Genomic DNA, 206,128 nt, shown 5'->3' with positions numbered 1-206,128 from the left:
AGTAATTCCAGTTTACTATTATTACTATTAAATTACTATATTAGTAAAAATCTCCTGTCACTCCCCATGGGTTTCCCTTCATTCGTAAAATTCTGCAGATAAGTTGATCAAAGAAGAGATATAATTATTTTTAGTTAATGAAATAAAGTTAATGAAAAGATCGCAAAAACGTGTAGATGAAAAAAAATCCAACACAAATAAATAAATAAACAAATAAATAAATAAATAAATAAGCAGTGGAGAGTGCACGTTGGCTAGGTGCTCACCCTGGGGGAAAACAATTCTCATCTTCAGGTAACTTGTTGTCAGTCTTATTATGGAGGCTTTGTCTAACTGGGATGTGATGGCCGACGGTAAAGGCAACATTTTAGCCAGTTCATAGAATTCACTGTTTTCCTTTTCCCGTCTAGTCCTTGCAGCCGTTTTGGATTTCTCCTTCATGTCGGCGCCTTTTCTTTATATCCTTAACTTGTCGGATGGTTCGCTCGTTCAAATCAGCAGTATGACCGACTCCTCCCGCTTTGCTTCGTTTTTCATTGTATACTTTTTTCAACTGCAAAAAAAAGTTTTTCTTGTTGTTGTTGTTGTTGTTGTTGTTGTTGTTTTTTTTTTTTTTTTGTATGACAAGATGAATCCAAAGGGTGGGAATATCCCTGTGATCTCCCAAATGAGTGATCTGAGTCTGCGATAATTCAACTGGTTGTAGTTAAACCTCCTCGGTGTAGCCACTGGCCTTCATCCATGACCTGCAAAACAAAGAATGAGTGTGAATAACTGTTGTTTTTCAGAGGAAGGCTTGCATTGCACATAGAGGTGACTCTGGAATAACAGAAAAAAAACCCCGTATACGTCAATCATCAGTCAAAGTCAGATTTATGTTTTTAACAGATCTAGAGCCAGGGCACGATGCCTTTGCCACAGTATCACAAACAAAAACAACAACCTCTGAAAAAAATGATATAAACAATACAGAAAAAAAGGTAATGCAATATGAACGCGACGCTATTACATTACGTGTACGTGGTTTAATTTTCTGAAAAGATGACAAGATTTTGGTAAACAGCTGCTCAACAGAGATATCTGTACTGACCGCAACTAGACCATAACATAAAAAAAAAAATCTAACGGTAAGATGCAGTAAACTAATTTTGCACGTTGCATTTTCTGTTATTATTTTGGGAGTGAAAAAACAAGCCGTTATGCTGCTGATCCCTGAAGGAGTATCGAGGAAATGACATTTGACCCAACACAATTCCTGAAACGTGTGCAACTGCGTTGGCAGAGACAACTCGGTGCTCGATTTTTTTTCCTCGTTTACTTCTTTAAAGAAAGTTTAAAACATATTAAAAGGATCATTAGTTTTCAGATTTTCTTAGATGCATGTATTTGTAGTGTTCCTACCCGAGCAGAGATACGCTGTTGGGTATTTCCCTACATCTGAATCGATCCTGAGTCTCAAAGCAGCCTGCTGGGAATTTCACCTGTCCTGAACCGGGTTCACCAGTCCTCCCAGTTAAAATTGTTCTCAGCTCCTCCTGGATTTCCACCTGGAAAGGCGAACGGGCCGTGCGCTGCATACACCTCTCCAAATTATAGGGACACGCAACGAGTGGCATTCATGCCCAGCAAACCTCCTCTCCTCAACTATCTCAATGTCCCTCTCTGGAGCAGCTCGAAACCCGCCCATTGTTTTCTTGCTTCCTCGTGATTGGGTGGAAGCGTTACAAGTCATTACGCGATTGGACACTTACAGTGGGCGACGATTTAGGTATGCGTAGCACTTGGCCGTGCCCGAAGTGAGCTTAAATGTGATCCTGTTGTGTTTTTGTCATTAGCCTGCAGATCATGGATCAAGCTGAAATAAATAAATAAACCTGCATAAATAGCAGGGGAATGTTAACAGGTGAGAGGGTAATTAAAAGCTTTAAAGACTCTCACTCGGTGATGGAAAACAACAGAAAATAAAATAATCCTCCAGGAAGAACATGCATTATTTCCACAATTATGCTGCACAAATCACGAAACACCTTTCATTAGATGGTACAGAACAGAATGTATGGGGCAATTTGGGGGACAATGAAAATCGATACGGGTGTTAGTTTACTCAGAGGAACTGCAATTATTTCTTTTAGAAAATAATGGAGATATTCTTATTTTTTTCAATCCGGCTGCATTTGTTTTCATTCAGTGGTCAAATTTTTTGACAATATGGATTTCGATTTGGGGGGGGGGGGGGGGGGGGGGTGCAGCAGATAAATAAAGCTTTTAGGTTTTAGCAATACAGGGAGCCACGGCAGAAAACAATAAACAAACATCACGGTATTGCTGTTTGACAGAATCACTTCATGTTCTGCTTGTGCTCATCACGCTGTCTAATAAATAGACCCCACATTCTTACCATCGACCGTTTTTTTGTTTTAGCATCATATGAATGCTCTTGATATATAATATATTCTTAGTTATATTTAAATCAACAGGCTAAATTATGCCCTCTCTCTTCAGGTTTTGTTTTTGACTAATTTCCCCCTAGCTGTCTGCTGGATTGTTTCCCCGCGGATGCAGATTTTTTTTAGTTCTCTGCTTTAAGAGGTATACTTGCAATATTAACACAGGCATCGGCTACAAAAAAATAAAAAATAAACAAAGTAGTCCGCATGTCCCTCGGTGTAGTCAGTCGTGTACTCTAGATTCTAAATTTTAAGTCTTTTGCATGAGTTCGAGTTTTTGCACATAAACCAGTGAACTGGATGTTAGTTATGATCTGTTAACCAGTTGTTTCGTGAGTTATTTCAGAGGCAAGATTATTATTATTTTAAAAAAAAAAAGACAAAAAGACAGATACAAAACAGTTTACACCCGGCTGAGAGAGCGGTGCGACGCGTCCAGGGCTCGTGCAGTGGTTGGGTGTCCGTCAAACACGTTTATCTGAGGATTAATTTTCATGGTGTGAATCAGATGAAGACGCCGCGGCGCATGTAGTTTTTTAATTAGTTACCGGGCGCTCACATGGAGGAAGGAGAGATGGGGGTGTGAAAGGAAGGAGCGTGTGGATGGGGGGAGGTTGGTTAGAGCAGCGAGCTCGGTGTCGGGGGCGCGGACGCATGACGGTGAGCTCATTACGCACATAATTAGCCCTCAAATTGATGCTGCATCCTGCCGTAATTGGAGACTCTCCTGCTGCCTGGGAACAGATATATCTGTCTCCTTGCTTTTGTGCGTGGGGATGGGTGAGTGGGTGCTTGGAGGGTGACAACAGAGGATGGTGTTTCTATCTACCTGGCTTCTCCCGATCTCATTATCATCCCTACAAGGCCATACCTATTCTATTTCCCTCTCATTATGGCGCATCTCTTTAAACTAAACACCATTTCACTGCATCCTGTCCATCTTATAATAATAAAAATGAGGCGTTCCTTCAAAATACCCCCATCATTGGCTTTTCATTTTTTCCCCCCATTATTTGGATATCAAAGGACAGAGATCACCATGGTGTAATCTCTTCACACTTCCATGGAAATTATGTGAATTCCACAGTTGTCTAATTTGGTGTTTAAACACATTGTTACAAACTGAAAACATTCAAAAAATATTCTACAAATCAAACACAAGGCACCTCTCTGTATGCTCCTGTGCAGTGACAACCTGTCAGGGATTGGGAATTTCTCCAAGTGTATGAGTTCTGAGCGGCTGGTAGAAGATTTACCCAGCCTGGACATCCTGTTAATGCCCCACCACAGGCCATCACAACAGGGGATCTCGCTTTGCTGTCCTTCCAACCCCTCCTCACTGCCACCCAAGTCTCACTCGCCTTTCCATTTTTATTGTGATTTTACAAATCATTCTTCTCTGTGGGAAGCCAGGCCTTGAAGTTCTCCATTGCAGGAAAAAAAAAACTGAGAGAGGGAGGGCAGGTTAGTGAAGGTTGTTTTGGAAAAAGGATTCCAGGAAAAGGTGGGAAGAAGGTGACTAGACAAGTGCTACCTGTCAGTGTTTCTCAGTGAGGGCTTTGGTGCTTCATTTCATGTAGTCAAATCTAATGACACTGAGAACAGTTTCACTTTCACGATTGGGATCAGTTTTTGAGTAGGGCATCATAAACTATTGTCAATGCAAAGCACTCTCTCACTCAGCTCTTGAGATACCTGTAGCCATGCAGGTATAGATTTACCATGCGATCCTCCACTATCTCTTCAATATAATCTACTTTATCACAACCGATCCTGACCCAAGTGACATCTATTGAGACAATTTATTAAAGTTTGCACAGATGCTTTTGGTATAGAAGCCTGTTTTTGTCAACCGACAAAAAAATGAATTCACATAGTAATTACTGACATGATATTTATTTATTATTATTTATAATATTAAAGCTTTTTATTGGATTACAAGTCAAAATTATGAAAACATAACTCATTACTTTGAGAAAAAAGTTCCAATATTTATACACAAATATTTATGACGAAGAAGGAAAGACTTTGTATTATGTGATACAGAGCTTCTTAGGTTAATAAGGTTTCATATGTATGATGTGATATAATTTATATAAAGGTAGGTCCTGGGTTCAAATCCACCATCTGGCCAGGGCCATTCTGTGTTGTCTGCATGGATTATCAACAGATACTTCTTCCCACAGTGGAAAGACATGCAGTTTGTGGGGTTAGGTTATTCCAAATTGGCTGTAGGTGTGGTTATCTGCCCCCCTACCCCCTGAAAATACACTTTGGCATGCTCCTTAAAAGTCTTCAGATTTACATCAACATATCTTCTGAGAAAAACTTACTGGTCTGGATAATAGATGGATTTCACTGGGGACTTTTTTTTCTTCCTTTTAACAGCTTTCTGAAAATTGATTTTCAAATCAAGCGAGAAAATAACCTAAATCAAACCTGGAAGACAAACAGTTAGTAACCACCGGGAGAAAATGAATTCATTAATTTCAATTTGGTCAAAACGTTGCTTAGTCTTGAGTTTTAAATGTTGTAATTTCTCTTTAAATGAATGGTAATTGTGTAGATAGACAATATTTTCAAAAATATGAAACTAAAAGTTTACACCAGTCAAAAATATCTAAAACGTTTGCCTCGAAAAATAATCTACAATAATATTTTTTAAAAATGCTCGTTTAAACATTCGAAACTCCAACAAATTATTATTCAGAACCTAGTACGGTAATCTAATAGCAGCTTTATGCTGACAACAACTGTAACTTACACATTTCTCCCAGTTTGATTGATATATAATTGACACTGTAGAGCCAGAGTTTGGATTATTTATAGAGCTAACATCTATTTGTGGGAGACATAAAAAAAAAATACAAAGAAAATTCAGGAAATTATATGAAACTGATAAGAAATAGGAAGCATGGCAACGAGACGTTAAAAAGAAAAAGGAGAGCTCAAAATAGTCAATTCTAAATGTGTTAGTAAAAGACTTCACAGAATGAGTGCAAGGCAATGAGACTTGGGCACCATGTTGAGTTACACTCTGTGCTCAGAGATTGAAACGGCTGGGCATATGTAAACAGGCTGCATGTTTGACCAAGATTTGCCAGTTGTGTTTTCTGTAAGCTATTACTGACTCTTTGTGTTCTGTTTTCCTTAAAAGACTGAAATGTTATTTAGTACTCCCCACCATCTCTAGCTGTTGGTTCTGAAGCAGCCATTTTATTTGGAGATAGATGGTGGCAAATCTTATATTTGATTCTTTTTCTCCCATTAACAGTGACTTTTTCTGATCAATTCTCCCTCTCCGTGTCTCTTTCTGCCAGGCCCTTCACTGAGCCCATCTGCTGTGTGCGAGCGTTAATTAACCATACTGCCATTTCCTCCGTGCGTGTTGCATTTGAAGGTGCTTAGAGTACACGAGTCAGCCCCACAAGTTCATCAAAATGCAAATTCAGCCCAAATTAAAGTTGTGATTAACATTACACAGTTTCCTGTGCAGACACATTGATCCTTCCATGAGCTCTCACTCTCTTTCTCTAGGTGATGAGTGTCTGGGGAAAGAAAGACTTTCCTCTTGGGCGTTCTTGTCATCATTGCCAAAGTGGAAGAAAAACAGAAACAACCCACAGATGGAGCTAATGGAGTGTGACTAGGATTTGATCTAAATGAAAACAACTTTCTTTATAGAATAAATAAACAAATTATTCCATTCTGTCTTATGGGAGCTATGCTTTCCCATCGTTTTGCCCTATCTCCATCTTATCTGTGCATATGCTAGCTTTCTTTTGGCGTTCTCTTGGCAGCAGGTTCTGGATTTATTGTTTTACTAAGTTTTGGCAAAAGTTAATTTTACTACCTTTTTTAATCGGTTCTGAACACTTCTTTAAGCTTTTTTATTAAACTATTGTGTTTTTATTAAACTGTTAAAACTGGGAAATTAGTAATTTGACTATGAGACAGTCTGTGAAGCAACTTAACTTGTTTTTATTTTTGTTCTTAGCTTGATGGCTAGGCTATGTTGAATTACAACAAAGGATCTCCACCTTTCATCAGATTAAAGAAGGACAAACATCTCCTGGACTCTCTGAGACTGGGCTGCCTAATCGCATGCTTCAGCTCCATGGAGCACATTGAGACCAAAGGCTCAGGTAAGCACCACTTCTTCTTCTCCACTCACCTCTTGTCACTCCTCATGTGTTTCTACAGTATACCACTGCGGCATGCCATTACAATTTTCTTCTCTGTCCCTTAGTCTGTGTTTTGTCCTGTCTCTCTATGCGCTCTCTCTTTGTTTTTACTTCTCTTTCTTCTTTTCCCCCTGGTCGTCATCTCCTAACCAGTTGCGGCAGATGGCTGCCCCTCCCTGAGCCTGTTTCTGCTGCAGGTTTTTTCCTGTTAAAAGGGAGTTTTTCCTTCCCACCGTCGCAAAGAGCTTGCTCATAGGGGGTCACTGGATTGTTGGAGTTATCTCCCAAATACTGTAGGGTCTTTACCTTACAGTATAAAGTGCCACGAGGCAACTGTTGTTGTGGTTTGACACTATATAAATAAACCTGAATTGAATTGGATTTCAGTAGTTTGCATTCATATGAATCTATATTTGTTTTTGTACAGGAACTGTACCTAAGGGAACGCGCCTGCTTTGCCTCACAGTGTGCACATGCTGCATGCGAGGAATGAATAAGCTGCAGCTCTGATGCTGTGACACAGCTCACCGAATTTAACTGCCTGCCTCTACACCTCCCTGACACTGACGCCACATGGAAACAAGCCCTTAGGTGGTTGAATAACTTCACTTAACAAGCACATTCTATTTTTATCCCAATCAAAATTCACATGATCTCAAATTTTGAATCTGCTTCGGTTTTGTTTCTTGATTATCTTGCACAAGGCCTGAGCCTTCACTCGTGTATCTGCTGTCTGCAACCTGTAAAATGTTAAGCGCAGAGTAAATTTGTAATGCAGAAAGACAGATTAGTAGCAGCTTTATCGGGTTAGTTGTGCTAATTCATCAGCAAGACATATGGTTCTGGTACATCAAAGGCAGTGCCATTTGTATTTTTTTCCTTAAACAAAAGCAGCTTGAATTTCTCAATCAGTAAATGAAGGCAAAACATTTATTTAGCTACACACTGTAGTCTCTCTTTCACTCTCACTCTCACACACACACGCACATACACAGACACAGGGAAAAAAAGCCTCTCGGAGTAATGAAAGCCCCTGGCGTTCATCACTCTGTCTTAAGCAGTGGTTATTGAGGCATTAAATATGTCTACACAGGGCTCAGTGAAAGGCTGCCAGATCAGTTTTCTCCTCTGAGGGGGCTCTGTTTGCATACAGACAGGTTGGGAGATTGGGAACGTGCACCGAATGGAGCCTGGGAGTCGTAACTGGGTGCCCACCACTCTGGTGTTAGTGCCATTATGGGATGTCACTGTGGGAGAACTGCAGCTCTTCAGTGGGATTACTGAGATTCTTGCTGAAATTGAGCAGAATTGGAAATATGGCCAAAGGATTCTCTTCTGAGTGATGCGTGCACGTAGCTGGCACTCGTGCAGGCACACAGCCTTACATTCATGTTCAAACAAATGCAAATGTACATTTAAGGAAACATTTTGCTACAGGTGGGATTCTGACGTTGAAGCTTGCGTGAAAGGAAAGCGTACGGTCAACTTTCTGCAATCAGCGATGACATTTCTAGTCTTTCTTGTCTTTTGATTTCTTCTCACAGCATGACAACAAATGCAAAGCAGCACTGGTGCATACCTCAGCAGTCACTGCTGTCTTTGATGCATGTTTGCATAGTATAAAATATGGTGGTTTGTTCTGTTTTTTTTAACCTTGCTTGCAAACCAAATTTTTATACCGGACAATAAATATTTGAATTGCATTTAAATGTGCTGAACCGAATCTTCAACAGAAATTACACACTGAATTCTTGAGTCTGTGTTATAGCCATAGCAAAAATTATGGATAAAAAAATAGGGATTTTGTTTTTAAGCAACCCCTCTATTAAATAAAATGAAATAAAAATAGAAAGTCTGTAAGTTTTTTTTTTCTTTTACAAGAGGTGAGTCATGTTGAGTACAACCTAGTGGGCACTTTTATTCATTTTACATCATAACACTGATTTTATTTGATTCACCTGAGCATTCTTAAGGGCTTTTTATTATCATGCTACTGCACTAGACAGAAGTCCTCTGCTGCTCTGGCCTAGACCAGTTAAACTACATGATTGGGCATAAGAACAGGGCCTTTACAGCTCAGTAGCCTCCTTTGTAATGCGCTTGGGGGTCAATGTGCTGAGGCCACACTCCCTTCTGAGGTCCCCTCTACCATGTCATAAAATAAACATGCTGGATGTGACCCTAGCAAGGGTGAACATTAACACCCCAGCCGCTGGCTCGGAGGTCAGCTTGAGGTCAGCACCCTGTGGTGGAGGGAAAGATGGAAATGATTCTTCCAGACTGACAGTGAAGCAGCATGGTGTCATATGCTTTACATTGTAAGACAGTCCCACCTTTTGCATGTGATCTTCTGACACCATAAGCTTCCACAACTAAAAGCTGCCTATCTTCAGTAAGTAAGGCTCAAAATTAGCATCTTGTTTCTTGCCACCTGATGAATTTAAGCCCGACTTCACAAAGCTCTGAGAGTGACAGTTGCACTGCTTTGTTTACATATACTCTGACACTTACTTTTGCTGTCTGCTTATAGAGTTTTTTTTCTTTTAACAGCTGTTTCCTGTTATCAAAAACAATGCTAATGTTTACCATAAGAGTGAACCGAAACACTAAAATTCTAGCAAAGTATTCAAAAGATGCACCTCATATAGCAAAGAAGATCTAGATCCGAGTAGTAGCTTCTCACCACACATGTGACTGTTTCAGTGTTAATGTTACACATTAATTATGTCTGCTTTGATTACCAAATAGTTTTTTCATAGGTGAGCTTTGAGAAAATTTGTGTTTTGGTGATTTCAATACGTCACAGATTCAGAAACCAGAAGAGGCAGAGCAGAGTGGCTCCTGCAGCCGAGTAGCTCTGGTACATTATTCAACCTTGCATTCAACCTGACCGTGGGGTGCCACAGATGTCAGACATGGCTAACCAGCTATTGTAGAGAGCAGACACGAACGCCAGACCTGCCCAGACTGGTCAGACTTGATAGGGAGCTACATATTCTATACTGACATCAAGAAAGCGAGAAAGAGAGAGGGAAAACTAATAAATAATTGCCAGCCGTTCAGACAGAGGTCAAACAGCACTTGTGAATTCTTACGCTTTGTATTCTGCAAAATTATGCTTTTTGATGTTCATTGTGCATTCCTTCGTGAAATGTAAATATAGGTTTTTTGTCCTATAAAGAAGCCACAAAGAGTTATCTTCAAAGTTGTCCCTATCCTGCAGCAAGATTGCAATCCAGGAAACAGGATAGAATGTGAGGATTTATAAGCAAACCGCAAGCTGTAGGATTTATTTGTCCTTTTAGCCTATCCAGAATGTGCTTTTAAAACCTCCCCCTGCAACAATTAGAGGGTATAGATCACATTATTGCCTTTGCAGAGGCCAGATAACACCAAAAGGCTTTGGGACATCTCATTCGCATTGGGAACGGTCTGGAAGATGCTTTACTAGATGGATTTATATGTGGCCTGCGCTGCTTTCCAGTGATTGAATGTCTGTGTGCATGTGTTGAGCTGACTCTGTGTGGATCTGTCAAGGGACTCATAAGGGAGGTTTGAATTAGGCATGAGATAGAAGGAGGATGTGTGTGTGTGCGTGTGTGTTTGTCTTTGGGTACATGTGTGACTTGGAGTACTTTATGGTGAAAGAGCGTGTAAATAGTGACCGGAGACAGATGTGGGCTCATCCCTGAAAGACGGAGGATAAAAAATTATTAGGGCAAGACCTCAGGATCATAGCAGGGCAGGACATTTCTCAAAGTAACGTACTTCCAGGATGTTATGAGCGAAAAGGAAGCAAAGCATGTAAATGGCGCGCATACTCAAATATAACAAATCGTCTTTCTCTGTTTTATGGCATTGCTGGCTGATAATATCCAGTTGCACAAAGTGAAATCAAATCCGCGAAACATCCACACCAATCTTTTTCATCTATGAAACTGAAAGCTTTACCTAAGAGGTTAGCTTTAGCACTAAACACCACAAAGACTATAAAACATGAGCTGGAGAGTTGTGAGAGACATAAAAGCAGGTCCTTTTAATGTAATATTGATTTACAAACCACAAGTTAAAACACCTCCTAGTCACGGGTCATTACTTGCAACCCCAAGCGAATCAAGCTGGGTGCTGAATTAGAGCCATTGCACATGAGGCAGTGAAAGTTTTCAGAGCCACATGCACACGTTTTAAGTGTCCTCGCGTCTAGACGGTTACACCATGAAAGCATGGACGGTGGAGTAGGACAAAACATTACACAGACATTTAAAGCAGTGAAGTAAAGCAACAATTTGTGAAGACGTGCTGCTAACCATGCAGTTTGGGTATTAAAAGAGTTGGAGTGCTATTTTGTTTTATTTCGTTTCAACATAACTATTATTATGATATTTATATATGAATATATGTATTTTTTATACAGTTGCAGCCTGCACAGAGCATTGGGAGAACTGTAAGGATCTCTTAGCCCCTAATGTGTCTATTCACTGGTGACATCCAGGTATTTTTCAAGCTTGTGTTAATTAGCACTATTAAACAACAATTATGCAAAATTATTTTTTGTGCTTTGACCTCACACCACAAAGCTGTGATAATCGGGTATACAGCAGGGAGAAATTATAATAATTAACTGGTTTCAGACAGTTAATGTGTTGCTGGAGTCAATGTCAAAGTTAAAATGTTTTTTTTTTTAAAGAGCACGACTTGTATATGCCAACTGGGAATCGTTCTTTTTACTTTGATTTTGTTCATAGACAGCCTTGCAAATGTTCTTTATTTATTAAAATATCAGATTTTTGTCTGGAATAGATGAATATCTTTGCCAACACCAGCATTTGCTGCCAAACAATTGTAGCAAACAAGCACAAAAAATTGAAACGTGATTTACAAGAATGGTGAATGCAGTTGTTTCAGAAAGAAAACCATGCAAAATGTCACCAAATGAGACTTTAAATTATATATTTGCGAAAATATTTTTTTAAAATTGTTTAATTTGAATGAAATAATACCAGTTACACTCATTATCCTTTACCTTAGGATATAATCCATTATTTATACAATGTTATTGTAAACTATACAACGTCTTACAGAAAGCTTCTTTTTCAAGATAATATCTCCTCATATGTGTTTATTTTGCAGCATTATACTATAAAGTCGCTGTTGTTTATCAAACAGTGCAACACTTTTTTTGAGCAGAATGAGGTATAAGTGCAGAAAAGCAAAAATGTAATGCCACCATAGGAGATATGGGATATTTATTAATGAATATCAGTCAACAGTTACAACCTTTTCTCTAAAAACACAGATTACACCTGTGTGTAATTTACATTCATTATACTTTTATACACCAGAGTTGATTAATCAGTGCCAGGAGGAAAAATTACTTATTGCTTAATTCAGCAAATGGACAATAATTCAAGTGAAGTAATTAGGCAACATTTAATCACCGCAATAAGCACAAAAATAATCAAAAAAGTTTTGCAACTTATTTAAAGTGGTTTGATTTTTTTATAATTGTCTAGGTAGTTATTTATATTCATGATTCTAGTCATTTTAAGTGTCTTTAAAGACCCGGAGAACTAATAAATAGAAAATAATTTCCATTCTTTTGCCTGACCTAAAATGTTACTTAAATGTTTATTGACAAAATTCCTACAATTATGTAGAAATATAAAAATATAAATGTAGCATGGAAACGTTACATACTCATTATGTTAAATCTCATGTGCAGCACGCAGATGAGATTTAACATACTTAACTTTAGAGCTTAAGTTCTTCTTTCCTTCTATCCTAAAAAGAACAAAACAAAACAAAAAAACACGGAAAAAAAGAACAACTAACCTTTCTCCATTTTTAAATATAGCAGTAACCAGGCACTCTAAACATGCAGCTTGTGCTAAAGCAAATATGGCTCCCATTTACATTTTAATTCACCGTTTGGTAAATGCTTCCACATGAGACTTTACTCTCAGAGGAAAGTAATGCTTCTCATTATTAGCTGTATTAGTGTGGAGCCTAGCGCAGGGTACACACACACACACACACACACACGCACACACACACACATGTAAACATGCTATTTTCAAATCTGTATTTATAGGCAAGTGGCAAACCATAACAATGACAACAATTCACACAGCCTTTTCCATATCTGATGCAAATCTGGGGAGTTGCTCCCCTCCATGCTTTGTTTTTATGTGGTAACATTTACATTTCATAAACTCGCTCACCTTTTGTTCGTCCCTGAGCATTGACTGATGCTCTGCACCAGTCATTTCCAAGGAGGTTGCTTGCTGAATTGCTCTCCTCGCTGAAAATTTATATTTACAAGGCTGTTAACAGGTTGCGAGCAGCTTAATTGCGGTGATTACTCATTGCATGCGTAAAGGAAGAGGAGGTGTAAAGAATTATGTCGCTTTGGGCTGTCCCATTCCTGTGATCACGCGCCCCATGATAAATCTGCGCATGTGTGTAATAATATGGTTCACTGTCAGCACTTATGTGTCTTAATATTCTTCAGTAATGATGTTTTTACTGCTTGAAATCTGTGGACAGAAAAGTTGAGTTTTTATTGAGAACAGGTGAATAAATACTTGTTTCATTGTTAAAAACAATCACTGTAAAAGTAACTCTTGTTATATAGTTTTTAAAAGTTTGACCATTTTATTATAATCCAAAATGAGCCTCAAATCTCTGAGCTCATTTATAGGGGAAAAAAGGCTGACGCTTATTGAAGTGTGTAAACAGCAAATTAAGACATATTATCATGACATATTGCAAATTAAAGAGAATAGATTTGTTAAGAAAATAGATTTGTTTCACAACAGCTTCTTTTTTTCCTATTCAGCGGAACGAAATTAGCTTTTCTTGACGGTCTGACAGCCATGCAAATGTTAAAGCGCTGGAATGTTCCACAAACCACAGCAGATGGACATGACAAAACCCCTCCCTTTCACTCTCAAAGAAGATGACATCCCCACATATGGTTGCTGTGATTGATCTGTCGTTAGAGAGCGATGGCTGGCTTAGAGGAGGGAATGGGGAAGGGATATGCACAGAGCAACAGCAAAGTGCCAGTGTAATGTTTTCCATGGCAAATCTCATACAGTCAAGAGGATGAATGTGTCAATGGTCAGGCTGTTTTAAATTGATTGCGTGTGGGAGAGAAAGAAACCGACATGGATGGTCTTCATTTCATACTTGTTTTTTTTTTTTTTTTGTTTCATCTTTGCCTGTTTGGAGTTCATTTGTGTTTCTCTCCCTTGAAATGGTGCATTGTGTCTGCATTTCTCATAACATTCTGAGTTTTTATTTAGCAAAAGATACTAAATGAGTTTTATTTATGAAGGAAAGGTACTAACCAGAATGCATTTACAAGGCAAGTGAAGAAAAAGTGCCTGAACACTTATCATTTAACACTTCAATACTGGAGATGGATATGTTTATGGTTTCTACTTCATCAAAAGCAGCTGTGTTACTTGGATATTACCTGGAATTTGATGTTTGTGTTTGTGTATTTTTTTCAGATTATAGTCAGCACCTATATTACCTTATAATCATTCATGGGGCAACTCATGCCAAGGGTGATAAACTGTATCTCTGATCAAAAAGTCAAACATTGTAACTAAAAATGCAAATGCTGTCTCATGGGGAGAGAGCAAGAAAGAAAGAGAGAGAGAGAGAGAGAGAGAGAGAGAGAGAGAGAGAGAGAAATGATGATGATGTTGGAAAGAAAAGCAATAGGATGGATATGCAGCTCCAGAGGCAGAACAGAAGCTGGGAGCTTGTCTTGTCCTGCTGTGTGTCTGGCAGATTGCTATGGAGCCTGTCATTGCGAGCAGCAGGGTGTTCAGCCACTACATGGCGTTCAGCGGGGGAACGGAATAAATCACTGGAACACACACAGTCCAGCTTACAGTTTGCCTGGAAAAGCTAACATTGGCCTCTAGTCACACCTTAATTTTGTTTGTCCTGCAAAAGAGTCAGCATTATTCAGCCAAAGTATTCAACTGAGCTTAGCCAAAGAAAGATTTCTGAGTAAAACAAATCACATAGAAAATGTGTAAAAATTGTTAATAAACTTATATAATATAAAAGAAATACATTTTGCTTGTTTGCTACTTGTATTTTCTGCAACACCATGATAGTAATCTAACCACTGCATTTCACGCCACCACATAATATATTCAATATTAAAATTAGATCCACTTTAGTAGCCAGTTCTGTCTCGTATACTTCGTAAAAATATTTAGGATGATATTAAAAAATTCCTGCTTTTTTGTCTTTGTGAAAGGACAAATGCTTAAAATCAAGCCTGTGAAACTTGTATTGTTTGCAGGAGATAAATGAATGAATTGTACCAATCGTGTATTGTATATGTCCATTTGAGGTTAATATCAACACTACTATAAGGGTAGTAACTACAGTATTGTTGAATGATCTGATTTCAAAACTCTGGCTTTGAAGCAGCTGCTTCTTTAACTTAACTTGTCACTGCCATATTCATGCTTAAAATAACCAATGTGTTTTTATGATGGTCTGCCTTCCTGTCACTTTAGTGAGAGTGGGATCAGGGCATTAGGGTAGCTGGTGTTAGACCTGGTGTTTCTTCACCTAAATCAACCAGCTGAAATGCTAAATGTCTGTCTCTGTGTCATTCAACACACCCAAAGGATACGGTTCACTCCACAAACACACAAACTAACTACTGATGATTCTTACTACCACATTTCATGCTGCTTACTGGCCCTCCTCATGCATCTCATTCTTTTTCCTTTCATAATGGGTCATAATGATCAGCATAAGAATATGAAGACTTTAGGTTGACTAGTATACATCTTAAGAAGCACACTATAGTGCAAATATGGAATTACAAAGAGTCAGTGTTTTACTTTACAGTAATGCTTGTCTTGCAAAGATCGTTTCCAAACATTTGCTTTTAACTGGGTGAAAATACTTTAAACAAGTATAGTTTTAGGGAAAGTATTTCTGCATTTGACTGCATTCATTCCTTCAATTGTTTAGAACATGCCAAATGTAAATGCTAAAAACCACATTAAAACAATACTTTGACAAGTCCTTTTAAGTGAGACCAGAGTTGTGTGGTCCCAAGTTCACACGCTTCATTTCAAAGACAGACTTATAGAAGACATCGGGATGTCAGTGTCACCTCGTTTCTTCCCAGAATGCAAAAGTAAAAGGCATGAAACCCTGCAATTGGGCCAGAAAATAATAGACTATGCTCCTGGAAAGAGTTGCTCATTGGTTTGGATTTAGGAATGGCTGTGATGAGGAAGAAGACAAGCATGTATTTACATGAGACACCCACACAGGCCTCCATAATCAATCTTGCAATCTCTCAGGGTGCAGACTCAGCCAAGAATCAGTGTGTGGGATGGAAGTCATGGTAAACAGCATGAATCTTTGCCAGCTGTCTATTTAAAGTCCTTATTTATCCACAGAACTGTGAATCTTTTCCTGCAGTGTCATACTAAACATTAAAATATGCCCATGCTGGTATTATGGGAGATATGTTTGCCATCTTTCCCACAGTCATATGGCAAGATTTCCATCTCATCTCAGCATCCACAGAGGTAAACAGAATTGGAATGGGAATACAGATTCCATCCCAAAATTTGACAACTTGCAACAACTATGAAGAATGTTAAATTTGTTTTATTTGTAGGCTTTGTCTTCTTTCTTCTTTCAGTGTTAGATTTATGAAGGTTCTATTTCTTTTTTTCATTTGACACCAACATTACTCTGCAGAGGACTAAAGCAATCACTGGGTCCAGCTGTTATGATTCAGGAGAAAGTTCCAATATGAAAATTTCCTTTAAAAAAACAAAACAAAAAAACACAACACAACCATTTACACACATAAATGCAAAAGAATAATGCATAATGTAAAATAATGCAGGTGGAGTTGTTGGAAGGAACAGGGCAATGCTTTAGGCCAAATACAGTTAGGACTATAAGCATTTGGCAATGTCACTTCAGCTTTAATTTAAGAGGTTTTTAAAATATATATATGTATTTTAACTGGATAAACAAAAAGTGTGTAATTATAAGATTTGTTTTTAACACATGGATTAAAATCACTTGCAGTCTAGAACCCATACACATCATCAAACCCCTCTTGAGATGATCTGTCAGGCTTTTTCTGGAGCCACCTCCAGTTGCTGCTTGCTTGTGCGTGTTTCTGTGTTCAGTTTTGTCTTCAGTAACTGAGACGCATGCTCTGTTGGACTGAGGTGAGTTTACTGAGTTGGCCATTGAAGAATATCTAATTTCTTTGCCATGAAAAACTCTTGGGTTGCTTTTGCTTTGGGTCCTTATCTGTTTGCACTATGAAACAACACTAGTGACTCAGTTCCACTGTTCCACTCAGTCATACCCATTCTATATCACAGCTTCCAGTAGGTTTGGCAGAAAGTTTGGTGTCTTGGTTTTATTTGTCCTGAACTCTTCGGGCTCTTTTTGATGTTTTCTGGTAAATTTTTATCTGGCCTTGCTGTTTTTGACAGTAAACTGGTTTTTATCTTGTTGTAAAGCCTCTTTATTTCAATTCATGAAGGTTTTTCTTCATTGTAGACTTTGATACTGGTATGTCTGCTTCCTTGAGAGTTTTCTACATTTGGCGAGACGTGACGAGGTTTTTCTTAACCATGCTATCATCCTAATGTGGTCCTTCTGGCCTTTTGGCTGTTGCTGAGCTGACCAATGCATTGATTCTTTTTAGGAATGTAGCAGATTGCTGATTTTGACACTCGTAGGGCTTTATCTCTCTGATAGGTTTATTTTGTTTTTCAGTCAAATTATGGCCTCCCTCACTTCAATCAACATCTTCTTGAACCTCATATTTATAGCTCCAGTGATGTTTAATATGTGGAATCAAATCCACATCTTCTATCTGCTTAATTTGTCATGAAATAAGAAAGAAACAACCATGGAATTGCTTATCTGTCACTCGCCCAATTACAATTATCAGCCTCCCAAAAACATAAAATTGTTCAACCTCAATTCCAAAAAATTTGGGAATTTTTGGGGAATTGGCTTATAAAACCATAATCTACTGATGACAACAATCCTCAAGAGGTTTTAGTAGACACTCTGGGTCACTCTGACAGATAATAAGTAATTAAGTAAATACTGCTTTACCTAAATTTCGATCAGGACTTATGTCAATTTATTTGGCAAATAACTGAAGGTTACAACCTTCTCTTACAAGTTGTCCATTTTTTTCAGGCAGCAAAATTAACATAAACATTTTTCCAGAATCAACTGAATGTAGTGTAAGAGCGATAAACCTACAACCTACACACCTACAAGAAATAAAGCTTCTTTTCTAGTCTTTCTTTATTAGATACTAGCCCTCGCCTTAAGATGTTCTACAAATTCAGTAATATTTTTAAGTAATCCAAGTGCTTTCTGAAGGCATTCCTGCACCATGAACAACATTTGAGTTCACAAATGGCTGTGGTGTCACACTGTCAGATACTAGAGTGTAATTTTCAATATTTTTCAAAACAGAGCTTTAACAGCACACTCAATTGGAAAGACCCAAAAGAAAAGAGAAACTAAAGAATGGGGGAAAATATGAGAGTCGGAGAAGCTAGTGGTCATTTAAAATGACCAGTCATGAACACTTTAGGGTGAATGGGTTCTATGGTGCAATCAAGCAGATCTCAGTGCTACTTACTAGAGATTAGCTTGCTGGTGCACTAATGGGCAACACGAGAGAATCAGGAGTGTTAATGTGTAAAAACTGAGTGCTATTTGGTTTTACAAAAGAAATAGACTATATCTAATATTCTCTCCAGCTCCATTTTCTATAATTCCTCTTTTTGTCTTCTCTTTCTTTTACTCTTTCCATCATTCCTTCCTTCTTTCCCAAACTTTAGATAGTGGCAGCTCAGTCGACCAGAGTGAGTGCATGTTTTTACATAATCTCAAAGCCTAAGCAACAGATCTCCTGGTTGATACAAGGAGCTGCAAGCCAAACAATTCTACCCAGATTTATGACTTGGCACAATTAACAGAGCTGGCAATCTAGTACTTGTTGCCCAATGCATCCAGCATCCAAATCCTTCCCTTTCCTTTCACAGTTGGCCAAATAGTATTGGCAAATATGACAGTGATTTGTTTTGGTAGTTTTACCTCCACGGAATAACAAAAACATATACGGAAATTTTTTAAAAAGTACAGATGACGTTTGAAGAATATGTAAAGGGAAATTATAGGAAATCTTAGTAATATTAAACTCATGTTAACAGAAAAGGCATTATTAAAGCACTAAAGATTATACATCTTCTAAAAATCTCAAAGATTCTCTAATTAACTGAGTAATGAACTTTCCAATGACAATGTATAAAAATACAAGTACTAAATGTTGGTCTGTGAAGGTTCTCAGTCATCCAGGTCATAGTAGTCAAAGGAGCTTGCAAAGAAAAGCGTAAACGCTTTTCTTTGCAAGCTCCTTTGACTACTAAATGTTGGCTTTAAATGAAATAATCTATCCTTGTTTATTCTGTCTTTTGCTGTTTTCTTGACCGTTTTAAACAGCGGTTTGCTTAAAAAAATACATATAACTAAATTTGGCACTTTTTATTAGAACAAAAATGTTTAAATGCTACATTTTTAAGGTATCTGACTGTGACACTGTCAGTCACAGCTGTTTACTTTAAAATCAGATTCACGTTCATTCTTTATCTTGTTTACGGTTGGTGTTGACAGTTCGGTCCTCTCTCTCGCTCAGCAGTGGCAATGGTATCACCAGACTCATTTCAGTTGAAATCAACTGATCTAATTTAGACATCTTTGTAAACCTTGACTTTTATGTTCTGAAAATAAATGGGCAGACATGCTGCAGGGTAATATGCAACTGACGACTTAAATCTACATCTTCCTCTTCAATTTGTGTGTTTACATTGCGAGTAAACAAAGGGTTCTTTTTTTTTTTCTTGCTTGAACTTAAAAAGTAATTTTGTACTTCCCCTCTGTGCTTTGGCAGTTTTATGACCTTAGGGACTATGCCTCATTTAACATCGTTTACACAAGGAAGTCATTATTGCTCACTAGCTGACACAGAAAAGGCCAGCTCATGAATATAAATAAAGCAAAATCAAACCCATTTGCAAAAGTTTTCCGACTACTTACTAAAACGTAGGAGAATGTCATTTAAACGTTTTGAAATGACTGCGAGCAATTTAATCACTCTCAAAAACATTTATGCTCCAGTTTTTAGAATAATTAACACCATCCATTTTTTAATTGCACTATAATTTTGATGCTGCTGATAGATTTTTTAAACATAAACTGGCCACTAAATTAATTTGGATTTTCATTTTGTTTTTGATTAAAATAAATAAGCCCACTTTTTTTTTTATTTTAATTTGTCAAACATTTGTGTGTATGGCTGCTTCATTTCTTTGTATTTATTTATTTTTTACTATCACAAATGGACCACTGCCAGACAAGAAAGGTGTTCGCTACAAACCCAGCTGTGTAAATTGTTAATTTTGAATCAGTAAACAAAAAACCTGAGTCGTCTGCTGAGGCAAATATGATAATTGTTTGTGGATTATGGAGATCTGGCTGGCAACTCGGCAGAGGCTGTGAGTAAACGAGAAGAGAGCTCAGCTCAAACAAATGCACTTACTCAGTCAGTCCGGCATGATCCACATGGGAATATCCAGCCTGTGGACCCAGGAGGGTTTCTGCTTGGAAGATTGGTTCAATCAGTAAAACACACATGAACATCTAGAAATAACTGGATTCTGTTTGGTCCCTTCAACATATGTTACAACTTTAAAGCACAGCAAAAACCCTTCCACTTTCCATATTAAGCTATGTTTCTATTAGACACTAGCAGCGCCTATGAAATGAAGGAGATATTCAACAATTGCTGTTGTTTTGTGCAACAGATTTTTTTGGGGGGAGAGAGAAAGCGGGTTAAAAGCTACCTTAAAATGTACCTTTAAGTCTCAGTCACACAAAGGAGTATAAATGCTACATTAGGAAAAGAATGAAAGAAAAACAAATGAATATGTATTTTCCTTTTGGCTTTACTAACAAGGAAATTACACGAGTAGTCATTTTGTACTGTGATGAAGCCATTTTTACCTTCAGAATCGCTTTAATTCTTCATTCCAACCCCATCATCTGAATGTTGGAGGATAAATCAAAACTCATGAGACCAAAAACATTTTTCCAATCTTCTGTTGTCCAATTTTGATGACTCATGTGAGTTGCAACCTTGGGTTCCTGTTGTTAGCTAACGGGGGCAGCACCTGGTGTGGTCTTCTGCTGCTGTAGCCCACGGAACCATTCCTCAGAGATTTTGATCCATATTGATATGATAGCATAAGTTGCAGCTGCAGACCGGCTGACTGTGGAGATGATGTGAATACAGTGAACTTATTGTAATGTTTAAGAAACTAGTCTGAGATGATTTGAGCTTTGGGACATAGTGTGTTACTCTACTGGAAGTAGCCATCAGATAATGGGTACGCTGAGGTTATAAATGGATGGACATAGACAACACCAGATACTCAGATATGCCGTGATGTTTAAATGTTTTATAGTTTGCACTAAGGTGCCAAATGTTTGTCAAGAAAATATCCCCCACATGGTTATACCACCACCAGCAGCCTGAACCTGTGATAGGAGGCAGGATAGATCCATGCTTTCATGTTCTTTATGTAAATTCTGAGCCTAGCATCAGAACATTATATCAGAAGTCAACGCTCATCAGATCAGGCAACCTTTTCCACCTTCAGCTGTCGAGTTTTGGTGACCCTGTGTGAGTTGATGCCTCAGTTTCCTGTTTTTAGCTGACAGCAGTGGCACCCAGTGCGCTGTAGTCCATTTGTTTCTAGGTTCAGTGTGTTCTCTATTCAGAGATGCTCTTCTGCATACCTTGGTTGCAACGACTGGTTATTTGAGTTACTGTTGCTTTCCTATCAGCTCAAAGCACTCTATCTATTGGCCTCTGACCTCTGGCATCAACAAAGCATTTTCACCCTGAGAACTGCTGCTCACTGGATGTTTCCTGCTTTTCACACTGTTCTCTGTAAACCCTAGAGATAGTCATGCTAGAATCCAGAAATCCAGTAGATCAACAATTTCTGGAATATTTAAAGCAGCCTGCCTCGCACCAATAACTATACCACATTCAGAGTAACTTAAATCAACCATTTACAGTTTCTCACTTTGAACTTTAGCAGGTTGTCTTGAACATGCCTAAATGCACTGAGTGACTGCCATGTGATCGATGAATAGATATTTGAATTACAACCAGTCTAATGGGTGTACCTAATAAAGTGGCTGGAGAATGTATTTCTGTATTTCTCTGCCTTTATGAACACACCATCCTAATCAGTTTAAGGGCTTTAAAGCTACTACTCAAGCTACTCAGTAGCTTCCATTTAAATGGCAGAGCCAGAACATAAGAATTTAGCTTGACCATTTCAGAAACTCATCTTAAGCTCCAAGGATGTCCCTGCTGTAGCAGCAAGCGATCACTTTCCTAGCTTCACTTGATGGACTAAGAAAGGAAACCTTGTTTTTAAAACATTGTTCTTGAAAATCCAAAATAATAATAAAAAAATCCTTCCAATATAATTTTTTAATATGACACAAATACACCTTTATACCCTGATAAACATTATATTCATCTACAAGCTGCCACTGTCATTGCTATAATGATGTCAAAATGTTACCAGGCAGGTAGAATTAAAGAATTATAACTTATTTAACAAGTATACAGACAATCATATCAATATCAATGTCAGGAAAAAAAAAGACAATATATCCTAAAACATGTAAATAAGTTTTATAAAGAGCAGCTCGCCTTTTTTTTTGTTCATTAGTTGCAATGGATGGATAGTTCACAATGGGAAAGAGAAAAAGGTTCTTTCTATTCCCCTGCTCTGTGTCAAAGTCCTCCTTATTGTATTTATTTATTTAAATGAACATGATAAGGGCATGTATATGTAATCACCAGCCAATCTTATAAAGGTTTGCTTACTATTTCTCAAAAAAAGGTTTATTTTTTTTAATTTTATTTAATTTTTTTAAAAGATTTTCTCCATTGATTCCATAATCCAGTTGTTAATCAGCCATCTATTTGTTGAGTATTACATCTCTCTATACAGTCCCCCATCGTAGCAAGAGATGTATTATATATTACTTTTTACTTTTCTCAAAAGTAATGCAGTACATTACTTAATTAGTCGTTAAGTAGTTTGTTACAGTACTCCTTGCAGTACTTTCTCATTAGTACATAAAATTACCTTAAAAACATATTGTCTCATACTTACCAGTTAAAAATGTAAATCACAGGCCACAGCTCCACACAACAACACAAATCCCTATTCTAATAAGGGCATACCTAAGATCTTTATTTTAGCGTTTACATATGAACACAAAGCTGACATCACAAAGCGAAGATTCAAACCAGCTCAAAAAGACTTCAGAGCGATCACCACAGTTACTCTACTTTAGAAACATGAACAGGTAGAAATTGAAGCTATAAGCCTGACTGCTCATCACTGCCTTTGTAACTGCTGGTGTTCAGTTTCTGGATTCTAGGGTAAGGTCACCATTCACTTAGCTTTAAAATCACTCTGGGTTCTTGGCTAGCTTTGCATTAGCATGCTGTTTTTGCAGATCCTTGCAAAGAGTTGAACTTGTGTTAGCAGTATAATCTGGTTGTTTCTGTCCTGGATGCAGTTCCCATTTTACTATCACATGCAATAAAAGTAAAAGTAATGTCCATATCATCACTCTTCAGTTGTATTGCTGTACCACTCCACCATTTCTCAACCATCCTCCTCAGCAAATGCATTTTGATTTCTTTCTATCCACCCAGCATCCAGAGAAGTGATGAACCTTTGTAATGCAAGTAACCATATAACTGTAACTGTAATGTAACTATTGAATTTAGTATAGTAACAGGTTACATTATTGTGATTGCAGTAACATGTTGCTTTGTAATGTATGACACCCAGTACCCAGCAATTTTCCCATCAAGTTTCAAAGTTATGGCATCACAACAATATGATTTAGTAATGATGTTTGCAGGAGAATATCAATCATGATGTTGTAAGAATAATACCAACAGGAGGACTTCAGATGTGTTCCCTGGAGTGATTTGGAACATGATGAAGGATAAAACTGAGTTGGACCTGCTACCAGTGTGTTCTTAGGGTCTATTTCTTGCTCTTTTGACTAAATTGTATTTCTTGCATCTCACTTAAGTTTATTTTTAATATTCGTCATTCCGCCTCTTTTGTGTCTGCTGTCAAGGGTAGTGTAAGAAGCAAAGCATACAAAATACCACATGCAAATTTGCCAGCTGGAAGGGAAGTTGCAGCGTCACCCAATTGTGCATTTCTATTTTAGCTACAGAATGTGAGCAAAGCAGTTTTGTGGTGAATATACTCTGCAACACACTGGAAGAATTGTACCCTAATAACGTTTTCCCAGACATGTCATCTAAGTGCTGGGGCCTTGTAACGCTCCATGGGATTTATTATGAACGGGTCATGGCCAAGAGTTTAGCAGAAATGGGAACAAACTTTCCAGTGACATCAGCCTGCAGAAAAGGGTGCTTTAAAAATGCAATGGCATAAAAAAACAAAAAAATACCACAGGGAAAATTCAACAGTCTGTGATGTGCTGCTTATACAAACTTTGTCATTTTAAGTATGACTGACATCCTCCAGCGCAGCATCTATTAACCTTTAAAGTGGCTGTTGTAAGTAGCTGCTCTTTAAAGAACTGGTTATCTGATCTTTTTCTTTGTAAGAAAGGCAATAATTCTTTTTAGTCGTGAGATCATCTAATCTCTTCTCCACTGAGACCATGTATCCCAGTAAACCTTTAGATCAAAGCATGCCAGGGACTCCTCAACATGGTATCCCTTGATCGCCTTTTCTACTACAAAAACTAAATTCCAACAAAGAGTGTGTGAACTACCCACTCTGAGAAAAGTGAAAAAAGAGACTTTAATGTCTGAAACAACGTGAGTCGCTCGACACTCTTGTCATTGATACACACCCGCTGCTGCTGTGTCCCTTCGCTGTGTGAGGCAATGGTCTTCAAGGATGGGTGGTCCGTCTGGGACTCAAGTCGGACGTATGTGTAGGGGTGTGTGAGCTCCCTTTGTGTCAGGGGAGAGGGGCCTTTGTTCTCTTAACCAGGGAGGTGGGACCAACAGATTAAGCCTTTAGAAGTGCAACCGACCACCATGAGGGCACGCCACAAGGGAGAATGTGTTTTGTGTGTGTGTGTGTGTGTGTTTGAGTCTTTGCACGTATATAAGTCTGTGTTCATGCACAGTGTGTACTGTGGAGTTTGAGTGAAAGTAGTAAAAACATGAAAAATGAAAAGAGAGTGAGAGAAAGGGAAAGAAATCAACGGAACAAGCGAAACAAAAACAGAAAAAAAAAAGTCAGAGCAGGCATTTGTACCCATTTGCATCCAAATTAGGATGAGTTAGTGAGACTCTGATGCAGGTCACCAGGTCAATAGTTCTTATCCATCTGTCCTTCTGATGGCATGCCTCCCAGGTCAGTTTGATTCCTCTGTGAGAGAGCTAATCTCACCCCAGTGCTCAGTGAGCCTCTACAGCATCCTCTGATCTGCTCCTTCAAACCCCTTGCTCCCCACACACACAACAGAATGGGCTTGAGCTGAGGGGAGAGGAGGGGAGTGTCTCTCTCTCTCTCTCTCACACACACACACACACACACACACACACACACACGCACGCACGCACGCACGCACGCACGCACGCACGCACACACACGCAAATGGTTTAAGATGCAAACACACAGAAACAGATGGATAGCTGCCTTAAGTTCATTTTTACCAAAATATTCTCCTGAAACGCTTCAGAATGAAATATGTCAATTAAGTTAAAACTCAGCACCTATTAAATTAAGCGCTGAAATTTAATAGATGTTACTATTTCCAAAACATATATTTTTTAAACCTGAGCAATTTGAAGGTAAATATTCCACATAAGGACCCTTATAATAATGTTATAAACTTCTTAGTGATGTAGGTATTTCGTGTAGTCTTTTTTTTTTTAATGTAGGCAGGTTACAACATATGCTTAGAATTATTTTTAAATACTGTTTGACCCATCTCTGTGGAGAGTAAAGCTTTTGGGAACAGGACAAGCACACCATCTGTGATGTAAACCTCCATCCGTCCTGCAGCTCATGAAAAAGCATGACCTCCTCCTTCCCCTCCTCTCAGATTCTTGTTTCTCTCTCTCGCTCATTCCTTAGTTTTCTTCCTTCGCAGTGTTCCTCCGTCTGTCATAGCTGTCTGAACAAACAAACACACAAGGGTCCATGGCGAGCCAGACGGCGTGATGAGGGATTGTTTGCTTTGGTTGCTCCCGTGCGGGCGAAAGTTTTCTTAAGAGGCACACAGAGGTCTGGAGCTGAACGGAGAGACCACAAAACAAATATTTACCCTCCTGCCTCCAGCGCCTGGGCCCTTTCCTTTCCTCCTTGGATGACAAACAAGAGGATGGACCCACTTTTGGTTCTGAAGAGAAAAAGAGATGTGGTTCAGTGATAAATAAAGATTTGACTCTTGATTTATGGGCTGTCATTGGTCGCTCAGATTAATAATTGAGAGTTAATGCTAAACTCAGCGTGTAATAATTGTACGACCGTACAAACCAAACTTGCATTTCCACTGTTACACACGTGGATCTGAAATCTGTTGCCCATCACTAGGTTCAGACTGTAGTTTATCACAGCCTAACGCTTCTCCTTCAGTGATGCCTCTTTGCCAGTTGTACATTGCTCCTACTCTCCCCTTATAATCTCCACTCTCTTTGTGCTTTCCCGGTACCATCAAACTCAAATCAACAGACATCACTGTCCCTCCAATGCACCCATTAAGTCCAGCCTCTATCTGAATTTAAAATGTCTCTCCTGTCACTCTTCTGCCAGTAAATATGTACATGTTTGACTGTGGGGTCAGTGAAGGAGACAGGAACTGAGCAGAAATACCTACTTCCTGGAGGAGACAGCACAGCAGGCACTGCTCTCCCAATCATGTGTCAGCATGCTGTCACACATCTAAGATGAACAATAAAACAGAAGGTGAGAAAGAGGGCGTCCACAGGAAGTGGCTCATTCAACCTGCTGAAGAGAGAGAGAGAGAGAGAGAGAGGCCTGTGTTGGACAGATATGCAGGTGTTAATATTCTGTAGAAAGGAAATAGTTGTAAGCTTCACTAACCTTTAGTGAGCATGGGACTGTCCTCAGGCTGGGTACAGAATTCATAATGTCTGGTCATTCAGTCCAGCTCCATTGAAAGTGCTGACTACATTCTTAGATGTAGGTAGATTTAGAGAAATCGGTCCATATGCTTTAATTTTGAAAAAAAGAAGAAAATAAATATACATATTACAGTTAGCATATTTACAGAACTTCCCTTGCAATACCTTTACAGATATACTCCTTTGTTTATGTTCAGCAGCATGGACAGTGTGGACTATTAACAAGATTATCCATAGGACTGTAGTGCCCCCTTGTGTTACATATTATTCATCATTTTTTTACTAGCTGCCGGCAGATTGAGCACATTGAAAACATGCAGGCAGACAGAAGGATTTAAGAAAAGTATTTAGACAGAAATGTAAAGAATCGCCTACTGACTGAAGAAAATCTGTGTGTAGTTGACCGACCCTACCAGGGCTACAAAGCTTAAACAACATTTATCAAAAACTGATAAAATAAGACATATTTTTTGCAGGGTGGGAAACTATATAAGCCAGGCTGAATTGGGAAAAAGGACATTTTAATGAACTCATCCCTCCACTTTGAGTCCAGAGCAAAAACCAAACAAAACAAACAAACAAAAAACCCAAATTAAATCTCAAGGAGTTGCTTTGACAATATAGGCAAGTTGTAAAAGATGTTAAAATATAAATGTCTCTGTTTGGTTTTAGGCATTTAATTTCTTTACTCCTGAAGTTGTCATAGCTTGCTTTGCTTCATTCTATGTGATTTTATGTATATCTATAAATTTTCTCCAATTCCCAATGGGGGGTGCTGCAGCCTATCCCAGCTGTCATAGATAGTGAAACAGGGTATGCCATGGATAGGTCTGCAGTATATGACAGGGCTAACACAGTGACACAGAAAGCAATGTCACAGAAAGCAACACACCTACGGATAATTTAGAATCATCGGTTAACCTGATATGCATAATTTTGGACTGTGGGAGGTAAGCTGGAGTACTTCCACCCACACAGGCCAGTGGAGACCCAGAACCCAGGGCCTTCTTCCAGCAAGGCAACAGAGCTAACCATGTCATTATTTATATGTGTGCTTATTGTGTGTAAATCATTATATGTGTGTAGTTCTGTTACCACTGGTGCTTAAAATGCTGCTCCTGGCTAGGACACTTCTGCAAAATACATTTAAAATCTCACTCAGATCTCACTATCTGTTGGTTATATAAAGGTAAATGAAATGAATCAATGGATCAATAAGTGGCTCATTAAATAGACAGGATCCAGACATATGGAGCCTACCCCAGCCGCCAAAAGGTAAAAGGTGGTGTTCACCTTGGACAGACTACCAGTCCATCGCAGGGCAGTCATCCACACTGACATTCACACCTACGGCCAATTTAGAATCAATTATTACCCCATGCATGTTTTGAGGCTGAGGCAGGAAGCCAGAGTAGCCTGAAAAAACCCATAGAACATAGGGAGAACATGCAAACTCCACACAGAAAGGAGCTGGCCTAAATAAATAAATAACATCTGTTTTATCTTTTTGTCAGTCTGTTTTTATTGTTTCTAGCTCTCCCATATTCATTTGGGACACCCACATAAATTTGGGAAGGTCACAGAATTCTAGAGTGGCTCCATAATGTAGTGGTTAACATAATCACCAAAGCGAAAGACCCTGGGTTTGATCCTGGGAGGCGTCAGAAGTCCCTTTGGTGTCATCGGGAGGGGACTCTAGTGTTCTGGAACTTTTAAAACTAAAGACAACTAGTTATTGTATTCTGCTTGGATTCTTCACAAGACACATTTCAATCATTTCTAAACACATACTTAGACCTTTTAAATTAAAAAATAAGTTCCAGTATCAATTTGTATAGTATGTGTAAAGGGATTTTTGAATTTAATCTGGATTCCTGGGCCTGTGTTTTATTGTCTCAGTGTTTACATCACTGAGCTGTGCTCATTTATCTTTCCACTAGAAGCTTGTTAGCTGCAAAGAGGCTGCTCTGTGATTAATCCTGACCACTGATCACCCTTGAGGATGGCAAACAATAGCAGAACTACTCTACTGGGATCAATAAAAAAACCTTAACGTAAAAGCAGTACTATCAGTAGGTGAAAGCCATTTCCTCCACTAGGTGTCAGTTTAGTTTTACCGTAAAACTGCAGAGGCGTAAACATGAGTCATAAAATTGTTGCTCTCTGAGATACAGAGTGAATAAAGAGTTGCACCCAGTGCAATAATGCACAGACATTAGTTGTTTGTTTATACAGCTCAAATAACATTTTCACTTTTTATGAGTTCTCACTTTCATTTGCTTCTTTCCCTCACGTCCTCCTTTCATCTTTCTCTCTTTGCTTCTCTGTGTCCTCAGTTAATCTGTGTATAATATTCCATGTTATGTCATGTAGTCTTTATTCAGTCTTTAGCATTTGAAAGATAAATGGTAACTCATTAGAATAAACAGGAAATGCTCAGCTACTGATTGCTACGTGACTTAATTTGAATTTATACTCTCCCATTCACAGTTAATTTAATTGACTGCTTTTGGCATGCAACAAAAAAGAACAAATTGTGTGTATTAACTTTGGCCTTCAGAGAAAAACTTACAAGAAACTATACATAACCAATACTGCATGACTACTATTACTGTTAACAAAAAAAGAAGGCAAGATTGAATGACAGGAATTAAGACAAGCATGACGATCCTCCCCAGCGACCTGTCTGGGATACACCCTCTTCTCATCGAACAAAAGTTGGGATAAGCTGAGCTTAAAATAACATATTCTGAATGCTTTTCTTCTGCATCGTCTACTGCATTAACATATTGAACTGCCACAATTATATTTTCATTCATATCTCAAAGAGCTTCCCTCATTTAAGCCATGTTTCCAGCTATTGACTAAAAAGCGCCCGGGTGTTCTGTCACAGACTTCCCTCGATCCCCTAGGACTCAGGACCCGTCTGACCGTTTTTAGGCAACGAGGCCGCTAAGAAAGGACTGTCAGCGGATATGGATGCTTCCAGAGCTCATTAAATAGCTGTCTGCAGCATACCAGGCTCTGGGAGACAGAGCCGGAGATAGAAAGCAACATCATAAAGGAAATTCATCCATCATGTTCTTCCATGACATTAATATCTGTCACACACCTCTGACAATGCAATACTGCACCCCTGGAGTGAGACATCTTTCTATCAGAGTTGCAACGCAAGCCAAGAGGGGCACTCAAGTGTGCACGTTAGTGTTTATATGCATGTGTCCCTGTGTAATTTTGTTTGAAGGAGAGCTGGGATGGGGTTATGAATTTGGCAATTCTTCTGTCTTGTTCCTATTATAAAACACCAATGGTGATATTGCTAAAGGCGTATGTGCTTTTCCCTACCAGTATAGCAACAGTTCTGCACAAAGGAGGAACTTTCAGCACACAGACTACCTAAGATTGTTGCACCAAAACTGAAATTTGAACCACTACTCTGGGATCTTTGCAATGATTTGTTTGCGGAGAAGTAACATTAGGGTAAAAAAAAAAAATGAACCCAGAACATCATAGATATAAATGTGAATCTTTGCTGCAGGATGTCCCAGCCCCCTGTCCTATTTTCTTCCCCACAGAGCTCAGACGCGTCCCCGAAGTTTTCTTGCAACTTCCTAGTCACTGACAGGCTCTTGATTATCAGATGAGATAGTCATTTCTGTGTGACTTTCAGATTTAGACTCCACCTTACCTGGATACAGTGTCTTGCTTAAGGACACATATGGAGTAGGAACTTAAATCAGATATGGAGCTATGGATATTCTATGTTTGTTCACCTGGTACATGCACAACATTCATTCTTTTTTAGCTTTGCTTTTGGGCTCTACTCACCTTTTTTCATATCCACCACTGTTGCATTTTTTGTATGAATAAATGCTATAATTTGGCACCAGACTACGAATAGGTCTGGAAAATATACTGTTTCATTTATTGCTATTTTGGTAAACAACAACAACTGCCACTGAAAGCTGTGCTTTGTCATGGCTGCAGAACCTCCTGTTTCTGTACCCAAGCTCATAATGTTATGTTCTTTTTCTATTACTCCCCAGACTGAAATCAACCAGTGAAGAATTCAGCTCACATTCATGTTATGGTATTATTCTTCAGATGCCTTATGTCTAGCATGAGGTCTCCATTTGCTCGCTCTCCCTCTTCGCCTTCTCTCCCTGTGAATCATAACCAGACTCAGCAGTTTTAAAGTGAATAATTAGCCAGTAAAACTCTATATCAAGGCATTGTGGATGGATTTTCAATTGCACACTGCTTTTCCCTAAAGCAGATACCTTACACATAGCTTATAATGAAGCCAGAGTTTCGCGAGCTGTCACGGTCATTGCACATATGGCTTTCTGCTGCATGGTGATGCCGCATCCCTTCTTCCCAGTTTATCAGCTTATGTTTTAGACAGTTTTTTTGCAAATCCTTCAGAGACACCTGGAGGGTTGGGAGACTGTCAGAAACAAACAAATCCCACAGGTTGTTTGTGCAAGCAGTTCACTACAAACCATAGTTATGTTTCTTTGTGACACTACCCTCCAGTAGCCCAGCCTGCCTTTACTCAGATTGATGCAGCAGCACAGTGCTGACTGGCTCTGACAGGACTCTCCTTGGACCTCTACTCCAGGTCATTTGTCAGCAGGCAGGCTTTGCACAACAGAGTACAGATTGGCAGTTGACTGTAACAGCGTTCAACATGAACAAGCATAGGCACCATAGGGGCTGTGAATGAGAAATAATACAGAGCCAAGCTGAGTAAACATGATACTCCAGTGTAATGAATCAGCTCATAGCACTTCCTTGACAACAGAAGCCTGTCGGGTTTAAACGAAAACACATGCATAAATATTCTCCCTAGTTAATATTTTATCAGCTACACCAGCCCAGCTTTTACATGAAACACCACATTGTGATGAACCAGCATCCATCCGAGCCATGACCATATGCTGTTCCACATTTGTTGTTCACCGTTTGTGAGTTCGGTGTGAGGCGCAACCTGTGTACTACAAGTCTCTTCTTCCAAGGTGATTAATCATAATTTCAGACATATCCCTAAAGTGAATAACTCCTAATTCTCAGGAGTGTTATTTGCTGTTCAGCACCTGTGAAACTTATGCAACCAAAAGCTTTCGACAAACACTCATTTTGCAGCAGGTTAGTTAAATCCCAGCTGGTTTAAAAGAATAGGGGACTAGTGGATTTTTTAAAGAAAAGAATGGAGACATGTGGTTCCAATTAGAACAGTAGCCATCTCTGCAGACTTACTGTCACTGCTTGTGCTCTAACCCTCTCTTTAATTACACAGAGACAAAAGAGGACGTCAAGTGAAAATAGCAAAATCGGCTCCATGTAAGACATTCTGTATGATTTCTGCTGTGGGGTAGCAGAGATTCAGAGTTGGCATAAATTCTTTAGACACTCAATCAATCACAAAGCACAAAATGCAGACTGAAACGATATATATGTTGAAATGGCTTTAAAACCCAAGAAGTATATTAAGCAACAGCTTGCAACTTTAACAATGAATTATTTTAATGTTATTTATTTTATTTTATGAGATTCTTGGATACCAATCTTAGTTAGGTAACACATAGGCTGACATGTTGCAAGATATTTCAGCCTATGGCATACCTACAAGGAAATTAGCCACATTGTTGAAACCACCTGCCTCATTATGTGTGGGCATGCTGCAAAAATAACTCTGTTGCAGCCTGGAAACAGGACATGCACATACTCTGTGGTGTCTGGTTACTTTTGGTCCTCAGGGTACTTGGGTGGGGCCTCTGTGCATGGGGTTTGTAGTGACACATCACCAAGATGCTCAGCTGGATTTGGATGCAAAGTGTTTGGAGGCCAAGTCATAGCTTTGAGCTCTTTTTTTGTGTTCATCAACCCATTCTTGAGCAGTCTGGTGGGGCACATTGTCCTGACAGGGAAGGATGCTGCCAGTGGGGGAACACCATTGGGATGGAGGACCACGTGGTTTGCAAATGGGTAAAACTGTGCATGTCAAAACCTCTGCAAATTTGCCTGGAGTCAGTGTTTCCAGAACACTGTTTTATAATTAGATGATTAATGTTTCTCACTTCACCTGTGAGTGTTTTTAATATTGTGGCTGATTGATTTAGTATAAACATTAATGGTACTCAAATGATAAGTCTGTAACCTGTGAAAAACACAACATAAACTAACCTAATTAAACTAAAAATTTAAGCCAGGTAGCAAAAACTGATATAGAAACTGGTGCCGCCTTTTCTGTTTAAATTAGTCATAAACATAGTGACTAATTCAACCTTAGTCACTTCTTGAGAATCGCAGGCACTCTCATATTAAGCCAGGTGCAAACTTAATACGAAATGTAGCATGAATTTATTATCTCTAAAATGTCATTACCGTGCTGCCTAGCTCCATCTTGACATGATGCTGTACCAGTGTTGTGAAGGAAAACTAGTTTCAGATTTTCCAGGCTGACAACTGATGGGGAAATCCAAGTATCCTGACACCTATGGCATATCACAATTACCCACAAGCTTCAGGGCTGTAACTAAGAGCGGGGAGGTATGTGCTTCTCCCACATGGGAAAAAGCAAGAGAGAAGGAAACAGGAGGAGACAGATACACAAACACAAAGTTGGTGTTTTCTCAGCGAAAAACAAACCCAAACAAAACAACACTGCATTCTCTGGCTTGCTGGTGGGTCGCACACCTCCACAGTTACCATAGTAACAGCCGTCCCTGTGGAAAAGGGTTTTGGCTCAATCCTGGAGGCCAGTGTTTGATTGAATGGTTGTCAGGAAGCAAGATGAATGATGACGTGTAAGAGCCCCGCTGACAGACACACTTCACACAGAGGCACACTTAAGAGCAATACAAGGTTTGTGTGTATGCACATGTGTGTGTGTGTGTGTGTGTGTGTGTGCGTGCGTGTGTTCGGGCAGTGTAAGTGTGTAAGTGTTTTTACAGCATGTATTAAATAGCGGGTCAGTGGAAGGTCTGAAAGGATTTTTGAAGGCCTGAGAAAAATATAAATGAGCCCCAAAACTTTTCACTCACTGCTCATCCTTGAAAACAACGTCTTTTCTTATCTCTTAAATTCTGTTAGAATTAATGACTTCAACCGTAAAATAACCCAGCAGAGTATGGGCAGTACGTGTAATACATATTTACTGCAGCACTAACTGACATGCAGGAGACACAGTAGCATATTTTACCAATACCGTGCAAAGGTTCCAAAAACTACATTCTACATTCTACAGATTGGAAAAGGATTGATGCAATTTGTGGTTATAGTCTGCACCATTATCCTGTTTCTTTCCTGCTTCTTCCTTGCACTCACTAATAAGCAGCACCAACAAATAACCAGCAAGATATCAGTAGCCCAACATTTCGTGTGACCTGAAAGTGTCGCAGTCACTGGGAGCTGCATTCGAAAGGAATATTACCAAAATCTGCATTTCATAAGTGCTGTGTCTTCCCTGCCTTCATGCGATGTGAAGTTCATTCCCAGTGATAATTAAACCCTTAGCACATTTTCATCTTCTTACCTCTACTTTACATAATTATCCTCAGGCCACTTTCTCTTGCAGGAGATATTAACTGCTAGATATAGAAGGCAAAGATAATCCCAAAGGATATAATGTGTATACAGGAAAACATTCTCTCTCTCCCTCTCTCTCACTTTCTGCTTGTATCTCAGAATTGCAAGATTTTAAATTAACAGATATTCCTATATCAACCAAAGATGTGTAGCATTAGGGAGGAGCTGGGAGCAGCAAAAGCTCCTGCCAATAGCAGGACTAATTTCCTTTGTTATAGTTACATTTATATGTCACTTCATGCCCCCTTTGACCATCTGTTTCATTAAAAAACAGGCATACAGCAGTTACACTTTATGCACTGTGTCAGTGTGAACATTGCATCACAGCATCGAGCCACTACAGATGACTGTACTAATGCATTTTGCACTGAAGGAGCTGAGATTCTCAGTAATATTTATATAGATACAAAGGTGTGAGGCCTTTGTGCTTTAGCTTCATTCAGATAGGATGCAATGAATAAATTTGTCAAATGTGCTCAGGGCCTATACGCTTCTAAGGAGTAAGTGGTGGTTTAAGTGGTTCTTAAATAATGAATACATATAAATACCTTATTTTCAATTTTACATTTACATGACAAGTGTTCAGCTGACTCTCTGCGATCAAGTGACGGCTTAAGAATCAAGTCTGTGTTGTTTGCAAACTGAAATTTTACACAGTTTCCTGGAACTTTTCTGCGAGAGGTCAGATGGCCCAGTGAAAGCAAAATATAAGATAACACACCCTGATAGGCAACGTGACATGAAACCAAAATTGGGGTTTCCCCCCGATTTAATCACAGCTACCTCCGTCATCTGGCTTGAGTTGTCAAAATAAAATGTTTTTATTAAGCAAATAAATGCAGACTACCGAAGTATACCCTCATCAATCATTTATCCTCGAGATGTGTTGCTCAGTGCGTCATATCATCACCACATTACTTCCCACATGGTGGTGAAAGTCAAATATGTAAATGGGCAAATGGGGCTGATGGTCAACACAAACCCTCCTTCATTAGAGGAGCATGGAGACACCATGGAGACAAGGAGTTTGGGGGGTAGAGAGATAGAGAGGGTGGTATGTGCATGTTTGATGGGGGTGGGGGGGATGATGAATGAGTGTACACCATGCTGTCATTTGTACTTTGGCATCCAGTCCAAAGCACAATTTAGTGTAAAATATTGCACCAGCCCCTTCAGATGACAAAGTGTAATGCTGATGTATGAATAGACAGAAACCATCCCCAGCTGCTATTGAACAGTGGGAGGTAGATATTCTTCTCAAAGGGCATTTAATTAGCGTACACACAGCCACTGCAGAGGGTGAATACTGAAAAAAGGCCAGTCATACTCTGGTCCTTAAGTGCAACAAACAAACATGGCTAGAAAATAAAACAGGTAAGGTAAACAAGTTTGTTGCTCTTCATAGATGTGTCACATATTAATAGATTTAAAATCTTTCTTTTGTTGTTGTTGTTTTTTAGAAATTGTTCCCATTTCCTTAAAAGTGACTCATATTATTCTTTGCTGCTTTATGTCTTCATGCACTGCCTTTCAGCTATTTCAGAGAATACTATTTACACAAAAACTATCTTTTAAATTTTGTTCATCAACTTAGAGATTATCACATAAATGTGAAGAACATCCATCTTAATAATTATCTTGTAGAAGAACTTAATGATTTGTGACATGATGAAAATATCATGTGTGTTCCTTTTTCTGCAACTTTTATTTTCATTTTTTAAGCAAGAGAGTTCTGCATTAACAATATTTCATATTAATAGCGCATAATGTGTCGCTTGCCACAAATCTAAATAAAATCTTTTCGTACGCATTTCCTTCAGCCTATGTGGATTCTTTCAGCATCAAATCTTTTAACTTGTTGAATTGCTTTTAGATCTGCAACTTTAGCCACAGCTAGTTTTGTATGAAAAAATGAAAGTTAGATTGTCCTTAATATCTCTCAAATTGTTCAACTTTGTTGGCTTGCTCAGTATAATTTCATAAAGAGCTAGGCTAGTTTGACGTAAATCTGGGGAATGCACTTGGAGTACATGGGAGAGCTTTCCAAAACAGTTTAGTTTAACCTCATTTAGAATAAAACTTAATGTTCCCACACAGTTCCTGAGAAAGATTACCAACCTTAAATACCCACAACAGTGAAACTGTATCCAAAATAACACTATTACTGCTTCTGACTTAGGGTACAGGTGCTATGCACAAATTCCTATCAGCCACTTGCACCTGAATCATCCTTTTATATTTGCAAAGATAGCATGACAGCTGCCTTTAACTGTAAGAGTGAGCCAAATTTCTGTCTGGATTATGGGATTCAGTGCAGCTGTGCAGTTTAAGATGCCACACAACCTTCTCTAAAGGACAAGAAGGTAAATAAAACGTTCTATCTATAATGGAGGATAGCAAACAGTTAATTATTAATCAATGGCACTTAGGTTATGTGAATTTGAGCCTACGTTACTTTGTTTTTTTACAATATACGATGCTTAAACCCCCTTGAATTTGTCTACATGAAACAGCAGCAAAATTTGTTTTAACATGACTATGAGAAGAATGGTGAAGCTGTCGACCTCTAACCAATATATTCTAATTTCCTTCTATTGGGATTTATGGAATGAGGAAATAAGTGAAATAACTATTGGCAAATATTCTCAAATTACATTTGAGAATTAGTTTCCTTGGGTGTGTTCTGGATGACGTAATTGCAGTAAGTGGTTTTCTTTACCCCCTACAGGTAACTAGATATGTTCCTGATTGTGGGCCGTATATAAGAGGAGAAGCTGTCAGAAAGGTTGCTCATTTAGCCAAACAGTACTTCATACAAACAAACTGACGACTGAGAACCCCTGTCCTGGGTCTCTTCTGGTTTGGCAGGGTAAAGGATTTTCTCTTTTAAATTTGTTTGGTTTTGAGCGTGATGCTTCTTGGTACTTATATTTAAAACAATACTTAAGAAACCTTGCAAAAAATACATTTAATATACGTAGTACTATAATTTAGTAGCATTTTGATGTGGCATTATGTTTTTAATACAGCTAACTTCAATCGATATACAGTGGTGTGAAAAATTGTTTGTCCCCTGTCCATTCATTTTTGCATAATTTTTGTAATCCAGCCACATTGGAGGGTTTACAAGCATGAAACACCTTTTTATGGTCATGCCACAGCATATCCATGGGATTCAGGTCAGGACCTTGACTAGGTCACTGAGTAAGTCTTCATTTGGTTTTTCTTAAGTCATTCAGAGGTGGACTTGCTGGTGTGTTTTGGAACATTGCCCTGCTGTAAAAACCAAGTGCGCTTCAGCTTGAGGTCAAAAACTGGACTGGACATTCTCCTTCGGGATGTTTTGGTAGACAGCAGAATTCTTGATTCCATTTACCACACCAAGTCTTCCAGGTCCCGAGGAAGCAAAACAGCCCCAGGCCAACACACTACCATGACCATATTTTACTGTTGGCATGATGTTCCTTGTCTGCAACGCTGTTAGTTTTTATGCCAGATGTAACAGGACTCAAACCTTCCAAAAAGTTCAACTTCTATCTCGTCTGCATAAAAGAATGTTTTACCAGATGTCTTGGGGAGATGTTTTTGGCAATTGTGAGATGAGCCTTTGAGTTATTTTTGGTCAGCAGAGGTTTTCTCCTAGAAATCTCCCATTTTTGCTCATTCCTTTTCTTATTGTTGGATCATGAAGTCTGATCTTAACTGAGACATGTGAATCCTGAGGTTCTTTAATGTTTTCTGGGTTATTTTATGAACTCTTGGATGAGTTGTTGATGTGCTCTTGGAGTAACTTTGGTAAGCCAGTCAAGCCTGGAAAGCTTCACCACTGTTCCAGATTTACTCCATTGGTGTATAATGGCTCTCACTTTGGTTCACTGGAGTCCCAAACATGTAAGTGTGAAAAATATGCAAAAGACTGGAAAATCAGGAAGGGGGCAAACACTTTTTCACATCACTGTATTAAAAACTAAAATATTGATCTCATTGTCATTTTGTTTTAAGGTTCCTCTACAATCATGATGCGACTGGTAATGTATAACTTTAAATACATTTTAAGTTCAATTAAAATTGAATTTCCTTCTGTTCTGTAATACACATGTTTTCACATTACAAGCTCAATTCCGAAAATGTTGGGATTCTGCATAAAATCTAAATAAAAACAGAATGATATGATTTGCAAATTTTGCAAACTAACATTTTATTCACAATATAAAATACGTGAAATAAGTTTAAACTTATTAGTGGCTGATTTAAAATAGTATCAAATAGTAAAAGTTCTGGCCTGCAGGGAAACAAGTTCAGCATCTATACACTTCAACTTTAATATTGTCTTGTCATCACCATCAACACCCCCATCACCATCAACGGCGCTGCTGTGGAGAGAGTGAGCAGCTTCCGGTTCCTTGGCGTACATCTGGCTGAGGATCTTACGTGGTCAGTACACACAAACAAAACAGTGAAGAAGGCGCAGCAGCGCCTCTTCTTTCTCAGGAGACTGAAAAGATTCGGCATGAGCCCCCGCATCCTCAGGACCTTCTATCACTGTGCCATTGAGAGCATCCTCACTGGATGCATCACCACCTGGTATGGCAACAGCACCGCCTACAACTGCAAAGCTCTCCAGCGAGTAGTGCGGTGCTCTGAACGGATAATTGGAGGTGAGCTTCCCTCCCTCCAAGACATCTACAGGAAGCGCTGCCTGAGGAAAGCGGGGAGGATCATCAAGGACTCCAGTCACCCCAGCCATAAACTGTTCAGACTGCTTCCATCAGGAAGGAGGTTCTGCAGCATCCGGTCCCGTACCAGCAGACTGAGAGACAGCTTTTTCCATCAGGCCATCAGACTGCTGAACACGTCATAGACACCTCAGCTTCACTACTGGAACTTCAACATTATGCACTCCACACTGTATATAAATGCCACTTGTTTTGCACATATTCAACTCTGTATATTTTATATATTTTATTATTATTATTATTATTATTATTTTATTTTATTTTTTTACTATTTAATTTGTAAAAATGTGTACACACACACACACACACACACACACACACACACACACACACGTAGGAAAATATTTAGTATACACATCCAGAAATGCATACACTATTATATATTGTACATATATTTATTAGTTTCAGGTTGGCCATTCTTGTATTTTGCTCGTTTGTGTTGTTGTGTTTGCACATCTCTGTTGCTTGTGGGGCTCGCACACAAGAATTTCACTCGCATGTGCTGTGCCAGTGTGCCTGCACATGTGATGTGACAATAAAAGTGATTTGATTTGATTTGATTTGATTTGAAATATGTAAGGCCTTGACCAAAAGAAACATAATATGGATGGGAGCACATGTTGCTCTAAAACCTGTTCACAGCTTTCAGCACTGATGGTGCTTTTCCAGATGTGGGAGATTTAAAATTATCTGACTGTAGAAGTACACGCCAGAAACGATGGTTCTGCACACTGTTATTGTTTTTTATTGAGAGTTATGCACACAAAGAAGGCAGTCCGTTTCAGTCTAGCTCTCTCCTCCTCCCCGCTCGACTCTGCCTTCACTATAGAGACACGGAAAAGAGACACCGTCATCAGACAATCGCCTGTGGCTCACCTGCCTCCCGGTGCCGCCCCCTTGAGCTCACTGCACCACTCCTCCCTTGCAGCTGAGCCAGGGACCACGCCACCACCACACTGATATATTTCATGAAATAGCAAAATGACTCAGTTTAAATGTTTTTAATGTTCTACTGAGAATAAAGTGTCAGTTTATGAAATTTGCAAATCATTGTATTCCGGTTTCAGTTACATTTTACAGAATTTCCCAACATTATCAGAATTGATTTTATACATTCAAGACAATATGTATAAGCAGAATGCAGTTTTATGTGATTCCAACATAATTATTTTTTCTATTTTTTCTTGCAGTTGGTTGTTGCCATTACTGGCATTACTTTTTGGTGGGTTGTTCTCAATAACTATTAAATTTGAACAATTCTGCAATTTATAAGCAGTGCATTTAATCAAAAAATATGCAATTAAAGCATTATTAGCAAAACAAAATGTTATGATTGTGTTTACCAGAAAACACATACAAGGTGGACAGTGCGCCCAGCTCTGAAAAACAAAAAGATAAAAATGGTAAGACCCTTCCCAGTAGGATGCTACATTTCATGACCAATGTCCTGTATCTTAGCTAATGTAGAAAAACATTGTAACATGTTAATTGTATATTCAGATTTGACAATCTTAAAATAGTAACATCCTTCATCACAAGTTGATTAATGTTACATACAATGTATGTTATTTCAGTCTCAGATGAAGAACTTTGTATCTACTTTTAAAGTTAATAGTTTCTGACAAGACTATAATATCTCAAAAGTGTTGGCAATTGCAAAAATACAACATTATTCTTCTTACTAGGAAGTGAAAATCAGGCTTCCAGTGGCTCCAGTTCTAAGAACCCAAAGGATAAAAATGGTGAGATCCTTCATTACAACTTGAATAATGTTGTAATTAGTTTTATGTGTGTACATAAAAGGTTTATATTTTCTTCTGAAGAGCTTTGTATCTTCTTGTAAAGTTGTTTTTTGGCAATTATGTCAACTGGCAGAACTGTATACAGTCACAAAAAACAATAGAAATAGTTAGATCTTTCATAACAATTTCATTAATGTCAATACATTGTGTATTATTTCAGTCAAAATCACAACATTATTCTTCTTAGTAGGAAGCGACCAGCAGGCTCCCAGTGGCTCCAGTCCTAAGGACCCAAAGGATAAAAAAGGTATTGCAATATGATTAATGTCACATAAAATGTGTATTATTTCAATCACTGCAGAAGAGCTTTGTAGCATTTTGTAAAGTTATTCAGTTTTGACAGCTGTGCCATCATAACTGTGCACAATCACAACAGACATCATTTTTTGATTATATTTACTAGAAAACTCCACGGACTCCAGTCCTAAAGACCAAAAGGATAAAAATGGTGCGATCCTTCATTACAACCTAATGAATGTCACATAAAATATGGATATTTTCAGTCGGTGCTGAAAAGCTTTGTATCTTCGTGTAAAGTTGCTCATTTTTGAAAATTACCTAAATTGGCAGAACTGTAAAAATAGAAATATTGAGATCCTTCATAAAAATTTCATTAATGTCAATACAGTGTGTATTATTTCAGTCACTGGTAGAACTGTACAACATCACAACATTATTCTTCTTACTAGGAAGCCACCAGCAGGCTCCCAGTGGATCTAGTCCTAAGGCTCCATAGGATTAAAAATGGTAGATCCTTCATTGTAATATGATTAGTGTCACATAAAATCATATTATTTCAATCACTGCAGAAGAGCTTCGTAGCATTTTGTAAAGTTATTCAGTTTTGACAGCTGTGCCATCATAACTGTGCACAATCACAACAGACATCATTTTTTGATTATATTTACTAGAAAACTCCCCTCAAACCAGTCCTAAGGATCAAAAGGATAAAAAAGGTAGATCCTTAATGAGAATTTGATTAATGCCAGTACAGTGTGTATCATTTCAATCACTGCAGAAGAGTTTAGTAAAAGTTACTCATTTTTGACAATTTTGCACAATCACTGTGCACAATCACAACAGACATCATTTTCTTACTATATTTACTAGAAAACTCCACTGACTCCAGTCCTAAGGACCAAAAGGATAAAAAAGGTCAGATCCTTCATTACAACTTGATTTATGTCACAAACGTGTATGCACATAAAATGTGCTGAAGGACTTTTCAGCTTCTTGTAAATGTATTAAATTTTGACAATTTTGTAAACTCCCAGAACTGTACACAATCACAAAAGATCTTTTTATTCATTTTAACTAGAAAAGTCAAGTGGCTCCAGTTCTAAGAAACAAAAAGATAAAAATGGTGAGATCCTTCATTGTAACTTGATTAACACCATGTAAAATGTGTACATCTTCAGTCTCTGTTGAAGAGCTTTGCATCTTCTTGTAAAATTATTCAAATTTGACAAGAATTGTACACTGTAACAAAGTACAACATTATTCCACTTAATAGGAAGCAAATTGCAGGACTCCAGTGAATCTAGTTCAAAGGAAGAAAAGGACGGTAAGAGCCTTCAACACTGTGTATCAGTATCACATACAGTGTGGTGTATTTTAATCACGGTGGAAGAACTTTGTAACGTCTTGGAACTCCATAAACTGTAAGGACTGTTATTCTTCTTCTGTTTACTAGAAAGGAAACAGCAGGACTCCAGTGAATCTAGTTCAAAGGAAGAAAAGGATGAAAATGGTAAGACCCTTCACTATGTGTCACACCCAACGTGTAGTAAGTGGCATACTTTGAAATGAGAGAAATATTTGCTTATATTGTGATGTCAAACAATGCCCCCAAAATGATGATGTATTATTCTATACATTTACATCTATATTCTACATTTTTTAATTGGTTGCTAAAGCTTGGTTGCTAAATGCACATTAAACTGTTTACTGGAATATGAGTTAAATGTGTTGATGTGACAGTGGAAATTCAGATTTTTTCTTATCTTATCTTATCTTATCTTGTCTTATCTTATCTTATCTTATCTTTTAAGGTGTATTTAATTTAATTAAATACATTTAATTAAATAACTTTGGCAGGTACACAAAGCCATTAGCACTGTACACCATCACAAATAAAATAACATTATAGCATTTATATTTACCAGAAAGCAACCTACTGACTGTCTGTCTGATTTTAAGGAACAAAAGAGGACCCTTCACTTTAATATAACCCAAAGTGAAGTGAAGTTTCTAAGTTCCTAAGGTGGAAAATTTAATGTTTCATTTGTCACACAGGAGTAGCTATTTTATCCTTTTTATCAGTTTCCTGATAAAATAGGACTTTCCTCTTTTTTTTGGTAATCACACAGTATTAACTCTCATTTTCTCACCAACTAAAGTATCGAATTCATTGTATTTGAAAAACAATCAATGCATTTTAATTGATCAGTTTGTGCAATTTTTAAAGTCTCACTTTCTGCTGTTTTTTCATTTTCTGCATTTCAGTAAAGCCCTGCTACTATCCCACCAACATTCGTAAGGAGATCACATTTTATTTTCTCATTTGCAGTTACAGTGTGAAAAAGTGTTTGCCCCCCTGATTTCCTGGTGTTTTGCATGTTTTTCACACTTACATATTTCAGATCATCAAACAATTGTTAATATTAGACAAAGATAACCAAAGTTAATATGAAATTCAGTTTTTAAATGAGGATTTCAGTGATTAAAGGAGAAAGTAAGGCTTTGGGACTCCAGTGAACCAAAGTAGCAGCCAGGAACAACGGTAAAGCTTCCCAAGAGTGACCAAAATTACTCTAAGAGCACATTGATGACAGCTTAAGAAAAACAAAATGAAGACTTTGGAGCGGCCTAATCAAAGTCCGGACCTGAATCCGAAGGAGATGCTGTGGTATGACCTTAAAAAGCTGTTTCATGCTTGAAAACCCTACAATGTGGCAAAATTGCAACAATTATGCAAAGATGATTGGTCCAAAATCCCTCTACTATTGATTCCAGTTTTTGCTGCTAAGGGTTGGCCCAACCAGTTATTAGGTTTAGGGGGCAATCACGTTTTCACACAGAGCCATGTAGGTTTGGATTTATTTCCCTTAAATCATAAACACCTTCATTTAGAAACGGCATTTTGTGTTTACTTATGTTATCTTTGTCTAATATTTAAGTTTCTTTGATGATCTGAAACCTAATACTTTTTCACACCACTGTACATCACAGCCATCTTTTTTAACATTCACAATTTGTCTTAGTCAAATGAAAACATTTACAGAAAAGCTTTCAAAGTTGCTAAATTATCTGAATTTGACCCTTTTCCAGGATGCTGGACAGAATGGTTCGATAGAGACGACCCTTCTGCATCTGGAGACTGGGAAACTCTTTGCAGGCTCCGCAAAGAGAACCCTGGAAAGATCTGCCCTAGACCAGCAGCTATCGAAGCCAAGACTCTATCTGGGCTCACTGTGGCTGCAGCAGGGGATGTGATTTACAAGTAAGAACAGTACAAGAAAAAATATGTGAAAAAGTGTGTGTGAGTGATATATTCTATGGAATTGGCAGCATTTGCATCTTCACTGTTTAAGTTGGACACAGTTTGAGGATTCACCAAAGTGTGACATGAACCATATGCCACAGCAATCCATCCAGTGTTTTGGAGATACTGCAGCCTGTACCACAGTGGTGACAAATCAACAGACAGACAGATGGGCTGACAGAGTTTGATTGCCATGCCTTTAACCATGCATTAACATGTCTAAAAAATGCAAATACACTTAAGTGGTTACAGCTATTAGGCTGCTCTTAGTCAGTGTCATGCTGGTCTCCTTCTTTTCTTTTTTCTTTTTTAGAAATGACATAACTTCAGGATTTATCTGCAGAAACAAAGACCAGATCAACAATAAGAAGTGCAACGATTATCGTGTTCGCTTCAGCTGCTATCCCCCGTTTTGTGAAAGAGGAGGTATCACTACATTCTGCATGTGGAATATTAAGCTCCTAATGCAAACTGATTTCTTGCTTTTTTTATTGCATAAAGAATAGACAGTCATTTAAAATGTTGCTTTGGTTCTGTAGTTTTCTAACAGGCATGCTTTGTCTGTATTTACTCACTGCAGTGTGTTGGACCAGCTGGTTTAATCGCGATGATCCTGGTACAACAGGAGACTGGGAGGTTTTAAGTGAACTGAAGAAACAAAAAAAAATTTGTGACAACCCTCTGTATGTGGACGCTGTTACCACTGACACAATGACCCCAGCCATCTACACAGGGGAGACCTTTTACATGTAAGCTGCCTCCTAAGAAAACAATAAAAGCTTCACGTGTAGTACAAACAACCCAATGATCAAACACAGTGTTCAGCAACAACGCCTCTTGCCTCAAGTTTCCAAATTTTAGATATGTTCTGCCTGAAGATATTTCTTAAACAACGAATGGGAATTCAGTTATATTTGTAAGGGTGATCATTTTTCCTGAGGGATTTCAAAATAATGTCAAAATTCATTCTTGTATTACTGGGTTTGACTAGAACAATATGTGTGTTATGAGAAAGAAAAAGTAATACATGACAGGAAATGATTTACATGTGATTATTTTATCTTATTTAAATTGGATGTTTGAGACATTTCACATTTACACTTATAAAAAAACAAATTACACAAGACATTTTGAAGAGTAAAATTCATTTTTATTGGACCTGCCAACAGCACTATTGCGAAACCAGGTCATCTGTTTTTATCATTAAAAAAAAGACAACTGCAACAACAAAAGTAAGTATGGTTTAACCAAAATGCCTCATTAAACAGTGGAAATGAACTGACATTTACATATTACTTTACCAGTCTTGTTGACTGTGGAGTATAGTGCTGGAGAATAGAAGGTAGATTTAACCATACATGTTTACTCTGCTTTACTCTGTGCACTTTAATTATTTTATGGTGGGCAAATTAGACCTACTAACTAGATATGTATGTCTTTGTACAATAAACACAAGTTCCTGTTTTAGATTATTATCGTCATAATAATAAAATAAGAACATTAAGCATATTTGTAGCTTACTTTGTGCTCATTTTTTTCAGGTACAATCCAACTGACGGATTTGTTTGCCGCAATAAGGACCAGACTACTGGCAAGTGCAGTGACTACAAAGTAACAACTGAGCCCCGATTGAGTCCACCACGCTTAGAATTGTGGGGAGAAAAGAAGTTCCTCTTCATATCACTTTAATTTTCCTCTGCTATTTCTTTTGTTTAATAATTCATTTTTTACTGGGCGTAATATCGGGAGGAATTTGTAATGGGCCCCCTTCGCAGACATCTTCACTTAGCGGCGTTGCAAAAGCACAGGTGTTGCTAAATTAAAGATGATCTTGTTTCACTGAAACGACCATGGTGATGTGAACGACACAAAAGCAGCTAAAAATGAAGATTTAGTGTTAAATATGTACGCAAATGTTTTCAGTGGTACAGGAGGAAGTTTTTCTGCTTTAACTTTCTTTTCTTTTCAGTGATTATGAAAGCATGACATTGTTTGACTAATGAACCAAAATACTAAAACGAATAAAACCACTAACGAACAGCAAGTCGGTTTCTTCTCTTGAGCTTACATGAAGCTATGACTTGATGTGAGTTATGCAGATGTACAGTATATGTTTTCAGCAGATGGTGGGGACTAATGTGATACGCATGCTGTGTTGTTTGACAGGAAAGTGAAAATGTGGAAAAGCGCAACTCAGTAAATCTGAATTTTATATCAAAATAATTGGCAACACTAACAAGCAAACACACAGGTAGAACTAATGTCTATTTATAGAAAAAAAGACAGTTTGTTTTTTTAGTGCAGGATTAGTGTATTTACAGCTTCCCTTTCTCGCTGACCTACATAAGGCCTTCGCCACATTTCCTTTAAAATCAAGTATTCTTGATGCAAGCCTGTACGTGCACATAACCCCCTGCAAACCCAGAATGTACACATATAGGCACACAGATACATATATACATGCACACACATACACACAGGCACTAAGGAGAGCAGGGAGATACAAGGTGATTCCATAACACCGCCAACAATTCCTCGGGAGATGAGCACTTGTGATAGGTGCTGAAAAGAAACTGCAGGGCACTGTACGGAATATAAAATAAGGAACTTTTCCACAGTCTGCTCTTGGAAACGAATCTGTTCTTTGGAGGGTTTTGCTAATGCTTGCATGTTTGCATTGCATCAACAGTTCTGTACTTGGTGCCATTTGGCTTTGAGCATGAACGCCTGTCTTCCAGAAGGCTGAAGACTGTGTTGAAATAGGCAACATATCAAAAGACGAAAAAGAAAAAAAAACAACCGAGAAGGACGGATGCAATCTGTTAAATTTTTCCTCTTAACTTCTCATGATAAAACTAAAGAGGAAAAATTCTGACACTGGTGGCAAAATAAAATGAAATTTGCATTATTGAAGTGCAACATAAGTGTCGAAGCTTTGCAGCACTATGGCGTTCCATTCTCTTCCATTAATCTACCAATATTCCATGGCTGTGAAGGCCTATTTATAGACCAGGGGATGATTAAGTGGTGAAGCTCTGTGCCACAAAGGGAACCAAGCTCATTTTCTTTTTCCTTCCTCTCTCTTCTTTGTGTATTCTCTTCCTACTTCTCCCTCTCTCTTTCTATCCCTCTGTGCCCGAGTCTTCTTTCCTATCGTCTCACTCTTTCTCTCTGCGCTCCTCTTTTCCATGAGCTTATATATTATATACCCAACTTTCATTCATATACTTTAGTTTAGCTGTCATTAAAATTATGTTAGACTCAAGGGGTAAGGATAAGTCCTTTAATTTCTTTTTTTTTTTCATTAGGCATTTGACAAAAGGATTTACAGCAGTGTTAATTGTTATGAGGCTTCACAGCAAAGACTGACAGGCTTAACAAGAGAGGATGGAGCTCAGTTCTATATGTTTCCATTGCTAAGGCAAGCTGGCTCAAGAATGAAAAGTGTTTTTAGTTAAAAGTAGAGGAAGAACATTTGTGCAGAGAGCTGCTTGCAAGGTGTCCTTGAGTGGAAGTGGAGCAATGCACAGGGTAAAGGGTTAAGCTCATTTTCATGTGTGCAGACATGATTAATGGAGGAGAGGAGAGGAGAGGAGAAGAGAGGAGAGGAGAGGAGAGGAGAGGAGAGGAAAGGAAAGGAAAGGAAAGGAAAGGAAAGGAAAGGAAAGGAAAGGAAAGGAAAGGAAAGGAAAGGAAAGGAAAGGACCTCACCCAGTTTAGGACCAGCCTCGTTTCATCGTTTCCAGAAGAGCAAGGACATAAATGAGCTCAAACCCTCCTCCGTGCTTCCACACACTCCAGCTACTGGTCCATATCCAGATTTTTCCCTGCATTTACAAAGGCTTGGATAACAGCATTTTTGTGAAGAGTGGGCTTAGTGCAGAGCTGTAAATACTGATGACCTCAATAACACCCATTTGCCTATTAAAACCACTCAAAATATTTGTAGAAGGAGGTGAAAATGGACTATTTGAATATGCTGAAATGATACTTATTATGCCAGAAGTAGATTTATTTTTAATGCAATAAAAAATGGATTCTGTGTTAGAAATTAACCATAAAAAGTGCAGTCGTTTATATCATACATACTGAATATCAAAGCTTATGTGACAGAAATAAGTCACCATATTTGTCCTCATCAGAAATGTCTTTTTTCTCACTAACTGCAAGAGTTTGGGACTGAAAATAGCAACATTTAATGCATCTGAAAGCATCTCAGCATCCTTAAATCTAGAACAGCTCTTTGCAATCACCTAACAGCCGGAGCTTGTATTTAAAGACCAATTTGTTACACTATTTAGAATTTCTGTTTATTTGTCTAATATATTTTGGTATAGCTGCAGTCTTGGCAACCCATGAAAACACTTTAGCTGTACAAGGCAGTCCATGTACGTTGAGTTATTTTTAATAAATCCTTAACCAGGCAATTTGATAATTCCCAAATCCATCTGTCAAATAGCATTTAATTTAAAGACACAAATTTATCACATTCATGGCGGTGTAAATTTGATTAGTCCTGAATTATGTATAAATGAATAGCTCTGCCTCCATCCCTAGACTCCTTGGGATGTCAGACCCCAACTTTAAATCCCTCTCACCAAAGCAATATGAGCCTGAAAAGCTATTAGAGCATGACTCCTGAGAGATGAACAAGACAAAAGCGTTATGCCTGTACCTCCACGTAAGGTGCGAACAATACCAGGCTATTTTCACTCTGACAAGCCATATTAGTCGTGCCAGCTTTTGCCTGCTGGCAACTCCGACGTGATAGCTGTCTGGGACATTTTGTTTCCAGTCACAGTAGCTGATCCCTTGATTAAAAACATTGAATGCTGAGAGCGTGTTATCCCTGTTTGGAGTTTCTGATCCTGGGTGTCTCAGGCGACTGCTGGGCTTTCTCATCCCCAGCGGCAACAGCTGATCCCAGGAACTTTAAGGACGCAGAGTGGATTGCATTACTGAGGTGGAAGTCAAAACATGCCAGAAGTGTTTGCCTGTCATAACCCTTCGCTGAAAAAAAAAAAGAAAAATTCTGGTGTGTAAGCTGATTTCTAATGAGGAAATAGATGCATTGTTACCCAACTTTCACTGCAGTATCTTTAAGACAGCAAACGGTCTTTGTAAAAGTTGTTTTTTTCCCCCGCATCACACCCTATGGCCTGAAACAGATTTATATTATGTGGTGACATAATGTTAGCTTGGTGGCATTCATGTTCATGGGTGGTTTCCGTGTCTCTTTTGTCAATGGCTTATAAAATGGCAAGAATTACACCGCTCCCCAATGAGTTACGACTAGGCACCAAGAGAGCCCATTAACAAAGGCCCAGATGCACACAAATCACCAATGTGTGTCCAATCTTTGTTTACACTATCACATTTGGCTTTGAAAGGCCCTCCACTTACACCCATTCATGGGCATCAGAGATGGAGATGTCTTTGGAGAAAGGGAAGTTTATTGGAGGCTTTCCTGTAACAGAATGCAAAGCCTTATGAGTTCCTCTCATATTCTCCAGTCTCCTTCTCTGCAGGCAAACCCTTGGCACTGGCTAGCCCAATAGGGAAAGTCACTTTTTGCAAGCATTGCCAAGATTTCTATTTGAAAGCCAAAAAGTGTAGGCAGACAGATGCATCTGTCCACATTCTGTCTGTTCCTCTCTTTCAAACTTTCCTCACTGGCTCTCACTATCTCTCTCTCTCTCACACACATGCATATGCACACACATCCACTCGCTCACACAGGGGGCTGTTTCCTCATCGTTCACACTGAGAAATGCCCTGTAAGGATGTCCTTATCCTGCAAACCAGACTCTGCTGGATGCTATATAATAACAACTCCAGCCATCCACCATCCAATCAGCCAGGCTCACTGCTGTGGGTGCGCGCGTGTGTCTGTGAATATGCATGATTTTTTTTCTCTCCCTAAGATCTGAAACCACAGCGCACAGAAAGGATTTATTTTTCCTGACAAGATATAAACAACTCATACAAAATCAATTTTAAAAAGGAAAATATTTATTCATTTACAATTGTTTGCGGTCGGATAGAGGCTACTGTGTGAGGAATTTCAGCTGAGAACCATAAATATTACCACAATGATACATTAAAAAACAGTCCATGGTGAGCACAAGGATGGATAGAGGTGGATTATGCAGCAGGAGAAGTCTGAGAATTTTCTGTGGACATTTGGACTTTCTTGCTCTGGAAAAAGTGGGGCATCTTTTCCACTAATTATGGGATGAATCCAAGCTGACTACAACTGCTACAAACCTTTCAGACCAATATTTCAAACCAAAAATGTGTTAAATAAACTGTATTTGAGTTATTAATGAAGCATTCATTTTAAGTGGCACAATGAATCATAATCTGTAATGTTTCAATGGATATTAAATCTCTATGGCAATATGAACTATAATGTTTCATTAGTATAGCCTTGATGAATCTTTTCTGCACTTATGATGTTTTTTAAAAAAAAACAAAAAAACATGTGAAGCATATGGATCCAGAGTTATATTTAACATATTATGTTTTAAGCCTCTTTAAAGGTCTAATCAGGCACATATGATTTAAAACTGGGTGTGCACTGGAAGACTACAGTCAGGTGCTCATTAATCCAAACATCTAATCAAACGTGGAACCGGCTCAGTGGATTCGGGCATGTAGACATGGTCAAGAGGATCTTCTGAAGGAAGGAGCTGAGCATTAGAATGAACTGGGATTTAATTAACTGTGAATGGGACATGCTTGATAGTGCTAGACAGGCTGGTCTAAGTATTATAAAAACTGCTCATCTACTGGGATTGTTCCACACAGCCAGGGAGTGGTGTGAAAAAGAGAATCTATTCAGCGAGTAGCAGTTTTCTGTGAGAAAATGTCCTGATGATGTCAAAGGTCAGTGGAGAATGGCCAGGCTGCTTGGAGCTAATAAGAAGGCAACAGTAACTCAAATAACCATTCATTACAACCAAGGCATTCAGAAGAGCTAAAAACATCAAACCTTGGAGCAGAAAGTAAACACTGGGTGCTGTTCCTGTCAGCTAAGAACAGGAAACTGAGACTACAATTCACACTGACTCACCAAAACTGGCCAACAGAAGATTGGAAAACCATTGCTTGGTCTGATGAGTCTTGATTTCTACAGCAACATTTAGATGGTAGGGTCAGAATTTGATGTAAACTATGTGAAAGGATGGCTCCATGCTGCCTTTTCTCAATGGTTCAAGGTACTAGTGTTGATGTAATGGAGTTGGGGATATTTTCTTGGCACACTTAGTACAAAATGAGCATTGTTTATACACCATAGCCTACCTGACTATTGCTGCTGAAGATGTCTTTCCCTTTATAACCACAGTGGGATCATCTCAAAATGACACTGGTACTCAGATCGTCTCCGCAGTCATCAGATCTCAATCCACTAGAGCACATTTGGGATGTGGTAGAATGGGAAGATTGACATCCTGGATGTGTAGTCGACACATCTGCAGTAACTTTGTGATGTTATAATATCAATATGGAGCAAAATCTCTGAGGAATGTTTCCAGCATCTTTGTATAATCTACAAAAAAACAAAAAAAACAAAGCCCCAAATAAAATAAAAAAACATCTGAAGGCAAAAAGAGGTCCAACCCAGTAGTACCATGGTGTACCTAATAAAGTGACTGTTAGATGTATACACCACAGTGAATGTATGCTGGTGAATGTGTACATTATATTTTAAGTTACTTTAAAAGAAAGTAAGAACATTTATAATGCCTCAGTCACAATTAAGTGACTCAGTAGGCCGTGACTGTGAACCAGTGTGCACGAGAGCACAGCCCCGGAGCTGCTGAGCTAAACAAAAACGTTTCTGTTAATATTTCTGATTACACCTGCGCTTTTCCTTATCTTAAGTCATCTTCTCTATAAAAGACCCATATTGTGAAAATCAAGGTTACAATCACAATGGAGGTGTAGAGGCTGAAATTACTGTGGCAATAACCTCTATTGATTACGACTGTCATTTTACATTGCAGTATAAATGCACTAATATGGTAGGACTGCATTACTACAAAAGCACTGTTTAAATCATTGCATTTGAACCACTGTAAAAATAAATCAATAAATAGAAAAAAATGCATGATTCAAAACATAGCATCATACACCAGAACTGAGAAAAACAAATGCAGAAATGGAGCTTTGATTTTAAAATGTCTGTTTATTGTTTATATTTCAGCAACAGCAGCTCTTAGATATTGTGACTTTCATTCTAATGGGTTTCTTGGGGTGGTAGTTAACAGATTCACCTTACGCTTTGTCTCGTCTCTGGTTTGAGACCAGAATGACACACAAACCAAGATTCAGAGGATTTAAGCTACTATACTCCTTGTGCCAATCCCAAGTTTGGATAAATGGGAGAGCTGTGTCAGGAAAGGCATCTGTGCCAAATCAAATATGCATATCCATCCACTGTGGCGACCCCTTGGGAAATAAGGGCGCAGCCGAAAGGACCCAGATAATGTGTTTCTTAACCTCTACCAGGACTCTTTAAGAGTGGTGCACTCAGTGCTTATTGGGTATTTGACATTTCTTCAAACTACTTTTAAGGTTGAACAGCACCAAATAATTATTATTGATCACACCATCATTAGGGTAACTTCTAACACAGACTACCATTTTGTGCCTGGTAATTCAGCATTTATGGACGGGTAACAAATTCAAGGGAAAGCCTGAGTGCTTAAAACCCACAGTGAGGTGATTCACTTATTCTGTTATGCTGGAGGGAGCACCGTGCTGACATGTTTGGGGTCCACTAGTCACTCAGTACAAAGTTGTTCTGAGTGATCACCTTCATCCTGAAAGGAAACGTTTCCATTCTGATAAGAGGGGTCTGTACTAGGATGACACAGTGCTCATTCATAGGATAAGAGGGGGAGTAACAGAAGGGTTTGATGAGTTGGAAAATGATGTGAATCATATGCTGTGGTCTTCACCCTCATCAGGTCTCAGCTCAGTGAAAAGCTTTAAGGGTGATTTCGGACAGACATGTTAGACAGCCCTCTCTCCACCACCTTCATAGAAACACCAGTGACTTAGAAAAATGGTATTCTAGTCCTCCTGTGAAGCTCTACCTAAACTGTGGTGGTGGCATGTGGTGACCTAACACATCGATTAGACACTTGATTTTTCCTTCAATTTGCCACGTGTCTACAAATATTGTTAAGCTGTTAGCTTCTTTTATCAATTTAATAACAGAACCACTATTCTCACCTAAGATAGTCAAGTATCCATACTATACCAAGACAGTTTTGGGATCCAGTGGTTACAAAATAAGACGCTAAATGGCCTGCGTATAATAACCTGACTGGGTAGTGGCACTGTCTGCTACACTGCAGCACCTACTGTGACTAAATAAGGAGACTTCCTCATGCCTACTTTATTTTCATTAACCAATAATGAAATAACTTTAATGTTGACTCACAGATAATATGTAATATAACTCATAATTGGACATTAAATGTTACTTGGTTTTAGCTTCAGTACTTGCACAATAAAATTGTGTCTTAAATAGGCTCAAATATATCATCAAGCCTTTGGGTTATAACCCAAGTGCTGTGTGCTTTTGTTTACAAATGTTATCTAGCTTCATACAAATAGCTTTGGCAGTTGTCTATGTTGTTACGTGATACCTTTGACAACTGATTTTGCATTTCATATAATCCTTACATGATTATCAGCTTATTAAATTAAATAGTTTATTATATATTATGCATGGCATATGCTACTTATGAAATCGCCTACCTTTGCAATCAATTACCTGCAAATAGAAGAAGCTTGCCTCCCAGGTTTTTGCCAGACAGTTTGAACAATAACATTTTTAAATGATCATGCTCTAAAGTTAAACTAGTCATGCAGCAGTTTTGTCTCTTATTCTAACGAAACTGCGACTGAAACTGAACACCTTAGGGTGCGCATCACCTTCATGAAGTGCACCCAACAGGGCAGGCGGGCTAATGTCAGGATCACTGCTCTGTGTGCAGTTCAGTTTAATGGAATCAAAATTTAATTAACGCTGCCTATTTAAAATATTTTGAGCAAAAATTGAGCATACAATATATAATTCATGAAGGCACTACTCACACAGTCTAACTGCATGAAAATTCATGCAGTCGAACTTCATTAGGGTGCATTAATTTTAGTTTCTATAAAGGTATTGAATAGAGTGGCGGATGAGTACAAATTTGATTTTCAAATTATTCTGAGCTGCTGTATCATTAGTTATTCTACAGGGTACAGAGCATTTAGTTATTTGTGACGATCTATCATGGCACATTACCACAATGGGCACAAATTGACCATAGTTCTCAACTATAGTTGCACTGAGTAAATTACCATGCCATTATTGAAAGTAATATGGCAGATAGAAGTTACAGATGGCTGTCACATTATAAAGTCAGAGCGCAGTACCAGAAGTAAGTCTGCCTGAGTCTAGTTGCCGTGGGGGGGATTTGTGGGCATCCATCAGCACTAACTGGAAGTGACAGTGTGCAGAGAGGTCCTAATTACTGTCTCACTTGACTAATTGTCGCCTCTGAAGAATGTATTCCCCACTGAGATCCCACCTCATTGACAATACTGCTCAAGACATATAGACCAGGGCTGCCTTCCCCGCGCTCAAAGGAAGTGTCCACAAATGGGAAATGTAAACACAGTACACTGCGAACTCAGTGCTACTGTCGCTGACAAAAAAAGAACAGGTTCAAATCATCTTTGTGAGTTCCAATGAAGAAAGAGTATGTGTTCCTTGTAGGGGCCCTTGTGTGGCTCACCAAAGTGTTAGTTACAGTCATCACGGAACAATGTGCTGATGAATTGAGACCATTGTTGCCTTTCTGGAGCCAAACATGTTAAAATAACTTGGGGTATTCAAAATAATGCTGTAGAGATGAGTCTTTAGTGCTGGGCTACTAAACTGAATGAATGTCTTCTCTTTCAAGGTCTTACCATTCAAAGTGCATCAGCTTCTCGTTTCCATGGTTTCCCCTCTCTGCGCCAATGCTATCTTTCCACCACTATGCCTGCGCGGGAGAGAGCGAGAGGGGGAGAGAGAAAGCGAGGGAGAGAGAGAGAAAGAAAGAGAGAGAGAATGACAGAGGGCTTTCAGCAGTGGTTATCTCTCCTTTGCATAAAGTCCCCTTTGCATTACTCAGTGCATGAATGGCGTTTGAATAAACACACCAGCCAGCTCATATGGAACCCTCCACGGGTTACAAGCGAGTGGGTGTGTATAAACTCATCTAATTTGTGGTCTTCTTCAAAAATGACAAGGTTTGATCATAGATGGAAGAAAGTACATTTCCCAAATGGCACAAGGGTATTTTCCTATTAGTCACAACAAGCTAAAGGAGCAAGAGTCATTTAACATCATAATGTGGCAATTATTTGATATTCCCTTCTCCTTTCCCCTTTTATAACTGGTTCACACACAGTTATCTCCACCTGAGCGGCTTTCAGGGAAGTGAAAAAGGGTGTTAACCTGAGACATCTAATTGAAAACGAAGATCAAGATCAACACAGAAAGCATTAATCTAGTGCAGTGGAAATTGTATGTTTGCCCATGCATTCCCTGTGTTCGGGCTTAAAATATTATTTCGATTCTTGATTAGAAAATTAAGTCGCAATCATTTCTTGCTGCATTAATTTGCATGCATTGAGTGAGGAGGTACCTGAGGACTTAACGCATTTGCAACGCCTTAGTATTAGGCCAGAGGGCGCTTTAATTTTAAAAGGAAAACAGCGTGCCTGTCAGTTGATGTCTTCTCTCGGAGCTCAATAAGCATTCCTTTCATGCTGTGTGAAGCTCTGCTGACTTATATGGAAACCCTGAATTTCTCCATAATTATGCTAATGGTCCAGATGGTAGCATCACGAGTGCCATTCTCTTTGATATTCTCACACTGCAGAGGGCTGGTGTGCAGACCCACGCAAACCAACACACGCTCAAAGTCAGTGTTCACACCACCTACTTGAGCCCATGTAAATTAATTCGCGGATCCTTTAGCTGAAAAAAGCCCACTCGTCACTATTAAATGCATGTGCTTGTATTTGTTTTGGGGATTTGGCAATTCTTGTAAAGTACAATAGAGTCGCACTTCAACAAAAGGCGGGTGTAGGTGTCAGTATCCTTTATTTATCTACACATTTGCTCATGATTTACTACGACTTTTACAGTCTAATAAAAAGAACAATAAACGGCGATGTGAGTGCACTTCAAGAACATTTCAGTGACATTTGTGAAGGTTGAAAAAAAAAAAGCATGCCAAGGTCATACACTGTAAGGCCATGAATAAATATTCCAGCGAATTTTATTTTAGAGTCCCCCCCCCCTTTAACCACACACTCGCGCACAAACATACACATACGCGCGCACAGGCCAGCCATTCACTCACTCGAGCCACACAATAACTGTGTTCATCCAGGCTTGGACTCTGGTGGCGCCCATCAAAGAGCTCCTTTCACATCTCCGTGGGGATTAAATGGGACCTCCACCCTTTCTGGGCGGCTGTGCGCCGTTCTACCTATACCTCCAGCTGATGCACTGGCCCATGAAGAACTGCCCATTTAGGGCGGATGCTGATAAGGTGCATGTAGTGTTAAATCAATAGCACAGGCCTATACGCAAGAGCGGCAGATATCCATCTTCTCGGTGCAATGCATAGCATAGGATAGAGGCTGTTTTTGAACCCGTTAATCAGATAGAAACGCGATATGCTCAGCAGATATTGGATGTCTTTCCCCGTGAAATTTAACCAGCGGTGGAGTCTTTGTGTGTATGACGCACACACCTTCACTTCGGAGGATGGCTCGCACTTGAGAACAGTCTGTTGCTGGAAGGCTTTCAAGTCTAAAGTGGAGTTATTTGCATAGGTTAAATATTCGTGCCTTTCAGCAGCTTCTGTCGATATTACGGATTTGCTGTTCTGCCAATTTTAATTCCTTTCATTCCACTCCTCCCACATTTCTGGAATGATGGTGAAAATTGTCGGAAGGTTGATGCTTGAAATCCCGTAAAAGAGCTTCTGAAAGGGAAGTCACGAATGACAAAACACAAAGTGGGCCCACATATCCCACTGGGGTGCAAAGGAGGAGGGGGGGGGGGGGATCAGTGCAAAGCTATCCTGCTGACATCACATCGCTTGTGCACGGTGCATGGCCATTTAGAGCGGTGTATAAGCTTTACAGTGTTTTCTTTATCTGCCGAATTCAGCAAAAATACCTGAAGTGCTAAATCACTGCTGGTTGTTTGAACCCTGAGTGAGATTGCTGCTTATTTCTTTGACTAGACTGTCTCTGGCCGTGGTGCTGAAGAGAGATCAAGCGGAAACGTACTAATCGAGTGTTAAATAGAGTTAACATTTGCCCTTTATCACATGCCACTTCGGTTACAAGATAATTTAATTTGATCAGTGGCATAACTTTGTTTGATAATTATATAGTCCAGAGCCTCCTGTCTCAGATTTACTTTGCCTTCATGGGTGCATTCAAACCTGGTAGTGATTTGAACTGGTTGCAAAAGTTAGCTACCATTACCGTGTGCACTTTAACGATTGCACATTTATAGACACACCTATAAATGCCTGCGAACTTGGTGGGCAAGTTATGAGAGGAAACTGGGAAACAGCTTCCTAGAAACGTGGTACGAAGAGAGAATTAAAGTTTTACACTGCTAGCTTTCAATTATTTTTCTCCCTTATTCCGCCATTCCATCCCTCTATTTCCCTCCTCCCTGCTCGGCATGTCTCTCCGTCTTTCTATCTGTAGTCTATCTCCATCTCCCCTTTCTCCCCTTCTCTCTCAGTCGCGCTCACTCTCTCTCGCTCTCTGTTGCGCGTTCACAATACTAACCTTGGCTCGACGTCAGAGCCTGTGCAGCAGTGCAGTATAATGGGAGCGCAAGGAACCCAGAGCGCCTCATAGGGGGGTGCATATCGCTGCTGTATCCTCTGCTTGGCGCTGTCTAGCTCCTTTCCAACCCACTCCAGTTCCTCACCTATAGCCCATGCTTGGGCTCCCTCCTCCCCACTGGATCCGTACCCTTCGACATGGATGTCCCGCCGTCCCGCGACCCCGAGGATTGCTGTTTCTTGGCGCAGTGAAGAAGGAAGAGGAGAACGGGAAGGGGAAGGAATCATGCCGGGACTGCTAATGGATTTAGGGAAAGCGCAAGTGACCATGCCGTGATCTTGCGCATCCAGGGCCGCCGTTACCCTGCCTTGCCCAACAACCGTAGAAGAATTACGAGGGAATCGAACCCGCGCACCGAGGGGAATAACCACTGTGCATTTTTTTAAAACAACATGAAGATTACCTCCCATCATCTGATGATAACCAGTCTTGCTTTCAGGTCCAACCTCAGGCTGATCCCGCTTCTGCTGCTGTTTCTTGGTTACTCTCGCGGGATGCCACACGTTTTAAGATTTGGTAAGTAATCTGTTTATAACAATGTATCATCGACGTTACGATGTCTAATCACAACAACTACTCATAAGATTGGCCACAGCGGCACGACACATTGGCGGGATGCAGGCTGTGGAGATATTTTTGTCCCACTTTTGTCACGTTTTCCGTTAAGAGTTTGCAAATAATATCGTCTGCACTTTTAAAATAGCGTTTAGCCCGGCGAATATTTCATAGTGTGCCTTTATAATGTCACTGTATTTCGTAACAGTGTCTTCGTGGGGTTTTACTTAGTGCTTCATACGATCAGCGACGAATGACGCTTTCCAGTGAACTTGAAATCACCGTTACAGTAACTCTGGACGCTTAAAGGCAGGAGTAGTCTATGCAACAGTTCACGGCTATGAAGCTCACCACCAGAGCCGCCGCTTAAATCTCCTCACCCTGCATCCTGAATCATCCCGTAGGTCTTTTAAACTGCTGACTCTCCAGCACATCCTCTGCAGTGAATGTTTACATGTAACCATTAGCTTGCTTTCCGAGAGTGGATCAATTATTGATCTGTGAAAAGTGTCGATCAATGCGCCGGGCAACGGGCTACTTTATATCCGAAATCAGAGCGAAGAGCTTCCCATCAGGGAATTCCCATGATTTTGCTTAATTCACACGGTTGTTGCCGTTTAAACAGATACTTGCTTGTTTCCAGTGCTCACTGGATGTGCCCTTACCCAACACTGTGTCTCAGATTAGCTGTGTAATTCGGTAGTCTAAAAGTTGAGGCACTCCTTTAAAAAATATCCTGGTGAGTTAATTAGACACTTTAAAAGGATTAAAGAAGTAATTCTTCAACACTTGCCACTACGGCGAATTTTCCCCGGTACATAACTTCAAAACAGTGCCATTAACGCCCGTGTTCCTGTCTGAAAGTCACTAAATCGCAGCCTCCCGTGGCTTCCTCTGATGCTTAATTAGATCCGTCTCAGGGTGGCTCTTTCTGCCGCTCTCTGTTGCATTTACAGAGAACATCTTGGAGTGACAGGGGAGCCGCCACGACAGCGGATGTCATCAAGTGTTGACAACACATCCTTACAATCCCCAGTTCTCCTGAGGGTCCTGTTTAAGAGTCAGGCCGCGTCCGCAAGAGCCGCCGCTATGGCAACGGGATGTGCTTGTCTTCCTGCTTCTTCCTCAGCAAGACGCGCGATTTCCCGTCTCGCGTGTTCCCTGACAGACGCCGGGCGTCTATTCAGTAATCCTCGGAGGACGGTAAAGTCCTTGCACTGGCTAATAGCAAAGTTTTCAAGGCGGCAAATGATATCGAACATTCCCAAGAGACAAAATCCAGATATCATTCTGACCATGGTTACCGCTTTATGCATATTTATTGTTCGTGTGTGCGTGTTTTATCAGTGCAAAGGTTAGACGTGTACCTCCCCATACCAAAGATGTCGCCTGTGCTAACAAGCTGGATCTGTAAGGCATCTGGTATCAGCAAGACAGACAGAACCATGTAAGATAAGAGGTGTTTCGTGTCACTGAGATCTTTTGCCCTGGGTGAACCCATGCTTGATATTTTCTCCTTCTTCTGGTGGAAGTGACAGTCAGAGCGCCTGGCACGCGTCTACGAGCCGGGGCTCTGTCCGTGGTCCTGAACAAGCGCTTGTTTAGTCGCACGGACTTGGCAGCACGGCCGCCTGTTGCTGAACAACTCTTCCTTTTCACAACACACTGATACACCTTCTATAAACGACTTAGTCTTTGTTTTTTGTTTTTTTGTTTGTTTTTTTATGCACTATAATATCTGTCATTCAAGCGCCACACACGCTCTATTGTAAAATGGCTCCATTTTCTGCACTGTAATTCATTCTCCTTAGAAAAATAAGTTCATGTGTCTGTATTTGCTTCTGAAAGAGCCGAGTTTCCTAAAGAGAAATGTAGTTAAAATAGAGATTTATGTATCAGCTTATATAAAAAATAACACAACATGTCAGTCATGCATGCACACGGGAGAATTACAAATCCCTTTAAAGACATTAGAGTCCATCCAGTACATTTCTTGTCCTGGAGGATGTGCTTACTCAGCAGATAATCCCAGCTGCTCCTGCAGAAGGCTGGCTAAATGAGGAGGTCAGCTCCCCTGGGTCCGTCTGTTCCTTTCCTGCCCCAAGATCCCTTTTGCCCAGACAGGCGGCTCACATTGTAAAAACCACTGTTCTCCTGTCAGGCTGAGACCTCTACACAAAGACACACTGTAACACTACGGCATAGTCAACCTTTTGCATTCATAGCTCCAGTCTCACCATGTAGAGCGACAAGTGTCGGAGGAGAAAGGAAAAAAAAAAACAGTGTTCAGGCCACCAGCTGCAGGCAAATATGCTGAGCCCATTCCCATACTGAGTTGAGTTATTATGTTCAGTGTTCCTCATTTATAAATCTTACAGGTAATTTATTTAGTTAGATGCAGAAAATAGAGCCAGCCCATACAAGTTGTAATAAAAAACCTCTTGAGAAAAGATTCTCTCTTCATTACTACTTCACATTTGCCTTCTGGGAGCACTGAATTACACTTTTTTTTAGCTACTGATGTTGCTAAGGGTCTTTGGGATAGAGAACAAAATGTTTCTGTCGTTTAATTTTCTTTTCCCACCCTTACAATGAAGGCTGCACACATAAATATGCAAAATGCCCGTTTTGAATATAATCTGAAACACAACTGCTTAAAATCCATAAAATTCCAATTGTGTAGAAACATCTGAACTAGCTTCCTGAAATAATTAAATAGCTTAGTGTCAGACGCTTCTAAAGCTCAGTTTTTCTCACTCACAGATGGCCTGTTAAAATTCAGTGAAGTGGAAATTCAATGTTTTCTTTCAAATCTGTCCCATAACCTGAAGGATCTCATTTTATTTTTTTATTTTTTCCATGCAAATAACATTTTGTGCATGATCCTATTTAGCTGCCCCCAAATGTTCTGTCACACAAGCAGTGAGTCATCACATCTGCTATTCCAACCCAGATGACTTTGACTTACAGACCCGCATGTTACTCTAAAAATAAAGAAATTCAGTTGGAGAAATATCAACAGTGAAACTGAGACCGCCTTTTAATTCTGATGTCCGTAGTCGGTCTGTGACTGTGAGGTTGAGTGATAACCTTATCACTGCCATTTGGAAGCAGCGCTGGCAGATGCAGTGTGTCCCTGGGCTGTCAACTCCTGCTGAAAGCATTGTTGACTCAGAGATACTCATTTCATTTGTTTATTTCCTGCTTATACTTATATTTCCCCAGTACAGACGTGTGGGAATATTTATGACTAAAACACAACATTCTTTTTCATTTTGGAAAGGAAATCAAGCTTTTTTTTCTCAGTCCACTGGCAAAAGACACAATCCCCTCAGGTAGAAGAGAAGTTTATCTAACTCCTTCCACAATGCTGTGCCAGAATATAGGCTCTCTTTTGGGTGTCTAATATTTAAACCGCTTTATCCCCTCGTGGTGGTAAAATTAGAAGGTTGTTGAAAACGAGCAAGGATAGAGGGAACACATTCAATGGGAGTTTGTGGTTAATTGACTTTATTTGCTTTTGCTTTCTGCCAGCCTGAATTATCAGCATGCTGGAGTTTAGTTTAGGATTGCAGGAATTATGGCTAACACCCTGTGCCCTGGCCCACTGCCAGCATGTTCACAGCAAACATATTTAAAATGGGCACAAAGCTGCTTAAAATATTCACGTGTCACTTGACCCAATCAAAGCTTATAGAAATATGAAACTATCTCTGCTCGCAAATGATTTCCATGGTATAAAAATACCCACCGTGGGTTTCAAGAACAAAGAGGAGATCTGTCTTACATTAGCATGCAGCACCACACATGGGCTTGAAGCAGAGAACTATCTAGATGGATTTCTAAAACATGTTTACAGTCCAGAGTCTTTGAAGGTCTTGCTGTCATGCCTCAGTTACAAAAGGCTCAATGGTGATTAATTCAGGGTACATATTTCTTGCCATTTTGAAATGGCAAATATCTTTGAGGTATGAAATTAGGTTTTTTTTTCTTAGCATTAAGTCTTTTTCTTTTCTTTTCTTTTTTTCTTTTCTTTTTTTTTTTTTTTGAGGTTTACCAGCAACTTTTGAAAAGATTATTTACATTGAAGGAGGCTTTAGCTGATTGACCTTGTTTGCAATGTAATCCTTTCTTGCATAACAGACTCTTTTAACACAGTCTGCTTTTATTTATTTATTTTTTTGTTGAAAATCAAACAGAATAAATCTGAGACCTGTGCTCCTTTACTTCCCAGCGCAAGGCTTGCCTTATGTATCGGCTTTCATTATTCACAGTCTGTCACTCTTTGTCGTTGTCACTCAGGGATTTTGCCGGGTATCAAAAGGGTTAGAGGTTATATGTGCAATTGCTCTGTGAAACTGTCCCTTGAGAAGAGCCTACAGCACGTCTTGCTGCGTTGCTGCTGTGGCTCGGAGCCGACTGAAGGTCGGAGCTGAAAGCACTCACAGGGAATAATTTTTTTCTTTTCCTTTTTTCTTTTGCATCTTTTAATACATGTGGGACTGTCCTTCTCGCTATCTCACCAAGGGAGCTGGAAGTAAATTTGAAGTCACTGAGAGGTGTAAGAAAAACAAGAGTGTTTGTTAGAGAGGAAAAGAGAGAGAAAGAGAGAGTCTGTGTAAAGTGTGAGTGAGATGAAAAAACAGTGAGTGTTGAGGCGTATACAGAGTAAAGATAGATTAGTTTGCCTCAGAGCGGTCCACTCTCAGCCCACTCTCAGTTGTGGTCTTTTATTACGGTTTTTTGATGGCTTCTATGAAGAGAGACGGAAAGGACAGTAGAGTATGTGGAAATGTAGTGGGAGGCCAGGAGTCATGCACTGCATCTCTGAATAAATGTCAGCAGTATCATATTAGCAAGTTGAAAATTTGCCTGGGACTGCAGATATGCATGAAATAGCTTTTATAGGAGTGAAAAACTGAAAATAGGTTGGTAACACAAATGTCCTTGTAGTTCCTTAGAAGAACTAAAACCCAAAATGTGTTTTCATTAGCCAGTCGTGTGGACATGTTGGGTTTGTCTCCACTTCAAATAGACTATAAAATAGTGTGAATCAATAAAAATCAGCATGCTGGGTTGCTTCGTTGAATATTGATAAAGGAAGGAAAACTGGCAGCATAGCAAATAAGGAGTGCCAAATCCCGGATGTCCCCTTTTCGTGTATCACAGGTTACCATCTGTGAGAATACAAACATGAATATTACAAAATAAAAAGCAAATGTGTGCTCAAAGCAGAATATGAGGGATTGTGCTAATATTGCATTGTGCTGTGAATTAATGACTTAAACAGCCACAAGCAGCAGCAGCTTGAGCAGGACCACATGGTTTTGAAGTGTTCCACACTTCTGAACTGGCTGTACTTCCAGTGTTGTCACAGGAGACCACTCAGGAGCAGGAACAACATGTCATGTTTTGTGTTTTACTGTAACAGGAGGTAAAAGGTGCAAGATCTTTAACTTTATACTAGCTCAAGTGCACTAATTGCCTTTTAAGTGATTGCTTAATAGAAAGAAAATAAAACCTGGCTTGTCACCTGTTTATTACGGTAAGATGGCAACGGGGCTAATTGTTAGTAAATGTTTACAGTGTATTTGTTGTATGATTAATGCATTAAGACAGTCTCTGATTGCTTTTGTTGGTCGTGGGTTGTTTTTTTTGTTTTGTTTTTTTGCTGAAGGGCTTGTTTACCAATATGTACTCATAGTTTTAGTGTTTTAAAGATGTGCCTTAAGTTGAGGCAGTCAGATGTGAATTTCAAACACACAGATCAGGTAAACATTTCTGAAGGCATATATGCCATAAACGATAGCATTGATGTCCAAACTACATGGGATTCTGAAGTCAATTGATTGCAGAAAGCCCTCCGGCTGTGTTGGCTATGATGCAAGGCACCGAACAGGTCAGGATGTGGTGATTCACCTTCATTTCCAGCCAGCTGAATAAAGAAATAAAAGAAGGAGCAGAGCTATGGGTTGAAGGAGAGAAAGCAAAATTCGGGCTCCCATTGACAGCATAGAATGTCAGATGTATGAACATTTCTCTGTGTGAACCAAGGACACAGGGGGAAATGGGCTCTGTGGGAGGACATATTGAGGCAGGCTTACTTAAAATCATGTTCTTTGAACCAGCATGACGCTCCATTGTCAAGGCTGCACAAGGGCTATGCAAAATGCCTCCCCCTGCAATGTTGAATTTATTTTTTCTCTGCTTTCACTCAGAGGGTTTGTAAGTGTTTGGGTAGCTTTCTGATGTTGTTTTGATGACAGTTTTGAATGAAAAGATGAGATTAGACATATGTGAGGGGGGGGGGGGGGGGAACCGCAACAGTATAGGAAAGCCTAAGAATTATTAAATAAAGCAAAATAAACCACAGAGTTTGCAAAAGCATTTTTGAAGCTTTAATAAGATAAGATAAGGCTTTAATGCTACCTGGCTTGGCTGCAGTAGGTTTTGATTGTGTTCTGCTGTTTGTCATCCACGCTCAGAGACAATCCAATTGAAATGACCTACTAAATCTGGCCCTTCTCCAAACATAACAGTGGACTGGAATAGGCTTGGTTTGATATTCCCATCTTGCACAATTTATTTTAAGAGCCTGAAGAGACATAATGAAGCCAATTGCTTCCATTTCTCTTACACAGCTTCCCATGAGATATACCCACAGCTTTTTAAAAATGACAAAGAACCCTGAATTTGCTACCCAACAGAGTTCGATTGAATGTGGGAAATGGTGAAATTACCTTAAAAAATAAGAAGCAGCAGATCAGGAGAAAGATTAAAGCAGGAGCCTTCATTTTTCACCCATTTCACCTCTTTAGCCTTTTTGCTTTTATCCTGAAAAGATGTTTTCTTATTTAGTTTGAAAAACTACACAACTGCACATATTGGAGGAGCTTTGCTTTTTAATCTGCTTTTTTTTTTATCACTTGCCCTCTGGCTATTTTCCTGCTAAAGTCAGTGTGCGAGTCTCTTTCATTTCTTTCTCTCTTTGCTACTGCGCAGCTGCCTGTGTTTGCAGAACAAGCAAGACAAATTGACACACCTTTGCAGCAAAGTGTACCTGTAGCTCTGATTATCAGCTAGCTTGTGTACAACAGTGGCTGATGGGAGGCTGATGAACCCAAACTAGGAGCTGACATTTTCCTGCCCTGTGGCTGAGGGAGAGAGGAGGGGTGCAGGTGTCCGTTCGGGTCTAATGCACCATCCATTCAGTCGTTTAATTGAGTGTCTTTTATCTGCCTCCGGTGACCTCTTTTATTCTCAATTTCTCCCTCTTCGTTTCCTTCCCTCATCTATTTTTTCTGTGCCCCACCCAGCTCTCTCTTCTTCTGTCTCTCTCTTTTCTTCCCAAGTCAAAATTCCTCTTTTTGCTTGTTTGACAGCACACCCATCTACCTGCATCTAGCTCTGACTTTAGACATAATGGCCTGCTGTTTTCTAAACCAATCTGATGGGCTGTGAGGAGACAGTATCATGCTGAGGTGCACTTTCAGCATCGAATTAATATCCAGAAAATAGACTTTTCTGTCCATTTTCCTCTTATTTTCTCCATTTCTTTGCCTTTGTCCTTCACTGCCCTTCCTCTCCATGTCGTCTTTGTTTCCCCTTTGGCTTTCAGCTTGTCTGCTTGTCATTCCTCTACTTTGTTCTGTCTCACTGCGATCAAACCTTACTTCTCCCTGTCTCCTGATCTCAGCGTCCTTGCACACAATGATGAAAATCCCCGTACTTTGGCATACAAAGTCGAAATCTCAATTTCAAAGCAAGGAATACCTTTTCAGTCGAATATTTTCATTTTCGTACACCCAGTCTGGAAAAGGAACATTGTATTTGGGCTTTTATCACCATTTAAATTGTGCCCAACATATAGAGCATATGCTATCATTATTACCTCTACACTCTCCATTTCATTTTCACAGCAGAAATAGCTCTGGTTAACTAATATAGATTTACTGCAGAGGAAAAACACTCTTGTTTTAACGCATTGCAACCCACTAGCTGTTAGTGCTGTTAATGCAATCTTATCCACTTATCCACTGCACATATGTTTTTCTTTCTTTTTTTCCCTCAATATCTTTTTGGCTTGTTAAAGTTTCCAGGCATCCATGTCATTATCTCCCTGAAAACAATAATGCCTTTCTTTGCAAAGATCTCTAAATTTATGAAGATTAAAAATTATTATAATTAGATTCAGTAAATCCAGCGAACGGGCTCATTTTTCTACCCTTCTCCATCGCCCTGTGAAAGCCCAACTGTTAGAATTAAAGAGCTGCCTCCTGAATTAATTCTTGACCTTTGCCTCTAACGGGAGATAACATCTGCCCTTCTACAAGAAAGAAAGTCTAATTTACTAGCCATTTTGTTCAAAATTACATTGGTAAGGGTGTAATACAGGGCCATTTTGATGAACAAGAGAACAGTGCGAATTAGAATGAGTGCAGCAAAAGGAGCAAGGAGGACAATAGACTCTCATATAATTTGCCGAGACTTAATTGCAGCCTTATAAATTGAACTTCTTTTTGGCTCTGCACCAGGGCTGGATACATATGATAAATGTTATATGTGTTGTAAGTTAAGGCTATCCTGTTAAAATATTCTCCCTATATCGGAGTGTTTTTAGCGCCTGAAATGAAATGTTAAGAAATGGTGCGATAGTGAGATGAGTGTCTTAACACCCTGCTTTTTGGCAAGTATGCTGGAGACAGTTAGAAATCCCTATGCTTAACTTTTAAGACTGTGAGATTACTGTTAGTCAAGTTCTTATCTATATTTATTTTGTTGAGTGATACAGCTTGAGGGCTGAAGTATCCAGGGATGCTCAACACACCAAATCCATCCTGCATTACGCTTCCCAGTTGCGATGCCGTAAATGGCGATATTATCACAGTGGGGAAAATTAATATAAACCAAGGATGCACATGCATGGTCACAATGTTCTCCAGGCTGGACTCCTTTAGCCTGCAGTGGATAATTAGCATCTCTCACACGTGCTTAGGCTTGATTAAAACTCAGTTTACAGTGAGCAGTGCTGTGAGGTCGCCATCTGTCACCTGCCGAGGCCACCATGAGATGTACTCTAGTCTGAGGGAGTGAGAAAGACCCTGTGTGTGTGTTTGTGTGGGTTTGTTTCATAGAGTAGAGAAAAAGATGAGGCATACGAAGAGAAATGGCAAAGACAGGTGAGGCATGAAGCAGCAGGAAACATTCTATTAAATAAGTTGCGCTGCTCAGTCCCTATGGCCTGTATATTAGACACAAATCACATATTTTCTGTGTGGGCAGAAAAAGTGTCTGACTGCACTTTTGAGATTTGTATTATTTACGTGAACTGCATAACCTTGTGACTGCAGTTTTAGGAATGCTCATGTTTATACATGGAATTCAGATGGGAAGTCTGAGAGCTCTAAGGCTCATAAAACCTACAGTGTGTGAAAGCCACTGTATTTTTCCCCAAATGCATGTGCATTAGTCAAATAAGACTTTTTGTTTTACCCCCCTCTAAAATACAGAATAAAAATACAATGCTGCAGCTGTAATATAAAGTACATCACAACTGCAAAGTGTATATTTGTTCTGATGATGATGAACCAAAGACATTTACATACCTCACCACAAAATGTGGAAACAATGCACATAGACTTTTTTTTCCCCACAAATAAATAAATAAATCTTATTTCAATAGTATCGTGAATATTTCATGGTATACCCTGGAACAGTTGGGCAGGTGGGAAGAATGCATTAAAAAATCATGCTGCAGCAATGAGGGGGCCAAGCACCTCACCGAGACATAGTTTTCACAACCTTGGTAAGGGTTGCCGAGTCTGTACACCAAGTTTGGTGTTAACACACTTGCTGAGATATGATCTTCTTTCTTGGGATGTACTGCTCCGATTTTTTCCATTTCTGATACGATACAGAAACCTTGGCTTCAGGTAGCTGCTGATACCACGTACTGCTCCGGAACCAGTGTTAAATTAGTAAGCTTTTCTCCTCACTGTGAGGCCGGGAATCTTTTATATGTAAGGCAGCATCCGAGCTCAACATGAAGATTGCTTTGCAAACTTTATAAAATATAATAAAATAAAATACGACAAATAAGTACGTCAAAGAATGTAAATTTACTGAATTGGTATTCATTAGTGAAATGCTAAATTACACAAGCCAATGAAAAGTTACAAAAGAAAATTACCAGTGTAATTAAAGCTTCTCATTGGTGCATCCCTACATATCTTTACAGATTTTGATTGGCTGTAATGCTTTGGTAATGTAATGTTTAAATCCAGATACTCCATTTAAAAAAAAAAAGGATTTGAAAAAAAATCCTCTACTTGATCCAAGGAGACCAGTGACCATATTTTGTCAATTTAGCATAGGTAACCAAAGTTATGTGCATAAGTGCACCTCCAACTTTGGCTTGTTCATGGCCCTCAAAGCACAGACGTTAAGATAGTAGACAGTTCCCAGTCAGGATGGTGAGTTTCACAATGTTTTGCCATGACAGAACTGACTCCAATGGCAGAAAAAGAGGAAGATGTGATCATGTACATAAGAAAACGTAGAAGCCCAATTTAATCCAAAGCACTGTTGCCTGTCACCCAATAAACTCCCACTCTCTGTATCTGTCACAGAGGCGAGAAAAAAAAAAGCCTTTCAATGTTCCCCACAGAGAAACAACATAAAGACAACTGAAAGCTATTTGCCTGCGAAGAGTGAAAATGACTCCTCTTCCCGAGGCACCACTGAATGATGCCTCAGCAAGAGCTCAAAGGTGTTACCACCTGTGTACATCTCATATTACAACAACCATAATGTCTTTTGTTGTGTACCTCTGATGATTTGTGTGTAGCAGAAGTGTCAGCAGATATTTTCTAAAATACCTCTCATCTAACCACCCCCATGGAAAATAGGGAATTGTCATTAGATTGTTTTAAACCATTTTTAATACGTTCTAATATACATACAGTTCTGATAATATATAAAATATTAATGTAGCCCAAAATGTAATTATCTCCACTTCTTCTGTAATGTTAATAAATCATTTTGGGGTAAAAAATGATTTCTCTGCATGCCTGTTTGGGAAGAGATTCTCACTGGGGGTGTGCAGTGTGCAATGTGGGAAACAGATTTGTGATACTAACTGAAATTTTAAAGCAATTTAAAAAAAAATAAAGTAACCCTTATTAGTATTAAACTCCTTTGTGACCTTTTTATGGGTTTATAAGGAGCTTTTTAACAAGCTTTGTAGCATGTATCTATGTGAGCGTGTTTGGTCATACAGCAAAACAACCACAGAACGTGTTTCTTTAGGGAGGTTGTGCAATCTCAAGTGCAGGCACATATTTTCTGTGAATAGTCAGAATGTGTGTGTGCACCCTTATATGCCTATGTGTGCAGGCGAGTGTGAGCACTTAGTGCTTATACATCTTATTTTCACAGTAGTTGGTATTTCTTTTCAGTTGCTTTCACAATTCGAGAGCAGTGAAGAGGCTGGAAACCGCTAGCAGACAGAAGTCATTTAGGAATTCAGCAATTCAAGGCCTGTGGAAGTGTACTCACAGTTTGGCACAATTAGTACCAAAAGGGGTCCCTGCTTGACAAATTAGCACACAAAATGTCAGCCGGTAGTTTAGCACATCCACAATAAGCCCTTGCAAATTAGCACATACTTTGAGGAGGGAGCTGGCACATTATTATGAATAGAGAGAGCCTAGCAAATTAGCACATCTGTTGCCAGCGCCTGGAATTAATACATGTTATATGATCACTGGTTTCCCACTTGGAGCCGGGTCAGGGATGAGGGCCATGGCACACATTCTAATTGAAGACAGTATGTGCTCATTATAAGAGATTGATGAAATTGATCTTTTTGCAATGGATAAGCTCATTATTACTCTGAGTTCAGCTCAAGTTAGGCATCTTTAAATGCTGCAGGCGGGAGCTATAAATTCTCTCATCAGCCACATTTTCCTTGTACTCAGTGGATTCTTGCATGACAGCTTTGTTTAGTTTCAATCTTCGAAGTGCGTGATTGTGTCTGTTTGCACTTGTATGTTCAAGTGTGTGACTCACTCTGAGTCTTAGCATCCAGCAGTGGCAGGTGACAGTCCAGCCCAGTGTCAAGAGGCTTTAAGGTGACAGGAGTGATTCTATTCTGGAGAAAACAGCAACAAGCCAGACAAGCTAGATAAAAACTGTTGTTCACACACAATAGCTCCTATGGGTTTCATCTTCAGCTTCGAACGGGTTAGCTGATTATAGATTTGTTTTTTATTGATTGGTAGTACTTGTTTTTTTCCCTTATTTTTCATGCTGTATATCATATTCTGTTTTAACTATGCTTGGTACTTTTGCAGCAAATGTGCATTCCTGATTTTGTGCCACCAGTGACGAACGTCGCAGTTATTTTGATTCACCTAAACGTATTGACTTATCAATCTCTGGCAACCCCTCATCATCCAGTCCTTGATTCGGAGTTATATTTAGGAGCTGCTCATTAACAGCCCGTTAATTATCAGGTCGCTGCTGATTCCTTCCTCATTTGTTCCTCAGCTACATTTCACATGTTGCCTGCATCACACTCTAAAGTGCTACTCTTGGGCTCACTAGACACAACCAAAAATGTATTGAGCATCTTTCTAAACACAATATTGTTTTATTTGCTAGTTTTACAGTTTCCTCTGTCTTGCTCTTTCAGTATTAATGCTCATCAAGATAATAAGACCATAAAGGATGTAGTTGCCAAACAATGCATTGGCATGTATAGTCTTGGCTACAAAATGTTTAAACACAGCATGCATGTCTTATCGTGCACACAGACTAAAATAGTGAAGAATGTCACACCTCCAAAAGCAATGAATATTTACAAGAAGTATTTGACAAATAAGCCAACATCCTGCAGTGATCCAAATAGTTATAATTTTTGTACAGACTGCAGAAGATTTTTTGTATGATTGGCTGTCATAACACGAGAGCGCTTCCAGCAGAGTTTGAGCATCCTGTGTGCTGGTCAGATTTTCAGGGATCTTCAGGTCGAGATAGAATTGGCTCTTGTGTGGCATAGGAAGGTCAGTCATCAGCTCTAAGAAGGGGAGCTTCAGATTAACGACCAGGGGCGGCGAATCTCTGCAGGCCTTCATGCATCATGTCCCATTCACCGCCAAACATGTCAGGGTGCGCTCCCACTGGGAATTTCAGGGATATTTATGGAGCGTTTCCATCACTTTTGCCTCCTGCCTGTTGCACTGATCCTCTCTGGCTGAAAGATGGAGGAAGGAAGAAACGGGCCAGCGGGTTAGGGTGTGGTAGATGTTGGGGTGTGGTGGGTGGAGGTCTTGCAGCCAGACTGAAGGCTTTCATGCGCATACCTGGGCCATTTGCCTTAGCAACGCGGTTGCTCGCATGTTGCCATGGCAGCCACCCGACTGCCCACTGCCATCCTGCAGCTGCACTGCTGGTCATTAGTCACAGAGACAGGTCGTACACACTATCACAATGCCCTTCCTCCACCAATCAGCTCCTCACATGCCAAAAGTGCCGGTGCCTCTCAGCCATAGCATAGCTGCATGAGTCGCCATGGCAACATATCTAACTCCCATCTCTCATTGTACAAGAGCATCCTTCAGTAGAGAGAGCTAATTGTGCTAAATGTATTTTCATTCACAGTTTGCAATGCTTCGCAAGTGCTCACAATTCAACAAAGTAATAAAAAAAAAAGTCTTAGCTTTAATCTTTGTTCCAAACAGCATGTGATCAGCAGATAGACTTTACTGAATGTGATTTTCAAGGTTGTCTGTTACTAGTGTTTTTCAAGTATGCCCTTCAGAGATGTACTTTTTCTGTGTACAGAAGTTAATTTAGAACAAACTTAACTTCTGAGAGATATTAAGCCAGTGAGCAAGTTATTGCATGAATTGTAATCCAAAATACACTTCATTAACAGTGATAAAACATTAAAAGGGAGGAAAGTATACAGACACCCTCCCGCATTACGCTTTGGTCTTGACTTTCCGCTCAGTCTTTCTCTCTTTCTTTCAGTGACACACAGGCACACACATATCCAGGCACACTGAAACACTCCGATCAGCGGGCCCTGTTTTCTCGTCAGAGTGATTATCCAGCTCATAACTCACTCAGAGCTTTCATTTGCACCATAATTCAAACCAATCCCAGTGATGGAAGCTCTATAATTCTTACATGCACACACACACGCACACACACAGGCTGATTATCTCAGCTGCAACTCACACACCTGCAGTCACACGGACCACAAAAACAAGAGAAAGGAGAAGATAAATGCAAATATAATAGGTAGAGTGTTATTAGACTTTAAACAAGGTAAATATACATTAACTCGTATGGGTTTTAATGTCACTTATGTCTCTTGAAAGATGCATAACATCTACTTTGGGAAGGAGCACGAGATGGATTAGTCTCTATAATCAATAGTGCAAATGAAAACCAAGGATTCATGTAGCACATTAGATTCAAAGGAGCACTAACGCAAACGATAACCACTGCTATTCTATTTATTAGCATTTTGAAATTTAACTGTAAATATTTTATGTTATCCTCTGCAGACTTTTATTTAATGTTTCTTCTCTGAGTTCTTAAGGTACATGATTTCTATCAAACCAGCATGCCCAAGACATACAGCTTGCCAGGGAAATCAGATGTGCATAACCTAAAGTCCTTATGCTAATTTTCAACAGCCCAGTGGAGCTCAGCCTGCTCCCTCAGGGCTATACTGTAATAATTATCTATTAGGTCAGACTGACATGATTTCTATCATCTTTAATGGTGATTTTTGGGTATTCGCTCCTTTGAAGATTAATGTGTCATTTCAGTAAAATGAAAAGCCATGAATAGCAACATGTTCGCATCACATCGCTGTATAGGAGGAGGATTTACACATGAAAAAATCATTAACTCAGCTCACTGAGTGACACAGTGACGCTCAGAATGTGTGCTTCATTGCCTTCTTAACTTTGTACATATCTCTTATCACAAACTGCAATGCTGGACTGGGCTATATATAAATGAAAATTCCATAAAATAAAGTAAGAACCCCCAATATATGGCTGTACTGTGGTGACAGTGACAAAGCTCCCTTCCTCGGGTTAATGACATCTTCTTTGCCCTCCTGCTCTCATTTTCTATCACTGCCTGCCATGGCCAGATGCTATTTATAGCCGCTATCTGTTACTGTAAAGCCCTCTTTCTTTCTGTACTCTTTCAAAAAATGTGCCACTCTTTCAGTTTTACTTCCCCCTTTGGTCCGTATAATTGAATCAATAAACAGGCTTTAAAGTTTTTCATTTTGGATTCAGTCAAACTGACTCTCTGTCCTCCAAGAGGATGGGATCCATAGAAGGACTCGTGAACTCTGCTCTCGTCTTCTGGAGTGTTTCTCAGAGCTCCTTTCACAACACCCTTTCATCTTTCCCCCCTCATGCATTCTCTTTTAAGTTTGATTTTTGTATAGCCTTCATGGGATTTAGACCACTTTCAAAGGTGTATCAGCTGTTGAAATGTGTTGTCTTCCTATGTTTTTATTTTCATAGCTGAAAGTGGCTGATTAACTCCAAAGCTGTTTCACATTCAAATATTGTTGGTGTGATTTAATATATTAAGAAGAAGAATAACTGTATATGTATAGCACTTAAAAAAACAACACACAGTGATAAAGTGCTTTGCAGTTGGGATAAAAACACATTAAAAGCAAGTGTCCATATTTATACATGCAAACACAGAGTAATATGCTACATAATGCTGCATATCAGACCCCCTTTCACGCGGTTTTACCTCATCCTGTTGATGGATGTGTGAAAATTCTCTCTGACCCCAGTTACACCTGAAATTGCATATGTGCTGAGTGGCTGGCTTGTGGATTAGATGATGTGAACACTGATATATTTTCATAAATGTTCCTAAAACCCATTAAAAACAAAACAAAACAGAACATGCAAATTTGGTGCAATTTTTTATACCCAATTCCAGGAAAACATTTTAAAACTTCCTATGATTCAAAGTTCAAAATGATCCTTTTTTATTCTCCTCTTTGGTGCATTCCCTTAGTTTATCCACTTTGTGAATCAAGCTCCTCTTCCTTTAAGCCAGCGTTCCTCGAAATGGCTTGCAAACAGAAGGTTGGGTCAAAGCCAGAGCAACTACTGTAGGGATAGCTGCTCTAATTGACATCCTAAAGATCCAAGACTTGTGTGAGATGGGTGTTTATAGCAGTCTAAGAATGACTTGCATCACCTGTGGGACCATCTACAATTTCAAAAGGATCCCAAAGACAGAAAATAGGAGAAAGCATACCAAGTCCAGTGTAAATACATGCAGATAAATTATGCTTGACATAATCAGAAAACAAGACACATTTGTAGTGGCTCACTTTAAACATTGATATTCTTTGTCTCGGATCCTGAAGTGCATAAATAGACCAGCTGGAGCATTAATTGTCCCTGTTGTGCTCAGAATAACTGACAGTTCTGAAGGATGCTATTTTAAACTGACAACACCTTTCTTTGCAGCAGTAATTATAGTGTCTGGTTATGTAAAAGTTTTTATTTCATCAGTTACAGACACCAAAAAGGTAACAAGATTTGCCAGACAGCAACAGAACCAACCGAGTAAACAGTGAGATATACAGTTAGGTTCATATGTTTTTAATTAGTATTGTTAAAAATGCCCCAATGGCATCTTAATTTCTGATTTGATTGACCTTCTCGTTATCTGTCTTTCTGACTTGCCTCTATTTATACCCACTTTAAATATGTTTCTGATTTCCCCCGTGGCTCTTATTCTCTCGTCTACCTTTTCACTTTAATTTCCCTCTGCTCTTGCCCGGCTTTCTTTGCTCGCATCTCATTTGAGAATCATTTAAATCAATGGGACAACTGGTAGAGTGAACCTTTCTGTCAAGGCTGAGCGAGGGAGTTAAAGAAGGGCAACCACCCCTGAACTCACCTCCCAATGCAACTAATTGCCTATAATTACGCCGACGACTGCCACAGAATGCAAATCAGCAGGGATCCAAATGCCTACTCCGCATTGTAAATCTGTTTCATGTCAGCATGAAACTGAGCTGTGAAAAGCATTGAACACAGCAGCATCAATAATATGAGTACAAATACTTAAAAAATGATGCACTGCTTGAGCTGTAATTGCCTGCATCATATCCATCATTTACTTGAAGGTTTCTTGTGTTAAGGAATCTATGGCAATTATAGGAGGCTGGACTCGCCATTCAAACGTCTTGTTCTCTCCTGCTTTTTATCCCTCAGGAGGAATATTTGAATCCATTGAGAGCGGCCCCTCGGGAGCAGAGGAACTAGCCTTTAAATTTGCCTTGAACACAATCAACAGGAACCGCACATTGCTCCCCAACACCACGCTGACCTATGACATCCAGAGAATAAACATCTTTGACAGCTTTGAGGCTTCCCGGAAAGGTGAGTCAAGAGGAATGGAAAGGACGTTTAGCTGAATCTCACTGTGAGTGCTTTTTGTTCTTACATGAATTAGTATTTTACAGGTAGCCATTCCGACAAACGCTGCACACTCTACTTTCCTATTTGAGTGTCAAATCGATTCATGTTTTATCAGTTAAAAGGATAAAAGTAATGTCCATGTATAGCTTGTATTTTTATGCTGTAAAGCCCATGTGTAATGCATTAACCTTTTGTAAAGGAAACCTAAAACCTGCCCTGTTGGTCGCTGATGATGGACAAGCATTTGTGTTCATGGTGTCTGAAATCTCAATTTACTGCTCACAGTAAAGAAGATTATTGCATCATTATTATTATTATGAACGTGTAAACCGGGCAGTGATTCGAGATAAAACCACAGAGTACATCGTAGAATATTTTCTGTTATTCGCCCCATCTAACCACTAATGCAGTTTACATCCACAAACGACTTGACATTTATTTGTTAAAATGGGCTACTAATTGACAGAGTTTAAAGAGAGTTGAGCTAACGAAGGGGAGAAAAATGACCAAAGATACCTTGTGAAGTCCTCACAGTTGCGAGGCTTATTAATTTGCTATTTTTTTCCCCGAGTGTTCCCATCTTTTTTTTCCCCCCTCTCTTTGTTTGCCCACATCAATCACAACCACAGTGGAACAGTGTGAAAGATGTTCTCCTTCCTACTCAAACAGAGGTCCAGCTTGTATAAACAACGCTCCGAACCGCTAGCGGCTATAAAAGAAAATTCCACAGTCGGAATTAAGATTATCCGCTGGGCTGAGGAAATTATTAAGCACCGGTTCTGTTTATGTTTTGGTTGCTTCAGGTGACATGTGGACAAAAAAAAGAAAAAAATTGAGCAGAGAATATGAGATATAGTGAAACTTAAAAGCATAACCGAAACATGAAACTAACTGTCTTTTTGTTTTCTTTTGTTTTATTTTTCCTTGCTACCCCGTCAGCATGTGACCAGCTTTCCTTAGGTGTGGCGGCCATTTTTGGCCCCTCACACAGCTCGTCAGCTAACGCGGTCCAGTCCATCTGCAATGCTTTGGGAGTGCCCCACATCCAGACCAAGTGGAAGCATCAGGTGTCAGACAACAGGGACTCGTACTATGTCAGCCTATACCCTGACTTCTCCTCCCTTAGCAGAGCCATTCTCGACCTGGTGCACTTCTTCAAGTGGAGAACAGTCACCGTGGTCTATGACGACAGCACAGGTACAGGTACAGTCGGTGTCTGTCTTCATTTTCCACTGGTGCGTGTTTTGTGTGATGATGGATGTGACAATTCTTAAAACCAACCAAAAAACAATGTCCAGTAAGAAGTACCAGGTGATCTACAAAAAGCAGCAGTGCTGCTCAGAGTTCAGAGAGTGCTTTGTAACCTGTCAAGTTAATTCAGAAATCAATAGCTTACTGTTCTGCCTTAGTCCTCCAGGTGCTGCCCATGTCAGTCTTCCAGGAGAGTGAGCAGCAGCACAGAAAAAAAACGAGAACCACATTACCCAGAATGACCCTGTGTCTCTTCAGATTAATGCAATGCAGAATTGTAGTATGTGGGCGCTGACAACAGCCATTAATAACACACAGAGACACTTGATCTCTGAGGGTGGCAATCAAATGAGTCTCTGAGCCATTTTGTCTATCCTGTGACTTTGCGGAGTGCCTCGTAACGTGCTTTTTAAAAGGCGAGTCGTATTTTAGCTGGAGTACAGTGAGAGTTTTACAAGGTAAAGTATAATCACTCTAGAGAAGATAACAATATTCAAATGCGTATTCACAAGTTATGAGCTTTTTGGCATGACGTGGTTGACAAGTAAATGTAAGTAAATTACAGAGCAGAGAGGAGGATTAAATTTTCAGGTTGCCTAATGAATTCAATTTCTTCTCTCCACCAGTCTATATAGTCTTGTAGTTGACATCCTATGCAGCGCCTCTAAATAGATACGAGAGCCCTTTTGTTCCTTTTGAAAGCATCACCTTTACAGCCATTTGACTTCTTCAAGTGTCTCTTCTTCCACATCTGTGATATATTGTAAATAGCCAATCCTGCAGCGTTCTAGCACTCATACATTAACCTCAGCTGATATCCCATTGGCTCGTCCCGCTTGCCACATTATTTTGACTCATCTCCTTGACCTCCCCTCTCTTCCTACCTTGGAGCTCAGTATGTTAACACCCTCACTCTCCTGCAAACTGTCCCGGGGAGATGCCAAACGGGGTGATCTCTCACCTCTCTCTGCATCAGATAGGAGCTGCTTGGGCCTCCTCTGTGGTACATATAGGCTGTAACGCACCTGACGCCCTGAAAAGTGTGACAGCTGCACAGCCATGTTGTTTACCCCCTCCGTTTCCACCCGGTCTCAGGCTGTAATCACACAGCTTCATGCTCCAGAGCCCCGCGCTGCTGATTGGAGCCTATCTGACGGCTGACAGGAAAAACTATCAGAGGGGATAAAATATTCACACACAGCCGTTAGAAGATCCAGGGGGAAAGTCTGAAGGAATTAGCCAGAGCCCACAAACATCTACAATGACAGTGTTTCCCAAACGTTGAGCTCCCTTGACAGATTTTTTTTCCTAGCTTAACACCTCCCAAAGTGTCAGTTCGAACAAAAACAGGGAGACGCAGACATGCCCTAGAGTGGGGATCTATTGGGATTACCTGAGGAAAGCTGTATAGGTTCAGTATTCCTCCCTACAATGGTACTTTTCAAGGCGAGACCTGCATGTTCCTATTTCACACCAATCTTTCTATAGGCCTCAGGGAGACCCAGCCCCACTCACAGTAAGACCATTAAACTGCTCACACAGCACTTCATTTCAAAATAAAAAATAGGCTGAGCTATCTTAAAGTGGTTGAAAAAAAAAATCCTATCTCTCTCCAGTTCCCTCTCAAACTATCCTTGCTGCTCCATCCATTTTTATACCCATGACAAGTAATCATCTCTCCCATCAATCCAGCCTCTTTCATCCCTGGACTCTGAAGTTCTTTACTGAGGGAGAAACTCATTGTAATCTCATCACAGTATCTCCCGGAGAGCTTTCTACCTGAGCGTGTGGTCGAGAAATGAAAGGTGAAGATTGTAGCTCAATGTGTGACGAAGGCGCCGGGCTCCCTGGGGGCAAGTACAAGCTGGGCAAACAGAGCCTCTCTCATCAGAACACGTCTGAAGTGTATGTGAGAGAGGCAGAAGAGGCAGGATTGACCACGGCTTTCCATCTGGATAAAAATTGAACCTATTCCGCGCTATTCTATGGTATCATGGAAGACAAGAGCAAATCACCATTTGGGAAGCTTCTTTCAGGATGGGACTTTCTGTAGGAGGTTGCAAAATGAGGCGCTCTCTGTATTGTGGTTTTTGTTATGAAAGAGTGCAATGTGCTGGCTTGGTGTAACATTCTCTTGATAAGTCTGTAGCTGTCTGTTTGCTTGCCAAGCATGAGTAGGAGGATCAATAGACTGCGGATTAGGAAGACATGCATATGAGCATATTTTTTCTGCTGAGAATACATGACTCCAATTGGTCTTCGTGGCCTCCTTAGAATCAGAGTTACTTCAAAATGGTGGCACATCAAACACACCATATTGCTGCATCTTTAAAATGGTCCTTTCACACTATATATGTATCCTCTTTGTCTGCAGGTCTCATTCGACTGCAGGAGCTGATCAAGGCACCTTCACGATACAACATTCGTTTGAAGATCCGACAGCTGCCCACAGAGACCAAGGACGCCAAGCCACTTCTGAAGGAGATGAAGAAGGCAAAGGAGTTCCATGTCATATTTGATTGTGGACATGAGATGGCTGCCTGGATCCTGAAACAGGTATCAACTCACCTTAATGAGCCCTGATACTCTCTTAGACTCACGGATGTCTGCAGCATTTGTGAACAGCATAAGTAATTTTATCACACTGTTTCCTGAATTTAGTTAAAAGTAAGTTAGCTACTGTATAAAATTTACATAATTTCCCCTTAAAGAAATTTTCACATGTTACTGAGTACCCAGACTCATATATATACACATATATATGTGCTAAAATAATCAACATAAGTCCATTCGTGATCCCTATCTTATTCTTTCTCTCTTTAAGAACTGCTGCAGATCTGTACATCTTTAATCCTTGTGTGTTAGATATCTACTCGTGGCCCGTCATAATGGATGCTTTCCATTGTACATATTTTTTTTCTTTTAAATTATAAAGTCTAATTCTGCTCACAGGCATGTTCAATTCATTTAGCAGAGGCGCATTATTAATGAGAACCGTGGGGGTTGTTGTTGAGCTCAAGTCTTCTCACAAGCATATTGCACAGTTGGAGTTCTCTCTATAGCTGTGTGTCAAAACTAATGATTCTTTATTGTGGCGCATATTTTGTTTGTTATTTATCGTTGCATGCACAATGCAGTGCCGAGCCCGCATGGACTTAGGATATAATGTACAACGTATTGGGAGAAACGTGAGCAATGTGGACGCATAGACTGATTTTTTCAAGCAAAATTACTGTCAGTGTCATGATACCGTCTCGGCTCTGAGTGTAATAATAACCGAATAAGTCTGTTCATCAGTCATCAGGACAATTAAAAATGCCTTGGCAGGCCCCCGCTTTCACATTTTTTCCAGTCTCAGGTGCCTTTCTGACAGGTGTCAGGGTGGCAATATGTATTAAATAACAGGTCAATTAGTAATTCTAATACCACAATTCATTAAGCTATTTGTAATTGACTTTTAGTTACTGCTTGCTTTTTATTTCTCCCTGTAGGCCCTGGCAATGGGTATGATGACGGAGTACTATCATTATATATTTACAACCCTGGTGAGTACCCTGGGACTTTTTTGTTGTTGACAAGATGTGATGATAGACTGTGTTTTGTTACTTTTTTTCTTTTTGCACAGCCCCGTCCACTTGATAACATGCTGTTTGGAGATATTTCGTCTTCTGAGCCTATTGTAGTGCAAACATTAATCTGTTTTTTTTTTCCTTGTTGCAATGAAAAATTACCTGTCACTTTTTCATTTCTGAGAATACAATTTAATACCGCTAACCGAGAACTAGTCAAAGAAAAACATCCCATTATTTTCATTTTATGTGAGGCGTTTTGAACCCGAAGTGCAAGTTGACTTTGCGATCACAGAAACCGATGCCCTTGAAAGGCTGAGTCATTGTTATGCAGTCTATTATAAATATACCCTTTGCATTCCACTGCGTCTGCTGAGAAAGTTTAACTTGAATTTATTTTCTAAATTCTGAACAACCTTCTCACCTCACCTGGCTGACCACTACCCAGAGTTTAGGAAACAAAAGCAGTTGGAGGTATTTTATTCTCACTCCAGCAGCGATTGAAGTTTGCTAAATTTCTTTGATCTAGCCACTACAAAGATTGCTTCTCACACTCCAGATGAAAAGCAGCACATCTTCACTGAGCCCAGAGAACAGAAGACTGAGAGCTTAGATAATAGCCCTGAGCAGATGAGACTGTCACCCATTTGGTCCATTATAGCTCTAACAAACAAATAGCCCGCTGTGTTGTTTGGAACACAGTTGGAAAGGGTGAAGAAAAGGTTAGAGAAAACTGACCTGAAAAGACATTTACCATTGCAGAGGACATGTAACTATCCCTAGTGCATCCACATACAGTAAGAACCTGACTAGATGAAAGGGGAGTGAGTGACAGCAGGTATGTCATTGGGAAAGGGAAGAGAATAGTGATTATAGGCCTCTTTCGGTGGCATGCTGTTTCTTGCCGGGATGGAAGCATGCCTACTTTAACATCAGTCAGTGTTTGGCAGAATTGGAAGCCAGTGTGCTGGCCCGAGATGCTGCACACTGGTACCAAGCCATTCATGCTGCTCTCGGAATAGGACAGCAAACATTGACCACGGCAGCCCCATTCTGCGTCCATCACCCGCTGTTTCTCTGTCAACTGTGTTGTTGCATCCCAGAGACATCTGCCTGGTGAGATGCCAGACATGCTGCATGCGGGACAATTGGGTCGTCCTTTTCCGTCCACATGATAGATGGCAGTCCACCAAAAGCATGCCGGTAACCTTGAAAGGCTTGCCTTTATCAAGGCTACTGTCTCAGCGTAAGATGAAATAGCTCCTGAAATCCCTTCAACTGCACCCTTTTGCGCTCCCTCATTTGGCAGTGGCTGCCGCTCAAACGTCGACTTGTAATTATGAAAATGAGCGATGTATAGCAGTGGAGGAGGGAAGATGAGGAAATCATGATTTTTTTTTTCAGTTACATTTTGATCTTTGTGCCTCTAGGACCTTTTCGCCCTTGACATGGAACCATATCGCTACAGTGGAGTCAACATGACCGGTTTCCGCATACTCAACACAGAAAACTCTCAGGTGTCGTCGATCATCGAGAAGTGGTCAATGGAGAGATTACAAGCCCCACCCAAGCCAGACTCGGGCCTGCTGGATGGATTCATGACGGTAGGCCCAAACCTTTTTATCTAAGATGTGTACATCTTACTGTCCACATAAAAATAAAAACTGCCCAAATAATTTGGATGCCATACATAAAGTTTTTTGTTTTTGTTTTTTGTTGGTTTTTTTTGATTGATGAAACAAAATGAGTGTTTTGAAATAGAGCGTAGCTGTGGAGGAAAAGAACTGTAACTGAGTACCAGTTGTCAATCACAAACTCAATTGTGAGGGGCTCCTGGGGTGGGTACCGCGTGGAGCTTTTGAGTTGGTGCTCCTGGGTCTAAATGCTCCGTAATGAGCTGGTGTGAATGGTAATAGCCGTTTATCTGCCCTCCTGCCTCTCACAACTCTCCTCTGGGAGCGTGGCCAAAATATGACAATCTGTCAGTGTTCATGCAGAGAGAGGGAGCAAATTGGATGGAAATTATGGCCCTGGTTTTTTAGGATGGCATCCAAAAAAGCATGGGATAAGGTGATTTGAAAGTGAAAACGGGAATGGAGCTCGTCATGGACATTCAAGGTCCCTTTCTGGGTCTGTTGTTGTAAACAGTCAATTTACTCCACCTCCCTCACAACACCTTCCTTTGAGACAAACACCTTTTTTTTTCTTCTTTTAGCCTGCCTCTCTTTGTTCTTGGCAGACTTAAGATATGGTTTCTAAAATCTGTGCAATGAAAGAAGAATCTTTTCATTAGAGACTTTAAAGACAAGCCTTTGAATTAGCCACAGTGCATGGTGTCTATTCATATCAATCACAGCCTTAATTCAAGCTTACACATGATCAAATATGAACACACACAGTTTGTGATGAATTTAAATGTGTGGGGTTTTTTTATGTATCTACATATATTACAGCCTAAGTTGTGTCAGAAACATTCAGCATGCACGGCTTTAAAACAGAAATGTAATATTCTATTTCCCTCAAGCATCGGCATGATGCACTTGATTTTTTTTTTTTTGTTTTTTTACATCAATGGAAATTAATTGATTTCAGTGGAGATGGCTGAAGTGATTAATTAGCATTGCATGAATCATTTTGTCAGATTCTATCCTATGTATTGACGTATCTTATTGGATTAGAATCACTGGGCTGAATAATAAATAATGCATCCAATAGCATGCTTGACGGAGTGCATGCTAGTCTTGGGTATTTTCGTTTCACCTTAAGACAGGTCTTTGTAATGAGCGAATGCAGAGAGTGCAGCCTGAATGTACAAACACTGCCATTTTGATGTTATATTAAATACATAATGGAGAAACGGTTTTGCTGCTCATATAAAATGATTCTGTACTTAGACGGAATATGAACGCGTTTTAAATAACAATCTGCTTTTCCGTAACGCAAATACAATTCTTTTTTTCTTTTTTTTAAGTCATTCCATAGATTTTCCTGATACTTCAGCTATACCGCCTCGGGTTAAAGGTGACACCTATAAGGGTGTCATTAAATAAAGCGGTAGAGTGCTGCAGCGGCCAGCGTGTGACCTTCCACCCCCGACCTTGCCTCTAGCCTTTTATTTCTCCTCTCTGGTGCCGTGTTCCTTTTCTGTGCAGTACAGAAGCCTTGCTGGGCTCTGGGCTTGTTTGTGCTCGGTGACCAGGCAACAGTTGTGTAGAGATGGTTACCAGGACAACGCCATCTGTGTCACCTTGTGATTGACTGAGATGAGAGGAGGTAGGGAAGGGGAGGGGTGAGGTGAAATGGGTTGCGGCAAAAGGGGGTGGTGGTGGTGGTGGGGGGGGGGGGGGGGTTGATGAGGAGGAGGGGCGAGAGAAGATTGGACAGGAAAGATGGGGGAGAGGGTGTTACAAATATTGAGAGGTGCATCTGATGTTTGCTTACGCCACTAGCCCGGTGTTGCAGGGTAGTGAATAATCACACAGACACTTGGTGCTTTGGGTGAGGCCAAGTGTCTGAGGAAAGGACGCATAATGAGAAGCCCTTCCTCAGACTAGGCAAGCTCGAAGCCGCAGACACACTGAGCCCCTGCCTCCTAACCCTGTTTGGCAGAGGTATCTCTGACATGGAAGGACACATAATCAAAGTAGCAGGGCTAATTAGTCCAGTTATTTTTGCGTGCGTGTGTGCGTGCGCTGTTGATCTTGCTTGTTTGTGTTGACTCTTTGACAATATCCCCCAAGTAAAGAGAAGCTCAAGTTGTTTTAACCCTGCGTCGTGAGGTGAATTTACAGCAACTAAAGACCCGCAGCCCGTGTACTGAGAAATGCACCCAGCAGATTTATTAGATATCTCGTGTCTAATCTGATTATTATTTTGTCCCATCTGTTTCTAATTATTGCCTTCAGCTAATGAGATATTTGCTTTTAATGCTTTGTTTTAATTTGAATTATTTTAAATCCCCGATCGCTGAGCTAAGTATATACCAGGATTTAACTAAGGAGAAGGAAAAGAGGGGAAAAAAAGATCTTCCCAGTTGTACGCCTCGCTGAGGTTTTAGGCCTGGATATTTTCTGCATCTCCACCATTTCATTTATGTCTGCATTTCATTGAGCTATAATTACCACCACAGAGAGCTGGATGTTCTCCAGTGTCATCAAAACAATTGAAAATTCTGGTGTAATAGCTCATAATTATCACTCTCTTATTAGTAGAGAGCAGTTGTTTGGATAATATGTTGGCTATGACATGGGTGTTGCTGCTCCTTTCGATCACATGGGACAAAAATAAGACACATGGGTGAAATTAATTGAAAACAACAAACACTACACAGAAATGCTCCTCAACAAAGGCCACTGTAACCATTATAATAATAATAATAATAAGGATAAAGGTGTTAGAGTTAGATTTGTAATTAATATGCACAGAGTTGTTGGATAGCTACCTTTTAGGTAGGTAGTACACAAGAAAGTGCTAAATCTTTGGAAATCCTGAAGCTGTTCATATTTAACAGTGTATATGGTGATCATTTTTAGCTATTCAGTGTAATTGCATTGCATTACTGCTTTGATGTGTAATTGTTAGTGGCAGCCTGGTGTTCCCCCGTGGGATAAAAATTACACGCCTAACAGAAAACGTTACATGCATATACCGGGTCCCATTTGCCAGATTTGCAACTTGCAAGCTGTGATTTGCAATATGAGATGATCTCCTGCATCCTAATTTTAACACATTTCATTAGGCTAAACAAACGGCTCGCACGTCGTGCCTGAGCATGTGAGAGCCCTTTAGCACTCGCACATGTACTAGTGAGTAAAATTGACTTGTGAAACGCGGCGCTGCCAAGTGCACACACCAGTTGTTTTTGTAACACGTGCCTCTGGATGCTATTCTGAAAAGCAAATCTGGAGCACGCATGCGTTTAAACAATGCGAAATGCAACATTTAATCGTTTTCTTCATTAGACTTCTCTCTTAATGCCGCATGACACGATGAATCCTCTGTGCCCCAGTTCCAGTCGAGACGTGTTTGCTTTCTCCGGTGGTTAACGCGTTTAAACGAAATAATTGCATGCGTATTATTGGAATGATCTCGTCATTACCACCAGTAACTACCAGATCAACAACGACTCAAATTCTATCAGCGGATTTAAATGCAGTGTTTGTGTGTGTCACAGATTGTGCCTTTTAAAATAATTTGTGATAAGTATACTTCATTTCTGTTTGGGTTCAAATTAGGGATAATGGGAGCAGAAAATGAATTAGGAAGAGAAAGAGGAGGAAGCAGTTTTGCCCAGAAATGGTGCACAGGGGGTAAAGAGCAGCAGGGAGAGAGATGAGAACAGATACCTAGCTGCATTAACGAGCACTGCTGGGAGTAAAGTGGGAGACACCCACACAGCGAGAGCAGAATGAAGGAGCTTGCTAGGTGGCTGCTACATGCCATTAACAATGGGTTTACCATGGATGTTTACATTTAAATGTGTGTTTGTGGCGCACAGCATGTATGTTCGAAACACCTACAGGAGGATTCGGTTGCCTGTTCCAAGAGGGGAGGACTTGGCTCAGATTTGGCATCACTACTGGGTTTGATACAGAGCATGACTGCCTGGAAACTGACAATAGGAAGACAATATTGACACACGAATCCCTCTCCCAGTGAGCTTCATTCATACAATATTCCAGCCAAATGAAGGTCCTTGGTGTGGGTGTTGAGCCAAATGTGGTGCTCCCCAGTGAGAATACTATTGAATGCATACTGTAATTTTGCTTGATATGAGTCACACACAAAAAAAACTTGCTTGAAATTAAACTGAGCAGTTGAGGGAATCCTTTTATTTGTTCAAACTGACTTCTACCCCACAGCTGAAAGTTCAGCAGTAGCATAAATATTCACATATTTGTTTCATCATTTATTATTTAGTGGGATTTTTTTTAGAATTCTGTTTTGTACAGAATTCAGCTGATACATATTATTTTGAAATGTAAAATATCTCCTTCTTACCATCTCTGATAACAGCATTTATAGATTTTCTCAAACCTCCTCCAGTATCAGTCATTTTCTAATCAGTCGTCATTACAACCTGGTCTGCTTTATATCGACAAACCGCTTTTCTTTGCGCGGAATCACAAGGCGCTTAGTTATTGTATTTGATATAGTACAGACAGAGCTAGCAGAACAAACGCCACATAGGTTCGCAGGTTGGTTGCGTCCATTAGAGCAACGTGATCCCCCTTCCTCTGATCCCGGTTGGCAGAGGAGAGAGCCTTTTAAAGACAGCGACTGTGGAGAGCAGACACTCGATGCCCTGTGCCGGGCACCACCAGCTGGGCTTGGCACAGTATCAACATTATTAGCACCAGTGCTCCCTTGGTCCATAGAAGCCTTTTGTGAGTGAGAACAGCCAGGGGGAATTAAAAGGCAGATTTATTATCCTGCTTTCCTTTGGTTTTACTTTCTCAAACACATTTTACTTCACTGTCTTGTTTGCTTGTTGTGTTTACCTTTGTGTTAATAAAGCAAATCAAATTAAGCACAGTACGGACACGTTTTTACCTTTATATACATGCGTAAAGATTAAACGCAGACCACACTACACATGCAAGGCAGAGATTCCTCTGCAGTAATGTAAGCACACCCCCGCTGGTGTTATGTATAGGACAATAAGGGAATTTGCAATCAGAGACTGCAACCATCATCAGATCCCTATCATCCAAATAGCCCCTGGAGGCCAGTGCAAGCAAAAGAAGCTGTGTATTATGGTTGCACTTAAGCTCAGGAATATTGGGTGGCCTTGGGATCACTTGGCAAGCTATCATCTTTCAAGAAGCCATCCCACCCACCTACACTCACAATCACAATCACATGGATACTCAATATACATATATACATAATTCTTTTGCAAAAATGTATAAATTGCCATTTCTTACTAATAACTATATTAAGGTAAAAATAAATATCCTAAAAAATAAGAGAGGAATCCAGTAATCTTCTATAAGCAAGAGCTTTCAGACACATAAACACACAAACATACACAGATGTATACAAATGAGATATTAAAGAAAAAAACTAAAGAAAAAACATCGACCACAGGTCACTGTAGCGTCAGCAATGATTCTGACACATAGCTGTTTATTTGGTTGACTACTAACAAAGAATATGATTCAGATCATTTTCATTCTAATCATAACATTCAAAGACCTCCTCAGGATAAAGCTGATCACTCAGATTTCGTATTGATTTGCAGTGACGCGAGAAAAATAACCCACAGCATTCTGGCAACCCCGAGTGCAGGGTAAGAACCTGAAAAAGGCTCAGGTTTTTTCTTTCATTAAATATGAACATATTTTGGATGTTGTGCTGTTTACTTCTACTTTACTTTATTTCCAAATACCAGTTACTAATTTAGTTTCTAATTTCCAATGTGCATAATTGGACAACTTTTAATGTTTGTCCAGACGATTAAAATTCTTGTGTAAATATAATGCGTGTGAAAACTTTTGATAAAAGTATGTCTCTCGTATGCACCCATGAAAACCAAGGAGTATTTCATGTCATTCTGCAAACCAGTTATTGCAGTTCATACACAAAAAAACTGCATCGCATAAACAACAGAGTTTCTTGTTGTTGTTGTTTTTTTTTAATTGATACCATCTTGCTACTCTGGTAATCTGGGGAAAGACCCCCTAACAGTAAAATGGCCACTGTTAGCATTAACCCAGATGTAATTAACACTGCCTGTGTTGTTTAGACAGTGGATCAAGTGTGGACTCCTACATCCTCCATTTTCACTCTTCTCTCCTCTCTGGGCATGCGAGTCCAACAGATGGTAGGGAATTAAGAAGGACTGTTCAGTCCTTTAACAACCCTCCTCTCCTCCTTCACCACACTGCCGTTTAGATCTAGCATTCTGTCATAGCTGATGCGCAGCTTTAAATGACCCCCTCATTTAATCATAAAACATGTTTTTTCTTCTTTCCGAGAGGTTGAATAGTAAAAGCTTTGTCACTCTGGAAATTTTGGAAGGCATTTGACATGAACTGAGGGAGATAAAAATCTTCAGAACAGGCACCTACTAGCCTCTTTAGCAAAACCTGGCTGGATGCTGATTAAATACGAGAAAAGGCCATCATATTAAACAGGCACTTAATCAGGTGAGGGTTAGGCTGCATGGTGTTAATTAAGGCGGACTCTGAAATGGACCGTGCTGCCAGAAGCATGCTGTTGCCTGAAGGGTCTGGTGGGACACCACTGCTCTGAGCAATCACAGTCTCTTTTTGTCAGACTTGATAAAGTAGTCAGGCACGGCATCATATTTGATATTTCGTGCAGTCGCAAGCTGTGATATTTTTAACCATGCTCGTATCTTGGCTCCAGAGATGGCGGGCAGTGTGTCACTTGGCTGGTATGTCGCGTTGTGGTTTTGAGTGAACATTTTTTTGGATGGGACTGTCAGACATTTTTTGCTACAGTCATTTCCAATTTAGGTTCTTGGTCTTGTTATGTGCTGAATTTTTAAAAATGGAGGGGAAAGTAAAACAAATCTTTGTAGGTAAACCCTAGCATTCTGGCAGCAACACCAGTAGTTTGTTTGGAGCAAACAGAAGATGGACTAGATAGTTGGCACGCACTGCCTGGGCATATTTGAACTGCTTCACCAATTTAGCTGTGTAAACCAACTGTTTACAAAATCTGACTGAGATATAAACCTCTTGCTCTCTCCCCTTCTGCCTTGAGATTACAATTCATCAGCATTAAAGGGTTAAACAAGAAAATAGCATGAGCGGAGGTTAGCAATAAAAGAAGTATTTGAAGCGAAAAGATCACTTAGACATTAATAAAAGCACTATGTAAGGTCAAAATGGAGGTTTTGTCAACATTAAAGCATCTGTCAATGTATGATAAGGGCACCTTAATAATTTTACATCAGTACTAAATCAATATATATAGACATCAAACAGAGTTCTGCTCGCATTCTCATGATTCCCAGTGGACCCTCTCTTTCAAACCAAAAACCTCTGCAGTGTAGTCCTTTATTCCCCTTTAAAGTGTGCTTAAATCTACAATAAAACCATGAATGTGCTTTCACATAAATCCAGCCACCATCAATGAATCAGTTACCCAGGGGTCCTTGTTGGAAGAAGCGAGTTTTACTTCCCTGTGACAAAAACCTCATTTAAAAAAAAAAAATTCCACACGGCTGCTGCTCTGTTGCTTCAGCATGTGGAAATGCAATGTGAGAAAGGGATTAAACCTCTAATGCACAAAAGAAAAAGGGGGAAAAAAATAGCAGTGACGGCACTGGCAAAGCCCTCATACATTCATACTCTGAGCAATACTCACACACGGCTCTGTGAAATACTTAAGAGAGCAACTGGGGAAGGCAGAGGGACGACAAAGGGGATGAAAGGGAGGAAGAGCCAGGCTGAAGGGGGGAGGGATCGGGGCAGAGAACAGGCAGGCAGAAAGCGAGGAAGAGACACGGAGTGGAAAAGTTACGGACGGAGAGAGCGACGGCAGTACACTGAGTCGCAGTCACCCAAGGGTTTTTTTTCCTTCCCAAAATGATGTGAATGCCTGCTCTTCCCTCTCTGCTAGGAAACCCAGAAAAGCCATAATATGCCCCATAAATCACATATGTCACATTTCTGTGTTTTTTCCACTCTAGTCTTTTTCTTTCAAGAACCGAACATTTGCACAATTCTCAGTGCAGTGACTTTCATCACCCAGGGTCTCATGTAAGACGCCACTGCAAGAAATACTGCACAGTGCAAAAGTTTTTGGCACCAACTTTTGGAAAGCTGGTTTCAAATGCTACTGGGATTTTTTCATATTCAAAAACACTAAACACTTACTCAGTGTTTTAGTGGCCACTGTTTCACAGGATCACCTTTCTCGAGTACACTTGCTGAGAATTTCTCACTGAACTTGGCATTTAGGTTGTTAATAGCAACTTACCACAGTTTCTTGTGGATTTAGGCAGCATTAGTGTCTTTTTTCCTCACTTCATGCAGTCTCACGCTGACTCAAAGATGCTGAAATCTGGGCTCTGTGGGACCCATACCATCTGCTCTGGGATTCCTTGTTATTCTTATTGCTGAAAATACTCCCATCAAGTCTGGCTGCATGTTTAGTGTTATAATATTAAATTAATATCAGGCGTCTACCTAATGGTAGCGCATGATGAATGAGAGCAGAACTGCAGCACATGCTATATTGCAATTTATTTGTCAGTGTACTAAAACTAGCAAAAACATGACAATGTAGACAGATTTTCTTAGGCATCAGAAACATCTGTAAACTGTTTTCTTCTTGGAAATGTTGGAATCGTCTGTTATTTGTCACTTGTTGGAATACATTTGCATTATTTTAACTCCAAAATCTGGCTAATGTGTCTCTGCTTTTGTGCAAAAACACAGAAAAAGAATTTGTAAAAACAAAAAAGTTTCTAATATGAAACTTTAGCTTTAACAGGGAGATCTAGTTAGCCCGTCTCCAGCATTATCTTCACACCAGCTCGTCAAAATATGACCAGTTGGTTATTTTTGTGCAAAACCACAGTTTTTATTACCTCTTCTATCTGCTAGCTGAATGCATCATAGGTGTTGGTGCCAGACGGGCTGGTCTGACTATTTTAGAAACTAATGATCTACTGGGATTTTCTCATACAACCATTTCTAGGAATGATAGAATAGTCTGAAAAAGAAAAAAATCCAGTAAGTGCCAGTTCTCTGGGCAAACATGAAAGCATGGATCCATTCTGCCTTGCCTCAGTGCTTCAGTCTGCTGCTGCTGCTGGTGGGGGGCATTTTCTTGGCAGAGTTTGGGCCCTTTAATACCAACTGAACAGTGGTTAAATGCCACAGCCTACCTGGGTGTTGTTGCTGACCACGTGCATCCCTTTACGACCACAGTGTACCCATCTTCAGATGACCACTACCAGAAGGATAAAACGGCATGTCACAATGCTCGGATCATCTCAAACTGTGGCAGTGAGTTGACTGTACTCAAATGGCCTCCACAGTCACCAGATTTAAATCCAATAGGGCAGCTTTAGGTTGTGGTGGACCCACAATTCAATTCATGGATGTGCAGCTGACAAATCTGCAACAACTCTGTGATGCTGTCATATCAATATGGACAAGATTTCTTAGTAGCACCTTGCTGAATTTATGCCATGAAGAATTAATCTCCTCTGAAGGCACAAGAGGGATCAATCCAGTACAAAGTGTACCTTAAAAAAGCGCTTTGTATGTTTAAGCCACTAAGCATGAACATGTTGAAAGATTGTGGCTACGGGGTTTAACTGTGTGGTTCTGAGTAAACATGCCTAGAGGAGTCTCCTTTTGTGTCTTGTTTTCGAAAAGGAAAAGTGCTTGCTCCAGTGTTTCAATCAACAAACGGTGGAAAGTGGTATTGATCTTCTGAGTCTCATCAAGTAATTAAACATCGAGCAATTAAGTATATTTTTCTAAATTGTTATTCTAAGTAATGGAGCTGGAAGTGACAGAGATGCTCAGCCATTGTCAGTGAGCTCATATTTGTCTGAGCAGGCAGCTCGCTTTTGTTTTCCACACTGGTTGGAATTCAACGAACAATTATGTACAGACATTTCCCATCAGTGTCCATACTTTACACGAGAATTTAAATCTCGGCAGATTAAAAATAAATGCAATATCTCTGTGAGCGGGCCTGTGAGTGAGATCGCACGCCCTGAGTGAAGTTTAAATTATAAACCATTCCGGGGATTTTTTTAATAACAAAAGAAAAATCAAGAGACGATGTGGAGACGTAATTGTTAAAAAGTTTAGAAATGCCGCCATTTATCTGACAGCAGAATCTGAGACTCTAATGCTTCCACAGACGGTGCAGTCAAGCAGCACAAATACATATAAAAAAATGAAAGAAATGAATAATTACCTCCTTCTTCTATCAAATCATCAAACCCCATGGGTCCGCGTGTGATCCGAGGGCAGAGTGACTTCAGCTCCAAGAAAACCAAGAGCTTCCCTCTCTCCTGCTGACATCGTGACTCTGATGCTGACGGCAATGCTGTGGGGATGTGTGTTTGTTGGGGTGCATATTTTTACATGTTGTGTGCGTGTGTGTTGTTGATCTGTACCTGGCATCTGCAGTGCAGTGATGCATGATAAATAACAGGTCATTCCAAATCTCATTAAGCCTAATCAGATGTATATGATATATATAAATAGTGGAGTTTCACTGTCCATAAGCAGCCGTGGTGATTGTGAGCACGTGTGTGTGTGTTTATGTGTGTTTTGTTTATAGGAATGCTGCAAAGAGGATAGCTGATAGCTGAGGTGAGAAGAGAAAGAGAGATGTCGTTTTTCATGGCGCTACATTATCAGAGGAATTATGGCATTATGCACAGGTGGAGAGCCGGTGTGAATACTGATGCAGCGAAAATGAATATATTTGTATAAACACACACACAGAGACAGACATGCACTCAGCAGCTTGCTCGGTGGAGTTTGCAGTCCACCTGATTGAAATGAGGAAACTGCATGAAACTACGGCAAACCAGGCTTGCCTGTAGGAAGCTTGCACATTGAGGTCGGTCACTGTCTGAGAGCGATCTCCTTCATGTGCGTGTATTCAGTGTCCGCACGTCTCACTAATTGGTTCTCGCATGCATCTTAATATATTTGCATGTTACTCACGTATCAAGTTTATGAGAGGGGGGGATATGCAGAGATGAATTAAGATATAAAGGACTGGAAAGGAAGATGTACTGTGCAGAGGTAAAATGCAAGTTGTAAATTGAAAGACAATTGTTTCTGGACTGGTACATTTAGTGATGGTAATGAGCAGTGTTTGATTTCAAATGGTTATGTGGGTGTTTGAGTGAAAGAGAGCGAGAGAGAGAGGAGTGGGGAGAGAAAAGAGAAGGACAAGGAAACAAAGGTTTTGGGCATCTTCTTTGAAACCCTTTCTCTGCTGTATCTGAGTGTCCCAGGGGTTTGAGATTGGTTCCACTTAAAGCACTTAAAACACCCCACAGGACCTGTGCTTGGCTCTGTAATAAATATCAAGATCGCTCTTGGATTGTTTTTAAATTGAATGCAATCTGCCAGAACTATGAGCCATCATTTCATATTTTTTCCTCCTTGATCTTTGCTTCCACTTGATGCCAGCCTCGTTTTGCTTCCATCATAAAGGGATTTTCAGGAATAGTTCTGTTTCAGAGTCAGAAAAAGATCTTTGACTTATAAATCATTTGAGCCAGAAAATATCTGATATATCACAGAGATCAAAAGTTAAGAGATGTGGGAAATATCTCCACAAATGATTTTAAGAATGCTACCCATTCATTAGGTACACCTATTCAACTGCTCATTAGTGCAAATACCTAATTAGCCAATCATCTGGCAGCAACTAAATACACTGAGGATTGTAGACATGGTCAAGATGACCTGTTAAAGTCCAAGCTAAAATAAAAAAGAGGAGGGGGCGATTAAAGTGACTTTGAACATGGCATAGTTGATGGTGCCAGATGGGCTTATCTGAGTATCTGCAGAACTACTGATCTAGTGGATTTTTTTCCCACACAACTATCTCCGGGGTTAACAGAGAATGGTCTAAAAAATAGAAGATATCCTGGAAGCAGCAGTTCTCACTGCTTGAAGGCAACAGCAACTTAAATAACCACTCATTACAACCAAGGTATGCAGAAGAGTTGAAGCACTGAAGCATTAATGGGCTACAGCAGCAGAAGATCACACTTAGGTGTCACTCTGGGCATTTAGGAGCTTTAAACTAAGGCTTCACACGGACCAAAACTAGATAACATGGGAAAAGAAATGTTGCCTGGTCTCAGCTTCTGCTGCAGCATTCGGATAGTAGCGTCAGAATTTGGTCTAAACAACATGAAAGCATCAATCCATCTTGAATCAACACTTCAGGCTGCTGGAGGTGGTGTAATAGTATGTTGAATATTTCCTTGGCTCAGGCCAATTGAGCACTGTTTAAACACCACAGCCTACATGAGTGTTGTTGCTTACTGTGTCCACCCCTTTATAACCACAGTGTATCTATATGTTGATGGCTGCCTGCAGCAGGATAATGTACCATGGCACAAAACTCTAATCATCTCAAACTGGTTTCTCGAACATGACAATGACTTCACTGTACTCAAATAGCCTCCACAGTCACCAGACCTAAATCCAACAGGGAAGAAGAACAAAAGATTCACGACACGGGTGTGCAGGGGACAAATCTGCAGCAACTGTGTGATGCTATCATGGCACTGACTGTTTCAAGCATTCTGTTGCCACAAAGAATTAAGGGAGTTCTGAAAGCAAAGGGGATCCAACTGGTACTAGAAAAAATCTACCTAATAAAGTGGTTCAAATAAAGGGGTGGATGGAGAAGTCAAAAGTGCAAACACAGCAGTATGCAGAACTGTGTTTATACTATAATACATGAAATATCCCATTGTTACTTAAACAATACCTCATGTAGACAAACCTGTCTTCTGTGACCACAAATAAATACCTGTTGCCGATAATGTTTTTTTTTTAATCTAATTTTGCCATGGATGTGTACAGACAGCTCATCATAAAGTAGTCTGGCATTTATTCTACTATCCTAGCTGCTGTTTGTCAATTGTACTCATACTACATGGATTTCACCGTAGCATGTCTTCCTTGCCACTCTATTATCACATTTACTTGTAAAGCAGACATAATAACATCACAAATAACAATCAAAAGCCCTATGTAAATTCAGAGGTCAGTCATAGTAATTATCATGTGAATGTGCGACTCCACTCGGCTGTGCGGAGCTTTATAGAGAGTTTCAGCTCAGTAAAACAGCAAAACAGAGCAACTGTACTCTTTTGGTTCAGTCTCACCCCCCTCGTCGCAGCATTGACTGACACTGCTGCTCTGTATCAGCAGGAGGTATAAAATGCAACTGTTTACTAAAGGTTTATGATATCAACTGGAAATGGGGCACAATTTCACAGCTCATTTCAGCTGCCCCGTAAGTCAGCAAAGAGTCTTTTACTGTTTATGCAGGTTTAAAACCTTTCATATTTCAAAGCTTAGAAAATATTTGCCACTGAGGAAGATACCCTGCTTGTCTCCAGTGCATATTTATGTATTTGTGCTTAAGAAACTCTCCATATTTTTTTAAAAGGAAATAAATAATTTGGACGAGAATAAAATCTTTATGGGTAGCGCTTTCTAAGACAGCTTGGTAATCAGATGGACAGAAGGTAATAATAATGAAATGTGTTATTACCACTTAGTTACAAAGTACTAATAACCAAGTACTGTAATAGCTTGTATCGACAGTGGCTATTGTGGTTATATATGTCTAGCTGGGGGTTTTCTTGCGTGTTTGTTTGTTTGTTTGTTGGCTTGTTTTTAAATATACTGACTTTCAAGTGGTCGTAACCTGATGTGCTGCGATAGGTCTAGGCTGCTGAGGGCCTTCCCATGATGCATTGAGTGTTTCTTCTTCACTCACCTTTTGTAATCACTGTGTGCTTACACACCACTCTGCATTTAATCATTAGTTACTATTAATCTCTGGCTCTCTTCCAGGCCTGTTTTCCTTCCTTCCGTCACCCCCAACCGGTCATGGCAGATGGCTGCTTCTGCCGGAGGTTTCTTCCTGTTAAATGAGCCTTTTTTTTTTCTTCCTATTGTCATCAAGTGCTTCCGCAAAGTTTAATTGTTGAAATGTTCTTTGTATAATTGTGGGATCTTTGCCTTACAATATAAAGCACCTTGAGGTAATTGCTGTTGTGATTTGGTGCTATTTAAATAAAATTTAATTAAATTGAATTTTATTGATCATTATTAAGCCTACTTTCTGGCCCTTATTGCACAGTTAAATATAGTCCAATGTTACTTAGCTATAACCATTGTTGAGTCAAGATGTCATTTGGTAATTATTTAGATATTACTTCATAATTTAGTGTTATAACATTCTGTTTCCATATAGTACCTTCTTGTGTCCTTAATTCAATATTACCACATTATTACCAAGCTCTAATAGAAAAGTCTTCCTCTTTATGCTACAAATAGCTTAGGAATAAACAAACAGCTCAAAATCTGGCATTTCTTGAAGGTAAAGGCACAAGTTCATCTGTTAAGCTTTTCTAAAAATGAATCATCACTCTCCTGTCACACATCAAGCTTGTGCTTAAGCACTCCAATTTCACTTCACATGCAAAGCTATGAAAAGTGAACTAAAAATAGACTTCCAAGTAGAGAATTTTGATATATTTTCGAAAACATTTCACAGAACATCTTTGTAGCCAAGACGATTAACTGAAAAGACAGTGCGCACCGCAGTTTGACCCAAAAGAATAAAGAGTTTGTCAATGGAGGAGTTGGAATGTGATATTGACTGATTTTGGAATGGGGGAAAAAATCAAGTAGTTTAGAGGAAAGTTAAAAGGTCAGTGGCAAAATTTAAATGAAAAGGTATTTAAAAAAGAAATAGCAGGCTCGGAGATTTAATTTGAATTTCATAAATTCTGCAATGCCACAGCCAAACTAAAATCAATCAAAGAATATTATCCATGGAATAAATGCATTCAGAATGTGTTACATACTTTTGAAATTCAGTGCAGTGGACGGGGATTGAATGTGAATAATACTTATATAACTTCTTTTTTTTTTTTTACATAAATTGCTAAAATAACTTGATTCAGTCCAACAGCAAGTCTTAGTCGGCCAGCAAACGAATGATTGGACGTGACAAACTTTCCGTTCAAAGGAAAGAAAATAGTACTGACTGTGTTTAAAACTCCTCCTCGCTATTCAAGAAATAGAGTAGTGCAGTGACAGAGTCTTTTCCTAGTGAGTATTTGTCACGAACACCACACACACACACACACACACACACACACACACACACGCACACTGCTGCCACTGGGAGAGCAGATATGGCCCTAGCTGTTCCCTTTTCCAGGAAAGCATTGGGGATGAAAGAGCGCAGAGATAGGTCTCCCATTCTCTGATCTACTGCTGCCTTTGACATCAGCAGTCATCAACTCCAAAAGAAGAGGAGAAAAGGGGGGAAAGAAAAAAATCATCAATCTTCCCTTCACTGCAACCACACATGAACTCCATCAACTCTGTCTATTTTTCATTCCGTTTCTGCTACCAGGAAACTCTCTCTCTCTTTTTTTTTTCTTTGCTGTTAGAAGTAAGATGCATTCCTTTACCTGACCTCTCATCATTTATAAGGCTTGGTATAAAGTGCACAGAGAGCACACGCTTTCTCCTGCTTCTTGCCCTCATGTATGAAGTGGATGCTTCACAGCGCCTATAGAGCAAATATAGGGAACCAGCAGCTCGGCAGCCTCCTGCTACGTGTCGAGCTGCACTGAAGGCCAGCTCATTTTCTCTGGCAGCAAGCACATTCACAAAGATTCTATAGCTGCAAATACTTTGCGGTCTCAGAGTAACTCCTCTCACTTCCTTGCAGTTTGGTCATCCACGACTTGTCAAATAAGATCACCATAGTGTATTTCAGCCTGTGTGGGACCGTGGAAAGTGGATCTGCGATGAGCTGAGCGTGGAGTGTGTCAAACTGTGTGGACTGACGGCATGAAAAGAATTCATGTGTGCCAACTGGAGCGGTGGAGATAAATCACAGCTTGTCAGTGTGTGAGAAATTTCAGCTCCAGCGTTTACGCCCTTTGATGACTTATTATGAGGGTTATATGCATAGCTGTCTTAGGTGTTTTTCAGTGCAACCCTTTGTCCTTTGTACTTAGCATGTTACACTGAGTGTGCCAGAGAGAGAGTCGTCCTGTCTGCACCGGTGCCCGTTTTGCGCTCCCTCTCTCTGGGGGAACAGGCACACCCATCAGCAACCATTAGTCTTCACACTGACGTGGCGCCCTTCCACTGAGAGACTTTCCCTGGCAGAACTTTCTGATTGCCTCAGACAGTGGTTGGATATTTTTACTAACAAGCTGAGACACTGTGCCATTTGTGTGGGGCATTTACTGCTGGCTCTACTCCTAATTCATGTTGTAGTGACTTATGACTAAAGCAAGTCATCTGAGACTTCACACAGTTTCTTATGTCCCTGCACAGGTGAATTAATGGGGAGATGAAAGGTTGTGTGGACAGAAGTATCAAGTGGTCTTATAAAATGTCTAATAGTATTACCCTCCTGTTTGCAGACCGATGCAGCCCTGATGTATGATGCCGTGCATGTGGTGGCGGTGGCAGTGCAGCAGTCACAGCAGATCACTGTGAGCTCTCTGCAGTGTAATCGCCACAAGCCGTGGCGCTTTGGAGGGCGTTTCATCAACCTTATCAAAGAGGTATAAGGTCACTGTTTTCAGTGTGCACTCCAGCTTGACCTTTGACCTGTGGGATCTACTGAACATTGTACCTTTCTTATTGTGTTATATGGATTAGCGCAGTCATGTTTGCAAGCATTTTATGTGTGCATCTCTGGAATTATTTAGTTAACACATGTGATACAGTTTCAGTGCAGCTTTCCAATCAGCCTTTATTGGTCCAGAAAGCTGTGGTCATTTATCACAGAAACCATATAAGCATCTTAAATAAGTTTATTATCTAATCATTAATTCTAAATAATCTTTATAAAAAAAATGAATCCGCAGCATTATCCACAGTAACTACATTTTTTGTTGTTTGTGCCATTGTCTTTCAACCACACTTTCTCAGTGCATATCTCCACCCGTGTTTATATCAAAGGCTCTGCATGCCTCCTTAACTCTAGTCAGGGTCAGCCATTTGCTTTGTTCTACAAAGCTCTTTCATTCTCTGGATGGTATCATTGCAGGTAATTTTCAGAATGAGCCATTGTAGTAGCTGGTGCTTCCTCCCCCTCCTGTGTCTGCTATCACTCCCCATGCCCGTCTGTTCCTCCAATGGCTTTGAAGTGAAACTTCAAGCACAATGAACCACATGCATAATGAACTCTTACCTGTCAAACCTGCTTCTGTTCTCGCTGCTTTATTGTTTCTTGTTATGTTGTTGAGATAGACAGTAAGGGGAGAGCCAGATGGAATTCATAATTGGGAAAGAAAAACTTTTATGGTTAGGGGTTGGATTGATATTGCTGAGAAAGGCAATGTCTTAAGGTTAATGGAATGACTGCGTTCAGAGCTGAGGATTTTAGTTCATCGTGCTGTGTATTTCTATCTTTAGGCACACTGGGATGGTTTGACAGGACGTGTCCTTTTTAACAAGACCAATGGACTGAGAACTGATTTTGACCTAGATGTCATCAGTCTGAAGGAGGAGGGGCTGGAAAAGGTGTGTCACTCGTTGGTGTAGCTCATGCTTGCAGTCATGGCAAAAATTAAGTAAGCCCTCTTTCGATTCTAAGGAATCGCGTTACAAAAAAATAACTTAAAAGTCTTAAAATGATACAACATCAGATGATCTACAAAACATTAAATATTACACAGTGTCATTATTTATTTTTAAAATTAAGCCAAAATGCAAAGGTGGTGTGTGAAAAACTAAGTACATTGTTACTGCTTCCACAGGGATTAAAAGGGTAAGGAGCAGCCAAGTGCTGATAATCAAATGGACTTGATTGATTGATCATCAGTAAGTGTGAGCACCTCTATAAAAGAAGAAGTTTTGGCTGTTTGCTGTTCTGGAGCTTTCGCCGTGAAGAAAAGACATTAGGAATAATCCTAACGAAGCAGTTGGTGCTGCCCATCAATCTGGGCCATTTCCAAACGATTTGGAGTCTATCATTCTTGAATGAGAGAGATTATTTGCAAGTGGAAAACATTCAAAACAGTTGCCAGTCTTCCCAGGAGTGAACGTTCCAACAAATCCACACAGAGAGATCGCGCCATGCAATGCTCAGAGAAAATAAAAAAACCCAAGAGCTACATCTCAGACTCTACACACCACAGTTATCATGTTAAATCCTAAAGTTCGTGACGTTACAATTAGAGAAAGACTAAACGGACTAAATGGCTTGGTTTAAAGGGATTTCAGGGGAAAGTCTCCTCTTTCTAAAATTAACATGGCAGCACAGCTTAGGTTTACAAAGTTGCATCTGAACAAACTGCAAGGTTTTTGGAGCGATGTCCTTCGGACGGATAAGATAAAAGTGGAGATGTCTGGCCATAATGTAGATCTCCATGTTTGTTGAAAACCAAACACAGCATATCAGCACAAACACCTCACACCAGCTGTCGAGTCCAGTAGCGGAGGGGTGATGATTTGGGCTTGTTTTGCAGCCACGGGACCTGGGCACTTTGCAGTCACTTAGTCGACCATGAGTTCCCTTGTGTATCAAATTATTCTAGAGTCAAATGTGAGGCCATCTGTCCAACAGCTAAAGCTTGGTTGAAATTGGGTCATCCAACAGGCCAATATCCCAAGCACAGCTGCAGATCTACACCAGAGTGGCTAAAAAAGAGAAGAACTGAGGTTTTGCAATAGCTCGGTCCTTTTTATATACAGGGAGTGCAGAATTATTAGGCAACTTGTATTTTTGAGGAATAATTTTATTATTGAACAACAACCATGTTCTCAATGAACCCAAAAAACTCATTAATATCAAAGCTGAATGTTTTTGGAAGTAGTTTTTAGTTTGTTTTTAGTTTTAGCTATTTTAGGGGGATATCTGTGTGTGCAGGTGACTATTACTGTGCATAATTATTAGGCAACTTAACAAAAAACAAATATATACCCATTTCAATTACTTATTTTTACCAGTGAAACCAATATAACATCTCCACATTCACAAATATACATTTCTGTCATTCAAAAACAAAACAAAAACAAATCAGCGACCAATATAGCCACCTTTCTTTGCAAGGACACTCAAAAGCCTGCCATCCATGGATTCTGTCAGTGTCTTGATCTGTTCACCATCAACATTGCGTGCAGCAGCAACCACAGCCTCCCAGACACTGTTCAGAGAGGTGGACTGTTTTCCCTCCTTGTAAATCTCACATTTGATGATGGACCACAGGTTCTCAATGGGGTTCAGATCAGGTGAACAAGGAGGCCATGTCATTAGTTTTTCTTCTTTTATACCCTTTCTTGCCAGCCACGCTGTGGAGTACTTGGACGCGTGTGATGGAGCATTGTCCTGCATGAAAATCATGTTTTTCTTGAAGGATGCAGACTTCTTCCTGTACCACTGCTTGAAGAAGGTGTCTTCCAGAAACTGGCAGTAGGACTGGGAGTTGAGCTTGACTCCATCCTCAACCCGAAAAGGCCCCACAAGCTCATCTTTGATGATACCAGCCCAAACCAGTACTCCACCTCCACCTTGCTGGCGTCTGAGTCGGACTGGAGCTCTCTGCCCTTTACCAATCCAGCCACGGGCCCATCCATCTGGCCCATCAAGACTCACTCTCATTTCATCAGTCCATAAAACCTTAGAAAAACCAGTCTTGAGATATTTCTTGGCCCAGTCTTGACGTTTCAGCTTGTGCGTCTTGTTCAGCGGTGGTCGTCTTTCAGCCTTTCTTACCTTGGCCATGTCTCAGAGTATTGCACACCTTGTGCTCTTGGGCACTCCAGTGATGTTGCAGCTCTGAAATATGGCCAAACTGGTGGCAAGTGGCATCTTGGCGGCTGCACGCTTGACTTTTCTCAGTTCATGGGCAGTTATTTTGCGCCTTGGTTTTTCCACACGCTTCTTGTGACCCTGTTGACTATTTTGAATGAAACGCTTGATTGTTCGATGATCACGCTTCAGAAGCTTTGCAATTTTGAGACTGCTGCATCCCTCTGCAAGATATCTCACTATTTTTGACTTTTCTGAGCCTGTCAAGTCCTTCTTTTGACCCATTTTGCCAAAGGAAAGGACATTGCCTAATAATTATGCACACCTGATATAGCGTGTTGATGTCATTAGACCACACCCCTTCTCATTACAGAGATGCACATCACCTAATATGCTTAATTGGTAGTAGGTTTTCGAGCCTATACAGCTTGGAGTAAGACAACATGCATGAAGAGGATGATGTGGACAAAATACTCATTTGCCTAATAATTCTGCACTCCCTGTATATATATATATATATTTTTTTTTTTTAAAAGTTAGAACTGAAAGAGGGTGTACTTTCTTTTTAGTATGACCTTAAGTATCAAATGTAAGTGGGGGTGATTTGAAGTGTTTCATTTCCCATCTGTAGACAAGAGGATATAAACTTGACTCTGAATTGTTTCAACAGATTGGAACATGGGATCCTCCCAGCGGTTTAAATATGACAGAGACTCACAAAAGCAAGACGTCCAACATCACTGATTCTCTGGCTAACAAATCCCTGCGTGTATCCACCATACTGGTAGACACGGCCGAATGAAAACACTAACAGCAGACATTCACAGTCTCAATTGCACCTGAAAAATATATAATACAAAAATCACAGACTTCTGCACTCCTACAGCAGTTTGTTTTCCCTGTACAGGAGGAGCCATATGTGATGTTTAAGAAGTCAGACAAGCCTCTATATGGGAACGATCGCTTTGAGGGCTACTGTATCGACCTGCTGAGGGAACTCTCCTCCATCCTAGGCTTCCGCTATGAGGTTCGATTAGTTGAAGATGGGAAGTACGGTGCGCTGGATGAGAGCACAGGCCAGTGGAACGGCATGGTGCGGGAGCTCATGGACCACGTGAGTCGGCACTCACCAGGGAGAAGACAACACTCAGTCATTAGAATAAAAAACTATTATAATAATTAAAGCGAAACACTTTCTGCTTTCTATTAATCATATTTTATAATGGTCCACTATTTTTTCTTCATGTATTTTAATAAAGCTACTCTACATTGCAAGCTGATTCAAAACAATAAGAATTGCATCTCTAAATGCTCAAATGGGACTTTTTTTTTTTTTTTTTTAAATCTTCTCATTATTAAGTCATTTGTGTCTTCATCTGCTGGTACAGTCGGAATATTTTATTTCTAAAAGCCAAAATTTATTTTCCACTTAGGCAGAGCAGTCTGCCATATTCCTTCTTGTCCTTCTTTGTCTGAATGAATAAATCTTTGAAATTCTTCAATGCCGAACTGAAATGGAAACAGGCTGAAATATTGCTACTGAACAAGCAAATGTCTTTAATATGAGATTACAGTGTTAACAAAAAAGGACCTCTTACTGTGTCGAGTTTCTTTGTGGCATCTGAAACTTTGAGAAACCAAATTATGTAGTCTTTCAGTTTCAAATATAAGGGTAAAAAAAAGGTTAACTCCTGGGTTTTGCTGGTGCTACAGCCTCAAGATTGATTTATACTTTTGCATCAAAGCTACAGCACAGCTTAAAATGCTTCTCCTCAGATATGCAACTACGTGTTGCGTCGACACAGACCTCGACAACCGTGCTTGGTCTGCTTAGTGGAAAGACAGGATATTGATCAGATAAAGGCTCTGTGAAACAAAATGTAATAGGCTGTAAAAGCAAGTAACCTGCCAATGTAGCTATGTGCCGTTTTCTCGTTTTCGGAGTGCTGCCAATCCTTTTATAGACTCAGTTCGTATATCTTCTTTCCTTCCTCCCTTTCAGTAACTATCAATATTTATTAGCTCTAAGTTAAACATACTTAGAGCTGTTTAAGCACACAAAGTAGCTCAGCACAGTAAAAAGAAATGTCAGAGAAGCGAAGACGCACCAGCACACAAGTATGCTTCCAATGCTGTCTGCTCTTTGTGTAGGCTAGACAGTGGGAGTATAAAAAGATAAAGTTTTACTTGGCCTGATATGACCAGTAGCCTACAGTGGCTACCCTTAGGTCATATTCACAAGTTAACTGCTATTGTTTGATGAATAAACTTCTGGGTCCAGTGATCAATGTTTGCCGGCTTCCACTGCAGCCTGCAATAATTAGGAAAAGGGATAACTGATACCAGGGAATGTGCATTTTAATGCATTTTTAAAATCCAGCAATAGACTATGTCATTATCACCAGTGAGTTTAACATTTTATCAGGCAAGTCCTTTTGTTTGCCTTCATGCAGCCAAAGCAGGCTGGCTACAGCCAAAGCTGTGATTGGTCAGCGCTAATCGAACTACAAATGAACTACAAATGGAAACCAGAAGCCTTTTAGCGCCAAAAATTGTGTCTCTCACTTGTAGATTCTTTGTCCTCATATGCAAATATATCTGTGTTTACAGAGAAGCAATTTAGCAGTTGTTGGGGTTTAATTGACTTGCTTGATTTTCATTGTTTATTACGGTTTATTTATTTATTGTGACCGTTTGTATTATTTATTACAGTTCTGCTTCCACACTGTGTATTACCATAGAAAGCTATCTGACAATTATGACATTTGGTGCTGTATAGGAAGCTTTTCTAAGCCTCAGATATATAGATGACTTCTTATGAGGAAAAATTATAGCAAAAAGCCCTGAAATCTTTCCCCCTGCTGAGATTGGTCGCTTGCTAGTTTGCAAAAGCGACTTTGGCTGCTTGAAACAGAATCTTCAAAAAATCTAGAAACTGTAAAAAAAAAAAAATATATATATATATATATATATTTTTTTTTTTTTTTTTTTTTTTACATCAAGTTACGGCTTGGAGCAATTATGCAAAAATACTACAGAGCAAGTGCTGAACTGTGCAGAAGGCTAATTTTCTATTCTGAGGCAACTTGAGGTTGAATTGTTGAAAATTAATCTAATCCTAAGATTGTTGCCCCTTATAAAAAAGGATCAGACATATAACCTGTAATTTCCAGACCAACTCAGCCTCCCACCTAATAATCTAGTCGAAGTAATGATCCTAGCTACGTTTTTTTCCCTCATGTCATGTCTCTGCCTCCTGTACATATTGAGCAGAGCAGCTGCTGACAGAAATCAGATCTTAATTGAATTGGCTGGGATTTTTTTTTTCTACTGGTGAACAAACACCCATCCCCCTATTTGACGTCGCCGCTGTTTTCTCATTGCAGAAAGCAGACCTTGCAGTTGCTCCTCTGGCCATCACTTACGTCAGAGAGAAGGTCATCGACTTCTCCAAGCCCTTCATGACGCTGGGGATAAGTATCCTGTACCGCAAGCCCAACGGCACCAATCCTGGGGTCTTCTCCTTCCTCAACCCCCTCTCGCCTGATATCTGGATGTATATTCTGCTGGCTTGCTTGGGTGTCAGTTGTGTGCTGTTTGTCATAGCCAGGTAACATGTCAACCCCCCTGTTTGCTTCCGTTGCTTGACTTCACTCTCCCCCTCCTGCTTGCCTCCTTTGACTAACATGCAGCAGTTGATGACTTCTGTGATATGAAGATGTGTGCTGAAACAAAAGGATATGAAATCTGCAGTAAACATATAAGAAAGGACCATGGCAGCATTTTTGCCAACATTCGAATGTTTTGGAAAAGTTCACATTTTACCAAAATATAATTGCAATAATGGATTTAAACATGGTCCACATCCTACTATGGTCCTGATAAGTATAGAGCAATATTTCAGGCATATTTGCACAAGCATCAGCAACTGTAAAACCAGCAAACTGATATTTATTGTAAGAAATGTGCAGTAATCTAAGGTACACTGCTGATACTGTACAAATACATTTCCTACAATATTTTAATCGACCTATCCCCCGAAGAAAAAAAAAACCCAGATGCATGACCAACGCATTATGATGTGTGTGTGGGCTTTTCTTCTTCTTCTTTGATCCTGAGAGGTTTTGGTTTAACACACATTTCATCAAATGTTACTGGCAAAATGATCACATGAGAGGAAAGCAGCAACTGTCACCTAAGTTAGTTCAGAATATGCAAATTAAACCCATAGTTATTTGCTCCCACATTTATTCATGGTAAGTAAAAAGCATGCAATCCTATTGATATTATTCTGGTTGCGATAAAAATGACCTTGAGATCTGATATTTCTAATTTTGCTTCTATGAAATTATAATGCGTATATCTGCATCATGCTATTTTTGCACACAATAGCAATACAGAGTCCTTTGCGTCACTCTATGTGACAAAAATATCCAGCAAAGTTTAAATCTTAAGCACGGTGTTCTCTACAGCTTGCTGATCTGGTTCCCTCATAATTACAGTATTGATTGCGCGGCCACCGGATGATTGGCCGATCCTCCAAATGCAGAGTATATTATTTTCTTTCTCAAATATAGCAGGAGTTGTGAGCTTATGAAGTCCAAGTTTGCACAATAAAACACTAAACAGTACATCGTTGAACTGCATCCCACACGTTAACACACTTTTTTCTTTTTCCTAAATAAGCTATCGGATTTCAGGCTCCAGAGAAATACATATCACTCAGTGCATCCTCCCAGCTCTGTTTGCGGTTGAATTGATTTCTCCCTTTATTAACAAAATAAATTGTATTATTTCAGCTCGCAAAACCCTTTTTCATGGTAGAAAATGTCCACTTGCAAACAAGAATAGATTATATAAATTGTATTAGACCGTGTTTACATGAATTGCAGGCTCTTGTAATTTTACATTCCAACTTCCAGATGTCTGTGATTTTTTTAAGACACCAAACACAACCTCTTCACTTGGCCTGAGACAAGAAAGGCAACAGATCTATAAAGCCGGGCAAAGTAATTGAATTGAACAGACAGCTAATGGAGGGCGTGCGTTTTGTGTTATTGTGGCCAGGGACAAGCGAAGGGGAAGAGGGACAGGAGTAGGGGAACGGAGAGGGAGAGAGAGGGAAAGCGTCTTTTTAGAATTCCGTGTGCAATTCGACATGTCCCCTGTGCTGGATGTGAGGAGGTGACCTTACGTCCTCGTGTTCCACATCCTCTTCCTCCTGCTGATCGGTGTGCAGAACACGGCCTGCAGGAATACGGGCCAGCTGCAGACAAAGGTCATACAGAGGAGCCATCAAACCTGGTACATACAGAATACACATGTAGACACTGGGAGAAACAAACACTGTCCAATCAAATCTGCACCAGCAACCTACATACATCTGTTGTGTTCTACGATCGGCTGCGGGCTACAGCAATTACGTGCATTGTCTGTGTACAAAAACATAACGAAATAATCAGAAAACACGTTTGACTTTGAGATGCAATCGGTGCAGCCAATGCAAATACCCAGTTGCTACCACATGAAAAACTCACCCACACAGATGTAAAGGCATATTTATGCGCCAGACGCTTGATGCACGCAGGCATAAGTGCATGCGACCACATAAAAACATGCGAGCGCGCTCACTGCATTCTGAACAGCTCTGCAAGGCCATTGTGTTGTTTCAGTTGCCTGTGATACCAAGGAGACAGAGCTCGTTGACATTCCAATAAATCAGGCATCCTGATGGTGTTGACATGAAGAATTATAGCGTGCCATCACAGCCATGTCCACACAGATGATTTTCACTGAACGGAAAATAACTGTAAAGGAAGGGCATTGTGACAAAAATGTTGCCATGTTCCCAGTGCTTGTAAAATAAGAACAGTAATTAGCGTGCTCCAAATGGCACTCATATGTACAGACGGAAAGCAAATTGTAGGAAAACCAAAGTCTTTGGCTGTTACAGTGGGATATTTTTTTGGCACAGTTTGGGTCCCCTGAGAGCATATGGTCACTTTAAATCTATACAAATCTGTTCTGACACATATACGATATATGCTATATAAACACATTTATTCCCTTTCTGTGTCTAAGAGGCACAGCTGACAAATGGCGGCACATGTTCACACAGTATAAAACCTTAAGACTCTGCCTACAGGCTTATTAGCATGCAGTATATCTGGGAAAGGCTTCTCAACACCATTACCTGTCAGGCCCCTCAACTCTGCATAAGCAATGTTCCCTCTATCAGCCACTTCAGCACAAACTCAATCAGTTCCTGATGCTTAACACTAACCCAATCACCTTGTGCTAATGCCATGCCACTTTTGCTTAGGATAATAAATGAGAAATGTCCACAAGTGACCCGAAGACACTGACAATCAGCCAAGGCGGGCAGCGTGTTCAGCAGGAGGAGGTTCATGGGGGAAGCAAAACAATCTGGAGGAAAAAAAATGAAGCGTGGGTTGCTGGGAAGAGAATGGTATAGGAGGATGTGAGGGGATGTGATGTGGGGGATTGCGAGAAAAAGGGAAAAGGAGAAGAACAGAGATTGCTGTTGGGAAACCAGAAGAAAAAAAGGAGAGCACAAGTCCCACGTTGGGGTGTTAAAATAAAATGGTATCCGCAGAGTAACGATAATTGTAGCTGCTGGGGGAAACACTTAAAGGCTCCTGACTAAGTGAATTGAAATGAGCTCCAAAGATCATTACACACAGGGACATTATCACCAGTGACAGCGTTATTCCAGTCTATTGATCCATTCTTACAATAAACTGATACCACTTGAATATGCCAATAAGTCTCGGCAAAATCTCAGCAAAAGCTGAAACGATTTGCTTTCGTCTCCGCAGAAGCGCTGATCCACAAAACAGGTTTTCTACACATTCACACTCCTTCTTCCTGCTGATAATGTTTTCAGATTCATGTCTTATCAGCCATTTAATCTGTACCACTGAAAACACTGTTCTGTCCTTTTGTGCTGACATGTGTGTCTTTCTGCTCTTTCCCTTATAGGTTTAGTCCTTATGAGTGGTACAACCCGCATCCATGCAACCCTGACTCAGATGTAGTGGAAAACAATTTTACGCTGCTCAATAGTTTCTGGTTTGGAGTTGGGGCACTCATGCAGCAAGGTAGTTGCCTCAGCCTGTGGCTACAGTTGCTTTGTGGAGCTGGAGCTCTCTACACCCCACTGTCCCTAAGGGTTGGGTTTGGTTTTTTTTAACTAAGCCAGAGGCAATAGAGAGAGACCTCTAAAAGACCACACAGAAATTAGAATAAATGTGCATATATTTTAAAATAAATGTAACAGACTTAGGCTCATGGGAGCATGGGCTAAACCCGAATATGTAAACTAGGAACATGTTTCTAAAAACAACAGTTTTACAGCCTTTAGTCCACTTGAGTTAAATTAATGAGAGTGAGAGTGATTCTTGTATAAAATGCATAAAGCGATTCTGTTTGCGAACAGACGTGTTGTTGAGCTCATTAGCTGAAAAAGACTTAAAAATAACATTCGCTTAAAAGTAAAGCTATGTTTGTTACTGTAGCAATGCCACTAATATCCGAGTGTCCTCTTCTCTTGCCTCTGGCCTATCAGCACCTAGAGATCAGTGGGGTGTGGAGTCAGGATGTGAGGTTACCTTGGGTACATGACTCTCTGGCCTAACCAGCCTGTTACCTCTCCACACAGTACTGCACCATCGATGTTGATGTGTTTAATTTGATATATGAGATTTATGCAAACACCTTGTTCTCTTTGAATGGCACTTTCCGGTAACTCTTGCATTATTTAAAGCACTCCCTTGTGACTGAGACGAGATAATTTCACTTGTTTGAGATCCAACAATCTGCTTGTTTTGAGAGCTCTCTCGAGTGATTTAATCTTGATGCGAGTGGCACATCTGCCTGCGCTGAGAACTTGATGAGTTCTCGAAACAAGCCCGTTTCTAAAGGCGTTAGTCCTCTCTGGTTTTTGCATGTTAAAAATAAACGTAATGAGAAGATTGGAATGATAATGACTTGTTGAAATGAATGCATCTTGCTGTTTAACTTTCATTCTTGCCGCCTCCTTCACCCCAGGGTCAGAGCTCATGCCTAAGGCCCTGTCGACTCGAATAGTGGGAGGCATCTGGTGGTTCTTCACCCTCATCATCATTTCCTCCTATACAGCCAATTTGGCTGCTTTTCTCACTGTGGAGAGGATGGAATCGCCCATAGATTCAGCCGATGACCTGGCCAAACAAACTAAAATCCCATATGGGGTGGTGGAGGACGGTGCCACAATGACATTCTTCAAGGTAGCTGGATCTACGACGATGTTTGTGCAGTGGCTCTGTGAATAATGTTATTTTCTCACACATCAAATTTATAATCCTTTTAAGATTTCTCTCCTGGTTGATTTTCCAACACCTGTGTTTGCTGTGCAAATAGCAAACACTCCATGTGCAGTTAATTTGTCAGAAAAATGCAGAAGAGCAACTGGTGTTGAAAGTGCAGCCATTTTTTTTTTAAAGTAGTCAAAGTAATCCACTGAATATTGCACCTGCAAACATCATGCATGGGTTGCAACTGCAGAGAACAGTGGAGTTTATTGTCTTCCTAAGAAGTAGTGCCACATTTATAACTGATTTGCTGGTAAAAATGCAGGAAAATTACTTTCCTAGCCATACAGTTTGTCGTTGCAAACATTTGTGAAAGAATGGTCCGTTCTAAGAGCTCACTGAATTCGACTGTGGTAGTGTAATAGGATGTCACCTTTAGTAGCCTTTGTGAAATTTCTTTTCTCCTAGACATTCAGCATTCAACTGTAAGTGGCATTATTGCAAAGTGGAAGCACTCTGGAACCACAGCAACTCAGCCACAAAGTGTTAGACCACATAAAGTTACAGCTCGCAGAGTGCTAAGACGCATAGTGCTTAAAAGTTGCCAACACCCTGCTGACTCAGTAATGGCAGAGCTCCATACCTCCTGTGGCAATAACATCAGTACAAAAACTGTGTGCCGGTAGCTTCTTGACATGGGTTTCCAAGGCTGAGCCATTGTAGTAGGTAACATGTAGTTGGCCCAGTCCTTGTGCCCATTTCGTACATATATCTGTTTTAAATTATAAATGCAACATTCATCAAAAAGATGTGACTGCTTCACAGCAAAAAAACATACAGTAATTCCCTGGTTGAAAGCGCCTGATGCAGCAGCATTAGGAAGTGTCTGGTAACAATAAATTAAACATAAACCAGATTATATGAATTGCCTCCAGTGAATCATTTGTGCAAAGCTAGGCAATTTCAATTTAGCATGAAGAGCCTCCACCATTAAAAAAAAAACACTCTAAAAGGTACTTATATAATGTGAGAATGACAAATACAAGCTATAAAAAACAGAGCTTGATTTATAACAAAAGAAAAGTCGTATTTATGGCTCATCTAAATCACCAGGATTTAAACTTTGAGTTCTTTTCATCATAGAAATATTAATATCATCATTTCATCATATCGTTTTTCAGACATTAAAATGGACCTATGATGCTTTTCCTGAGTTTCTGTGACAGTGTTGGATGATCATTGTAACATGGCCAAAATTGTACACAAACAGCTAAAAAGCTCAAGGTTCATGCTTTGCTACAGACAGGGTTTTTTTTTTTTATCTTGGACATGCGTAATGTCTCAGAGAAGAGATACCCTTGATGGTCATTTCAGGCACCCGGCTTCGAGCACAGCAGCCTCATCAATTTGCAGTCTTCTGTTTGTGACGGGAAGCCAATAAAAACCTTAAACAGAAGGTGGCCGTAAAAGGGGAGGACCGTAAGAACTTAGCAGCTCCTCAAAGCCTCAGAAGAAAATAAATAGGGTTTATTTTTGAACTGTGAGTCATGCAAAGCTATTATAGTCTAGGAATAAGAAAAAATGTGCAGCTGAAAATGAACATAATAGGTCCCAAACACTGTGCAAACGATGATATGATATTTTCTCCTAATACTTCTTAGATTCTCATTCAGATCCCACTCTCTGGTTACTTGCAGAAGACAAAAATCTCTACCTATGACAAGATGTGGGAGTTTATGAACAGCAGGAGGCAATCTGTGATGGTAAAGAACGTGGAGGAAGGCATCCAGCGTGTCCTTACCTCAGATTATGCCTTCCTCATGGAGTCCACTACCATTGAGTTTGTCACCCAGCGCAACTGCAACCTCACGCAGATTGGAGGCCTCATAGATTCCAGAGCCTACGGCGTGGGAACACCTATGGGTAAACGACCTCTGCATCCCTCTGTGTTATAAGCCACTCGGATTAAGTCTGCAGATACTGCAGATACTGTGTGACGCATTAAGGTGTGTTGTGGGAATGATGGAAAGCTTTGAAAAGGGAAAGGTTGATCTTTATCAGCGAGGTCACGGGTATAATGGTTAGACACAGTGAGGTGTAAAAGGTGTAGCTTAATGAAAAGTGAAATGCCTAGAAGGTTGAGTTTATGGATGAGGTTAAAATGACTCACTGCTTCGGCAAGATCTTTCTATTCATGGTGATTTTCTCACAAGATTGTTTCAGAGGCAGGAATGGTGTATCAAACTCTCTTCACAAATACTTTTAATGGTCTGTTTTCATTTTATTTTATGTTCACGTAAGGCAACACTGTGAGTGTCGGTTCAGTGCAATTCCCTTTGACTTACTTGACACCGGCATTAATTTCAGCACTAAACCACAACTAAAAAGCACTTCAGAGAGTATAAAACAAACTCTAGGAGCTTGTTTTCAGAAGCCGCTTTGACCCAGCTCCCATCAAAAATTTTGTATACTGACATTTTATACCATCATTATCCAGGAATGAGGCAGATGAGCTAAAAGTATCACAAAAACAAGTACAATCATAAGAGGTTTGGTGCATTAAAAGCATTGTTTGTCAGGGTTAATCAATGCACAGCTCACAGCTCTAGCGTTCCCAGGGACCCTGACTGAAAGCCGTTGATGGTTCCCATTCAAGTGTCACAGAGGTTAGAGTGGTCCTGACGAGGCCACAGAGAACTCTGCTACCAGCTGTAATGGTCACATCTATCATGAATGATATGAAGGCCATCAAAATACGGAGGATTAATTTTGGCCATCCGCATCTGGACCGGGCTGCCGCTGATGAGTATGGGGCGGTTATGAATCTGCAGGGATGCCGTGATTGCCGTGGCTATAACAAAGCTGAGGGGCTGCTGTGAAATATAGGCCCACTGTGGCTCCCTAAGTGCTGAAGTACTTAGACTGATGTCCTTGAAATGGACACATAGAGACTGGAGCATGGATCACTTCTTTTTTATTTTTTATTCACGCAGTAGTATACTTTATATTTTATATATCATATATATATAGATAGAGAGATAGATAGATAGATGGATAGATATATAAAATAGGAACACATCACTTTAATTCAGCAATAAATGGTTCTGCATTTATATAGAGATAAATATTCACTCTGAAGAATATTACTTCCCACTTTCTTCTTTCTGTCTAATCCTTATATTATTTGCTCAGAAGCCGATTATGGCCTGCAAAAAGATCTTGAGATCGGAATCTCGATGACTTTATTAGTTCAGAAGTAATTTTGGCAGAATATAAAAATTAGTATTTTTTTTTTATTATTATTTTTGATGGTGGCCCTCTCCTTGTGTCCTTTTTCAAAACCATGTGAGCTCTTCAGCTATCACGTTAGCCACCGGCTCATACCTTTTGGCCTCCTGAACAATGTTTAGCAGCTTATTCCCTATAGGGCTTTTACAGCAATAAAGCAGAGCAAGACATAATAACATTTTAACCTTTTAGTGCTAGATGGTTTCCCAAATCACAAATGCTTCATCCACTGCTATCGACTTAAACTGTGATCGCATTAATACTTGAGGCCAGACAGTGTAGGAGTGATGGATGATCTCTGGTGTTGAACATCTGTCAGGTAGTTGTGTATGCACAGTGTGTCAAGCACGGCGCTTTTCCCATTCGCCCAGGCCCCGCTCTCCATATCCTCCTCTCTAAGGACCCATCCTATTAGCATTTATCCAAGGCCTGTTTTGTTAAGCCATCATTAATCATTTGAAATATGAGAGGAGCCTGAATCAGGGGACCCAGATACTAGAGAGATCTCTGATTTTTCAAATGAAGCAGGCATATGTTTCCCACATACATAGTCAATTGCATCTAAGGGGCTGTGCTTTACACGCTTTGCATATCGACCGTATGAAATGCACGGAATATACCGTGTGTTGCAAGTCTGCTCTGGTTTATCATGTCAGTGTACTCATAAGCTCAGCACGGGGAGAAAAACACAAGGTTACAAAATAAGAGAAGAAAAAAAAAAACAGATGCTGCTCCAAAGTCAGTGGCATTGTGTAATTTTCAGTTTTCTAGTAATGTCTCTTTTGTTAGTCTAAACACAGAGATTTGGAGATGAAAGGATGATGGATGGCATTAGATTAATGATAGATGAGACAGAGGAAGACTCAACTAACGGGGCTGACAGGCAAAACTGTATGAGATCAACAAACAGCATGATGGTACTTGTTACCTGGAGCCTGACTCCGTTCATTTCCTTTGGAGTTCTGGCACAAAATGTTCTCTTCCTTTTTAAAACCATTTCTATTATCCTTGAATTATTTTTTTATTTTTTTTATTTTTTTAACATTTCTTTTGTTTCTTTTAAGTCACTCTTAATTTGCACACGAGGCAAATGCCTGAAATGAATATGTGCACCCAGGCTTCATTATGCATGAGTCCCATAATCGCATAAATACACTAACAAGCTCTTAAAGCAGTGAAAACATGAAACATGAAGGCTCACAGTAAGAATTAATCTTTCTTGGCCCGGTTGAAGCAAATTGTGTGTGCGCTGCTCCTGGATCAACCCAGCCGTGTGTTGTGGCGCACACGCTGTGGATGGGAGAGGAACATGACCCCACTCGGCTACCCAGCAACGATTATTCCCGCTTTGATCAGGCCAGCGCCCGCTGCGCCTTAATGCCTCGTCGCTAATTCTGGCGCCTTCCTACTTTCTGTGGATTTGAGTTTGCTCAACATGCATCAAAAAACAGCAATGCAGAAACCCAATCATCAATATACACGTATAATCCCAAACACATATGCATCCATATAATGTACCCCTCACTGGGCTCCTCTGTTCATAGGGACTATTTCTGTCATATGAAAGCGTGTGCAAACAGCAGCTAAATTGTGAGAATCGACAGCAGCTCTGCTCCCCCAAGCCAAGTTATTGTTGCCAACTCCCTGTGCATTATAATAAACACACTGCAGAGAGGAGTGAGAATTTTGGAATAGCTCTGTGAATATGGCGGATTAGTGGGATTTGAAGAAGGACTTACAAAAAAACTCTCTCTAAGCGGCTAACAATAACATGACAGGTTATATGATCACATGCAAGCCTGAATGTGTTTCTTACACCCACTAACACAACAATGACGATCCTAGGCACATGAGTATTATCTGTGTTTTCCAGTTTCACGATACGCTTTTTGTATTCGCAGGATCTCCATACAGAGACAAGATCACGATAGCTATTCTGCAGCTGCAAGAGGAAGGCAAGCTGCACATGATGAAGGAGAAGTGGTGGAGAGGCAACGGGTGTCCCGAGGAGGAGAGCAAAGAGGCCAGCGCTCTGGGAGTACAGAACATCGGTGGGATCTTCATCGTGCTGGCTGCGGGACTTGTGCTGTCAGTGTTTGTGGCTGTGGGGGAGGTCCTTTACAAGTCTAAGCAGAACGCCCAGCTGGAAAAGGTACAGGCGCTATTAGAGAAGAGATTTTAGGCTTCTGCTGTAGCGTGTTTGTGTCAAGGTATGGCTGTGTGGCAGGCAGGATGGGGATCTAAATGAAGGACTCGGGGAGTCATAAGTGATCTCAAAACACAGTCTTAATGCTGGTAATTTACAAAGAAAGAGAAGAAGATCCAAATCTCATGGAACACAGAGCCAAGGAAACGCACAAGCATGAGGGGTGACGCAAAAACGAACAGAGGGAGGCTCAGACAATATCAACATACGCCAGAAGAATAGAAATGGGGAACGGGTGGAAACAGAGCTGAGGACAACTAACACTTAAAAGGAAGTAAAACTGAAAAATAGAGCACATGAGACAAAAGATTAACGAATTAAAAACAGGAGGTAACACATGCAGAAACACAAGGGAGGCAGGAATACACAGGAACTCACAGAATTAAATACGACCCAAATAATAACCACGAACAGAAGTAGATAGGAAACTAAAACCTGAGAATCTAAATATAAAGAAAAATTTAAGAAAAATACAAAACCAAAACTCAAAAGCGGTCTACCTCTCTTGCTCTGCCATTTTAGAAATCAAACTGTAAAAACAAGACACCAAACCCAAGAGACATCAAATGAAAGTGAAATGAAAATTTGTCTTATAGCCCTAAAGTGCATTTTTACAGACCAAGCTTGTTTTTATTTTAACAATTGGCTACTTAAATTGCTTTCACTCTTCATAATGGCTATAGACCTGTGGTGTGGAGACAGAAATCCCCCAGTGCTTTAACCTGTGTGAGTTTTTAGCAGTCAATATTTGCTAAACCAAGCAGGCATTTTCCGAAACTAACTTCTGTCTACGCATGGATAATTTTCTTGCTGATTTTAAATGGGGAAAAATGTTTTACTTGTTTGTTGTTTTTTAGTCATATATTATATTGAATCATCATTTCAATAAATTAACAATTACAGCAACTCCTTCATCACAAACACCAGCATAATAGTATTATACAAATACAAATCTATTTTAATTCACCATGTATACATAGAGTGCACTGTATCCACAGCTTCTTTATCCCCCTGGTTACGTTTCTGAATATTTTTCAGGTGTTCTGTTTGTGCTCTATTTTCGTACTGAGCGCACATGATTCATCACACAGTGTGGAGTATGTATTTTAGTGCACTTTAACTCGTGCAGTGATGTTTCCCAATAATTGTGAGAGTCCTTTTGATAGCGTCTGTTAATTATTTACGTCTATAGAATTAGCACAGCGCAGCAGCGTGTTACTTTATTGCAACAGTAATTAGTTTCTTGCTTTTTTTAAGGGCTGCAAAAGTTTCACAGCACATCTTAGCTATCATTAATCAAGAGCTGCAAGACTGGGTCACAATATTCAGATAATTTGCAAATGCCAGAGTCTCTAGGCTGACAAGGTGCTAGTAATTTGCATGCTGACAGCAAGCCTCTCCTTTTTTTACTCCCTGCCAGAGTCCTCCACCCTAACATCACGAGCTTTTTCTCTCTCTCTTTTTTTTAAAACCCTCCTTCTCATTGTTTTTCAAAATTTATTTTCTGTTATCCTTCTTGCCTGTCTGCTTTTGTAATCAGTCTTCCTTCAGACTCTAGAAAATATTTCATTCATATGGCAGACAAATATATGTAAAAAAATGTTGCTAAAAAAAAACACACCCTAAGCCACCTACAGATATCCATCTCGCACACCTACACACATACACAAACAGAAAAATAATAGCTTCATACTTTAATGCTCCCCCTCCTCTTTTTATCTTCTCCCCTCCTACACTCTTTGAATTTGAATTACATTTTGCATAATCAGAAAAGGAATGTATGAGAATTTGACTTGGCAAAGTTGGTGCCCGGGCATATAGACATTTTATAGGATTTTACACCACATACATAATGCAGGGACAACAGAAGCTCACATTACACAAGTTGCATAAGACTGTGATGTTTTAAAGTGGGTAGCAGTATATTTGGATTTAATCTGCCGAAGTGGATGCTTTGTCCTTTATGCTGTCTCTTTAGGTTTTTCACTTTCATGCCAAATTACAAGTGTTTAATGTTTCTCCCAGAATCCCGTTCTTGGCAGGGTGCAAATGGCTGTGAAACGCTATTTAGACGTTTGTGTGACAGTGACGATTTAAAGGGGGAATCTAGGACATATCAAACCCTTTAAATGAAGGCTTGTTTTCTCAAAATATTCTGTCGAAAAAAGCAAATGAATAGATGCTTCATGTTCTGTAGCTGTTGCGCAGTTACACGATATCAACTGACTCAATGGTTTATTTTATCGCATGTACACATAAAATAAAACTGAACACGTTGACCTTTGTTTTCCCAGAATAGTACCACGAGATCCTTTTTTATTATTTATTTATAACCTTACAAATTATGTTACAGTACTGTGCAAAAGTCATGAGTCCCCCCTTATTTTATATAGTTTGCTTCTAAGAAGCCAGACTTTCATGTGGCTTCCAAGTAATCTTGAACAATAGCACTCTGGGCTTTCTGAAGGTCTTTCAAGTTTTTCTTTCGACAGTGGTTGCTTTTTCACTTAACACTGACTTATGAATCCTACAAGCAGAAAAGAGGCACCTAACCAGTGTTGTGTCTACATATAACAGATAACTTAGCAAAGAACCAAATTTAAATTGCATCTTTAGGCACTTTGGCATTTCTATAGTTGAATTTATGAAAAATACAAAACGTAACACAGTCTGACAGGCATAAAATAGTATTTTTGCACCAATGAGGTTATTCCCAAAGAACTGTTAGCTGAAAACTTGGCATATCAAAGGAAGGTCCAAAGGAAACAGGACAAAATCTACACCAGTACCTAAGAGATGTATGTGGCACTAAATCCTCATCAGAAATGGTCACAGTAAATGGGCAGCTGTCAAGAAGCCATTCTTAAAGAAGAAAAACAAGGAGAAAAGGTTGAGGTTTGCCAAATTACACACAATGCGACTGAAAATCAGTGGCAACGGGTCTTACAGAGTGATGAATACAAATTTGAAATTTTTGGTTCAGACATCAGTAGGTAGAGAGAGAACAATAACAGTCTACACGGTGAAAAAGAATGTCCTTCAAGAGGCTATACATGAAGACTGCATAAAGAAATTACAAAACAGCTTGCCTAAGAGAGTTCAGGCTGTGTGAAGAATAACGGTGATCATACCAAATATTGACTTTCACATTTTTCAATACATCACCGCACCTATTTCCCATTTTCGTAGCAAACTTTGAAGAAATGAGGGGCAGCTTGAGACTTTTGCGCAGTACTGTACATACATATGCTTGTCGTAAAACCAACATAAAGCCAATAAATACAAAAGAAGGAGGAGAAACTGTTCAGTTTGGCTAATTTTTTCAAGCTTAAAATAGAATAGAGAAGCTCAGCAATTCCCCTTTGAGTGTATGTGGTGACAGTGGAAAGGAAAAAAAAGAGAAAAAATGAACACTGAGAAACAACCAATAATAACAATTGCTGCTTGGTGGGTTTAGTAACCCCAGATCCAAAATCTGAATGCCAGAGACAGATGGCGAAGGATACAGAGACAGAGAGGAGAGCGGGTAAACTACCAGGGCAAAAAGACACACAGCTGATCACACGCAGTTGTCATCTATATGCATGGGGAGTTAAAGTGAAAGGAGGAGTTCAGTAGATGATGGAAGAGCAGCCTGGGGTCTGCAGCAGTATAACTAAGCGAGGGTCACCTGACCCAACCCCACCTATAAGCTTTATCAAGGAGGACCTGTTTTTTTTAATCGTGTAAAAAGGCTGTGTGACTTTGAACTCAAACTGGAAGCTGGTTTTACATCTGAAGGTCAGACCTCCTGCTGTACTTTTGGAACCACAAGTAAGAAAAAGGCAGAAAAGGAAACATATTGTACAGCATATAAAAAAGTATTTTCATGTTACACAACATATTAAGGTGAGAGGATGCGCATGGTAAAGCAGTGAAATTGAATTTATGTAGACATCGACTGATTCTGGTAGAATTAAAGTCACTAAATTTAGAATATCCCAGTGATGGTGCCACCTGGTGGTGACAAAAGGACACTGTGGCAATTACCCAAGAATACTGAAATGTAATGGACAGGTCCATTACAAAAACATGAGTGGAAAATAAAAAACAACAACAATACCTTGGAGATACTCAGAAAGGACCTCATGCCACCATTAAGAAGACACTGGTTAAAAGAGAATACGCGGCACAAAAACCATCACCAGCCCTCCCTCATTAAACAACCCTGTAGGTCATTTGTGCAAGCTGTTAAAATGACCTGCAGCTGCACTTTAAAGTTAACTAACCTCTGTCGCCCATGTAAATAAATGCATGTAAAATGTGCACTGGTGTCATCAGCGTTTTGCCACACCAGGCTTACGCTCAAGTCTCCTGGCTAAAAGCCAGCGGTTTCATTGTGCCAAAACCACTCTGCCCGCCTCCTAATGCAAATACTTTCCCCTTTCTTTTAGACAGTAAGAACAAATGATCCACTATGACTGTATATCTCAAGAATGTGTTGAACTTTTTTTTTTCCTTCTTCTTTTCTATTTCCTTCTCGCAGCGATCATTCTGCAGTGCCATGATGGACGAGCTGCGCGTGTCTCTAAAGTGCCAACGCCGTCTCAAACAAAAGCCTCAGCCACCTGTCATCGTTAAGACAGAGGAGGTTATTAACATGCACACGTTTAACGACAGGAGACTCCCAGGAAAGGAAACCATGGCATGAACACTGAATACACCTGGACTACACCCCTCAGTAAAAACCACGAGTGGGGAGACAGGGTTGAATTAATGCTGGCTTAGTTACAGACTGAGTTTAGCAGGGGGGGGGACAAAAATTTAAAAAAAATACAAAGAAACAAACAGGATTCCTTTCGAACCCACTTGCTTATGTAGACAGATGTTTCCTGTGGAAATATAGATACCTGAGCAGTGTCACCTCACTGTGACATTCACTTTTTGAAGGGAGATGTAATCGAAGGACTTACTTACGGGTTTGGTTGGTGATATATGTAAAATGACAGAAGAGCCGAGCAATTTTATGACACAACATTTGACTAGTCCACAGTAGAAGTGGACTTAAACATACGCATACACACAAAAAAAACTAATGAAAAAAAATGTATGCACACACACTGACACACACTGACACACACACACTCTCATCTGACACACTTGACAACTGTGCAGAAGGGAAAACTATTGTGACACTTACACCAGATGTAGTTTTTCTGTTGATGTCAATACCCTTTCGTCTTACCTCCATGTGTGTGTGACCCGATCGGTCCCCTCTCCTCGGTGGCTTGAGTTTCTCTCAGATAATTTGAACAAACACTAATCTTACACCAACAAAGGGAACAGTAGTCAGTGCCAAATGGTTTGTTATGAACTGATGTATAAAAGTGATATTTAGTTTTGAGAACCATCTATGCCGACTTTGTCAAATATCCATCGTTTTCTTCTATAATGCCTTTCTCGTGCCAAAGTTCTGCCATTGTAAAGAACTTTCTGCCATGCCTATTATTATGTTCAAAGCCTCTACAAGAAATGTATACTGTCAGAGTCCTTATCCATGTCGGTCCTTGCGCACAGTCTGCAGTTTTCACTCTGTATCAGTTGTTGTTTAAAATGCAGGATTTCTACAAAAATGTTTGTTTTTGTACAAGAACAAAAAGTTTTGTAGTACTTTGTATCATGGTAGCCCCTTCTGTGGACAAAATATGTAGCAGATACCAACTCAGCCCTCAAACTCTGACAACTGGTGGCTATGGGGCTTCAAACTCTGCTGTGTAGGGTTCATCATTCTCATCTTTCAGAGATTCAGTCTTTTGTCTTGCCAGTCTCACGGGGCCAGCTGTATATACTATCTGGAGACGATGTAGTGGATTTTGGCAGGTAAGAAACAATAAAACCAGAAAATGCAACCGTTCTGCTGTCAGTGAGAGTTGGGTAGTCACCATAATGAGTCACCATGAAAGACGTAGTAAAACATGCAAATGCTCTACGTCTAGAAGGTGTTCATAACTGTGGTTGTGTAGCACCAATATACAGCAAAATTGTTATTTTTATTATGAGTTGTTTAATTTTTGTTTGTTTTGTTTTTCCTTTTACCAGAATCAAGTCCTAAAAGTATTATTTCAAAACTAGGGGAAATATTTACAGCCAAAAGTAACACAGATATTGATCTTGAAGAGCCAAAGGAAAAAATACCCTGCAGTAATTTCTTTAACATAAACAAACAAGCTTGATATTGATCTCTTGGATGTGTACACTAACCGAGGCATTTTACAGTTGAAAATTCCACTTTTCTTTGCTGTCTGGTAGACATGCAGTATAATGTGGAATGACTGTTCCTAAATTACCTCACACTGACTATAGCTTTTTTTTTCCCCCTCCCTGCGAATCCTTGCAGCTTATCAGTATGGATCCATACTGGTAAATCTGCTACAAACCTGATTGAGTTGGCCTGATTGATTGATTGATTGATTGATTGATTGATTGATTGATTGCTCTATAAATAATCTGACACTGCGTGAATGACATTCTCAGTCTCAGTATGGCCATGTTTCCAATTCGTTCCAAGGGTTTGTTAATATTTCATGTTGGTATCAGTAAGTTTGATTTATTAATGCATATTCCTGCACCAGAAGGTGAAAAAAATATTGAAATGAGTCCATTTGCATTTTGAAACTGGTCGAAGTAATCTCACGGCACTGTTGGATATTTTTCAGTGCTTTCAGAAAATATTACTTTTAGGACTCGCTAACAGACAAAGATGACCTCAGTCAAAGGGGAACCTCACTGATGGGCAGCTTTTGAATGTATAAAACTGTGCATTTGCAGTAATTCTGATGTTGGCGTAATTAGAGCTTTGAGACACTCGTGTGCTACATAGTAAATCTCTCACCTCTGCTCAAATGCCAGGTGTTGCTTCACTCACGGTGCCTAAAAGGGACTTGATCAACCTTGGGGCGCAATTTTCGAGGATAACTCGTGGGCCGAGCGAATCATTTATCCACTAATTGTCTCCAGATGCGTGTTCTCTTCGCCAAGCGACACATCACATTTGGCCCCACAACACTTCTGTGTCTGTTAACTCTGTTCCGTGTTGTGAAATGACAAGCATATCTGATAGGTTACTCCACCAGTGCCCCTGTCTTCCTACACTATTCGGTTAATCATCTGATCTGATATTCCAGGGATGATTTCAAAGACAAAAAAATGAAAAAAAAAAATCAAATACGCCCACACACCTGTGTTGTACACGAGTGGCTCCCCTATATTTAATGACTTCTTTAAAACAACCGCATCTACGCTTTTATGAGAAATGACAGGGAAGACATGCTCCTTTAACTTGTCAGCTATCTACCAGTGTGGCTTGTCATTTTTTTTCCTTTTTTTTTTTTCTACACACGGCTAAATCTAGCAGTGTGAGCTCAAGTGGTTGAATAGTTTGGGAACATTGCTGTGGGAAACTGATGTGTGCTCGTGGAATCTGACATCCATGCAAGGTTTTACAAATAATGTCATTAAAAATGGTCATAATTGTAGATTTGCCTCTTAGCTTTACTCCAGACTTTGCAGTTATTTTCCACCCAAATGAGGAAGCAACAGGATATGCCAAGTGAACCAGATGCCATCTAGCCCAGTGTGTCTCTAGCCATGTCTTGTATTGTTATAAAACATCTGAATATAAAATATGAAAAGGGTTGATTTATGTAATCAAATCAAATCAAAGCAAGGACTGTAGGGAGGCTTAACCAATTATTTTTCCAGCTTGCTCACCAGCTATTACTGCATCCGCCTGTCTGTTTACAATTTTCTCTCACTACTAGTTTCTAAAATATCTCCAGCTTATGAGGAGGCTGCACAGTCTAACAAAATAGCCCAGGAATGTTCCACTGCACACACTCTGGTTTTTTATTGTTTATTGTTATTTCCTTCCCACAGGCAGCAGTGGACAGTGAGGCCGCTCTGGATTTCAGACAAGGGTTTTTTTTGGGTTTTTTTTTTTTTTTTTTGGGGGGGGGGGGGGGGGGGGGGGTAATGATGAAAACTGTTTCTGCAGCCTGAGCTCTGCCATAACAACATAAATGGCCACCCTGTCTGCCCTCCAGATTGACAGGGAAGGTCAGAGCATGCATCAATGCGTTCAGCACGAACCATTTAGTCTGTCACACTTATTCCATCATATTAAGTCCTCTTCCTCCTTTTCCTAAGTGCTCATTGGAAAGGTATCCTTGAATAACATCTTGTTCATTAGCCAATTAATGGCCAAGATTGCATTGTGAACAGAAAATTGCTTTCTGAATGTGACTTTGGTTTGTCGTGCAGATATTATGACCTAACAGAGCCTGCCAAGGAAGGTTTTTTTAAGGTAGGGAATATTCTTCACCTCATTTCCAAGTGATTTTTAATAATTCAGGATCCCAGATTAGGAATCATTAAAAATCTTTTTTTTTTTTTAACTAGCAGCACATGTATGTGTAAAGTTATTAGATATGGTGGGCGTGGGGCAACAAGATGTTCGGAATATGCCCTCTGTCAGAGAGATAATTAAATAGATTGTTTACACTGAGCATGGGTGCATTAGGCAACTGTGTGCAATGGTACAAGCCAAAAATAGCATTGCATCATGTTAAAATGAGATTTTTCTAAAGAAGTTTTCACTAGGGTAATGCAGTAGTAATGCATTCATAGTTTTATTAGCTAATTAGAGAGCGGCTCCAGGGGTGGTAGTGTTGTCAGACAGCCTAGTCGGTCCAGATTTAAATATCTCATCAACTGTTACATGGTTCGTCTGTAAATATGGACTTCTCATCATGGCTCCCAGATGATTTCTTTTCCTCGAGTGCCACCACAGGTTTAACATTTGTGGTTATGATATACACTCACCGGTCACTGCTTGCTAATGCAACTATCTAACCAGCCCATCATATGGCAGCAGTTTAATACATTTAGGAATGTGCACATACTCATGATGACCTGCTAAAGTTCAAATCAACCATTAGAATAGGGAAGAAATGAGATTTTAGTAACTCTGAATGTGACATGGTTGTTGGTGCCAGATGAGCTGAGTATTTTCGAAACTGCTGATCTACTGGGATTTTCCCACATAACCATCTCTAGGTTTTACGGAGAACAGTCTGAAAAAGAGAAAATAGCGAGTGGCACTTCTGTGGGTGTAAAATGCTTTGTTGGTCAGAGAGGAATGGCGAGACTTCATAGAAAGGCAACCACTCATTATAATCAAGGTATGCATCTCTGAATGTCGAAGACCACACTGGGGGCCAATCCTGTCAGCTAAGAACAGGAAACTTAGGCTACAATTCACCAGAATTGGACAATAGAAGACTGGAAAAATGTTGCCTCGTCTGATGAGTAAACAACCTTAAAGCATCGATCCATTCTGCCTTGTATCAATTGTTTAGGCTGCTGTTGGTCTAATGGGAGATATTTTCTAGACAGACTTTGGTCCCTTTAGTATATCCCGAACATTGTTTAAACACCACAGTCTACTTGGGCATTGTTGCTGGCCATGTCCATCCCTTTATGGCCACAGTGTGCCCATTTTCTCATGATTGCTTCCAGCAAGATAATGCACCATGTCCCAGAGCTCAAATAATCTTAAACTGGTTTGACAATCAGTTCGCTGTACTCAAATGCCATCGACAGTCACCAGATCTCAAGCCAGCAAAGCACCTTTGGGATGCGGTGGAACAGGAGATTTGCATCATTGATGTGCAGTCGACAAATCTGTTGCAACTGTGTGATGCTAACACATCAATACTGCCCAAAATATCTGAGGAAAATTTCCAGCACCTTGTAGAATCTGTATTAAAGCAGTTCTGAAAACAAAAGGGGAATCAACATGGTACTAGTTGGGTTAACTGATCAAGTGTCTGGTGAGTGCATGTTCCATGGATTTCCATAATATTTGGCACCACATTTATGCTTCACTCCAGACTTTTGTATATACTTTACTTTTCATTTCTCCACACTACTGGGTAGAGCTCTGACCTACTTTAAAGACCAAATACCTGCAAAACTAAAAGCATCCTCGTGAGTCTTGGCTGTACTTTGTGTTGAGTGCTTATGAGTGAAGATAAAATGTTGGTGAAAGTGCTAAACATGTTTACACTGAGCTCCAAGTGCCGCTGCGTCTGCCTCACAAAGCTCCAACAATAGGGTCTTTGTGCGAATGTTTAAAGTAAAAATGAATCAACGTTTAATGCTGCTCTCATGTGAAAAAATACCCCCAAAAGATCAATCATTTCACATCGTTTTATTTCCCTTTCCTCCGATGTCAAATCATCCCTCGTTCTCCATCTGTGTAAGTAATTTAATGATTTGTTACCATGTGACTCATATCAACAAAGCTAGTGGCAATTTTTGTTGCAATATTTGGTCTGCAGTGAATGATTCCATTTCAGGTCTAGAAATGAGCTTTGACTCCTTTCTGTGGAGTTCAGCATGTACAATATGAAATCCTGGGGAATGCAATAAAAGGGGAATTGCAGCAGCTAGAGTTGGGCAGGCGTTGTTGGTAGAAAAGTGATATTTGATGTGCATTAAGACCAGCCAGTGGCATGTGTCTGCCCAGAGACAGCACCTGGGCAGTGAGCTGGAAGACCCACTAGCCTCACACAAAGAATGCTCTTGCCTTAAAAAAAAAAGTGTATTTTCTTTGTGAGAAAGTGTGTGTTTGTATGTAGCCTCCACTTTTGCCACCTATGTGTGGGTTTCTGCAGTCACACACGTGCGCCCTGGGGGGATGAACCCCGTTTTGACTCCAAATGAATTTCAATTTAAAGAAGTGATCTTTTGTGTCATGTAGCAATTCGTTTGGATGCGGTTTTCTATCTGAGTGTTTTTTTCCCAGTGGCAGATGTGTTGCGGTGGGTGGCAGCTGCAGAATGGAGGAGCACAGCTTGCTAAGTGATTCACCCTGCTCCTGGCATCTCTGTTACCCCATGAGTCTTTTCCCTGACAATGTTTTCATTTCTATTTGCTTTATCTGTAACTGGGATGGTGGGCTAGATGCTTTGACAGCTCTGTCAGAAAAATGACAGTGCTGGTTGCCTGCTCGAGAAAGGGTGAGAGAAACTAATGGGACGTTTGGAGGTTACTTCCTCTTCGTGACCTCTTCTACAGGAAAAAACGGGGGGGGGGGGGGGGGGGGGAAGGTGGGGTTGGGGAATGTGGTGTGGGGGCAGAGGGGAGCTGTGGCTGAATGTACCACCAAATCACACTTTGAGATGGATGCGTTGATGGCGCTCGGTCTGATAAAATCCCTAGATTGATACTGAAAATGAGCTCTCTATCTGATGACATCTGCTGCATTTTTATGCACGCACCCGGAAATAACAGTGTCGAGTGTTGAACCAGTCACATCTCCTGACGGGGGAATCATGTTTTGTTCGCTGCTGTCAAATAGTACTTTCATTCCTCTCCAAAATCCCCCATTAGGTTCTCTCAGACAAATGTCCCCCCAACTCCCCCCTCTTTTTCTCTGCCTTTGAGTAATTCATACTGTTGATTCCACCTCTGGAGGAATACATCAGGCATAACGTCTTTTTCTTTCATCAAGGCAGCGGCTTTAAAGTAATTTTCCTCCTCTCATAGGGAGCCAAATGGAGACGAGAAGATGTCGATTCTCTCATCTCTTTGTCTGTCCCCTTTGATCTCTTTCAACATGAATTCCCAATGCACAGAAAGTAAATGGGATTTTTTTTTCTTTTCTATTTTTTGTCTTTCTCTGGAGCATGGTTGATCATACAAAATTGACCAGAAATGACTTCTAATGACCCCTGTGTTTTACTCAGTAAAAAGAATACCCAAAAAACACACTCATAGCTATCATTACTCATAGTGCATTTTAATAAAGGATGAATAATTTAGGGTGTGCTTGTAGATGTAATAGTCCAGAGCACTGATGCTGTGAACATCTTCATGGAGGAATTACCAGCTGTGTGTGGTGTGTGTGTGTGTGTGTGTGTGTGTGTGTGTGTGTGTGTGTGTGTGTGTGTGTGTGTGTGTGTGTGTGTGTGTGTGTGTGTGTGTGTGTGTGTGGGGACAAGGAGGACTTTGTGAGAAGGGACAAAGGTTTCAACAGTGCCTGCGTGCAAGTGTGTATTGTTGTCTGTTGCATTAACAGACAGCAGTTGTGATTTATCTTGTATTCCCAATGTAGTAGCCCCCTCTATCTAACTGGAAAGGTTAAAGCATACAGCCTGGAGGCAGTACTACAAAGGTCAACATCCAGTTTAAGAATGAGGAATAGAGAGAAAGACAGACAAGATATGTACTCTTCTCCTCTCTTCGACCTGCATACTGCATCTGACATCCTGAAAACATTCGCTATAGTGTCTGCAGCAAAGGCCCAGCAGTATTTATCCTTTGGTTCGCTCCATCCTTGCTCCCCTGGCTTCTTCTTCGTCTTATCATCGCCTTGCCGTGATACCTCCAGTACTGCACGCCATAAAAATAGCTGACCTTGACAAAGCCATCTCTAGAGATAGTGTTTGAAAAAGGGGAGCTGTGTAGGAAAATGATGGTGGTAACAAAGAGAAACTGTAAACAAAGACAATTCATTTAATGGACCCCCTCAAGCCTGGATGTGCTTAGTAGAGAGAAAGCGAATGAGACGGATGGTTATAAAAAAGCAAGGCGCGAGACCATTAAAGAAGAGCAGCAGAATAGAGAGAGGGCTGTGAAGAAACACCAGTCTCTTTGGTGAGTCAGATGTGTTGAGGTGATTAATCTGCTTTGGCTGTCCTTCAGGCCTGAGGGGGAACAAGGATACAGCAGCACTGGGTTGCCCCCTTGTGGAGACCTAGGTGAACTGGTAGAATAAAGAAACTCATTTTCTTTCACATAAAACTTTGTCATCACTGACCCTCACTTTCAGTGCCTTGTGCAATCTGTGATTTATGGCTCTTAAATGTTTCTCCTGTCAGATAACGGAAGAACTATAAACGAGTGACTTTATTCAAGGTCAAAAATTTTAGGAAGTAAGAAAGTGGATGGGGGGGAAAAGCTTGTAAGAGCACACAGGCAGTGCAGGAACTCACTTTTAAGAGGTGCATATAATATGTTCTTTCACTACCAATTAATTGTCCTCAACTCCTGTTAATTTTATTATCATTATTATATTTATTATTAATAATTATTTCCAGACAATCCATTGTCCATATATACAGTTCAGGATCACTCTAGGGCTGGAGCCTATCCCAACGATTATAAGGTGAGATGCACAGTATACACTGGACAGGTCACCAGGCTAACACAAGACAACCATTTAAACCCATCAGTTAGACTAACCTAGAGTGCTGTGAAAAGGCATTTGCACTCTTCCTGATTTCTTGATTGTTTGACTATTTGACATCATTATAACCAAATTAAATATATAATGCAGTTTTTACATTTCAATTTTTGTTTTTTGTTATATCACGAGTTAACTGTGATTAACACATTCTTTTGAAAAGCTTATTTCAATTTCATTAGTCACACCTAAAATCACTCCAAGAGCACATCAACGACTCAGCCAGATGGTCACAAAAGAACTCAGAACGACATCTAAAGAACTGCAGACCTCCCTTTCCTTAGCGAAGGACCATGTTCATGAGTTAACAGTAAGGAAGACTAGGCAAAAATAGCATCGAAGGGAGATCTCTAAGGAGAAAACCATGCTGACCAAAACCAACACAAAGGCTCATTTCCACAAGATTTGGGGGGAAATATTCTGAGGACTGAGGAGACAAAAGTTTAACTTTTTGGAAGGTTTGAGTTCATGTAAAAGTATCACACTATTATAAACTGCAGTTAAACATGGTGGAGGTAATGTGACGGTCTGGAGCTGCTTTGCTCAATCGGGACCCTGGACGACTTGCAGTAATTGATGGAACCATGAATTCTGTCCTCTACCAGAAAATCCTGAGAGAAAATGTTTGTATCCTGAAGCTCAAGCAGACTCAGGTTATGGAGCAGGACAACGATCCAAAACACAAAAGTCGACCTCTGAATCCTGTTGCTTTCACAAGACCTTGAACAGGCCATTCATGTTGAGAAACCCTGTAATGTGGCTGACTTAAAACAATTCCGCAAAGAAGAGTGTGCCAAAATTCCTCTACAGCGATGTAAAAGACTCATTGCTGCAAATGCTTGGTTGCAGCCCAGTGGATTCAACCCCAGGATCTTCTTGCTGTGAGATAACAGTGTTAACCTCTGGTCCACCCCAAACCTTGTTGTGAATTATTAATTTCTCCTCTTTACTGTATCATGTGCTATAACTGTAGAATATCTAGCTAGTTATTGAGCATGTCATCTTATTTTCTATTCCCCTCCTCTAAATGGATAGCCAGTCTATCTATTGTGCATTGTTGGTCACAGTCCCCAGGGTTCCCTTTGGTTTCTATTGATCTAACACTTGAAATCTTTGGTTTGCATCTCAAGTTTGGATTCCTATTTTGATTTTATGCTCACTCCAGTAATGTTAAACCTTAGTTCTTGTGGTATTATTTGGTTACTGTTCAGTTTTTATTGAAGCTTTGTTGCCTGTTTGGATTGCTTTACTATTCCTGTGTTTAAGTTTTCGATTCTTGGCTTTTATTTGAGCTTTGGTTCAGATTCAGTTTTTGGTTTCAGTTTTTACGTCCTGCCTCTGTGATTGTCTCCGTCTGTTTTGTGGCTTTGTGTACCACACCCTTTCTGTTTTTATTCCTCAGTCAGCTCTCAGCGTTTATATGGTCTCATCTTCCCATTGTCCATTGTCAAGAAATGTATTATGCTTCCATTGTGTGCTCTGTGTCAATTGTGTTAATTAGAATTTGGTTTTGTGTTTTATTTTTGGACTCAGTTCATCCTATGATATTTTTGCCAGCAGCCAATACAGGCTAAGCTTCTTGTTATTCTTGTGGCATACATTTGAGGCCCCTTTAAACACAACACATTACTGCTGTCTCTATTCTATTCTATTGTGAAAACTTAAGACATAATAGCCATGACATACTGTCATCCATCCAGCTTTTTAATCCCAAACCTAAGATTTTCAATTTACAAAACAATCCAAAAGCAGCTAACCTCTGATTTGTAGATCGTGGGCATTTATTCATTTCATCATCCTGCATTAAAAAGACCTAAATGGTTTTCAGAATTGTTGGAGACATACACATTATAACACACTCACTGTATTTCATTAATCAACTTATGGAGATACAGAAAGTTCGTTTACTTTTAAAATGCTTTGGCCACATAACCACTTTTTATTGCTCTATAACCTTACTGGAGACCAGCTTACCCTGGATTATGTTTAGCTACATAGTATTCAGCAGTGTGGCTGCTTATATCTTTTATGTTGTCACTCATTTTCTCTAGCATTCACCCATCTCATCTAAAGTTCAACTAATGTATTTGGTCTGGTTTAAAATTGGCAGGATGGACGCAAACCAATGATTGATTGATTGATTATGCCTTTAATTTTCACTTGCAACGTTACACGTACATGTTACCTGCAGCGAAACGGGACCCCTTCGGACCATACATACATTACACAAAGACCCCCTTTTGGAAGACAGGTCAGAGAGAGGTAGGATGGTAAGAGAAACAATGAAATACACAATACATGAGGGGAGAGGAGGAGAAAAAAAAACTCTACCCAGACTGAGCTCCTGACAGAAGAGCAGTTTGAGAACCGAGGAAAAAAAAACACCTCAGCACAAAAGCACATGAATCGTCACACCATACAACATAAAAACACGTGACTTGCAACGCATCGGTATCGGGTATGAGAGTGAGCCGATGTAGACAACAGCCATCCGGTCCTGCATGACTGTAGAAACAATGCAGGACTCTGACTTAAAAAGTTCAACAGGTGTATTTGCAGACAGTCAGAATCCAAACACAAAGCCGCTGTTAAGGAAGTTCGAGAAGGCAGGGAACTCCACAGATATAAAATATTCTCGAAAAAACTCAAGTTTCAGCTCACCACACACCAAACGAACAATACACTTGGGAATACTGTGCAGATGGAAACACTGGGTAAATAATTCACATGAAATCAAGCAGCCAGACTTTACTAACCAAGTTAATTCAACATTTCAAAGAAGACTGAAGCACTACCTTAAGAAGAGGTGGTAACGAGCTTATCAGGAACAAGTGCGTGGATCACTTCCGGGCGCGTGAAGCCTGAATGAGTCCCGCCCCTGAACACAGGTAAAATCCAACCACACACAGACAGCGGAGAAGAAACACAAACACTAAGGTGGAGAGAGAGAGAGAGAAGTGAGACAGCGTGGAGAGGACTGAGGGACTGTGGCAAAGGCAAGCAGTGAAAATGTCATAAAGCTTTCAAAATTAAATACATTTTTCTAGTAATTATTTTAGAACCAATGTTTAAAGTCTACAGAGATTTTCCCGAAGCACGAACTACTAGTTGGGATTGAGAAGCTACCAGTTCACTCAGTAAGCTAGCTGACGGTTGACTTGATCTTAATAATATTACATTTGCTGTTTAATACATATCCGGTTGAAAATTTTCCTTTAACATACAAAGATCAAAGTCAGGGAAGTACAATCAGAGGTATCCTGATATGCGATACTTAATTTGGATCAGGCTTTAAAAGTAGCAGATTCTGTTCTGTCCTTGTTTTTTCTTTTGAACACAGCTGTTACCTTCACGTGGGTTTACTTATCAGCCTAGCCAAATATACTATCATCAACCACTTCATTAGGTACACCATTAGGTATTAAATGTTAAATCTTCATACCATAGGTCCAACAAGGTGCTGAAAACACTCCTTATTTATTTATTTTTATCCATGTTGACATGACAGCATCACACAGTTGCTATAGATTTGTTGGCTGAACATTCATGTTGTGAATCCCCCACATCACCAGCTCTACTGGACCAACTGGTGCCTCTGGAGGCCATTTAAGTTCTTTATATCATGTTCAGGAAACTAGTCTGAGGTCATTTGAGCTTTCTGAAATGGCACGTTATCCAACTGGTAGTAGCTATCAGAAGATTTAGGTACATTTAGGTTATATATGTATGTAGGTTATGGTGTTTAAACAATATTCAGGTTGTACTAAGAGCCCCAAAAAGTATCCCCCACACCATTACACCACTGGCTGGTTTACAAGATAGGATGTATCACTACTTTTATGTTGTCTACACCTAAAGTTTGGCCTATCATCTAATTATCGCAGTGGAAATTGAGGCCCATCAGTCCAGGAAATGTTTTTCTAATCTTCTATTGTCTAATTTTAGTGAGCGTCTGTTTCCTGTTTCTAACTGACAGGACAAGCACCTGGTGTGCTCCTCTACCGCTGTAGCCCATCTGCTACAAGGTTCAACATGTTGTAATGAGTGATTTTTGAGCTACTGTGTCATAATCGGGCATCAACATGACATTTTCACCCAGAGAACTGACATTCACTGGATATTTTCTCTTTGTCAGACCATTCTCTGTAAGCCCTGGGGATGGTTGTGTGGAAAACTCTCAATAGAATCAACACTTTCTGAAATACTTAAATCTACATTCATCCCCATTCTGATGTGATGCCATTCAAAAGTTTGAACTTCAGCAGGTCATCTTGACCATGTCTACATGCCTAAAAGCACTGAGGCGCTGCCATGTGACTGGCTGATTGGATGTTTGCATTACCGAGCAGTTAAACAGGTGTACTTAATGAAATGGCTGTGTTTTCCATGTTTGTAGCTCAGTTACCCAATTAGTATATCCCTGGTGCTGAGCTCTCTGTGCGTGAAAAACAGCTGGATTTTGTAAAGATGTGGTGGAGCTGTGAGGCAAAGCCTGCTTTTTGCATAAAATAATTGAAAACATAATTACATTAGAATATTTAAATATTTTATATATTTTTAAAGTATGTGTATGACAAACACAAGTGTCCTGTATGAAATATAATGGGTTGTAATTTTATCTAGTTTGTAATGGAAGTTTTTGTCAATTGTTTTGTTAAACTTACCTTTTTGCTAAGCCACAGCTCATTCACTGTGTAAGTGTGGATTTTACATATAAGAATATTCAAACATTAAATCACCACAGTATCAAGTAAAAATTATACATATTTTAATGCCAATATAATACGTTTATTTTCAAATCAAGTGAAACATTTAAGACATATTTAAAAATCCAATCCAAGATTCACAGAAATAAAAATAAAAAAAGGCAGTACACTTACAGTATATTGGGGCTACAATAATGAGTGATATGCGCATAAAATGTTTTTTTCCCCATTCAAAAGCTATCAGTGCACGGCTCTCTAGGTGCTCCAGAGAAAAGAGCACAGAAGACTCCCCTGGCCATGATGTAAAATGAAAAAGCACAAACAGATTTGTGTAATGTTACATTAGCTATCAGTACAACTACATTAAACTGCCTTGGTTGAATTCATAGGTCCTTGAGTGGTTCAATCTGTCAGTATGACATGATACAGTTCAGTAAAAAAAAATCATTATTAATGATATCTTCCCCTACAGCACATTGTTTCTCCTGTCAAGGCAAAGCACAGAGCAGCCTTCAAAGGCAGCATGAGGTATGTGAACTTCATTCTGTCATCAGTAACCTCCATACGAGAATCACCATATGAGAACCGAGGTTTCTGCTGAGGTTTCCCTGCCTAGGATCATGGCATACATCCAATATTTCTTCAGTGATTTCTGATGCATTATTAATAATAATTCACCTTGCAGCCTAGGCTGTATGGATTTAATGGAGCAGTTTAGGCTATAAACTTCTTGGTTTTCAGATCGATCTTAGAGCCATGTGAGTAAAAGGAGGTCTCTTTTAAGTCATTTTATCATATCATCACTCTTTACTTTTTCTTCGATTATACTGAATTAGCTTGGCCTATTCTGTTCTGAATTAGCAGCAAGGTGCCATTAAATCTCCAAATTGTGTAATTTCTAACTTCACATTCCAATAAAGAAGGGAAAAAGCTAATAAACCCCTGTAAAAGTCATTTGGGTTAGTTTGAAAGTATAGTACCTTAAAGCTGAAAGCAGATGTTAAGCATTTTAAGAAATAGTCTTTTCTAGGGCAGCTCCATACACAAAATAGTGTGTGGAACCTAACTGGTTTCACTATGAATTTTGCAGAGTGGACAGAGGGGTAGGCACATTTTAGTCTGTGCATGGCCACTCCCAGTTAGCCTTTGGCTCTAACCCTGGGCTAGGAAGATTGGGGGTTTTTTGCTAGCTACAACTAGATATTGAAGGGACAAACATGATCTTGTTATTCTTTCATTGAGTAAGCTAGACAGCTCTCAGCAAATTAGGGATTCTCAAGAATGATAAACAAAACTTTGAGATTCAGTTTTCACAGTAAAGCAGTCCAATTTTTACTATAGGCTACTCGAACTGAAGTCTCCGCAGAGTTGTTTTGACTTAAGGCAAAAAAAAAAATGTAACCATAAAGATTTAAGGCAACAATTTTTCCTTTAGCTCCCAGAATCCTTATTTAACATGTCAATCTTTGTTATCACCATATTAGCCTTCTGTACAAGCCATTAAGGACACATGCTGCTCATGTGACATTTGTGTTATTTACTTCCGCCACTGTGGGGCACACTTGGGCAACTTTGAGATGGATTTACATTCAAATTATAATGGGATCTGTCAGATTTATTACGAAATTTCTTTATTTTGGTTTTCACTTTCCTCTGTGGTATAAAACTGCATCTGATAAAACCATGTTACTCAAACTAAGCACCTTCCAGGTACTAACTGTCTAGTGTTTTTGATGATTGCATGGAAGCCTTTCTTGCTTTTGTTTAAATGTTCATGTGATTTAAAATGGAAGAGGGTTTATTATACCACTTAACAAATTGTTTTTCTCGATGCAGCCTTGACAAACCTTCAAACAGCCATTTGATTATTACTACCACAGCAAGATTTGCCTCTCATAGAAAAGGGTTTGTTGGCTGTGTCAAATACTGAACAGTACACAAGAGAATAATCAGTAGTTACATTGATTGGAAGAAAACACAAAGCTAATAACAACAATAATATCACAATATTATTCCAGGGTTATGCATTTTGATAATAACTATGTAGGCCCACTGCAACATAGTGATTCCCTCAGATGAGTATGAACTATAATACTGCAGTTATTTGAAACATCAGTCTTAAACCCTCAAGGGTTAGGTATAGAAAACAAACATTTTTTCCTTGTCATTAATGAAATTTCACCATTACCAAAAAAAAAAATCTACAAATTTTTATCTTAACTGTTACCCGCCGCTCTATACCACAAAAGCAATTTGCAAAAAGGACATGATAACACACAACTTCTGATTGGGCTGTAAAAATGGCTAACCAAAGCCATGACCTCACTGCTATGAAGCCCCAAAATAAGATGTTATCTACCGGTATTTGGTTTTAGGTCAAACGTACACAAAAAGAAAACTAGGCACTCCTTTCTTTGAGTACAATCCTTTTCCTTCTTAAAACAATCATCAAGTGGTTTCCAAAATGGTTATGACGAAATACAACCAAACAAAAAAACAACAGTTGATGGGGTTTTTACAGAGACAGTGAAATATATTTTGCTATTAAACACCTCTATAGCCAGTCCAACAAACTGAGGTAAACTCTCTGGCTGTTTGCACACAGATCTGGCAGAAAAACTTCACCCTGGATGCGTGAGACAAAATGCCCAATCTGACGACATGTGTAAAGGCGTCAAGAAAAGGGCTTTGATTGTAGGATAATATATTTGGAGTCACAAGTGATGTGCCGCTAGGGCTGATTTGCCGAAAATGCTGTGTGACTCTAGTGCGACAAGTGGCATTTTAACTAAGAAAAAAAAACTGCATGGAGGAGGTAGAGGACTTGGGAGGAGGTAAGGAGTTTGTGGAGGAACAGCGTTTATGAGGTAGCCTTTTGCTGTAAACAAAAAAAAAACTTTTGCGGTAAAAGAAAAACTCATTAAAACTGGGAAGGAAGACCAGGAAGTCTGTGGCAACATTAGGGAACGTCTTGCACAACACCTCAGTATAACAGAGATCTAAAGTTGAGGTCATCAAAAAATAAAAATAAAAAGAAATAAAATAAAATTATGTATATACAAACAAAAAGAAATGCACAGCTATGTATAACTCAAGAGGTAGTTGCTAATAGTACATCAATCGGTTACATATGTTTCTTCGTCATTGCTTAACAGAGTTTGTTGAGAAAGTCAGTGGATGATTCCCAAAAGAATAAAATACACTTTTTTGGTTAATTCCCTGAGAACAGTTCATCATCCTGAGAGAAATTGTGTGTAAAAATGTAAAAATACATCATATAAAAAGATGTTTCCATAGAGTTTCGAGCATGGGCTGTGCTCCTTCTGTGGTTTGGTCATTCACTTCTTCTTTTTTTATCTCTGTCATGCTGCATTGTTGAGATTTGATCTTTAACGCACGCACACATTCAAATACACTGTACATTAAATAAAAAAAATAAAATAACAACAACAACAACAACTGCTCTAATGCGCTTTCAGCAATAAGTTCCTCTTATTTGAAAGAGCGAGGATAGCAAGCACTTCAGCAAGTCTTAACATTAAATGCCTTCAAAAACAAAATAAAGCCACACTCTTTGGTATGGAAATATACCAAAAAATGTTGCTTGTCTACTTAGAGCTTTTAAAAACACACACGCTAGTTTGATATAATCGTACAAAGTTATTTGATTTGTCAGAACATTAAGATACAACTCCAAAGCGACTCAACTTGAATTGTGTGAGGAGTCGACTTCAGATAAGCTCTTTTCACATTCAGTATGGTCAGAGAAGAGTTGTTAGGTCACAAATAAGTGCCACTAAAGCCATGCTTGGGATTCAAGTTATACCAAAAGCAGCACTCTTATTCTCTCTCTCTCTCTCTCTCTCTCTCTCTCTCTCTCTCTCCTTTTTTTTTGTTTCAGTGAGTTTGAAGCAGCAGCAGTGATGTCACCTCATCCCAAAGAGGACTGCGCATTAACCTGGCTGGTGCTGGCTAACAAATGGTAGGCACAGATGGAAGAGGAACAGGTGGTTCGATCTTACTGTAACACGGCTGGGAGAGCAAACAGCTTGACATTCATTTTTCAAGAAGGATAGTTAGTGAGGTATTAAATAAATAAGATACAAAGATAGTATAATGGTCTGGTACTACACCTGTAACAAAACGGTGAGCTTTTGTGCTGTATCAAAGGCGATTTCTGAGTATCTGATTTAGCAAATAAGGGAAAATATGGAGTTTGGCTTTTTTTTTAAAGTCAGTTTGATTTGTCATGAATGAAAATGGTTAAATAGAGAGAGAGTTTTCACACACCAACAAAGCATCTCATGCAATATACACCTATAGATCAGAGCTAATTCCTTATAAATGCATTACTTAAAGTTAATAGAATTTTAATTATATCTTGTGACTTTATATATATATATATATATATATATATATATATATAAATGACTTATACTATAATTTATAAACTGTGATGTTATTTTCAACTAATTATGCTGCAACCAAAATGGAAATCTAATGATCGGTTCATTACTTTGAATCTAAACTATGATCTAGATGGATTATATGATGTCTTACATAGACTGTGTCTATCTATGATAATAGGAAACATAAGGGTTAATAGTGTTGACTCACACCTGAGGAAGAGGTGCTTCAGTCTGACAGTTTTGCTTTCTGTTCGAGCATGCGTAACACGCACAGGACACGCGCTTTCTCTCAGTCTTGCACATGTTTGACGTCTGACAATCAGTTGGTCCGGTCTATATCATATAAGAGGTATGCATGTATGTATGTGAGTGTTTAAGAAGTATAGAGTGTGATCTAGCAGCTGGCTGTCTTTTTAAAAAAATTCCCTCTGGGATCCATAAAGTTTCCCTAAAGATCTTTAGAAGCCAAGCTAACGGTCCTGCGGGTCTGGATTATCGCTTAGAGGGTCTTGAGGTCTTGAGGTCTTCTTCTAATCCTTCTTAAGATGAGCTACTGTGTGTGCTAAAAGGATGCATCATGATTTTTCAGAATGATTAGGCCTACAGGATATTTTGTGGCTTTAAATCTGCAAGATAGTCGTGTAGAGAAAAAGCATTCATAATGGCCAACACTTAGGTCCAAGGGTACAAAGGCAAAAACAATCATCAAGACTAGACTTATACAGTGTTTTTTGTTTTTTTTCTCACTCTCGTGCTGCAGAGACTGAAACAAGCGTGATCCCCTGCAGTCACCATTCCAGCCGTGGTTGCCATAGCTGCACCAAATGACTGCAAGTCAGTCACACACATTCTTGCCCATCACGTACCCCACTGATCGTTGCCATAGCTGCGCTGGTTAGAAATTGTAAAAAAAAAACAACAACAACAAAAAAAAACAAACAATAAAAGTAAAGGAATAAAGACCTCCCATTTTTCACAGGTGTGAGGTAGATGAGGGGAGCTTCAGGTAACCTTGATTGAGAGGAGACATGAGGTGTCAGAGGCTAGCGGTGAAAGATTCACCCCTATGGACTATTTCAGGATTTCCTCCACCTCTGGGTCCAAGAGCCACGTTGTGTATGGGGCTCCTCGGGGGAAGAGGAGGAGCCCTCCAGAGGAGACGAGCCAGAGCGCTCCTCTTCCTCTGGGAGAGAGAGGTAAGGCCCGGTCCCTGGGCTAGAGGCCGAGGTAGACGCATGTTGGTCCTGAGAGCCTGTGGCGGGCGCCAGCGCCTTGTGGGGACACTGAGCCACCATGTGCGTGATGCTCTGGCAGTAGTGGCATTTCTTTGGCTGGGGGGGCAGGCCACACTCCTTGGCATGGTGATCCAGACCTCCACAGTTATAACAGCTGCAGGGGACAGAGGAGAAAAGAACAGAAAGCATGAACAGGATCTTTGTTTTTAGCTTTTCCTTTTCTTTTTCTTAAAACAGAAAACAGACTTTGTAGTTTTGAATCTGCAAGCACTTTGCGGCTAAAATACAGTTAGTTCCATAATTTGTTGGACAAAGACACAACTGTATAGGAGTTATAGCAGTTGATACAGCCTTCCATTTGCAAAGGCCCAAAGATAATTAGAGAAACTAGAATAATTTTAAATAGAAGGACTGTTTTTGACAATCCTTTGCAGATGGCAGTCCTGAAGCCTAGAACTCAATGACATCACCAAAGGCTGTGTGTCTTCCCTTCAGATGCTCTGCTAGGTTTGTTCGTGGCTCTTTCTGCATTCACTTTTGTTTTCAGTAAGTGAAAAGCATGTTCAGTTAGGTTGAGATCAGGTTAGGTTGAGACTTGGCCACTGAAGAATACGCCATTTCTTAGCATAGGGAAAGTCTTGGTTTGCAGTATTCGATGGAGCGTTAACCATTTGCACTTTGAAGCGCTCTCCAATCAGTTTACCAACATTTGGCTAATTTTAAACAAAAGAGTATAGCTGTGTACATGTCACAATTCATTCTGCTACTTCTATCAGTGGTCACATCATCAGTAAACACTAGTGGTTGGTAGCCGTACATGCTCATGCCATAATATTTCCTTCATGTCTGGCAAGGATCATGGTATGCTTCATATCATGAGCTGTTCTCTCCTTTCTCCATACGTTTCTCTTTCGATCATTATGACACGAGCTAATCTTGTTTTCAATAATCTTTTTTTAGAGCTGTGCAGGCTCGTTAAGGTGTTTTCTTGTAATGTCTAATCTGGCCTCTGTAATTACCCTCATGAAGGCATCTCTTGATTGTAGACTTTGGCAGAGTGTTAGATGTTGTGAGGTTGTTTTCTTTCACTATGAAAGTAATTCTGTCGTTGTGCACATTAGTTGTCTCCTTTGGTTTTTCTGATCTCTTGATGTTGCTGAATTACCCGGTGCATTCATTTGTTTTTAGAATATTTGGCGTCCCTCACTTGCACTGACATTTCTCTGTGCCTCACATTTAAAATCACAGTGAAAAATACAAATTCAACACATGGAACCAACTTCAGATATGTCTGCTTTATTGGTCATGAAATAATGAAGCAACAGATCTGACCGGGACATTAAAATGCTTTATTTTTAAACAATTAATACAGTGTTATATATAATAATTTAAATAACAAATGGAAGTATTTTTAAAATACTGAAATTCTTAAGCAGTTAATGCAAACTTTTTTTGAACCCTTTGAATTAAAGCTGAAAATCGGCACACTTGATTGATTTAAAAAGGCAAAACTACAACAAATATGGCCCTACTAATAACTATCATTTCTAACATGGTAATTATAATAATAATAACAATAAGAAGAAGAAGAAGAATTTTTAAAAAAAGAAGAATAAAGATTTTATTTCACTCTTGTCCATCATCGGCACTACGGAGTAGAAATGTCGGCTCCAACTAAAATTCCCCACTAGATGGGAGTGTTGTATATGATTTTGGTCTGGTGTGGCCGCTGTGGCATGCCAAACTGCATTATATTATTAGCTCTGAAAAGAATGCCAGCAATGAAATGGCAACAATAAAAGCATGAAGAGAAATTAGACCAAAATGTTAGCCCATCATGATGCCATCAGTTCTCTTTGCACTGCATTAAATAATAAATATTTTTTGTCATATTTTCTTTTTTCTTTTTTTTAAGGCTTTATGTCACGTACAAGTCACCGTTCAGGTTTTTAATAATGTCCTGGTGTAAAAAGCTTAATATCTCTTGGGCAATGATGTCTAGAACAAATGATTCTGGATTCATCAGTCTGTGTTAAATTTCTACTGCAGCAGTGCAAAACTCAACCACTTATCATTATGAAATAACTGCTTACTGCACACATTTTAAGGTGCATCTGATTTGATTGCCAATTAACAAAATAAGAATTGACAAGTAGACCCAACTGCAAATTGTGGCCACTAAATAAGAAATTGAACCATGACGGCCTTTTCTATGGAACCAGATAAATTGTCTTTACTTAACCTGTTCTTTGCATCCAATAAAATAACAACTGGCTGTTTGAATTAAATAAGAAAAATTTAATGCAATGTTTAATTGTTCTTTGTAAAGAAAAAGTATTATTTTTCTACAATAAATAAACCATAAAGAATATAATAGAGACTACAGATAAGACTGCTACCTCACTAAAAGCTGTGACATTAATTAAGAAAGACTTAAAGGTAGGTTTTAAGAGGTAATTAGTAAGTGTCCTCAAAACCTGGATTCATACAAGTACAGTGATCTGATAAATTAATTCGTGCAATTAAATAATTATATTTATATACTAATTATAGTTCAAATCCCGAGGTAGCATGAAAATCCATCAATTTATTGGAGAATTTAGGTTTTAAAGTTTAAAATATTCACTCATGTAATTCAGATTTCTTGTATGTCTCAGGTCATGCACTCATTTAGTGTAATGAAAGCACAGTTTAATCTCAGCTAATTTGATTCAAATGCGTGCAACACAAAGAGAAAACATTGAAAAACTAAATTTCATATCAAACTGGGAAAAACCTGGATGAAGACAAAACAGCTCAAAATATTTGGATGTCCTTTAAGTTTAATATTGAAGAATGTTTTTATCACATATTAAGACTAATGAGCTTTAAATGCTAATGGAAAATTTTTTTTTCAGGGAAATGGTTACAGATGAGTGCTTAATTAGTTTAAAGAAAATTCTGCAACAGCTGATGAACATTTCTCAACAATTACTGTTAAACATCGACTTCTCTGCTAATTTCTGTTTGATAAAAAATCAGCACTGTCATCACTAAAGTTTTTAGCCACTATTTCCACAACCGATGAATTGTTTACTCAATTTTTAAACTGAACAGTTTTACACAACGTGATCTGAGCAGCTCTAGAGAAAAGAAAGAAATGATCCGTTGCATAGCAGAATAACCCGCAGCGTAACCCACCAGTAGCTGCTCCCACTGACCAGCATTCACAAAGACAGAAACACACATCTACCTGCCATCACTAAATCCAAAACCACCTTGCTACCACATTAGCAGAAGACAGACACTTGACCTAACACTGGATCAATTATCCAAAATAAGCTGAATTATTCAGCTGTGTAAACCAATCAGGGAGCCTTCTCTGTCAGATACAGTTTCTTCCTTTCTAACAAATGCTTTTCTTTACCACTATTAAAAAAAAAAAAAAAAAAACACAATAGTGCTGCATTGGAGCACTGAAGCAACAGTGATGCAGCAACATAAAGGGTGCCAGCGCTACACTTTCTCATGTAAATGTAGCCTTGAAATCATGTGATACCTTCCCACAACAGATACAGTACTTAGACTCTACCTGGCAGGATTTGCCACACATCAAATGAGGGCACTTTCTTTCAGTAGGAGGACAGGAGGACTCTGCTTAGCGTTTTCAAGGCACTCCCTATGGCTCCCACTGCAGATTTCAGCAAAGCTCCCTTCAGGATTCAACTGAGGACAAAACAATTGATTTGGCTACCGCTGCATTGAGATGCATATAGGTCCAATCTACCCCCATGCTAATATAGTCTCTAATGTAAAAGCTGGCAAATTGATTTAAAATAGCGGCAATGGCAAGCGAAGTGCCCTATTCAATTCCTTATTATGGTGCACAATAACCATAGCAACAGGCATGTACCGAGGCAGATTGAATAGATTTAATCTATAATCTCAGCCCACTCAGAAGCCACTCACTGCGGGTAGCTGTACGTATAGAATATGTTTCCTATTGCTACAGCGTAGTCTTGCTTTCTCAAAGCTAACCACAGGCACCTATACGCATTCACGTATTTCACATTTTCAGGAAAACCATGCATACGTGTGATTACATTCATGCAGACGCAAAACATACACATACATTTTTTTTTGTTTCAAAAATGAATAAAAACCTACCGGTCTCCCTTTGGTTTGCGTTTCTGCAATGGGACCTTCCCTTTGGGTCTCCTCTCACTGCCTGCACAGGGTCCCCCACCAGGTCCGGTCACCCGCAGGGACTCTAGGCCCTTAGAGGACTTCTTATAGGTGAACTCCACCTGCTCACCCTCCTTTAAGCTGCGGAAGCCCTCCATCACTAGTTTGCTCTGTTGGAAGAATAAAAAAGGGCAATTATCCCTTTAAAAGAGGCAGATGCTTATTGCCAAATGCAAGACACAAGAGTGTGTAGGTAGGATAACGCCCTGTGTGTTATAAGCGAGAGTATCTGACACGTTAGGGCTCATGTTTGTTGAAATTGCTTTAAATTTAATGTCAAAGCATTTGTTTCCCTTAGGTTAAAATATTATAATTGCAAGCCTATACAAACATAAATCTTTAAAGGTTAATTTATAGGACGTTAGATTTTGTAAGAGCAAAACTGTTCCAGGAAAATGTAAATCTGATTCTTTTATAATAGTAAACCACGTCACTGAATAAGGTAGCTCGTTAAAGGCAACTGAAAGATCTCTATTATGTTAGCTTTAAAGGCTTTTTATACAGCAGTATCAGGGTGCGTTTTACCTTTGTTGGTTATATTGAATATTTTTTTAACCCCAGATGATTCATGGAAACTGACAAAGGCTATTACACTTTAATAGCCTTCAGTATGCAGCTAGACATAAAGACAGCCCCCTTCTTAGGCAGAAAATGCAATCTTTCAGTGAAAATGGATTAGTTCCTCTTTCTGTCTGCATAAGATAAAGCATTAATGTTACGCAAGCCCACACCCATTAGGTTAAATCTACACATTGAGCAGTTGCCAGATATATTATTACGTCTGCACACAAAAAGTTCCCCAATCAACTCCTTTTATTTCCACATAGCTCAAGAATCAACATTTACTTTATTAACACGGGCAAGTCCACGAGGTGGGCTTTTACACACTGCCACATGCAGCGAACACAACAAGTATTAGCAGACAATGAACATCGAGAGGCAAATACATTACTTCAAACATGGTGGATTGACTATATGTGGTTTGTACCAACTGCCGTGAAGGTTGCTCCACAGAGCGACTTATCTCACATGATATGTCCTTGGTTTACTCTCTTTATCTACTTTTCGCAGAGACACCACTTCCAAGAATGTTACACCTATACAATCTTTTTTTTTTTCTTAAAGCATCCACCATCCATCTTATCTACATGATCGGAAATATTGATTTAGTTACTACATAACCACTGGACAATGATTTATGTCTTGTTGATCGCACAGCGCGGACGGCTGATAGGCACAGAATCCGTGACCTTCATGAATCGCAGCAAGCCCTGCGGCTCTTATAGGTAAACACACACCCACATGGGCATGCAGTGTGCAGAGCAAACCTACTACCTACTATACATCAAGACCTATAAATAACACACAGGCTATCTGTAAAAGCAGTGCATGCTGTAGAGTCAGATATGTAGGAGACAAAGGAAGAGAAAGGCACAAATGATCAGATGATATAGATGTGAAACTATAGAAGAAGGAGAGAAATTGTGCACAGCAGCATTTTTCTGCAGCGACTGAGGTTACAGGAAGCTGAAGGCACTCTATAGGTGGTTTGTAGATAGAGATGAAAACCTAAGAGAGAGGAAAGACGTACAGAGGATGTGGGAATTAATTACAAACTAAGAATAGTGTTTGAACTCACTGCACTCGGATAATTGTCCATGTGAAAACCACTGTACAATAAATGACCACTGGGATACCACGTGGATTAAATGGAAGTGAAACGAAATACATTTAATATGTCTCTGTTTCCTTCAGGAAAACAAGTATGAAAAAAAGGAAAACATTTAACCTTGTTTCACACAGCGGAAAAAACTTCAAAACCTACCGCAAACACAAAGAATATCTCAATGTAAGAATATGCAATCAAATACATTTTCTTGGGATCTGTTAGGTCGCCTTTAAAAATTCAGGTAACACAAACTGTCGTTATTACAACACCCAGTTATTCAAAAAATCATTTTAAACACATATCACAGCACTCGGTAAATGAGGGTCACGCCAAGACTTTCTTAGGATTAAAGAAAAACTTTCAAATAGATAAGAAAAAATAAAATATCCACTCTACATTAAATAAATCAGTTTATGTTCGTTTCTTTCTGTTTTTAAAGTAATTTTTGTGCATTTTTAAAAAATTATATATATATAATTTAGACAATTTAAGTAAGTTGCATTTTTTTTATATTTTCCCTTTTCTTATCTTTACCCTTTACTTGAACTTTATTCCTTAAAAGAATGATATCAAAGACAAACTTTGACATCATGAAAAAAAATAACTTCAGTTTCAAATAATAAAGGTTATTAGTTGTTGTTTTGTTTTTGTTTTTAGGGTTTTTTTAGAATTGGTATTTTTACAACTTATAGTTCAGTACAAAAAAAGTTTTAGAAAGCCATCAAATTTCTTAAACTTGAACAATGCTGATATATAATTATGTTATTTCCCTGCGTTTTAATCTTTTTTTTTCATTAGAGATTTTTGGATTTTGATTTTTTTCATATATATTAAACACAAATTAGTACATATGAAACATAAACTTTTACCAAATAGCTATTAATCTGGATTCCAAAGGCCTCTCTCACAATGAGTAATAATACACAATTTTTTTCTTTACTTTTTTTATATAATAAAACAATAAATAGGTTTTCAGTTTAGTCCTCAGAAAATATAGATATATACGCGGAAGAGTTGTGACTTCATATTTAACCTTTTTTAAACAATTCTTTCTTTTTTTCCCCACATTTGAACATTTCAACAATTTATTCGAAAGAGAAAATCGCCTTTTTTAGCATTAAAAGCAAAATGTCCAAAATTCACTCATTCATTCTTCCTCTGATGTCCTGCTTGATTCCCCCACTGCAGTAAGTGAGACTTACAGCCAAGGCCACTCTGCTTCTAGTCGATTTGTGATGGAAGACTCATCCATTTTGGGCATTCAGCTATTGGATTTGGCTTTGAGGAATAGATGAGAATCAGGGAATGGAAATGAGCAAGAGGAAAGATTATGCACCACAGATGCAAAAAAGGGAATAACACAGAAGGGACGGTGAGGAGAGTCACAAACTAAGCAAGCAGCATCATGATCAATCTCAGAACATTATGTTACAAAATAATAATAGTAATAATGTTAAGATTCCATATTCATTAACCTATTCTTTTATCAAAGTTCTCTGCTCATACCAGCAAAATAATCAACCAAATGAGAAGCTACAGCCGAGCTATATCCTGGTCATTCAAATGGAAACACCAATTGATTTTATAATTGCCATCATTAGACCATCTGAATGGCTACAAGGCATTTGTTCAGCAGATATCAGTAAAAAGACAACAAAAGGTTGTGCCCATCCCCCATGAAACACAATATATTCAGAATAATGATAAATAAACATCAGCTGGTCTCTAGACTATGGCACACGAGCCCTTCCTCTTCCTCTCCTGTCTTCAGTCCAGAAGCAGCTTGTCTCTCCAGGTCAAAGTTGAGTGGTTTGTCTCAGCACTCTACCCCCCCCTCTCCAACTCACTCAATTCCCACAATGCACCAGTGAGGAAACCACACATCCCCTTTTGTTCTGTAGAAATGCAGGAAAACACACATAGACACACACACACTAAAATCTCCTCCATATAGTTTATGGCATCATGTTTGTGTCAGATACGTTCTGACGCGTTCACTCGCAACAGCTCAGTCTCTGCAATTACGTAATAAACTGCAGCATATGGATCTGTATATACATGTGTGCCTCCGAGCTGCTCTATGCATGTGTAAGCGTGTGTGTGTGTGTGTGCGAAAACTTCGCAAATCAGAACCTGCAACCTGAGTCCCCTCCTCTCAAGTGACCTGGCGGGTGTCCTGACCCGTTTCAGTTTACGCAAAGAGGTCAGGAGAGGGCACGGCTAAGGTGAGGGAATGAAAGAATGCCAAGCAGAACGAAAAAGAGAGAAGGAGAGCAAGAGAGACTCTAACACAAAATGGGGGAGTGGCTTAGCACAGGGAGGTGGATATGGGTGGGAATCTGGAGGAAGAGGAGGACAAGGGTGGGGGGTGGGGGTTCATGGAACTACCTCCACCGCATTCTGTTCAGCTCCAATGGAGGAGCAACTCCTCATCAGTGGCTGGAATTGGGGGAGGCCAGGAACAAAACCACCATTTGATCAGGAACCCCACAGGTCAGCAGGAGAAATCCTGAGGTCAGTGGTATAACCATCGTAGCACCACCCCCAGCCTGCTGGGAAGACCACACCACCACTCTGTGCTTAAACTTAAGGGTCACCAGCAGCCAGCACCATGCCTTAAACGGAAGAAACCTATCCAACAAAAAGATCGAAAGATACTCTAAAAGGGCTTGATTATGCTTGCAAGCTTCCTTATGTGTAATAAATATCTTTAGGTCTTCATGCACGTTACCGTACATATATATATATATGTGTGTGTGTGTGTGTGTGTGTGTGTGTGTGTGTGTGTGTGTGTGTGTGTGTGTGTGTGTGTGTGTGTGTAGGAAAGAGCCAGAGATCAATATCGACACTGACATCCTAGATAGAAATAGCCCTCCTTTTCATCAGCCGGCCCTCGTCATCACCAGACCCAGCAATCAATACAGGAAGCTGTAATGTGAGGGGATGGGGAAGCAAGAGAGAGGAGAGCCACCATCCTCCACCAGCCTCTCTCCGAGGCGACCACCAGCTATGGAATGGCTAATTATGGGATGCCTTAAATCAGAGGTGGAGAAGGGTATTGTGCTCGTTTCTAAGAGGAACGGGAATGTGCAGAGGTGAGTGAGTAGAGGGAGATGGTGGTCAACATGTGGCTTGGTGTCACTGAGTAGCTTTTAATACACAGGAAATGCTAAGTGGATAAAGCTGGGCTAGATCAGCTCAGATGGACATAACCCAACAGGATATATATAAACCAAAGAAGAAAGGGAGAGGAAACACACACACACACACACAAACATGCCAGTGAAAACCACCAACAGAGCCGCTCTTATGTCGGTGACACCGCAGCCCTCCTCAACACATTGTCATTAGTGGCTCTGACCTTTGAACCTCGCCCAGCCCCCATCAAACAGTTAAAAGCCTTCATGTTTCCCCTGCTTCAAATTAACAGCATCCAACACCCCCGATTATGACTGGGCCAAATATTTGATCTGGGGAAGGAAGCACTAGATCATCCTGGTACATTTATCAGCATGAGAGGGGGAAATGAACCTCACTGAGGTGACTGGTGATAAAGCACACAGCCTGCTAATAACTGCACCTATTCAAAACAGAAACAGTCCAGTGTCACTGCAAAGATTCACTGCCAGCCATTTAAAGAGGTGTCACTTTCACAAAAGAACAAATGATGGAATATATCATAAATTTAAAATGACAGAAATCAATTTTAAAAGGTTTGAATTTTTCACGTTTTCTTTTAGGAAAAATGATGGATCAATGCAAACCTTTCAAACCTTACACGTGTACATTGGTAGTGCATACAATTTGAGTTGCAATCATTATTTAATTGGTTTTACAGTTGAATCCATTTACAGAGGCAAAAAACAGCAGCTGTCTTTTTTTTTTCTTTGTATGCCTTGGCACTGAACTCACCCAATCTAACAAAGTAGACAGATGATGATGTAATGCGTGACAAACATGACACAAAAATGAGTGCTGGTTATTAGCTCGGATCTGATGAATTCTAACATGAATACAAAGAGATGAACATGAGATAAATGTAGTCAGATGTTTAATTGAGGGATTTTATACATTTTATTTACTATAATAGCTCTAATCTTTATCTTTATTTTTTTATTTGAGCCTTTGCAACAACTGTGTTTTTACATATAAATTGCTTTCATCTGTCTCTCTAGCAATTTTTAATAGAAATTTGACTATAGATTATCGCAAATTAAAACCGTTTCAGGCAAATCTCTCCAAAAGAAAAGCTTTTAAACGTCTGTTTACACATGTTGTGTCTAAATCTAACTTTTCTCTATCCTTCGGAAATGTAACAGTTGTTTTATTAATTAATTAGGTCTTTGATGATTATTATTTTTTTCCTTTTTGATGCTTTTCTTTGTCATTTTTTAGGACAAAATGATCAATGGAGAAACAAAGTGCTAATAAATAAAAACAAATTGCAGACTGTAGCCCTTAAAATCTATCAAGCATTGCATAGAAGAACTGAGCAGCCAAGAACATTAAATATTAAAGAAAGAACTAGAAAGAGCCTCCTGGAATTTTTCATTCCTGGTAATTAAAAAAAAAATAGATTAATTAAATGCTTAAATCCTTAATCAGCTCATACTGACATGACCAGCGGAACTGCTGCTCTTTTTTTTATTGTAGCCCTTCTGTGTCTACTCCATCACCCTTCCAATTACCAATCAAACATCCGCTATATGCGACCAGCTCCTCAAAAGGAAGTCACATGACTTGTCTTTCTTCTTCTTTTGCTTTATTTGATGTAAAGACGGGAAGGGTGGCGGTGGTGTGGGTGAGTGGAGTGGTGTGGCTGCAGGAGACACAAAGCCTGATACTGGCTATCTGCAGGCAGAGATGGGTGGGGCCTGCATGCCAAACGGTGACACGGACCAGAGGTTAATCTCACTAGGGGCCCACTTTAACCTCACTACACAAAACACACACACTCTCTCTCTCTCTCTCGAGTGCGCACATGCATGATCAAAAACCTAGAACATTTTTCAACGGATCACACGTAGGCATCGACAACCTGGTGGCTGAAAGCAGAAAGTAAGAAGTGCTCACACACACACTCACACACACACATTCGTAAGGGATTCATAAACTCATGGGGTTTCAGGAGAATAGCAACAGCAAACTGTTCAACATTTCAAACTGATTACCGACAAAGGGCAGGCAGCACCCCCAACCCACTAAACCCCTCGCCTACCCTCTTGCCTTTTTGTCTTTAAGAAATTCCTCTTTTTAAAGAATGCCCAAGGAGAGACCCCCCCCCCCCAACACACACACAGACACACACACACACATAGTAAAAAACACTCAGCCCAGGTAGAGAAGTGGTTGACACACAGAGATAATGTAATAGTGGAATCACTAAGGAGAGAGTGAAGATGCTTAATTACTCTCTCACACCTTCCGAAAGGAAGCGATCAGATAGGAGCCGTGATGAAGAGGCCTCCCAGGAAGAGGCCTCGTGCTCTGGGGGGTGGGGGGGCTCACACTAACTCTCTCTTTCACACACACACACACACAAGCGCACACCCTCCCTCCTTTACCTCCCGCTCCACCACTCGCTCGTCTTTTTCCAACCTCTCACTCATGTTTTCCTCTTGGACTACCGCCGTCCCCAGCCCAGCACCCCCACCCCTCACCCACACTTTTTTTTTTCCCACATCCCTCCTCTTTCCCTCTCTTAAGGAAACTCCTCCTCTCTTCCCCCCTTCCTCCTGTCCTCATGCTCCCTCTTCCCCTCCCTATCTTTCTTACCTCAGCTTTTATCATGCGGATAGGGTCAATGTTGTGCAAGAATAAATCGGCATCCTTTCTGATAGTTTTATTTCAACAACGACCCTTTTACCACAAACGTGTAAAATAATTCATAACCTTTGTTTTAAGTTGGTTTGATTGTGAGCTTGCCACTGATTAAAAATGACAAAATGCATCCTAAAACAATTATTATGGCTTTAAGACTTTTAAATAATTTTCTACTTAAGATATAACAGGCCAGATCTGTATTCAATATTTCCAAATCTGAACATTTCTTTTAAACCTGGAAATAACATCAATATATTCAAATAGCTCCAGGCTGCTAGCAGAGAGACAGAGAGGGTGGAACAATCAGAGAGAATGAGTGACCGATTTAATACGAATGCACGAGTGTGAATCCTTCCAAAGAAATCACGGGGTTGTTTGCATTTATTATGACAGCGTGTTTATGAGTGCACGATGTCTTCCCCTTTGTGCTAAATGACAGTCGTGTCACTGTGAGCGCGTACAGCTGCCAGAAACACTGGGACACAAATGATCGAGTGTAAACATATGATTCACTGAATGCTATAATTTAACAAAAAGCTATATTAGGAACAATTTGGTCCCCACCATCCTCCCAAAATATGAAAAAACGAATGAATGAAACAGAGCAGCTCTGCAAACATTTTCATCTATACACCGCCATCATCACAGTACCTAATGAGCCTTTCTTGCATTGTGGATCTAAATATTTTTCCTATGTAAAGCAACAGTATACCGCACAAGCCTTTTCTGCCTTATAGGCTACAAACTACTGAGACACACAGTGTTTTGTTAGACTCCTGCTCAGCTCTTAAGACTGTTTCCCAGAGCACACCTTTATTCACCCTTGATGGCCTGATCCACTCCTAAAACATCTCTGAGCAGCAGGGAAGACAGGAGTCTGGAGTGTATGGACAGATGCAGTGCTTTCAGTCGATGAAGCCACAATGTGAACGTATCAATCAGAATCTGATAACATAGTGCTGTAGTCATCCACTTTCCCGAGCTTGGGCTTGTTTCATGCAGGCGCAGTAAGAGCGCATGAAAACATCCACATACATGTAAATGTTAACCAAAAAATGTAGAAATACATGTCAGGCTATATTATTACGTGCATATGAAGATGCGCATGAAGCAAAGCTCAACATATTGTTGTTAGTCACTGAATGTTTTTACTCCAGGATTTTAATCCAGATATTTTTATAACTCTCGATTATCACGTTTATAGCCAAACTAAATGCACTAAACAACCAGCTTTACCGCTGTCAGAATTCAATGGCAGTGAACACATTTGGTCAATCAAATACTGCAGACAATTTGAAATGTACATATATCTATTTTTTTTTATTTGTATTTATTTATTTATTTTTCCATAAAAACTGAGCTGAATGCAGCATAGCTCAGAGAGGTGGAAACTACCCTGCTGGTGCAGAACACACTCAAATGCCATTCAAAAAGACATTGGATAGCAAACCATGTGAAACTGTGGTCCCACTTTCTATTTTTAGTCTGGCATGCAGCTTGAAAAAAACATACTGTAAGTGTTTGAGTTACATTATATATATATATTTTTTTACCTAAATAAACTAATCCCTTTATGCAACTATAATCCATATTTCCCAGTGCTACTAATTTGCCTTATAGTAATCAGTGGAGTCATCTTTTCTACAATGAAGTGAGAGAGTGTGTCAAATGAAATGGCAACAAAAATGCCTCTCTTCGTCGTCTGTCGTTCCTCGAGAATTTTAAAGGCACTTTATAGGACCGTAAAAAAGGGCGATTTAACGGAGGGAAAGGGGAGCTAAAACAAGGGAGGACTTCACTGCTCTTTGTTTTCTGTAGCAGTCAAAAACAAGGCCTCTGAAATGAACTCCATGCACAATAAATCAGCAGTACACGCGGAGGGAGTGGGAGGGGGACACACAGGCTTGCTTCACGTCACCATTCGGTATGAAAGTAAAAGGATGTTTCTATAAACTGCACATACGGTTCAAGTACATCAAGCAAACAACAGCACTGAGCAAAATCCACCTTCCCAGAACAGAGCCCAGCAGTGAGTTAAAAAAAAACACGCTCTCCGACATGTTAGCTGGCTGGATATCAAGCAAGCTCTGCTGTCCATTACAGGGCCAAGTGTGAAACTAACCGTGTCATATCCACACGACATTTCTTTCCTTTCCCTTCACAGGGAGAAGCAAAGGGAGAGCTAAACGTGTGCCTCAGAGGAAAACTTTGTGTGTGTGTGTGTGTGTGTGTGTGTGTGTGTGTGTGTGTGTGTGTGTGTGTGTGTGTGTGTGTGTGTGTGTGTCGTTTGTTTGTTTTGGTTTGGTTTTTCCTGTCCCTTAAGCATGTGGACAGCATGTTGTTACACAGTAACGTGTCGGGCAAGGCGAAACATCCGGATGATACAGTGTAACTATCGCTGTGAAGAAGAATTAAAAAGGGGCCCGAGGACAGCAAGATGGGATCTGAGGTAACAGTAGCATTTTTTTGGCAGAGGAAATAAAAAGTATTCAATCATTCGTCGCTTTTCCACGCTTCTTTTTTTTTTTTTTAAAGAAAGGAAAATCCGGATGAGGCCATGCCCACCACATCACCACGACGCAAACGCGTATTCCTCGGTGCTTGTGTGTACGTTTTCATCAACTTACTTGGTGGACGAAAACATCCAGAGGGGGGTCAACGGGGCTCCCTTCGCTGTTGGTCATTGAGATAAATCCAAATCCCATCCGGACGTTGAACCATTTGCAGAAGCCCGATCCCGACAGGACCTGAGGTCGAGTGCGGTCCTCCTCCTGCTCGGCGGACTTGGCGGGGTCTTCTCCGCCACCTTTACCCGACCCTCCTGTAGAACGAGCGGGCAGTACAAGAGGCGAGTTAGAACATTTTGTTTGTGCTCGCAGACACGCCGCTCAACACTCACCGCCCTGCGTGCATACACGTTTATATAAGTTTAATGAGCTTTGTTGCGTAAAAAAAAAGAAAAGAAATAAAGAAAACTTCTCCAAGAAGCGTGAGGGGAATCCCCTCCACTTCAAGTACAGGCTATGCGAAGTTCAGGGCCGGTAGAAATTTCCTATACTATTTTTCACATGTCACATAAGCGAAGAGGGACGCGTGGTGCTGTGAACCGATGTGCGTCAACCAGACATTCCCTCAACCAAAAAAAGGGGGGGAAAAGTTGTTACTCCATGACAGATGAATGCCTCTGATTCGTGCACAGGCATGCTCAGTGGTGTAACTTGTGGAGGGTTTTCCTCGTGCATCTACAGCCCGCTCCTGATGTGGAGTTGCATGCTATAAGGAAAAAAGGGCAGGTGTACACATGGTTCCTCGAGCTTTACTACTGGCTTGAAAAGCATATACGCTCTAACAGTGGATCTATCTTAATGCTGCCAGACGTGGTTAGATGTGGTGCTCGGCAGTGTGGCGGTTCAGGCTTTATTTTTTATTTTATTTTATTTTTTTAGGTTTGGAACAATAATCACGCTGCACCTTGCCTCCTTCTCCCTTCTCGCGCGAGCTCACGTGGAGCAAATATATGTATATATATATATATATATAACAACAACAAAAAAACTAAGAGCAGAAAATAGAAAATAATTGCAGAATAACCTTCGGCCATGTTTCCCCGCGGACCCTCTGCGCCCAAGTTGCAATAGAGAAGCTTCCTCTGCGAAAACGGGCTGCGGTAGTCACCATTAATCCGACATCCTCGATCCCATCGGTCACCAGTTTAGCTCGCATGGTACGGCGTGCTTTCTGCCTTTTGATATTTTTGTCATGTCTTTCTCTCTTCCCTTCAATCCCTTCCTCACTCACACCACCTCTGTAGCCTACTGCTCTACCCCTCTCTCTCTCTCGGTCGCTGCCTCTCTCACTCCCTCTCTCGCTCTCGTCTTCGCTCTCATTCGCTCTCGAGCTGGCTGTGCCCGTTCCCGTAGTGAGAACACGTGACTTTGTCAATTACATGCTTTCTTGCTTCTCATTTCTGTCCCAAGATTCAAAGAGGAAAATGGGTGTGTGTTGTGGGGGGGAAACTGGACTCGGAACCATCAACAGCACGCGCCCAATAGTTGTGTAGATCATAAAACAACCCACGTCCACTGTGGGAAGCTGCAAGCTGTAACGTGTGCTATATGATATGCTATGCGCTGCAGTGCACTGCTTGCAATGTGTTTTGTTGAGGTCCTGTATCAAAAGGGGTTGGTGTAGCTACATAAGGCTATTATGCACTGAGATTAGATTAGATGATTGGATGGGATTAAATTACATTTTAATGAACTCTGCGGAATAATAGGGTGGCCATGACAACAGCAAAAACACACACAAAAAAACAAGGAAATAATGAATCAACCAATTACAATCAAAAGCAAATGATGAAGTTAGGCCCCTAATGGGTGTAGCTGATTAACCTACAGATTTGCAGGCTTGTTTTCATAGATCTTCCCATCATCACGTGGAAGTACAGCAGTGTGTCCTGTGTGGCTTTTGTTTGTTTTTTTACTTTGAGTATTTTGACTCATAAAAATTAAGTAAATTCAAAGAAAATCGTACATGTTTAAAATATGTTAGTCTACTGTTGGTTTGTTTAGACCTCCACGGGGTGACAAAAATAGTGTTAAATGGGTGAAAATTCACACATAAAGCATCACTTAACAAAGAAAATTCATCAAAAAAATGTTTCTTAATTTATTTTATTTTACTGCTTGTTTTTTGTCGATTTCTATTACTGTTTGCTTGTTTGAATCTCTTCTCCAGACCCTACTATTACCAAAGCCAAACTCTAAAAGATTTTCAAGACAGGGTTAACTTTTCTACATTTTATACAAAGTAAACACAGCACCATTAAAATACGTAAGCTTATTACAGCCTTTGTTTGCATTGCACAGCTCACTTCAGACTTTCACACCAGTGTATATTCAAAAGGGTGAAATGCAGCTGTGGCTTTAACAGAAATAACATCCAGCTATGCTAAGAAACCTAAACCTGTTTTGCTGGAAACTAGAACTTGTGAATTTTACAAAACAGTGCAAATGATCATTTCCCACTTTCATGCATGGACATGTGTTTGTGCTCATGCTCCTAACTCACAACCAGTTACCTCCCAGTATCATAGTGGGCACCAGAGGAGAGCTGAACTCACAGCTTTGGAATGTGACTGGAAAACTGACAGAAAGCAAAGCAGATATTTGTAAGTCTTGAGCCTCGTTTGTCATGAGGATACGTTCCTTACCAAGATTAGTTCTGTCTGTTTCTTTTTCTTTTTGAGCGGGGGAGGGTCATTTCTTTTTGTTTTGTTTTTTGTTTATTTTTTTTTTGGGGGGGGGGGGGGGTTAGAAATGCTTTTAGAAATACTATGAAGCTGTCAGTAAAGTTTGGAGCTGAAATTGTTAAGTCTTGTTTTTCCTTCTTCTTCTTACAAAATAACTTAGTTTGAGTCTTAAAGTTCCACTTTTATTCAAACTTAAAGAGATTTTTGTGGCATTACTAAGCTTCCTTAAAGAGAACTTTAACACAGGTGGCTTGTATCAATTCAATATGCTTTTTTAAAATGGTACTGTTAAAACACAGTATGTTTAAAACCACAAAACAAACACAAAAGCTGGATTAAATCAAGTTTGAGCACATTTAAATTCCACTACACGTCTTACTTCCTATTCTGGACATGGTTTACGTCCAACAGCATAGATCACTTAAGAGAAGAATAGCCCACGGAGCAGATCAACAACAAGAACAAGCCCAATGAGAAACTTTCCATCTTATCTCACTTCTGCCTTGGTGGGACGTTTCTCGAGGGGTTATTCGCGAGTATGAGGAAAGAGGAAAAACACGTTGGAGGAATGAAACAACAACAAGCCTGTCTCCACCCACCGACGCTCAAGAGCCCACCCTCCGGAATTCGCAAGCTTTGCCCCTACCCCCAATCCGTCCAACCCAGCCCCCGCGCACAAGGCCTGTTTTTGAAGATGCTTGTAGTGGAGGCCTCCTCAGCAGCCATAGAATTACTGTGTGGGTCACAGGATTGGATACCACTGTCAGATGTTATCCACTCATTCATATCCTGGCAGGACCTTTCTGATTAGGACAAGTCAGCGGAAAATACCGCAGTGCAGCTTACCGAAGTGTGCAAAAGAATGACAAGGAATGATTTAGATATAGGAGGCTCTGGTGTGCCTGTCGGTCAAAAGAGGGAACTGAAAGAGCAAAATGGTTGTTAGTGAAGATTTTATGGTGTGCTTTAAACCTGTGAAAAACAAATTGATTCATGAAATGCTTGTGAAACAGCCTTAACGATTGTAATGGTACAGAGGCACAGAAAAACCCGTGAAAGTAAAGCTTTGCAGATGTTCTAAGTAGTTTGTTTTCATAAACGACACAAACTAGAATTCTTCACATATAGTTGGTTTTCAACTGGTTTTAAACCCATGTCCATCTCTTTTATACTTTTCTTTATGCAGATTTATGATTTATGAAAATTCAGATTTTTCTCAGTTTGATCGGTTGCCTTCAAGCTTCAGCAGAGGAAAGTTTTCAACATTTTGTTTTTTCTCAACGTCCTTCTGATGGAGAAGTTAGAAGGCAGCTTCTCATTTGACAGCGTGACAAAACAAAACAAACAACAACAACAAAAAACCTTAAAGTTCCTACATCTGAAAAAGTGACATGGCCCAACTTCAAACTTTGTTTCTTTGCATTAGATGTTTGTTTTATAGCTGCCACAGATCCACAGTCACGCCTTTTGTTTGCACTTATGCAACAAGATAAGACTGTTTTGAAACCTCTTTTACTTTCAAACCTTTTCATTATATTTGTGGCGATAAAAAAAGAGAAGAACACTTTTCAACTGAGACTTTGCAAAGACATCTACAAACTGACGTATGTTTTTCTTTTCTTTTTTGAAGATTGTTTTTAAGCCGAACATAAAACTTGTAACAATCTCTGCACTAGTTTTGTCATGCTACAGAATAAGATACATTTTTCACACTCATTTACATTTATATAAGGATCTGTACTTTTTCCACTTCTATTCATGAAGATGAGCACTGAAAATATTTCACATATTAAGTTCTACAAAAGGATCTTCATGTCACATCTGTAATATTGCTAGGAAATGATCTGTTTCTGAAATGAGCCGAGCAGCTCCTTGTTTGCAGACGACCTTCGTTTTAAAACCAACATCACTGTTTGTGGGTTTTTTTTAGTTTAATATCATTTCTTATGATATGATCTAATTTTAGTACCTCCCTACATTTATTATTTGTTTGAATGCAAAGCAGGAGCAACACTTTAACCCATTTGTATGTCTTTTTACTCTCTCTATTTCCATAGCTTTTTCCATACATGCTGTATCTTTATATCGATCTAATCCCCACCTGTTCTGTGGAGCGCTTTGTTGAACTGCCCGATTTTTAAGATGTGTGAGTTGCTGAATGGTTTTTATTCTTTCATCACAACTAGCGATGAGAGGGGTGATGTAAAAATTTGCCTCATATAAAAATAAGCTGTTTTGGAGAAGTGCATCTAAGGTTTTTGTTCCAATTTGAATGTCACAATAGTCTCTGTGAGACAATGCAACATCATACAAATGAGGCTTCATTTATTTTCAGTACAGTCCAATTCAATATGGTACAATTTATATATGATGTTCAGCACTACGAGTACAAATTTATCATGAGAGCAGAAAAAAAATGGCATAATATGAATCTCTGTAAGGCCTGCAATAATTTCAGGTGTAGAATTGAGAAGCTGTGTCTTGGGTTTGTTTTATTTGGCTTATTGATAAGATTTGCATAGATATATTTAATAAAACAAATGTAATATTTTTAATGGATTAGGCTTGTTTGATTTATTGTTCTTGTTGCTTTATTTTCTCAGTTAATAGCTCTAATCAGTGGAAAGAAATGTGTGCATCCAAGCTGCAAACTATAGGATCTTAAGAGCATTTTGTTTTCTTTTTTAAATAAAGAGAGATTTTTTTTTCATTTAATTGTGTTTTGGGGGTTTAGTGAAAACCAAGTGGAAGTCACATACCAGTACATATTCTGTTTAAATGCATCTTTTATAAGCCATCTTTTAAAACCTGTTTAAATGTTAATTCATCTGTATTGCTCTTTATTTTTAAGCCTGCAAGGAAAGATCAGTGCAGTGGCTCATTTAGATCTTCAGTTGTCTTAGATGAACTATATATTTATGAGCACATGCAGATTCCTGAGTTGTTTGAATACCAACTTTCTGTGCAGACTTTGAACTCCCTCTCCCCAGCTAACCTCACCCAACCCCCACTCTTCACCAAGTAGGCTCCCAGAGGAAACTTGCATTTTACCATGCATTGCTGTCAATGCAGTTCAAAGGGTTCATTGAGTCCCTCTCTCTTTTCTCTTTTTCTTTTTATGTGAGGAGGGGGTTGTTTTTTGTCGTTTACATCATGCATTCCAGCTACCAATCCTTCACTTTTCTCTATCGTTTACAAGGATGGATAAACAGTGTTGGCAGAGCGGGGCCATCTCCCCTCAGGGTTATTTTTAGGACCAGAAGACTATATGCTTATGGAGTGTTTTAAGAGAAGAAGAAAAAACACGCCAAGAAATGACTTTTTTTTTTTCTAATTTTTTCATCTAGTTTCAAATTCGAAGCACAGCTCACTTTAATTTCCATCCCTGGATGTTGGTGACTCTCTGCAGACAAAGAAGAATTGATATTTTTTTTCTCATCCATTCATCGAATATTTTCCTCTGTTTTCTTCACAGATTTCGTTAACAAATATTTAGACTCAACGAAAAAAAACATTCACACAGCACAGAAAAGCACACGCGTATTGTGTGGTTCATACTTGACCACAGGGGCAACTCAAAAACTTTCCCTTCGTTTTTCATGCTTCAAATCGTAAAATACGATTTTTTAAAAACCCCGTTCCATTTAAATTAGGATTGGATATTTGTTCACTGGAGGCATTTTAGTGCGACTTTCAATTTGATACACTTCCAACAGCCATATTTTTTTTCTTTTACCTTTTGGTCTCAGGAGATGAATTTCCCGTTTACTTCTGAGGGAGGAAGAGAAAGAAAAGCGACGAAAGTAAACTTTATGGGCGGTAAATCACGTAGTGGTAGTCTAACTATCCGGCCAAGGCTCCTGCACCGGGAGTAAACAGGGTGAAAATATCTGAATGAAATATCAGTGACGTCAGAGAGAGCGAGAGGAGAGGGGGGAGGTTAGAGAAGAAGCGCTTGTACCGCCGATGCGCCAAAAACTGCGCACAATGGGGCCACGCATCTATATCGCATTCTTCCAATTTATTTTTGGATTATTTTGTCGTGTTGTTCTGCGGGGCTTCAGCGGGTCAGTATGACTGTTTTTTCTTGCTCCTGGATTCACTGAACCTTCTGAAGTTTTAGTCAAACAAATGGAGAAGCTGAGCATCCACCCACAATGTAATCGATAGATCTGCTAAACCAACGCTAATACTCCTTAAATATCATAATATAAAGCTTAAAGTGGTTAACAGAGATCCTGTGATGATGGATCTTGTTTGCTTAATTGCTGTTTTCCGGTTTCCCCCGTGTATTGAGGAAAGTTCCCTTTAAAGACTTCCAGTTGTTGTTATACAAATAACTGTGTAATGCGTAATTTCCCTTAAAACAAAACGATAAGCAATCTTTTGGGTGCATTTGTGCGCATCTTTAGCGTCAAATCGGTTTTGATTACGTTTGATTAAAGAACCAATCCATCAAGTCTTCACGGTGGGTAACGTCGGTCATTTCAGGTCAGGGAATGGTAGTGGGAGGGGTTCAGCACATAGGTGAGCCAGTCTCAATCAAGGCTTTTCTTGAGGAGGGTGGATTTAAGCTGGAGGAAATAGGGCAAAATGTTGGTAAAATTCAGCGCACTCACCTGTAAAAGAGGTAGAGGAGGAAGTGGACATGCTCCCTTTTTTCTCTCCCTCTCTCGCCGTGAATGAATGAGATGGCACAGGCAGACCAAGCGTTTCTCCCGGTGTTCCTTTGATAGAGCAAATGTAGGGTGAAGTAGAGATCAGCCTGCTGGACATCAGGTCTCCCGACGCTCTAGTTTGAGTTACATGTTTCAACTGACTTTAACCTGCATGGCGCATGAAGCCAAGTGACCGTCTGGAATCAAAGAGATTTTCCATGGATGAATATTTTATAGTGACTCTGTAACATAAGCTGCAGCAGCGTGAGAGACAGACTGATTTGTTTTAAACTGAACCAACAGATTCCTTTGAGGCTGTGGCACAGATCCGAAAAAAAAACATCCTCTGAACTGCTCCAAAGGTGATTTCTCTCTCTCTCTCTCACTTCATTTCCCAACTTCTCACAAACGGTTGCTCAAGCTCAAAGGCACTGACGGCTCAATCTCATATCTACCCTCCACAAACCAGGTCTAAAAATTGAATTAGTGCTAGCATTTTAGCTGCAAATGTGGGGTTTCCCCATAAACAAGTCTTCCAGTAGAAAAGATGCAGATGCGTCGTTGGTATGCGAGATCTTCTGAGCTTTATCACTGCTCTTCTAACCATGCGGCATCTATGACCTCCCCCCAACATGCTCGCAACCATCCCCACCTCTCTCCCTCTCTTTCTCTTGTTGATGAAGATCCATACTTAACATCCCCCACCCAGCCCGTTTAAAAGACCTACCCACCACTCAGTAAGCTCAAATTAATTTTCCTTACAAGATTACCATAAATATTCACTCCAATCACCCGTGAAGCGATCACACAGAAGAAACCCCAAAATTTTTATTAGCCTACTATAATGTATCCTCTCCTTCAGGCACCCCAAACTTTCCTCACTGATCTGATGTCTGCTGTTGACTCTTTCAGCTTCATATCCTTGTTGAATAGCGCAGCTTGGCTGGTTCCAGATCAGCGACTGGTAACTGAGAAGTGGGGGGTGGGATTGAATAAATAGCGCCATCCATCGGTTTGATAAAGGCAGTCAACTTCACTGTTATTAATGTACCTCACACTGAGAGAGAGACAAAATGATAGATAGATAGATAGATAGATAGATAGATAGATAGATAGATAGATAGATAGATAGATAGATAGATAGATAGATAGATAGATAGATAGATAGATAGATAGATAGATACAAAAAGCTACATTCGCAACTATTAAATTATTACATGTGATTATAAGCGTTAATGCTTATAACCACAGGTGTGTGTTCATCGGGCGCGTTATAATGTCTTCGAATGTGTCAGCCAATCAGAAATGAGGATCTTTTTCACCGCTTTCATTAGACATAAGTTGATAAGATTATTGCCACATGTGATGGTTATTTCCACCTAAAGCCAACTTATAATAGGATGTTTTAACATAATATTATAATGTAGGTCATGCATGGGCTAATCCTATAAACCACTTTCTTTGTGTGTGATGACCCGCCAGCTTCAGCACAGACAAGTGAAACAGTGAGGGTGTTTTTTTCTTTTGTGAAGTTTACCACTAGGATCAGTTCACTGACACACCAGTCTACATGTAGGCAGGCAGCAGGATTTCACGGGGTTTTATGCGCCATCTGGTGGTCCAGTATCCTCTGATTTCCCACGCGGGTGTATGTGGACGCGTGCGCATTCAATCTAAATTGGCTGGGAGGTGATTAAAAGCGGGGGTGGCAAACCTTAGATGAGGCATTGAGTGCTGACAAAGTTATTTGTAACGACTGGGATTTATTTATTTTTAACATTTTTGATAAGTTTGGTCAACTAGCTCGTTTGATTCTATTGCGCATGGCCTATATCTGGCTCTGGTTGTTATTCAGTCAATGTAGCTGTTCATTCTTCCAGTTATTTAACCTAAAGTTAAATAGGTTAAATAGAAATGCAGAGGCACTAGCCGATCTTTGTCACCCAAAGTTGTTGGGGAGCTGGAACAGATGTTAAAGTATTAAGACAGGCAGTATAATTTGGTTTTAAGTAAAGCGAGTCAGTGTTGTGTCAGAAAACATTCTCAAAACTTAAAAGAAAAATTGAATCTTCTTGGCGTCAGATTTCACGACTGTTTTAGTTTCATAACATGACGAGTAATTTGGTTTTGCTGGAACACTGAGCACGTTCAAAATGATCTGAATCTGAAACCATGAGTATTTTCATGTCCATCTTTAATGTTTATTGGGTGTTTTAAATAATAGAAATGAAACATATAAACTGTCATTTTTTCTGTCTTCAGATTATGTTTATCTAATTTATGTTTATCTGAAATTGACATTTTTGCAAAGCATTTGAATTTAATTTTTTTTTAACTTCACTTCTAATAGACGTTTTTCTAATTTGATATCAGTTTATTTGAATGTTGTGAAAAATGTAATGTAATGGTGCACACCAGTTTGAATTTAGATAAAAGAAATTTGGAAATTTGTGCATGTTTTCATACTAACTCATATGCATTTAAACATTTAAAAAATAAAAATATAACCCATAAATGATGAAAGAGTCATCATGAAGCTCAACTTCTTGCTATTTTGTAATGTATTGTTCATTAAAGGCGCGGTCACAGACTGGAGTGTTTGAGATGATTATAAAAGTTTCAGGTGTGACTGATTATGCTTATGAAAACCAAAAGTGGGACATCGGAGAGGCTTTTGAACATGAAACATGTACGTTTATTAATCCTCATGGCTTCCTCTGTGAGACCACCCTCATTTTGTGCTTGCTGCTATACCCGTTGTTCACTTTCAGCGTGACTGCCCCCTGGTGGAAGACCACACATGAACTCAAGATTAGATCTAGACGCCCTGACTTGCTCTTTGTCTGTGAAAGGGAACAACAGACCGATTCATATCCCAGCTTATTATTTCATTATATTTTTTAATAGAAAGCAAAATATTTCTGTCTTTGTCCAAGATTATCTCAAATAAAATATTTTTTTTATTCACTGCCTTCATTTGTTTCACTCAAACTTGCCACTTTGGATCGGAGAATTATTCCTCAATTTGGACAATCAAATTTCATATTTTTATCCTGAGCTGTTACCCTAGTGTAATTTTATTTACTACATGAAGGTGCATAGCTGTTAACATACACAAATAATAAAAGATCCCGATGAGTCACTGTTGAAAAAGTTATTTATTGTATTTGTGGCATTGTGTTTTGTTCCCTTTGAAAAGGAAAACAATCAGCACAAGTCAAGAGGTAGAAATCATCAGTCTGAAATTAATGTAAGGACTGACATTTACTTACACACACACACACACACACACACACACACACACACACACACACTTTCCCATGGAAACAACCGATTTTTTTTTTGCATTTGTTTTCATTTCATCCACCAGCAGTACCATCATCCGTGTAATACTGTCACTAACATTTGTATGTACTGATTTCATCTGACATCAAACAGACTCCATTCTGCGCACAATCCAGAAATAAATTACATACACACACATCACGTTGCAGCACCCAAAGGGAGCAGGAACAATCTTGAAATGAACTTTTTGCTATTTTCACCTCATGACTTTAACGGCTGATTGGCTGATTACTGCATCATCCTTGAAAAGAGCCCCCTGTGACTACACAAAACAAACAACACATTAGGTGTGAGAGATGCATGTTGGCTTATATTTGTGCAGAGCCTGATGACTCTGTGATCTAATCTGCTCACACAGGGGGAGGGACAAAAACAGATCAGCACAAAAAAAAAGGGGGGGGGGGGAAGGTAGCAGTGCTATAAACAATGTGTCAACATCTGGTATTAACGGTATTCTGGTATTAACGGTATTCTAAATATGGTTTGACCAAAGGATTTAAAAAAAGAAAAAAAAGAAACCCCACACACTTTAAAAGGTAGATGCAGGTTATTTGACCCAAGAGATGTTGAGACAGCGAGCGATGAAGGCATAAGTGTCAGCCACCTCCTGAATGACTTTGCTGGTGGGCTTTCCAGCACCGTGGCCTGACTTTGTGTCCACAAGGATGAAAAGGGGATTTGTCTGCTTGGGGCTGCGACCTACAATGTGCTGCAGAGTGGCGATGTACTTGAGGGAATGCAGAGGCACTACCCGGTCATCGTGGTCGCCTGTCAGCAAAAGCACAGCGGGGTACTGGACCCCATTGCCTTCTGGTACACGGATGTTATGAAGCGGGGAGTATCTGCGAGAGAGGACCAGTGGGATCTTTGTTAGGACTGCAACCGTTTAAATATTAAGTAAACAGCAGAATCCCTCTATAAAAATGTCAGAGCAATGATAATGTTGGAGTACAAAATGTATTTTGTTTAACCTTAAAATATTCACACTGCTATCCTACATCACAAACGAAACAATCGGGTAATTTTGTTTGTTCTGAATTTCTTTGTGAGCTTCAGTTCTCAAATCAAGACTCAAGGATAACTCCTGGAATTAGATATTTCATTAAAATACAGTACTGTGCCAGAGTCTTGAGCCAATCCTTATTTCTTTATATTTTGCAAAAAAAATTACCACACAGATTAAGTTATTTATTAAAATGGGCAAACGAACACAAGGGAATACAGTATACAAGCTAAAAGCTGAGACTGTACAATTCTAATAAGCATGAAAGTCGATATTTGGTATGACCACCTTTATTCCTCAACACAGCCTGAACTCTCTTAGGAAAGATTTCTTGTCATGTTTTGGTAGTCCTCGGGATTCTTCAAAGATCTTCTTTGGATGTTGGGTACCCTTTGATCTGTTCTCTGTCAAGATGATCTCACACTGCTTCAGTAATGCTAAAGTCTGGGTTCTGGGGAGACCCATCCATGACTGACAGTGTTTCATGGTGTATTTTTATTTTTCTATTTGTGTATGCTTTTACTGCATTAACTGTGTGTTGAGGATCATTGTAATGCTAAAAAAAAAAATGAAGCTGCTGTCAATCACATGCTTTCCAAACTGTATTGCCTGGTGGATTAAAATCTGAGAGTGTTTTCCAAATTCATAATTCCTTAAAATTTGACAAGATCACCAACACCACTGGCTGAGATGTAGCTCAAAACCACTACATCTCAGCCTCTGTATATATTCATCACACCATAAAGACCTGTTACCACTGATCTTCAATCCAGTCTTTGTGTAATTTGGCATAACTCAGCCTCCTCCCTGTTTCTCTTCCTTAGCAATGGCTTCTTGACAACTGGACTTTTTAAATCCCCATTCCTCAAGGAAATGACCTTCAGACACTTTATCTGCTACAGACAGGGTTTTAGGCCTGGAATTTTTTCTTTTGTCCTCCACTTGTCCAGTTTCCTCAATTCTTTAAAGGACATGTTGCACACCATGCTGAAATATGCCAGGCTTTCAGCTAATAGCTACTTGGGACTGGAAACACATTTTTTTATGTCCATGTAGCCAATGTAATCAGTGAAGCTCAGATTAAAATGTATAAAGAAAGGCAGCTGATGTAAATGCAGCCTACAGTATATAATACACATTAAAATCTACACTGTGGTCAGAGAGCACCTACTTGATCAGCCATTCAAACTGCTCTTTGTCTTCTGAACAGCCAAAGTCCGTGGTCCAGGCGTGCCCGATTGTGAACTTGTGGAACTTCAGCATGTCCATGACGCCCACCTGAGCTACTGCACATCCAAACAGCTCAGGCCGCTCGTTTACACAGGCCGCTGAGACAGGACACCAAGGATTCAGAAACATCATCATCTATATCCATTTGCTGCGATTATATTGTTTTAGTGTATCTTGTTCTTTAGTGGAAGCATACATACCTACAAGCAGGCCACCATTAGAGCCTCCATTTATAGTCAGTTTGGAGGGAGAAGTGTATCCCTCCTTGATTAGATATTCAGCTGCACACTGGAAGTCTGTGAAGCAGTTCTGTTTATTTGCCAGCATGCCAGCTGGAAAAAAAAGAATACAAAGTATGTAAATGAGGACTTTGCGCTGGTAATATTTAAAAGATTCCCTCCAGGCACGTTTGAAAAGATCTAAAATTATTCTGCTTTGAATAATAATGTGTGTCTGATATGTTTTTTTATGCTTGTCAGGTTAGAAATTCTTAAAAACAACATTTATGCCTCCTCAGCCACAGAAAACTCCAGAATCTCTCAATATGCAAATATATTCATTTCAAACTTTTAGCTAAAGATGTCATTATTGAAAGACAAGACACAATCTACTGTATGTGCTACAAACACACACAAACACAGGCGTTTTCTAACAGGGCAAACTGGACATGCCCTTGCGATTGAGCTCTGTAGTCATGTTTATAATTACGTGTCAAAAGCTCCTCACCTTTGTGCCAGGTCTCCCCATATTCTCCTCCTCCTCTGATGTTGGCGACAGCTAAAACTCCTCCCAGATGTCTGACAAAGATGAGTCTGGACACGCTGTAGCTTGGCGTGATGGAGATGTTAAAGCCCCCGTAGCCATATAAAAAACCTGGATGGGAGCCGTCCATTTTGATGCCCTTCTTGTGAACAATGAACATGGGTATCTGAGTGCCATCCTTTGAGGGAAAAAAGATCTGAGACAACAAGAGAGAGAAAAAAAAATAAAAGATTGTCAGGGAAACAAAAGGAGATGGGAAGTGAATTACGAAAAGGTAAAGAACAGTAAAGCTTACATCACCAGTCTATCCTTGTTTCTGAGTCAGAAGACAAGAGAAGACAGGAGCTCTTTTAAAATCCTGTCTGCATCGTGAACATTTTACACTTACAGAGCTATTTTCGAGGCCACTGTTTTCAGCAGAAGTATATAAATATATCTAACTCTGGGACACTATATGTACAGAGGAAGTAAAAAGAATTTGAAACATGGTCTGGCCAAGGCTAGACTATCTAAAGGACAATTTACTGCAAGTTTCTCAGGAATCTGAACCACTTAAATATAAAATCAGCTATGTCAGGTCATCCATTCCTGGCCCATAATCATTTCCCAGGGACACTGACAACATCTATCATAACATAAAAGCTTCAAATCTTATGACTAATTGCAAAATTTCTTTCTCTTTCATTTCTCTCCACAGGTGACCAGCTTCCAACTCCATCTGGCAATCAATCTTTTTTTTTTTTTAATAAATCAGAATTAATGGCTGTTACTTTGGCTACATTTAAAGAGAAAGGGCTCATGTCTCCTATGACGGCCGAGCAATCCTTCCCGTTATACTTCAGTCAGAAAAAGTTGCTTATTTGCCACAACAAGGTGAACTGACATGTGACAGTTACTACTGTGAACACACCCATGCTGACTTGGTTTATAGCCTCATGTTTAGAAACATACAACATCTAAAAATCACAAAATTAAACTAAGAAACAAATATCTGATGATTTGACTATTAGGGTACAGTTCTAGTTAAAAAAAACTACTTTGAAAGCTCAGTTTGAGTGCTGCTTACGTTAATAAATGCTACCAATACCTGATTTAGCCCACCTTTTCTACAACAACCCTAAGCCGATAGTTTGCCCTCAGTTTGCCGTTTTCGAGCCAGACAATTGATAAAACCCTTCATTTTGTTTGTCAGGGTACAAACTGGCCTGTACACCACCGTTTTATGTCTGTCATTTTGGATAAATGCTGGGTCAGTACTTTAAAAACTAGGTTAAAGTTGGGCATTTATGCATAATTAACTGTTGAGATATCTTTTAATAAATGTGTTTACCGCAGCCTATTTTTAAAGAGAAATGAAACACACCTATTTAAACACTGGTAATCCCAGTCTAGGCTCTAGTTACCTGTGTGGTCTGGTAGTCGGAGGGGTTGAAGCCTTTGACAGTGACCTCTCTGAAGATATGGGGCTGCAGGGGCTCCTTGGTTAGGTCACAGTGGTAAATGATGGCTAGATGAAAAGAAAGTAAAAGTTTCATTTTCTTTACTATTTTGAAATCACTTCACAATCAGTGAATTCTTAAAGACAGTACAAATTTACTTAATGAAATAATACGTGGAACTTAGAAATGAGAACAAAATTGCATTACTTGTTTCTTATTTATACAAACTTAACATAAAGGTTGACTTATTTCACTTAAACAACAATATTTGCACAGGTAGAAATTGCGAGACAAGGCATCTGATAAACAAAATAGCTTTTTTTGATTAAAAATAATAACTTTTGCATTATATTACCTGGCGATAGGAAAGAAGTGAAATAATAGAAGATTTCAGAGTCTCGCTTTCGTCCTGTGAACCCTACTATGGATCCAACATCAAGAGGGAAGGTCCTCAGCTCCTCTCCTGAGCTCAGACGATACATTTTCAACACATTCTTCACATCATGGAGGAAGCACACAAACAAATAGCTGGAGTATGTACAGGTGGCAAACACTGCAAGGAAGACATGGCAAAAGAATGAATGACATTGAAATGTACCTTTAATGACAGGGCTAAACTGCTAACGCTTCATATTTTATAGGGAAAAGGTCATGCACGTGTTGCAGAACCTCACCAATGACATCCTTCTCATGTTGAGGCAGGAGCTCCTTCCAGCTGCTCTGCTCCGGAGAGGCAAAGTCGATGTTGATTAGTCTGTAACGAGGGGCGTCTAAGTTGGTCTTGAAGGTGAACAATGTGCCCTCGTTCGTCACGTATTCGTACTCGGCGTCAAAGTTGTCGATTAATTTTACCCATGGCAAAAGTCCTGAGCAAACAAGGATTTCAGTTCTAAAATCAAACTGTTAAGCGAGTAAGACTACAAGAAGAACAATATTTGTCTTAAAGTACCAAAATACTTTGAGAAATAAAGAGAAACAAGTACAGAATACCTGTAATACCCTGAGGAGTGGTCTTGAGGTCACAATACCACAGTCTGTTGACAGGATCACAACCTTCTCTGATAGACAGCAGCACGTAGCGCCCATCTTCTGATACCTACAGTACATCTGCAATCATTAAACTGCACCTGAATGCCAACTAAAACACGCATTCTGTCCAAGTTTGATGACATGACACTAGAGGGGAAAAAAACAAACAAACAACTTCACACATACTTCTGCTCCACTCATCCATTTGGGGTGATCAGGAAACTCTGCACATAGGACGTCCTCAGACTGTGGAGTCCCCAGAACATGATAGTATAACTTCTGATGCAAGTTAGTGGAGGTCTCAGTGCCTGAAAGCAAAAAACAAAATCGAATACAAAAAGACGAAGAGTGTTACGAGTAGGTGCAAATTTTATAATACTAGATAACAAAAGGTTTCAAAACAATAAACAGAAAATAACAAATATTGACAAATGACAAACATTTCGCCTTATGACATTAAATACATTGTCCAGTGGCTCAAAAGTAATTGGACATACAAACGTAACTTTACATGGATGAAAATCATTTACAATCTTTGACTGTCTAAAACCGGCAAACATCACCAAATGCTGTGGTTCACCTCCCTGGAGATGCTCTGCTAGGCCTTCATTTGGTGCTTGTTTGTGAGTCTTTCTGCATTTGTGCACTTTGCTCTATTGGAATGACAACAGCTTACTGACTTGACCACTGAAGAACATCCAATTTCTTTGCCTTGAGTAACTCTTTGGTTGCTTTTGCAGTATGCTTTGGGATAATATTCATTTGCACTGTTTAAGCACTGTCCTATGAGTTTTGTAGCATTTGGCTGAAACCGAGCGAGTATAAACCTGTACACTTCACAACTCATACTGCTATTTCTTTCAACACTTACATCATTAATAAAGACCAGTGATCCATTTCCACTGACATTATAAGTCATGTCTGACTGGTAACGTGGCACGCTTCTCCATACTTTTCTCTTGTCATCATCTGGTAAAAAGTTCAAATTTGTTTGTTTTTTATTTCCTTCCCAGAACAATGCAGATTCTTTTAGATGATTTCTGGTAACATCTAATCTGGTCTTCCTGTTCTTGACTGTAATGAGCAGTTTTCACTTTACAGCAAAGTGCAAACTGCTGCATTTCCTGCTGTACCTTGACAATTTGTCATGTTCTTGTCGTGTTAGTGTAAACAAACTTTTCTAAACCATGAAAATAATTTTGTCATCATCCAACTTTGTTGTCTAAAGCTCCCGGATCTCTTTATTTTTGGTTTTTAGTTTTTTAGTCTAATGATGACAGTGAAAAGCTGTTACAAATGTTACAAAAAAAATCAGCACTTTGACTCATTTGTCATGAAATAACAATGGAACAGGCCTCACCTGGCCATTGAAATGCTTGTCAGTCGGTTAGCAATTTCAGTCTATGAAAACGGAGGTCTGTGTATGAAAATGTCTGTAATTCCTGTTTTTTTATTCTTAATTCAAGGTTGTTGTTTTTTTTAAAAATTATAATAATACATTAATGCTGTCTTTGATCAAGTTTTATTTTCCACTCACGTTTGAGCAGACATTGCTGCTGCATGCAGTTTAACAGTCTATGTAGACTGCATTTGGAGATATATACATTTGAAACCGCTAGCAATTATCTAATGACAATTTAGCTTTTCATTAGCTTTTTTAAATGGTAACTGGCCAGTGCACAGAAAAGCGAGTCCTTAAGCAGATATCCATTAATCCATTTTCTTCTGTCCTGGCAGAGAGCCCTGTCCCATGAGGCTAGGTAGGCAGACTGAGTTCCAAGAATGTCAATTATCTTACAAGTATTTCATATTTTGAAGGTAATTTACTGCAGCCAAATGAAGGTTTAGTATTTGAGAATGTTTGAATCCTGTCCAACACAGTCTTACCATCACTTTTGCCCTCCTGGTCAGGATACGAGTTGTAAAAAAGCCCCTTCCCATCGTGGGTCCAGGACATGCAGCTAAACTTGACTCGCTCCAGGCGGTCCTCTAAAGGCACGGCGCCCTCAACGCGCAGAAAGCGGATCTCCACCCAGTCAGACCCACTGGCACTAGTGCCATATGCCAAGTACTCTCCATCCTCAGAGAATGCATAGCCTTGAAGAAATCAGAGAAACATAAATAGAATGTTAACAAGGAAACTTAACAAAATTTAGACATCAGAGAGGACACTACATTTGTAGAGATTTTTATTCAAAACTGAGTAAAAACTACCACATGAAGCAACTATTACTTGAAAGGCAATTTTGAACTAAATGTATTACTAAAATTAAAAAGAGCACACGATCCAGAAATGCAGGCAACATATTTTTTCATATCAGTAAAATGGGTACTTTGCTTTTATAATAGCCACGACTGATACCTCGCAGAGCAACTGTCCCATCCTCAGAAAATGTGTTTGGATCTAAGAAGACTGTGGGCTCGGCATCTAGGTTCTCTTGCACATACATCACACTCTGGTTTTGGAGGCCCGTGTTGTAAAAGTGAAAGTACCTAAAAAACAAAGAGAAAAGCTACTGGAATGTCACATAATCACTCTGTCATCTAACACTAAAGCTGAAATCCAACATCAAAAATATTATTATGGAATCAGTTGCAGCAAGCTTTACCTGCTTCCTCTCTTGAAGGGACAGCTATACTTGGGATAGTCATACAGCTCAGTCATGCGCTCTTTGAACAGCTCTCGCACCTCACAGTGCTCTAAAAATGGCAAAGTGAGCTTGTTCTGGGCACTGACAAAGGCCTAATGGAAGAAAGCATAATACAACCATGCTTTACATTTTACCATTATCATTTCAACAGACTGCTCAAAAGAGCAAATAATTATTTAGCAGATATCTTTGCTGTGGAAAAAGTATCCACCTCTTCCTGAGTTCTTTTTTTGGCATATTTGTCATGATTAAATGTTTTAGATCAAACTTTAATATCAACGATAACCTGAATAAATACAAAATACAGTTTTTAAATAAAGATCTTATTTTTTCCCAAGGGAAAAAAGCTATCCAAACCTCCAAACAAGCTAGGTTTTGTAGATCATACTAATTAGAGAAGATAATTTTGTTAAACATTTGCATATTTTTCATTTCTCATGTCTCATGATCTATTGAACTGAAGGAGTCTGTTAATTTAGGTTAAGTTTAAAATATACCAAGAGACACTAAAAACATACAGACCCAACAACTACTGATTCTTTGTGCATGAAAATAGAACAAAACAACTATGAGTAATGAGTAAGGGATTAGAAAGTAGTCTTGCAAGGCCAAGTTGCCATATCCGCCTGACCCGAAAACCCCCCCGAAACTGACCCTAACCCCAATTCCACAACTGCCACAGGTAAGCAGGGATCAGGCGATCGGCATCCTAACTCCTACGGAGAAAAATATGATTTACAAATGTGTACAGTACTTTGTGTGTAACATTTGAGGACTCACAGATGCATGTTCCAATCCACATACAAATCGATTTGACCACACATAAAACTATTTTAAAAACACGTACATCCAAACCTGAATAAATAGTGATTATTTATGCACAATTTATTAAGTTCACCTTCACGAGTTGGACATAACTGAATAACATCCCTCTCACTCACAAAACCTTTAACGCCGGTGCACCAATTGTCTGATATGCACAGATTACAATGCATGCTAACGTGTCCTCAAAACGTACACGTACATGATTGTACATAATTTTTAATCTTAGTTTATGCTTTTTAAGCAAGTGTCTCTCCACAGAAATCCATAATGAATATGGAAGAACTGAAATATATAAATGAAAATCCAATATTGTTGTTCTATAATGCCTCTGATAGGCTAAGCATTTTATATGTACTGGGGTTATACTAATATTAAAAGGTGCTTCATCTGAAACACGTAAGTATGACAAATATGCAAAAAAAGAAAGAAAGAAATCAAAAGATGCTACGCTTTAAATGCGCCCGTGACTTTTAATACCAACACTTAACTATCAAATCACATGCCCACATTTCTTAATTACAAAACGCGACACAACAACTAAATATGGCAGTAAAAAAATACAGAATTCGCTGGTGATTTGAGTGGTAACGGGGAGTTTACCTGTGTCTTTTCACTGTCAGGGTCCTCCAGCCAGCTGTAAGGGTCAGGCACTTTGCAGCCATGATAGTCATCCACCTGAGACCAGCCACAGAGGAATGATTAAAAGGTGAAGTAGCTAAGCAAAACAGAGTTGAGCAATCGGGGTTATAAACCCAGAGTGTTTAGTAAAGTTAATCACGTAGCATCTTGAAAGGCTAAAATTGGACTTGTAGTTAAGTTATGGCTATCTCTGAAATGCATGCATTTTTGTCAACATAGCCAATCTCGGTTTACCAGTGATGGCTAAGCTAACTAGCATGCTAACAAAGCGAACGCTCTTTTCAATGAATGAAAGCGCGTGATGATTAAGCATCCCGGCTTATTAGCACGCTAGGCTAGTTAGCAACCCACATTTACTTACAACTGACTCGTCGCGGTAAGCCTGGGGATACTGAAAGGACATTTTGGACGTCAGTTTTCGGGAATTTCGTAACCAAAAAAGCTGCCGCAGAGATTGGAAAGGTGCTTTTGAAATGACTCTCGCGGCCCTGTAAAACATAAACTTAAACCGCAGAAGCTTTTGTGTGGAAAAGATACCGTTGCTTGTACACAGCCAACAAGCGCTTTCATGAGAATTCACTGACTGTCAACCAATGTTTTACAGCGCCCTCTGTTGGCCAATAGCGAGAAGACGATTCTTGGAACCTGATTTAACCAACCACTTAAGATAAATTTAATAACCTCAATTAAAAGGTTTTAATGTGAAATCATTTATGTAGTCTATTACGTGCAATAAAAAAAATAAAATGGAGATTACGTGGTTCAGTACTTTCCCCTGTAGGCCTACACACTTCTTTAAAGAAGCAACATAACTGACAAAGAAATGAAATGCAATAGTTTAAATAGTCTGTACCTAACTGTAGCTAAATCAGGGATTCGTGCAAGCATAAAGTGTTTAATGGCAAGGTCTAAGCTAAGCTTTGAAACACTTCTTGAAAAAACTGCTACAGTAAATTTAAAAGGAATTCAAAACAATGTCAGATGCTTATCAGCATCTACAGTTTCGAATTCTGTGTTTGCTATTGACCTTTGTAGTTTTTATTCAGTCTACTTGCAAAAATAGACTAATACAGCTTGATAAAGCTGGAATTCCAGTAGAAGTCATTTCAATTTAGAAATGAATACACAATATGTATAGACCTGTAAACAGTGTTTATCTTATTTTTTCTTTTCTTTTTTGATAGGTTAGCAGTCCACTCTAAACAGAGCAGCTTTGTTAAATAGTGACATTATTGGTAAAGGTTATCTGAGTCCACTGGGAATCTCCATCACTAGCCTTATCTATCTGACAGCACAAGAGGACGGTCAACTCTTCCCTCTTTTTGCTTCCTGCTCATCATCGTCCCCTCCCTTCCTTCCACTTCTTGCTTAATCAATCAGCGCTGATTTGACCATTATTATCTCTGGCACCTACTCTTACACAATGACTGATAGCGCAGGATAAGGCTCACCGAGGCAGCTCATAGCTTGAGGAAATGAGCGGAACTAAGTGATTAATTATAAGATACAGTGTGTTTCTTAGAGAACTGATGGGCTTTAGTTTTATTTGGCTTATTATGTGTATTTTTAAATGGAATTAAATGTATTTCCAGCAGTGATCTAGCTTGTTTTATATAAGTTTATTTATCTGTGACGCAACATTTTGACTTCATGTCATTCGTGAGGTATGCAGATAAGAGGCTTGTGACAGCTTTAATTATGTAGTTGCGTTTGCATCAAAAAGGAAACACATTGTTGGGATACCGCTGGCGATCAGATGTGCAGATGTCTGCAGGGAGATTGGAAAGTGTTTTTACTTTTAGACTTGGCTTGAAGCATTTCCCGGCTGTCACATGGTCAAACCGGGTGGAATGCTTTGAAAAGTTCAAACTGTAAAAGATTCTTAATCAGTGAGATCTTTTCATGGGTGAATTTACAATGAAAGTAAAGAATGAGAGAAGCTAAGTGCAGGTGATGGAAAAGCAAGAAGTGTTTCACCTGTGTTGTCTTTTCCTCTGTTGAGAAAATATAGTTGCGAGCGGGATATATTTCAGGTTGTGTCATTGCTGTGTTCGGGTTGTTGCATTGTTCCTGGGCGGATAGATATGATCTCTTTAGATGGATTTTTTTTTTAGGTCGGAAATGTTTGTGGTGGTGTTTTGAGGTCAAAGTGCTGTCGCTGCGCTCACCCACCCCCACAGCCCCTCTCACCTCCAGCCCTCTTCCCTTTTTAAGCTGGACTCAGGAATACCCTTCTGTGTGAAGGGGATCTCTTCCTGTTTGCCGATTGTCAGGCCATTGTCCTCTGACGCCTCTGTTTCCCTGACAAACTGAGGAGAAAAAAAAAACACTCAACAGTTTGAATGAGCATGTTTGTGTTTACCTTGCAATGCGGACTATTTTATGCTCATAGAGTAGTTGGGTTCATGCACTTGTATATTTGACATAGAGCTGGGATGGGCCAGGAGCTGCCCATGCATGAATTACCCCCCCATGCCCAATTTCCACCATTGTCCAAAGCCTGTCCGGAGATCCACGCAACCCACCCACCCCCACTCTAGCCCTCATTGTCGGAAGCACCTGTCTCTGTCGCAGGGGTTTAAGAAGGATGACCACCTGTTGTGTCACCGTGTAGAGTTACCACAAATTTATCTCATTCAAAAAACCTCCACTCAGGCTGGCTCCTGTGATGCACTGCATTTCATTGCATGTGTGAAGCTCTTTTTGGTTTTGGTTTGACTAAAATGCGAACCAAAAAGAAAACGAACAAATCAGTAAAGCATAAAGAAAGCTGCCGATGATGCCCATCTAAGGAGAAGAGATGACACTGATATCAGCACCTGACTGGAAAAACCAGTTTAATGTACCAAGATGAACTGTGCTAAACAGATCTAAGTTTTGTACGGATTGTGAAATCTGTACATCGCTTAGTCATTATAAGAGCTATGTAAGTAAGTAGATCTCTTCTTCAGCTCTGTCTTTAAGCTTTTCTTCAGCATCTACAGATAGATTGATACTGTATTGATGCCATAAGGGAAATTATCATGCTACAGCAGCAGGATAATGAATAAAAATAGTACAGTCTACAATAAATAAACAGCATAGTTAAAATAAGTAAGTAAAAATGCAACAAAGCGCAAAGTGAGGGCCTTATGCTGTGAGACAGTGTACAAATGTATATATGCAAAAGTGACTAAAAAAGTAGAAATAGGTTTAAGTTAAAGAGTAAAAGTAAGATCAACATTGTGCAAAATATTATGTATGCTATAAATCTTTTATCATGGGACAGGCTGACTAGTTTTCATGTAATCTGTCAGTGCAGTTAGTTGTGACATTTTTTTATTTTTCATCTCAGATGCTGTCACTGTGCTTTTTCCTTTTATGAAGTGTTTCCCGAAGATTCTTGGTGTCACAGTCGAGTCCCAGTAATTCGATTTAATAATAGTAGTCCAAAGGGATCCACACACAACAAAACAATACCCAGGCAATAATAAGGATGCTTTTAATCACAGAGATCACAGGGGACAGCTTCCTGGCTGGCTGGCATTAGCCAGGGCTGGGATAACAGTGTGTGACGATGCGGTGGTGGTGGGGTCAGTAAAATCTGTCCCCTCAGATATCCTCAGACAACAGGATGTTATTGAGTATCCAGCCGAGGGAAATTACAGCACACATGGAAGAAGGATGTGACCAGTGCAAAAATTATAGGAAATGCTAAATGCCTTTGTCATGGTGTTCAGACGTGCTACTGTGCCATTTTCATTGACTCTCGGGCTAAGGCAAGATGCCGTGACTCATGCCGTATGTTGACAAGTGACAAAACAGCCATTATAAAATTGGGTTTGAGCTGTGACAACAAGCCCAATGTTGTCCACTAGTGATCTCACGTCTGTGTATTTCGGGATAACGCAGCTAATAAGGTCCTGTCAGCATCTATTCAGACATACAGCCGAGATTTCATTCAGCGGAAAAGCATAAAATAAGAACCGCAATAAGACCAAGTCAATCACCCCGAGGAGAAAAGACGTTTGCCATTGTTTGTACCGATCATGTTGAAAAGGGAAAGAGAGCACTCAGGTTACCCAAAGGCAACGCGGTGAAAGAGCTGAGAATAAAAGGGCAGGTTTAAAACAACACAACTTTCAGGTGCCAAGGGTTTTTGATTGCTTGTTTGTGCTCCTTGTCGTATTCACGCACCCAGAAGTAATGGCAGCGAAAAGAAACGATGATGTCACTGTCTGAAAATAGATCTTCATCTTTCAGTTGAAGCAATTTGTTTTCCTTTATGCTCCGTCTTTCCTCCCGGTCAAACTTGTCTGTGCACTTCTTCCCGCTACACTGAATCAAGTCTTGCCAATGTCTGGCACTCATGTTTTCAAACAGCGATGCTTTCATCACACGCATCTGCAGTGGCTTTGTGGTCTTTATTAGTTAGAAAAAGGGGGAGCTAAGTGGTAGAACAAAACTGAGATATCATGATACTTCGACCTCAGTTAAAGAAGTGCTTTGTAATCACTGTGGTGAAGTCCACAGTAACCGGAGAATCATTAGGGGAATGATAAGTTTCCCTATGTCATATGTCCATCAGCTCGACCTGTCTCCTGTCTTTATCTCCTTTCCTTTGTTTTGTCTTTGAACCTTACCTGCTTTGTTTTCTGGGTTTGTCACAAAGAGAAGAGGAGGAGCTATCAGGAGGAAAATGAACGTATTGCTTGCGTGCAGACAGATATTACCCTTTCAAAATACACAACAAATATGTGTTTGTGCGTGCCCTGTAATTTTGCAGTTGACATGTGCACTTAGAGTGGGGCTCTGGGACCCTTTTAATGACCGGGACGGGCAACGCTGGAGACAGGTGGAAGACAGCGCTGTCTGACTGGTCTGAAGCGTGTGCGTGTGTGTGTGCGTGCATGTGTCTTTGTATTGGTTTCTAAGTAGTCGCACATACTCAGATGTGCCGACAGACATGCTGGCACCCGATGATGTCACTGGTGTTGTCAATGAATAACTGTAAGCTTCCTCTTTTTGTGACAAAAAAAAAATGAAGTCGCACCATTTGTGCTCACTTGCTCAAACAGGACGTTACAATAATAGCAGCACTCTCATTAGCACAGAGTTCATCAGTGCCAAAAAAAGTTTTTGTTTTTTGTATTTCTCAGTATTACTCTCTTGTTTGCCCATTGAAAGTGAAGTTGTACAAACTTACACAGATAGCTTTGTATGAGAAAAACTGTGGTCCTAGCACAAAGGGAAAAATACTATAAAGTACAAGCCTGCACATGTAGTGTTTCTTGTTTGAGTCAAGAGATGACCTAGCATATTGTTTTTGTTTTGTTTTGCTTTGTTTTTGGTGTAGTTGGTAGAGTCTCTGCACTCTACTTCCTCTGTTCCATTCTCTATGCTAATCTAAGCTAACTGTTAGGCTAAAAAAATAAAGCTAGCACTCAAGCAATAGATTTTACAGTTCCTTAAATGGCCACTTGGGGCTGGCTACAAGAAGAGCAGAAGAAGTGAAAAACCTGACCAAGACAGCAGGAAATGAAACAGATACAATTGCAAAGTGGGCAAAAAAGAAAATAAATAAAATAAATGTGGTTTAACAGGAACCAAAAACCACAGAACATGTGCTCCATCTTGGTAGGTATTTTTTTCTTTGCTATGTTACTTGGAACTAATGCGCAGATATGTGTATATTTGTTTTTTTGTTTTTTGTTTTTTTTTTTGTTTTTTTGTTTTTTTGGCCTGTCCCGTTTGGCTCTTTTGCCATCAGAATTGTTGTCTAAAGGCAAAGAAAGATGCCCAACGGATTTACTTTACCAAATTGACCATCCCAGCCTTGCCGTAATGGTCCATTTGATTCACCTTTTATTGTTTATTTTATTTTCACTTACTGAATACGGGACAGACTTGACTGGGGGAAAGAAGGGGAGAAAGAAAGAGGGAAAGAGAAACAGCTGAGAAGAGGGACGGGGGAGAAGGGCAAAAAACAAAAACCAACAGAATGAGCAGAGAAAAAAAATGCATATATCAATCACCTGGATCACCTGCTGAGAAAGAAAAAAGAAAGCAAGCAGAAGAGAACAAGAGTAATAGAATAAACAACATCACAATGATATATGGGAATATGACAGTAAATACTAAATGTTAAACATTATTGTGCAGCACATAAGATCAACAGAACACAGTGTGCTTTGAGGTAGGAGCCAAAAAGGGTGTAGTTTGTGGGTGTGATCACCCGTGTGTACACCTGTGAGCATGGACGCGCTTGTTTTTTGTTTTTTTAAAAGGTTCCTTCATGTAATAATCTGCTAGAGGGTGTGGGGGGGCCACAGCCCCGTCCTCCAGGGCGTGAAGCAGGTGTGGAGGAGATCAAAACTCCAGACATCCAGAGGCCCCCAGAACACAAGAGACCAAGGAAGACCAACAGAGGGGCAGCCGCGCCACTGTCCCGGAAAGAGCTGAGGAGAGTCCCAGATGAGGGCTCACTCAGCAGCCGCGGAGCAGAAGCCAGGGGGAGTTGCAGTGACGCGCCCGTGAGCTCCGCCGGCAGCCAGCTGCGCCTGAGTGACCGAGCCCCAGGCCGAGAGGCCGGGGGCACCCCACCTCCGAAGCGGCCCGAGCGAGCCCCAGGCTCCAGGCCCCGATAAGCGGCCGCCAAGGAGTGAGCCGGTGTGTACCTGGACGCCCATCCCCGGACACAAAGAACCACCAACGCACCGATGTCTGAGGGGGTCCGCCACTGGCAGGGGAAGTGGTGGTAGGGGGAGATAGGCCTCCAAACCTTGGAGGGCCTGAGATGTCCCCAGAGAGGTGGCGCCTGACACCCAACCTGACATATAGACACAGACATACAGGCACACACAGATACAAACATCCATTCCCACCCTCATGCTCTCATATGCACTTACTCCACACTCAACCAACGTGGAGACAGACATAAAGAGACGTTGTACACACGATCACACTCCCCAAGCATACTCTACAAACCGGGTCTAGGTGCCCTCGCCCCTGGAGGGGGGAACTGCACCCAGACCCAGGTGGTGTTTCCCTTTTCCCTGCGGTGGGGGGAGGCAGACCGCCCCGACTCCGCAGCAGCAGGAAGGCTCCACACTCCAGACCGCAGTCGGACGGCCAACTCCTCCTCCTAGCCCCCCTGCTCCAGCAGGTCGCAGAGAACGGGGGTGAGAGAAGACTCCAAACCTCCCTCCACCCGCTCATTGTAATGTTGATGCATGTGTGTTCTAAGGTGCATTTAAAACCCAGGAGGGCTTGGAGCTACCTGCCAGAGAGCAGCAGGTAAGCGCATGGTCCCTCCTGCTAGCCCTCAATGTCTACGTGTATTTAAAATTGAGAGGTGGGCAACGATGCCAGGGGTGGGGTGTACACCCTGATGGTACTTTGGACTCCGTGTATCGTGCCCACCCCCAAGATCCTATATGTATGTGTAATGAGAGTGTGAGTAATGTGAATGTCTAAGTTGTGGGATAAAATTGAGGCAGAGGCAGCCAGAAGGGGACAGAGGGGGGGTAGCCTCCTCTGCACCCTGGTGACATACCCCTACTCCAAGGCCCTGCATGTGTGGGTGGTTGTGGTGGAGCGGGAAGAGGGAGGCAGCTGGAGATGGAGATGTGTATATTTGTTATGCACGGATACAGTTTGCTAGCTAAGTTTTCTAGCTTAGATGATAACTTCACTTCACCGTCTTATCTAGACCTAAATAACATCAGTTACCTAATTGTTAAGTGATAAAGTAGCTGTTTGCAGGTTGTAGACGCTATTGCATCAGACAAAACTCCACTGCTTACATTTCCCCATCCCCTTAAACAAAGCAGTCTTTTTAGTTTTATTTTTTTTTCTTTTATTTGATCTTCTTCCTATATTATTACAGCATTTGTCATCATGTGGTATTGATTTAATTTTTAAATTTTTCTAACAATTTAACCCTCATCCGGCACATTACCTTGATTAATACAGTTTATATTAGCCTGATACAACTATAGCTAGCTAGCTGAAGACAAAAGAACACTGTATTTAAACTGGTTTTTCACTAATATTGTTAATATTTAGGATTTGTTTCGATTAACTCATTTATGTCTTATTTTAATACTCCTTGTATTGACAGTTATCAGTGTTTTCAAGTAACTCCAAGATACCATTTGCTGTATTTAAACAATTTAAGTGCTCATCAAGTGCCTGCAAACTCATTTTCTTTTGTGATTCATAGAGCGATGCTCCTTTGGTGAAGGTATTTCATTTGATACTTTGTTTTAAAAACCATCACACACAAGAAGTGTATTTTGGTCAGCACTGCTAATAATTAAAGAATTGTCAAGGTGAGATTCAAAGGATTATTATTTCCTGTGTAAGGAACTGATTGCACTCACTGAAGAGGGCACTTACAAAGTAAGCAAGGGGTAAGCATGAATACGTATACAGCTAAGCACATTGCATCAGCTCAGGGGTCACAGTCGGGCTTCCTGTGGATCTTTGTTCAAAATATAAAAGGAAGTTAAGCATGTATGTGTGTGGGTGTATGAGAAAGAAATAGTGAGGGGAAATTCTACAAGTGGCTAAAAAAATGACTGCATGGATCAGGTTGGCCTCATGGATGGCTACTTGTTCAACAGCCATCCAAAATATGAGGAGGCTGCTCCTTAGAGACAAAAAATATGATAGATATAGACATAGACAAACAGATATATATATACACAAACACACATAAAGACATGTCAAAAAGAGAGTTTTTATGGGATTCTCTAGAGTCCTGTGAAAATCTTCATACACACTATCTACTTCCATAGGAATCAAAAACGTAAATAGCGTGCAGTTGCTGCAAATTTAAATTCAAGTGGTTTTTTGATGATCAAAAAGAGTGAGCATCTCTATAAAAGCATACATTTTGGTAGTTTGTTGGTTTGGAGAATTCAAGTGTAAAATCCTACAATCTTCCCAGGAGTGGATGTCCCAAAAAACCCAAGAGTCAAATTTCAGACTCTTTAGGCCCCAGTTAGCAAGCTAAATGCTAAAGTTGGAGCATGACTTAAGTTCCATATGTACAAACCAATTCTGGAAAAATGTCTAGAACAGACCAAAGTAGATATGTTTGACCATTGGTGGAAACCAAACCAAAGACAGGATATCAGCGCAGACTTCTCTTATCAAATGTGAAGCACAGTGATGAAGGGTTGAGGATTTGGCTTATTAAGGATTCACAGGACATGGGAACCTTACTGTCATGAACCCCTCTGTATGCCAAATTCTAGAGTGAAATGTGAGGCCATCTGTCCGACAGTGACAGTGGCAAACCTACAAGACAGTGGCTGAAAAAGAGAATAACCTAGGTGTTGCAATGGCTTGGTCAAAGTCCAGACCTAAAACTCAATGAAATGCTGTGGTGAAAGCTGTCCATAAACAAATGCAAACCTCAATGAATTGACGTAATGTTGTAAAGAAGAGCGGGCTAAAATTCCTCCCCAGCAATGTGAGAGAATGACGTACTGACAGTCATACAGTAAATGATGACTTCAAGTTATAGCTTCTAAAGGTGGTTAGCTAAAAGAATCTTGGTGCGCACTAAGTTTTTCAGAGGATTGTGGAAACTGTTTTTCACATGACTTTATAACACTACTGTGTATATTTAAGAGATTCTGACTACATACCATTTTCTTTGGGGTTGGGCAGATAGGTTGAAAAAGAGAGTGTGTGTGTTTGCGTGAGTATGTGTAATAGTTTGTGTGCATCCTTCCCGGATGACAGGCCCCTCTGTTGGTCATTATTACAGTCTGGCTTAGTAATCAAGAGGAAGACAAAACAATGTGAAAAGGCTTTTGATACAGGCAGGTGTGGCTCCTGGGGGTCTGACACTTCCTTGCTTGTACAACTGTCTGTCTAAAGATGTCTGTAAGCACCCCCCTTGTTTTCCCACTCAATGCTTCAAGTGAAATTTAATGCAGCAACTGCTTCTTCTTTCTTTCTTTCTTTCTTTTTTTTTTAGATCAGAAACAAATGCTGTGGCTATTTTAGAGTAATAGTCGGACCTTAAATAGAGTCAAAACGTTTCCTAATTATTAGTAATGGTGATAAAGAGGCATGATACAACTAAAGAGTGAGAAAAAGTACACCTCATTTCAGACAAAATACTCAGGAAGGACTTTGAGGGGTCAACCACAATGCTTTGGTTCTCAGAGCAGCATGTTAGTTTCCATTATCAACCATCAGGTTACTGTAAACTCATGTGATGCTGTGTGGAAGCATGTGCAATAAAATAAACAGTGAATCGAATTTTTTAAAACCCCCAAAAACTGTTTTTACAGAGAACTAAGGATTGCTATATGCATGACAAGACTGGCATGACATTCTGATGCCAGTTAGGATAAGAACATACAGACACCTATAATTTCTACTATCCAGCCTGTTAAGAACATCTTTTGTGGGTCAGCTGAGTACAGTGATACATTTTTTTCTTCCTGTTCCCCTCATCTCTGTGGGTGGCTTTGTCAGGATCTGAAAAGACATCTGTTGTGAAGTGCAGTAGCATTCCTGGCCCTGAAACCATGATAATAACCCTTGGCCTGTCAACAGGAGATCATCCAGCAATTGAAGGGAGATTGCTGGACTGGGTGGGTGGTGGCTGTGGCGCAGCGCTGTCAGGTTTTGTTTTGTTTTTTTCAGATTAACAAATGAAATGGATCAGAGGAAAGAAAAAAAGATGGAGAAAGACGGCGTGCATCAGTGTATTTCTAATTTAATAAAATAAACCCAAGTCATTCATTGCGTTCACATTGCTACCACCGCCATGTAGATGTAGCTTATCTTGCCTCAATCAACTGTCAAAGACCGGATGAAATGCACGTGAGAGTAAATGTTTCCTCAACCACAAGCTGTCGAGAGTATAGGGTATTTCGAGGTAAAGGAAATCACTTAAAGTAACATGAAATGGATGAGGAGGCTGTCATGGCTGACACGCTGATAACACCACAGTAAGGCAGGGTGACATAGGTCAGAGTAGGGGACAGTGACAGCAAGATAGCTGTGATAAAATTCTAAATATTTCTCCTTGAGTCAGCCGTAAAACTTCAGAAAAAAAGCCAGAGGGGGAGGCTCTGTTGAACAATTGAGGGGCAATGGGTTATAAAATGGGCTTAGTCTTAGCCATCTCTGCCAAAGTGCATTGTCCTCATTCTTGCAGGAGGTGACAAGGAAGGAGTGGTCACCTTTGGTTCTCCTGCAAGACATAACCCAAGGCAGATTGCAGATGGAAATTATAGAGCAACCCATGCCATTAATGGAGCCTTCCCCCACAGGTATTCTTGGCTTGTGTTAAAGCAGGTTTATAATCATAAAATAGTTTTTACATGTACCGCAGGAGATTTAATCAATTCGATGATTAAAGAGAAAAATTCTCAAAATGTGAAAAAATGGGTAGATGCTGTGGTCTATTTTGGTTTAATTAACCCCTTCAGCAGAAAAGCTGAACGTATCTAATGTGCAAAGCAAAATTTAGAGCTGGTGCTATTTCATGTAAGGGCAATGCAAAGGCAGAACGATCCAAGTTTTCCCAGGAGGGTGCAAATTGAAACCTGCTGCTCATTGTGAGCTAGCTAAGAGCTAATGCCTGTACAGTTGGCACACTGACTTCTGTTTGGCAAAGCCAAATTCATGCAAATGATGAAAGTAAAACATTTGCTTCACTTTCTGCCTGAAAGCACTTTTAATCCCAGTCTGCTCAGCGTTTATTGTGATAATGTAAATCTAAGGGTGGCTGTTCTTTAGCCAAATACTCATTGCCCTGGTTTGGGTTCATGACGTGTCTACTTTCACTTCCTACAGCACATCCTAAACCGGTTAAAGTCAGTCAGTGATCTTGTTATTGTTAGTCTACTTGTATGCAGCTTACATTTCATTACACTTCCTGCTCACTGACTTCATTCTAAGAATGCCATCTTAATTATCAGATGATCTAAACCAAGTTATAACCAGCTACACGGGCATATGTACAACCATACTCAAAAACCTCCACACGTACGTGTAAGTTTGTCTCCAGGGCCTGTACACAACTCAGACTAGAAGTCCATGCTGTCATTATGAGAATTACTCACACATACCTATGAGTAATAGACATAGTGTAGAGAAGGTCCAGATAAAGAGGCATTAGAGAGGAAGAGGAGGAGGTGGAGGAGAGGAGAGCTGAATAGAAGGTGATGAATGAGATGACTGAAGGCAAAGAAAGAGAACGAAAGAGTGAGAGACAGAAGTGGATTTTAAATTACATGGTGGCTCATGTCAGCAGTCCTAATTAGTAGCTTGGTCAGGTGTGGTGAGTGGGCAGGAAGCATGAAAAGGACAAAACACCACAAAAACAAAGAAGAGTCTACAAGCGCCAGAATCCACTTGACATATGCCAGTTCATTATGAACCTCCCCAAATTGAAAGTGAATGTGATCAGTGTAGATGTTTAATGTGCCGTGTGGAATTAGGTTTACAGATAGGTGTACGGCGTGACGGTTCAGAGCGTGGCGCGTGTCTAGCGCGTGGGTGACGAGAAAGAAAATTCTGACAGTTCCTGAGCTGGCTGGAAGCCGGCCAAATCAAATGTTGTGTTTGGAGAGAAGTCAAGAAGAGGAGGGAGCGGAGGTGGAGGTGAAAACAGGGCTGTAGATCTCAATCTTACCTGGGCATTAACAAATTCTGGACCTCCCCCCCAGTGAAGTAGTGTGTAGTGGCTGATTATAAATGTACATGCACCAGAACACACCCTCAAGAGTTTTCCAGTTATTTGTCTTTATCGCAGCTTATAAAGATTTCTAAGGTGTGACACTGCTTCTTGTTGCACCAGCTTGCATTTTAATTTCAAATAAGGTGTGCATGCACAATATAACCCAGAAACTGTTGTTGTGTATTTGTTTTCAGGATTCTCATTAGAAGTACCTATTTCATCATTCTTAGTATTACAGTGACATAATACCATAACAAGAATTGTGATTAATCTCATGGGTTTGTGTATCTAAAGCTCTGAAGCATCAAGTATCAATATGAATGAGTCAACCAAGCAAAGCAGACATATTTCTACTTACAGCTGTTTATTTAGTGATTTTTAATTTCTTGGTATGTAATAAAAATCATCTTGGTGCATTTATTGTGTATGTTTTTTTAACTGATGATCTTATGTAGCTACAGAACCTAGAGAACAATTGCTTCGTTTAAAAGACTATTACAGACGATGAAGTTTTACAGGTTGTTAAATCTCTATGTTGCTGCAACATTCTTCATGTAAGATGTCCTTATTACACGACTACATGAATTACGACTAATCTGACTAACTTTAAACCTACAATTTACAAATAAATGATCTAATTTCCTCTGCGCGTCCTTGACTCGCTAACATAACACAGGTATGCCCTCTTCCAATCCACAACAGACTGAAAATGAAGATGCATTTGTTTGATCCGGACATAGCTGTGTGACAGCCTCCCTGGAGAAAGCCTCTTGCCTCGGGGCAAGAGTGTGACACACACACATGCACATGCACACACACACAAACACGCTCCAAGGAGGAGTCATGGGGCAAAGGGGAGAGAGGGGGAGGGAGCATGAGAGGAAAGGGAGTGTATCTCTCTCTCTCTCTTACACTGTCAAACACACACACACGGTGTATGTGAGCAAGACTCACATACACTGACTGCTCGGTTGCGCAGTCAGTATACTGAGGTCTGCTCAGAGAGAGAGAGAGAGAGAGAGAGAGAGAGGAAGAGAAGACAAGAGGCAGAGAACAGCCACTGGTTGCTTCTAGACACTCAAGCTCAAGAAGGGCACAGACAGCCTGACCTATGTGTGGCTCCTCACAAGGCTTTACAGTAAGTCTGCAACATCTGTCTCAGATCATCTTCTTAATTTTTACAGGAATAATATCGATTGTTCTATATTTTCAGCATGTTTAAGAAGAGTTAGACGTTTTTGGCTCGACTTTTCTTTTCTGCATTACGACACTCTCCCACGAAGTGCAATCTCAAAGTGTGCTTTCTAGAGACAGCCCGTTACATGTCGCCCCCGAGCCACAGCTGTGTGCTCTTGACTCATGTCTTGATTTTTCAAAATATATTTTCTGCTGTGTCACTTGGTTCAATGGTTTCGGAGTGAGCTGTCACACTTGTGACAGTCATTCCGAGTCAGCTGTGGTGACACTTCAGAGAAAAAAATATAAGGTGTAACATCATATATAAATCTCGTCTCTTTGAACTTTTATTTGCATTTGAGAATCCGTTGACATTCTTTTGTTATTGCAGCATATATGCCACTGAGTACAGTTTCTACCACTAGTGCTGAAAACAACAAAAAGATGAGCGGTGGGCTTTTTTATCGCAGCTTACTGACTGTAGATTTATTTATACATAAATGGGGAGAATTTAGAATTTCTATTCCTTGCAGTCGTTCCCTCAGGAGTGAAGTTTTGACTTGACTTTTTATCTCTCATCAGTAAGGAACGTAAGTCACATGAGTGTTTACCATATATTAGCAAGAACCAGGCTTATCTACCACTATCTCAGAGGCAAACTGATGAGTCTACAAAGGAAGAAGTTCTCAGACAACACATCTGAGCGTTGCCTTTTAATCACGAGCCTGCCATCCGCTTTTTCACTCTTCTTTATTTCAGTCTGGGAGCCGTATCTTTTGTCGCGGCTGAGTTGCCTGACAATCGCAATGTCGTGAGAAGGGAAAGAGTGAAAATAAGGGACAGAAAGAAAAGGAAACAGAGAGTAGAGTGGCACTTCTTTTCTTTGTTTCGACATGTAAGAGCAGTTGTTTAGGAAAGGGAGCCACTTCGGGGCTGGCAATCAATGAGCAGACGTACTGCTTTTGTGCTTTTGATCAATTGGTGGTTTTTTTGTTTTTCTTTCTTTACATGTGTCTTCATATTATGGGGTTTTTGTGGACTGAAATCAGGCATATCTCACTCTAGCAGCCCTTCTGTGGCTTTTTAATACGGTAAATAGTCAGTATAGAGTGTTAAGACCTGGCCGACAGCCAAGTCTCAGTCAGTTCGGAGGAAGTCTGGTTGATTCCCTGGTAGTGCGGGTTTCCTTGTGAAAGTGGTCCTGCTTCGGGGCTGACGTGCACAGGAACCTCTGTTATAGCCCCGGGGTTGTATTCTGAGTCACAGGATGTAAAGGACAGAGGGGGGCAAACTTGAAGGTTCCACTTTGAAGTTTGTTTGTCCGGTGTTGGCAGTAGACGGGAAGGTTAGTTTCTCTACAGCATCACAACTGCCTCCTTCTCTATATCACACTTCACAATCTGGGACCTACTTTTAGATTCATTCAAAACTCAACTCGATTCTGCATCTGCTGTTTTATGAAAGAAAGGTTTGCCTTCCACCCTGTATAACCAAAATAGCGTTTAATAATAAAATCAGATATAGAATCATATGGATTTAAGAGCATTTTTCTTTATTTTCCATAGGCCGCCTCTTCATGTACCTCAATCATGTTAACCTCAGAGAAGTCAGCTCAAACTGTGGGTGCCACTGCAGCGATGCCAGGAAAACACGATGTTGATATGACATCATGGAGCGAGGCAGACTTTGAGGAGAACTGCACTTACATCGTGAAGGACCAACCTCTGGAAGGCGAGTCCGAAAACAATTGCAAGACACGAGCTGAGAGATCGTTGCCCAGGAACCTGGCCCTGAAACACTGCCACGACTCAGCAGAGGTAACCAAGGCCTTCCGTGTTTGTTCTTTTACAAACAGGCAAGACATTAATGAAGACAAATAGTCCCAGTCCAAATATATCAAAGCAGCTATGTGATGTTTTTAGTAAATGACAATTCTTTGCGTCACTCCAACATCCTTCCATCCTCTCATCTATCCTCCGGTGGGAAGTACTTGACATATTGTTGTCTAATTTGAGCTTTTCCTCTCTGCTATGTGTATGTTGAAGCAAACACAGACACAATAGCCAAGCCTCTGGGCACTCAGCCTGAGGGCTCTATGATTAGTAGTTATCTTAGATTCCCATCCCTTTGTTCCAGCAGAAAATTACACCATTAGGCAAAAGCCCATAATATACATAATACCCTAAATGTTCTTCCAGGTAAAATATGTGTCATCTAGCATGGAGAATTATTTCCATCCTCTCATCTATAAATAAGTGAGTGGATAAGGAACTGACAATCATATAGTGTGGTAAATGCATGATAAAAGGTTAACCGCAAAGAACTAGTCATGAAAAGGAAACACTAAATTTCCTCTACAAAAAGTGTAGGGAAGGGAGATCAGAGGAAGTATCCCTGACATCTGCAGTAAAATACCTGCATTTACCACTTTGACCTTCTTATAAGAAATGTCTGGTTGACGCTAAAGAACAGGATACATGACAGTAATCTGTGACACAAGGGCAAGTCAAATGATGCCTTTAGACAAAGTCATTGAATGCAAGGACAAAAATATCTGGATAAACTAAAGACAAAACTGTAGGCCTGAGTCTACAGTGTAAAGATGAAAGAGAAATACACTACCATCGCTTTAGGGCTTTTGCTTTTTTAACATGGAGCTCAAGGTGCTAGCTGGGGTGTGACCATGACACCTTATCCACTCTCCCCCACCCTGGAGGACTGAGACAGAGGACTGAGTTTCACACCTGGTAGTAGCAGAACAAGACTAGTAGTGAAATTTTAATATGGGAGAGAAACTAAAGATAACTTGGTCGATTGGCTTATTAAATATTTAACATGTGAAGGAGAGAAAACATTCAGTCACAGCCTCTGAAAATCCTCTCAGCCTGTATATTATAAAATAAGGACAACCTGCTTAATTGCCTTTTTCCACATAAGTGTCTCCAGGGGACAAAAATATTCAGTGAATTGACCAGATTCTTTGGAGGCTGTATTCCAAAGAATCTCATCTATCTTAGGATGTTTTAACAACTAAACGTGCCTGTAACTGCTCGCTCAGATCTTCTGTTTTATTAACTGACCTGCTGTTTGACGATTATGTGCTCTCTTTGTTTAACAGGTGCTTGGGGTGATGACTAAGGAGATCATTCCGAAGGGAACACGCTTTGGCCCTTTGGTGGGTGAGAGCTACACCAACGAAACTCTGCCGAAAGACGCCGACAGGAAGTACTTTTGGAGGGTAAGCAAGCCTCATGTGAGACTCTGCAAACTTAAATGTTAAATTCAACGATGTGCCTTTCAGAACTGTTCACATCCTGTATCTCTGACTGACTGGAGATGCTGCTTTGGCTATGTCGTGGCACGAGTTAGCAAATGTGGTCAACGTCTGACATCCTGTCAATGTATGAGTCAAATTTGTCAATGGTCTGGTGTTTTTAAATGCCATTTGCCTTGATAGCTTTCAAAAGTGCATGCACCATATATGTCAGTGTGTTTGCCCGTTCTGTGCGCTTCTGTCTGAGGTCTTTCTCTCTCTCTCTCTGTCTCTCTCTCTCTCTCTCTCACACACACACACACACGCACAAGCACACACAGCTGTTTGGTTTCAGTGACGCAGCGGTTCTCCTGTGTCTTCGCTTCTCACAGTAGTGGTATCACTGCCAGTAAATACACCATACACATGTCCGCACTTCTCCAAACTAACAAACTCTCACACTGACTAAGCAAGGAAGTGGCTTCAAGCCTGAGAACTGTTTATGTTACACATTCAGCAGCATCAGGGCATCTTCCATTGCACACATGCTCCTGAGTAATTCTATAGCATACACTCAGCAACCTTGACATCATGCAACTCCAACCAAAATTTTGCAACAGTCTGACAATTTGTTAATAATACAGCCATGACTCAAGCAACAGCACAGAAAGAACACTTTTGTACAATCGCAGAGGAAGGGAGGAGGTGAATAAGTTCACCGTGAATGTAACAGGTGAGAGTAAGGAGTGGGTGAAACAGTATACCCAATACTACAATCCAGTCATACAGAGAAATTCTTTTTGAGTGTTCCCTTTGTAACTCATATTGTGTGCTGCAAAGACTTGCGCCTATCCAACATGAAAGAAATTACAGCATTTACCATAAAGGCGCGAGGAAACTGTGACTTCATGGTTTCAGGTTCACTTCTAATAATCAAGTGAATTATTTCTGATCTCTTGTTCTGCTCACGCTATAGGTCTTCTCAGAGGGGCGCTTACACCACATTCTGGATGGGCTGCATGAAGAGCGGAGCAACTGGATGCGTTACGTCAATCCAGCATGCTCTGTGGAAGAGCAGAACCTGGTTGCATGCCAGAGTGGCTTGGACATCTTTTTCTACACCACCAAACGACTTCAGCCAGGCCAGGAGCTTCTGGTGTGGTACTGCTCTGAGTTTGCCCAGCGTTGTAACTACCCTCCACTGGGACAGCTGGCTATTGACAAAAACGGTGAGTGCGTGTGTTTTTGTGTGTGTTGTCAATTTAGGAATGCGCAAGGACCGAGTGCTGCTGAAGTCAACAGAAACTAACACGGTGCCCACGCATCGAGACGTATCTGGTTTGTTCTGTCATTGTGAAGTAAGGCCCCCAGTCAAAACGCCAGCCGACTGACACACTCTTTGTGTACGTGTTTAAGAACTTACTCCGTCACACCCATAGCTCCTTTGTTGACGCAGAAGACAAAGGAGGATAGTGGAGACTTGAAAGCAGAGAAGAGCTGTCTCCAGGTGCAGCAGCAGTACTGGCGTAAGATGAGACCAATTTCAGGATTTTAAGCAATGTTTCAGTTTCCCTTTTAAACTCCCACATAGAAGGCTGCCGGCAGCTCATTCAGCCAGACAGCATTTGGCATTCATTCACAAACAGTAGGAATGTGCATGCTAGCAGAAAGACCACGCAGAAAAATACTAATTCAAACACAGTCACAAAAAGAGGCCGCTAGAGGTGCTGATGGCACTCTGGCACGACACCCTTTATTTATTTGGTTCTTAAGGAGGAAGCGAGGTAGGAATTTCTCTACTGACTACTTGAACTTCCTGACAAGGTGACCTGCTGACAGATTGATATCTCACTCAGTGTTGGCTGTTTGTTTGCTGAGAGCTGGCCTCCCTGGAGTGGGGGCAGGGTAACCTGGGAGTGAACAAAAGATAAGAGATGTGCTGTTTGTGTGGGTTGTGGGTTAATTGTGTCTAAAAGTAGGTGAAATGTACATGCAAACCAATGTATTTGGTCTTCCTCTCTGTTGTCGGTTTGAGTCCCTTGCTTATTCTGTGGTAAAGTCAGTGAAGCAGTACCTTTTTACCTAGATGAAATGCAAATTTCAATCCAGATTTTCAATCCAATTTATAAAATCGTTTCTATCTGTTTGGGAGCTGTAGTTTATTTGTCACTTCCAAATGACAAGTTGATTTTTGTCTCCTGTACACTGTGTATCCTGTCTGTCTTGTGACAGAAAATACACCTTCAACTGCCCAGCCCTCTAATGCAAATAGCACACTGTATCCACTCACTCTTGCTCTCTGTGCTATCTGTATCATGATCAGATCCCCATTGTTTCATTTCTGGTGTCCACTTTAACAGAGTGCAAAGGTCAGGGACATTCAAACAGTCGCATCTGATAAAAAAAAAAGTGCATCTCCTGAAGTTTAAAGTAAATTGTTTGGCTAGCGTAGGTACTTTTGAAAGCAAACGTGCATAGTGATTAAGAAAGAAAACATACAACACGTGTGCTTGATAAGACGAATATGTGCTTGTATGGCTGCATGTGTCAGTTAGTTGAACGATGATAATGTTACATCTAGTCTATGTTAAGAAATGAGTTTCATGTCTCTGATGATCTTTCTCTATTGCTTATCTGTCTAACAGAACAGAGTCCAGCGAAGAAGACAACAAGGAAACGAGGTCATACGGTCTCTGAAATCCTACAAGATGACCTCTCCAAATCCCCTTCTACCTGCATCAGACGTGTGGACAGTTTTTTGCCTCAGACAAATGTCTCAGCAGATTTTCCTTTATGTCCCAGTGTTGTCTACCCACCTCAGCCTATCTCCAAATCTATGCATGCTAATAGATATGCATTTCTACCACCTCTGCCATCCTGTAGCCCTCCAGCTGCCAAAAGGCCAGCACTAAGCATTCCTGTCCCTACTAATGTCCACTTTGCCTTTCAGCACAGTCAAGGCCCTCCCGTAGCAAAGCCTTACCAAGATCCCTGTATGCCCGATATTGCTAATTCTACTCTAATGCACGGCCCCTATCTACTGCCCCACTACTCACTTGGCCTTCTACCTCATTCATATCCATTCTATCGTGAACAACTGAAACCTCACTTGGCAGTCTCACCCCATGTATCGCCCTTTCACAACTATGCACATTTTCAATCGCCTTTAACCAGTGGTTGCAAAGACTTGACACGTGCACTTTCTGATTCCAAACCAGACCTCTTTCTTTCACCAATCCGTGAGCACAGAGACAACAAGGACCTCATATCCAAAAGAAGAGCCTACCTCAGCATACCCTCACACGACCTCAGAGATTTCAAACACTCCCCTCCCACCAACGTTCACACAGACCTCGCTGTGCCTGCCACATCCACCGCCTCATCTATGGTCACTAAAATCCGTGAAGCACAGCCGTCTCTCACACCTGGAGGATGCTCGCCGCAAGAGGGAATGGCAGCCTCCTCAAACTGCCTCCCTTCCAATTTTACCTCTGCCACTCAAAGTGAAGCTGAGGATACAATGGACCTAAGCAAGACAAAGCAAAGTGGGCAGACAATTGGCTACAAGACCCTGTCTTACCCTCTGATGAGGCAGAATGGAAAGATCCGATATGAATGCAACATCTGTGGAAAGGTCTTTGGGCAGCTGTCTAACCTTAAGGTTAGTTGCTCTTCAACACATTAAAGCAGTGCGAAAGAAAATGACAACCACCAGTTGAATACAGTGACTGGAGTATAGTATAATTGAATTAACCAGTTCCTCTGATTTCCTGAGTTTGATCGATAACAAATAAATTATCATATCTCCGACATCTTCTCAGGTTCATCTGCGAGTACACAGCGGGGAGCGTCCCTTCAGGTGTCAGACCTGCAATAAGAACTTCACGCAGCTAGCACACTTGCAGAAACACTACCTGGTTCACACAGGAGAAAAGCCCCATGAATGCAAGGTAAGGCTGCAGCTGTCGGAAATTGCTGGAAAGCATTAGACGCCTTATATCACTCTCGTAATAAATACGTAGGTGGACTAAAGGTTTGTACGTCAGAAACAAAACATTGAAACATCGCAGAGGTTATGTGACTAAGAACAAAATAAAGACTCATACAGAGATTCCCTTCTGCTGTGTTTTTACATAGGTGTGCCACAAGCGATTCAGCAGCACTAGTAACTTGAAGACCCACCAGCGGCTACACTCAGGTGAGAAGCCTTACCATTGCAAGCTCTGCCCTGCTCGCTTTACTCAGTTCATCCACCTCAAACTCCACAAGCGCCTCCACACTGGCGAGCGACCACACCGCTGTCCTCACTGCCCCTGTTCCTATCTCCATTACTGCAGCCTCCAAGTGCACCTCCAAGGCTTCTGCCCACTCTTGCCCCTGGCCTCACACAGATACTCGTCAGAGGAGCTATGTCGAGTTAACTCTGAGATTGAGAGGTTTGACATGAGTGAGGCGGCAGAGGAGCTTGAAGCCATGGCTGCAGAGGTTGATATGGACAAGGGGAATGTTACCGACCTAATACAGAAGATAGAGACCCGTGTCTCGGGCCACCGGGATGCTGACAGAAGGGAGGCTGAGAGAACCAACTACAAATCAGCAAAAGAGCGCTCGGGTGTTCAGCTGCATCACAGCAGTCCTGTACCTCTTCATCCAGCCAGCATCAAGCTGGAGTCAAGCTGCATATCAGAGCCCTAAGACAGTCCTGCTAATCCATCCATATAATCCTTACAGGTCAACTCAGCAGCTGTCTGTTACTGCCCTATTTGAAGTAAAGCCTTATCTCAATCATGGATTTCCTAGCCTATACTCTACGTAGACCGCAGCATGTGAAAAATCTAGACTTAACCAGCCTGGCCTGGAAAAAGTGACTTTTTTTTATTAAATGTATAGATCTTTGATAATTTATTCAATTACTTTTAATCTAAAATGTACAAAAAAACAACACATTTTTTGATATTTTGATTTTTATATCTCTGGAATGTCTTGATGGAACAACTACACATGTAATTATGCATTAAAAATAACAAAGATGCTTGCTTTAAAATGTGTTTTTTAGCATGAGACTGAATGTTTCTGTTTGTGTATGTATGCGTAATTGTGTCCCGTGATTCACGTAACTATTACTGTACAAGCATGACTTCATATGTAAGTGGGTTAAGCACTGAAATGACACCAAAAAGAAACCTCAACTTGCCTTCTGGGTGAGTATACAGTTCTGAATCGGAGTTGCAGATAAACATCCTGTTATGAGTCTTGGGATACTCACAACCAGTAAATACCAACCCGTCATCATGGAAGGAAAAAAAACAAAACACACACACACACACAAAATTGAACAAGATTATCTTCATGATCAATATCCTGTGAATAATTTTATACACGTATATCTATATTTGAGTTTTGGTATTAGGCAGTTGTCAGACATTTCACTCACACTGTGTGACTCCACAGTTTTAGTAAGACATATAAATAAATTAAAACTCAAACAAAGAGAACAAAACAGACTTAAGATGACTACTTTTATTCACAATGAACGCTGATTCATACAGCGCAGGCTTGTGAATAAAACTGCAACCATATCTCTATATTAACACAGCTATACTTGCTATACTCAAGAATTATTACAGGATTTTCTATCCAGTATCCTTCTGTGGTTCTTTTACTACAACCTAAAATAGTGTAGTTGTGGAAAGGGTTAAAAACAAAGTGCCAATTTATGCGAGTGATGATGAGGTAATGGGGCTCTTGTAAACTGCTCTGGAGCTTTTTCTCCATTTAAGAAAGTAAATTAAAGAAGTGGTGGGTCAAGTAGGTCTCATTAATGGCTTTCAAAATGACACAATCGTGACACAGTCCTCGAAATATGGGGCGTAGAACTACTGTAAGTGGTGCATGAACCATTAAAGAAAGACTCCAGCTGTTGTCATGACCTTCAATTAATTGAAATTAAATCTTCCTTTTTATTCAGTGTTTATTATTTAAAACTTGATTTTACCAGAAAGCCCCATTAGATTAAAACCTGTTGGGTTTTTTTTCAAAATGACAAAAAATTGTTAAAACAAATATAACATGAAAGCACATAAAGTAGAAAATAAATAAATTAATAAATAAAGCAAGTCAGAGTCAACAAGTAACACAAGTCCTGCTTATGAATAGCAACTGCAGTCTTCTTCCACAGAAGTGGTTATCTTAGGGCTAAACATTCGGATTTGGTGTACTCTTAAGGTTAAGTCACGATCAAGTGCCAAAATAGAAAACACTATTCGGCCTAGACAGCGTTAACACACATAATATGGGAGCTTTTTCTGCTTTTGGCCCCTTGAAACCCGATTATAAAGGACACAGAGATGTGCACCGGTGTGATGTGGGGGATGAACTTTATTTATTGTTCTAAAGTCGGGCATGGCAGACAAAAAACGCACCAGAACCACAGCTGTAAACAGCGCTCACCATGACCTGCGACCTCCACATGCTCAGATCAGTCTGCCGTCTATCACCAGTCTACCAAGTAAGATGCAGCACTATGGAGTCACAAAAGATTTGAAGAAATAGACCGTGATGCAGAAGAGGTTTCCACGGTGGAGGGAGGAGAGGCTCGCTAAACTGATGCACCTTTAAACCGTGCTGTGACGTCAGATATTTTGACAGGGGGCAGGCAGCGGGAGAAGAAGAAGAAGAAGAGGAGGAGGAGGAGGAGAGCGGATGTACCAAGCGGGGGCCAAAGGATGCCCAGGATAATGTCATCGGTGTGTCCTCCTTCCCACCTATCCGCATCATGATAAACGCCGCAGGAGCGGTCGCCCGCAGGATACCGTCGGCGGCGCGGCGGAGCGAGTGCTGGATAGCGTGGTGCCAGGCGGTCCTGCTCGCCGTGTCGGGGCTGGTTATTGTGGCCGAACGGAGCGCTCGTAAGTGGGGATTCCAAGCGCTAGCGTGCTGCTAGCTTGCTTGCCGTGTTGAAACTCAACCTCGTGGAAAATAGATGTTGGGCTTTCTTTTTCTTTTCTTTTGCCGTAATGTGATTGAAAATGATGCTACGTGCTGGAGCCGTCTCAGCTGCGGCCGTACTTCACGTTAGAAGAAGCACATTTGGGAGATGCTATGGCACAGCCGTTAGTACTCAACGGGAAAACATAGCTGAATTCCGTGTGCACTGCAATCCAATATCGGCGTTGGTTAGTCCACCTTTGTTGGCCAAACTGGGCCCCCCGAGACCTCCTGTGATCGTAAAACAGGATAACACAGCCTATTAGTTATTGAATTTAACTAGTGACTTTAATTAAGTGTTACTAAATTGCCGTCGCTGATCAATATTCGCATAATGCCCAACTTTTAAATTATAATTCTCCACCTTACACCTCCCCCAAAATATGATTGAACACAATAAACACTTGTTTTTCCCAAGTCATTTTTTGCACATCTAGGATCTGTATTGAAAACAAGGTGCAGCACAGCGTTATGATTTCCTGACTGTGCAGATCAATGGGGCAAGGTCAGGACACCAGGAGGGATACCTGGATGCGTACAGAGTGTGACTTTGTCTTCAGCAAGTATACCATTACCAGAAGATAAAAATACTGTGCTGCTGCCTGAGATTCACACTTGAGACATTCTGCCATAATTAAACATTTAAAAAGTGAATGCGTGCATAAATGAATGGCTATTTAGATTATCAGTAGAGTGGCACATTGATAAAGCTGTACCAGTGAAGCTAAGAAACAGCTAATGGCTGTTTTAAAGTGGTGTGGAATGACTCTGGTGTCTTTTCTGTGAGCTTGCGCCATCCCATTAGAAGATATCATTGTGCATCTGGGTGTTTGTTCTTTTTCTGTGTGTGTTTGTGTGTCAGTGATCTACTGTATAGGGTTTTACCTTTGGAATGAGGAGACACAGTGGGCAGGCCTCACACTTGGCCTCTTTCTACCGGGGACAGCAGTTCAGCTGCTAAGTGTGAAGTGGTACTATGATGATGGTGATGACAGGCGATGCTACCTCTCTGTTATACACATCCTGCACTTGGGCATTTTCAAAAGGTAAGCTCGTTTTTTCCATTCGATGTGCTTTACGTAGATACATTACAAAAGCAGACTATGTTGTTAGAATGTAATAATTTTTAGTTTTTGTTAAAGTACAGGGCAAAAAATAAATAAAATTCACATCACTCTGAAACCTTACTGAGTCGGTTATATTTTATGCCTCCTCTGGTTTTTGTCTCCATCTTCTGGCAGGTTGTGGGACTGCATGAGGTCTGTGCTGCGCATGCAGGGCTCAGTGGCTGATCTGGGAGCTGCTGTTATGCAGCAGGCAGATGTTGCTGCCCTTTGGCTGCTGGAAGCCCTTGTCCTCACGCTGCCTCAGAGCCTGCTGCAGGCGTACATCGTGGTGTCTACTGATGTGGGCATCGCATCACCAGGTAATTTTATGTTCAGTTGAATCACGGGATCCGTGTGATGTTTATGGCCTGTAACTTGTTATATTACATTTTTTTTTATGCATGTTTTATCTACAGTGGCGTATTGCTGTGGCTTGTGTGTGCTGTCTATTGCGTGGGCCCTGGTGCTGTACAGCCGAGCCTGCTGTCTGATAAGACCAGGCCACCTGGCCATGCCTCCAGCAGCCCTGCTGTGCCAGCTGGTGTGGAGGGCATGCATGCTGGGTGCCAGGGTGACCTGCCTCACATTCTTTGCCAGGGTTTTTAATTGGTGGGTTTGTGGAGTAGCAGGTGAGCACTGAGAAGCGACTTTTATTTTGTTAAGACACTTGAAAGCCGGAGAAAGTGCACAGTTATATTAAACTAGTACATTACATTAAAGGGTACAGGAGACTCAATGACTAGTACACGCACAGATTTCCATGTGAAATTCCTTTGAGCTTAAAAAAACCCATTTTTTATTAACTCACATTTAACCACTGAGTTATGTAATTATCCTCAGAGCACTGTGACATGTCCTCTTGATCCAGTTTTCTGTTTCGCCTCTGCATCAGCGTTGCACACTGTATATGGATCCTGTGTTGCACTTGTAGACCTTCTATTCTATTTTTATGTTGACCTTCAGGTTTTCACTGGCTCACGGCCTCCTTTTGGCTGGTATCACAGCAACCAGACATCTGCACCGGCCCCTGGTGTTGGCGTGCTTTTAATGGCGTCATGGGGCTCATCCACGTCTTCCTCTTCCTCAACATCAAAGATGGACCCTCGCGCTTCCGCATGGCCAGTTTTTATGCAGTACGTCACGAGTTAAAGTTATTATTCTTCAACTTTTCTTTTTTTTTTCTGTTTTCATTATGTTGTTTTGTGCAGCTTTGTCTCATCTGCCTACTCACAGGGCAGCAGGGACAAACAGATATAGATACATAAGTTTGCAGTGTCATCCTCACCTCTGTGTGCTAAGCCCACAGTGACGTAAAGCTGTCTACAGATGACTGATGGTGCGACCTTCTCTCCTTCTTCAGTTCATGCTTGTAGAGAACGCCACTCTGCTGCTGGCCGCCTCTGACTTCCTGAGCGAAGCATCATGGGACAGCATGACCCTTCCCACCACTGTGCTGTGTGGCTTTCTCCTCGGTGAGTCATTTGTTTCTAGAAAATTTGCTGTTTGTATTGGGAGATTAGTCATAGTTAGAATTATGTCACACTGTTTATTAGTTTCTGTCATACCCAAGTGATAAATCCCCCCGTGTTTATTCACAAATTCTTAGAGGTATTGTTGTACAACAAACATAGCTACCGATATGCTGCCCTACTTGCAATACTCTTTATATGTGAGATTTTACTGTGCAGGATATTGTAAATCTCTTTATCTGAATACGTAAGAGTGGAGATGGGACCGTAAGAAGGCAAAAAATAAATGTAACCTTGAATTTTTTGTGTGAGGTTGATATGCACGATAGAATTAATATAGTAACAGCCAGAGTGGCTGCTGTGATCTCTGCTGCAGCCTCCCTCTGTGATTCAGACTGTGCAGTCAGCTAATTGCTTGTGAAAGACCAAAACATACCTGGGCCACTAAAATCAATATTTCCTATTCCTTTGCTTCTTAGGTGCTACCTCTCTTGTCCTATACTACCGGTTCCTGCACCCCAAGTCCACAGAGATCTCCCAGGGAACAAACCACAACCACATGGGCAGTACATGCATAGAACAAGGGGAGTCCTCCTTCTCTCTTGGGGACAAAAGTTTGCCAGCTCATTCTATTCAAAACCATGGCAGCTTCTCCCTCTCAGGTGTTGCTGGTTCTCTGCTGGAGCATCCAGGGAACTGCGGGGGCAGGCCTAACAGCTCCTGTCCGTGTTACCACCACCACTGGCTCTTGATCCGCCTTGCTCTGAAAACAGGAGATCTTGGTAAAATCAACAGGGCGTATGGGGCTGGGGGAGCAGCGGCCGTACTAGACATAGAGGAGTACAACCAAGAATTTAAAAGTAACGAGGGCATCACAATTACAGCTGGAGGAAGCTGTGAGGGTGTCTCCACCTCCGAGTCTCAGGGGAAAGGTCTGGCACCCCTCTCGGACTGTAAAGACGAGTTCCAGAGCGTAAGCGAACCCACGTCGACTGAACAACCGGAAGAAGACGACAGTCTGGAGATGGAGAGCCCGATGGAGTCGCCCACATCGGATTTCAAACGCAGCTCACCAGAGGGTAAATCAATGTTTGGAGACAGCCCAGAGCCCTATTTCTGCCCTACAGAATCAAGTTCAACCTTATACTTCAGCGCCGATCCCCAATCTCCAAGCAGCGCCAGTAACCCCCGTTTGGACCGGGACCTTGGGGCTCTGGAGCAAGGCGTTCGCCTCAACTCAATCCCTAGTGATCCAGCCCTTCACAGAGATGTCCGTGGACTCATGGGCCGGGTTGGACCACGATGTATTTCCACCCCTAAATTGGACTCAGGGGTGTTAGACTCCCCTTCCAGTGTCCCTCATCTTAAAGGTCCAAGAAAGCAGCTCATATTATCCCGAAGGGATGAGGATGAAAACTTTTAGCTTACATGTGACAGAATCAGGGAAGAAGTAAAAACGGATCCAACATTAAAGGAGTACACCAGCTTTTAAAGGGAGTGCTTTTTCAGCAGTCCAGCATTGTAGAATTAGAAAGCTGGCAGTAATTTCTCCTTTTGTGTATACACATATATTTAGTACACTGTGGGGCGTATGCAACAATTGTGGAATAATCCTCTCAAAGCATAAACGATTTTTCTACAAAAGCATTCCTTTGCCCAAAAGCCGGACACAGAGTAAAGCCTTCAGTAGAGCTCATTTACCACAAAGGTTGTGTGTAGAGCTCAGACACACCTTCTGCCTGATGTTCAGCTGGCATTTTCATTCTTTTGGTCACAGTGAACTTAAGCCTCAAGAATAATAACAATTATACTGTGCAACAAAATGAACACCGGTCGGTCAAGACCGAAACTACGTAATAAGGAAGTAGGCATTAGTTGTATCAATAAACATCATCAAGTACGCAGATGCTTCATGATCTTAAAAAGGGGGATGATCTCTTTAATACGCACTAAAACTGCTGTTACTCATGTCAGTTGCCAGCAGCTATGAAAATAGAGAAACTAATCCTGTATCTTTCAATGTGTCTGACCTCTGAATCATAACCATCTCACTATAAGCCAGAGCCTTTTGGCTTCCTAAAAGCACAAATATCTTCTGTATCATATGTCTGTTGCTGTGATGCTGTGGTTTTTTTTTTTTTCTTCTTCTTCTTTTTTTATCAAAAAAACAAAACAAAAAACTGACACTTTGACTCTCAGATAGGTTATCTTTTGTATGATGTTAACAGGCATCGCTTTGAGCAGGGCTGGTGTGTGGGCCTAGGGAAACTGTTTGATGTGTTGATTTACATGTTGACCATGTAATTGCGGAACTGTTTTTGCAATTTACGTTTTGTTGGAAATGAAACAATGTCTCAGGCACTAACGTCTCAAAGCTTTCATATGTTCTGCAACAAAGTGAAAAGATGCTTATGAGATATTTGTGGTGATTTTTTTTTTTTTGTATGTGCTCTTGATTACTATTGGCAGGGGCCAAATGTACTTTGCCCCTTATTGTGTTCTGTAACAGGATTAAAGTCCACTAACAAAGCAGTGAAATTATGCTGGGTTTTCTCTCATGCCCAGCTGACTGCCTATATGACATTTTGAACTGTGAAGTGTAAAGCCACTGGTGGCTCTGGATAAGCAATAAATACAGTACATGTTTAGGTGAGTGGAGTGAAGATGTGTCGAGTGTTTTATTCTTTTGAGCAAAGTACGGTGATGTGCAGTCTTGACCCAACCATCACTTAGTATTTATTGAAACATGCAAACATCCATGGAAATATAGTATATAAAGTGGGGAAAGAACTCGTTTTTTTACAGTTCTAATCACCTTTGAAGTTAACATTTGAGATGGCCAGCTATCTAGGGAAGCTTTCTTGGAATTTAGGTTCCTGAAGGAGACTTCAGAAATAATTCTCCGGGCTTCTTGAAGGACATTCAAAGCTCTTCTTTGGATGTTGGCTGCCTTTTGATCCGTTTTATGTCAAGATGATCCCACACTGCTAGTGTTTTATTGTGTTTTTTTCTGTCCAGTTATGCTTTTATTGCACTGAAAGTGTGTTTGAGATCATTGTCATGCTGAAAAATTAAGCTCTTGCCAATCAGATGCTTTCTAGGATTGCATAGTAAATCATTATCGGTATTTTTCTGTGTTCAAAATTCTTTTGACAGGATCTCCAACACCACTGAGTAAAATACAGCCCGAAATCATGACAGAACCTCCACCATGTTTTACAAATGGCTGTAGACACTGTAGGCTGTAGGCTTCAAGTAATTCTTTATTTAAAAAGCCATCCCTCGACACAGCTGTTTAGCTAATTATAGGCCAATCACCAAGCTTCCTTTTATCTCAAAAGTTCTTGAGTCAGCGAACTGAAAGGAATGGTTTATTTGAAGAGTTTCAGTCAGGTTTCAGAATGCCTCACAGTACAAAAACAGCATTAGTGAAGGTAACAAAAGATCTTATGGTCCCCGACAGTGGACCTCATCTTTGTGCTTGTCCTGGTAGATCTCAGTGCTGCATTCGATACAGCTGACCTTAATATTTTATTACAGTGATTAGAGCATGCTTTAGGTATTAAAGTGGTTAGAATCATATCTATCTAATAGTCTCCAATTTGTTCATGTAAATGGAGAGTCATCTTTACACAATGACGTATATGTTTCTGTAGGCAGTATCACTAGAAGGCATAGCATATGTTTTTACTTCTATGCATATGATAGCCAACTTTATCTATCCACGAAGCCAGATAACACACATAGATTACTTAAACTGCAGGAATGTCTTAAAGACATAAATACCTGGAGGAAAAACCCCCCAAAACATTGGCCTCAAGTAACACTGAGGACTCGGAGTCACTGTTGACCAGAATTTCCATTTGCTCAGTATCTCTAGAACTAGAACCATCCTGTCTCAGACTGATGCTGAAAAACTAGTTCATGCATTTATTACTTCTACGCTGGGCTACTGTAATTCATTATTATCAGGATGACCTAAAAAATCATCAAAAAGCCTTCAGTTGATTGAAAATGCTGTAGCAATAGTAATGCAAGGAACTTGAGAGAGAGAGAGAAAGAGAGAGAGAGCATATTTCTCTCATACTGACTTCTTTTCATTGGCTCTCTGTCAAAATCCAGAATCGAACTCAAAATCCTTCTTATCACATACAAGACCTTGTATAATCAGGTCCCATTTTATCTTAAAGACCACACAGCACTTTGCGCTCAGACTCCTGGTTTACTTGTGGTTAAAAGTAGAATGGGGGCAGAATGCAAAGGCACTGCCTTCAGCTTCCAGTCGCCTCGTCTGTGGGACCAGCTCCAGTTTGGATTCAGGAGAAAGACACTCTCTACTTTTAAGATTTGGCTTATAACTTTCCTTTTTGATCAAGCATATAGTTAGGGCTGGATCAGGTGATCCTGAATCCTCCCTTTGTTGTGCTGCAATAGGTCTCAGCTGCAGGGGCTTGACATAATGCATGATGAGTGTTTCTTCTTCACTCACCCTTTTTTCACTCACTATGTGTTTATACACCACTCTGCATGT

General features: G+C 40.1%; 7 protein-coding genes across 10 annotated transcripts in view; 4 read left to right on the top strand and 3 right to left on the bottom strand.

Moving 5' to 3' along the window:
- Nucleotides 1-1,627, bottom strand: part of LOC101474087 (single-minded homolog 1) — a 13,049-nt gene extending 11,422 nt beyond the window's left edge. Inside the window, exons 1-2 of the mRNA XM_014414598.3 lie at nucleotides 1,402-1,627; nucleotides 267-746 (exon numbers count right to left, since the gene is read on the bottom strand). Coding sequence (XP_014270084.1) covers nucleotides 267-441 — 175 coding nt within the window. The 5' untranslated portion in view covers nucleotides 442-746; nucleotides 1,402-1,627. The remainder of the gene's footprint in view (nucleotides 1-266; nucleotides 747-1,401) is intronic.
- A 33,854-nt stretch (nucleotides 1,628-35,481) lies between these two features.
- Nucleotides 35,482-58,734, top strand: LOC101464470 (uncharacterized). Its single transcript, XM_076874543.1, has 6 exons — nucleotides 35,482-35,557; nucleotides 44,392-44,563; nucleotides 44,919-45,031; nucleotides 45,186-45,354; nucleotides 46,147-46,216; nucleotides 58,600-58,734. Exons 1-6 carry the CDS (start codon nucleotides 35,482-35,484, stop codon nucleotides 58,732-58,734), a joined length of 735 nt encoding a protein of 244 aa, XP_076730658.1.
- On the top strand, nucleotides 58,521-124,230 carry LOC101474374 (glutamate receptor ionotropic, kainate 2). Of its 2 annotated transcripts, none has more exons than XM_004568771.3 (16): nucleotides 58,521-59,059; nucleotides 76,387-76,554; nucleotides 77,533-77,790; nucleotides 80,219-80,400; nucleotides 81,336-81,389; nucleotides 82,844-83,017; nucleotides 99,583-99,726; nucleotides 100,583-100,690; nucleotides 103,591-103,704; nucleotides 103,828-104,034; nucleotides 106,307-106,530; nucleotides 109,923-110,041; nucleotides 110,991-111,208; nucleotides 112,930-113,155; nucleotides 116,422-116,672; nucleotides 121,252-124,230. In XM_004568771.3, the coding sequence occupies exons 1-16, from the start codon at nucleotides 58,936-58,938 to the stop codon at nucleotides 121,414-121,416; spliced, it is 2,736 nt and encodes a 911-aa protein (XP_004568828.1). In that variant the 5' UTR covers nucleotides 58,521-58,935; the 3' UTR covers nucleotides 121,417-124,230. The 2 variants fall into 2 exon arrangements, with proteins under 2 accessions (XP_004568828.1, XP_004568827.1); XM_004568770.3 differs by having other exon boundaries at nucleotides 77,533-77,796.
- Nucleotides 124,231-139,171: 14,941 nt separating this feature from the next.
- On the bottom strand, nucleotides 139,172-155,901 carry lin28b (lin-28 homolog B (C. elegans)). The gene is made up of 4 exons (XM_004568772.3): nucleotides 155,672-155,901; nucleotides 154,708-154,901; nucleotides 144,511-144,698; nucleotides 139,172-140,518 (listed from the first exon to the last, which is right to left on the bottom strand). The coding sequence occupies exons 1-4, from the start codon at nucleotides 155,679-155,681 to the stop codon at nucleotides 140,206-140,208; spliced, it is 705 nt and encodes a 234-aa protein (XP_004568829.1). The 5' UTR covers nucleotides 155,682-155,901; the 3' UTR covers nucleotides 139,172-140,205.
- A 9,227-nt stretch (nucleotides 155,902-165,128) lies between these two features.
- Nucleotides 165,129-175,501, bottom strand: prep (prolyl endopeptidase). Its single transcript, XM_004568776.3, has 14 exons — nucleotides 175,274-175,501; nucleotides 174,874-174,948; nucleotides 173,407-173,540; nucleotides 173,160-173,290; nucleotides 172,685-172,894; nucleotides 170,984-171,105; nucleotides 170,759-170,864; nucleotides 170,443-170,634; nucleotides 170,124-170,321; nucleotides 169,733-169,836; nucleotides 168,294-168,525; nucleotides 167,768-167,899; nucleotides 167,509-167,665; nucleotides 165,129-166,176 (listed from the first exon to the last, which is right to left on the bottom strand). The coding sequence occupies exons 1-14, from the start codon at nucleotides 175,409-175,411 to the stop codon at nucleotides 165,882-165,884; spliced, it is 2,226 nt and encodes a 741-aa protein (XP_004568833.1). The 5' UTR covers nucleotides 175,412-175,501; the 3' UTR covers nucleotides 165,129-165,881.
- A 13,034-nt stretch (nucleotides 175,502-188,535) lies between these two features.
- Nucleotides 188,536-197,079, top strand: prdm1c (PR domain containing 1c, with ZNF domain). Of its 3 annotated transcripts, none has more exons than XM_023152088.3 (8): nucleotides 188,536-188,744; nucleotides 190,348-190,599; nucleotides 191,901-192,020; nucleotides 193,012-193,264; nucleotides 194,681-194,779; nucleotides 195,254-195,696; nucleotides 195,857-195,985; nucleotides 196,173-197,079. In XM_023152088.3, the coding sequence occupies exons 1-8, from the start codon at nucleotides 188,718-188,720 to the stop codon at nucleotides 196,728-196,730; spliced, it is 1,881 nt and encodes a 626-aa protein (XP_023007856.2). In that variant the 5' UTR covers nucleotides 188,536-188,717; the 3' UTR covers nucleotides 196,731-197,079. The 3 variants fall into 3 exon arrangements, with proteins under 3 accessions (XP_023007856.2, XP_004568832.2, XP_004568830.2); XM_004568775.4 differs by having other exon boundaries at nucleotides 194,681-195,696; nucleotides 196,173-196,233; nucleotides 196,373-196,621; XM_004568773.4 differs by having other exon boundaries at nucleotides 194,681-195,696.
- Nucleotides 197,080-198,661: 1,582 nt separating this feature from the next.
- On the top strand, nucleotides 198,662-204,260 carry xkr5a (XK related 5a). Its single transcript, XM_004568777.6, has 7 exons — nucleotides 198,662-198,943; nucleotides 199,885-200,068; nucleotides 200,264-200,448; nucleotides 200,545-200,757; nucleotides 201,092-201,261; nucleotides 201,489-201,600; nucleotides 202,077-204,260. The coding sequence occupies exons 1-7, from the start codon at nucleotides 198,811-198,813 to the stop codon at nucleotides 203,018-203,020; spliced, it is 1,941 nt and encodes a 646-aa protein (XP_004568834.1). The 5' UTR covers nucleotides 198,662-198,810; the 3' UTR covers nucleotides 203,021-204,260.
- The last annotated feature ends 1,868 nt before the right edge of the window (nucleotides 204,261-206,128 follow it).

This window comes from Maylandia zebra, linkage group LG15 (assembly GCF_041146795.1).
Source record: "Maylandia zebra isolate NMK-2024a linkage group LG15, Mzebra_GT3a, whole genome shotgun sequence".
NCBI lineage: Eukaryota > Metazoa > Chordata > Actinopteri > Cichliformes > Cichlidae > Maylandia > Maylandia zebra.
This window is presented reverse-complemented; position numbering and strand designations above follow the sequence as displayed.

What these genes read in the sequence shown, in the direction of transcription:
- LOC101464470 (XM_076874543.1), top strand. Translation starts at nt 35,482, where the DNA reads ATGGGGCTGATGGTCAACACAAACCCTCCTTCATTAGAGGAGCATGGA. An exon ending in GGAGACAAGGAGTTTGGGGG is followed by an intron (nt 35,558 to 44,391) that starts GTAGAGAGATAG and finishes ACCCTTTTCCAG; the next exon opens with GATGCTGGACAGAATGGTTC. An exon ending in GCAAGTGCAGTGACTACAAA is followed by an intron (nt 46,217 to 58,599) that starts GTAACAACTGAG and finishes GGCGCTGTCTAG; the next exon opens with CTCCTTTCCAACCCACTCCA.
- LOC101474374 (XM_004568770.3), top strand. Translation starts at nt 58,936, where the DNA reads ATGAAGATTACCTCCCATCATCTGATGATAACCAGTCTTGCTTTCAGG. An exon ending in TCATCAACCTTATCAAAGAG is followed by an intron (nt 99,727 to 100,582) that starts GTATAAGGTCAC and finishes TTCTATCTTTAG; the next exon opens with GCACACTGGGATGGTTTGAC. An exon ending in CGGCGTGGGAACACCTATGG is followed by an intron (nt 113,156 to 116,421) that starts GTAAACGACCTC and finishes TTGTATTCGCAG; the next exon opens with GATCTCCATACAGAGACAAG.
- lin28b (XM_004568772.3), bottom strand. An exon ending in TGGATGTTTTCGTCCACCAA is followed by an intron (nt 144,699 to 154,707) that starts GTAAGTTGATGA and finishes TTCTTCCAACAG; the next exon opens with AGCAAACTAGTGATGGAGGG. An exon ending in CGCAAACCAAAGGGAGACCG is followed by an intron (nt 140,519 to 144,510) that starts GTAGGTTTTTAT and finishes TGTCCCCTGCAG; the next exon opens with CTGTTATAACTGTGGAGGTC.
- prep (XM_004568776.3), bottom strand. Translation starts at nt 175,411, where the DNA reads ATGTTTTACAGGGCCGCGAGAGTCATTTCAAAAGCACCTTTCCAATCT. An exon ending in TGGGACAGTTGCTCTGCGAG is followed by an intron (nt 172,895 to 173,159) that starts GTATCAGTCGTG and finishes GATTTCTTCAAG; the next exon opens with GCTATGCATTCTCTGAGGAT. An exon ending in CACTTCTTTCCTATCGCCAG is followed by an intron (nt 169,837 to 170,123) that starts GTAATATAATGC and finishes CTTTTCATCTAG; the next exon opens with CCATCATTTACCACTGTGAC.
- prdm1c (XM_004568773.4), top strand. Translation starts at nt 188,718, where the DNA reads ATGTGTGGCTCCTCACAAGGCTTTACA. An exon ending in GCTCCTCACAAGGCTTTACA is followed by an intron (nt 188,745 to 190,347) that starts GTAAGTCTGCAA and finishes TATTTTCCATAG; the next exon opens with GCCGCCTCTTCATGTACCTC. An exon ending in GGCAGCTGTCTAACCTTAAG is followed by an intron (nt 195,697 to 195,856) that starts GTTAGTTGCTCT and finishes ACATCTTCTCAG; the next exon opens with GTTCATCTGCGAGTACACAG.
- xkr5a (XM_004568777.6), top strand. Translation starts at nt 198,811, where the DNA reads ATGATAAACGCCGCAGGAGCGGTCGCCCGCAGGATACCGTCGGCGGCG. An exon ending in GTGGGTTTGTGGAGTAGCAG is followed by an intron (nt 200,758 to 201,091) that starts GTGAGCACTGAG and finishes GTTGACCTTCAG; the next exon opens with GTTTTCACTGGCTCACGGCC. An exon ending in GCTGTGTGGCTTTCTCCTCG is followed by an intron (nt 201,601 to 202,076) that starts GTGAGTCATTTG and finishes TTTGCTTCTTAG; the next exon opens with GTGCTACCTCTCTTGTCCTA.